The sequence below is a fragment of the Vigna angularis genome, chromosome 3 (assembly GCF_016808095.1).
Source record: "Vigna angularis cultivar LongXiaoDou No.4 chromosome 3, ASM1680809v1, whole genome shotgun sequence".
Taxonomy (NCBI): Eukaryota; Viridiplantae; Streptophyta; class Magnoliopsida; order Fabales; family Fabaceae; genus Vigna; species Vigna angularis.
Genome location: NC_068972.1, coordinates 793,431 through 1,001,251, shown reverse-complemented (window position 1 = coordinate 1,001,251; position 207,821 = coordinate 793,431). Strand labels below are relative to the sequence as shown.

Genomic DNA, 207,821 nt, shown 5'->3' with positions numbered 1-207,821 from the left:
TATCAATTTTGTTTACAAATCCTAATTTGAATTAACATCTTTAGAATTTATTATTGTATTTGAGATATATTTGTAAGGATATCACATTAGTCTACACAGGACATTTAATATAATTAATTATTATATCTGGGATATACTTGATCACAATCTGAGAGTATTAAGTGTTGCAAAATAATAAAGTAAATAATGAGATAATTATTAGAAAAAAAATGTATTATTTTATTAGTAAGTTGTTCGTGTTCTTTTACTTTATTGATTGTGTCCAAAGAGCCCATTGAAAGTTTTCCATTAAAAAGGCTACCATTATAAAATGGATACTTGAATAACAGTATTATCTTTTAAAAGAAATTAGAAGTCTTCCACTTTTTATCTGAATTTCATAAATTTAAACGTATGCAACTCATTTTCAGTGGTTCTTTCCTAACTATATAGGTCTAGCCGTACAGTATAACGTGTAACTCTGTTTTCCCTTCTGCCAATAGATTGAATAGCACAGTATCATTTGAGATACCTGATTTCCATTTCATGAGATGTTGTTAACTTGAAGGCTTAATTGCTAGATAATATTTCTGTGCAATATACATAGACAAATTTGTTAGAGTGTACCTACTATTCATTGCTAATTTTTCTGGTGTAACCAGGAAATTAGTTGCAGCTTTACCAAATGTCAATGTCCTTCCATCATCACTTTCTTCCCCACACAACAGTGATACCAATCCTTCTTTCTCTTCCTATTAAACAGATCATGTTGGCGTGACCCAAAAAAAGTGTCACAGACAAACACGTCTGGTCACCCCTTTTGCCATCCTTTTCTTCAAAACCATGTCACTCCTCCCCACAAGTTAATTTTAGTACTAATAAAGTGACAACAATAACATCATCAGTAAAAATGAAAGACAACATTCCAATAAAAGTAAAAAACTCACTAAACGAGCACACTATCGGTTGGTCATTTGGCCATTGAGCACTTCTAGTACACACAATTGCAGTAGCAGGTAAAGACAAAAATGCATAATCAATACAAAATCAACAGATAATACGATGTTTTACACTATCAAATAAATCCCTTAACAAAAATACTATGTGCCATCACCACCACCACCAACTACCTTTCCATCTTGCTGTAACTCACCACCACATCGCTCCACTCCTTCCTCAATGCACCATTCTCAAAGATGCATACAACTTTCCACTCACCTCTAAAACTCGTATAAATCATTCCAAACACTAAACTACAAAAACAGAAACTTCTTCTACATACAATTATTTCCACAGTAAACCCCTTTTCCCTCTACACACCAAAAACCCAACCAAATAAATTCCTCCTCGCTCTGCACACAACACAACACACACACGCATTCGTATCACACCAACAACTAAAACATCAATAACACAGCACCATGTTCACAGTTCTGCTTCTGCTCTCGTTCCTTCTAAGCACCTCCTCTTCTCACAACCTATCATACCCTCATTTCCAACAACTCGACGTAAAACAAACCCTCGCACAGACCAAACTCATTCCAACCCCAACCCCAAAACAACCGTCCAACCACCACCAAACACCCAACACTGTCATTGATTCATCATCAACAAAAGGGAAACTAAAACTAGTCCACAGAGACAAAGTTCCCACCTTTAACACTTCCCACGACCACCAGACCCGGTTCAACGCCCGAATAAAGCGAGACTCCAGAAGGGTCGCCGCCCTCCTCCGCCGCCTGGCCTCCGGAAAACCCACCTTGGACTCGGAGGCATTCGGGTCGGATGTGGTCTCGGGTATGGAACAGGGAAGCGGGGAGTACTTTGTCAGAATCGGAGTTGGAAGCCCGCCTCGGAACCAATACGTGGTCATAGACTCAGGCAGCGACATTATATGGGTCCAATGCGAACCCTGCACCCAATGCTACCACCAATCCGACCCGGTTTTCAACCCAGCCGATTCCTCCTCCTACGCCGGCGTCTCCTGCGAGTCCACCGTGTGCAGCCACGTGGACAACGCCGGCTGCCACGAGGGACGCTGCCGGTACGAAGTCTCCTACGGAGACGGGTCCTACACTAAAGGAACACTCGCGCTTGAAACAATCACCTTCGGACGAACCTTGATCCGAAACGTCGCAATCGGGTGCGGGCACCGCAACCAGGGAATGTTCGTTGGCGCCGCTGGGCTTCTGGGCCTCGGAGGTGGGCCCATGTCCTTCGTGGGCCAGCTCGGTGGGCAAACTGGCGAGGCCTTTAGTTATTGTTTAGTTAGCAGGGGAACCCAATCCCCCGGATTACTCGAATTCGGACGCGAAGCAATGCCCGTGGGAGCAGCGTGGGTTCCCCTGATCCACAACCCGCGGGCCCCAAGTTTTTACTATGTTGGGCTTTTGGGTCTGGGAGTTGGGGGGCTACGGATTCCCATACCCGAAGATGTTTTCAAATTATCCGAAATGGGTGATGGCGGAGTCGTTATGGACACCGGCACCGCTGTGACGCGGCTGCCAACGGCGGCTTACGAGGCTTTCCGCGATGGGTTTATAGCCCAAACCACCAACCTTCCACGGGCTTCCGGAGCGTCGATTTTTGACACGTGTTATGACCTGTTTGGGTTTGTATCGGTTCGGGTTCCGACCGTTTCGTTTTACTTTTCGGGTGGGCCTATTTTGACCCTGCCAGCTAGGAACTTTCTGATCCCAGTGGATGATGTGGGAACCTTTTGTTTTGCCTTTGCTCCTTCTTCTTCTGCCCTTTCCATCATTGGCAACATTCAGCAAGAGGGCATTCAGATTTCTGTTGATGGAGCTAATGGGTTTGTCGGATTCGGACCCAATGTCTGTTAAGTAATAATACCCATGTATATCAACAACCATATGAATTTTGCTAGTTTTAGTGCATGTGCTCATTAATTATAATAGATAATAATATTATTATTATTATTAAGGTGCTTGGGTTTTGATTTTGAGATGCTAAAAGTAAGTGGAAAATTGTGATGAATGGGTGGTCAAAGATTGGTAGAGTAACTGAGAGAGCAGTCAAAAGAATGATAGAAAAGTTGATATGGGTAATGTTTATGGTGTGGAGTGGATATTGAGGAGGATCCAAGAGAACACTTTTAATGAATTTGAAGGTGGGAAATGATTTAGCTTCACTACTACTGATGGGTGGACATTGCTCTGACATCTTTTTCTTTTTTTCTTTTTTCTTTCTTTCTTTCACATATAGAGATTCCCCAGTGTGAAAGCTGGTAGTGCAATTGAATGATGAGGGAAGAAGGGGAGCCACCACCATTATGGGCATGTGAAAACCATCAATAGGGACTCTCTGCTCTGCCTTTTGTTGGGACCTCTGTTTCGAGTGCATTTCACCACTCACTTTTGCAAAGCCAAGCCATTTCTGCTTTGCTTTTTCTCTTTTCAAGGATCTAAGATTAACATAAATCACCCTTCTCCATTTCTTTTTATTCCCTAATGTGGTTCATTATTAGCACCAAATTCAGCCTTACATGTTCCATTCACGTCAATGCATGAATGTGTTTGATAATTTTAGCAGTGAAAATGATATTTTTCGTGTCCAGTCCTTCGGCTTTGTAAGCACTTTATAGGCCCACCATAAAGTGGGAACCTGTTGGTGAAAAATGGTGAAAGGAAAGGAATCAATTAATGTACCCTTTGATTAGAAAATAAGATCATATAGGATATACTTTGCATCTCTACAGTCACATAAAAAACCCTTCAAAAAATCTTTAGATTTTATACCCTCGTTGTTACGTCAATGCTGTTATGTCTCAGCATTAGACCTTTTGATAACAATAAAAATTGAATTTGCTCTAATTTATGATATGGCATTGACATTAATACGATCACAAATCCAGTTAGCTCAATGAACGCGTTGCATTCGTAATGAATCATTTTGCTTGTAGCAAAGAGAGTTTTTTTAACGCTTCTTTACAAATCAAAGATACTACCTTCAGTTCATTTTTTTCTATGTTCAACACAAAAACAAATAATCAGTGCATTTCACATACATTCTACTTTCGTTAGATCTAATCAGAGGAATACTGACAAATTTCAAAAGAAAAAAATAATTCGTTAGGAATTTCGATAGTCATTCAAGTATACAAAATACCGTTGTGTCTTCATATTAGTAAAGACTGGCAAAAGTGAATATTAAAATGAAAATAATCTATGGACATTCAAAATATTTATCAATACCTAATATACACCAAAAAGAGAAAGATTGAAAGAAAGAAAAAACCTCTACGTCGAATGAAGGTATATTTATGTATCTACATACTTGTATTAAAATGTTTTAGCTTAAACACAAGCTTGCGGTAAAACTTCATATAAGTGCACCTACAGATGCAAAAGCTACTTTTTATTACTTTTAATCAAACCAAAATTTCGAAGCAAAATCAAATTCTACAAAGCAATAATCAAACAAAATTACTTCTATAAAATTTCTGCACAATCAATGAATAGTAAAGTTATTTTCAATTATAGACTAACGGTGTTTAATAAAAATTCAAAATTGCAAACAGTAAGGATACGCACTTAAACTTTTGAATTTGTTCTAAAATAAGAGCCCACATCGAGTTGGTCAATCTACACCGGAGAGGGGGCCCCAGCATGGAGGGTACAGCTAGACCCACAGTAGCTAGCAAGAAAACTGTACACTGCAACAAAAGGAAGAGCTCTGCACAAGGTCATATTTTCATAAACCATATTATAATTTGATAAGAATATTTACATACAGCCTTCAGCTATATAAAAGCATGGAGGACAAAATTGCCCTTGTGGGCTCAAAACAGATCATATTACAACTTGGATCAACCAAGACTCTCCTACCAAAAAAAGTCATACCCCTCCTTCAGAACAACCATTCCAACTCCATGCCAAATCTCCCAAAACAAAACAAAACTTCAAATTATCCATCCATCATATGAGAAGAAGAAGCAAGGAGAGGTCTTGAGTCTAGACCATGAAGAGATATTTCAGATCATCCACTGTAAGGCGAGTTCCAGACCTACCAGCATGGTCTTCCCCAAAAGCAGATGCAACCATTTCTCTCTTATTCTCCTGCCAAATGGTACAACACAAGAACATAATGAGAATTTATTTGACAGATGCAGTCTATCTTCATCTCAATCACACAAACTCCCCCCTCTCATATATATCAAAGCCTACTAAATAAATAACCTTTTTAAAAAAATATCACTTCATGTGCTAATTTTGACTTTTCTCCTTTAACCATAATAGAACTTCTGTTAATTTTGCAAGTCCAATTTTGTTTAATGAATTACAAGAGTAAGCAATATTAAAAAGGAGAGGTTAAAGGTGAAAGAGAAAACAATTAAGAACTTGTAAAGTCCGATTGGCTGTTAAGCCTCACTCACTCCTGTTCACCTAAATCCGAAATGGCCACCATGTATGAACTCATTTTGGCACATACAAGAAAATTAAACTGGCGGATATTGTACCTGAAGAGACAGTATCCGATCTTCAACGGTATCTTTTATAGTAATCCTTGTCACGGTAACAGGACGAGTTTGTCCAATTCTATGGGCTCGATCAATAGCTTGATCTTCAGTTGTTGGATTCCACCACAGATCCAAAAGAATAACATGACAAGCAGCAACCATATTCAATCCAAGGTTTCCTGCCTTTAGTGACATCAGCATAACAGTTATCTGAAACGTATTTCAATTAATCAGGCAATTGAGACACTTAAAACACAGTAGATAATTGAAGTCCAGGTAGAAGCAAAATATACCGATTAAAATTGCAACGACATTATTGATATAGCCATCAAGAGGCTTAAATTTTATATCACTTAGTCTACTAAGAATAGTTTCTCATTGCTTTGTGCCATTTATTGATTCGCATATAAAAGTTACAGCTATAACAACGTCGGGAAGGGCCAAACCTCAGGTTCAGTATTGAAATCCCTAACAGCTTTGTCCCTTGCACCCAGAGTCATCCTACCATCAAGTCTCCTGTACAGTATACCAAATTGACACAATGATGTCTCAACTAAATCCAACATGCTAGTCCACTGGGAAAAAACTATAGCCTTTATCGGTCCTTCAGTTGAGGACTCTGAATACTTTCTTGTGTGTTTTGCAACCCTAGCCTCTGAATCACTGTCATCAAACTCTAGATCAATAGAAGATGACGGCGAATCTCTACAACATCCAGAGTTCCGTAAGTCAGAATTAGATATTTTCATGTGACAATTTGACTGCAAAACCTCAAGAACAGCTTTGATTTTAGATGAAATGTAATCATCCCGCTGCACTAGCGAATAATCACTAAGATGTGAATTTGATGAACTAGAAGTGCCACCATCATCAGAGATACAACTCTTCAAAGTAACTTTGGAGTAAACAAGATCATCACCGATTGTTTCTTTACAATTTACAGCAGGGCACGTATTATCATCACCAGACAAATATTCCTGTACACATTCATAACAGAAGACATGGCCGCACATTGTAATAACAGGGCCATGAGGGGGATCCTGTTGAAATATAGTACATGTCAGCCAGAGCCATTATTGACATCAAATAACTACTTACCACCCATTATAACAGATTAAATGAGAAATCAAAATCTAAAAATCACTTGAAGTTCGCAGGGAAATAAAGAATTATGTTATTGATAACAATCACACAAATTACATTCTCATCACCTCTATTTGAAATTATTAAACTATCTGAAAAAATAATACAAATATGCTGAAACGAATAAACATTTTTAAGATATTTTTTCCTAATCAATATGGAGATGATGATATTTTTATCCTAACAATCTATTATTTACATTACTCTCCTGAAGTCGGAACTTACGAGACCCTAGAATCTATACTGATGTAGTCCACCAATGAAAGTGTCTGCTATTTGTTATCCCATATCATGTTGTACTGGATTGTGGTAAGAGTAATGTAGTACTTTTTGCAGAGGACTTCGCTCCAGTGTTTGATCTCTTAAGGACCCCCTTTTCTGATGTCATGACCAGTCTTGTCTCGGAGATTTCATCTTTAAACATGACAATTCTTCAAGTTTCTTCTCCCCTTACAATTAAAATACTTTACAAAGACGAGGTAATTTTTCTTTCCCCTACGCTTTGTAGGCTAATTGGGTCATATTCATGTAGGAATTTAAAGATTTTACCTCACGGTTTCAGCATGTAGGGTGGCATCTATTTTTCATATCCTCAAATTTTTGTGCTAATGATTTAGTTCAATCCACACAACCCATTCAAAGTTCTATGATATTCCAATTCAGAGAGGGAAACACGTTTGGCACAAATTACATTTCATCACCTTTATTTGTAACAATCAAACTTAAACTAAGGAAACACAAATAAGCTTAAATGAATAAGAATATTCTAGAGACTTTTTATCCTAATCAATATGGAAATATTCAAGGTATTTTTATCCTAATAATTCGCTACTACCAACAAAATTCAATTAAGCAATTATGATAAATGCACATAGATACAACAATCAATCAATAAAATATAGTACCATTAAAAAGAGGATAATGTCCTTTATTATACTATCTCTTCATCTCAATAAACTTTTCTTTTATCAACAAAAATATCAGTTCCGTGAAAAGATTATATTAAGACACGGATAACAACAATAAACTTAAGATTAAACTAAAAACAATTAGGTGTGAAATGCATTGAGACGCAATAGGCCGTTGTGGAATTTTCCTACACTACTAAAACCTCGTTAAATAGAAAAGCATTCCCCTAAAACTATTTCTTATTATTTTGGGATAATAAACATGTCTATTTTTGAAAAACCAACAACTTATTGTTAAACTCATCATAACTAAATTCACATTACTTAAATAGAACACAGGTGTTCAACTTAACCAAATTTAGTAAACAAACAACGTCCATGCGGAGTGTAAATACATCATACTCCTAAAAGAATATCCATACAAATTGCAGTTATAAGTCCGTTCATTACTTTTCAAACCATGAAGTCCACTTCCAAATGTTAAAAAGATTGTACAATATAGGAAGAAAACACCATAACTTATATAAGACAACCAAAAGGATCTAGAGTACCAAAAAATATAGCATCTGAATTTAACTCACATTGCAAACATGACAGATAGTAACTGTTGCGTCCAAACAAGTAAACAGATTAATCAGCAATTCCCTTGGAAGAGTTTTTGCCATTTCAACAGAATCCTTCCCAACAGGATCAGAATCAAAATCTTTAACAAGACGTGGGTGATCACAAGCCTGTCGAAGACGTAAGAGCATTAAAAGAATATTAGCATAGTTTTGGTTCACTGTCCCAGCAGCAGCATATGCCTGCAAAGAATGAGCTCTTAAAGTCAGGTCCACAATACTTCAGATATAAAAAGATCAAATGAACAAAAAAATCCTATAATTCACAAAAGTGTATGCTAGACTTTAATAAATTAGATACAGAGAGTGAGATGGGAAATTTAAAAACTCCACCACCCCAGCACTTCTTATATATTAAGTATATGACAACCCATAACTGATTCACCCATGCAACAAGGTGGGAATCTGACAGAATTGCACTTATCAGGCTTTTAATAAGTTCAAAATTGAAGCTTCTGTATGTTTATGGAAGAAACAATTTAGTAATCATGCAAGATTTAAGAAAATCATCAATGAAATTATATTGATAGCATAAAACCATATGCACTTCAGAACTAGTCATCAAAAGACTCAACAGAAACATTAATTTAAAATTTTACCATCAGAAATATCCTATACCTGAGTGCTCTAAACCATATGATCGAACAGTTATGTGATGTGTGATATATAAGGTATTTGTTTCATGTTCTAGTTTCTAAATAGAATGTGTGATGGACTTGATTTGTTCTATTAGTTTGTTAGAATTTCGAGAATACACACACACCCACATACATACATACACACACACATACATACACCCAAAATACCAATTGTACTGGAATATCTTAATGTTATTTAAGAATATCTATAAGTAATAATCTGTTATCAATTTTGTTAAACTCCACGGAAGAGGGAAACATTGAGATGAAACGTGTTTCTAAGACAGCACAAAGTGCCATATTTATATTGAGAGAAAAAAATAAAGAGTTGATATCCTCTAATAACAAATATATGATATGAAATAAATTAAAATGTTCCTAATGATACATATCTAATCTAGATATTCTTGATTTTATAATTATAACACTAACCCTCAAGTGGGAGCATATAGATCATATGTAGCTTGCTCCAAATATACTCGACCCTTGGTAAGATTTGGTGAACATGTCAACCAATTGTTCATTATAGTTGACAAATCTGGTGATGTCTCCGGTCTCTAGTTTTTCTCTAATCCAATGACAATCCACCTCAATATATTTGGTTCTCTCATGAAAGAAAAATTAGATGCAACGTGTAATGCAGCCAGGTTTTCATATACAAGGTGCGTTTGGGAATCTTCAAATTTAAGTTGTTTGAGGAGTTCTTTTAGCCATATGAGCTCACAAGTGACTAATGTCACTGCCCTGTATTTTGCTTCTGCACTTGACATTGCCACATCGAAATAATGAGAGCAAAACTGGGAAAAAGGTTCCCAAAAATCCTCCTGACACCATCAGTCGACCAGACCAAAAAATACTAAGGAGAGGAGGACAATAGAAGTGAACATAGGAGAGAAAGGTTCGCAAAAACAAAAATCCCTGAAGAAAGTCGGTCTACTGGGCTAACATGGTTTTGAAAAGGATTTGATATCATGTTAAACTATAGGGAAGAGAAATCGAAATGAGAACGTACGTTTCTGAGACAGCACAACTGTCTTATTTATATCGAGGAAACAAACAATACAATGAACAGAGTAGATTTGATCCTCTAATAATAATAATAATAATAAAGATGTGATACGAAAATAATAAAAGTGTTGCTAATACTACATATATAATTTAAATATTTCTGATTATGTAGGATTAGCTCCTTACATCTCATAGAGTGAAAAATGAGGGAAGTCACTGCAAAGAGAGAATAGCTACCACCATTTCATAGAGTGAAGTCGTCATGAAAATCCACTCTTAAAAGTGGATGACAATGTTTAGAGTCCCACATTGAGTAGGTTAGTTACCTGATGTGTTACATAAACCTAGAGGTTCTCCCACCTAATGCCCTGATCTTTTGGTTTGGGCTCTCCTGTTGTGCTTAAATCCTAACATAGAACTACTCTCGATACACAGATTTAATTTAGTTATAGATAAGCGAGCAGTCTTAATCTTTTGTCTTCATTCCTTACCAAAAACCCTATCATTTCAACAAAATTAATAGGTTGAATATTTTCTTAAAAGGCTGCTAATATTAGTGAAGTTTCTATCCTTGTGCCTCCAAATAGACAATCACTTCTATCACTATCAAAATGAGTTTCTAATCACTAAATTTGAAATGTCATTAGAAAAAGAACATTTCTAGATGTTGCACTTAAAAGAAACAAAAAAACTATAATTAAAAAGTGTCTTGGTATTAATATAAACCAATTTGAAGAACTAACCTTAAATTGAGTGCGTGAGTCTGATTCCAACTTAGTATAGAAGGCTCGTTCCTCAACGGAGAAATCCACACTACTGAGCTCAATTGTTTTAGGAGGCAAATTGATTATTGGCTTCCCATCAAGCAAAGTTCCTAGAAAAATGCAATAAATTGATGGTATAGAACAGAACTCATACCATATTTGACTATAAATCAAAGGGAAACTCACCTCAAATACACAAATGAAAACCTAGATGGCTAATATGTTCAGTACACACCCTTAAACAAATAAAATTATATTTATAGTCAAATATAAAGAAAAAAATAAGCCATTGCATTCTACACAGTGGAAATGGTAATAGAGATTAGGGATGAGTTCCCTAAATAAAAGGAATAATTCCAACATATAAAAACATCTAAAAATCTTTCCAAGAAAAAGTAAACAGACTGACAATGTAATATTATGCACAGACTATACTTTCACGATAAATAAATTAAATTCACTAATCCAGCAGCGATGAAGGAAAAATATCCTACTAGCAGATCTGTTATTATGTTATGGTCGTCGATTAAATCCCTGTTTGGTCCTGCATTGGCAGTCATCCTAAAACTACCCACTATAAGCCAAGTAAACTCCCTTAAAGTGGAGCAAGTTAAGAGAAAAAAAGATTTTACGAAAGACCGTGTTTTAATATGCTATAGAAGGGCTTGCAACACAACAACAAAGTTGCTACCTTTCTTGACATCTAATGAAATGGTATTATAACCAGTTTGCCCATCTCTCATAGTGGTGTTTATGGACATTTTCCAAACAAGACATGTTTGATGCAGGATTAAGTAGTTCCCTTATCAGGTGAACATGAGAAACCAAACCCGAAATGCTACCTGCTTAGACTTAACATTATCAAAATAACAACTAGACTAAGCACAGATCAATGAGAATTTAGCAAGGAGACAGAATACCCATACCACCCAGAAAAAGGTAATCATGTACAATCTATCATCAATTGGTGCATGACAAATAAAAATATAGTAAATTCACCTTTTGTACGACGTAGCATTATGGCCTTTAAAACTGCTTGAAGTTTCTTGTAACCTTGAATGGTATTTCGGGCTATGGGAACCTTTATGGTGTTGTAGAATGATTTATATGCAGCATAAGGATCATACTTCAAGAATCTAAAATAGCTATACAAATCATCAATAGTATTTTGAATAGGCGTTCCAGATAAGCACCACCTTCTTTTGGCTCTAAGGCTGCAACAAGCTCTAGCCACCTGAGTTCTATGATTTTTTATTGTTTGAGCCTCGTCTAGAATAACCCGAAACCACCCTACTTTTGCAAGAGGGCCAGAACCATATTCCCTCGAACTGTCAATTCCTTTTCTACCTTTTTTACCCTTCTTACTTCCGTTAATTGTTTTTTTCCTTTTTTTAACAGTAAACTCAGAGGATAACCCAAACCTTTCCCCATTTTTGTCCTCAATATCATCATCCTCAACTAATGGTTGCTTAGGCACTTCATTATTCACAATAGAGTATGTTGTTAGAACCACATCAAATTTTGCAAGTTCTACATGATCCTTAGTCCTATTTCCCCCATGATAAATTAAAACAGAAAGTTTTTCATCTCCGACTTTTTCATCAAGTTCCCTGGCCCACTGTCGCATAACACTGGCAGGGCAGACAACTAGGGTACCAGCAGCCGGCCTTTTTCTAACAGGTGCCTGTGTTGAACAGCTAGGTTCTCTATTAGGAAACAAATCAACAGCTTCCACACTATTTTTATGTTTTTCCACATCTATACCACCGTTGTCATCATCGTCATCCAAATTCAAAGCTTCAGTTTTATGATTGTGCACATCATCTGTTTTCGATTTTGTTTGTAATGACCTCAATGCCAGAATGAGGGAAATCATTGATACTGTCTTTCCAAGACCCTGCTTGAACAAGGTTTTGGTATTCAGATAACAATAATCAGAATTAAAGGCAAAGAGGTAGCTTAAAAAAATTATCACCAAACATTGACCTGGTCATCAGCCAAAATCCCCCCCAAGCAATGCAAACTCTTGGTTTCCCTTTGAAGCATCCAAGCCAATGCAATTTTCTGAAATATAAAGTACTCAAACAATTGGCCATGAGCAGAAATAATAAAAGAAATTGAATAGACAATCCAGGATACCTGATGTCTCAGAAGAGAGACAGACAATACACCAGCAGGTAAGTCATATTCTGTTTTAGGTTGACTGATATCCTGTGATAACCAAATTCACAATTGACAATAATGATTCTCTGTGAATATAACACATACTGATGCGAGCACTGAAAAAGAAAATTTGAAGCAGCTTCCACAAATCATGCAGGATAAACATCAATAGAGCATAAGATTAAACACTAAACCAAGTGAAACTCAACATTTGGCTTAACTGTTTTACTTTAGAACTAATTGTATGTTTCCATGCACTAACTATTGTTGTGGGGTGTTACTTCATTTAGAGTATATTTGAAAGAGCTGAGAGAAATAGGTAAGATAGAAATAAGCAGGTTGAGTGCAAATAGATGAGAAAGGAAGTGAGCATTAGAGCTGTTTATTTGAAGAAAAACAGAAAGAGATTAGGAGAGGGAAAGAGAGATGGGTAGAAACAGGTGAAAAACAGTGGATCCCAACAATTTCCCAACCAGTCAACTTTAACAATCCATCACATATAAGTCCTAAACACATCTTCAAACTCAAGTAAATATTTTTCATTAAACTTACAAGATAAAATATGTCAAGTACATGATTTCCGCTCACACTTAACTGAGGGAATATCTTCTTCATACAACTTAAAGAATTTAAGTAGTTAAATATACAAACACAACAATGAAATGCATGTAATACCTGTAATGCTGCCTCATAAATAAGTCTCTCGTCATTTTCAGCAGACCTTTCATCACCTATTCCAGAAAGATATGCAGATTCACTAGAAATTGCAAAGTGTGGAGTTATGGCCTTTCCAAGCACCAAAGATGGTGGAAGAATCCTGTTCCCACTATTTTGATACAATAAATGACCTTCGTCATGGCCCCTGATAAAACTGTCACGAATGTAGCCCCTGTCACCGGACATGCTAGGCCCTACTCCCTGGCGATGATTCTTATATGCATCATGAAGATGACTACTGCCTGGGTTATCTTTTAAGTTGCTTGATCTGATGTCTGACACAAATAAAGGAGAAGGAAGAGCCCTTGTTACAGAAGGCTGAAGAGTTGAAGGAAGGGTCCTCTTGAAAGCTTGCTGAGATGACATTTTCTCATGATCTACACCATCAGAGTTTGAAATTCGGGAATTAACTGTTTGTTGCTGACTTGTGTTTCCATTCTGAGCATGGTAGGAAGGTTCATCTCTTCGTGCAATTCTGTTGTTCAGTGCATTGGTACTGGACCCAGGTAGTGTATGAGGTTTGATTTGTGAATGATTATAAACACTAGAAGAACTTAGGTTTGAACTATTTGACCCTCTTGAAGAATTATTCCGCCTACCATAGTCTGCACATAATATTGCAGGTATGATGATAACTAATTTACAAATTATATATATATATATATACATACATATATATATATATATATACATACATACATATATATATATATATATATATATATATATATATATATATATCAAACGGGACCTTTACTAAAGATCACGCACCTGAACTCCTTTCAAAAGTTGTTGCCCATTGCGGAAGAGTTCTCTTTTGAACATCTATCTCCTCCAACTCATCGTCATCTGACGAACTAATATATATAGACTCACCCATGAAATTGAAATAACGATATATGTTCCCTCAGCCGTCCTAGAATCTACAAACAGAACCATAAAAAGTTGTGCCAACCTGTAGCCATAAAGTATCATGAGTATCGAACTCCACATGACAATACCAGATTGCGGTGTGTAGGTAAATAACTCTCTAAAATCACTATAACAGGAAGCACACTGAATATAATACAAAAACAAATGTGTACTACTCCATGAACATATAAATACTAGAAAAATGAAAGTAAAATTAAAGAGACTCGAGATAAATAAGTCACAGTTTGCAAACAATCACAATCAACGCAGGAGCAATAAGAACACACTAATGAAGTAAAAAATAAAATAAGGAAAATGGTGGTAAAATTAAAACAAAAAAGAACATGACAAATTAGACAGAAAAAATACAAAAACGTGAACTGCAAATCTAAAGGAAGAAAGAAATAACTCAGTATAAAAGTAATCCTAAAAGATGGGAAGGAATAGAATCAGAAAAGAGGTAAGTTATGTAGAATACTTCCCCCAAAAATACCCAAACAAAGTTCAGGGCGTATAAACGGAATTATGGAGTCAATATATATCATAATAGAGCCAGAACACAATGTGAAAAGACACTTTTGTGGCCACTAATGCAGCCATTATGGCTACTGTTAGAAACCACTCCATCAATTGACTGCTATAGATAAGCCTTCCCAAAATGAAAACACCTTCACTCAGATACTCAACTGTTCTATACTCCTTTGATATTAAATCAAATACTCAACTGCCCACAAGCATTTATATTGTAGCAACCCACACAAGGGTAAACCTTGAGTTCTATGTAATTTCTACTTTTTTACAATAAACAAATGCAATTAAGATATTATAGAAATGTGGTAATAATCTCATTATTCCTTTTACATGTAAATCAAACCAATACAGGGGAACGGGTAAGAAAAAGAAAATATAACACGACATAAGTATTATTATATTATAAGGGTAACCTATGGAATAAGTGTTGAAGCAAATGAGTTCCACCAAAAAAACTCTCTTACAGATAAAAATGATTATTCACAGAAGATAAAAGATATCGTAAAATAGTAAAACAGTATTATTACTTAGATTGAATGAGTAAAAAATGCCCCCAATAAAGTATTAACAGCTCCACTGCAAATGTAGTATGAAATGAACTAAGAAGTATCAATAAGGATAAGCACATGGTTACATCCTTTAAGTGAAGGGATTACTAGAGATGATTAAAAGAACTTTTGCAAATTCATAAACCTACGCAACTCTTTGGTCCAAATTGTACGTTACCTTCATTTCATATCATCCTTTCATCCTCCTTAAGATCTTCCAAACCAACTAACAATTAAATACATAAGTAGAGTTCAAATTCAAACAATCACTGAAATACCTAAAAAGATTTCCCTCCTGGTAAATAACGTAAAATTGAGTAATACCAAAATCAAATCATTTCTCTTCTTTTTATCTATCAGTCTTCCACCCTATCATTAATCAATTCTAACAAAAGTGCAACGACAATGAAATCCATAATAAATCGAAACTAAAAGAAAATTGCCACTAACATACACACTGCCATTTTGTATAAAAAACCAAACAGCACTACTTTCTCACGTTAAAAAGACAAAGTTCATGTATTTCCACTGTTTAAGAAATCCACGTTCCAAACGACAGTAACAATTGTAAAAGAAGACCAACGGAAATAAACATCCAAAGCAGATCAACCACATTGCACAGGGAATAGCGGAACAAGATTCAAAGCGTGCAAAACCACCAAAACCTCGACCATTGGGGGAAAAAGAAAAGTTAAAAATATAAATTGCGAGAGAGTAATTGAGGGTTGCCTTTTGAGATGAGGAATGTGTGAAAAATAAATGATCGAACGCAGCAGCTGAGCATTCACAGATTCTAGGGTTCTCCCTATCTTTGCACCTAAACGCAGTAACCGATAGTAAGAGAGTATAAAAACGACATAAGTTGAATATGGTTTGAGTTCACTTACGCAAAATCTGAGAGAAACACGGAATGAGAAACTGCACTTCCATAGCAATGATCTCAGACTTGTGCCCCAATCCTACTAAGTTCAAGTTTTATTTCTTTCCTTCTTTCATAGTATATGTGTGTTACAACTTTCACCTTTACTTTCAAAATCTCATTTGTAAGTCGTAGTGGTTTACTTAATCGCTAATTAATATATATTAATTTATGATTAAACCGAAAAATTATTAAATAAATTTTTATTTAAACATTTATTTCTATCAACCGTGATAAAAATACATTATATATCTGTTAACAAAAGTACAACACATCCACACACACACGTGTGTGTATATATATATATATATATATAATTTTATAATTTTATCTTTATTAAAATTATAAAGATTCACGTATTCACTAAAATAATAAAGATAAAATTATAATAAAGATATAAGTATTTACTAAAAATATATATAATTGTTCAGTAAATGTGTATAACAAATCAGTTATCAAAACTTATATTCTCCGTGAAAAATCAGGATTTTGAATATTTAGTTTTAGGGTTTATGTGCCAAATACAAAGTGAATATCTCCCTGTCATAATAAAAGGTAAAGTGATATAAGAAAATATATAATATGACAGATAATTTATGTTAACTTTTCATGCTTTTAACAAATGCATTATAATTCCAACTTTTCCTTTTTATGAATTTGTGTTGATTTTATGTTGCATTTAAGTTACATTGATTTTATTGTGTTGTATTATATTGAAAAAAAATTCAAATATTAATATCGATGTAATTTTTAAAATATGACAAAAAACGATATAAAAAAAATGAGAAACCAAATTTTTAAACAATTTTGTTTGATACTACTGTCACAACATTATCTATTTATAATGAAGTCAATCACAAATGGACATAAAATAGACAATAAATAATATGCATTAATTATTAGCATATGACTCAGATCAAAAAAGTTGATAATTAAGACAATCACATAATTAACAATTAGTTTTTTCAACATTAGTTTGTATGTTTAAAATATTATGTTTTTTTTTTAACTTTTCATAATTTAATATTTTAATATAAAATATTTAAATAATCGTTGAAACAAAATAACTTTTGTTAAACGTAAAATTTCATAATTAATTCAAATGATCACAAAAATAATTACATACCATTTTAAATGTACAATTTTAATTAAAATCACATCATAAATATATATAATACATAATCATTCAAATATAATTTGTATTAAAATGTTTTAGCATAAACATAAGCTTGCGGTAAAACTTGGTATAAATGCCGGGGAGGGGGCCACAGTATGATCAGTAATTCAAAATCTGGCAAGAAAACTATACACTGCCACAAAAGGAAGGGCTGTTGCACAAGGCCATATTATCATAAACCATATTACAATTAGATAAGAATATTTACAGACAGCCTTCAGCAATATAAAAGCATGGAGGACAAAATTGCCCTTGTGGACTCAAAACAGATCATATTACCACTTGGATCAACCAAGCCTCTCCTACCAAAAAAGTCATACCCCTCCTTCAGAACAACCATTCCAACTCCATGCCAAATCTCCCAAAACAAAACAAAACTTCAAATTATCCATCCATCATATGAGAAGAAGAAGCAAAAGAGGTCTTGAGTCTAGACCATGAAGAGATATTTCAGATCATCCACTGTAAGGCGAGTTCCAGACCCACTAGCATGGTCTTCCCCAAAAGCAGATGCAACCATTCTTCTCTTTTCCTCCTGTCAAATGGTACAACACAAGAACATAATGAGAATTTATTTGACAGATGCAATCTATCTTCATCTCAATCACACAAACTCCCCCCTCCCATATATATCAAACCCTACTAAATAAATAACCTTTTTAAAAAAATATCACTTCATGTGCTAATTTTGACTCTTCTCCTTGAACCATAATAGAACTTCTGTTAATTTTGCAAGCCCAATTTTGCTTAATGATTTACAAGAGTGAGCAATATTTAAAAGGAATGGTTAAAGGTGAAAGCGAAAACAATTAAGAACTTGTAAAGTCGATTGGCTGTTAAGCCTCACTCCTGCTCACCGAAATCCGAATTGGCCACCATGTATGAATTCATTTTGGCACATACAAGAAAATTAAACTGGCGGATATTGTACCTGAAGAGACAGTATCCGATCTTCAACCGTATTTTCAATAGTAATCCTTGTCACAGTAACCGGACGAGTTTGTCCAATTCTATGGGCTCGATCAATAGCTTGATCTTCAGTTGTTGGATTCCACCACGGATCCAAAAGAATAACATGACAAGCAGCAACCATATTCAATCCAAGGTTTCCTGCCTTAAGTGACATCAGCATAACAGTTATCTGAAACATATTTCAATTAATCAGGCAATTGAGACACTTAAAACACAGTAGATAATTGAAGTCCAAGTAGAAGCAAAATATACCGATTAAGATTGCAACAACATTATTGATATAGCCATTATTAAGAGGCTTAAATTTTATACCACTTAGTCTACTAACAATAGTTTCTCATTGATTTGTGCCATTTATTGATTCGCATATAAAAGTTACAGCTATAACAATGTTGGGAAGGGCCAAACCTCAGGTTCAGTATTGAAATCCCTAACAGCTTTGTCCCTTGCACCCAGAGTCATCCTACCATCAAGTTTCCTGTACAGTATACCAAATTTACACAATGATGTCTCAACTAAATCCAACATGCTAGTCCACTGGGAAAAAACTATAGCCTTTATCGGTCCTTCAGTTGTGGACTTTGAATCCTTTCTTGCGTGTTTTGCAACCCGACCCTCTGAATCACTGTCATCAACCTCTAGATCAATAGAAGATGACGGCGAATCTCTACAACATCCAGAGTTCGACCGTTGACATCATCGTCATCCAAATTCAAAGCTTCAGTTTTATGGTTGCACACATGATCTGTTTTTGATTTTGATTGTAATGACCTCAATGCCAGAATGAGGGAAATCATTGATACAGTCTTTCCAAGACCCTGCTTGGACAAGGTTTTCGTATTCAGGTAACAATAATCAGAATTAAAGCTAAAGAGCTGTAGCTTAAAAAAATTATCACCAAACATTGACCTGATCATCAGCCAAAAATCCCCCCAAGCAATGCAAACTCTTGGTTTCCCTTTTAAGCATCCAAGCCAATGCAATTTTCTGAAATATAAAGTACTCAGAAACAAATGGCCAAGAGCAGAAATAATAAAAGAAATTGAATAGACAATCTAGGATACCTGATGTCTCATAAGAGAGACAGACAATACACCAGCAGGTAAGTCATATTCTGTTTTAGGTTGACTGATATCCTGTGATAACCAAATTCACAATTGACAATTTCCTATGAGTATAACATACAGATGCGAGCACTGAAAAATAAAATTTGAAGCAGCTATCGCATTGATGCTGGACAAACATCAATAGAGCATAAGATTAGACACTAAACCAAGTGAAACTCAATATTTGGCTTAACTGTTTTACTTTAGAACTTATTGACGTTTCCATGCACTAACTATCGTTATGGGGTGTTACTTCATTTAGAGTATGTTTGGTAGAGCTGAGAGAAAGAGGTAAGATAGAAATAAGCAGGTAGAGTGCAAATAGATGAGAAATAAAGTGAGCATTAAAGGTGTTGGTTTGAAGAAAAATAGAAAGAGATTAGGAGAGAGAAAGAAAGATGGGTAGAAATAGGTGAGAAATAGTGGATCCCACCAATTTCCCAACCAGTCAACTTTAACAACCCATCACATATAAGTCCTAAACACAGCTTCAAACTCAAGTAAAAAAATTTCATTAAATTTACAAGATAAAATATGTCAACTAGATTATTTCCGCTCACACTTAACACAGGGAATATCTTCTTCATAGAACTTTAAGAATTTAAGGAATTAAATATACAAACACAACAATTAACAGCATGTAATACCTGTAATGCTGCCTCATAAATAAGTCTCTCGTCATTTTCAGCAGACCTTTCATCACCCATTCCAGAATGATATGAAGATTCACTAGAAATTGCAAAGTGTGGAGTTATGGCCTTTCCAAGCACCAAAGATGGTGGAAGAATATTGTTCCCAAAAAGTAGGAAGGAATAGAATAAGAAAAGAGGTAAGTTATGTAGAATACTTCCCCAAAAAATATCCAAACAAAGTTCAAGGCGTATAAACAGAATTCTGGAGTCATGATATATCATGATAGAGCCACAACACAGTGCGAAAAGACACTTTTGTGGCCACTAATGCAGCCATTATGGCTACTGTTAGAAACCACTCCATCAATTGACCACTATAGATAAGCACATGGTTACATCCTTTAAGTGAAGGGATTACTAAAAGTGACTGAAAAAACTTTTGCAAATTCATAGACCTACGCAACTCTTTGGTCCAAGTTGTATGTTACCTTCATTTCATCTCATCCTTTCATCCTCCTTAAAAGATCTTTTAAACCAACTACCAATTAAATACACAAGTAGAGTTCAAATTCAAACAATCACTGAAATACCTAAAAAAATTCCTCCAGATAAATAACATAAATTTGAGTAAAACCAAAACCAAATCATTTTTCTTCCTTTTATCTACTAGTGTTCCACCCTATCATTAATAAATTCTAACAAAAATACAACAATAATGAAATCCATAATAAATAGAAACTAAAGGAAAATTGTCACTAACATACACACTGCCATTCTGTATACAAAATAAAAAAGAACTACTTTCTCACATTAAAAAGACGAAGTTCATGTATTTCCACTACTTAAGAAATCCATGTTTCAAACCACAGCAACAGAACAATTGTAAAAGAAGACCATAGGAAATAAACATCCAGACCAGACCAACCACATTGCACAGGGAATATTGGAATCAAAGTTCAAAGCGTGCAAAACCACCAAAACCTCGACCATTGGGAAAAAAGAAAACTTAAAAATATAAAACTGCGAGAGAGTAAATGAGGGTTGCCTTTTGAGCTGAGGAATGTGTGAAAAACAAATGATCTTTGGATAAAAAAGGGAAGAACGCAACAGCTGAGCATTCACGGATACTAGGGTTGAAGATGGTTTGACTTCACTTAAGTAAAATCTGAGGGAAAATGAGAAACTGCATTTCCATAGCAATGGTCTATCTCTCTCACATACACACATGTATATATATACACGAGAGATCATGCATTTCATGCTTTTAACAAGTGCATTATAATTTCAACTTTTCTTTATTATGAATTTGTGTTGATTTTATGTTGTATATAAGTTACATTGATTTTATTGTTTTATGTTATATTGAAAATAAATATCAATATCGATGTAAACAATTTTGTTTGATATTACTTTCATACATTATCGTTTTATAAGAAACTCAATCACAAATGGACATAAAATAGATAATAATAACATGTATTAATTATTAGCATATGGCTCAGTTCAAAAAGTTGATAATTAAGACAATCACATAATTAAGAATTAGTTTTTTCAACATTAGTTTGTATGTTTAAAATATTATGTTTTTTTTTTACTTTTCATAATTTAATATTTTAATATAAAATATTTAAATAATCGTTGAAACAAAAGAACTTTTGTTAAACGTGAGATTTCATAATTAATTCACATGATCACAAAAATAATTAACATACCATTTAAAATGTATAATTTTAATTAAAATTACATCATATATATATATATATATATCTATATATATATATATATATATATATATATATATATATATCATAATCATTCAAATTTAATTTGCAAACAAACAAATAGATATATAAAAAATTTCTTGTGTAACTTATACAACAAAATATAAAGATATTTCACAAAACTTACTTAAGTGAGAGGACTTGTATAGGTTGATATTACTTAAGCGGTAAATTAAAATGAAATACAAATCATTTTTTAGATTCTTTAACATTTGGACGAAAAATGTTTTAAACCACATTGCTATTAAAACAAAAATGACATATTCTATCCAAAACTCTTAAAGATAATGTGATTCAAGTTATAAAAGTTCACATAGTCACTCGCGTTCTATTTACGAGTTACGTTTAAATAATAATTTAATGTGTTTAAGATTAAAGTCCTTAACTCAAATTAAGAGGCAACAAAAAAATCTAAATTGAGATTATATGAAAGTCATTGATTTTATATGAAAGTCGTGTAGTATTGTTAATTTTTTGTGAAAAAATTTGTATTAATATATATATATATATATATATATATATATATATATATATATATATATATATTTATGAAAATCGTGTCAATTTGATAAGACTAATTATTAATCTTGCATAAAAGCTGTGTAAAATTTCATAAATTTAATATGACTTTATTATGATGTTTTTTATGTTTATTGTAAAACAAAACGAAAATGTTTTTTTTTTTGTGATTATTTATTTTAAATTCATTGATCTTATTTGATGAATAAAGAGATAAAAGTAAAACAAAATTAATAAAACTTATTTTTTAATTTAATAAATAGTAAATTTGATGTCATTATAATAGGAATTCAATTTATTAAAAATTCATTTAATAAATAGTGAAAAACATGTCATTATAATATGAATTAAATTTATGAAGTCCAATTTTATCCTATATAAAACGAAGATTATTGATATGCTTACATAATACCAAATTCAATACCCACCACAGGCAAAGTAAGAAGTAGAATAACCCAATTACAAATAATATCTATATTATAAAATATTCTAAAATGGCACGACTCTGATTTGGATGGAGAAAAAGAAATCAAATCATACATTGTTAACATTAATTAAAGTTATGTCAATTTTAAACGAATTTTAAAGTATTATTAAAGATCAATACAAAATATTTCAATAACGTGGCCTATACTTGTAATTTGAAGAAAAAAAAATTACATTACTAATTTCGACGTAAAATTACCCTATATTCGTAGAAAGAACCCAAACTTCCGGTAATGATACCGTCCAGTAATAATTTATATCCAATCATCCATCCATCAAAAGTCAAATATACATCCATCCATCATATATTTTGGAAAACGATATCAATATTCTCAGCGTAATTTTAGGTGTTTAAATACAACTTAAATATTTTTTTCCTTTTTTTTCATTCTATTATATTATATATTGACTCTAATATTATCAGTTGAATCAGAACACTAATATTATCATGTTCGTTCTACAACTTCCACCTTCTGTGAATCCAACACAAACAAAAGTAACATATGACAAAAAAGTTGAAACATGTTACATGCCAACGGTTATTTAAAAGAAATGCAGTTATAGTGTATATTATAACTGTAATTATTATTGGAATAAGAGAAAGTATAAATGTGTCAGTCTATCTCTTTCTTACCACACTGGTTTACCCGGTTAAGAGTAATGACCCTACTTTTTCTCTCTCACAGAACACAACAACTGCCACATCAGTTCCTAGGAAACAGGAAAAAGCCACCCTTCAAACTTCTCCTCCAAGCCATTCACGAAACATAGATACACAAAAGATTCATCTTTCTGCATATATAATACCAAGGAGTGTTAACTTGTTCTCATCTCCTTTTGTTTGTCTGTCTGGTCTGCTGAAGTGGAGATGGTTATGATGTGTAGTTGTTGTTTTGAATTTGAATCTGAATCTGGGGTGGTGGCTGTGAAGTGCAGGAGAAGGAGTTGGTTATGGAGGGTGAGAGCATATATGAAGAGGCAAATGAAGAAGAAGAAGAAGGGTTGTTCCACCAAGAACAACTTTAACTACGACCCTCTTAGTTACTCTCTCAACTTTGACGATGGCAGTTTTCTCTTCTTTTGTCCCACCCAACACCTTCCCCATCACAATATGCGACGATGAAGATCTGCAAGTTAAAACTCACTTCACTTTTTCCTTTTGGCTTCTACGTGTAATTTTTGCTTCATGCATATCTGTTGTGTGTATCAAATGGGAAGAACTTCAGTGTTACTTCCTTTATCTTTTCATTAGTTTTTTATGCTCATAATCTTCTTATAAACGATTATGCCTTGTGATATCAGAGTCACGATCACTCTCTGATATCAGATATCAGATATCAGAGTTATGCAGTGCAGTAGACAGCACCAGCTTCTGCACAACGCAACGTTCTTTCGTTTTGTGATTTTTTTTTCAACATGGTTTTTCCACGATAAAATTCTCAATGTGAGTAATAAAGAGCTTTATTTGAAAATCTTATAAGGGGTTTATTGCAAAGAAAAACGATTTTACTTTTACTCCTCTTGTTATTAATGTTGTTGTAAACAATGTTATTGTAAATTTAATTTATTAATGTAATAATGTTTATAACTTATAACATGTAAACAATTTTTTTTGTTTTGTGCTATCGTAATTAGTATTTGTTTTTTAATAAATCGTAGGTGTTTTCAAATTCAATTTATTTGTAAATTAAATAAATTTGATGGATGGAACTTGTAACCAAAGTCTTAAACAATAATTATTTTTTAAATAAAATGACTCTTGAAAAACGAGAAAATATTATTGCTTTGTAATAACAATTAAATTTAATTATGTATATAACTCACCGCCCTTAGTCCGTGTAATTCTCAATAATGTTTGTTATTTTATATATCAAATTCGAGGAGGCTTAGATCAAAAGATGGGCTTCTTGCACCTCCATAAATTTTCCATGCGCTTCATACAAATGATATTCCGTTTCTACCCTTTCTGAAATCTGAGAGTAAAAAATGACCAGAAGAAATAATTTTGAATAACAGTTAGAAAGTTATTCAGTTTTTCGTTTATACAACTAGAAGTCATTTTTAACTTCATTACGTAATTTGAAATTCGTTTTTCTAAAAGATAATAACTTTCAGACTTTTACAATTAAAATTTACAAAAATGATTTTTTTTTAAATAAAGTGCTGAGACAATTTTATGGAAGTAGAAGTAGAAACTACCCTTTTTAAATAAAAAAAAACTTGACAAATTAGCCAGGGCCCGGAGAATGGCCCAATAACGGAAACTTGACAAAAATTGTTGCAAGGGTCCACTTTAACAAAAACGATGAGTGGGCCGAAAATGGATCGCGCGAGAGTGAAAAGAAGGAAAAAATGAAATGAAAAGGAAAAGCGCGGTTATTGGCGCTAAAACGAAAAGCGTGGCTATTCAGTTTTCCCTCCTTTGATTTCATACTATATATTGCAAATTGCGAATTGGAGCCCTTTGTGTTCTTTCTTCGAATCAAGTGAAGTGTGAAGTTGCAGAAGGGAACTGCGATTAGCAATGGCATCTCAGACGAGGAAGAGAGTGGACGCGGTTGATTCTCGCTCTGCTTCCGTTCTTGTTCGCGCTAAAGATGGCAGTGCTTTTTCGCGATGGTTCGTTACTCCTTGTAACTTCTTTTAATTCGTTCGTCTAAATTGATTACGTTGTTCTTAATATTATCCTTTTAGGTTTTTGGACTTTATTTTGCGATATTGTTTATTCCTTTTGTTTACGACGCGATGAAATTGTAGAGCATCTTCTACTTCCAGCTTTGTTATTTTTGTTTGTTGATGTGAGAGTGTATTCTTTTTGTTTCTTTGCAGCGGCGATTGCAAGAAGAATGTGCCAGTGGCGCTTATCGACATGCACAATTGCAGCCTTGAGGCTAAAATCAAAATGAACCTTGGTACGAGTTTTATTTTTTATTTTTGTCTTAGTTGTTTTGTTTTTCAGTGACTTCATATTAATTTTGTTGTTGTTTGGTTATTCAGATGCGCAAGTTGTGGACCAGGCTGCCGACGCTAAGAAGCAAGAGAGGTAATTTCTCTGATTCCTTCTTTTTCTGTGATTTGTGCTTAAGTGTTTGGATTGCTCTTATTGACATTTGATTCTTGAAATTGTGTAGGAAGAAACCGAAATCTAAAGAGCCAAAGGCAAAAAAGGCTAAGGTAGAGAAGGGAAAGAAGGTCAAGGATCCTAACAAGCCTAAGCGTCCTCCCACGGCCTTCTTTGTCTTTTTGTAAGGAATATTTTGTTTGTATGTGGCTGTGCTACGATTCCGTGGTTGGTTTGCCTGTGCGTGTGATTAATGTAATTATCTGTTGCAGGGATGAGTTTAGGAAAACGTTTAAGGAAGCTAATCCTGATTCAAAGGATGTTAAAAGGGTATATTAAATATGCTTAATTCCTTCTTTGCTTTAACCAAGTGAATTGTAGTTGACATTTATTGGTTGTCTTGTTTGTTGGGAAATTATAGGTTGGGAAGGAGGCTGGCGAGAAGTGGAGGTCAATGAGTGAGGAAGTAAGTAAAAATGTTGTGTAGTGTTTCTGTGTTTCTTTACTTGTTTGATGCTAAGTAATGTTCTCGACATGCCTTGATATTTCAGGATAAGAAGCCTTATTTGGATAAGGTTGCTGAACTCAAGGCAGAATATGAGAAGGCTATGGAAAGCTATAAAGCCGGTGAAGTTGAAGAAGTATGTTTTTCTTTTACATTCATTCTGTGATCATATATTTCATGTTATTTGTTCATTGTTGTTGCTCTTTTGTTCTAACTAGGTTGATTTTGGTGCAGGATGAAGCTGGATCTGATAAGGAAACTGCTGTAAAAGAAGTGGAAGAGGAGTTAACCGATGAAGAGTAGTGATGGCGCTTTGGCACTCCTTAGAGTTTATAAATGTTATGGAAAGGCTGCTGAATTTCGTAGTCAGACTAGGTTGTAAATTTTGATATGTTTTAGTTTGGGGCTAACGTTTAGGTGTTTCTTTTTAAAATGCTTTTGAAATCCCAGTGCAACATTTTGTTTTTGTAATGTTCCCATGAAATATTTGATGAATAGTAGCCACATTGTTTTCTACAAGAGACTGATGCCTTTTACTTTTGGACCTAGCTTATTTTACGTTTAAGGTAATTGATGGATTACTGTGCGTGGCCGATGCCTTTTAGTTTGGTTTCTTGTTTATTATATGTTTAGGGTAATTGATGATGTATGGTGTATGGCTACAGCTATTCGTGACATTGACATGTGCGTAGCATTCAGTTGTAGGAGTTGCTTTGCGTTTGCTGGCTTGATTCACGCCATGCTTTTCTGGATAAGATTCTTTGAGGACAGGGTGCTCTTCAGCGCTGTGGTCAACCTTTAAAAGCCAGGTCCACATGTGCCGGTGTTTACTGTTATATTTTTTTAGTGTGCCCACACAAAAAAAGCCGTTGAGACCATTCTAATATACAATCTAAGCAGCACGTAATAAAATGAGTGCATATTTTATTAGAAACAATGTTGAATTATAAAATTGAACTTGCATTGTGGTCGACCTAGAAAAGAAATGCCTATTCTATTTTGCTCTATGTAACAATGGTCGCAGGACATGAGCATTTATATATATTATATATAGTATGATAGAGTCAGCATCTCACTGACCCATGCTTCCGTGTTTCTTGCATGGTTGTAAAGGTTTGCCACATAAGCACAAGTTGTGGCCGTAAGCAACCGGTCGAAAGACGTTGAATGGTCGGGTTTGTGGTATTTCACCACACAGTCTGTTTGCCCTGAAATTTGCATGCTTTAGGCTAGTTAACTGTGATAAACTACTCGGAATTTGGCCAGTTAATCCATTTATGGATACATCAAGCCATTTTAGTTTCAGCAACTGACCTAGACTTGAGGGGATGGTTCCCAATACGTGATTTCTTGAGATGTCCAGTCTCTCAAGATATACCAAATTTGAGATAGAGACTGGGATAGGACCTGTTATGTTGTTGCTTCCCACGTTTAGTACCTTCAAGCTTGAGCCTTCCACAAATCCTGGAACGTGTCCCGAAATGAAATTGTTTGACAAGTCAATAACCTCCAAAGAGCTGCTTGTCCTGTTATTCACTATTGTTGATAATGAACCCACCAGCAAATTTGCATGCAAGTCTATGGAAGAGAGCTCCGTTGGCAACTTGATTGCAGATATGTCAAACCTCAACTGGTTGTTGGAGAGCTTGAGCTTTTGCAGGCCGGACATGTTAGTGAAGAAATTTGAAATACCATCAACCAAGTAGTTGTCTGATAGGTCTATGGAGCTCAAAGAGTCTGGTCTTGTGAAGTGTGGAAGATTTCCCTTCAATTTGCACCCAGCAAGATGTACATCTTTGAGTTGCTTGCTTCTGATCCAATCAGGAACAGTTCCAAGGCTGAGGTTGTTGTAAGACAGGTCTATGGACAAAAGGGAAGGGATGCCCTTGGTAGGGATTACTGGTAAGGGATCTGAAAGCCAATTACTCGATACGTTGAGATACCAGAGGTTCTGTAGTCTTGATATGGACAGTGGAATATGCCCTGTGAGCAGATTGGCACTGAGTTGAAGACTGGTCAGGGATTTCAGATTTCCAACCTGATCTGGAATGTTCCCTGTGAGCTTGTTATTGCTCAAGGACAAGTCTAAAAGATTCACGAGGCCGAACAAGGAAACTGGAATTTTTCCGGTTAGAAGGTTAGAGGAAAGGTCTACGTAAGTCAAATTTTTTAACTCCCCAATAAAATCCGGGATGGGAGCTGATAACAAATTGTAGCTGAGATCAAGGTATTGCAAATTTATAACGGTTTTAAGACTGAGGGGGATAGGACCAGACAGAGAATTTCTTGCTAAATTAAGCTGGACAAGGTTTCTCAGACCCCCAAATGTTGGAGGGATCTGTCCTTTCAGATGGTTTCCAGCGAGTGAAAGGGACTGAAGCAAGGATAAACGACCTAAACTCGGAGGAATGCAACCCCCAACGGAATTGTCATCCAAAATTAACTGGGTAAGGTGGGTTAAATTTGAGAAACTATTAGGAATGGGTCCTGTAATATGCTTCATACCACTTATGATCATTACCTCCAAGAAATGCAAGTTGCCCAGAGATGGAGAAAGAGTACCCTTCATGAACGTTTCATCATCTCTCTCCGGCCTCTGAATCTGCAACATGTTTACTCGTCCTGTGGATGGATTGCACTGAACTCCCTCCCACCCACCATCGCAGCAATCTCTGCCCGTCCACGTGGACAGTGTTTGTGACGTGTCCTGCGAAATGCCTGCTTTGAAGCTCAGAAGTGAAGCCCTGTCTTCTTCTGAACAGATTGGTGCCTGCGGTGTTGAAGACGATGACTCTGACACACTTCCAGAGAACTGACCGAGAAGTGAAAATATCAGAACAAGGTTCAACACACATGTCCCAAGTTGCATTTTTGGAAGGTGGGTCTGTTGAGATGAGGGATTGGTGTGAAGTTGGGATCTGAGAAGAGAACTTTGGGAAATTTGAAAAGAAATTTGAAAAGAAGAGTGAGTATAATTTAGGGAGAAAAAGAAGAAGGGTTGAAAAAGTAAGAGTGGGACATTGGGGTTCTTATTGTATTATTTCACGTAGAGAAGAAGGTATAATGATGATAAAAATGGTGAAAAATAAGCATTGTAATTTTGTTTGTTGGAGATCTGCATGCAGTTTCTGATATTTATAGATACATAGTCAGAGAAGAATAAAAAGAGCTTGTGAGTGAAATGGAAGGGGGATTTTACCAGCGAGCCTGGGATCAATTTAAAGAACTTCACATGGAAATTTCTGACCGTTTGATGAATCACGAGGATCCTTGGTCTATTTGAACGTTGGAGCGCACCAGATTCAAATCAAATTCTTTCCACTCTCCTATTTTCTAAATCAAAATTCACCTTCTCGTAAGTTTTATTATTTTCAATTTAACCAATCTTTTCATGATTTTATAAAAATTTATGTGTATTATTTATTACATGTAAGTATTGAAGGACCTAACCCTTGATGTCATTTTCTTTGAACACATTCCATTTGTTTTATTGGTTCTTTTATTCTTTACATAGAGTTCTTAATCTCTTGATATTGTTCCTCTGGACTTCTATTTTTTTCTGTTCCTAGGAAATTAACCTATATAATTTTTTTTAAATGAGCTAATATATTTTAAAGCATGATCATTTTGTAGTGCTGATCAAGAATAACAATTAAGCTTTTAAATTCCTTTTTTATTATTTTAATCAACTATTGTAATTAAATCAGAATGTATTGACAATGCTATGTAGTCTAGTCATACCTAGAGACCTAATATTTTTTTATATTCAGAAAGTAATTCGTAAATGTTATTGAATAAATTGACATATATAATAATTTGTTGAGTTATATAATTATATGATTTTTTTTATTAGTTGAAGGTTTAAAAAAAATACATTAATAAGAAATGTGTTACTAAAATGTTGAAAGGAGAGAATAGAAAAATGAAGAAAAAAAAACAATGGCCCACGACAAACCCAATGAGGGGACAATAAATTGGATGTTTGGTACGCCGCACGTTCATTCAACTGTATTCTTAGTTTTTAAGCAAAATAATGAAAAAAAAATAGTTGATAATTTTTTAATATATATAATTAAATATGTATTTCATATTAAATTAATATAAAAAATAATTTTTTAAATGAAATTATACATCATTACATTTTAAATATTTATAAAATTCGTAAAATATTTTAATAAATAATATGTGAAATACTTTTTATTTTTCTCTGTGATAAACATAATTCCATGTTAGACTATAATGGGATTTCCTGGAGAGAATATTTTATGAGTTTCGTAAAGTTTAAAAATTAAATAATTTAATTTATAAACAAAATATAATTATGTATAATAATTGATAGAATTTTAATGACGTAATTTTTTTTACCGTCACAATGTATAAAACTTAAGCATTTTTTAATACTAATACCACCTTTATTTTTGTTATATTTTTATAGGAAAATATCACATATTTAAAAAAACAGTATGCTTTCATAATTATTAATGGACTATTTTTATAAGTAAAATAGCCTTTTTTTTAGAATTTTATGTTTAAATTTAATTTCTATGTATCATGTCATGACAGTAAAGTTCTTTACACTATGAACAAATAATTGATTATGATTGATATAGTTATTAAAATAATTACTGTAAATCTACATTTTTTGACATATATTGTAAAAGATCTTAAGCACAGCAGACACTGATTAGATAATTTATTTTCTCGTTTTTCAGATTTAAAATTTCCACATGTACGTTCTTATTATTTTAAAATAAAAATAATAGAATATTAGTCATTCTCTTGTAGATTTCTGAAGAATGACCTGTTTATGACTTTTGAATAATGACTAATGACATTAACACAGGAAAATTTACTTCAAATTTTATTTCAGAAATTTTATTTCAGAAATTAAATTTATTCATAAAAACGGAGACTCGGTGTTAAATATGAGAAATAAAAATAAAAGAGGAGTAAAGTTAATAAGAAAAAATAAATATTTTTAATTTAAAATTAATTTATAAAAATTTCAAATAAATTTAATTTATTTTATTAGAACTTTTCTCATTAAATAATTATAAAAAAACATGTCAATTGTAAACTTGTATTTGTTTATAAGGATTTACTTTGGTAGAGATAGAAAAACCAAAAATATATTAATTCCATCTAAATAATCTCATTTTCATCTCTTTTTACTTAAATCCACTCATTTCCAGTGTTTTAAATCCATCTTCAAATCTTATCATAAAATAAATCATTACACATAATATAATATTTGTTATTTACTCGTGCCATTGAATTTGTAAGAAATGCTACCCATCATTCTCTCTTTATTGTTTGTGCAACTTTTAATTTGAAAACTAAAGAAAAAAATAGTGTAACATACAATAAATGAAAGGTAAATAAAAAACAGTACAATGATTGGTATTTATTACAAAATTCAGTTGCTAAATGAACATTTATTCTTAATAAAGACAAAGCTAAAGACATGATCTTTAGTAGAAGGAATGTCTCTTGTATTTTTTTTATTGTGTTTATTATCAGTCTTATTTTAAGAAAAAGTAATGAAAAATTTATAAAGTATCTTATAATAATAAAAAATATATAATACATAAGATTAAACTCTACTATTTATAATCCATATGTTTCGCATTTTGGATTGGCTTACTTTATATATGATTATGTTACTATCGTAAAACTTTAAAAACCATGTTTAAAGTAAAAGATGCAAAGAATATATACATTTTTCAAGTATGCTTAACATGTAAGAAATGATAATCCAAACATGTTATAATTTGCATGTCACAAACGTCATTAACAATAATATCATTTTCTTAATTTTCTTTAAAAGAGTTTGCTCCACTAGAAGTGATTTTTCTTCTTCATAAAATAGTATTAATAATAGATTCTCTACTTCATTTTTAGTATTAACAAATAATATGAAAAATCAAGGGTGAAGTTTTTTTTTCTCAAAATTTTATACTTTTTTTTGGCTAACTTTTAAACAAATTATTTAAATATTATGATCTTATTATTTATTTATTTTTTAAATCGTGATATGATGGAAAAATAGGTAGATTATTTGGTGGATTCCTTTTCACTAAATAGCATGGAACAAACTATCACTATTTATTTGTTTTTTAGAAGCAGGATGAATATTGACTTTTCTCTATCAATAAGCATACTTATCTTCCTTCCTTCACAGCAACACAATTTTCACTCTTTATCATATGAATAAAAATAAATAAATATATATATATATATATATATATATATATATAATAAAAAAACATTACAATGTTCTTTTTTTTGCTTCATCTTTAGTTTACCTTTTTATAATAATTTAATTTATCAGTAATATCATGAGGTTTTAACAAAAATACCGTGTGTTTATTCAGATAATGTGTTAATTTAATTTAGATGTGCGTTTTACTAAAGATGATATCTTAAAGAATAATTAAGATGAATTGATGTATGAATATATTCGAAACTTGTTATAATTATGCAACAAATTCACAAGCACACAATACTTTTTTTTACCCACCACTTTTGGTGATGGAGAGAATCTTTTCTTTTTTCCCTTTTTTTTTCATCTTAATTTTTTTAAGGGATCTTAATTATCATTATTCATAATATTATGATAATTGAATATTTTCATATTCACCGAAATATTGAAAATGACTTTCCTACTGCTGTGAAATGTGCTTTCAGAATAATTTTCATTTTTTTTAATATTCATTATTTATTTATCGAACAACACTATCTCTTACACTGTGTTCGCTTGAATAGATTGTACTGTTTAGAGGTGAATGCGAGCGAGTGTTTGAAAAGCAAGTAATATTCAGACGAGCGAAAAGGCAAGTGTTGGTAAAGACGAATTTGCGGGATGACATGCTTTTTCATCACCCGCAAAGTGAAGAGATCTGGAGGGATTGTTGGTGAAATGTCATATGTACCCTGAAGCTATTAAACAATTCCTTCTGTGTATATCAGCTTAACTTGCGAAACCGATTCACAAAACTACAGAACCGAGTCCAACAATTTTAAAGTAAAAAGACGTGAAGAAGAACAATGGGCTTATGTTTTTACTAGGGCTACTGTAGATTCACGAGGTATTTTGGCTTGTCGTGCTTGCAGAGATTGCCTGATGAGCTTGCTTGAGACAGTCTTTACACAGGAAAGATTCCTACACACAGTGACAATTTTTGAAAACGCTTTTGACCATGAACATCCACTAATAAGTGGTTGGTGTTGGGTACGTTGGTGTGTTTATTGAACGATCAGAAGGAGTTAATATATTTGTGCCCTGAGGTGTGTGCGCAGGTGGTGTTGAAAGTGTAACGTGTTCGGTTTCTTCCATTGACACCGAAGAGCAACGCCGGTTTCTTGGAATCACGACGAAGAACAACACATGAGTTAGGTTAGTATTGTAGTATGTTCTTTGCTTATTTAATTGTTGTTTTTCAGTGGTTATGATGTAGATGAGGAGGAAGAAGGACTTGAAGGCATGAAGAAGAATGTGTTTAGTGGAACTGCGTGTTCGGAGATAAAGAAGACGATGAACAGTGCTGTCGGAACAAAAAATTTGAAAGCTTATTCAGTTCCATGGATGGAGTATTCAGTTCCAGAGGGGGGAAGCATTGACGCACGGACCTGTATCCGGTTCCATAGGTGGAGTATCTAGTTCCATATTTTTGAAGAATTCACATACGAGGTGTATCCGGTTCCACCCGCAAGAGTATCTGGTTCCCCCTTTGTTTCTCTGACCTCCGTATTCGGTTCCAATAAGGTGAATCCGGTTCCATCTTTGTGTGCCATCAGTTGGAGGCGGTGAGTTCGATGATGATGACGACGACATGAGAGGGAAGCTTGGCGTAGAGGTGGAGGCCGGCTGAAGTTTGAGGAACCTGGAAAATGCAAATAGGCTAAGCTGGAGAAGCTCCAATCCACCATTGCAGGCATTGCATAGAGCTGGAAACCATGGTTGTTGAAGCAGTGGAAGAAGCTGGAGAAGGAGAACGGTGGAGAAGGAGACCAACCTGGACAATGCAGAGAATACTTTTTCTGCATTATGTTATTGTCCACATGCTGACTCCACGACTTGCAAATTTTGCAAAGTTATTGCAAGAGGATATCTTTATGATATGGGTGCTTAAAAATAATATAACTATCATTTGGCCTCATCACATCATGCAACATATGCTTAAATGCAAGGCCAGTGACACACCCCTACCATATGGTGTCCTGATCACCCAAATCATACAATATTGTGGAGTACATGTTCATGGCAATGCCATCACTCATATTGGGACCAGACATCATTTTTCAATAAATTCTTTGAAGAGGTTGAATATTATTAATGTCAACGGTGTTTGGCAACACGCTGTCAGTGATGATGATGAAGAAGAGCAACCACATCATCATGACAACCCTGTGGAACCTCCTCCACATGTTTCAAATCCTAATATGATGACTCAAATGTGGGAGGGGGTACAAGACTTACAACACAGAATGCAAGGTATGAAATAAATGCAAGGGCGGGTTCAACGTATTGAAGATAACTTGGCAAACCTATCCCTTGACATGAACCACCAATTTGCTCACCTGAATCAAAATGTTAACTTAATTCTTCACCATTTAGATGATTAAGTTCATTATTATTCTGATAATGTATTACATGCTTTTTTTGTTCTTAAATTGACTTATGTGTTTGAAATATTACGTTACCTATTTTTCAATGTTATTATCTTTCACATCAGCTTTGCTAGTTTTATTTATTGTCAACCTGTTGATCTGCAAATTAGATGGACTCTCGAATTATTGATGAACTGCAAAAACAAATTAATCAATCAAGAAGACTATCTGTTGCTCTTGAACGACATACACAGGCCATGGAGCGTCGAATATCCCTGGTAAATGCTAGGATTCAATCATCTAATCCAACTAAAGAAGAAATTGAAAACTTATTACGGATTATGAACATTGAAGATCATAATTTATTCAGATAATGCTTCGAATTTTTATCTGCGCATCCATCTCATACAAGACGTCTAATAGGGATGTCAATGCAATATCGTTTCAATGCATTGCAACGATACCTTACTGAAGCAACATCATCATGAACTATTACAAATATATTTGTATGTTTAAATGTTGCCCTTTTTTTTAGGTCATGTAATATCATAACTTCATTTAATTATTTGTTTGTTTAAAATTAATCGTTCTCACTTTCGTAACAAATAAATTGATACTACTTGATAGTAAATTATATTACAAACAAATACTACATTTAAAAATAAATCATTTTACTACATTATAATTTTTATAATTTTTAAAAATTAATTTTAAAAATTATTTATAATTTTTGTCTCTTTATAAACATTTTTACAATTAAATATAACATTAATAAATAACATTTTATATTACTTTAATAACTAAAGGCATTTTGGTAATCTTTAATTTCTACCAATTAAACTAATTTTTTAAATCTATCACATCAATTAAATCCTACACTAATTCTCACAAATTTTACTTCCAAATTCACTCTCAATTACCCACAAATCCACTCAAAAAAACAACTAAAAAATTACCCTCAAATCATCTCCTTCAAATACACCCAAAACAACAAAGCAGTAGTGTTCGATGGTTTCAGAGAATCTATCTCTAGCAGTGTACTATTCTTATTGAAATTTTGTCAATTTTTTTTTCTTTTTATTTTTGGGATAAAAATCCAATTATAAATCATTGTGTACACAATATATAAAGATTTGTTTTTTTTTATTTAAACAAAATTGGTTTTGAAAATTTAACTGTTTCTTCTAAAATATTATTTTAATGATTGTAAGTTATTTTTACACACGTTAAATATAAACAATGTTTATATAATAATAACGTTTTCTAAAGATGTAGACAGATTTTTTGTGGGGAAAAAAAATTAACACGTGAGTTTTTAATAAATCTATAAACAAAATTAAGATATCATCTTTAATTAAAAAACTAAAGATAATAAATCGATGAGTAATTATACTTATATATTTACATTTTATTTACTTTTAATTATCATGAAACTTTAAAAACATCTTAAATTTATGATAGATAATTGAAAAATTCCAATACAAGTAGTAAAATCATTTTTTGTCCATCTTCTCATGATTTTTTTTGGGTGTGTCACCAAATAAATCCCTCTAAGTTAGGTTCTATGAACATCACTCATAATAATGCAATAATAAAAGTAAATATTTGTGTTTTGTTTGGAATTCTAGAGTTTCTATAGGTTTTCATGACAATTGGAAACTACGGCATAAATTATAAATTAGTTAATTTACCATAAGTTTAATTAGGTGTATTTAAGAATATAATATGGCTTAATCTAAATTAGCACATGTAAATTGCAAAAGTAGAAACTGAATTAGCATATAGGTTAATTAGGTAGTGATTTACATTCACAAGCAAACTAATGAACTTTCATTAGTGTAATGGGCCAAGCAGCTTGAAGAACTTTTGTAGCAAAACATGGGAGACAAGAACAATTAGAGACACTATTCATGGTTACTGTAACAATCACCCACTTTCATGTGCATAACTTCACCATTTCCTTACTAAAACCAATTCCAATCCCTTCAATGAAAAAAGTTTATGAATGCAAATATGGATCAAAATCAGAAAGTGGTGGTTGGTAATGATGAGGAAAACAATATCAATTGAAAACCAACCATCAATAATATGATATATTAATTGTTGCTAAATTATTTTAGTTTAATCATAAATTTATTTGTAGATTAACATATAATATTATTTCAGTTGGTTAATAAAAAAATAATCAGATTTTACTTTTACCCCTATTAATCTCACATAATATAAGAGTTGAGATTTATTCAAATGAAGTCTCACCTTCGATAAAAATGAGAATTTTGGATAAAAATCTATTAATTTACTTTTTAAAAATTTTGAATTGAAAATAATATTAATCTTTATATAATTGAGTTCAAATCTCGTTAACGTGTTTTTTCAATGAATTCAAGATTCATTCAGGTGGATTCACTCTTGAATTAAGATAAAAAGCGTCTTGAAGCAAATATCAAATGGAATTCAATTTTAACTTACGTTAGAAATCAAGATATCGAGATAGAGAGCACTTTCAACTTAAAAATAATAAGTTTATTTAGAATCACTTTTAAATTCCAAACCACTGTGAAATAATTTTTTTTATATCACACAACAATACTTTTGGTTCCAACAGAAAATGGTATTGAACTTAAGAAATGAAAAAGTAAAAATGACATTCAATTTGAGGTAATGACTGCATAAGGAGAAGATTGGATTGTCTTATTAAGTGTCTAATCAAAAATTAGAAAATAAATCCAAAGAAAGAAGGAAAGAGTGAACGAAACACTCATCTCAACCACGTAGGCCCTCTAGCCAAGCCAGTGGGACTGGTTTTGTTTTCATTCAATAGTCAAGTTGTGGGCTATGGTCTCACCAGTTACTCAGACTCTAGTTTTCTTTTTAGTATTTCATTGAATAGTATTGTACAAATGGAAAAGAATGAGGAAAAAGGGTCATGAAATTATCAAGTTGTGTGGTGTATTAGAGTGTGTTAATGAGATATATGAGAATGGAATGAGTGAAGGAATAATGGAAATGCAGTGATTGAAAATTGGTATTAGATTGCGGTGATTGCGCCATCAAAGAGATTGGTCCATGTGGGATGATTGTGGTTGAACTGAAATTTGGATTTTGCAGACTTTAAGTTGAAGACTTTTAAGAAAGGGTCCCAAATTTCTTAAAAGCTAACATTATAGTCCAAACCAGTGCTTCCTATTAAGAGGGTCCTACATCTGCATATCCACTCATTCACACACAGCCTTCGTTGGTTACAGAATCATGTGTGAAAATGTTGTCCACAACAGACAGATTAGCTGCAGGTAGGGAACAACTGCAAAACTTTAACATAAACAATAATGCTTTTTTTCTTATGTTTTCTCTTACTTCTTCCAATTTCAAATTTTACTTCATCATGCCGTTGCTTCTGCAGTTGTGTCTGCAGGTTTATTCATTTTTATATTTCTATCAATCTTTGACTCTTTCACTCTAAAAGCTATCTTCTTTTTTTTACTAAACAATGCATGAGTTGGTTTTATGTTGTCATCCAACTTGTTCAATCGCACAGTTTAGGCTGTCATGAATTTTATACTGATTTTATTAGCAGTCATACTCCTAACATTGACATTCAAGATTGGTATTGTTCCTTGAGATCCAATTCTCTTATTACTATATATATATATATATACTGTGCATAGATATGTTTGATAAACACCATAATTCTCAGAAAATTCTTTCCACTGCTTTGGATATTGAAGCTAGTGGAGCAGAGCCCACATCGAATTTTAAAAGTGTGCACTTGTGTACATTGATGTTGTTTTATAAATATGAAATGAACTGATCATGAGTACACAATTACCTATATTTATAAAATTATATTCTAACTATCATTTTTAAGTAGAGAATTGAAAATACCATTGTATTATATGGAATTTTAAATTTGAAGACTCATTCTTTCATAGAGTTAGATTTCTAGAGTGTGTGAAAATATTATGTATAACATAATTTTTAATTTATTTGTAGTTATTATGATGTCAAGGATTTTGAGGTTGTCATCTAATCATAGATTATGTGTATAATAATGTTATTCACTTCTATGATAACTATTTGATGATTTGTTCAGATAAAAAAATAGAAAGATGAAAAACCCCAATTTAATATCTCTCTCTTTAATACACTTTAACAATCCTTTTAAATTTTAATAAAGAGGGTAAGAAAAAAGGAAATAATAATAAAATGATATTGTTATGATAAATTCAATTAAGTTTCCATAGCATTTTTATATTTAGCCAATACTTTTAAAAATTATAAAAGAATCTCATAATATTAATTAAAACTATAATATTTTTTAGGGTAAGAAAATGTGGTGAAAATTAATTGAGATTTTAAAAGATTAAAAATGATCTAATTTTCAAAATCATGCAAATTTTAATTAATTATTTTCATTATTAAAATTTTATGACTTGTGTAATTTTTTGTTATATAATTTTATGCCAAATCGCTTACATAATTTAAAATAAAAAATCATAAAAGAAAAGTGTATTTTTACAAACAAATCTTTTGAAATCTAAAAGAATTCGGGATATTTATGTTTTTTTATAAAAAAAAATAGAAATATAGTTAAAAATATGAAAGAAAAGTCAAACCAAAAAATCAATGCCCACAAAATTCAATGCATTGGAATGGATCCTTAAAAAAGGTTAATAAGAGTACGCAGTCATTGGCTGAGGAAAGAGAAAGAGCCACTTCTTCATTGAATTCAACATATGTCCATGGCATTATCACCTTAATCAAACAGTTTCAACTGGCAACTGGTGTATTATAACTAGCTGGAAGATGGTTATAAGACATTCTTAATTTCTTTATTCTATCTTACAAAGTATTCCTGTGAGATTAATTTTAAACTCAAGTCTTAAATGAACTACAAATAAAAAGAAAAATTATTTTATACTTTAAAATAAAAAAATTCACATAATTTCTGATGGGTGCTTAATAAAAAAATAGGACATGCCTACTAATTCATGAATAGGATAGCAAGGCATCCATCACCTCACCTCAAGCTTGTCAAATTGAATTGACTAACAAAAAAAAAGTGAGAAAGAAAACAAAGCTAACAAATAATTGGGGAGGCAAAGAAATGGAAATTGAGACTCTTCAAGTTTGGCCAGGTGTCTCTTCAAAAGACTTATAGGTATAAAGGTTCTGACTTTAACATGGTAATCCTATCCATAAAATTTAGGGTTCTAACAGCTATTAACTGCAATAATGATAAAAATGTTAGGGTTCTAACATCCTAAATTGATTAACTATTCTACAAGTCTAATTTTAAAAGTTGAAATTTACATTAAAAGATTAATGTACTAGGTTTTCTCCAAATAATATCTTAATCATCTTAATTTTTTAAGATGTGTTTCAACCTTTTTAGCCATCCTAACATAAGAAGGTACTTATAGTGATAGATATCAAATAGGTATCTATGAATCCTACTTACATCAAATATGGAAGGATTAAGCTTTTCTAGATTTGCGCAATGGTCAGGACCCATCCTTCTGGTGTGATTGAATTATTTTGTTTGATTTCTCCACTTTATCAAATATCTAAATATGTTAGCTGGAGTGACACTTTTTCTTTTGTTTACTTCTTACAAATTAAGATATCCAGCTTCACCATAATTATCTAAAATGATAACATTTTTCTTGATTTTTTTTAAAACTCAATAATGTACATTACAAATTTATTGGTTTATAACTTAGACTAATACTTTAGATGTTGTGCTATATATATAAATCACTATCAGTTGGTTCATGTTATAAAGAGTTGTATGGTGGAGGATGTTAAAAGAGGATGGAATAAAGTGTTAACAAACATAATTCAAATAAAACAAAATGTTAGGAAGATAAACATACCATTTATAATACAGAAATCTCTGTGGTCTTAGAATCAGAGTCAGACTTATTCTTCTCTTATACATTCTTATTTAATATCTAAATGTCCTATTATAATTAGTTAGATATTTCAATTGTTACATAAATCAAAGTTCCATTATATATTTCAATTAGTTTTAGAAGCTTTCTAGTCAGAAGTTCTCAACAAGTTGAGATATATATTTTCATTTTATCTTTCATAAAATTTGCTATCAAGCTTAATACACCACATACCAACAAATGGTTAATTTAGCTGATAATAGGTCTGAGCCCTTGTGCAGTTCAGCTATTGGAATTCTCTCATGTCTTATTTTATAATGAAAAAACTCGACTAAGAAAATAAAAATTACTTTAAAAAGTTGTTTGAGGTAAAATATTATTTCAATACAGATCTTATTTGTTTATAGATAAAAAGATTATCTTAATATATGTTTCACATAAAATAATTGCTTATGTAAACAAATTTGTTCTTTTGTAGATATAAAATGCGAGTTCATATACCAGGGATCTAAGATAGGCTTCTGTATCCCTAATTACTACCTGCACCCCATAACTTTTAAAATACTAGTTTTACCCTTGCGAATTAATCCACAAACTTGTTACGGATTGGACATTCTAGAAAGCTGTTCAGGAAAGACAAAATTCTGAATACTATAATGCAAACAACTCACCGTTTCAGAAGAGCAATCCAGTAAGTTTCCAGAATAACAAATCCAGAAAATTTCCAGGATAACTAATCGGGAATGTAAAAGGAAAAAAAAAAAGTTGCATGTTCTTTCGTGTCGTAGCACTATTCAGCGGCAGTAGAAACAGAGGGCGTGCAACGAAATCAATGGGGAAGAGCAATCAGGTTTCAACTTGAATAATAAGTCGGGGGTGTTTCGGTCTTTTTGCCTTTTTTAAGATAAAAAAACACTGCCGTGGATAATATATTGTCAACCAAAATCCAGGTTAACAGTAATTCAGACATTATTTTTTAAAAGATAAGCACATATGCTTCATCCTTAATTGCCGTATTCTCTTATTTGTAATATAAATTACTACTTCAATTGTACAAATGACAGGTTTCTGTATTGCAGAGGCAATATCAGATTGTCTGAAATTGCGAGCAATTTAATTCCTAAGATGGCCCAAATGTCTGACACAATAAGCTCTCACTCAAGCCATGGATGTATTAATCACCCATCTGGACGGCATCAGCACCACATGCATCTAAAGACTAAATCATGTTTAGAGTCTTCATGATGAATGCATAAGTGAAGGCATCTTCCTGGAGCTTCTCAAATCTACATCGACACACAACACATGAATAAGCAAAACAAAGAAAATCTACAGTTGTCTGATTCCATTTCAGCAACATTTTCTTTTTAATTTTTAAAACTGAACAAGATTATAATTTTTTATCATTCCAAAAGGTAGAAGAAAAACATTAATGACTAACAAAAGGTAAAACCATACCATCTGCCACCAAAATAGAAGAGGTAGAACGAGGTCAAGACTCGCGTTATATTCTGGTTCATATTAAAATTATACTCTGAGCAAAAGTATAATTTTAGTATGTTAAGATTAATGTGCATTTAATTTAAATAAAACAAATATCTCCTTATTGTTTCAGTTTGGGTAAACTTTTTAATAACTATTTATAAAAGAATAAAAAGGTAAAATAAATCAATTTGTTATAAATAAAAACCAACTTACATACTTTAACATTTTTAGAAAGTCTCTTATCTAACTTCTCTGCAAAAGATTTCAGTAAGTGCATTTGGTTTTAGAAAATCATTTGTCTCCATTTTCTAACTTATACAAACCTATAAAAATGTTAGCATACTTTTACTTTATTTCCTATATTCAATTTTTTGAATAAGCATATTATGAAATTAGGCTTTTATTGTTTTCTGTTCTTATTTTTTCCTACGCAAATAAATTAGAAACGAAGTGAAAATAAGACCGTAATTTTGTAATTAAAAGTAGAAAACATTTTCTCAAACGAAATGGCCTCTCTAGTTCCCAAGTTGGTTTTTTTTGCCTTATATGTATTGTCATCTTTTCCATGTTCTATATCTCTTTCCAAAAAACGTTCATTATAATCTGTCTATCCAAATATCTTCAACCTAATCGCCGTAAGATATCTTATGATAAGAATGCAAAATAAAAAATTGTTTGTCATGAAAACAATTTGCAATTCAAGACAAAAAATAGCATTGAACAGAAATTTTCACAATCCAAGACAAAAATCTTCTGACACATTTTCTTTCGTTTTAAGAAACGTGACTGGAAAATGTTTAATATCAATGATACTTTATTAATATTATTATTATTATTAGTGTACACAGCCGTTATGTAATGCTGTGTAAGCATTTTTAAATATCTACAAATTATTTAAATTTTATAAATAGTAATTAAAAGACAAAATTGAATATATATATATATATATATATAAATTTTAGTTATTGAAACAAAAATATTATAGATAATATCGTGTAAATAATTTTTTTATTATAAGTAATTAATTAAATTTGAAAAGTGGTTGATAAAAGAGTAAATAATTATTTTATAATGAGTAATTATTTGAATTTAAAAAAGTAATTAAGAGGATAAAATGAAAAAATAAAAGAGGACACCAAAGAGGTGTATTATCTTTATATATAGTTATAGATTATTATTATTTACTTAAAAATTTTCTTAAATTTAAAGTACAGGTAGAAAAAAACGAGAAATATGAGATTACCTTCCCGACTTAGAAAAATGTCCAGCACCAAGCTCGCATTTAAACAACAGGATGCTATCATCAGTCTTCATATCCCTTAGTTTTGCAACAAACTTCGCAGGTTCAGAATACATAACGCGTGGGTCTACAGCATGCACAAGCGGATGTAAGATGCACATGTCACGCGTAAAACCAAAGATGTCTTTCCAGCCAATTTATCAGTAATCACAAAACAGAAAGAATGATCTGGCTTTAAGTATTAAAGTTAAAAACGAAGAACATTTTAGTGACTTGAGTCAGATATGATTACCATTTAATCCAGCTGTAACAAGAATGTGTGGATAGTTCTGTGCCTTCACCTGCGTAAAATGAGAGAGGACTTAGAAAAAAAATATTCCTAAAATTCATATAGTACAAGAGAAAAATTAAAAATTATGCTCGGACTGAAAAAGAATGATAGCCAATGAAACAACAAGGCATCAAGCACAGCCAAAAGGTTCTCACGTTATCAACGGGGGAATATGATTTCATGTAAAAGTAGAATTCCTCCTTTCTAGGATCACCCCATTCCTGCAGTAACACAAGGAAACAATCTCATTTGTGAAAAAGAAAAAACAAGAGAAATACCATCATAGAACTATGTGGACTAGCTTGAATAATGAAATTCAAAATATGTTATTACACATGTGAAACAAAGACCCGCACAATTATAATAATCTCGAATAATTTTGATGGCTGTATAATGCCTCTTATTGCATAAGTTTAAACGACAAGTGAATAGTATGACAATGAAAAAAATAACTCCACATTTATAATATGATACATTTTATGAAAATAAGACGAGAAAGAATGCTAAAACAATTTCACTGGTCTAAGGACCCAGTAAAAAAACTAAAACATAAACGGGATCCAAGGCATCACAAGACCATGTATAAATCAAATTATGAAAACAGTATTTCTGCAACAAAATTAAAAGGAAGGGCCCAGTTAAACCCACTAAAAAACATGGAAAATGATAGGGTGCACAGCAAGGTTGAACAAGATTAGAGTATACTATGAGAAACAAATTTGTAGAAGCGGTTTTTATAGTGACTTGGCTAGACAAATTCATGCATTTTAGCAAGGAAACATGTCCCGTTAGCATATTATCATCAATAAGCAAGAATACATTAATTCAATCAACTATCTTGACTCCTACAATTCCTCTTCCAAAACCCAATTCAAAATGTCTTCAAATGTCCATATGAAATGGCAGAATAAGAGAAAAAATTACCTCCCATTCTGAAGTAGTGAGAGGAATGGTTGGATCAAGCATTGTTGTCACAACATCCACAAAAGGTACCCCTGCAACAGCAGCCCTAAATAAATCTGGTCTCATATTAAGAACTGCACCGATTAGCAAACCACCAGCACTTCTTCCTTCAATGCACAGTCTTTCCTTAGAACAGAATTTTTTTTCAACCAAATATTCAGCACATGCAATAAAATCAGTAAAAGTGTTATTTTTCTTCAACAGCTTCCCATTCTCGTACCACTGCCTCCCCATTTCCCCACCTCCACGTATATGAGCTATGGCATATACAAAACCCCGATCTAACAATGAAAGCCTTGTTGATTTGAAACTGGGGTCTATGCATATCTGTTGACAATTTGAGGTCACTAAATTATAAATTATAGAAGAAACAGAAGGAGAAATGTTTAAAGGTGTAAAGACCAGATTCCTAAACGGAAAAAATCTGTAACCAAAGGAACAGACAGGCTAACATATGGTGCCCACCGTCCATATATAGAAGAGCAAACATTGAAGTAAACAAATAACTATCTTTACTAGTTGAATCAATAATCACATAAAGCAATCAGAAGGGATGTTGTATTTAAATGATATAATACAAAGATAGGACTATATCTTATTTCTAATAAGAGAAAAATGTGAGTGTTTAGCAGCAATTTTTTTTAAAAAGTACATCCCTTTTACATTCAAGTGGCAAGCATTAAAGAATGATGGAAAACAGCAGCTAGCAACTTTCATCCATTATCCCATAAAAAATCAAAGGACAGAATTCATAATTGGTATTGTTGTATGCAATTCAATCTATCTAAACTTATATGTTTTTACCTCATACGATCCATATCCATAAAGTAGTAATGGATCTGATCCATCAAGCTTCACAGCATCTTTACGGTAAACAATAGAAATGGGAATCAAAGTTCCATCCAAAGCAGGTGCCCACTGCCTTTCGGTGACATAATGTGCTGAATCAAAACCTCCTAGAACCTGAGTAAAATAGAACCATACAGAATAATTAAACCACCCCAAAGAAAAAAGAAGAAAACCTAATAACAATAACAATGACGATAAAATAAAGAGGCATTATTTCCATAACTATTTCCATTATTACCATACACCTTTTCAAGCCTAGATAAGTTGGAATTTATAATAGTTCACAAATTCCGAATACCATGAATATTGCCTCAGAACCCTTTGAAATATTATGCATCTATATGATCCTTGAAATTGGTATCACAGGTCAATTTGGTAACTTAAACTTAACCAAATCAATCAGTTCAGTTCCCAAAAATGACAACCCTTATTTTTATGGTCCTTGAGGGCAACAATAGAATTATGATTTGATGATCGGTCATGTAAACAACCTCTTTGCACTATGTTTTAAATCCCAGAAAATGGAATGTTGCTGAGAGCTCCAAAATAACTATAGCAAGATTGCTTATAGCAGCTGACTTGCTATTTTTGAAATTCTTTTATAATTCATATAATAAGTATACTATATACCTTTAAACTATATAAAATGATAAAATTACTAGTTTATAACATTCATAATTAACAATAAAAGGTCATTAGTGTCTTGAATCAGGAAAAAATACAAGTCAATATATACCACAAAATTAATAACATCCATAATTAACAGAAAAAAGCCATTACTAGTGGGATTTTATCAGTCATAATCTTCTATCACATCCACATATTCCAATTTTGAAAATTAAAATCCCAAAAATTTCCCTCCAAAAAATCCCGGATGTTTTTGAATCAACACACAGTGCCACTATTCAGCTCAGTGTGTGGTCCGCTACAGCAGCCCTTGTAGCAGGAAGGGTTTAATCTAGACCACTACCTGCTACAGTAGCGCTATAGTGCTATTGAAAATCCTACAAGGCCGCATACGACATCCCTTTCTCATACCTTCACATTGCAAGGAGCCTTCTGGCATTGTGGTACATTACGTTCTTTTTTTTTTCGGTCCTTACTTGACAGCCATCAATCAATTTGGTCCTTAACATTGTGGAAGGACCAAATTGACTGACAAATACCAATTTAAGCACTGAAATGACTGATAGTAGCCAATTTTAAGGACTAGAATTTATTTTTGTAATTTTAGGGACTAGAATATTTTTTATTTTTAGGGAGTAATTTGATGAAATGACTGATAGTAGCCAATTTTAAGGACTAGAATTTATTTTCGTAATTTTAGGGACTAGAATATTTTTTATTTTTAGGGAGTAATTTGATGTATTTCTCCAAATATGGCTAAGTCGACCTGTCCCTCGTCACAGTTTTACCAAAGAGACAACTTATGTCAAAAGTCAAATTTTAGCATTTCATATGCTGTCTTTCGAAATCCATCAAACATCAGTAAATTCCTTGAGAAAAAACCAGCACACAATAACAACTCAAATATGAAATGAAGAAATCATTAAAAAATTATGAATGCCAATCAGAATAACAAAGCCAAGGTAAGCATGGGTATGCATAACATCTCAAAAGGTCAAAATTATGATATACCAGAAAGAAGCACTTTAACAACGGGGAATACAAAAACTTGCATAGAACAAATAAGTCTATATGACAAACTGTTAAGACTGAAAAAAGGGCAGATGCAAAACGGAAAAATTTAAGTTTACCAGCCCATTTAACTTACCGAGTTAATCTTCTTCAAAACAGAAGTGCCTGTCTTCATATCATAATCATATACAGAGGAAGGAGTCCTCAATGAGCTATACGAAAACCTTAAAATACTTGATGAAAACTCTGAATCCGAAGAATACACTGAATATACAGGATCAACAAAACTAACTGCTTGGCCGCTTTCAAGGCTTCTTAGTGGTTCACCAAGTGGGGGAAGGTGATAAACGATTATTTTTTGTAGACCATTTTCTCTCTCATATGCTACTAGATGATCACTAAAAAGTTGTATCTCCTGAATTTTAACACTAAAAAAAATTCAATGTAAGATTTGGTTAGAGAGAAAGACACAAGCTCCATGAATTTTTATTGTTTCTCATTCATGCTAATGATTTTGGATGTTGAGATGATAAGGATCATCATATAAATATAATGTGGCAGAAAATCAGTTCACCATAAACTGTACTGGAATATAATACCACCAGCCAAGGAACAGCTGACCAAAGTTGAGTTTGAAAGTTAACAACCCAAAACAGTTTTTGAATTATCAAGAACAATTTAATGGAACAACAACAAAAGTGACAAAGAAAAGAAAGTTGCATAAGCAGCAAACGATTACTTACAAAGCATCTTAGAAAATAGCCTTCTATTAGAATGCAGGCTTAACTGACACATACTAATACATGGCTCTTAAAAGGGGAATATTATATCTAGTACAAGAACAATTCATCTTTTTCTAGTAACTAAAGCAGAAAGTAGGAAATTAGCAATAAATGACCGCATTGTTCAGAAAGATTTTTACTCTTAATTAAGGTGTAATTTTTATATCTGAATGCACTACCCAGTGGTCCATACACATTCATAAAATAAGTCGCTATATAATTTATCAAGGTTATGGCCAGAGTGCACAAAGCAACTGAGCAGCAATGATACATAGATTGTTTTACCTTTCGTTGTGAGGAATAAGAACTTTAGTTGAAGAGGTGTCATTGACAGCACAAGCTACAACCTCCGAATTGAAAAACTGATCACTTCTCCTTTTAATAAAAAAATGATCTCCACGATGGCTGACAGTTGTGTCAATACCCTCAACACGAGGTGTCAAAACTTTAAGACCCTCTTCAGGCTTAGAAACATCCATATAAAAATTGAACCTTGTATTTTTGCTCTCTGAAGCAACAAACAAATATCTCTCGCTTTCAGAAGCTCCAAGATCGAGAGAAAACATATCGTCCTTTTCCTGGTAAAGAAGTGTATCCTTTGACTGTTCTGTTCCCAGCACATGAAACCATACCTGTATTTACTTAAGATGTTAGCGGAGAAAGTAGACAACTAACAAGTGCAAGGATTTAGAAATGAGACCACCGAAAGGGAATTCTTTTTATGGAAAAAAATAAACATTGTGAACATATCTAAATACCAGATTGGAGCAAGGCTTGGACCTGCTTGTTTCATATTTGGAAAAAAGAAACTGTGATAGAGTCTTTCCTCCAGATTATGAGTTTTTAGCTCTTTTTAATAAACAAACCTAATTATTATAACTATTATTTTCAAATTAAAAAGAAAACATTTTCCCCTTAATAAGCAAAAACTGAACCCTAATCAATCAGAACTAAGTGTCTGGCTACGAATTAGGCAGAAAACATTCAGTACCACTGCCACATCGAACCACATCATCACACAGTAAATCACAAATCACATATTCCTGTTTTCAGCATTTTTATCAGGCTAAACTTCAAGTTAACTTTGGCCAATTTCACTCCTAATCAGTTTGGGATTTACAATGCCCATCAAACGGGTCTAGAGTTGGACATGCAAGAATTTAGCTGAGTTGAATTTATGATGGAAATAGAGGCTCCAATTATAGTAGTTGGTAAGATGAAGGATTGTTCAACAACTAAAGGTACGGGTAGACCAAGAAAGACCAAGTAAGATCATTAATAAGTGATCTTGAATGAAATGGTGATTTTGGAAAGAACACAATGGTATGGTTTGATTTATTTAACTGGCCCCGTCTAGTAGGAGAAAAGTTTTGGTTGCTGTTGCTGCTATTGTTGAAAAACAAAATATTATTAGAACTGAATGGGACAACAATACTGATTCCAGAGGAGTACGGCCCACCTTGTCAGGTCTGAGAATCTCATCCATTGTGACGTAAACTAAAGCATCATTGCCAGCCCATTCAAGGTATCCTGTTACACCAACAAGAGGATCTCCAATAGTAGCTCGAGTCTCAGCATCAATGACATAAACAGTATATATTTCATCTCCTTTGGTATCTTCTGCATATGCTACCAACTTGCTATTTGGGCTAACCTGAAAATAAACGTAGCTTAAAATAAAATAAAAGCAGTTGGAAGTTGGGAAACAAGACAGATGAAAGTGAATGAAATGCCATTATACTATGATCTAACCTTAAAGGTACCAATGCTGTAGTACTTGTGATGTTGTGCTTTGACATTCTCATCCAAAATAACATGCTCATGAGGAGCTTCAGGTCCTGTGGGCATGATGTCATGCACAGATGGCACCTTTTGGCTATCAGATATAAGGCGCCTACAATGTTGAACATATTCTTGCCCTTCCAAAGTTCTATCATAATAGTAATAAGGCCCTTTGCGTAAAGGAGCAGAGATATCATCCTCCTTAATCCTTCCTCTTATCTCAGCAAAAAGCTTATCTTCAAATTCCTTAGTTCCTAGAAATTTAAAGAAAACGAGGATAACTTTCTCTGCTAATCAAAATAAATTTCCTTTAAAAGTGAGTGTGCATGGCGGTGAAGAGGTTAGATACAGCAAAGGAATTCCTAAGTCCGCACCACACAGTCCTAGAGCCTTTTACCCATTTATATTTGCTCAGTTTATCGATGAATCATTTCTATATATTGCGAAACAGAAGACTGACTTGTAAACTCATAAGAGAAATTCTTGTAACACTTTGAAACACAATCTTTTGAATGCAGTATGCTATGAGTCAAAAATTAAAAATCTCAGAATTTTGGGGATCATACTTTTTATTTAATGATTGTCATGATTTTGTAGTTTTCAATAATTTTTTATTAACACGAGTGCGTTAATAGCACTCCTCAAGTTACACCGGAACCAACCCATCAATCAACCTCCAGCTTGGCAATAAACTTTAGAAAGCATGGATGCATCTGATGGTGGCATGGTTTCTATAGCCATTAGGATCTACTGTTCAGGAGGCGTTTTGTCTTGTGCACAGTTGAATTTAAGAAAAAAAATTATACAAATTGACTACAAACTTATATCAAATTATATCAGTTGTGAATTAATTACTAGCTCGGAATTTTCGTTGTTCGTAGAATAATCACAGGTCAAAGTTGGTCTGTTTGCCTAAACTGTTGCTTTATAATAATCCAGATGGAATGTAAAACTGAGACAGAAAAGAGAGCAAATCCAAATTATTTCAAATTTTCCTCGTCTGTCACCGCACCAAATACAGTGTACAATTCCCTTCCCGAGAACCAAACTTCATAAATTCATAACCAAGAAGACGAGTCCGTGCAATCAATTAAAAAACCAACGATGCCTTTATGCTACTGTAACCAAGACTCCTCAGTAAATTCACACATGCACAGTCGTGCTTAGACTGTGCTACACTTTCATGCTTGGGCGGATTGTATTTTCAAAAGAAAAATATAAATCAAAAGTAAGAAGAAAACTAAAAAAAAACTGTGAAAGCGAAATAGGATAAAAAAAAAAGAGGATTCGCACCAGACATGACAGAATCGGTGTAGGCATTCTCCTGGTTGAGGTAAGACAGCACCTCGGGATTGGTGCGGGAATCGTCTCGGAGCCAATAGTAGTTGTCGATTCTCACGTCGCCGAACATCTCCATAGCGTGCTCCACCTTCTTCGCCACCGGAGGAGGCGGAGAGTGAGACTGTGACAGCGGCGACGTATTCATCGGCGATGCGGAGGCGGCGATACTGCGGTGGTGAGAGAATGCTGCAGTGGTAGTGGCGGCGGCGGGAGGAAAGGGAACGGCGGAGGAGAGAACAACCGTAACGGTTAGGGGAATGCAGAAAATGCGACCTAAGTTTAAGCGGAAATTTTGAAGAACCATTTGATGCAATTATTTTCCAATCTTTAACTTTATATTTTGAAAATATTCAATTTTTTTCCCTTTTTTTTTATTGTTATTAATATTGTATTCTGTTGAAATTTGGAACAGGGAAAGAGTGAGTGAAGTAGTGTTGAGAGTGTTTTGAAAGTTGTGTAGAAGGGAAGTAGCAGAAAACCCTTGCTTCACGGTGTGAACGGATAATTGGATATTTGATTTTGGTGGTTTTCGTGTGCCTTGCTGGTGGAGCTTAAGAAACCATTAATTACATAATAATTATATAATAATTGTATAGTTTGGGAGGAATCTGTGGGCTATTATCTATCCAACTAAATAATACCAAATCACACTTACCCTTGATGTTCCTTTTTCTTTTAAATATTATCATTACTAAAAATAAATTATGTTCTTAATTGCTCTAATAGTTTAAAGAGTTCGAAAGGGGAGATCTTAGTATCTTAAAAAAATTAAAAAGTAAAAAAAAATCTAAAAATAGTCTCTTTTAATCTGTTCACTTTAATTCAGATAAATAAAGAAATATAAATGTTTTTTTGTTTTTTATGGATGAATATGTTATAAAAGAATGTTGAGATATACAAATTTAAGAAGTTAGATCTACATGTTTTTAACTTAAATCTGTACTGAATTCTAATAGTCTCGTTCCAATTTAAAATATAATTTGTCATTTATTACATTCTGATCATATCAATAAGTAGAAGATAAATGAAAAATAGTTATATTAGTTAAAAGTGTTTTAACTAATATTAGTTAAAACGTGTGAGAATGTAACACTTTAATCTAACATGTTAGCCAACCTCGTCTCAGAATGTTTACTAACACTTTAATCTAACATTACAATATTTCAGCATCTAGACTTTCTTGAAATAAAATTATATTTTTAAAATAGAAATGACAAATTCAATTAGGAAAGAACATAAATGCTAATACTTAGACTTATTACCAGGTATAGACATATTTAAATACATATATGCAATCGGGTACCTGTATCATAAAGGGTCACATGAGGATATTATTAGCATTGGAGTAGAGATGTACCAGATTTTACACGACAACTCGATTCTATTAAAAAACAAAAATAAATAAATAAAAGAAATTGATTGAAAAAGTAAATATCATTGGATTAAGTGAATAAAAGTAAAAAATTATATAAATAAAGATATAGGTAGAGTTGAATCCATTAATTCTTAGAAGGGAATAAACTTTTAATAAATTTCTATAACCTGCATTTTCATAAATTTATTTTGTTTTTATTTTTGAAGTATACAATTTGAAAAACATCTTATGACTTTCGAATTATACAACAAAGAACAAAATAAAAAACAAAGTGTGTGGAGATGTAAGAATAAAATTATGGAGGTGTACAAATAAACTATTATAATGGTCTTAAATTGGGTTAAGTCAAATTTATTTTGGAATTTACTCAATTTGAAAATCAAGTTAAATATCGATAACTGTTAACAAAGTGTGTTGAAAGTTCCACATCGTAGATAAGACCAATTTATAATATATAGGTGTGTGCAAACCTCACCTTACAAGCTGTGGGGTTGAATTAGGTTTAAAATATACTTCTTAACATGGTATATATTTGTTGTTTGAAAGCCATGAAACCAGATAGTCACAATCTTAAGCAACCTTAACTACAACTTCTAATCAAGTTTACTGTAGGTGATTGCATTTATTAATTACTTCCTTGATTGGGATAGTGTTTTGACAGGTACCCACCCATACGATTTAGATTTAGACACTGACAAAGAAAATTGATTAAGAATATTTAAGATAACCTAATGTGAAAGAGTGTTTGATAGAAATTATCGACCTTAAAACAATTAGATATAAATGTAAGTAGAATGTAAGATACTTAAATCAAATTCATATTAAATAAATTTCAACTTAAATAAAATTATATTAGACTTAACGGTCTATACTGTCTATCACAAGTTAAGATGGAATGAATGTCGTTCAAACAACTATAACATTAATAAGGTAGAAGGACTACCAAATAACTAAAAGAAAAAACATAAAATTTAGTAAATATCTCTTAATTAAAAATCCTTAATTATCTACTTCCAACCATCTCATTAATATCAACAATTTAAAATCTTGTTGTTTTTTTTGTAATTTCCCTTTAAAATGCCAAGAACCCAGTTGAACTTATAACAATGCAAAAGCAGCAAAAATAAATATTTTTGTTACATGGGTGAAAAAAAGTCATGGGATCCAACTCACATTTCCACAATAATTTCTTTGATTGTAAATGTGATGTCTTCTTAACATTGTCTTTCCGTTTTTCAAAAATAATACAAAGGTATGGCTTGTGAAACGTACATTTTTCCTTCGCACTGTGTTATCGATAATCATGTTGGAAGACCTATTTGTTTTTTTTTTCTTTTTTTTTTTATATATAAATTAATTATCTTGATTTGTGTTATTTTAAGGCAAAATAGTGTTAACAGTTATAAGCAAAAGGCGAGAGCAATGTAGGAGAAAAAAGGTTAACGAATATAAGTGTTAGTTTGTTGACTCCTTTCAACCTAATCCATCGTTCACATCCGTGGTTCTTGTTCTGCCCTTTCGTTACTGAAACCGAACCGTTACCATTTTGTGGAGACGATGGATTTGGACCAGTGGATCTTGAAGGTTAAAGATGGCCAACATCTTCTTGAAGACGAGCTTCAACTTCTCTGCGAATATGTACTCCAAAACTCTCTTATGCCCACCCTTTATTCTCTTTACATTTCCCCCTTTTTTTCTTAATTAGGAATCTGATTGTGCGTTTTGTTTCCATTGTCTTTTCGATCCAAGTCTTTGTTGCGGAATTGGATTATTCGGATTCTTTCATTAATATGCATGGACGGTTTTATCCTTTTTTTTCTTGAACTGTTTTCGCAAGAAAATTTCTGAGTGTTGTCTTTGTATCGTATGTCTACAGTTTTTTCTTTCTCACTCTTTATGTTTTGTATTGCACCCAATTCGAAGAGGATGGTATTTAATAAAGTCAGTTGCAACCTGGTCATTTATCGATGTAATTGTCTCATTGCTAAATAATTTGTTTTGTTTCCTTTATGCTAACGGCCAATGTCTTGGATAAACTTTGTAGAAGAAAATACGGAACGAGTTTATTTGTAACCCAATGTGTGCTTAAGCCAATTTTAGTTTATAGAGAATCTTATTTGATTTTATCTCCTTCAAGTGTTTTTGGAGAAGTTTATCCAATAAAGTCCATAGTTACATTGAAAAGTTTTTATTAAAAGCCGTTTGCAGTAAATGAGAGTTTGGAGTATAAGAACTCACAGTAGCATGTGAAGAAAATATCATAGTCCATTAGAGTAGAAATAATCCTTTTTGCCAGTGACATTTCATGGGCCAACTTAATTCAATCTCAAAAGGATCTTTAGTGTTGTTCTGAAATCCTGCCAGAAAACGATTACATTTTGGCTTGGGCTGCCTTTGTTTGTATTGTGCTTATTGCTGGACATGCTTGTATTATTTGGTGATAAGTTAGACATATTTTGTTTGCGGTTGCTATGGGGAACGAGTGAGGTTGATAAGTTGGTAATAACAGAGATTGCTGTACAGTGGTTCTCAAGGCTATTTTTGCTGTAGTTGTAGTTTTCATTTGTGCACCTTGGCGATACTACTAAAATATGTTTTATACTAACATGCAGATTCTTTTGTTTCTACTGAACCCATAACAAAAAGTTTTGTTTTTTTCAAATACCTCAGGTAAAAGAGATCCTTATTGAGGAGTCCAATGTGCAGCCTGTCAATAGTCCGGTAACTGTTTGTGGTGATATTCATGGTCAATTCCATGATCTGATGAAACTTTTCCAAACTGGGGGTCATGTGCCCGAGACAAATTATATTTTTATGGTATTTGTTACACCCTTTTTTTTGCATTTACTTCAATGATTAAATATCTGTTTTTCGAGTTTTATATTTTTGTAAATGCATGGCAGGGAGACTTTGTTGATCGAGGTTACAATAGCCTTGAGGTTTTCACCATCCTTTTACTTCTAAAAGCCAGGTATGTCCTTTTATTGTATGGTTGCACCTGTTTTGACTCTTGACATGCTATTGCTTTTGCATGAGTTGTTAATAAGATTTTCACTTGGAATTTGTCTTAGCCGTAGGCATTTAAGAAGAGTTTTAAGGTTAAGTCCCATATATCATCAAAGTGTCTAATACCATGTCATTTTAAAGATCTTTACATGGTTAACTTATTAGAAAATGCCTTAGATATATACCTTTCAAGGTAATTACTATAAAAGTCAGTAATCTTGCCATATTCAAGAATCCACGACTGGATGACAATATAAGTAACATATATATTGTTAGTTATTCTTATTTAATTATAATACCAAAATACTCACGATACTTCACCACAGTCTTTAATTGCTAGCATATTTGACTTTTGACAGATACATCCATTTGCAAGTGGTACAGTACAGTTTTACTAATATGATCTTATAGATAATTCAGTGATAGTTTTAAATGCTTCTATTTTAGTTCTTACTACACAGCTTGTCCCTTCATTTGAACCACAAACTTCATTTGGTCTTCTATTTTTTTATTCAAATTCTAGAGTGGAGCATTAATTGTGGTTTTGATTTTTGGATTTAAACCATTTGACCCTTTGGTCCTGTGGTGTAAAGTAGGAAGAAAAGGAGGATAATAATGGTTAGTGTCTTGTGTAAAAAAGGAAGGAACTATTTATCTGGCGTGGTAGTGCTAGGGGTCAGTAAGCATAAAAAGGTGGTAATGATAAAGGGATTCACAGGCAAATTGCGAGTGAGGTTTGGGAAGGAAGGAAGCAAAAGTGTTTCTACATTTATTTTCTGTCTGTGTTCTGTGATCACCATTTAAGTATCTGAAAAGATTTTGCAAACGGTATGCAATTCTTAGTTTCTTCTCCTTGGAAGGAATAAGATTGATCAAGCTTTCTGAAATATGCCCAAGCTCTTGCATGAAGTGCCAAACATTAACATATTATTCAGTGGGCTCTTCTGTAAAGGTTTTTTCTACAGCTTAACATGGCACAAAAAATAGATTGTAAACTGCTAGATTTCATTGGTCATATTTAAAGCTCAAACGCTAGATATATTGCATCTTTCATTTGCTGTATTATTTATGTCTTTTGTTGAGAAGCAGTTATTAGTGTGTTATTCTTATAGTTTTTTTTTTTCCTTTTAAGATTTATGGATCCTTTATTTTTCTGTAATTTCATAGATACCCAGCTAACATTACTCTTTTACGTGGAAATCATGAAAGTAGACAATTAACCCAGGTACGCCTTGTGAATGAAATCTTTACATGAATCATTCTAAACTTACTGAATTTTATATATTTTTATTCAACTGGGAGGGGTCTATAAAATATTTCTGAATCTTGTCAGTCTAGCATGCTAGTTAGTTATGATATTAGAAAGTTTTAGTTGTGTGATTACATGTGTATGACTCTATCGCTTGCCAATTGCAGTGATGCAATCTTACTTCATTTTTCACCATTGCTAGTGTTGTCGAATTCACAAAGTTTTTTTCCTGGGTCCAATTGTTGATTATTGGCAATTTTAAATTTAGTCCTTTTGAAATTTTTAAGCATGAATTGGCTAAGCTAGAGGAATGTAGTTGATTGGAATTTCCTAAGCTATAATCAATGTTAGGAGATGGTTGGTTTGTTTGAAATTTGAAAATGGCTACGAAAACTTACGGAATTTATGACCATTAGGGACCTTATCTTCCATGGTTTCTATGTGTCTTCTGCCATCTGGCTTTGACAAGGCTTTTTTATTGGCTTTCGTTACTTGATATTGGAATATTACAGAGTAACATATTTACCTTGCCTTCTAAAGTTTAAAGGGTGGAAAGTTTTGTTTTTTTAGTATGTGCTCACTTGATTTTTCTGGATTCTGTGTGATGTGCATCATCATTTATTGACAGTTGGGGTTATAAGTATTATTAGAGATGTGACCTCATGTAACTTTCTGTTAACTACCCGGATGCAGTGAGCATTGTGAACTTAAATTGGAATGGTGAGAAGGAGAGGGAGGTAGGGAAACAAAATGAGGTAGAGGTGAGGCAGCCACCTAAATACCTAGGTTTATCCATTGTCTTTAGTCTGCTTCTGACGTAGTAACTACATTTGTTCTCTTTTAGTAGTATTACCTAGATATGCACAATAAATTAAAATAGTGCCTGATTTTTCAGTTTTTATCAGTGTTAAAAAGTGAACTTTAAGTTTAACTCAACCTCACAAAACTGACTTGTAAGTTGAGTTTTGTACCCACTTATATATTCTATACTTGTCTTATTACTAGTCGATGTGAGATTTCCAACACATCTCTCTCACGCTAAGGTATATACATCTTGTATATAGGATTAGACATTAATGAGTGGTTTGATAGCGGGTGGAACAATATGTCAAACAAATAACAAATCTCGATAGGATAGACTCTAACAATTTATAGTTCTTAAATTAAATAATCTGTTAAGTATTTAGCCTGCCTGTATAAGAGAAGGAAAGAGGGGAAGAAGAGGGAAGAATAGAACAAAAAGGATAGAGAGATGAGAGTAGCATATGAATTGAAGAACCGAGTAGTTCCAACTTGTCTAAAATACCATAGTCATGCTCCATTTATAGATAACTGCTTAACATTAATAATTATAAAATCTGCCCAGTAGTGATTGACTAACTAGCTAACCGTCTTTTCCTATTTTACATAACTTTACCCCTGTTCAAAAGAGGACCCTGGTTCTCAAGGGTCTTGTCCTTAACAAATCCCCCACTAAGCCTTCAATCACTTCTTTCTTAGCGTCAGGATATCTTTCTATATGAACTCATGGTGATGTTAGCACTCTTTTGAAGAGCAGTAGGATGCTTATGACTTTCCCTTAGTGGATCAACCCTCTTTGCTCACCAGATTCATCCACTTCTGATGGAAACTATTCTCCTTGGTGAGCTTTGCAATGAAATTATCAAAGTTACTTTTAAATTCTGCTAATGTCAAACTGTCACACACACATCTAGCTCCACTGTACGTTGTGAGTAGGTCCAGAACAATCATTCTAGGCTTTTGACGTACTCATCCAGTCTGGGAAGTTCTCTTCCCGCAATCTTCATGACATTAGGACTTTCGTCCTGCTCGAAGTATCTTTCTTTACATTTAAGTATTTAAGCTACAACATCTCCCCTTGGAAACTTCAGAAATTCTATACTTTTTAATTGGGTTGGTTGTCAATTCTCCCTTTTTGACAGAATCATTGTTCTGCCTCCATGTCTGATAGTATATCAGACCTTGAGGCATTTGCTCAATTTGAACGAGGTTTTCTTCACTTCATGTGTTCCAGTGCTCATTGGTGGAAAGATTATGTCTGATGGCCCAGGACAGTTAGGCTCTAGATACCACTGACAGATTTAAGTGGGGAAGAGAAAAGAGGAACAATATATGTCAAGAGTAGAGAGATACGAGAGAAACAAAGGGATTAAAGAACTCAGTCATGCACTTATTATTATTATTCCATTATTGTCTGGAATACAACAGAAATGTTTTGTTTGTTGGCAGCTATCAAACAACTGTAAAATGCTAGCTAATAATAACTGACTAACAAGCATACATTTTTTCCTATTTATATTTATAATAACATAAAAAGGCAAGTGAATTTTTCTGGAAAGTAACGGATTATTAAAGCAACCCTGGTTGAAATGTTCTTAGTGATGTAGTGATGGAAAGCCCTTAAAAATTACAGGCTAGGAAAATTGCATATAAGCTTTGGTGGTGGTAGCGTGTGCTAATGTTTATTTCAGAGGGGCCTGGGCACAATCAAGGTAGGCGACTGTTCAGGACCTCAAATTATGGAGGGCACTGAAAAATGGCTATATATACACATGTTAAAATTAAAAGTTGTATAATTATTATTAGTACTTTACATGTTTTTATTAGAAAAATAAAAAAAATATTATAAGAAAATAATTAGTCAATAAAATCTTAATGGATGAAAAGTGATTTTTCCATCACTCAATCCATTATTTTGAAAATAATGAAGAGGTGATGGTGCTTAACTTTGAAAGAGGTAATTATGGACATAATACAACTTTCTATATATGTCTTATCGCTAATATAAACAAATCTTTAAACTTTCTCTCCTTCCCTCTATTCTCACCTTCACGAATTTGCCTAGGGTTCTGAAAATTTGAGGTCAGCCATGATTTATTTTCTATGGTTCATTTTGTACTTTGACCCAATGTCAGGTTCCATAGCTGGATTGGAAATAAAATGAAAAGTCTGTTGATTTATAATTTGATGGTGGTTTTTATATAGAAAATATAATTGTTTTGCATTATTTCTCCAATAATAATGCTAGCTTCAATAATGGAGATATGAATTGTGGAAACTTAGACCAGATATGCCAAAGTATAATGCTGATTCATGATTATTTTTTAATTTTCTGTTTTGATAGGTCTACGGATTTTATGATGAATGCCAGAGGAAGTACGGCAATGCCAATGCATGGCGGTATTGTACAGATGTGTTTGACTATCTAACGCTTTCTGCAATTATTGATGGAACTGTAAATACCTTTTACTCTCTTCTCTCAAGTATCTATCTTCCATGTGCCTGTGTGCATCTTAGTGGGGGTAGCATACTGCATTCATTTGACTTCTGTTTGATGTTGCTTGTTCAAAATTAAGTCTTCTACATCTTATGCTTGACCCAGGTGCTTTGTGTTCATGGTGGCCTTTCTCCTGACATTCGCTCAATTGATCAGGTTCTCTAGTCCCCTTCTTAATTGTTAGCCAAACACAATACTTCTATAACATACTGTTGCCTCACGTGTGTTGTTTTTAGGCACTGGCGGATGCACATTATGTCTTGTGAGGGCAATTGTCCCCACAAGATCTTTTTTTTTTAATTTTTTTTGTTAACGTATGAAAAAAAATTGCCCCCATTAAAATATTATATCGTCCCCCCATATTACAATTGTAGTCAAAGCTCAAACATAATATGATATTCAAAATAAAGAATTTTATATTTGTTTTTTAATAGAACATGGAATTTGTGAAAAATATTGTAAAATATTATCTGGCCGCATGGAGAAAAATTTCTGGATTCACCATTGTTTTATATATCTTTTCAATTAACAATGTTCAATTTTCAGCACCCACATTGCACCATGGTGTCAATGTGTCATCCTTATAATGCCTCCATACCCTGTCTGTTCGTGGAAACATTACATGTACTGTCAAATTGCATATTTGATGTTTCTGAATTTATGGTTCTTGACTCTGCTTTCCCGATGTGAAATGTCTTTTAACTTAGCCTGCGTGCTGATCCTTCTTCCCCATGATTCCAATAATACTTTGACTTTTGGCAGGAACATGAACAGTTGAACACATGTATATTTTCCTTTTCTTTATTTTTAATTCTAACTTAATTATGTGACCTGTTTTTGTTTGACCTTAGAATCTTTCACTGCTAACAGTTTTGGTATTTTGTTTGAATTACTTTTTAAATTTGTCAATCATATTGGTGCACAAAAAACTTAGATTTGCTTTTTAATAACCACTCCAGAAAATACTTAGTTTCTCAATTTTTTGGATAATTATTATGATAAATGAATTGTGGTTTTTGTCAGTCTTAACGAAAGCTATTTTCTATCGTGATTAATAGATAGTGGTGGATTTTATTTTATTTTATTGCAGATAAGGGTCATTGATCGGAACTGTGAAATTCCTCACGAGGGTCCTTTCTGTGATCTAATGTGGAGTGATCCTGAAGATATTGAAACATGGGCAGTCAGTCCCCGTGGTGCAGGTTGGCTATTTGGATCTAGGGTCACGTCTGAGGTAATGCAATCTATTTCGTATTGCTTTTAGAATTGAATATTATGCTTTAATCTTACCAGTGCATTTTTTTAATGTAGTTCAATCACATAAATAATCTTGATCTTGTTTGTCGAGCACATCAACTTGTTCAAGAAGGCCTCAAGTATATGTTCCAAGATAAAGGCCTTGTAACTGTATGTTTCGTATATGAATTACATTACCTTACATTTTATTTACCCTAACTTTTTCAAATATAATTTCAGTCTCATAAATATTAAGTGGTTAATAGTGATTCCCTTGGAAATTTACAGGTATGGTCTGCACCTAATTACTGTTACCGATGTGGAAATGTAGCTTCTATTCTGAGTTTCAATGAAAATATGGTGAGTCATCTGAAGCCTTTTGTGTTGTGTAAATCTATTTCCTGTATTTTAATCACGGTCACTTCATTTGAATTTGTGGTATCCTGGTGCTTTTCTTTTCCCTTAATTGCATTCTATAACGACTCCATTATCATGAGATGGTTGCCTCGCGGTTTTTATGTTATCCGGTGGTCACTGTTGAACTTTCAATGGAATTATGATGTAATTTCATCTTTTATTTTTTACCTGGCATGAAATTTTTTCAATTTAGTGTAGCTAAATTTGCTGTGATGTGATGACTGTGTCAGGAATAGATTATAAATCTTGTAGTGAGTTTAGTTCATTGGTTGATCAGGGTGCCAAAATCGTTGTAAAAACTTGCTGAACATGTGTTCAATTCATACGGACAAACAAATGCAAGGCTTGTATGTCTTTCAACTGCATTCCAACATAACTAATTTTGTTTGTTTTTATTATGTTTTTTATTAGACATGTTATGAATACTTTCATCAGTGAGATCATGTTAACAGTTATAAGGTATTTTTTTTCATGAATATAAGTAAAAACTTTATTTTTAGCTTTAACCATTTATTAGTTTAATATCTGAAATATGCTTGGAGTGGAATGAAATTGAAAATGTGGTAAGTATGAATAGGCATGTAAAATTGCTAATTATAGTAGATATCTTGGAACCTCATTTTCTTATAACTTGTACCTTTTCTTTGTGACAGGAAAGAGAAGTTAAATTTTTCACTGAAACAGAGGAAAACAATCAGATGAGAGGGCCCAGGACAGGCGTTCCATATTTCTTATAAATTGGTGCAAATTTTGTTTGAATTTATTGTAAAATTATAGTGATTCAGTAAATGATTGGACATTGATGATGGTCATGTATTAGTTGTGCTTTGCCTTATAAAGGTGGATTTTGTTCGTCTCAAGACTCATCCAACTATGACGCAACATTGGGTCGCAGGATATTTTATATTTAATTTTTATTGAAAATGATTTTATTGTTTAATTATTATAAAAAAATTATCTCTATTTGAAAAGAGTCATTAGAATATCTTGATATATTTTAAAACAGCCTAGATGAAAAAAAAAAGGAAGGATTAAAATAGTCTGTGATGGCATCATTGATTCATATAGTTAACAAGTACACGTATTTATTTCGATGTGAGTGAATACATTAAAAGAGCAGATAAAACTTTTTACAATTTTGTTAAAATTACGATGCTTCGTAGGATAAATATGTTAATTCTTATACACCTAAAAACCATGATCATAATCAACAAACAGTTTGTAAAACAAATAGAAATTACATTTTTAAATTTGAAACGCTTGAAATTCATATAAAAGGTTTTACTTAAATTAAAAATCCAAGTAATACTTCTTACTAATAAGTTTATAAGTAGAATAAAAAGAAAATGATAAATATTTTAGACTTTTACTTTTTAAGAGAAAAATTATCATTAAATATGTTCTTGTTCAAGTTGGTTTTGTAATTTCTATAAATTAATTATTCCCCAGTTGTGATTTCTTTTGTAATTTGTTTGAATAGATATTACTTACCATCTGAAACAGTTTTTCAAAACACATTAAATACTACTTGCTACTTCCTACCACGTTAATTTGATTTAACAGAGAAAAATGAATTATTTTATGCAATTATAAAACTACTTGCCACCATATTCTATTTTCTGTCAGAATCTAACTATCAAAACCTCATACAGTATTGTTAGCCAATACTACTTCTTACAACCCTTTAATATGTCTATTACAAATAACTCTCATTTATCCGAAAAATGACTCAATGAATCCTCAGAATATGCACAGTGCCCCAAGGATACATGAAGTTTTTACTCAGTACCAAATTAGTCACCTTGTCTCGAATTTTCGTCTTCCATGTTCATTTATTCTTTCATCCCAACAAGCTAAGTGTAATGCTCATTTCCTCTGTTGGCTTCCATGAACACTCATCAAAAGAGCCAGACCTAACAAATTTCTTGCCTCTTATCATATTATGTGCATTCAATAGAGCTATACATTCCCCTTGCATTCATTATACAAAGGCTAATGTCAGAGGCATCTTTACCTTGAAATATTTCAGCACGATGAACTCAAAATTTGGACCCTTGATTTTTCAGGACACTGGATTATTAGTGACAACAGAAGGAATATTTTCTTGGGAAAATGTCACATTATTCAAACAGGGTGGTTTAGCTGCTCCATAGTAAAAGTAAGCCATGACTTTTGACCACTCTTCTGCGGTGCGAATGGCTGAGAGACCACCAAATGGAAGTTATGCAAAGTCAGAAGGAAAGAGATTAAAGAAACGGGAAACCGAAATTTCTTTTCTTTTTAAAATATTTTGTGTGTAATATATACCTTTGTCACGGAATAAAATCTTGCCGGCTTTAGTGAAGATAATCTCTGGGAATACTGATACTTTTAGTGCATCTACCAGTTCAGTCTCAACAACAGCATCAATTGCAACACACTTTCATAAGAGAAGTGCCAGGTCGTGAGACAAAAGAAAAGAAAAACATCGCATGCTAAAGTAGCAGGAACCAAAGGTATAAAATTTTACTGACTACTTACTCTTGGTGAAGGTAATCTGCAGTTCCATATGATGTGCACAGCCTTCTCCAGTTCCTCCCGAATTTTTTCATTCTCCTTTGGCCTAAAAATAAAATTAAGAAACTTTTTACTTTTATTTGATTGCAAAATATACAAAATAAACAACAGCTTGATGTTAACCTTCTATATCGATTGTGCACGAGAACAATCAAGGGACTTATGTCTTTGAATACTGTCTCCTCCCATTCTGCAGTCTTTAGGTCTTTGATAGGACGAATGTAATTATCATCTTGCCACACTATTTCCGGACGGTCAACATCATCGTCATTGTCATCATCCTTTTTCTGATTCTTAATAGTAATTTTGTCAAAAAACTGACCCAAGCTGAATCCCCAGCCATCAGCATCTTCAGGCCAGTTTGGATCATCCTCGTCCACAACAAGAGAGTAATCATCCATAAGCTTCTGCAGTTTTTTCTTCTTTTCCTCGGGGTCTAATTCCTCTTCTACATTGGGTTCCTTATCCAAAACCTGTCTTATCGCCCTCCTCCATTCCAGTCTCTCCTCCAGACTCATGAGGTAAGGGTCATTTTTAGCAGACCCAGTTGTTGCATCATCGTCATCGTCATCATCAGAGTCACTAGATGTTTCTTTCCCTCTCTTCCATTTACCACCGTCAGATTTGAGTGCTTGGACTCTGCTTGAGATTCTTATTTTTCTGCTATCACCATCCTGTTTGAGAGACATATAACAGTTTATCAAACTTTATATGAGATAACACTCAAAACTTAAACCTTAATTGAATGAATTTCTCCATAAACACTTCGGAGAAAAGGAACATAAGACGATGAAAATGAATTGCAAGTGCTGAACTCTTATACAAAATATTCCATTAAATCTCAATTCATTTCCTTTTTGCCTTCTTGTTTTCTTCAAGTTAAAAGAGTAACCTATGAAGAAATTGATTTTAACCAAAAGGGTCGTAGAAAAATTGCAAGGAGAAGATATTAATATACTTGCCAGGCTTAAGGGAAGAAAACATGAATTGGAGCTATGTTTTGTAACCCTAGATGAAACGAAAGAGGAGAAGGGCAGAGTGATGGAATGTGACAGCGCCATTTCTTCATTCAAAGTTCTGCAAAAGGGAAACAACAAAAAAGGTGAGTGAGTAGATAAATGGAAAACCAAATGGGTTGAATTGAAAATTTTGAGCCAGCGAAATGAACGTGTTTGAGAGAAAGTTTATCTACAGCCAAACTGAAAAAATGCCAAAAAAAAGTTTAGAGTCTGAAGAAAAATGGTGAGGAAATCCTAGACATTTTAATGTTTTGAAAAAATTACATAAACATGGTTAAATATTTTAAGTATAATTTAAAGGATTTGTTTTAATTTAAAAGATTTATTTTTTAAGAAATAAAATTTGATAAATAATTATTTAATTAAAAAAAAATTATTAAATACTAGTTGATATTTTTAGATATTGTTATAAATCGAAAAAAATTAAGAGATATTATGAGCTATTTTTATATAGTAATATATATTGTTGTAAGATACTAACAAGTAAGAATAGACTATTGTATTTTTTTTTATAAATAGGTTTAATAGTTAACTTTGTCCCTAGTTTGGTTGGCAAATCTCAATTTAGTCTCTCTTTAGAAAATTGTTTGAAATTGGTCTTTACTTTTAAATTTTTGAGTCAAAATAGTCTATTTTCTTAAGTATAATCAAACAGAGTTAATGGGTTAATGATGTGACACTACTTATTGATTACGTGTGAAATATTTATGTGTGTGCTTACCTGTGAAAAGATTTTATTCAGAAATTAGGTTTTTTTAATTGGGGAAATAAAATAATTTACAACTATTAAAAAAAAAGAGAATATCTCTTTTATCTCGGCCTATAACCCCAATCTATCTTCATCCTCTTCTCCCCTCTACGCCACCCATGTCAACACAGAACCATTATCATTTTCATACCCCTTCTTACGCTGCCACCAACCATCACACTCTTCATCTTTATGTACATTCATTCACCAACATCTCTTTAACCTGCACCCAGAAAGCAAAGTAATATCCAGAGAATAAAAACATTAAGTGGAGAAGACTAGCCAATAAACATCACACTCCCCAAAAATCAAATTCAATCTGCTTCATTTTCTTAATCCAATAAAAAATGAGGCAGAATCTACTCCCACCATCTTCATCAAATTTTAACCTAGGAATTCATTTCCCATTTCCCCAATTTCTTTTTGGTACGCAAACCCTAATATGCACCCTTTAGTGAAGAAATCTGTTGTCCAACAATATCAGAGACCGATCCTTATTAGATGACTGGTGTGTTCATTCGCGTCCTCGGTGCCGAGGTTGTTGCGACGAGTTCCCTTGCCCAGAAGATTGGTTCCTTTTCCGTTCTGAACCGCGGGCGTCGTCGACGACAGTCCGGCGGGTAGTATGGTGGTGCTCTTGGTGGCAGCGTCAGCATGAGTGGTTGGCTGCTGCAACCGGCACGGGTCTCAGCCAGCCGGAGAAGATGCAAAGGATCGAGGCGGAGAATCGCGGCGGTGGCGATCCTGGTTCATGTCGTTGGTGTCGCCGGAATAGACAAGACTCCTCTCGCGCGCGAAAAAGGGGGACGAAGGTTTCGAGCTGCTACGTCCAACGTAGGTGGCGTCGTTGGTGATGCTCTTGGCCGGCAGAAAAGAGGTGCAACGCCACGAGTGGGGGAGAAGATGACTGCTCAATTAAAAAACCCAATTTCTGAATAAAACCCTTTCTTCTCTAATTAACCAACACGTAAAGACCAATTTCAAACAATTTTCTAAAGAGAGACTAAATTGAGATTTGTCAACCAAACTAGGGACAAAGTTGACTATTAAACCTTATGAATATTATGATATTAGGCTTTAAGCTTTTATATATATATATATATATATATATATATATATAAATAGAACATAAAAATTTGGAAAAAAGTTTAAGGTAAGAAGAATAATGTTTTAAAGGTTGGATTTTGAAAAAAAAAAGAAAGGAAAAGTGAAAAATTATAGGTAAGAGAGATTTATTTATTTATTTATTTTTGTTTTTTTTATACGTGTATTATGAGTTCGGTTAAACTGTGATTATTTTTTATTGGAGAAATTAATAATTGCTTTGAGTATAGGATTGACTGGATATATGATTTGGGAAAAATGTTACTATTTTTCCTATATTAACATAGGGGGTGCAGATATTAATCACGGGGTGCAGAAAGCAAACTCCCTAGTTTAGAGTCAAAATATTTCACCCCATTAGGGATTTCTGGCTTCTTTGTATATAATAACTTAAAACTAAAAAAAAAATTGAAAAACAAATGAAAAAGAGCAAAACATAAATTTGGAGAAGGGGATAAAAATAAAAGAAAAACGCGACAATTTGTTTCTCTAAATTCTGACGAGTTCCGTGGTAGGTAGCAACATAGTCCAAATTCATACTCAATTCTTTCGATTAGTATTGTGGGTGTTTGTGGGGTGGGGATGTGGTTTTTTCGACGGTTGTAAAGTCGTAATTGAAACAGGAAAAGGGGTTTAGGAATTAAATGATCAATTTTTCAAAAAGAATTTTTGGAACTTTAAATGCTTTGATTTGATCATGATTTTTCCAGTGTATGAATGTTTGTTGTTCAATTGGGTATGCAGATTAAGGTCGAAAAGCCATGGAAGAGATGCCGGGTTCAGCAACGGCAATAAATTCTTCCAATATTGGATTTCAGGTACTTTGTTTCTTAGCTGTATTTCATTTTATGTGCTGTGATTCTTTTTGGGTTTTATAATTTCTTTTCTCTTGTTTCGTGAAAATATAATTTGGGGTGCTGTTTTATGCAGCTATTGAAGAAACAAGGTTGGAAAGAAGGGACTGGTCTTGGAGTATCTGAGCAGGTTTTCTTTCTTACTCTCTTTCTAACTGATTGATGGAATTTGCTCTCAAAAAAATGTTTGTAAATGTTGAAGTCGTAACATTCAACCCTTCTGTTGATTCGTATTAGTTCAAAATAGACCATTTTCTTGATTTCTAATTCTTGGGAGATTACTTGTGTAATTTTTTTTTACTTTAGGAATCACTTAGGAGAGAGAGAGTAACACTTTACCTGGGCATTAAATGTTCTTAATTCAAAAACACATGCTTGGGGAACAGAAATAGCATAACCATTGTGATGATTACAATAATTCTGATGAATAATTTGTTATGGAAACAGGGTAGATTAGAACCCGTGGAAACTTATGTAAAAAATAATAAACGAGGTTTGGGAGCAGATAAAGTGAAGAAAAAGGCCGTGAAAGTGAAACCGGATCATAGCGATTCCTCTAAAGAGACCAGTCAACAGGTAATATTTTCTTAAGATTGTCTTTTAGATCACTGCCTAGGGTTTTATACCATCTCTCTGTTTGCATCTATTGTGTAAAAATTTACATAAACAATTTTAAGTGGTAGAAAGAACTCTGGCTTGACATATCCAGAAGCATGACATAACCATGAAATTACTACCTTTTTGTTTGGAGTTGGAGGATGAACGGAAAAGGCTGTATTACTTGAAGAATGTTGGTTCCAAGTTTAATTGATTGAAATAGACTAATTCTTCAAATTCCTTTTTTTTTTTGTAAAATTTGGTGTGGGTGTTCGAGAAGAAAACTTGAAGGAACACTAACCAAATGGAGTTGTTCTGGAGGGTATTCTTTTGGTGTTAAAGGGGTTGACAAGCTGAATTTGTTCGTCAGGCCTAGACTCATAAGTTTGAATCTGACCAAGTTTGCTTGAGACAAATGATTCTTTCATGTGATTCAACTCATTTTTCATCACTGGAATTGTAAAGTAACTTGCTAGTTTGGCAACCTTGAAATGGTGCATTCTCTGTCTTACTGCAAACAGTCCCTGCAAACAATAACTGGCCGTAAATAAGGCACTATGAGGCACTAAAACTATTGATTTTGAATATTTGACGTTTTCATGTTACTGTGGCGGCATCATTAGTTTTTTACTGTTAATGATTTACTGCTTGTCATTGGCTGTAAATAATTTCAGGATCATTTACCTCAAAAGAAAAGCAAAACTTTGTCTAAACGGATGAGAAAGATGCAGGAGTTGGAGAAGAAAATGCAAGAGAAGGAGTTTGAACGAGCTTTTTTCAGAGAGTTCTGGCCAGAAAATGTATAAAAGAGAATCAAGTAGTCTATATTCTGTCAGAAGTAGAGAAGATTTCAGAACTCGTGCAAATTGGATCTCCGGGGTGTTTTTTCCAGGATACAGAAGTTATGAAAGGCCATTGCGAAATGTAGGAATTATGTGCAAATATTATTCACATTATCTTGTGTTATATGTAAAAGGGTAGGGGGGAAAACATTGTATTACTATTTCGTTTTTTTACAAAGTGAATATGTAAAGAGAGATGAACATTTTTTTTTACGAAACATCCAATTTGTTAATAAAAATCTGAAGAAATAAAAAATCAACAATTTTTTTCAAGATCATAAACACAATACGTCGTTCCATTAGTTATTTTATATCTAATTTTAATAAATAATCAGTTTTTTCAAAAACTAAATACATGCGTATTAATTAGTCTACAACAAACTATTAACAAGCTAAATTGAATCTTGAAAATACTTACTGAACGTCAAAGAAAGATTAAAATGACTCATGTTCAATTATGAGAATTGTGTGGTGTTTACTCAAGAATAAATTGAATTTGAGTACGTTTTCGTAGGATCAGTTTTGGGTATTTACATATTTTTCCCACAATCCAGTATTTAGTCATGCCTAGATCAAATTCTATTACATCAACATATTGCTTATTATATCTACTGAATTTTAAAGGTAATGACATCGAAAATAAGCTTGTTTTTGTCAAAACTTCTTTAGCACATCATTGTGGGGCCGTACAAAAGATCCAAACTACCTGAGGAAGCATAGAAGAGGTAAGAGAGTATTATACAACTTTGCTGCCAAATACGAGAAGGATATGCATACTTGAAGAATAGACAAAAAAGGAGAAGAATGAAGGAACTAAATTATATGGTTAATGAATGATAGTTACCCAGAAAATTATGTGAAGCTTTTGGGCGTATGAAATCATTTTCTTTTTTTGGAGTCTTCAGGCTTAATGAGCTGGACAGGAGCAGCTGGTATTCTGATCCACCATTCTCTAATCCGCCTTATCCATCTATCACTACTTTCCTTCCTACATGGCATCTCCCTTGTGTAATACTCAAGGAATACTACCAAAAAGATATATTTTGGTGGAACAAAAGCAAACACAGCTGCTATGAATACAAGTATTACTGCAACCTTCTCTGTTGCCTGCACAACAAATGCTAAACTTCAGAAAAAGGTTAACTCTTTAAGGAATCGTTTTTAGGTAAATAAAATCTCTTTTAGGTAATAACATATCTACTTCATTCATATTGGATTATGAAACTCTGCACAAACCTCATTATGTATTCGACCAGCTACATGCACAACATTTTGTTTTCTTTCATCGTAGAAATAGAGCATGACTACGATACTCACCTGTGGTAAGATAGCAAGTAGAAGAGCTCTCAACTTTAGGAGAGTAATATTTGCAGCTTGAATGACTGCTTCAAAATGTGTAATCGCCTCTTGTAATGTGAGCAGTTGTTCTACAGCATTTCGATTTGCGGGAGGAGTTACTATGAAGGCTTCTAATGACCTTCCCTTTCTGAAATACCTTCTCCAGAGCATGAGAATTGCAACAAACACAAAAATGGATGGCAGAAGGTACTGGATCCACCCCCTGTATGCAGAATGGTGCGAAAAACATCATGGACAGATTAAAGGCAGGACAAGTAATTAGACGTAACATCAGACATGCACTCGTTAAATAATATAAAAAATACATTTTAGTCATTTGATCAATATCCTTCCATATTGATTTGTTTCTTTGCTTTTTGTGTTTCTTGAGTCTCTTGTACTGTAATTTGGTTTAATTTACAATTATTTCTCAATAATCAATACATAAAACTCAACACCTAATAGTGATCAACTTGAGCTTTGTCCATTTATATGAGTGAGGAAAATGCTAATAAACTAAGGAAATCATGGTTGTGTCTTACCCATTATCTTAGGGCGCATCCGTTTGCACTAATTTACTATTCAAGTAGATTACGTGAAGCATATTAGTGATGACTAATGGTGTTTGTTTCCAACGATCTGCAAGCGATGGAGAGCACGGATTAGCAGGATCACATCGTCCTTCCATCTCTCGTGTGTTGAACAGATTTGAGAGTGATAGTGATTGTTTTACAATAATGTTCCTACTATATTAAGGTGGGTGGTTCAGTTTATTAGTTCTAAGAGGTGGGAACTTTTGTTTCGGAGTTTTGTCTGTGTTGGTGGAAATAGTGTGGTATTCAACTTCACAATGTTTGAGGTGAGTTCCATAGGAGGTCACATGGTAAAATGGGTGTAACCCAATAGCAGCGTGGGTGGCGGGGTGGTGGACCTCCATGGTGGTGAAGGCAAATGGGAAGGTGGTCCTGGAAAGCGTTTCATGAACGGTTGTGACAGTGGAGTGTTAGGAATCGGTTTTGGGTGTAGTGGAACCAATTCCATGAAGGGTTAAAGGCAAGGGAATTGGTTTTGGGGCTTGTGGAACCGATTCCATGAGCATGCATATGTGTGGGTTCTTGATTATATAGCTTGTTGTGATTCTTGATCCATTTACCATATTCAGGGACCTTTGAGAATACTAGGATTATGAATATTAAAATTTCTCCAAGACAAGTCTAAAAAAATATGTAATAATTATATTATATAATAATAATAAGTAATAATAATATATATTACATGTATAATAATAATAATAATAATAAAATAATAATATTAATAAAATATTAATTTTTACCTTAATGGCAAAATGGTAACCTTATATTTTAATCTATTAAAATTTTTTTTTATTTATCATATCAATCAAATCACTCACAAACTCTCACAATTTTTACTTCCAAATCCACTCATTTTCACCTCCAAATCCTTTAAAAGAAAGGACACAAACTTTACCTCCAAATCTATTCAAATTCACCCACTCACTCTCCCTAAAATCCATCTTCAAAATGAACATACCCTTAAGGATTTAGATAAAGTGGTTATGATTATTAGATTTATAATTGACGGGACAAAATTTGAGACAAGAAACAACACAAAAAATGTGAGAGTTGAGGATGAAAGCTACCTATTAACAAAAAATGAGAGAGTACTGACATTTATACAGAACTCACCAATTTAAAAAGACATAAAATGACAAAGGATGTTAATGTGGGCCAAATCCAATCATATGCTGATTTTACAATAAAACAATTACCTTATAATCATATAACACGTGAGTAGCAAAAAGGCTGCCGATTTGTAGAAGTCTTTCCATGAGGCCAACAGCCGTAGTCGATTAGCAGATACAATGACGGGGAATAGTAGTTCCTACAAAGAGTTAAAAGAATTAACCATACCACATATACAAAAAATATTAGTTCCTTTTATTTTTCCATCATCCACTTGGGAAACTTTATATTTTGAGTTTGAGAAGCTAAGTAATTCAATGGATATCCTAAGCCCACCCAGTAGACATATTTTCAGGTTTAAAATTGAAATACATTTCAAGTATGAAGCAAAATAACGAGATGAAGGAGCATTTTCAATTTTGGTTGCAGCATATTTCGACAACGACAACAACAAAGCTATATCTAACTAAGTGAGGATATAAAGCATATTATAACAAATTCATGTCAGTTTCCTTTCTAATTAATCATCTTAACTTCACTATAATTTCCATAATCAAAGGAGCTCAGATTTATTTTTTCCAAAAAAATAAAGGAGTATGGAATGTAAATAATAGTGAACCTTCATTACAGCAACATTTGTATCGATTCCCTCCACCTTCACTTGGTCCACGGTTGCTTGTGCAGCTTCAGCTTTTCCAGTGTCCAGAAGGGACTTTTTCACTGCAATTTCCAAGGGATGTATCTCACCAACCCCCATATCACTAACAAAAATTGTTCCCTCACAAATATCAACCATCATTTTTGATCTGAATCCAAGATAGAAAAGTGCCATAACTGCAGCTGGAGACACTGATAGATGCCCTTTTGTATCTTTAGAGGCAGGAACATCACGTTTACCAGAAACAGCAGTCAAATTTGCTAAGTTATGTGCAATGGTTTCCAAGATTAGGTCTCCCCGTGGAAGATTTTCAGCTAGGTTAAAAGTAAGTAAAGTTTTATAGTGGGATGAGAAAAACCGGAAAGCTTCTCTAACTGCACGATAACGGAAAATGCCCAGAATAGCCCTGGCAAGTACTTCTAGTTTTTGTGTCTCTTTAAGGTTGTATTTCCTGATAAACTTGTGTGCACGTAAGATCTCCAGACTAATGTCCAACCAATAGTCACGACGCAAGTTTGCTTTAAATTCAGGGAATTCAAAATATGCAGGCTCTGCTCTGTCAATACATAGTGAAAAATCATATTCAAGTGGACAGGTAATGAAATGTACAGACAAGTATGGTGAAATTTGTCAACAGATAACATACACAGAAGTTGACTTGTACATCACAGCTTTATCAAACAGGCGAGCACCAAGGGGTCCAGTTAGATCAGGCTTTATGACCTGTTTCAAGTCTGAGCACAGATCATATCGAACAGCTTTCTCATATATACCAACTCCCAGCGACTCAAAGTACAGAGCATAATTGGTCAGGGTCAACCGCCCTAAAAAGGTCAGAAAATTGAGGTTCAACTGAGTAAGGTGGAAAACATGTATGGATCATTACTTAGCAAGATGAAAATGGGTTCCTAGTCAGACACAAAGCAGCAAGGAAAGGTGATCTAAAATAATTTAATTCATTCCACACAATCCAATTTGCTGGCGTTCTACAAATCAGCTTCTAATTAAGGTCCTAAAAAGACTTCCCCTGAGCATAAATGCAGGAGATTATTTCATGATTTTTTTCATGCAAATAGACATTCATGATAACTAACCAGCACAAGGGTTTTCCTTTAATTGGTGCAAAAAAAGCAACTAAGGGAATTTTGTAGAAGTAATTAACTACAAATATTTGAGTGCAGCCCTTGGTGACTGATTGGGCTCTTAGTAGCTCAATGACTCCAGCAGCATAGTGTTAAATAGTGAGAGTTGCTAACCACCTATACAAGCTATTTGAATCTGTAATAATCACAGTAATAAATTCCAACATGTTGGAGAACTAAAATCAGCATCGACAACTAGACTATTTAAACAAATAAAATCGGCTTTTGGGTATTAGAATGAACGACTCACCAGGCCATGCAACGATTCCAATATGTTGAAGAACAGGTTGAGTTGGAATTGTCCCGTCAATATCAAGGACAATCTCCTCGTCAGCAAGTTGAAGATTTCCAACAGACGCAGACATCATATTCTTAGAATTCTTTATAACCCTGCGTGCAACTAGTGTCAGCAAGTACACAAACAACAACAAACACAACAAAACCTTATTCCATTAGGTAGGTTAACTACATGGATCACACCGCACTATTTGGTCGTTAGTAAAGACAAAGGTTCAGCAATGCAGGAAGTACACAAAAAAGGTAACCAAGTGGAAGGAATAAACAATAATCTTACTTATCAAGTGATCTTAGGTATTTGTCATAAACAAGAAAATGAAGCCTATGTGCGGAAGTACTCGTGAGTGCATGGAAGAGATTGTGAACAGTTACAACATCAGCAATGGAAACACACACAGGAGCAATCCGCGAGAAAGCCTCTTGACCAACCGTCTTCTTGCCATCAACCTAAACAAAAAACATTGCAATCACATCATCAACTTCATACTTGAATGACTATTAAATTTAGAGTTTAATAGTCCTGTACCATCAATGCAAAAATATCTCCAGTGTCAACCAATCAGAAACCATGACGATATAACTTCTAAGTTGATTATTGCAAAAAAGAAAAAAGAAAAACAACACACTTATTCTACATAACAATTTGTGACTGAAAAGCAGTGCAAAATTCTTAACCTAAATGGCAATCTGTGATTGGATGACAGTATATGAGCTTTTTACACTGATAGTACACAGCTTTTTTTTCTCTCTTCAATTTTATAGCATAGGATAATGGGATAGGATTGTATTGATGGTGAAACCTGAAGAGCCATATTTGTGGAACTTGTATAAAACAAGGCGGAGTCATCCTCCTCCCCGACGGTTTCCTCTTTAGTTGACCTGGGGGTTTCCTGCAATGCACCGAAGAATTACATAATGATGATGAAAGTATGATGAATGCGTGAAAAAGAGAAGGGACTGAACTGGGAGGGTGTGGACGCTGGGAGCCTCCCATGCAAGCATCATGTCAAAGGTTAAACCACGGAATTCCTTGTCGTTTAAAAAATCGGAGCTTTCACTGAGTTTGTGAAGCGCTTTGTAGGAACAGAACTCCAAGAGGTGTCTAGCGTAGGTGAGAAGCTCTTTGAAGTCGGGAAGGAGTTCCGAATCGAAGCAGTGTTGCAATTCCTGCGTAGACATTCCAAGGATCCTGAACACACCACCAAATGCATTCATGGGTAATGAAATGAAAATGAAAACGAAATTAAAAAAGAGAGAGAAAGAGTGAGGAGAATAACTTGGAACAGCGAAAGACGACGGAGTTGGCGAGAGGAGACAGCTGAGGGATGGGTTTGGAAGAATTGACAGAGTCATCGGCGGCGGAGGCGTCCGGCGAAGAAGGCTTGCTGCGCTGGAATAAGGATTTGAGCGAGTTCTGATGGTTTCGAAGCATGTTCTCCCAAATTCCCTCCATCTTCACACCAATCGCTCATTCAATTACTTCGCATTTCAATTCGATTCAACGATTTATATGTCTACGCAATGCACATTGCTCAAACCACCTACTTTGCTTCTGCATTCGGGGATCTGGATCTTTTCACTTTTTCCCCTTTTTCATTTCCCTATTTTTATTCTTTTTTAATTCTGCATGTTCATTTACTCTTTTTTTCCATTGGAAGAAAAGAACATATATTTTTCAGAAAATAGTTTTACTTTTATTCCCACACTTATCCTTTCTTTTAATGTAGCAATTTATTTACATTTTTTTAAATTTAATTTAAATCAAAAACTGCTAAGGAACAGGAACAACCTCAATGAAAAATTTATATGACTAAATTAACCTAAACACATTTCAATTATGTTTTCTGACAAACACTTTCATCTAACAAAATTCAATTACAAAACACAGACATGAATCTAATTCTGAGCATGTACATGAGAAAACAAAAAAGATCTACAGAGTGGACAAGAGAATTGATTGCGAAGTATCCATTGTTCAATGCAACTGAGATGAAACACATGGCCACACATTCCCAATTTGCTTACTGCATCTTCTTCTTCATATTCCATCAAGCAAATGGAGCAAATTTCTTCTCTCTCTGCATCACAGCTATGGCCCTTTAAACTGTGGTACCTTGCCACAGGTAGAGAAGGAGTTTCCTGGAACTCCATGTCTTTGGCCACACCTTTGGTCTCACAAGAGAACAACACCATGATGCTTCTCTTGAGTTGCATCAGTGGAATCAAAACGCATGTGTAGAACACAATGGTCACTACCCACAAACGAGATTGACAAACCATAAAACAATTCATCTTGTGATTAATCAATCCAATACTCCAAATGAAACCCTCTTTCTTGTGATTCTGGTGTGCAGATATCTGTTGTTATCAGTGACAATGATGTTTAACAGAAGGGGTGTGTGTGTATATATAACATAGGCTTGTAAGAGAAGGGGTATGACTTATATATGTTGACACCGACCTCTTCATAAAATAATACAAATCCTAAACCTAGATTCTTGTTTTATAAGAATAACTTCTTCTTATTAGTTCTGACTTTGGAGGCTGCTGATTTTTTATTACATTGGTCAGCTACAACTCTGTTCATGTTTTTGTGCATCATAGGTTTTGGGCTGCTTATTTTAGAGCATAAAAAACTAAGTCGTCCCTTGTTTACATGTTTAAATATATATAAATTATCGGCTTAAAATTCATAGAAAAAATATTATCAATTGTTTAAATTGTTATATCAAATTACCATTAAGTCTCGTATATATTTTGGTAAGAGAATATAAAAGAATTTTTCATTTAATGTGTAAATTTTGTTAAATACGCTAGTTTTATAAGATTTAATAAACTGAGCTTTGAATGCAGAATAATAATAGTGATAGATATGATCTTCCTTAACCTGAGGTTTACCATATTTAATGATTTGATAGATTGATTAAGGTGTATAAGTATAAACAGCGGAGTGGTGCAGTGGTTTTGGTTCAGTTTGGTGCAGTGGTTTTGATTCAGTTTGGTTTATAAAAAACGAGCAACAGCGTGTCGTGTGCACAACGAGTGCAGCGGTTAGCGGAGGGGTAAAGCTATCTCATCCTTCTTACTTACTTTTGCATCTGCACCATTTCCATTAAACTATTATATTTCAGAAGCATCTTCACCTTTTTTTTTATATTTTACTTTAACTTTTTCGCTATTTTTTACTTCATTCTGGTCACTTTATTGGCATGAAATATTGGTTAGCTTTCTCAATCACTGATCTCATACAAAACGTAATTAATTACTTTTAGTGAAATATCTTATCTTGATAATATTTTTTATTCCAAAATCAAGATTTTACTTAATGTTAATTAAATAGTTTCATTTAATTTAAGATTTTCATGTGTAAGAAGAAAATATCTTCTACTATTACTATTAAAAAAAATACTTAAAATGACTGTGATTAATCAATATTTACACCATCAAAAGGAAATTGATCCTTCACTTATTTATCACATTTTTTGCATTCTTTCTATCTCTCTTTTATCTCCAGGACCCTTCTACATCTTGCTCTCCCACAAAATCAATATTGAAAAATAGAGTTAACCTTGTTTTAATTCATTTTCTTACTAAAACGAATCATGGTTTGATGTGGTTTGATTATATTTGTTCCCTGTATTACTGAAATGGTCCTAGAATGCAGTGCTTGTAATAAGTGAGATAATGGTTTAGAATAGGATGTGAAAACAGTCCTCTTCTTCTTTTCCCTTTGTTTTAGCCAAATTGTCTTAAGAATTGCCATCTTGGAATGAAGTGTGATTTATCAGCTAATAATATATAGGTGGAGTCTTTGAGTTAATCATTCACCTGCCAGGCCCACATAGTGGGTCCTTAGCCTTGCTGAGAATTCAGAGTACATATAATAACGTGGGAGAATTTGTTTAATGTTACCTGTAAAGGAGATGTTTAGAGTAGGTATGTACGTATACATAAAAGTGAATTTGTTTAATGTTACCTGTAAAGGAGATATTTAGAGTAAGCATGTACGTATACATAAAAGTTGTATTAATTTCTATTACATATTCACATGTCTTTCCATTTTATAAAATCTAGAGGTGATGAAAGGTTTAAATAGTATACATGTGATTATAAATGTAAAATCATCTTCATTCAATTGATTAAGTATGATTTCTTTATCCTGAGCTATTTTAACTCTTAAAAGGGCGATAAAATATTTATCAAATATAATTAAAATAATATTGTACTAAAGTTTCAAAAATCATATTGTACTAAAATAATATTTCACTAATGATACTTTTGTATCATGAAATATTTTTTTAGTGCAAAAGCACAAACATAGAATAGTTTAGTTAAATTAAATAAACAATATATCCCAAAAACACTTGTAACTAACTTTTTATCAGAACAGGTTTCATAATGATGATTGTTTATGTTCTATTATTAGGGTGCATCAAGACATACCTGAAGGCATAGGAATTGACCTCGTCCCATACCCACTGGTACTCGAAACTCAAATATGAGATAACTTCTCTCTGTGTTTCCTCTTCAGGGTACTAGATTCTACTTGAAATATACCTTTTTTTTATCACCCTTGAACTTGAGTAGCGATTAAGTAAAGATTAGCCCCCATTACTAGAAGAGCCTTCCTAACAATTAAAAGGAGGAGGAGAAGCCCAAACCTCCTTATCAAATCTCCTTCTAAGGAGAAAGAGTCACCGCAACTTCCCAAAGAAGAAACTTCACCAATGTTAATAACCTTAGTAACATGAAGGCTATATCACCATGAGAAAAATCAATAAACAAAAATGATGAAAACATGGTAGAAAAAATTATATACCTAGGTTGAACAGAAGAGGAGGATTGATTACATGAAACTGAAAACAAGATGAGAAGAAAAACGCTGAGTTCGAGATTTAAACAAAATATCAAAATAGGAGACGAAAATTAGTGTCACTATTATGTTCATAGTAACTTTAAGAGTCATAATCTCGTGCCGAGGATCACTAAAATTCACCCCCCAAGAAGTTCGCAACTTCTTGTGTCAGTTGATTTTTCACCCATTTCTCTCAGTTCACAAAAAACCGTACATAACTACTGTTTTTCATTAAGCAATTGCTAATTACAGAAGCAACCATTCTTTGATAAGATGTGCTACCAACGGTGGTGTAAAAGTGATTGTGATAAGGCTTCTATTTAGTTTTATGTTGAAATAAAAAAAACAAAAAACAAAATAAGAATAACTACATAGAAGGTTGTTTGAAGCTCATTTCAACCATTTATTATTATAGTAAAAAATCTTCTGGTTAAACCATTTGATACAGTGGACCACCTAACCAACGTCAAATGTGCAATAAGGTTAATATATAGGTAAGTCCTCAAAAGTCACATTTTGAATGAGGTAAGTCCTCAAAAGTCTCAAGGAATATAGCCACAGCATATGAAAGGAACATTTGAAAATGGTCCCACAAGACACAACTTATAAATGCATACTTCTATTTGTTGACATACTAAGAAAAGTCAAAGCAGTTGTTTTGTTCGGAATAGAAAATGACGCCTGGATGCCACTTAGAGTCAATGAGAATGGGACAGAAAATAAAAATAATACACACAATGAGAAATCAGAAAAACAATGGTAATAAATGAGAACTAGGACAGCCTGTCACCTCTTGGGTGATAGAAACATGAGAAATCTGTTAATAACTTCCATATCCAATAAGTGAAGAAAATACATTTGTTTTTAAATACTTAGTTAGTCAGATGAAAAATATTATTCAAACAGTTAGTTAGAAGGATGAAAACTGGTTTTGTCAAACAATTGGAAGAAGTAGCCAATCCCTATTGATTATTCGTATTAGCAACCCCACTGAAATGTGCATAGACACAATAATGACTCTTTACGAGAAGATAAGGATGCCAACAGGAAGAGGTAATGAGCATCAGCATTTCACAGTGTGGTGTGACAACTTTGGAAAAACAACCAAAGAAAAGAAAAAACAAAAACTCGTAACGTTGTTGTGATTATGAGAAACATTTTCTATCGATAACAAAAAAATTACCACGATGCTATAACTATTATTTATAATCATAAAAAAGATGTTCTTTAATTTAAGTAATTGAAAGGGAAAAAGAGGAAAGAAAGAAAAGATGGAAGAAGAAGAAAATGAAAGGACAGGAGATTGGGAGCGACCACACCTTGTCACGGCCATGCCTGCTGTTAGCACGCTTTCTGTCTCGAACAACTTTTATCGAACACATTCCACGCAGTTTCTCTTCACACCAATAAATTAAAAGTTAAACCAACACTCACACTCCACACTGCACACATCCTTCTCTCTCTCGATTCATGAAACTCTTGCTCTCTCTCGTGACTCCTTCGCCATAATAAGCAAGATGAAAATCGAAACAAGGAAATAGAGTTCGAAGGTTAGTAATCGAAGCATGCGATCCCCTCAGCCGCTTCGCAACGGCGGTGATAACAGTTGTTCGCCGTCGCACAACCGTCGCTTCCAGTCCACAGTGGCGGAACACAAACTACGCCGTTTCAACTTCCTCATACTTGTTTTCCGCCTAGTCTCCTTCTCCTTCTCCCTTGCGTCCTCCGTCTTCGTGCTCACCAACACTCGTGGCTCCGATACACCTCACTGGTACCACTATGACACCTTCAGGTACTCTTATTGTAACTAATTTCTTTTTATTTCAGGCCTAATTTATATATTCTATCCGTTTATTTCAAAATTCGTGTCGAAATTGAAGATTAAGTTACCGAAATCCGTTCAGGTTCGTTCTTGCGGCGAATGCGATAGTGGCGGTATACTCCGTGTTCGAAATGGGCGCGTCGGTGTGGGAAATTTCACGAGGCGTAACACTGTTCCCCGAAGTGTTGCAAATATGGTTCGACTTCGGACATGACCAGGTCATAATCAAAATAAGATTCGACAAATTCCATACTCTCTCTCTTTAATTCTTTCACTCTGAATTGTGTGTGTGAAGGGGTGATGTGATGTGATGTGGTGGCGGTGCAGGTGTTCACGTACCTGCTGTTGTCAGCGAACGCGGCGGGGACGACGATGGCGAGGACGCTGAAGGAGATGGACACGTGTAGGGCGAGCAATGCATTCTGCGTGCAAATGGACATAGCCGTAGCGTTGGGATACGCGGCGTTTGTGTTCCTAGGGTTGACCTCGCTCTTAACGGGCTTCCGCGTCGTCTGTTTCATAATCAACGGTTCCCGTTTCCATCTCTGAGGTTGGTTCTGCGTGGGAACGACACAGAGGAGCCCGCCATTAACGAATATTTTGGGTGGGGCCCGGTTCTCTTTTTCACTGTTCTCCAAAAAAAACAAAGTCTCCCATTTTATCAAAATTATTTGTTAAAAGTAATTAAAATACACTGTTTTGCTGGGAGTGTGTACAAAACAATTTTTTTCCTTACAGTAGCTTCTATTCCGTTTTATGTGTTAAACAGATAATATGTATCTTCATTACTTTTAAAGTATCGTCCTTATTTTTAACAAGTCTCAATGACACTTTTATTTATTTTAAATATGGAATAGCTTAATAATTTTTTTATCTATAGAATCACAAATTATCTACTCTGGTCGTAAGTTTCTTTTTTTCATAGTAATAATTTTTAAAATAATATCTGATAGATTCCATACTCGCTCTCCCCTCTGTCTTATATATAAAGTAAAAACCCGCGGGAAGAAGGTGCTTAAGTTTTGTGTACTTTTGATATAGAATGAAACATCGTCCGAAAAGATTAACCACATTTTGTGAACTCGGAATTTTCGATAATATTAATTAATCCTTATTTATGATAATAAATAATTAATAACGATATAAAAGTATCTAGATGTTCGTAAAATATATTATTGATATCTTAATTTCTAAAACAAAAGGTTCTTATTTATTTGTATATTAAAATTCACGAGAGTAATGTAACAATTATAATTCCGACATAATCTTCACGTGTGGGTTCTCCCACCGCCTAGAATCAAACCAAACACTGAACTTATATAAAGCATAATATTACACTTATTGATATAAAGTACACCTAAACATGACAAAAATCATAATCCTTTATAGGGTTTTACAGGGCAAATTTAAAATTGCAGTATCCAACTTCTATTTGTTTATTTAGCTAAATTATCATTTACGAATAATCATACGACAACTTTAAAAGAATACAAGGGCTGTTTGTTATGGCATGGGACCAATAGAAGGTGATACCCAATCGTGTTTCTCCATCAAGCATGGCATAGTAACCATCACTATACAAAACACGTTATTGACTTGATTGCATCATATTCTCCCACTTACTTATTAGTTAGTGGTCGTACATTAAGATGCTTATAGACGACACCGAAGTTGTATTTTATTTCCAAATTATCCCCACACTAAATGAAATACATGAAGACATTAAAACGAAACTTCTCACAATGTTATTTTTTTCATACTACAATTTTGAATCATTCTAAAATCTTAAAAATTCAAACCCCTTCCACTTTTACTTATAAGGCCAGTTTGATTCATTTATAAAATCAATTTCATTTCACAGTACGCAGTTCCAGCCGGAACGATGATCAAAATTAATTTGGATGCACATTTGAATAACAAAAGCAGTTCAAATAAAATTTTACTAAAATTAATTCTACTACTCAACTTTAAAACAGACATCCATCTGCAGAAGAAACTGAACTTTGCACAAGCCACTGAAAACTAACGTGGAAAAGAATTATAACAAATTAGTTAGATAATTAATATTTCAATTTTTTTCCCAAAAAATGTTAGAAAATTCTGCCTTAATAAGAAATTAAGAATTGATTCTTATAAGGTAACGGCTGAAGTTGACACAAAATTAAAAAATGTAAAGGAATAAAAAGTAAATCCAATTTTGCAGAGCATTTGTAGCAAAAAAAAACGTATCATAAAAATGCTAAGTAAAATTAAATAAATTATAAAAGGATTGAAGTCCGTTCGTGTATTAAATAAATATTTACAACAAGACTCCAACTAATTCTAATCTTCACAGAATTAAGCAACAATTATTTTAAAATTGGACTTTAATTAAATTTAATAAAACTAATTTTAAACTGCTGAGTGTGTGGGTCTCGCCAGCAAATTTTAAATTAGAATAATCATAGCGATAAGAATTAGTTTTATACATTGACGGATAGCACGCTCACTGTCAGATACCTTGAGATCTTTCGGCTTCAAACTTTAAAATTGAGCTACAAAATGCCAAACTACGTTTTAGAGGTGGCTAAACGCCAAAACAAAAATAATAATAATGACATCCAAATATATCCATGCCATGGGCGAGCCCATTTTTCCCTTAAAAGTTCGCAATGATATACAAAGCAAGACTATGTTTTTAGTAAGCACCTTAAACTGCAAAAGCACAGTTCCAAAATTTACATGAACACGTCCTCAATTATCTCATTAAGCTTGAGAGCTAGTATACTACACTCTTCGACCATTTAAGTTGGACCTCAGTCTATAATTTCATGGAAACGACTCTGCTCATCTTTCAACACTATCAGTATGCACCTAACTAACAAAGCATAATAGATTATCACCAGTATTATCTATCACAAAGCAAATATTGGGAGGAGTGCCTACCATATCGGGACATTTTCAAGGCGATGTTTTCTTTTCTAGACTTTTACTGGCACCACATCGGAGATCATTACTCAACCTAAAAGGAAAAAACACTCACTATTATGCGTATCCACACACTGACACCCCCAAGTTGCCAAAACTTTTCAGTGACTGACGTATGGTAATGCCAAAGGAAAATTAAGCAATGGTAATGCCAAACCTTTGATATGGATGATCGATATTTTAAGACACTTCGAGTCATCCTTTTTGTAACCTTGCAGCTGAATGACCTCCTAGAAATAGTAACTTAATAAAATAACAAGCAAGCTCCATAAGATAGGCAGAGGGTGGACATAAAGGAGCATCACATCTATTACTTTAGCTAACTATAAACCAAAATCCATAATGCGTAGTTTTTATTATATGCCAGCAAGCACATTAATGATAATTGAAGACATCAACTAGCCCTAAAATCCTACAACTTTGCTTAGCATGCTTGACTGAACTTAATATAGAAAAATAGTTCAACAAGCTGCCTCTTCACAAGATCTTTTGATTTTGACGGAAGTCAGATACAGTTTATCATATGATTTTGGAGTTATTCTTATACTAGAATTAAAGTATCACTTCGGTAACATGGTAACATACAAATTTTTTTAATGCTAAACTTTATTAGAGGTGAACTCTAATTTATGGGAGCTGAGAACCAAAATCATTTAAGTAACTATATCTAAGTTTTACCCAAATGATTTTCTAACATGAAGTCCTAATACCAACAAACCACAAATTTAATTATTTCAATGGTCACGTCATCCAAGTGGAGCCAGAATTCCGGAAGGTTCACATTCAGGATTCACTACACTCTTCTCTTGCACCATCCAAAACTGTATAGAGTAACACGGAGTCACCAACTATTTTGGCAACAAAAAATTCCTCACATGTTACTTGAAAGTGCAAGCCTTGGTCCTCCCTTGTCTTTCCATCCTTATCAGTTGAATCATTTCACAATTAAGCAATGAATATAGGCATATATAGGAGATTCATAAATCAGCCAAGTAAAATGCCCATGTTATATAAGACGGCTTACAAAAACAACATTTGCTCTAATAGTTCAACGATTAGATTATTGATCAATTGACTTTATTACTTCAATTTGACAGAATCAAGAAACACTATTTAGGCGAAAAAAGGTTGTGCATCATAACCAAACCAAGCAATTTCAAAAAAAAAAAACGAATTACTCCAGAATTAACAAAAACAGATCAAATACAGACTTTCAAATTTCTATCGAAAATTATTGTTATTGAAAAAAAAAGCGATCACAGTGGGATTCGAACCCACGACCTTTAGATTCGGAGTCTAACGCGATATCCACTCCGCTATGCGATCGTTACACGAAAGTTACCAAATGAAAAGTTCAAGAAGAGCCCCGACATTCAGATGAACATCGTCATGCAGATCTACCAAGTGAAAGGGAAAGGAAATCCATCGTATGACTCCATTATTCTAAGGAAATTAAGAAATAAAGAAAAACTAAATGGCATATGAAAACTAAAATGGCGAAGACGAAAGAGAATGAAGATCGACACATAGCAACTACATGCACAAATTTATAAATTGATGGAATCGAAAATCTAGCATTGGTAGCGCGAGCGAGAGGAAGAGAGAAATTAGGTTACCTGGTAGTTTTCCTGTGTTTTTTTCTCCCACGATGAAACCAACCGTTTGATCCTCTTCTTGTTTTATTTTAAAACTCACTATGGCGTGCGTGGGCCTAAATTGCAATCTCAATCAAACTTAAACTTAACCATGCGGCCCACATCAACACGCGGTTAATTCTTTTCTCAACCCCACGTGTCATTCAGCACGTGTTCATATATACAAGCGATATAAGATTTGAACGTAAACAAAACCTCTGAACACAGCATACCAAATTATATTTCAGTATTTATTTAATCATTAATATATGTGCCATCATTCATTCAAGTATGATTTTCCTATACAGGTAATATATAGAATAAAAAAAATTATGGTTAACTAAGTAGAAATTATTTTGAATTTAGAACCAATGTTTTTTCCTTCATTTATAGTATTAAAATTTGCATTGAAATTTGAAAAAAGTGCTTTCAAAACTTTAACACAAACATCCTAGTTTTGCAACAGTAAAATTAAGTTTGAATTTAAATGAAAAAATATTTTTATTTCATTAGGAAGTTAACAGCGCCAATCTCTGTGAAGGACAGAAGGTTGAAGGTGAACTTTATTGACACCTGTAGTTGATGAATGATGATGATGATGTACATCGAGCATTAAAAATGATGCACTCCAAATTTATTTCCAAAAACAAAAATTTGTTCAAAATTTATATGTGCTCATGCTACCTTCTTGCACATGTATGTATCTAAATGTTTGTGTACATAAATAAGCAAAAGAATTGGTTTTTACATGAAGCTGAGTTAGAGAAAACAATAACAATTCAGAAAGGGGAAAGACATCAAACATGGTATCTAAGCTCCAGCGACTTCTTGAGCTTGCTTCAACTTCCCTTTGCTTTTCACAGTCTTCCCAACTGAAACCCCTTTGCCTTTGTCTTCCACTTCAGTTTGGATTTCAATCCTAGCAAAGACTGGTTTAGGTTGAGCCATCACTTGGCCACCCTTAAGTCCACCCCACTTGGTGTCTCTCTATAAAGTCAAACAATTTACTTAAATCAGATAGGTAGCAGAACATATTGTTCAAATCCATGAATAGGTCGTGTGTGTGTGAAAAAAATCTGGTTTGAGTGTGCATGTCTATGATATGAGAGAGAGAAAGAGACCCAGGTTGCTGCATCAAATTGGTCCCTGGAATAGCCAAGTTGTTCATATATTCTCCAACTCAAGCTTGGTGTAACAGGAAATAGCGCAATAGCAATAATCCTCACCGTCTCCAATATAATTACAAGGTCCTGCTCCAGCATCATAAAAAAATTATTGCTAAGGCATTTGCTTATCTTTAACAGCATCAAAACTAAGATGACACGCTGATTTTATGTTACTTTTTATCATTGAACAACACGCTCATCAAGAGTATTATACTTGTTTAAGAAAGGAAAAAAAGTTCAAAATTGATAATTGTCAGTTAAGGAGTTTGGATGTCCATGAACTTAATTAAATTTCTGACTAAGTACTTAAAAATAGAAATTAAGGTAAAATGAATTAAATTGCTCTTTTGAGTTACAATACAACAAACTTGTGCGCTTCAACTTTAATAAAAGCTTTCTACTGTAATTTTTCCTAAAGTTAAGATGTACAAGTTGATATTAACTTGTGAGAAAAGTTTAATTCGTTTTAGCTTCTTCTTTTCTGCTCCTATAAATACTTATTGAAAAGTTTATTCAAATTGACCCTGTATGATATTTTAAATAATGCTGAAAACAATTATGGAATATGTAATAACTTAAAATATTATGATGATGGAACCTTTTTAGGTTAAATATGCTCTTAATCACTACAAATAAAGTAATGTATCATATGGTCCTTCTATCAATAAATGAGAGAAACTAAAAGGGTTATCTTTTTGTGTTGGACACGGACCACATCTAACACATTTTCATAAATAAGGGACTAAAAATGAATATTGTCTAATTTGTAAGGGATGAAACAAACTTAACCCATTGTTCTGTTTCCTGGTAGCATTCGAAGTTTGATATTTAACAGAAAACAATATATCATGTTTAGACTTTTACCAATCTAATATGTAATTAAAAATAAAAATGCACTATTTCATACAAAAGGATCCAACAAATTACCTTAGCAGCTGCTTCAGCAGCAGTATCTCCTTGCTTAAAGAGAGACCATGGCGCACGCTGATCCATATAGGAATTACCAACATTCCCAATCTCCAGAACAGCCTCACAAGCTGATGACAAGGAGAGATTTTCATAGTGAATGCGAGCTTTATCAACCTACAGACATAGTAAACATTCGTAAACTTTAAGTCACTGCCAACTCCTACCATAACTTATGAACAGCCGCAAAAAGAATAGCTTTAGAATTATGTCAAACCAGCTACTACGGAGATTCGATAATAAACCAAGGGTCAGACTGCTATTTTGAAATTTGAAACAGAGTATACAATAAAAGTTCTAATGATGTAACCTGTAAACAAATCATTTTATATGATAGGGACTTCGGTATTATAGGGTACATAAGTCTCAAATTGAGTAGTATAGGATGCGCATTGGATAAGTATTGATTCATCTCCCTTCATAGTTTGTTATTGAGGGCGTGTTCTCCAGATTCATATGGTATATAACAAAAAAATGACAAAAATATAAATGCCTCAGGTGGGGTCCTTGGATATGCAGAATTGTATCTAGCTAGCCTCTGACACCCATCAATGTTAAATGCCATATTTTGCCTCCTTTTTCATTTTTCTGGATTATTTATTGAAATATATTGTTAAATGCCAAATATTTATTTTATTGTGTCCAAATACCTAGAACACAGGATAAAATCAAAGTAGTTAACATCCACTTTCAAATCCAAAGTGGTCTCCTACTGAATGTGAAAACAATATATTTCAATTTGAAATTCCTAGCATTCTGAATAATGATTACAAGTCACAATAAAGCTACCATGCAGCCAAGTAGCATTCATCACCAGGTCCAAAAAATATGCTAGAGAGGGTTTCCCTAGTTATTGAATTCACAGGTAGCATTACCTTAAACTGCTGAACTGTGACATGCTTTAAAATTAAAAATTGAATTTATAGATTTAGAAATATAGTTTACAAAGAGGTTTTACCAGATTCTCTACATTGTCCTTGAATGAATTTCCTTCAGCAGCCGTGGTGGAATCCACTACCAGAATTGATTGGCAGTTCTTTTTTAGAAGCCCTAGTGTTCGATTAAGAAGATTTCCTGCCAAAATAGTGAAGGAAATACACATCACATTTTGCATTATAATCATAATAGAAAGAAGGAAAAAATCAATTGGTTACTAAATGTTACAAGGAACAAAGCAAGCTTTAAATACCAACTGTATTGGCAAGATGCGCATTGACAATATTGATGAAGCGTTCCTCTGAATAATCTCCATCACTGCCAAATTCCACCTCTCTGAGGAAGAAGTATCTAACTGCATCTGTCCCAAACTTATCAACCAAATCATTTGGTTCAAGTGTATTCCCTAGTGACTTGCCCATCTTCATGCCATCCTAACATTTCAAAATAAAAAGCATTGCTGCATGAAATGAAATTAATATAAGAAACAGATTTATGAAACTTTACACTGTCTCAAATTGCCAAGCTTAGCTTTCAACCTTTTGCGAAGAACTACAGTTATTGTAAATTTATTCCAATTTGAATTGAATTGAATGTATTTTGGCTCAAGAATTAAACAAGAAAATAGTAAAAAGTTAAGACAAGAATGCAATGTTCTGGGCAGGTAGAGTCGTTAGATATGAAAAGAATCTAGGTAGCCTCTAACAACTCGCTTACTTGTTCACCAAGTTCGAAGAATAGTACATAAATATTACACAAGGTTTCCTCCATACATGGAGTTTCCTTCTTCAAAACAGCATGAACAACAAAATGACACAGTGGCTACATCCTACTCTGTGGATCTGTCACAAAACATACAAGAAAAACATGATAATGTAGTCCTTATATGAGTGATGGATTCTCGGTTCGTTATTCATATGTAAAACTAATTAAATTGATCACAATACCCATAGACGTTACCAGTTTGGTGCTGCCCCCACTTACACATTCTTAATTCGATGCCTATTGTAGAGACCAAATTAAGAATGTGCCATATGTATAGTGGCAAAATTATGAATATGTAAGCAATTTAACAATCAACATGGCAGAAGGGATCAAACCCGTCATGTTTGCATATATATAGGGACCAGTTTCATACATTTTTATGTATATAGAGTGATCAGATTAAGAATTCATGACACATATAGAGACTAAATTATATGTTTAACTAAAAATATATAACACTATAACTGAAACACATCCATAATTTACTGAAGACACAACTACTTCAAAAACAATAAAAATTCAGATCCATAACTACCGAAGGACACAAATACTGCACAGACACTAATAGTTCAAATCTGATGATTCTTCTCACAAAACCCTTCATAGGTCTATGAAGGCTCCCCAGGAAATGAATAGCCTTGTCCTCAAGGCCAAAACTGTACCATTGTAGTTACCTCAAGGCGAAATATTAGATAATAAATAAGTTCAACTACAAATACCTTTGTCAAGAATCCATGGCCAAATACCCTTTTAGGAAGGCTTAGTCCAGCAGACATTAGCATAGCTGGCCAATAAACAGCATGGAAGCGTAGAATATCCTACAGAGTGAAAAGGTATTAAAGATATATAGAAACTCAATGTTTTGGCTATTCATTCATCTCTTTCAATACTCATAAGAAATCCATTAATTAACATACATCAAAGGTTGCAAAACCATCGCAAGAATTCAGATGCTTCAGTAGAAACTAAAAAGTTTAACAAAAAAATTGACATGTTCTATTTTTTGGCAAAAATATTAAAACATATAAAGCAAACAAATGCTTAAATCAAAAGTTCCCATTTTTATGACGCAGCGATAAACTATGCAAAAAAGGTAGCATCTCATCAAAAGACAACTCAATGCAAGTTGGAACAAATTGTGCAGCCTCCCACACACAAACAAATAAGAGAATGATGCATAGATGGAAGCATGTGGTACAAAATGTACCCAATAAGTACATAAATTGCCTTCAATAAATCAAGTTTACTAAAAAAATAGGAAAGAACACAGATGACATACCTTACCAATCAAGTGCAGTGAAGCTGGCCAACCTGAAGAAACAGATTTTAGTAAATCAGGTTGCTCTTGATCATCAGATAGTGCAGATATATATCTGCAAATATGAAAGAGGGAAAACAAAACATATTCAACAAAAGTTTAGAAAGGTAACTAGCAACTGTATTAATTAAAGAATATTTGGCAGAATAGCAGAAATCCAAACTTTTCTTTATCTTTTTTACCAAACAAATGGTTGTGAACTTCCAGAAATTTCGGCAATGCATTTCCAGCAATAAACAAACTAAAATTATTGATTATAATAGACAGAAACAACAAAAATATAGAATGCAGCCAGGGGAAATTAGAGAAGCATGCACAAACTATAAATATATATTTCTTACCCTAGTAAAGCATCAAACCAAACATATATAGTCTGGCTCTTGTCATCAGGAACAGGAATGCCCCAATCAACTGATGCTCGGGAAATGGAAAAGTCCCTCAAGCCACTTTTTATCCAACTTTGAACCTTGGAAATTTGTAGAGGAAATTAATTGTTAAGCACAGTACCATAAAATAAAATCAAGTTCAGATTCTCCAAAAAGGAATAAGTTGCAGTTCATTAGATACCTACGTCTCATACATAGATGAATCTGGTATAAAGCATTATTACACTATTTATGGGCCACCATGTACGGCAGGATAAAGGATGGGGTGGTATTGTATCAACAAACCAGATCAAACGGCTTGGTATTTACATTTTTTTAACAGTATGTCATCAAATTCATATCCAATTAATATAGAAAAATATCTGGATCAGAGTTTATGTTGAATAACTTTTACTGTAACCAAGTCCTCAAAAGTTAGGGATGACAATATTAAGGTCCGAGTAGAATCTTAGAGTATCCATGCCCATATTCCACGTGAGAAAAAGAACTGTTCCTGGACATTTGCAAACTTTTGTGGGTAATAACATGACCTTAAAAACATATAACATATAAAGTCATGTTAAAATGTTGTCGGATACAGAAATATAATTTTTTAATGCCTTTGAAATATTACGATTCTAATTGGTTAGGGCCAACATCATGGTAGGACTCTCGAGTGGTAATAGGCTGGGCATGTTATCAACTCAAGCTCCAATACTAGAGAAATCTAAAATAAGTTCAAGTATACCATAACTGATCCATTCTATAATTGTGAATCTTAAGATCATATAAGTCCGTTCTGAATCTTCTCAACTGAATGTATCAGGTATGTTCTGAAAATAAAATTGAAGACAGCACAAAGTGCACCATACTTAAAAGGTAACAGACAGAAATACAAGAGAAAAACAAACTCCCCATTGCCATACCTCATTCAAACGGAATGATGGTTGCACAAAATTAGGATTTTTGTTTAGTGTTTCCTCCAATGCCTTCTGATATTTTGACAATGCAAAGAAGTAATTGTCCTCTTTCCTTGAAACACAAGGCTTTAGGTGCACTGGACAACAATCATTATCAAGCAGTTCTTTCTCATCCTGCACCAGATAGCAATGCATTCTTAAAGTAAAGTCATGAAACTAAAACGGTAAATCTTTGGAAGGCAACAAGCTCAATCAAAATTTTCCATCATCAGAGAAAGCTATCTATTTTCCCATTTATTAAAAATTGTTAACAAAACGATTGCCAGCCGTTGCACATGACTTACACAGACCCTTCAACAAAAAGAACCAACAGAAACTAGACATGAAACGTTGCTAGCCAGAACTACAACTTACAAGTTCAAACTATCACCTTATATTCCTCACAGTTAACACAATAAAGTCCGTCATAATCAGCTCGATAGATGTCACCATTGTCAAGCACTCTTGAGTAGAATTCCTTCACAATTGCTTCATGCTTGCTATCAGTTGTTCTGATGAACTTATCATAAGAAATATCTAACTGCAATCAACCAATAATAAAAATAATATCAAGAAAATTGTAAAATATTTATGAATATTCAAAAATACACCTAAAAAAAGATGACAAAATTCCAGGAAAAAATAAGAATCAAGTTACATCTTTCCAAAGCGCCTTGTAAGATTGAGATATGAGATTGCAATGGTCAGGAGGAGTTGAACCCTGAGCCATTGCAGCAGTTGCAATTTTCTCCCCGTGCTCATCCGTGCCAGTAATAAATATAACTTTTTTTCCCAATAACCGCTGTAAAATTACGCAAACCCCTTACATTATGTAATAGGAGACAATAAACAGTTAAAACACCAACTTGCTTTAAACTCATCAAAAAGATATCTCTAATCCTACGCCAGGTTATCCCAATTTCCAAACTCAACCCATTTCTGGAATTGAGCCAAAGTTACTTAAGTTAAACTAAAATCGAAGAGGGTGAGGAAATTCACCTGGAAGCGAGCAATGGCATCAGCAGCGATGGTGGTGTAAGCGCTACCCATGTGAGGAGGGGCATTGACGTAGTAGAGAGGAGTGGTGAGGACAAAGGGTTCGGCATTTGAGGGAGTGATATCTGTGGTGGCGTAGGTGCAGAACAAAGCTCCTCGAGAGGGATTTTGACCAAAACGGAAATGGGGATTCAGCTTCAGAGGAGAAGCTCTGAAACGGAGGGAAGAGAGGGGAGGGTTAAGGAGAGAGAGGGTATTTTGAATGGAGCAGTTTATTCTCACTGCCATGACTTCAGATTCTGAGGTTTCACTGTTTTGGTGGTTCGTTCACAGGGGTTCTTATGCCATGTCCATCCTTTCCAACGGATAGCATTAACATCGGTGTTGAATATAACCCCTAAATTTTCAGCTATCCACTGTCATCCAGAGTTTCCAAAAACAAAGTGCCACACAGAAAAGAATGTAAGAAAATAAAATCCATCTTACTGAAAACAAATCATCCATTAATTGATAGAAAGAAAAAAAATTGTATATTATTAATTGCATAGTAACTAAACTTTGACATCCTCACTTTTACATTAATTTTTTTATCTTTAATTGTTAATTTTTTTATTATTTGATATTTTTATAATATTATTTTTTTTTATGTTATTTTTTTATGATATTTTATTACTTAGTTACTTATAAAATTAAATTTTGAAAAATATATTTTAATTTTATTTTATAAAATATTATCCTTTAAAAAGAATATCTTAAGAAAAATTATCAACAATAAAATATTTATATTAAATTATAATATAGATATTTTTATTATTAAATATTATTCGTATTTTAGTATGTAAAATTTAAATTAATATTACTTAATAAATAATTACATTAATCACATCTATATATTAAAATTGTATTTAATAGTTAATTTCAAAGATTTATATATTTAATAGTTAATTTCAAATATTTATATATATAATAGAGAAAACATTATCCCTGGTATTATAAATTCTATTTTTTATTTTTTATTTTTTAAATCATTTTTTATTGTCATTAGATTATTAAATTTAAAATTTTCAAAACTAATATCTTAAACTCCAATTATATCTATCTAATAGTTTAATTCGAACAATAATAATGATAAATATATTTAAAAATATATATCAAAATGAACAATTAAATTTATTATTTAAATATATCAAATCACAAAAATTATGAATTATTTTTAATATTAAAATTTTTTATATACTAAAACAATAATTTACTCTAATCTCCTGCACAGCTTAATGATATTTGAAATTATTTTGTCAATCAATAGTCATTATAAAAATAATAGAATATCTTACGTCAATTTCTTTTAAATAATAAATTGAAAATATATACTTTGATCCACGTTACATTCTTAATTTTTTTTAAGTAAATTGATTTTTGAAATAAATCAATAAATAATTTTTTAAATGTATGTCCTTATCATATTTTAACTATCATTAAAAAATTAATAGTTTTTCAACATATTTATTATGTTAAATAATGATTTATATTTAAAATATTACTTTTTTATATGTATAAATTACTTTTTCTTATGGTTTATAATTACTTAATTATTTAATAAAATTAAATTTAAAAAATATATTTTACATTTATGTTTTAAAATAATATTATTTAAAAAGTAATATATGTTTATTGATAATAAAATATAAAAACAACTCTAATGAAATAATATTTTCATAAAAATTTCATCAATAGAAAAAATAATATATTAATCAATTAATATACGTTAGACCATCACTCAATAGATACATCTTACAATATATATTAGAAGCTTGATTATACACTGTTTAGACAAGTTTAATCATATACATCAGACACTAATTAGACATGTATTTTGTGCATTAAACATAAAACAAGTTATTTCATACACTAATTAAACGAAGTATAGGAATAAGCATGTGGTGAATTTATTCATCCACTGAGTAAGCAAATTTTGCAACACACATTATTGGTGTTTGTTTGTCCATACACTAATTAAACATGTCTAACAATTATACACATATTGTTCGAGTCTATCTATACACATTAAATAACTGTATTTATTATTTGATTATACGTATCTTGTAATACATTAAACAAGTTTATTGCATAAACGTAACAATATATATATTAGATGAGTGTGTCCATATACTGATTAGACGAGTTTAACATTATATATTAGACGAATCAAACCTTAAATATTAGACAAATCAATCCATATAATGATTATACGAATTTAACAAATTACATTAAATCAATATGTCCATACACTTATTTGTATTCATAAGAAAAATAATCAACATATATTTTACTTAATTTATTATTTGTATTTTGAGAGAGTTTACCTTTTATTTTTTTATATGTTATATCTTTTATATTTTTGTAATATTTATTTCTTTACATTTATATATATTAACCTTTTAAACTTATGAATAAATTTTCATGTTAATTATATTTAAAATTTAATTATAAACTTAAAAATATTATTATTATTTTTTTCTTCAACCTCTAAATATTATATAACATGTATTTAAATATTCTTGATATAATATATTTACCAATATAAAAAAACACAAAAAAACATCTCGCGTATATGTATTGAATTAAAACTATCTATATGTAAAACAACATTTATACGAAGAAGGTATAATAAACAGTGTTGTGAGTCGGAGAATAAGAGGAAAAAGAAGGGGAGCAGGGCTGCGGAAACCAAGTTAAACCCTACTCTGAAGTGAAAAGAAGCGGCGAAGGGTTTGAGCAATGAACAACTTGAAACTCTTCTGGGAAGTTCCTTTGGGACTTCGTCTTCAATCCAACGACGAAACCATTCGGTTCTCCACCATCGACATCGAGCGCAACCGCATCTTCTTCCTCTCTTCTCACAATCTCATTTACACTTCCCATCTCTCCTCTTTCCATGTCCGTCTTCAACACCATTCACCACTTTCATTTGCTCACTCATTCATTTTCCTTCATTCTAATCAATCTGATTCTTGTTGTGTTCTGTTCTGTGCAGGAAACCGGTGTTTGGAGCCGTAACGCTTCGCTACCGGCAGACGCCGTTACCGTCGACCTCGAGCCGGGAGATTCCGTTACCTCCTTCGACTATCTCATGGAGAATGAAGCGCTTCTCATCGGAACTTCCAACGGCCTTCTCATGGTTCACAACGTGGACGACGGCTCTCGCGCAACGCAAGTCGTTGGCCAGCTAGATGGCGGCGTCAATGCTGTGTCTCTCAGTCCTGACGGAGAACTAATTGCCGTCACCACCGGTTTTGCGCAGCTTTTGGTGATGACTCACGATTGGGACGTGTTGTATGAAGCGCCGCTTCACGATGATGTTCCTGGCGACTGTCACGTAAGTAAGGACACTAAAACCCTAATTTAATTTCAACGCCTTCTATCACTATTTTGATTCTATTTGTATTGTTTGGAAGATGTTCAATTTTTGGATGTAAGGCTGGAAAGAAGAAAGATATATATAGAGAAAGTTATAGTTGTAGCGAGTTGTGTTGTGAAAAAGGGAGAAAAACGAGGTGAAATTGAGATGAGAGAGAGAATGAATTTATACTGGTATCATGATTTGTGAATTTTATTGTTTGATTAAGTTGTGTTTCTATGTGACGTTTAGTTTAGGATGGTGAACATTCTGTGCTTTCAGGTGAAGGGAACTTTCTTCCTGTGTCTTGGCGAGGAGATGGGAAATACTTTGCTACCATGAGTGATGTGTCCGATTCTGGTTCTATGCTTAAAAAAATTAAGGTTTGGGATCGAGATTCGGGGGATTTGCTTGCTTTTTCGGAACCAAGAAATTTTGCCGGGGCAGTTTTGGAGTGGATGCCCAGCGGTGCTAAAGTTGCAGCTGTTTGTGATGGGAAAGATGAAAGTGAATGTTCCTCTATTGTTTTCTTTGAGAGGAACGGATTGGAGAGATGCAGGTTTAGTGTGGACGCAAAAGTAAAATTTCTGAAATGGAATTGCAGTTCTGATCTTCTTGCCGGTGTTGTTGAATGCAAAACTTATGATGCTGTAAGGATATGGTGTTTTAGTAATAACCACTGGTACCTGAAGCATGAAATTAGATTCTTGAAGCGAGATGAAGTCAGATTCATGTGGAATCCGACAAAGCCTCTGCAGTTAATTTGCTGGACTCTTGGTGGTCAGGTCACGGTTTTTAACTTTGTTTGGATTACGGCTGTTATGGATAATTCCGTTGCACTAGTCGTTGATGGCTCCAACATTCATGTAACCCCACTCTCCTTGTCCTTGATGCCACCTCCTATGTTTTTATTTAGCCTGAAATTTTCTTCTCATGTCCGGGGTATGGCAGTATACTGTAAAAACTCTAAGAACCAGTTAGCAGCATTTCTTTCAGATGGTAGCTTGTGTGTTGTGGAGCTTCCATTAATTGAAACCTGGGAAGAACTAGAGGGGAAAGAGTTCAATGTTGAAGCCTCTCATACAGAATTGGTGCTTGGATCCCTTTTACATCTTGAATGGTTGGATTCCCATAAGCTATTAACCGTTTCACATTATGGTTTCAGTCACAGTAGTGACTCATTTCAAACATCAGCTGTTGGTGGACTTCAAGGCTTCTATTTGCACGAAGTGGAACTTGAATGTTTTGAAGATGTTATTCCAGGATTGCTAACGTGTTCGGGATGGCACACAACAGTTTCAGAAGGACAAACCCTTGAAGAGCTGGTTATTGGCATTGCTTCATGTCCTGCTAATAATCAAACTGCATACTTTCAACTTTCTAGGGGGGAAATCCAAGAATATGTTTCTAAATCTGGGATTAGTAGAGGATCTTTAGTTCAAGAACAACAAGGTTTTTCGGCAGCTTGCCCTTGGATGAGTTTAGTGCTAGTTGGCAGTCCTGGCCCATCAAAACAATTGCTTTTTGGATTGGATGAGCTTGGCAGACTGCATGTTAATGGGGGTATAGTTTGCAACAACTGCAGCAGCTTCTCATTTTACTCAAATTTGGCCGACCAAGTTATCACACATTTAATTCTTGTAACTAAACATGATTTGCTTTTTATTGTTGACATTGCTGACATATTTAATGGAGAATTAGATATAAAATACAGTAACTTTGTTCGGATTAGCAATAGAAAAAAAGAGGAAAACGAAAGTTACATAAATATATGGGAGAGAGGTGCTAAAATTATTGGAGTTTTACATGGGGATGAAGCTGCCATTATACTGCAAACTACCCGGGGAAACCTAGAATGTATATACCCAAGAAAGTTGGTTTTGGTTTCCATTATCAATGCATTAGTTCAAAAGCGCTTTAAAGATGCACTACTTATGGTTAGAAGGCATAGAATAGATTTCAACGTAATTGTTGATTACTGTGGGTGGCAAGCATTTTCCCAGTCAGCTTCTGAAATTGTCAGGCAGGTCAACAATCTGGGTTACATAACCGAGTTTGTTTGTTCTGTAAAGAATGAAAATATTATGGAGAAACTATACAAAAATTATGTTTCTGTCCCTTGTCCTAAGGTTCTTAATGATACGTTAGTTGGGTCCCCCTCAAATTGTCCTGCCGGTAACAAGGTTTCTTCTGTTCTGATGGCTGTAAGAAAAGCTCTTGAGGATCACATAACAGAAAGTCCAGCAAGGGAGCTTTGCATTTTGACCACTCTAGCTCGTAGTGATCCTCCATTACTTGAAGATGCTTTAAAGAGAATAAAAGTGATCCGTGACAAGGAATTGGCTCATGCTGATGACCAGGGAAGAATGTCTTACCCTTCTGCTGAGGAAGCTTTGAAACATCTTTTGTGGTTAGCTGACTCTGATGCTGTCTACGAAGCTGCTTTGGGTCTTTATGATTTAAATCTTGCAGCTATTGTGGCATTAAATGCTCAGAAAGATCCAAAAGAGTTTCTTCCATTCTTACAGGAATTGGAGCGTTTACCTACTCAATTAATGCAATATAATATTGACCTTAAGCTGAAAAGGTTTGAAAAAGCTCTCAGGCACCTTGTTTCTGCTGGTGATTGTTATTATGATGATTGTATGGCACTTGTGAAAGAAAATCCTCAACTCTTTCCATTGGCGCTTCAACTTTTCACTGGCCACACTGAGAAGATGCAATTCCTTGAGGCATGGGGGGATCATCTTAGTGATGAAAAATGCTTTGAAGATGCCGCAACAATTTACTTATCCTGTTTCAATCTGGATAAGGCTATGAAATCTTATCGAGCTATCAATAACTGGAGCGGGGTGCTTACAGTTGCTGGGTTACTTAATATGGGAAAGGATCAGATGCTGTCTATTGCCAATGAGCTCTGTGAAGAACTTCAAGCACTTGGTAAACCTGGGGAGGCCGCCAAAATAGCCCTGGAGTACTGTGGAGATGTTAACACTGGTGTTAATTTGTTGATTACTGCAAGGGACTGGGAGGAGGCTTTGAGGGTTGTTTTTATGCACAGAAGAGAGGACTTAATTGAGACAGTTAAGAATGCATCTTTGGAATGTGCAAGCACGGTTACTGGTGAATATGAGGAAGGCATAGAGAAAGTGGGGAAGTACTTGGCACGATACCTGGCTGTTCGACAGAGAAGATTACTTCTTGCAGCAAAGCTCCAGTCAGAGGAACGTGCAGCGAGTGATCTTGATGATGATGCTGCTTCAGAAGCCAGCAGTAATTTTAGTGGAATGAGTGCATACACCACAGGGTATGTACTTCCTTGGTTCCACATATCTCTAATTTGCCAGTTTTAGAATGTACTATCTTATCCTTTTAACATGTTAAAACAAACATAGCCAATCAGCCATGATACTCAACTGGTCTTCCTTGCATTAAATGAATATACTGTTTACAAAGCTGCTACAAAATCTGGCAGTGTGCTATTATGGTTTTTACAACTGTAGTCTCTACTTCATAATATTTGTGATAACGATTTATTTTGTCTTCATGTAGAATGACATGTAATTGAAACTCATTGTTGTTTGCGAGTGAAGTCTGACACTTCTTTTCCCACCGCCTCTCGGGGGTTACAGAATCATTTTCACATTCAAGCATATTTTTTTATCCATCTTACCGCATTTATAACTCTCTTTGTAATGTTACATTTTATTTTATCTGGACAACAATTGTGTCCATGATTGAGTTACTCTTCATACGTTTTCTTAAAAGTGAATTGTAAAAAATACCTAATCCTTTCTATCTCATTAAATAAATGACAAGATTGAACCATACTATTCTTTTCACACAGAAAATAGAAAAGGTTGTACTTTTGGTATGTGAAGTTTCATTTTGTGTGCCTCATTTCATCAACAGGACCAGGAAAAGCTCTGCTGCTTCATTTAGTTCAACTGCTACTAGCAAGGCAAGAGACGCTAGGCGTCAGAAGAAGAGAGGAAAAATCCGTCCTGGGAGGTATCTTGATACGATAATTTATTGTTTCCTCCTGTCACTCATCCTCTGCTATTTTTTTTGTTAATCACGAGTCGCTACTTGTGAAGTAATAGTTTTTTATTCCTTGTTGTAGTCCTGATGAAGAGATGGCCTTGGTGGAGCATTTGAAAAGCATGTCGCTAACAGTGGAAGCTAGACGTGAGCTGAAATCTTTGTTGGTTGCCCTCATGATGTTTGGCGAGGGCGAAACATGTAGGAAGCTACAGATAATGGGGGAAAACTTTCAATTATCTCACATGGCAGCAGTCAGATTAGCTGAAGATACAATATCTACTGATACCATAAATGAGCACGCACATACGTTGGAGCAATATGTCCAAAAAGTAAAGAGTGAACTTCGGAATTCAGAGGCTTTCTCGTGGCGGCTTGAAGTATTTTTGCCCTACGATACGAGTGAACATAGCTAATTAACATGTTTAAGTTGTATCTACATGCAATTTGATGTTGTTGGCTGTACTTGCACTAACAGCGAAATCGATTAGTTTAACAGGAGAGTGGATATGACTTTAGAAATAGTATAAAGGAAATATTTAATGCTGTGACCAAATCTTGTCCTCAGACACGAATAAAAATTGAGTGACAGTTCATCCTTCGTTTAAAAATCAAACTTATCATCAAAAGAATTTGAACGATACATTATTTTAATTATTGGAGAGGAGGAAAGCTTGTTCGTGCGTAGAATTCCTACGAATGAAAGAATTAGAATGAGATAATCCGTTCCTTTATCTATTATTTTATCGCACGTGACAATTGTTTCAATACACGTCTCTTGTAGTCTTTCAAGAAATGAAAGATTATCATAACAATGTTAGCGTACTCTATAATATATCACCAATAGAAACTGTTGGGAAAATAGTTATTTCAAAACAAGCACTAACTAAAGCAGATGTTCCGCCCCCTAATGATCAAGTTGGTCTAATAGTATCAATTTCTCGAAATTTGTTGCTACACGTTTCTTTATAATGGGTTTCAAATTAGTTGTGAAATTTTGCTCTTAAAGACTCCACTGAGAGATGTGTATATTTTATTACTATACAAAATATATATATGTATATATATATAGAGAGAGAGAGAGAGAATGATAAGATGAGAGTGACTACATAAAAATGTGATATAAGCACTGAAAAATTAATGTACAAAACAATGAGGGCCCAACCGGGTTCGAACCGGTTACCTCTTGATCTGCAGTCAAATGCTCTACCACTGAGCTATGGACCCGTTTGTTAAAAGATACTTGTCTATATTTAGAAGAAAAAGCATGTGGAACAATAGTATTCCGGTCTTTCCGCCGGGAACAATTCCTTGGAAATTATTTTAAATGTATTAACCACTTGACATGGGATTTGAACAAATTGTATGATATTTTTTTAACATAAAATATAGTAAATTTAAGTTTATTTTCATGCACTTTGAATAGATTTTTTTTATGACTAAATAATTATATTGATTTATAAAAATAACCTTAAGAATAGTTACTGAAAATGTCATGCCACTCATTAACAGCTGGCGTCTGGTATGAACCAACCAGCGGAATATGTAGTGACAGTAAAGTGTTTTTAAAATAGTGAACGAATAACAATCCATCTATCAATTAGGCTTCTTCACCCCTTTTTTTTCTTCCCACTATCTCAATTTTTTTAAAATCCCTAAATTACCCTTTGATCTTGATTAGGCTAAAAACCATATTTCACACACCCTATTTATTTAAGCCGCAGTCACAGCATCCTGCACTTCCCAACTCTTTCCTTTATTTAAAGGTGACATTTAATCAACATCAAATATTAAAATCCAATAAATAACATAAATTTTACATTTAATTACGATAATACTAATAAAATTAGATTTCAAAATCGGATGACCCTTAATTAAAATTGAATTTTAAAATTTTTAAAATTCAATAAATAATATAAATTTTACACTTCACCAAATTTCAAAATTTAATAAACACTATCAAAATTGAATTTCAAAATTCAATAACACTAAACTAAAATCAAATTTTAAAATTTAGTGAACAATAAATTTTATATTTAACAAAATTTCAAAATTTGATAAATACCAACAAAATTAAATTTCAAAATACTCAACCAGCATCACAACAGCACGGATGTAAAAATCCGATGATCAGGATAATGCTTCTTCCTGCTATGCTTCTTTATTTTATTAAGAAAGGAAATCGTGATGATGAAAGTCACTATGTATAATATCCACATTAATATAAACACTTCAAATAATACTTTTATAATAATGGTTTTAAAAACTGTAAATGACTATTTCTTACAACCGAAAAAATTATATAGATAAGGATACAGCTATTTAATTAGAAAATAACACAAAAATACATATTCTGTTTATACTAATTTATAGTTTAATAATATTTAATATTTATTTTCAAATATGTAATTAAACATATCTAATTAAATATAAATTTTCCTAAAAACAAAGTTAGCATTTCTAGGGAACAAACGTGGTTTCTTTAGAATCAATTAGAAATCGGCTAAGGTCTTGACTTGGTGTTACACTTTTTTTTTATCAGAAACCTAAAATATAATAAACTAGCTAATTAGAAATAAACTATATTTTGAAATATTTATAAATTAATTCAAAATTCAAATGTTATCGATGAAGCCTGAAATATTATCATATTTGAAAACATTTGATTATGAAATTTTGTATAAAAATGTTATTACTGGTTCCGATATTTTATTTCATTCTTTTATTTATTTAATGTTTTCCTTCAATAATTTCAAGTAAAAAACTTGCTTACTTTTTTTTATCAAAGCAGAATTTGAATATAAAAGCACCAACCATGAACTAATTAATATAGAAACAGTTATGAGGTGGAAAATTAATTTCACTTTTGTCTAAAATATAATTACATATGAATAGATTATTTATTACTACATCCCTAAAAAAAATTAACCGAATTTCTTGTCGATTCTTATCACATCTCTCGAATTTTTTTTATCAAGTTAGCTCTCCCTGATTGTATTATCGATTTATTATTATGAAGAGGAAAAAATAAAAAATAGAAAAATTGAAAGTGCAGAAAGAAAACTGTGTGGTGCAAAAGAAACATCCTCAAATATAATAAAATAAAAACCAAACCCAACAAGAATGTGTATGCATTTGGATTTTTGACCTTAAGTTTTAACCTTAATAGGTAGTGGGTGAGAGATCCTAACCTTTTAATATTATATAATATATCTGACGGTTGAGGATACGTGGTTCACCAAAGACCATCTCCTTCCTCCAGATGTTGTCTTATTAAGATTGACTTACATTTAATATCAGATAAAAAAATTTAAATTATACCAATAATATAATTATCTAAAACTAGGAAATAAAAATAAAAATTATTTAATTAAAAAATATATGAAATGATATGAGGTAAGAACATGTTATCATTGATGAAAACAAGTTCAATAATAATAGTAAAATTGAATTTTAATTTATTTTAATATTTTTTTTATAAATTTACAAGTCAGGGAAACTGCAGCAAGCTATAATTTTTACACAAACTAAAATAAATAAGAAAAATGTAATCTTATTTGGAGAAGTACTTAAATAAAATTATTAAGAAAAACACTCATGTTGGAGATTGTAGGACAATCATGAAGTGGTCCAAACAAAAGCTACATAATTTAGGTCTGACCGTGGAATTTGATTTGAATAACGTTGTTTCTACTGTACTAGATTTTTACCTCTCTTAATAATATTATTCAATATTTTTCTATTTTTGTATTTTTTATTATAAAAAGAGGTTATAATAAGTAGGCACCGCAGAAATAATATAAATAAAGAATAAAGAAGGAAGGAGTCACATGTGGCACAGCGTTAAAGAGGATCAAGTTTCTCGTTTAAAATGTCTGTATCTTTTGTCTGTTTCTCTCGCTTTCTCCTTTTCTGACAACCTTTGTGGACTTCTCTTTCTCATTCTCTCTCTTCATCAAATCAACAACACCATCATAATTCAGAGCACAATCATCGTCACAGACAGACAAAGAAGACAGAAGAGAAAGAGAAAGAGATGGTGAACGTGGTGGAATTGCAGAAACAGCTGCAGAGGTGGCAGCAGAGTGGCAACAATGTCAATGTCGACGCCAACGGAGAACTCATGTATGTCAAAGTCATGACTGATGAACAGTTGGAAACTCTGAGGAAACAGATTGCTGTTTATGCCACCATTTGTGACCAACTTATTGAGATGCACAGAACACTCTCAGCTCAGCAGGATCTTGCAGGTTCATCTTTTTTTTTTCTTTCTTACTTTCTGTTATAATTATGAACTATACCAGATTTTCTTCTAACATAACCAAATTCTCATGGTATCTTGTTTCTTATTGGCTGTTTTGACTGATAACCTTTTCATCTTCTCTTTACCATTTTTCTCAGTTTGTTTTTTCATCTGAATCGTGTTTCATGGGATTCCAGTTATCAACGTACCATTACTGCTACTGTTGTTTTTATTGTTAATATTATTTTTCTGGTATTTCCACTTTGTACTATTTAAGCCAGCCTGTTTCAACAAACTAGAAAATGACAGGAAAAAACATCAGCCACACCTTTTCCCCCCATACACAGGGCACATTGGATTTCAAATTTGTAATCATAAGCAAGAACCATACCTTTCGTGCTTTAATTGGTATTTCTATAAATGTTTGAACAGTATGTTATGATTAAGAACAGTATGTTATGTTTAATACTACTGATTCATTTTCTTGCATTTTCAGTTCATTCCAGTAATATTATCTTATCCTGTCACACTTAAAGTGACAGATATTTGCAATAGAGGAGTTTTCTGAATATCAAATATAAAACCTGGTTGATTATTGATCCAGCGTTATCTGCAGAAAATTGATGTTTTGATCTGTTTTCTTCATCAGGGGTTAGATTGGGAAACCTGTACTGTGATCCATTGTTGACATCTGGTGGACACAAAATAACATCAAGACAAAGGTGGACACCTACACCTGTGCAGCTTCAGATTCTTGAACGTATATTTGATCAGGGAAATGGAACTCCAAGCAAGGAAAAAATCAAAGAGATAACTGCTGAGCTGGGCCAGCATGGTCAAATTTCTGAAACAAATGTGTACAACTGGTTTCAGAATAGGCGTGCTCGATCCAAAAGAAAACTGCAAAATGTGGCTCCTGGCAACACTGAATCAGAAGTGGACACTGAGGTTGATTCTAAGGATAAGAAGACAAAACCTGAGGAGTTTCTGTCTCAACATAACATAACAACTTCTGGAGGATCCGAAAAGCTGTGCTTTCAGAACCCTCAGGTGTACTCTGATTTGCAGTACTTGAACACTGATTCCAACAAGCCGTATTCCATGTTCCCATCAGATGGCAGTTTGAAATCCACAAGAAATTTGACTCATGTGTCTGTTTTTAACCAGGTGCTGTCAAATTCAAGTATGTAACGTCTTGGGCTTTTTTGATTCTTCATCAGCAATCTTTACTGAACCAATCAATGAAAATAAAATGAATCAACATTTTTTAACTAAAAATTTGAAAAGGGGTTATATATTTCTACTGTAGCAGATGATCCTCAAGGTTGCTCCTGTTATTTTCTGTGTTTCTTTTGCAGGGAGTGAGTATGCAGGTGGAAAAATGGAAGTTGGTGGAACAGTGAGCTACAATTTGTTCCACCAAACAGGAGATTGCAATCTGGGGTCTGATTTTTAGTGTGATCTGCAAAGAATTGTGAGTGTGTTGTTTGGGGTTGTGTTCATGAGTTCATCACAAACTGGAACTCAGTGTAGTAATATTTACTAATCTTTGTAACATTATTACTGAAAACCTGTCCACAGAATAGCATAAAAATTTTACTACTTCATATTGTGTAGTTGGCTTCTTGGTAGCTACTTCACCCTTTTCTACTGTCACATCTTCTACCTTGTTGTATAATGCATAATCATTGTCATGATTGTATACCATTAAGTTCTTTTAATTTACTACTTGTTCTTTCACTTTATTTTTCTCTAAATTCTTCTGAAAGTGCTTCAATTACTTTGTAGGTGTGGATTAAATTAATGGACAAAGTTCTTATAATGTTTGTCTTATTTTCTGTGGTTCAAAATGAAAAACTGATCTCTTGATCACTCTAACCAACAAAATTGATGGTAACTTTAGTTTTGCACAATGTTTGCTGTTGGTGAAAAGAATTATTAGAACAAATCAAATCACCATTTTTTTTAAAAAAAGTTGATTGCACTTTATCTTCTTCCTAATTTTTTTTTTCTTACAAAAAAATATATTGAAGGTAGGATTATAGTAAATTTTTTTGTTAAATGTTTCATTTTTAATTATATACTTTTATATATCCTGCATAACAAAAAAAAAGTATCAATCATCTAAAAAAGACCGTTGCTACCCTTTTGTGATTGATAATTAAAGTAAATTTAACGCACACGCATACATATATATATATATATATATATATATATATATATATATATATATATATATATATATATATAGAGAGAGAGAGAGAGAGAGAGAGAGAGAGAGAGAGAGAGAATGAAGTGACATCAATATTAAGATTACGGAAAATAAAGTGCATTAATAAAAAAAATAAAGTGAAAAAGTGAAATGATTTCTATAAATAAAAAATTTATTTTTTATTTTAATATTATTTATTAATTATTCGCAGTTATTATAATTACAGTAAATAAAAAAAAATTAATGATCAATTATAATTTATAATCCATAATCAATTATTTATGCAAAACAACACTTCAAAACACTTGTTATTTTCATCTTTTCCTGCATGCCACAGACCATGTCTTATTATTTCTCAACCAAGTTGAAACTAGTGAGACTTTCTCTTCATATAACTGTTATTAATATTCGCCATATCCAAACACATGTTCTAATTTTAGAAACTTTCTATACTTTAAGAAATTAAGCAATAATATATATAACAAATGACTTTTATATTGTTATTATCATATTTAATAGTTTTTATATAATTTAAAAATCAAGACTTAAATAGTTTAAATATTTTTTTCATTTCTTAAAATATTTTTTAAAAACAAAATGGTGAAAAAAAAACTTCAAAATGGACTTAAAATCTAAAGATATACTTTAACCAATTTTAGAAACAAAAATACATTTATAAAAGTGTATCATTGTCATTTCCAAGATTAACTATATTATTAATTCATTTTAATTAAAGTAAGAATAACTTAAAATTAATAAAAATGAAGGCATAATTAAGAGGAAGAAGAGAGAAGAAAGCGAGGGAGGGGAGAATAGGGTGTGGGCGGGAGCATGAAAGAAGAAGTGTGGTGGCAAAACGTAACGGGATGATATGATAGGCGCAGAGAGAGAAAACGCAAAGACATTTGGTGTTGGATCCCTTTCCATGTCGCCCACCGCTTCCTTCTTCTTCTAACCATTTCCCTTCCGATCCCTCTTCCGCGCGTTAGGGCATTTTTCTCACTCAGCCATGGCAGCAGCACCCGCCAGAGCTCGTGCCGATTACGATTACCTCATCAAGCTCCTTCTTATTGGCGACAGCGGTTCGTTATTCCCCCTTTTTCCTTCGCTTTTTCTTTCCCAGATTCAACGTTGTGCTACAATTCTGTTGCCGTTTCCTCTCATATATCTATCACCTTCCTTTCTCAACTTTACGCCGTCGTTTCCCATCACTGAAAACCGCTTTTTAGAAGCGTGATTGCAAGTTTTCCTTCGGAATTGGAGTTAGTGTTTTGTGGATAGTTTCAAATAGCTGAGTATAGGACAAGGAGTGTTGCCTCTGCTCTGTACTTTAGTTTTGTTTTGCTCTTTATGTTTGTTTTTTAATGTCTTTAAATGACTGTAGGTGTGGGGAAGAGTTGTCTCCTTTTGAGATTTTCTGATGGTTCATTCACAACCAGTTTTATCACCACCATTGGGTTAGTATAATATCTGCTGACACCTCTTTTGTTTATCCCTTCTGAAACTTTGTTGTCTTGTTTCCGGATGCTTACATTTATCTATTTACTATTTTGTCTGTAATGCTTCTGTTTCTTCTTTATGGTTTTTGGAAGCATTGCAAGTCGGGACCTGATGTCTGGAGCGCATTTAAAAATTAGTGCTTAGTGAATGTCATTTTTAATATGGACAATTTTTCGTTGTTGGGGTAGCTAATTGTCTGTATGTTTAGTCTCTTGTGTACACAAATATTTGCACACAACCAAACCTGTATCCTTTTGTTTTTGAAAATAAAATTTTGTTATAATAATCCGTGGCAGCATCGATTTTAAGATAAGAACCATTGAACTGGATGGCAAACGGATTAAGTTACAAATCTGGGATACTGCTGGTCAGGAGCGATTTAGAACTATTACCACAGGTATGGATTTTGTCTTGTGTAACCTTGCTGTGAATTCATAATTGGCAGCTGTCTTCTTGGTAGGTAATTATATCATGTGTTTACATGCATTATTGTACAAGTTAGTTGAAGTAATTTCATCTTGATAAAAATGTAAATTTGAAGGAAAATAATTTTTATAAGTGTTAACGGTAACTCTGTTAAGTTTTGTGAAGTTATTATTCATACAAAATAATTTTTTTGGGTGGAAGTTATACGTTTTGAAGGAATAGTGATTTAATTCATGGACTCGTAAATCTAAAGTGCACACTGGCTTGTATTATACTTTCATTGAGGGACACAATGCTTTAATCTGTCAGGTTCATTTTTTACTTGATTTTAAACACTCTGGATAAATCAATTTTTACTTCATGCTCCATATCTTTGATGAAAGGAAGACTTGTCTTACAATGTCACATGCTGTTGCAGCTTATTACCGAGGAGCCATGGGTATCTTGCTGGTTTATGATGTTACTGATGAAGCATCTTTCAATAGTAATTTCCTTTCCCTGACCTGATATTTTGGAAGTTAAAAGATATTTCAATGAATGTCATTCTTTTGATATATTTACGCACTACTGTAGACTCATTTCAGCTTTAGTTGACCCAATGAATTGTATTTTCTGTATATTTTCCCCATTTCGTATTTTCCCTATTTTTCTCCCATTTACATTTAGCAATTTTGATTTTCAATGTATCTTGTTTATTATTATCCAGATATTCGGAATTGGATTCGCAATATTGAACAACATGCTTCTGACAATGTAAACAAGATACTTGTTGGCAACAAGGCTGATATGGATGAAAGTAAAAGGGTATGTACATCGTGGTGGGGTACTTTTTTATTTACATTTTACATCCTTAGTTGGCCAGGGTTTGACATTAGTTGATTGAGTAGCTATTGCATTTTTTACTCCATGCTTCCCAAGCCGTATTTGTTTACTGATATGAGATTAAGTAGTCTCTTTATCTGCATTTCGATACAAACAAATTTTTTTCCTTTTTATTCTCTAGGCTGTACCTACCTCCAAAGGTCAAGCACTTGCTGATGAGTACGGTATCAAGTTCTTTGAAACTGTGAGTGACAATAACAATTTCATTACAGTTATGTGTAATTTCATTACATTTATATCAAAGAAAACATGCAGAGTGCAAAAACCAACATGAATGTGGAAGAGGTTTTCTTTTCAATAGCAAGAGATATCAAGCAAAGGCTTGCAGACACAGATTCAAGAGCTGAGGTAATTTATCAACTCTTTTCTCTATGTCCTTTGTTTTTCCTTTTCGTCAGAGATATGCAGGTGCTCTTTTTTTTCGAAAAACTAAATTTTTTCCAGTGTGTACCAACCAAGTACATGAAGAAAAATAATCGTTAGGAAGTATTTGGGATTTTCTTTATGCTAAGTTTCAAAATTAGTGAATAGTTGTGTGGCGTCTTATGAATTGCTGAGCATTCATACTCTCTTCTCTGTTGATTCAGCCTCAAACCATCAAGATTAACCAACCTGACCAGGCAGCCAGTGGTGGCGACCCTGCACAAAAGTCGGCTTGCTGCGGTTCATGAAAAGAATGGTATCTGCAGCAAGTGGTGCAGGTTTCTGCAATAGCACTCATCTGGGTGCTAAGGTTATTCTGATGTCATTATTAGTGGGAGCATGTATTTGACCCTCCGTATCTCCCAACTGCAGATGTCGTGTTTTAAAGTTAATATTTTAAATTCTTTGCTCATTGAGTTGGTGGAATTTATTGTGACTAGTTAATTTGCTTCATTTTTCTCTTTCATTTGTAGTCTGACTCTTAAAAAGGATATCTTGATTAGATGCGGATAGATTATCACAACAGCTTGATCATTTGCAAAATGTCGGTCCAAATGTTTTTGTTGTTGCTGGCTTAGGAATCTAGAGGCAAACCTAAGAATGTTTTTACTTGGAAGCAAAATGGAAACCCTTGCAGTTTCCATCCGCAATTTTAATGCCGTAGTGACTAAATGGTACAGGGGGTGTAGCATTGCTTGTATTGCATGATGATCTTGCAATATTTTCACCGCCGCGAAATGTTCTGGTTCGGAAGGTGGAGCCAAGTTTTTTGGAAAAACTTAAAATATTTATGCATGAAAAATTATTGTTAATTCCCCAATCTTGTAATTTTGTATTAGTTAATCTAATGGCTTGGTTAATACTTGTTTTTGTTAGAACGACTAAAAGAATAATTTTTTTCTCTCATTTAAACCACGACAAAAATAGCTGAGAGTACCTTGCAAGAATCACTTTCCAATGTGAGCTCTCTTTGATATAAAATGCATGGAAACATTCAGGTGATTTTTAGTTCCCAAAATCAATCGTGCAGTCCAAGATCAACTTTGCTTGTCAGAATGAATTTTCAGCCAGATACAGTTTTAAAACCTCTAGTAACAAATAAATTTTGGATACAAAGTGAGAATGTTGATCCATTTTTTTTTTCACCAGACAAAAATATTGGTTCATTTATTTAAACTTCTAGTAAAGTTGATATTTACAGTTAGTCATCCACAGTAAGACAAATCAATGTTGTCAAAAAGACGATCCGTAATGACATACTGATGGTGATAAATTGATGAAAACATTTGGTAATGATGATAGGGTCATCCTAATATTTTTTTTTGGTAACTCAGCAGTTTGTAAAAAAATACAAAACAAGTTAGCTCAGCCAATTGTGAAATAACTTTTAAAAAGAAAAAAAAAATCTCAAGTTTTCAGACTACAACCAATATACTCAAGGCCGTGCAACTTGTACACAAACGGAAGCAAGATGATGCTCCACCTGACACAGAAAATACGCAGGATGATTTGCTGCATCTCTCGAAAGACTATCTCAGCAGAGAGGTGCTGCCGAGAAAAAAACATGCAAATTTCAATTACAAAATACATGAAAATAAAAACATGCAAATTTCAATTACAAAATACATGAAAATAAAAACATGCAAATTTCAATTACAAAATACATGAAAAATATGAACATATAGTGAGACCAAGATTCACATCTCATGTTTTTCACTCAGTCATTGATATTAGGAGTTTTATACGCAAAGCCTCAGACATGTTCGCTACAACACTTCAGCCATGGCATTATTAGGTGAGACCCTCCTGATACTTTGGCTAACTTTAAATATGAATTATAAATTGTAAAGATGGTTGTGCATTAGTTGGGTCAAATTATACATCGTTTGCCACTCACAGATGATTGTATCCAGTTCACACTCACACGGTTGATTTTAAAACTATACATTTCCTTCACTACTATACTGACATTTCTGAAATAAATCGTAGATATAACACCGTGACCAGTATAAATAAAGCAAGCCACTGTTAAAATACATGGTAAATACCAGAAAATGCTTTTCATAGAGGTTCTGGGAACTCTAATCCACTGATGCTTTTTTTATAACTGTTCATGACACATGGTACTTGTAGGAGTTGGGAAAGACGGAGGGAACAATTAGTTAAGACAGTTATGATATTAATTAGTTAGTGAAAAAAAAGTTAACGAAGTGGAAGTTGTGTCATCTTCAATAGTTTGAGAATTCAGAAAGAATGAATCATTTCAGAAGCAGTCCTTGGAGAAGAGATCTCTCACCTTTGTTATATCAATTTGTTCAACATCTCACATTCATAACCCAATTAATAAAATTATATTATATAGTTGATGCTACACCTAAATAATCAGTTATCGATTAATTACAAATACAACTTCTTTCCCCTACTGATATGCATTTGTAACAGGTGTATGATTCACTAGAAAGCAGATGTAACTTAGGTAGCTGAGGAAGCTCAATGGAAAAGATCTAAGTAGTTCAGTTCTATGTTTCGAAGTGTATTTTACATTAATCTTGTTCTTCTGAAAGACAACTAAAAGAGGCATATATAAGTGACATGAGAGTTCCTGTATTTATTTGTATCAAACGCTTAAGTTGATGGTATTAAGATACCACAACAAATAACCAAAGATTGGTCATATGATCATGCACAAAACAGATTATACACATGACAATCGAAAAAACAGAATGTATGCAAAACAACATCTAAACCTCATAGAGAATGATGACAATCAAGATACAAATAAAACTCCAACTACTCTTACAAGAAACACCAGAACTACAGCATAACACGTTTTAAGGCAACTAATTGAAAGTCAATTATTAAAGCAATAGCCTACATAACTCATTAACCATCACCTAACAATCTAAAAGCAAAAATAGGTTATATAAAGCACCCGTTTGATTCTTACCTAGAAAAATTTAGAAGCAATGTAAGAGAAACTAGAGTAAGAGAAACTGATTTAGTCCAAAGAAATCATTCAGTTATTCTGATTTTCTACGGTGAGTTTCCATTTTCCGTCAGTTTTAAAATTTTTGTAGTCTCCTGATTTGTGTACTGACAAAAGATAATGATAGTCACTGCACTATGCAACGGTAGAAGAAGACATATCTAGATGATGTGTTGTGGGAATGTATCATTGCAGTGAGCTTAATATTCCTGTAGATGATGAAGTCCCACATAGACTAAAACGTGATATAGAATATATAGAACCTAATATAAATAAAACTCTCAAATATGTTTGAAGGCATCTTTGCGCTTGGGGCAATGACGCAGCTAGTGAGGTTCTAACCGAGGCGCGTCTATTGCTGGTTGAAAACTATTTCCAAACCCCCTCTTAGGCCTGGGTTCAGCCTAGGCCTTCGAGAATTTCTGGAAGGACTCCCTTAGGGGTAAAGTCCTGCAATTTTAGTATTAAATTTTTTAACTTGGCTTGTGTGGCTTGTGTTCATTTGTTGTTTTCGTATTTTTCTTTTGGGTTTAAGTTTCATCTTTTTCGATTTGTTTCCAAATGATTTGAATATTTAGTATTTTTGTTAATTTAAACACAGTCTTATTGTTAGTTAATTTGATTGCAATTTTAAATGTGACTGCAATATATAGTTAACGAAAATTTGACTAATTTAGTAAGTTTAAAAACAAATTTAAGTTAAATCGAATTTATTATTAGTTTGTATAAATGCAAAAAAATCCTATTCTTTTGCAGTCAATTCAAATGTAATTTTCCAATTAATTTAAATTAACTACTTTTTTTAGTTGATTATATTTGATAGTAAGTTAGACAAAAATTTAGAGAAATATGAACGTGGAAATAAAGTATGTAATCCAAAAATAAAAATTAAGGAAAAATATCAAAAATAAAAATGAAGGAAAAATGTCAAATGTAGTGGAACATTTTTTGGTACATTTAGTTTTTTAAAAGGAAAAAATATTTCTAAAATTATTTTTTTCAATTTATTATTTTTTTCAATTTATTATTTATGATAAAAAATTTATATTTATTAAAATAAAAAAATCATAATATATAAGTGAAAAACTTAAAATAATTATTTCTTTTAAATAATATATAAGCGAGTGGTGGTAACCTTTGAAAAACAAAATCCACTTTCTCAAGTTGGTAGTAAAATTTTTTAAAATTACCTGTTTTAATATTTCACTGGTAGCAATATTTTTTTCCCCCAATGGTTATGGTTAATAATGTTGGAAGAAAACATCCCCATCACAAAAAATCTAATCCCACTTTTTATTAACAATAATAAATAGTAATTATTTTTTTTACTAATAATTAAATTTATTAATTTTAAAATCTAAATTTTATTCTTAGGATAATTAACTTAATAGTTTAAGTGATGATTTATACATTAATCACTCTTAATTTAAAGAATTGATTTTCTTTAATGATTTTTCATGCAAAAAAAAGAAAATCTCTATTTACTTGAAGAAGGAAGAATGTGTCATTGACTTAGTCCTTTTAAAGAAATAAAATTATAAATTTGGTAGTAATTAATATATGTTAAGATTAATCAATATTTATTAACATTACTTAAGCTCAACATCTTTTATAAAGGACTTGACATCATATTTTTGGGAAAATATATATAATTTACTCGTCAATCACTATATTCATAAAATAATTACTAAGACAATTATTGCGTTTTACTTATTGAATTATTATATATTATTTTTAAGTACATCTTAAACTTAAAAAAAATAAATCAAACTATACTAATATTAAAGTCAGTTCATTTTATTGTTCTGTAGTTATTATTATTATTTTTACATGGATGTAGGGAGATGAGGAAATATTTGACATAAATTTGTAGTATTTTGAAACCTAACTGAAAAAAAGAGAAAATCTAACCTTATCAACTAGTGCCAACATGTCAACATTTCAAAGCGAGCTCTAGAAAGTGAGAGAAAATACTAAAAAAAAGTATTGTATATTAAATATTGGTGGGACTCAGGACCCATTAAAATGAGAAAGTAAGAAAGCAGAGATAGAACAATGGATGCACTGCATGGGCATCGGCATGTTCTGGAAACAAACAGTTAATTTTCCATTCATTTAAAACTTCAAACTCATTCACAACCACCATTAAACCGTGTCCACTGTTCATCTCAATCTGTCTCTCTCCCTTTAACTGTGGTATGGTATCATCTTCTTTTCTCTTTCCATTGTATTAACTCATTCTCAGTAGTGAGATTTTGGTTTCACATTATCAGTGTTGTTATTGTCAGTGATTTTATTACAATATGTCTAGGAAGGCGCATTCTTCAATCTCAGGACACAAATTTAAGAACACTCTTCACCGTGAGTGAGTAATTGCTTCGCTGCCACGCTTGTGGAATGTCTGTTTGACATCATTAGTTCTTTCTCGTCAATCTCTTATTGAACTAGTGTCTTTTTTGGTTAGTTTGGTAATTGATAGTTAAGGGTGATGCACGAGAACTTAAGGCAGTATTTGAGGAAATACTGTTATTGGTGATAGATATTCTTGATTGATTGTTCAGAGTGTGTGTGTGTGTGTGTGTGTGAGAGAGAGAGAGAGAGAGAGAGAGAGAGAGAGAGAGAGAGAGAGAGAGAGAGAGAGAGAGAGAGAGAGAGAGAGTTATGGCATGGCTTAGAGTTGCTTACAGCATAGCAAAGCATGATGCAATTAGGAGAAATCTCTATGGGGGTGGAGCACTGTATTCTGGGAAAATGACCACCACAGTCCTTCAATCAACAAGTAGAATTAGAAACTTCCACAGCACAGTTTTCAAATCCAGAGAGCAAACTGCTCCTGTGCCTCGCCCAGTGCCCCTTTCTAAGCTAACAGACAATTTCTTGGATGGGACAAGTAGTGTCTATTTAGAGGAGCTTCAAAGGGCTTGGGAAGCTGATCCAAACAGTGTTGATGAGTCCTGGGACAATTTCTTCAGGAACTTTGTGGGTCAGGCCTCCACCTCCCCTGGAATTTCTGGGCAAACAATTCAGGAGAGTATGCAATTGCTGTTGCTGGTGAGAGCATACCAGGTTAATGGCCACATGAAAGCCAAGCTAGACCCTTTGGGTCTGGAAGAAAGAAAAGTCCCTGATGAGTTAGACCTTGCCTTTTATGGATTCACCGAGGCTGATCTCGACAGGGAATTCTTTCTGGGGGTGTGGAAGATGTCTGGGTTTTTGTCTGAGAATCGTCCTGTGCAGACTCTTAGGTCCATTTTGACACGGCTTGAGCAAGCCTACTGTGGAAGCATTGGGTATGAGTACATGCACATACCGGATCGTGAGAAGTGTAATTGGCTTAGGGACAGAATTGAGACCCTTGCTCCTACACAGTATAATCGGGAGCGTCGCGAGGTTATTTTTGACAGGCTTGCCTGGAGTACACTTTTTGAAAATTTCTTGGCCACCAAGTGGACATCTGCAAAGAGGTTTGGGCTTGAAGGGGGAGAGAGTATTATTCCTGGTATGAAAGAAATGTTTGATCGTGCATCTGATCTTGGTGTTGAGAGTATTGTTATGGGAATGGCACATAGGGGAAGATTGAATGTTTTGGGTAATGTAGTTCGGAAGCCCCTTCGTCAGATTTTCTGTGAGTTTAGTGGTGGTCAGCCTGCGGATGAAGCTGGACTCTACACAGGAACTGGTGATGTTAAATATCACTTGGGAACATCCTATGATCGACCAACAAGGGGTGGGAAGAGGATACACCTGTCTTTGGTGGCAAATCCTAGTCACTTGGAAGCAGTGAACCCACTTGTTGTTGGAAAAACTCGAGCGAAGCAGTATTACTCAGACGATAAGAACAGAATGAAAAACATGGGGGTTTTGATTCATGGAGATGGTAGTTTTGCTGGGCAAGGTGTGGTTTATGAAACACTTCATCTCAGTGCTCTTCCAAATTACACTACTGGTGGGACTATACACATTGTGTTCAACAACCAAGTTGCATTTACAACCGACCCCAAGTCAGGAAGATCTTCACAGTACTGCACTGATGTTGCCAAAGCCTTAAATGCTCCCATCTTTCATGTGAACGGTGATGATGTGGAAGCTGTTGTTCATGTCTGTGAACTTGCAGCTGAATGGCGCCAAACTTTCCATTCGGATGTGGTTGTTGACTTGGTTTGTTACCGTCGATTTGGCCACAACGAGATTGATGAACCATCTTTCACACAGCCTAAAATGTACAAGGTTAGTTCTTTTCTTTTTTACTGTACATGTTTCCCTTTGACTAGTCCAGCAGTTTTTTCAACTTTCTTGTCTATATTAGGTTATCCGAAACCATCCATCAGCTCTTGAGATATACCAGAAAAAGCTTTTGGAATCTGGGGAGCTGACACGAGAAGACATTGATAAGATACATAAAAAAGTGACATCAATTCTAAATGATGAATTTTTTGCCAGCAAAGATTATGTTCCAAAAAGAAGAGATTGGCTTTCAGCATATTGGTCTGGTTTCAAGTCACCCGAACAAATTTCACGCATCAGGAACACTGGGTATGATGAATTAATATTAATGGTGCTTGAATCTTTTCTGTTGTAGCATAGAAGCTGAAATCTATGGTCTATCCTGTGCAGGGTGAAACCAGAGATCTTGAAAAATGTAGGGAAAGCAATCACGCTGTTACCTGAAAATTTTAATCCTCATAAAGCGGTGAAGAGAATTTATGAACAGCGTTCCCAAATGGTTGAAACAGGGGAAGAAGATATTGACTGGGGATTTGCTGAGGCTCTTGCTTTTGCAACATTGATTGTTGAAGGAAACCATGTTCGGTTAAGTGGTCAGGACGTTGAAAGGGGAACATTTAGTCATCGTCATGCTGTAGTTCATGATCAGACAACTGGAGAGAGATATTGCCCCCTTGACCATGTGATAATGAATCAAAATGAAGAGATGTTTACTGTCAGTAACAGGTAATATGCTTTTAACACACATATACTAAATCCTGCTAAAGAGAAAATAAACCAGGTTTATATGATTGTTTTTCTCTTTTGTGTTTCTTATGTGTCTCAAGCTTCTAAAATTTGAATTCATATCTGTCTCAAGTGCTCATCACTATCTGTTTTTGTTTTCTTGTAGTTTTAATTTGTGACATGTATTACAGTACATTGTAATGTATGTGATACTTTGTCAAAGCAGGATTGACCATTTAGAATTATATTTCTAATTTTCTTGATGACCCTTTTCATAAACCATTAATAGTGGTTAAATAGATCTTTCATTGGATTTTTCTTTCTGCAAGTCCCTGAAGATGTAATTACTCTTCTGGCATCATGTGCATTTCAAATTTCAATGGCTTGCTTATCATGTGTACTATTGAGGAATACTGGAATTAGAATTGTTCTTCAACTATACAATGATGTTGTGTGTCTTTATCATGATGAAACTTCATCTCTCCCATAGATCATAATAAATATCATTACGATTCATTTAAAACTTTAATAAAGTGTGAAATGCAAGTTTAACAAAAGATAGATGGTATTCTATGAATCCCTTAACTAATTAATGTTTCATTCAATATGCAGCTCACTTTCTGAGTTTGGTGTTCTTGGATTTGAATTGGGTTACTCAATGGAAAATCCTAATTCATTGGTGATCTGGGAGGCTCAGTTTGGTGATTTTGCTAATGGGGCTCAAGTTATATTTGACAATTTCTTGAGTTCTGGTGAGTCTAAGTGGCTGCGTCAGACTGGGCTTGTTGTGTTACTTCCTCACGGTTATGATGGGCAGGGACCTGAGCATTCAAGTGGAAGACTGGAACGCTTCCTTCAGGTGCTCTTTTATGAATTTCTGTTCTAATTCCTAGAAACTTCTTTCAAAGCTTTTATTCCATCTGCTATCCAACTTTGTTCTACTCTGTCATGTTTATTTTACATAGTTGACATTGTGGTTGTGATTGTTTGTTTGAATGTATGCTTCTTGCTATTACATATTTATCATTTATCGTATGATTAGTTTGGGGAATACCAAGGATATAGGTTATTGGAACAATACTAAAAAGGAAATCTGACTTACGGTTGGAAACTTTGAAGTTCATTGAAGGGGAAGGACAAAAAAGTAAAAAGTGAGCTTTTTTGTTTAATTTAGACTTGTAATTGGGATCTCACAGTTTTATCTCAACATAACTTGAATAATTGTCTCTTGTTGCTTGCTTGTGAAGATTTTATCTTGTGTTTTTCCACTCTTAATAGATTTAAAGAGTTTATACGATGATGTTCATTTTTAATTAACCAGATTAAATAAAAAGAGTTAACTATTCTTTCAATTTATTTATCAATTCAGAATGATATCTCAATCCAACACATATAACTTTCAGACTTTATACAATGATGTTCAAAACTCAATTACAAGGGCGACCTGGGATTTGTTGAGCTCTCATCTCATCACTAATCAATATAGACTAATGGGAGTGGATTACACAATGCAATGCTGAGTCCCACATAGACTGTAATACATAACAGTCACTTGATGTTGTACTCTAAAATGAGTCTCTCAAGCTGAAAGAACTCATACCTTTCTCGGCCTTTTGGCTAAGATCAAGTGTAGTATCTGTTCTTATCAGTTTAATATCTGATATGTGGGCCAATGGTCCACACGATATTAAATTAATTTTTTGAAGGGGAAAGTCCACAACGGTAGCTTGCTACTGGGACCTTCAAGTGTCGCCCTGGTGTTGCACTATAGCCTGGGCTGGCACACCCTCTAATCTAGTTCTATGTTTCTTTGTTTGTTTTTATGGTATGTTAGATTTTAATTTTACAAAAGTAAAATGTGGTATGTACCTTTACATGTGTCAAGAAAGAAGGTATTATAATCATATATAAAAGAAAAATTCCAAATATATTTATAATATAATTATACGTTTTCATAAATTATTCATGCATTTATCTCTATTGAAGAATAAAAATAATTTTATACTAGTATTTGCCTAGTTATCTAGAAAAGTATTTGTAATTAGTATGTTTTGTTATTAGGTGAGATAATTAAAAATTGTGTTGGTAGTTAATCACTCCTCTCTTAAAATTGAAAGATACTATTATTAATATCTAAGACCGAAGTCTTTAGTCTCAAAAAGAGTGTATGTATTGAGACATAAGTTAATGGCTGAACCATGGAATGTTAATTATTTTGATTATTCTTATCCATTAAAACTATATATATATATATATATATATATATATATATATATATATATATATATATATATATATATATATATATATATATATATATATATATCTTCACAACAGTGGCTTGTTACTGGGTCCCCTTGTGTTGCACTAAAGCATGGGACTGACTCATCCTACAATGAGTCTCCACTTTGAAATCTTACTATATTTGTAAATTTTAAGAATATCAATTAAGAAAATATTTGATATCTAAATGATTAAAACCTAAAAGACAATACATTGTGAAGCTTAATTTGGAATAATTTGATAGATATAATCTTAATTTTATATCTTAATATTTGATGACTAAAATTGTGTAATAATATAATTCTTTTCAAAGCATAATTATAATAAAATTATTAATTTAAAAATTATTCTAATGATAAATAAAATAATTATTACAGGTTGGTAAAATAATTTGAATATGCTTACGAAGTCAAATGGGTTATCAAATTTTTAATTAACCAGATTAAATCAAATGAGTTGACTGTACTTTCAATTTAATTATCAATTCGGTATTTCAATCCAACTCATCTAACTTTCAGACTTTATATTGATGCGAAAAAGTCTGGTCGGAAACTTTGAAGTTCATTGAAGGGAAGGACAGAAATATGAGCTTTTTTGTTTAATTTAGACGGGTAATTGGGATCTCACAGTTTTATCTCAACAAATAACTTGAATAATTGTCTCTTGTTGCTTGCTTGTGAAGATTTTATCTTGTGTTTTTTTACTCTTAATAGTATTTAAACGTTTCCATTAATTTATTGGCAGATGGCTGATGACCATCCTTATACTATTCCTGAGATGGATCCTACTCTTCGGAAACAAATTCAGGAGTGTAATTGGCAGATTGTGAATGTTACAACTCCTGCAAATTTTTTCCATGTTTTACGCCGGCAGGTTTGTAGTCGACACCATCATTCAATTGGTGTTAGTTTGGTCACTTGATTTTTGGTACTTATTTTCTCACTGTTGCATTGTTTTCTTCCAGATACACAGGGAATTCCGTAAACCTCTTATAGTAATGTCCCCTAAGAACCTTCTCCGTAGTAAGGTTTGCAGATCACATTTATCTGAGTTTGATGATGTTCAAGGACATCCCGGTTTTGACAAACAGGGAACCAGATTTAAGCGCCTCATAAAAGACCAAAATAATCACTCAGGCGTTGAAGTGGGTATAAGACGTTTAGTACTTTGCTCTGGAAAGGTGTGTGATCCTGATTGGAACTACTGTTCTAATGTGTTAGGATTTTTATGTTATCTGTGTTTGTAAATTTTATCTAGTGCTTCGATCAGTATAAATGTTTTACATCTACGACTTATCGCTGTTTTATAACATGCTTTTATAACTATCGATGTCTTGTATTCCTTGCAGGTTTACTACGAACTTGATGAACAGCGAACAAAGGAAGATGCAAAGGATGTTGCAATATGTAGGGTGGAACAGCTTTGTCCTTTCCCTTATGATCTTGTGCAACGAGAGCTTAAACGATATCCAAGTATGTCTTTTCAACGTTGAAGCTTTAGTGTCTGTTACTGTTATTAGTTATTTTACATTATAGTTTATTGTGTTTTTGGCAGATGCGGAGGTTGTCTGGTGTCAAGAAGAGCCAATGAACATGGGTGGATACACATATGTTTTACCCCGGCTCATAACTTCCATGAAGGCTGTAGGTAGAGGAGGCTATGAAGATCTTAAATATGTTGGTCGTGCTCCTTCTGCAGCAACAGCTACTGGTTTCCTCAAGGTTCACCATAAGGAGCAGGCTGAGCTAGTTCAGAAAGCCATTCAACGAGAACCAATCAATTACCCTTACTGAGCCACAGCATCTTCATGGTTTCTGCAGAGTGATGAAGGCAATAATTGGAGGGCAGCTTGGAAAATTATTAATATTTGTTCTTTTTTGTCTTTATGTAGAGGTAGTTTTTCTTTGGTACCAAGTGGTAAACTTGGTCAATTGTTCTCCAACAGGTAAAATTGTTTTTAGTCTGATTATTATTATTATTACTGACTAGTTTCAATGTATAACTACTGTAGTCTAGGTTTCGGAAAATGGATTCGCTTTGAGACAGTTTAGACTTAGTTGTATCTCGTATGTACTGTTTGTTCAGTGTATTTTGCTAAAAAATAAAGGGAAAAGAAATCAGGAATTTAAGTCTGTATTTTTCCATCGTTTTTACACGAGACAAGAGTTTTGGACACTGAAGAACACTCAATTAGTGGATTCAATCATGGCTATGAATGAGACTTCCTAGCAAGCAATTTGAATCTGTGAGAAATCATGGCAATATGTTTGATGCTGCGAGGAAACTCCTATCCCTGTTTCTACCCATATCATCCAAGGTTTGCAGCAATGGCTAGCTGTATCATTATGGAATCATGTTGCTGCAGCAAGCTTTTTTATCCAAGTTGTAAGAATTTTCAGCTCAGACAGCAATTTTCTAATTTTCTAGCCCTAAGCTTAGGAAATAGGCAAAAAAAATTGGTACCACAGCTGATGAACCTGGTCAATTTTCTTATTCACCTTTTAGATCATTTGATTTCAAGTGCTTTTTGTTGTTTTGGGGACAGTCAAACTGGTGATGATCGGGAGTTACATTTTACAAAATTAATTAATGTCAAGTTCTTTCAAGAATATACCCATTCACAACCTTCGTTATGAGTCACTCCTAAGTCCCACACAGATTATAGTAGATAACGGTCACCTGACATTAAAGAATAAAAATAACCTCCTAATACTAAGCAATTCATACCTTTCTCGGCCTTTTGGCTAAGATCAAGTGTAGTATCTGTTCTTATCAGTTTAATATCTGATATGTGGGCCAATGGTCCACACGATATTAAATTAATTTTTTAAAGGGGAAGGTCCACGACGGTAGCTTGCTACTGGGTCCTTCAAGTGTCGCTCTTGCGTTGCACTATAGCATGGGCTGGCACACCCTCCAATCTAGTTCTATATATTTTTTTAATTTGTTTTCCAATTTTTAATGGTACTAAAATGCATGTATATAGTTTTATTTATGATTATTCTTCTCTATTAAATCTATATATTATAATGAATACATATATTATATGTATATAATGACTATATATATAATGACTACAATTGTTTTATATATATATTATATAAAATACATTTTCTAATATTACTTGTTGAATTTTTTCTTAAGTTTAAATCATACTATTTAAAATAATGTCATATTAAAATAATGTTATAAAAAAATAACTTATTTCTAAATAACTTTTTTCAGATTTTTAATTAAAAAATTTAATACAATTTGATTAACAAATTTGAATTTGTTCATGAAGTCAAATGAGTTTTGTGGTATAACAATAAAGGAAGTTTACCGTAAAAGTCGATTTATTTTAGTGATATACTTACTAAAGAGATTGTGAAGGTACCTTTGGCAGGTATATCCTGATCAGTTGGAGCTAGACGAAGATAAAACAGAGATATACAATTACTCGAACGACTTTGAAAAGAGATTGTGAAGGTATTTGTAATACTTACTTTACCCTAACCCGAAACAGAGGTGTATTCTTCTTTATATGTTTTACCTGATTTTGATTAAAATTTAAATGATTAAAAATTGTGATTGTTTTTTTGTATTATGGTAAAAAACTTATTTTCCTAAAGGAATATTTAATTCCTTATAATTCATATGATTTCAAATTATTTCTAGCATTTTTCTTAATGAAAAAAATGTCTAAGTTTGATTGATCAAAATCGTTTTTAACCCAAGAGTTTGAATCACTCTATCTAATTGGGTGAGTCAGTAACTCGATTCATTAAAAAAAATATTGAATATGTGCTGTGATATTTAATGTAGGATTTTGTTATGATTACGGTTTATTTTAATTTTATCAAATTAACCATTTTTAGTCTAAAATCAATTTTATGTAAAAATAACTTTTTATTTTATTTTTGTGTGATATTAAATTTTTGATAAAAAAGAAATAGAGTAGTCTGACAACTTGACAGGTTAATATGGTAATTTGACATATTAGATTATGAAGTTTAATCTGGTTTTAATTAATAGATCAGTTTATCCTGTTAAAAATAAATTGGATTGATCTGTTTTGTTATCTTAATTTTTCCTCATTTTTATGTACAAAATGAGAATATAATTATTAAAAATTAAAAAATATCCAAAAAATATTATTAATAAAAAGAATTCATATTGTAATATTTTAAAAAAATAATCAACTAAAAAAATAGTTAATGTCTAAATAATACCATTAGATGGGTAGAGACAAGAAAAAATGTATTATCAAGATATATTTTATTTTTCAAAAAGTATTCATCCATTTATATTTATCTACTTGTCTATCCAAGAATAAAAATTCATTTTAAATTATAGAATTTTATTTTCCTAAATTATACGTCCATTTATATCTATCTACTTATTTATCACGATAACAAAAATTCATTAAAAATATAAACAACTATATAGTTACTATTATTTTTTATTTTTGAAAAATCAATAACAATAGTCACTCAAAAAAAATAAAAAATGTAGAAATAACTTATAGTCCCCCAAACAATGCATTGTGAAGCCTTATCGAGATATAAGTTAATGGCTCAGACATGGAATGTTATAATATCCTGGTTCCAATTCAAGACTTAATTAAAAAAAAACCTATATGTCTAAATAAATTTCTAATAGCAGATTCTTAAATAAAAATTTAATTCAACTTAATAAATAAATTTGAATTTATTTATGAAGTCAAATGGGCATTGTATTTGTAATTAACCAGATTAAATCAAAAGAGTTAACTATTCTTTCAATTTATTTATCAGTTCAGTATGATATCTCAATCCTAACACATATAACTTTCAGACTTTATACAATGATGCACAAAACTCAATTACAAGGGTGACCTGGGATTTGTTGAGCACTCTCCTCTCATAATTAAATATAGACTAATGGGAGTTGATTACACAATGCAGTGCTGAGTCCCACATAGACTGTAATACATAACAGTCACTTGATGTTATACTCTAAAAGAAGTCTCTCAACCTGAAAGAACTTATACCTTTCTCGGCCTTTTGGCTAAGATCAAGTGTAGTATCTGTTCTTAACAGTTTAATATCTGATATGTGGGTCAATGGCCCACACGATATTAAATTAATCTTTTAAAGGGGAATGTCCATAACAGTATATAAACATCTCCTAGAAAATATAACCCCTTTTAAAGTTTAAATTATATTATTTTGTAACAGTTAATTATTCTTATCTATTAAAAATTATATATCTAAAGTATGGGATGAGTCCCCCACTTTGAAATCTTACTATATTTGTAAATTTTAAGGATATCCATTAAGAAAATATTTAATGTCTAAATGCTTAGAACCTAAAAGACAATAGAATGTGAAGGTTAATTTGGAATAATTTGATAGATATAATCTTAATTTTATATCTTAATATTTGATGCTAAAATTGTGTAATAATAAAATAATTAATACAGCTTGGTAAAATAATTTGAATATGCTTACGAAGTAAAATAATTAAATCTTGCATATATTTCAAGTTTCCTATTCTTTACACATTTAAATAAATCTTAATGTACAACAACACATTATTTACAATTAATCAATACGAAAGAAATCTTTAATCCAACATAAATTGTGAGATAACATTATCTAATGATGAATGAAGTGATAGCACAAGTTATATAGTTGACTTGGCCTAGATATACGACATTGACCATCATATTCAATATAATAAGTTAATAACTCTTTGTTCAACTCTCATTCAAAAGTGATGGTGTCACCAGAACAAACAACAGACCCTATAAAAATATATATATATATATATATAAATATATTGTTGTACAGTGTATATGTAAGACATTACTATTCCAAAGCTATATCAATAGTTTTTTCTGAAAGAAAATGCTTATATAATGGAACAAGATCAATATTTTATCTTTCTAATATCCTATTCAATCAATGTATGAAAGCTGGTGAGCAAGACAGATGCAGCACGTTAGAGTAATATTCCATTTTCCTTGGTCAGACAGAGTCTAGAAGACACGTAGTTTTCCAAGTAAACAGCGCAGTCCAACACACCAACACTTCAATTCTATCTTATACTGGCTGCCATCTAGAACAACCCCTTTTCTTAAACCATTACTATTATTTCAAAGCTTCTGTCCAACAATTTTAAATATTATAAAACTTTTTGGTAGCTTTGAATTAGTTGAGTAAACATGAGCCTTGCAATGCTTACTTTCACCCAAATCCAACAAGTCAAAGGAAAAACCCTAGTTCAATGCATCCAATAGATTGCTTTTTAATTGCTCTATTACTCGTACTTGCTTACGTATAACACTCGTTCAATTCAACAAAGTCACAAGCATAGTGTGTTGCACAGTACACGTTCACACAATATTACTCATACACATGTTCAGAAACGTCAACTATATCTATCAGAACAACTGTCTGAAACTCTAAATCTAGCAAACAAAACCAACCTTATAAATATCACACACACCATACTCTTCAAAGTCTCATATCTCACATTTCACACCTTTCTTTTCTTCTTTTCATTTTAACCCTTTTCTCCATTCATCGTATCCATATTCTGACACCCTTTCAAACCAGAAAAATTATATAGTACTGATATATATTTGTGGCACAGTGATGATGAAGAGAGAAAGAGAAGTTGATAGCGTAACCATGGCCAACTACTTGATGTTGCTTTCTGCAGGAGGTGAATTTGAGAACACGAACTACTTGAACTACTCTTCCAACCACCGTGTGTTTGAGTGCAAGACGTGTAAGAGGCAGTTTCCGTCGTTTCAAGCCTTGGGAGGGCACCGTGCGAGTCACAAGAAACCTAGGTTGATGGTCGGAGAGAGTGAGCATAACCAAGTTCTTCATGGTTCGCCACCAAAACCTAAGACTCATGAGTGTTCTGTCTGTGGTTTGGAGTTTGCGATAGGGCAAGCTTTGGGAGGACACATGAGACGCCATAGAACATCATCAAATGGAAAGATGAACAATGCTACTGCTACCACTGTTCATAATACTTCTTCACCGAAAATGAACCACAAGGGTAGCAGCAACGAGAGAGTTCTGTTTCCTGATCTGAATTTGACGCCATTAGAGAATGATTTGAAGTTTTTGAAGATCAGACAACCAGCTCCTTTGGTTCACTGCTTCAATTGAATATGTTCTTGTAGTGTAGGACACTGCTTTTTGGCTCCCTTTTTCATTTTTATTTTACTGTATGTAAATTATATTTGTTCAGTTCTTGGTATATACATACATATATATCTATAAGAAATTCATGTTTGTGAAAACAAAGAACAAGTGTCCGCGTAATTCGTGAATCAATTCTACTAAAATAGTTTAACTGAAGGAATGTTTCATCATGGTTTATCATTAAGCTAATTAATTGTTCTGAAAGTGCTAATCTCAGGCCTGTTAAGCTTGATTTTTCTATTATGCACTTAACAACGCAGAGGTTAATTGGTTATTGTTGTTTCAAAACCTAAAAAACAGCTATGTTCCTTGTCATCTCACCAGAAAAAAAAAACCCTAAAAATACTCGAAAGATTTCAATCTTCTCTTCTCTTGAATCCTAACGTTGAACCTTTCTTTTAAACTGACATTTTATTTATCACTATTTAAGGTTATTTTGTGTACAACTCACGGTTTGTTTAATTTGTAGGTCATTTTGCAGTTGTCGTTAAATAAGATTATGAGATTGGTGTGACAATAAATTCAATTTCAGAACGTGATTCATGGTGGAAACAATTCTATACAACCTAGCACTGCAAATATAAAATTTTAAATACGAACTAAACTTTGATTTCTCTTTGTATATTTAATCAAGTCAAAGGTTGCAAACATGCATGATGCACGTTCTCAAGAAAAATAACCACAAAACGGGTTTCTTAACAGGGAATAGAAAGCGATCTGCATAACTGCTTCTGATTATTCTAAATAACTTTTCCTTTATGTATAATTAATCAAAAATACGTGTACCCTAATGCTGGTTCGAGATATATATGGTGATGATATATCACTAGTACAGCAAAGAGATAAGACATCGATTGTTTTTTACGATTGACAGTTTGAGAATCGAGACATATCAATATCAATACCTAAGAGGAGGTTGGAACATTAAATTATATATTTACTTGTTACTAATTCACAACTAATAACTTTTAGTGATTGTGTTACTTAATGCAGAACAGATCCTTATTCACGAAATTTCTTTCCATAAAATGTAAAACAATTCGTTGGAATATTATTGTGGAATTGATTTTTGTATAATCCAATTTCTGTGGACATCATGCAATCTAGAAGGTAACAAATTTTCAAATAGCAGTGCCGTGCAGTTGGTTCCAATGAAACCTTATCCTACAACAACAACCTGCGTTCATCTAGAAACTTGTTTCATTCCCACTGTCATTTCAAACTTTGTGTTTAACAAATTTATCCATTTTAATATTTGTGGCTACTACTAGCTAGAGTAAGCTAAATTTGAGCATGGATTCATCGCAGGTTAGGGTTTTATGCTCCAAATACGAGTTTTGTAGGATTAAATTATTGAAAAGAACTCGTAATTATAGTATTAAAAGAATCTGGCTTTGAAAGAGTTTACGTGGTAAAATTGATTCTGTAAGACATTTGAATTCCAAGAATTATTTTGATTTAAATGTTCAAAGTTGCCACATTATATATATAACACAATACTTTACAAATATAACAGTTATAAAAGTTGTTATAGATAAGTACATATTTTTATATTTTGATTAATTTTCAAGACTTAATGTTGAAATATCCTTCTTCTAAACAGTTTCTTCAGAATTATGTTCTAGCTAGTAATCCACAAATGCACGACAAGCTACCAAGTTTGTCTAGATAGTGTGATAAGTAAGCACATAAGATGGCCACAATTTCATGTATGAACAAAACTATTTTTGTAACAATTTTCTATGTAGACTTCCTTGTCAAGTATACTGTTTCATTAGGGTACTGACAGGTAAAATAAATAAATCTAAAAGTTGTAAAATTAAACATAAATTATAGTAATTTATAAGAGAAATAGAAAATTAATAGGTAGAGGATATAATAAATAATATATATTCGGATGAGTGATTTTAAGTTTAAAATAATCTGGGTTTATTAAAGGAGAGAAATACAATGGCTTAATGGGTCTTTCATTTTTATATAATGTTCTACTTTCTCACTTCTATTCAATGTTGGACTTAGACTCATACTTAAATTAACACCTCTTATATAATCTAATTTTCAAATGGGATCTACACCTATAAACACTATATGAATAAATAATGTGTATTACCCATGTAGAAGAAGTTACACCTCGCTCAAGCTTAATTAATATAATTATCTTAATTATCATACAAACAATAATTTCTCATTAGTTAAGTTCTATATTAATTTATTTGATGTCACTATATAACACATCAAGTGTAAAAAGGTAAGTTATATATATATAAAGATCCATAAAAAAGACTATAATTTGAGATATTGTAAGTTTTGACCTGATTTCATGGTACCCCACATGAATTATATACTAATTTAGTACAAGTTACGTCAGGTAGGTGCACCAAGTTATTTATAAATCTAGAAAATGTAGTTATCAATGTTAAACTTTGAAACATGGCACACAAGATGGGATTGTCAAGTCATAGAGTGTGGCAGAATTTTCCTTGGTTAACAACATTTCAACTATGTGCTTATGTACACCATACACACTATAATCACAATAGACTTTGGTTTATCCTTAGTCATAATAATTTTATAATTTGTCTAAGTATAGCAATTTCCTTCATTTTTTCTTAGTCATGTCCCATTAGAGACTTTTGGGAGGCTTCATACAAACAACTATTTCTATTAGGAGATTTAGAAACTATTTTTGTTTTTTATGTTTAAGTGACGCGTACTTTTTTTTTACTCGAACTTAGAAATATAAGGTGTATAAATATTAGATTTATTAAATAATAATATATGAACAATTTCACATCTGATATCTAAGACTTTTCTGTAATATTATTCTGTTTAGTTTGGACTTTTTGTTAGCTGATTTTGTCATTTAGCTAGTTGAATCAAAGAAAAGAACTCTTACTTGGCTACAGTACGTGTGTTGTTAATTGTTTAATGTATGAGGTTGATTAGGACATGAAACTTACAACATTTTAGGAAGATATTCACTGATAGCTTGTTCTAGAAAGGTTGGTTTTTCGGCGTGATTGGATCATGTTTGACAAAGAAGCATAACCAAAAAACAAAATGACTTTAACATTGTCAAAATGGGTCACAATCCGCGGATCAATACAGATTCAAGTCGGATTGGGTTTAAAAAATTGTATTTTTTTTATGCGAGTCAAATTTCAACCTGGCTCATTTAAACCTGACTTATGCAGGTTGAACCCGTGGTGGACCGAGTTGGCCCACCAATCCATCTACCTAATTTTATTTTATTAAAATTTAATTTTAATTTTATAAAAAAATATTATTATTTTTTGCTTGAAAAAATTATTTAACTTTCTTATTTTCAAAATTAATTAAACACTCATGTTGGGAGTGAAATTTGTTTAGATTTGAATTATAGAAAGTTTGTAAATTTTTTTTATTTAAAAATTGTAACTAAGTGAGCCAATGAGTCAACCCGTTTACCCACCAACCCGTGGGTTCAAATTTTTCTAACTCGTTAATAAATGAGCCGGATTAGATTAGCTCACTAAGTGACCAACTCGTGGTGGGCCGAGTCGGGTTAAATGGTCCGTTTTGATAGCTTTACTTTAACAGTTTTCTCACTCATGAGGTAACCACAACTGTAGCCCAATAATTTTATAATAAGTGAAACTATAATCGTAATAAAATTTTAGTCTGAAAATTACTTTTTTTTTATAATACATTATTATTATTATTATTATTATTATTATTATTATTATTATTATATTTGGTCGTTGTGCTTCTTCGTTTCTTTTTTTCTTAGAAATATGATTTCGTATTTGATAAGTAAATCATTAGCAAAATGTGAACCTCTTCTTGGGCTGAAGTTTTAGAACCAAACCAAATAGTTTTAGTTTACCTGTTATGTGAAGAGCGGTCTGGTTAGTTTAGACGTTGAATTAAAAGAATATTGAGTACATTAATTTTAGATTTAATAGAAATTTTTTTTCCTATATTTGTAGTAGTAATTTAATATTTTTCTTTTTCTACTTATATTTTTATTTATATGATTCCTATATTTTTAGAAAAATTTATTATGATCGTTCCATTAAATTAATGTCAATATTGTTTAGAGAATAATCTCATTAATAAATTACTTATTGTTTATGTGTTTATTGTTTAATTCCGTAGATAAAATTGAAGAAATAACCATAATGTAGATCTAACGAAAAGAAATTACAATGAATTTATTTAAAAATATAAAAACCATATTAAATAAAAAATAAATAGGAGAAAAACATTGAATTTGTACTATAGTTATAAGAACAAAATATTTATAATTTGTTAATAAAATTTTAAAATTATTTAATACTTTATTATATAAATACAACTCACAATAAATATTATTTTAAATAAAACATTGGAATCTCCGCAACTACAAATGTAATCTATCTAAAATTTAAGGAGTGCACATGGTTGTTGAGTCAATATTAAATTATTTAACTGTTACATAAATAAATTTAGTTTTATAAAATGTCCTATTTATCTGAAACGTCTTCTATTAGTTGTTTTACTTAACAAACATATGTAGACTTTGTTAAAATGTAAGTATATATTCTCTACCATGTTTTAAAATAAATTATATATGCAACTCTTTCATTATGCATTTACAAAATAGCCACTTTTTTCAAAAGCTATTACATTTTGGTAGGTATATACATCCACAGGCTGGCAAAAAACATAAAAATCACAAATTGACTTTTTAATTTGACCCAAACAGTCAACCACAAAAGTTAGTTTTTTTTTTCTTAATTTTACAAAATTAGTAATTTGATTCCATCAATTTCATAGAATGGTCAAAGGAATTGACTATTCAATTTTCCCACAATTTTCTATACCTTATTTTGTCACAGAAACAAATTAAGTCATCATGAGAACATGCTCAATTCACTCATATGCTTATCTTTGATGTGTAAATTTAATATATATTATTAATTAAAATATTTTTTAGGTTCACAAAACTAATATTAAATATAATAAAGTTTATAAATATCGCATTTTGAGGTAAGCAAACTTATATAAACTATTTAAGATATCATAATAATATACTTTTTAGCTGTGCCATACCGTTGTAATTAATTTTTATATATTTTTACAATAATAGGATAAAAGAATCTATACAATTCGAGAATGCATCATTAATATAGTTCTGGTAAAATAATATTTAAATTTTAAATATGTTGATATCTATAGTAAATGTTCTATACCCGATGAAATATCACATCATTAATATAACCTTGTAATACATATACAAATAGTTCAATTCCTTATAATGTAGATTTTAATGTTTTTCACACAAATGCCTTATATTGAATGAGTTTTATTTCAACTTAAAACAAACACAGAACTAGACAATTATGAAACTATTAGGATACTAAAATATTATTAACATTTGACATCTTATAAGTGGCACAATTTTATGCAAATAAACGCAAAAAGTGTACTTGTTGAAAAGTAATTTCGTTTTAGGTTAATAATTACAAGCAAAACTCAATTAATTTTGAAGATAAATCAAGTTATACAGATAAGTTTTTACCAACTAATATACTATTTAACCAATATAAATTAATTGAAATTTCTTTAAAGCATAATTAAATTAAAAATTATTTCAAAAAGATTTTATACTAGTTTAAAATTAATTACTTTTTCATTCACCCAAATTAATATAGACATGATTAGGGTTGACAAAAAAATTCGCGCCTACGAGTATCCGTGGATAAAATCCGCGACAGATAGTTAGTACCCGTGGATATTTACTACTCGCGAATAACGGATATTTTAACACTCACTTATAAACGGATTGGGTGCTGATATTATACTATTCTTATTCGTAAATATCCGCTACCTGAAAAAAATAAAAATATAATTTAATTAAAATTAAAATTAATTTATATTTTATAAGGTTAAATTTAATTAAAATTAAGTTTTAATTTATATTTAATTTAATTTATATTATATTTTATATATTTTTTTAATTTTTATTAAAATTTTATTTTAATAATTTATAAAACTTTTTTTAAATATTTGTGAATATTCGTGGATATCTACGAGTATCTGCGAGATATTTTTTAAGTAGATATCCATATGAGTAACTGATCGAATAAGAGTAGATATTTTTTTTTCGGGTTGGGTTGCGAGTAAACACTATCCATGCCGGACCGTTGTCATCCCTAGACGTTATATATAAAGTATGAATCATTTAATCGTTTTATTGGTTTTTTAATTTTTAGAAAATTTAATACACACAATCACAACAATTTACTCTGGTCAACTTTTATAATGAGTAAAATTGATTTTAAGAAAAATGAAAATTAACTTTTTTGACATAAATTACTTCTAGGTCAGAAGCACACAACATATAATTATATTTACATCAAGCAAACTTAACTTTGTTATTTTCCTTTAAACTAGAGTTTCAAAATTTTAAACAAAAGAACTTTTTGTCCATCCAAACATCAAATCATATTTGAAAGATATTTTTTAAACACAATTTTTAATTACTTCAATTATTTTGAAATCCTGATATAACTTGTAAATATTAATTTTAACAAATTTTAAAATGTATCCAACATATTCCTAATTATTCATTCCAAAATAAGATCACATATATTCGATCAACCATTATAGAATAGAAACAAAAGGCATTGCGGAACTATCTTTTTAAAATTACGTAGAATAAATACCATGTACATAATTTTGGATAAGAAATTGTAAAAATGCACTTGATAACATGTAATTAAAAACATAATTTTTAATATTATGGATATATTACAAAAAGAAAAATATAAAATTACAAATTTAAAAGATAGGGAAAATAGCATAATTCTTTGATTTTAATTAAATGATCCTCAAACTTAATCACATTATGATATCTTGAACTTTGATTTTGTTCAAATCGATACTTAAACTTTATTACTTTTGTAAATGGATACCTAGAATATTAATTTTATTCTAATTAATCCTTAAAACTTATCAATATTCTATAATATATTTTTTCTAGTAAGTTTGATTTTAATCGTTTACATTAAATGTCATTAATTTTTTATTTTTCTTACCTGTGATTATAATTCATTTTTCATATGTAAAAATATGATAAAAGTGACAATTCAGAATAAAATAAAATAAAATAGAATTAAAATGTCTATTCGATTTTTCCAAATAATTTTGTAATCATTTACGTAAAATTCTACAATTTTTGAAAAATGTAATACTCATGCTGCTATCGTATAAAAAATATCGATTTTATAAGTTTGAAGAGTCAAATTTAGAAGCTACGGACTATGAATTACTAAAAATTTCAACAATATTCAAATTTGAAATTTACTCAAAACCATCGAATTTAATTCAGTTCAAATAAATCAATTTATTAACAATACAAGTTTTTATATAATGATTTAGTTTAAATAATATTTTTTTTTGAAAATTAAAATGGTATTCTTTAGGGATTAATTACAATAAAATTAAAATTTAAGTGCGTATACAAAAAGAAAATCAATAAAGTCTAAGATCAAATTGGAACAAAATTAAAATTAAAAATATTTATTCATAAATAAGATGAATTAAAATGAAATTTGCGTTCAACCAAATTATAGTTTAGGATGTTAGTTAAATACTGTTTCCTCTAAAAGAATAAAAGAATATCGAGATGCGAATAGTAAAATTATGAGAGCAAAATACCTTTTGTCAAACTCTAAAAAATACTTTTTCCCAAAAAATACTTTTTTTCCTAAAAAAAAAGCATGGAGATGCGAAGAAAACATAGGTACAACAAGAACAAGTCTTTTATTTCCTTTTCTTATTGTTTCTTTCGTCCAGTAACATGTAAAGTGATAAAATGAAAATACTGTGGTGGGTTAAGACATGTTTCAAGTTATTGATGAGAAATGTAAAACGTAAATATGACAATTTTTTCTACCCGCATTCTATCATATCATTCAAACAATGGAATGAAGAATTTATTCCATTCCATCTTATGTGCCTCTACTAATCCAAACATAGCCTTAGATTTTCATATTCACTTCAATGTTTTTAACCATATATAATGAGATAAACCTATACACAGAAGGTTTTTAGACTGGCTAGTCCTAAAAGATAGAACCCAACACTGGTCATTCCAACAACAGAGCTAATGCTTTCTTTGTTAAAAAGTAGAATAAGAAAACCTAATGTGTAATTTGCTAAGTGTGGATATTAGTTCTTGGAAAGTAATCCAGATTATCCTCTTACTTAGGATCCATAAGACACACTTGGAGGGTTGTTTGTGATCCACAGAAATCATGACTACTGGTTATTTTTTGTCCTACTACTTCACTCTGATAGTTGTAGAACATGGCCACCACTATTGTTGTCACATGTCAAAGGGCGCACCACCCTTTTCTGACATGCCAGAACAGTAGAGCAACAATCATCTGCACTCCATATCTCTTAGCAAAGTTGATAAGGTCAAACACAAACGCCGCCTAAAGCAAGGAATGGTGAAACAACGTGGGACAAATGTTTTTGAAACAAACTCAACATAACAGAACATCTCTACTCTCAGATGTTTCTGCACTCTGTCAAATACTATTGACAGCTCTGTATAGCAAAGCTTTGTAAGTTGAATTTTGAATTTCTTTTTACTCAGCTATACTTAGTTGTAAACACACGAGGCACCTGAACTAAAGCTCTCACTAAAATTCTCCCACGACAACAACTTCCATCCTCTGCACCATAATGTGAGAATGAGTCTGGGTCACTGGGGAGAATCATTGGAGAAGAAATTGGTGACATGGATGAGAGTTTTCATCGGAAAGCCCTAGCGGGATTCATAAGTTATAATCTATTAATAGGACGCACAAAACTACTGGTTTGAATTGATCAACACATACATAATCATGCAACCAGTGATTACAGGTGAACCAAATCTGAAATTAAATTGAATGAAAAGGGCATGGTTTTAGATTTCATCATTTCTGTTTTAACATGTGCTATTGAGCAGTTTCACAGTTGATAAACATACAACATATGCATGATTCAAATTGATAAACAGCGGAAGATGAAGATTGTTTAATATAATAATAAATTGAAGCATAGAAACAGAATAGAAGCGAAGGTGTGATCTAAGAGAGTGAGTTAGTTAGGGTTTTGAGGATGGTCTTGGGGGTTACCGAATTTTTCTTTGAAGGAATTCTGGCGCTGCAACCACATCATGTGACCCTGAAATTGAAAACGCAAAACAACAGAAGAAAGTAGATGAAGAATTGAAGAGAAGGGAGAAGAATAAATATGGGTAACCTACCTTACCTGAAGAGCTGCAGCCCAAGCAATGATGAAAGATGCCATCCAAAATTTCTTGTCCTTCACCACATTTTTCAATTCCATTCTTATTCCAATTCAATTTCAATGGCTTCTTCGTGTTTTGATTCCTTCTTCCCTAATGCAGCAATCACAACGCCATTTTCTTTAAACTCTTCTCTTTGAACAATACCAGGCCACCCAGATAGCCCAATCATACACTTTCCTTCTTTCATGAGGCCCAAAAATATTTCAAAGACAAACTGCTGCTGCTCTTTTACCAAAAAACAAACTAAATATTTTTAAAATGTAACTACTTTTCATATTTAAAATAATTAATCTATTTGATTCTTATTTTAAAATAATTTAAAACATTATACTATATTAAATTATCCTTAACCTTATGTGCATTTCTTTCACTTAGTTACAGCAAGAACATACATTCTCTCATGTTAATTTTTCGTTTCATAATCTTCTCTACTAACATTTTAGAAGAAAATAAAAAAAAAATATATATATATGATAAAAACTAACATGCATATAAATTAATTTTTAATTTTTCTCAACATTACCAGATGGTGATTTGTTTTTTAAAAATGTATATATATATATATATATATATATATATATATATATATATATATATATATATATATATATATATATATATATATATATATGTTGATTTTAAACTATATAAGAAAAAGTTTACATTATTTTTCTAAGAGAATTAAAGTGTTTATTCAACCAGACATGTTATGATAAAGTCTATTGTTTTATCTCTTCTTATGTATACACAAATTTAACAAGGTCACACTATTATTTTTTATGAAAAAGAGAAATAGACCCATAATGATATAGTATTTGTAAATTATAAATATTTAAAATATAAATTTGTAGAGTTTACAGTCCGATCTTTTTTGTAATATAATGTTTTCTGATGTTTTATATGATTGACACCATAACTATGAGAATGAATAATATATAAGTTTTTAAATGTATATTTATTTTGTTTTTATTATCATACCTATCCTTATCTTAAATTATCAACAAACTCTTAACATACTCTTAATTTATTTAATATTTTATTTTAAAATTTATGTAATTATAATTGTTAGTTGTATTTGACATCTAAGAGAAGAAAATATACAATACTTTAAGGATGAATTCTTGATATACCTATTGCTTGACCGGAAAATGAAATGACACCAATTTTGTATCTATTTTAGAGATAAAAACAAGTATAAAGTTTTACTTCAAAAAAGAAAAAGGAAGATAGACAAACCACACACAACCAATTGTCATCCACCCAAGATGCACTTAAATGTAGGGATGATAACATTCAATATATATCTATAACAATTGTCCTGTATATAACACTCTTAGTTTTGTTTTTTAAATAAGTTTGGTATTAAATTTGTATGGACTCAAATTTATAATCCTTCTAAGTATTGAACTTTATTTAAAAAAACTATTATTTCCTGACAACTTTTCTTTCATGCACATAAATTTGAAAATCAAACCACATTAAAATAGAGCTATTGTTTTATCAGTTTGCATTCCCCTTTCATTTGATTAAAAGGTAGAGTAAGAACACTAAAACTGCAATCCTCCAAATATCCTATGTATCGTTTGATTTAAGTCCAAACCCCAACTTCAGGTATAAAATATGATCATACATTGCAGTGTCCAAACTGAGGTAATGTCCAAATTTGCATCATTTGTGTCATTAAAGTTGTAATCTACTCACCTAAATCCCAGCAAAGGAAGATTAATATAATGTGCCTCCCCAACTTCACAAATTGGTGCTAAGACCCAAAATATGAAAAAAAGGAGCAACTAAATAAATGATTAACTCCTTTTTTTTAAGAGACGTAATGAACTAGCAAGGAAATAGCTCATTCAACCAGAATTATAATTTGTGTCCTCCTCCTTGGGAAGATACTGATGCAGAGGCAACTAAAATTTATTTCTGTCTAAGTCAGTTGAGTTGTCAACCAAAATAACATGAAAATGGTAATAAAGATCTAATTTTATGTAAGTCCTAAGAGATTATCTTTCAACTGGGCAGCTTGTCAGATAGGAAGAGAGATAGCTTCTCTCTTATAGCGTTGGCATTGTTGTCCACAAATTCACAGGTTTGGTCTTGATATCTGGAATCATGCTGGTGGCAAGAGGGCATATCATTCAGTACTTCATCCTTCATATCGATAACTATATTATGCAGTATGCAGCAGACAAGAATAATTCTTGGTAACTTGTGCTTGTCAGGTTTCCACATCACACCTTGGATTATCCTCCACATCTCCTTCAGCCTAGCCAATGCTTTCTTGGCCAACATTTGAGTTTCAACAACCCTTGTATTAAACTCAACTTGAACATTTGAGAGTCCTTTACCTTCGTAAGGTGTAAGAAGCCATGGCAAAAGGGGAAAGCCTCTATCCCCTATAATATACTCCCTTACTGCTGTTCCTTCTGGAAGTACTTTCTTACCCCCATTCAACCTTTTCCCTTCTTCACCAAGTTTGAAAAAAGAACAACTCCGAAGCACTTGCTCATCACTCATACTTCCTGGCCATCCAGTAACTATGTCACGGAATCTCAGATCAGGATCCACAATGGCTTGCAAGACCATGCTGCAATTCTTCTCACGATCAAGCCACACACTATTCAAAGCATCCACAGAGGGCAAAGTCATCATTATGTGTGTGCTGTCAACGGCACCACAACAATTAGAAAGGCCCCTGAAGTTCTCAAACTTGCACTTTATCTCTTCCATTTCGGTTTCAGTTGAAGGCCAGCTGAGATGGTGGAGTCCTCTTTCTTCCATTGCTTCCACAAACCTCCATGTTACTTGGGAAACAGTCGACTGGTTCATCCTAAATGAGTCGCCAATGGTTGACAATGACTCACCAGAGCTGAGCCTTCTAAGAGCTACAGCCACTTGGTCATTTAGAGACAAACGTTTGCCACTTAAATCAACAAAATTTGAGGCTCTGGCCAGCAGGTCTTCTTCCACAAGAGAACATATATAGTTGAACGTCTTCCTTGAGATCTTGAAAACTGACTCAAATTTCTCTATATTTTTAGATTGAGCCAAAGGTCCTAAAATTGGAAAATTAAAGCATCAGCATATCATGAAGATGGGCAGTTGAATTTCACAAATGTATTATGAATAAGTTTAGCACATCATGCACCATCTTGAATAACATGAAAGGAACTTAACCCACATGCCAGAGGAAGTAATGGCAGAAACAGTATTCTTTATATCCAGACACAGTTATACTCAAATATATTAGAAATAAATGTGCAAATTCTTTGTAACTGGGATGGTTTACCTAAAGGTCAGTTTCTCTGAACGCTGTCAGAAAAATCCTTCTTTTCTTATATAAAGAAATCTACTCAGGTCACAAAGCAGAAATATTACAAAAATATGAACAACCTAATGGCTATATGCGACATAATTTTGATTAAGAAAATCAGCATAGTAAGGCATTTACTGAAGAGGTTCAACTATAAAAAACTGAATAAGGGTTCATACCTCTGTTTTTCAGATGTTATTTTCCTTTAAAATCTCTTCAGCAGCCAATCAGATTATAAGGTTTTGAACTCATTCAAAATAATTTTTTACTGTACCAACCATACCAATCTAACATTTATTCCAAGTTCAGCACATCTAACATTTAAACAAAGAAGTTCCACAGAATCTATATACCTTAGTTATCTTCAATCAATTTAATAAGCCACATGCAAAAATATATTTCATAAATAGTTATATTAGTTGGAATGTACCGTGTTAACCACAGACTTGAATAATCTCACTGCTAATGCATCTGGTTATTAGTCAGTATAGAGATGAGATTGTAAATTATGTGACTCTTCAAAGCAGGCATTGGGAAGAGACGAAAAGCTAGATTAAAGGAAGAAAGATCTTTAGAAATGGGTTGAAAGTCAAAATGAGTATTGACTGAATTCAATGCATAACAAGATAAAGAAGCTGCACAATTCACGTGAAAACAATGCATAAAATACCCAGATTGTTGTGTAAGTGGATAACTGCAACAAGTAAAGATAACAAATATAATTCTTGTGTTTATACCTACAACCAGGATCCCGCCAATGGTCTAATTACGTGGTGACACCATACCAGAAGTTTCACAATTTGGAAGGTTAAGATACAAATAGCAACTAGCCAAACAGATATATGATAACCAAACACGATTCAACAAAATTATAACCAAAGTCTACTACAGTTTCTAAGTAAGAGATACATTCCTTGTAAGAAACACATTTTGGTCAAAAGCATGGGGTCACTTTCTTTATCAAGTAAGTCATCAAAGATGTATGCCCCATAAGAGCAACATGAATATGAGAGTCAAGCAGAGAAAACAAAGATTCAACGAATGATGAGTAACTTATTAAGCTTGAAGAAACAAATCCCGAATCATTATAATCTTACCCATTACCAAAAAGGACATAACTTTTTTGCCCTACATCAGATAATCATAATAATAATAATAATAATAATAATAATAATAATAATAATAATAACTAGAAGTTTTGATATACAATGAAAAATAAGTAACAGACTATCACACAAACATGTCCAATCACAAACAAGAAAGGATATTGCAGTGTACCTGAAATTCTGAGGGAGAAATGTTGCCACCAATCGAATGGGGTGGCAGAGGCATCTTGGCCATCTTTATCATCAGCCTTCTTCCTCTTCTTGATTCCTCTGATGGAACCCATTCAGTATATATTCACAAGGCAGAATAACACCAAAGCAAAGCAAAATCAGAAAAGGGAAACAAAACCCATTAATCACCACCCAGATTTCAACTCCACCAAACAAGAATCAAAGTGTATGAGCAAATTGCAGAGTATTTATTATAACATGAAAAAGATGAATGAATGAAGTAGTAAAGCATAGAGAGAAAGGGTGAAAGAAAGAACGAAGCAGAATATGTGAGTAACTAATGCTAGGTGTAATATCCATATATGTATATATATATATAGGTGGAGTGAAGGGAATCAAAGAATGTAAAAAATAAAATTATAAAAAGAAATTAAAATAGTTCGATGAGACGAGACCGCTAGTTTCTGTCGTAAATGGACGTGTCATGAACAATTCAACACTTCCTTGGTTATGGTCTTTCAATTCCTTTTAATTTTTACTTTTCAAATCACTTTAGCCAACTGGTAACTTTAGCATTTAAAATATATAAACTGAAAATGATTTTTTTTAACATCTCTCGGTAAATTTTTTTTTTACTATCAGAAACATGAAACCCTCTTGTTTATTTCTCTGGTCGTTTTACCAATTACCATTTTCATTCCATTCGTGCATCTTCGTGTCTCTGATATTCTTTTCAAAATATCATTTTCATTTACTACATTGTTAGACCATTTCTGTTTTCACATCATCATCACGGTCTCTGGAGCTAGCTTATATACGTGTAAGTTCATTTAAAAATATCAATAGGTTTATTTTTCAACAGAACAATAAATTATATATATATATATATATATATATATATATATATATATCCTCTCTTGGGATACAAGGCTTAAATTATAATGTTTGTTTATTTCAAAAGTTTTACTATTTAAATTAAAACTATATTGGGTATTAATTTATTTTAACATTTGGATAAAATTATTAACACTAGTGAATAGTTTTAAATCAATTTCTCATCTGTTTTTTAGTTCCTGCATATTCTCAATTCTAGCTAGCACCACTAGGAAATAGTTTGACATTCTTATTACTGCTTTTGCGATTTTATAAAATGAAAAAAATAAATAAATTAGGAGCACTCTTCACTTCTGGATTCCAGAAAAAACATTCATGTTTTAAAAATTTAAAATCGGTTATAAAGGGTGAAAAACTATCCATCAAGTGAAAAGAATGCTAATTTGCATTGAAACTGATCAAAAAATATAATATTTAACCTCTAAAAAGTATAGTTTTAAATTTTATAAAAAAAGTGTAATTTCTCGTTATGATAATGTTCTGGTGAAAGGTTTGAATTCACGAAATGAATTTTAATATTATAAAATATTAATTCTTAACTAACCAACAAACACCTTTAAGTTCATTAAAAAAAAATAAACTATGATAGATAATTTGTGATTTGATTTTTTAAAATAGTATTTACTTTGCTACAAAACAAACAAATTTATGATTTGAACATGGTAAATCGTTTGAACTAAACTGTGATAATCAGAAGGACTGAATTTTTTCTATTTGCTTTTAATCCACTTGATGAAAAAATAATATGAAAAGCTAGCTTTAATATTTCTTATAGAGCAGTATCTTTTGACTTTTCAGATTAATACAGGTAGCCAATAAAAAGTTAGTAAAGAAAGAGAAAATAATTAATGCAGGAACACTATTATGGTTACTGTTTTAAAGCAAATTAACAGAATAACAAAATTACGCCCACCGTGGGGCTCGAACCCACGACCACAAGGTTAAGAGCCTTGCGCTCTACCAACTGAGCTAGACGGGCTTTGTATTATTTTCGAGCTCTTATATTATTTTCCTCTTCGAAAAGTTGTACATAATGTAAGTAAATACATGTGCACATATCATTAATTTAAATTAGAATACTCAGTGATCTTAATTAATATTAAATAGACTAATATTTTTTAAATTCTTCATATTTTAGCCTTTTTAAATGATATAAAATCCGAAATTATAAATGCAAAAAGTAGTCTCCCACTTAATATTTTGCAAGTTTTTTTCATAGATTTGCCTCGTTTTGAATATTAAAAAATCATTGGGGTTAAAATAATTTACAATTAGTTTTGAAAGTAAACTCATTCAAAACTTCTAAACATAAAATATCATAGAACTAAATTTCAAATATATATATATATGATTGGGAGTAAAAAGCCACCCTACCTCTAAAGGCAGGCGTCTAGACAGAAGAGTTGAACTTCGTTCCAGCTCTATTTTTTCAAGGTCAGATGTTCATAACAATATCAGAACGAAATGTTCAATAGAAGACATTCTGGAGCAGAACTCTGGAAATAAAGACATAGCAGATGACTACAAACTTGCAGAATCTTTGAATGAAGAATTTTAATCTGTGAAAAGAATTTGAAATGAAATATAATTCGACAAATTCCATTTAATTGTGAACTACCTTGTTTATTAGATTATTAAATTTGAGTTGCTGACAAATGGTGATGCAACAACGTTGGGTGCCGACAAAAATAGAAGGAGCAATAATTCATGTCATCACATGTCTAATTTGATTAAAGGGACAACACAAAGGATAGATGTTTCAATGGCAACAAGTCACTCAACTCATTGTTCCATTTCTAACTGAACTAGAAGCAGCATAATCATACCAATTTGAGTGATTAACAGTTCCTAATTCGTACTCATGAACCTTTGACATCATCCACATCTGATGAACTGCATGAGAACTTCTGAAGCCTTGATCCTCCCACTTGGACGTTCATTCTCAACCCTCTGGTTTCTGATGTCTGCTGAATCGTAACCCTTCAAAGACCCTTCCAACGCTCCAAAACTAGAACTTGAAAATCGTAAAGATCCTTCATTTTCACCAACCCTTGCATCATCAGTTCCTTTACATTCTTCTACTTTCTCCCATTTTATCCTTTCCCTACGCTTCTCCTCTGTCTGAGTCGAGGCATTGGTGGCTTTCCCTGCAAACTCCTCGCACGTCTTTGCCCTGTAAAACTTGTAATCACTCGAGTTAAATGATTGGCTTCTACCCTTTACGGTTGCAGGGGAATCTGCATCCATGCTAGAATTGTTTGCTTCTGTCGAACTTTTGGAGCTTGATGTTGATATTGTCTCACAGGATCGAAAGCTCAAAGAAGCTTCTATCATCTGTGTTCCTTTCAGGACATACTCATGGCTACCACTCGGGTAAATGAAATCATTCTCAGACAAATCTTGCCACACAAACCCGTTTTTGTAACTCCTACGAAGAAAAATCTCGTTATCATTGTTATTTGCAAGAAGTTTGAGCTTGTGAGTGAACTAAATAAACACGTGTTCCCATTCACTTTAAGAATGTAATGTTCTTCTACTACTATCAAAGCACAAATCTTTTCATCTCATTCGAACACACACGTGAGGAGATAGAATAGAAATGTACCTTTTTGTAGACCAAGAATACATTGCGGTCATTCCTTGTCCCCGGAGAAAACTCAATCTATCTATCACATCTGAAGAGAACGAGAGGGTGAATATACAAGAGAAATAGTGAATTATAACTCAAATTCAGTAGCTAGCAACTCTATTTTCCTGGTAGCATTTACCTTTAAGACATAGCACTCCTTGTGGAGATGAGATTGGAACATCCATGAGATGTGGATGCTCGAGCTGGCCATTTCTGGAAAGGTAGTAAATTACTGGAACTCTGAGCTCAGTAGCTTGATGTTTTGGTTCAGTCCACATTTTGGAGCTCTCAGAACCTGCTTCTCTTTCTACCATTTTTTTCCCTTAACAAAATAAGAATAAAAAACAGCAAATGGAGGAAATGAGAGCCAAATTTTGTGAGTGCAGAATGAGAAGGTCTTGTATTATTATCTGAAATGGGAAGATGGGTGTGTGGAATTGTAGTCTCAATTCAGGTACTGAAGTGAGAGAGATTGTTGGCATTTATAATGAAATGGGCCAGCATGAGGGAAAGTGGCTGTTGTTTGCATTTGGCTAATAATGAGCTTTCATGTACCAATACCAGCAAGTGGCATGGCATGGCATGCAATTGCATACATTTCACGGCAAGATGCCAAACCTGTTTTTGAGCTTATAATATTAAAGAGATGCTACTACTATAGTTGCAAGTTAAGGGTCAAATGGTGTTTATCAATATGAAATATCAATCATGGTACTTGCTCACGGACCAAAGTGAGCTCAGGACAAATTTTTCATTTTATTCGTATGAAGTCAAAAGTTGTCCCGTGAAACCATGGCACTGCTTTCAGGGAAAAAAATGGACTAGTTTCGGCAACCACGCAGATTGTGCGGAAACTAATCAGAACTTCGTGCACAAAATAAAATTATAAAAATGGCTAACTCACTGTTCCTTTACATAGAAAATTTAAACGACCAGAGAAAACAACGAACCTCAAACTACTACTATCAACTGATCAAACGGCAAGGCATTCTTCAACCGTGTTATGGAGGAACTCAATGACGGTGTAAAGATAAGGATTTTGTCGATGTGAGACATTAGATCATTCTCAAACACTAAAAAACGTGTCACACGGATTACAAGAAGAAGAAAACTAATAAAATATTCTGAATCATTAAGTATCATTTGGTGCCTTCACTCTTGGCACGTATAGTAAGTAACAAAAACCTTCCTTGTTGGTGAAGCATAAGTCGTAATAAGGGGTTTATTTTGCATGACAAAAACGTTAGTAATCAAGTTTGAAGGCAATTTCTCATGTTGAGTATGTTGTTTTAGTCCATAGGACATAGTAAAAAAGACCAAATTTTACCTTCTTTTAAATGGTTTAATAAACTTTTAGAATGTTCTATTTATTATAGGAAAAAGAAAGTCTTTTTTATATAAAAAAAATATAGTATCGAGATGTTTTTTAATAGGAGGGATTGGGTTGATACATTTTAACATCCCCATGCAGACTTTTTTTTGCCTTGTACTGCAAATCATACTCTCACTTTATTCGTAAATAAAGAAAACTCTTAAAAATCTTCTTAAACAATTAGAATCCAACAAATAAGTACTTTTTTCCCTGTCCACCTACTCTGTCACTTCTCTCCTGAAAAACTTTAGATAGATATTTATGGTGATTATGCAGTATAATCTGTGTAGGAAAACCACTTGGTCACGCTATGTCTCAAGCTGTTTCACTCTTCTCTGAAGGTGAAATGGCGTGTGAATGAAAAGAGTACAGTGGCAGAAAGCGAATGAGAAAGCAGGTGGTGGTGAGAGAGAGATGAGACGAATGATGAAAGCTTACGTGTGATAGGGAATAAATCAGAAACAAAAGAAGAAACTGTAGACAGGCACAGCGTGGCATTTGCATTGAGCCCTTCAATGCACAGAACAAGTTAACGGGCCACTATTTGGAACCACTACGTTCCAATATCACTGTAGAGTGCAGACAGCAAATTGCATGGAGAAGAGGGAGGAGTGTGTTATTTGTCATCATGAAAGAGAAGATGTCTGACCACTTGTATTCTTAGAGTTCACAACTGTAGAAAAGAACAAAAATGAAAGTACTTGTAGTAGAAATTCAAGAGGGTCGAGCCCAGTTCACCTCTTCTAAAACAACAGTAAGATAATGAGCAAACATTTTATGGTCATTGAATAACAATGATTTTGTAACTTTGCTCAAAAGGGTGTGTGTACTGTGTGCAGAAGCCTGTGTAAGCAGTTATATTGACTCGATTTTATACCTTACTGTATTTTTCTCTCAGATTAACAGCTTAGTCCAGAAATATATGTTCACATGCTGTTTAGTCCTTGAATGAGTTAGTTCCTGAGTTTATACAACCATGTACAACGTAGTCCTTTCATTGATACAAATTTCATATTCAGAGAGTAATAGTAGAAGAAAACAGTTTGAGGGATCAATTTGTTAATTATTTTTCTCTAATACGAGTGATAACTCTTGAATCCTTCCATCTTCCTGACAATGTGAGAATCACTCAGACTTCATTTTCAGTGAGTTGATTGTGATCAATGATGAACAGGTAAGTTTTTCTAGGAATTCAGTCATATTTTTATTCTTCATTTGAAATCTTTGAACTGATTTGGCTTTGGCATGGCAGGGTGTTGATTCTTATGTCACTGCATAAAATCCTAGCCAGAAAAAAGAAATTATATGCAATAAAAAAAAACATCGACCCTTACGCTCGTGAGTGATGATTTGCGATTAAAAACGTGTTCACATAAAGGGATTTGCGACGAAGGATTTGCAAAGATTTGTGAAGATTTGCGAGATATAAGACTTTTTGGTATCTCACTGTTTTGCGAAGATTTGAGCGGATTCCCTTTCAAATGTCCTTCTTACTCTCAAGTTCCAGCGAAAGTTGGTGACAGAAGAGCGAGGTTCGTGGCGGTTTCGTAAGTCTTTGCCTTCGGTGAAACGCGTGGAAGGGGTACCGAGGGAGAGCATACAGTTGGCAGAAGAAGGAGAGGGCGTATAGGAACAATAGACTTCGTGTTCGGTGTGAAGCATGGTGCATGTGCAGGTGCCCATGACGTGACCCTGGGAGTTCCCGCAATAACTATGCATGATTTTATTATGTTGGTGGTGTGGGAATGAGAGGCAGTGGTATGCGATGTGCTGAGTGTTGGGGTTTAAGAAAGGATAAAGAGAAAGGGAAAGGGCAGAGAAGTAGAAGGAGGAAGTGGAGTGTGGGTGCGAAATGTATATAATATTAATAATTTAAATAGAAGAAGGAAGTATAATTTAAATAATATTAACAATTATCAAGTCATACCACTCGGTAAATCATATTACAAAAAATATTAAATTTAAAAATAATTTCATTTTATTAAATTATAATTTTTTTTACATTTTTAAAATTAATTTCATTAATTAAGTAAATTTTTAACTTTTTATAAATATTTTTACAATTAAATATAACATTAACAAATATCATTTTATATTCATTTAATAACTAGGGGTATTTTGACAACTTTTAATTTTTACCAATTAAACAATTTTTTTAAATCTGTCACATCAATCAAATTTTACACTAATTTTCACAAACTTTACTTCTAAATCTATTCTCAATTACCCACAAATTTACTCAAAAAAACAACTAAAAAATTACCCTCAAATCCACTCAAATCATCTCTCCCAAATCATCTCTCCAAATACTTCCAAAAGAACACACCCTTAGATTTGTGAGTGGATGTAAGATCCTACAGTTTCCTTCCAAATACAGAGAATCACTGTCAGACATTGAAGCAGTAGCCATAATAATTGCTTGGATAAGTTTCTTTTAAGGTACTATGCAGAATTGGAAGCAGAAACTTGGAGGGAGACCCCTCATTCGTATCTGTCAGGTGATAATCATCACAAGACAAATCTTCTTCATTAGATTAATCAACTATCTAATCATTTTTTTTCAATCTTGTAGTCGTTGATTCTTGAAATGCTAGGTGCACATTCCTTACACAGAAGCAGTGCAAGGAGAATATGATAATCTGTAATCCATTTTTAAGATTAATGAAAAAGTTAATGTGTTTACTAGAAGAGAGATGAGAAAAGTGAGACATATAAAGTAGCAGGATCTATTAGTTACATGTTAATTCATTCTTGCTTTGATAATTGGGGTCCTCAATTAAATCCGAGTTTGAATTCGATACAAAATCTTTTATAATTCATTATAAAACCTAAAACTAGTTGGTTCCATTTTCAATTTTTTTATGTGACTTTAGGGACCAAAGTTTTGTTTGTCACCTAAACGTGCACCGATTGACTAATCAAACTTTCTTCGCATGATTGTCATTTTCTTAGTTACTGATAATCACATTAATATTTTTTTTCAAACACATACATCCTTGTTTATTACAAAAAAAAATATCACTAAGTCATCCACAAGTATGATTTTCTCCATTCTCACCTACACTCTGCCAATTTTCTCTCTCTGAATGAATGGCTTGTCACCTCCATGTTCTGTGCTTCAGTTTTTATTCGTTTATAAAACTTTCATCTTCCTTACAAGTACAAAGCTCAGAAATCTTCTCGTGAATGAGAAAAAGCTAGTCAAGGATAATGGAGACATCTAAATATGAGGATACAACCAGGATAACCAGGATAAGATGCTACACAAAAGAAAGCTTGAATTTGCTGTTTGTTAATTCGCACCAAATTGTCTTATCTATCGGTGAACAAAATCTCAAACTATTAGTAACTTTTTCATCTCCTACTTTCCTTTGCTTACAGCAAACACAAAATTTCCATTTTAAGAGGGGAAAATAATTATCAAAATAACAAGGGGAAGTAAGAAACTGAAGATCCCGATCATCTATGAATGCAGCACTATGGTATTCTATAAACTACAATCAAATGTAACAAGAACCTTGACCTGTTTGAGTTTTCCTACATGCTTTAGGTTGTAGTTGCAGCACCTGTTTGTTTCTTAGGACATTCCGAAAAACCATGTCCTTTCTCACCACATTCATAGCACGTCCTTCTCTTCATCTTCCCACTTACTGTGGAACTTGATTTATCACCATCAGCTCCATTCATCTTGCCACTTCCTGAGGAAGTTGATTTATCACCATTAGCTTCATTAACTGCCGAGCTGTTACGAATTCCTGGTTTTTTCATCAGAGGAACTGCACAACTTATCCTGACAGGTCTCCCAAACAAAACATTTTGGTCCAATGTAAGTGCTGTTTTCAGTGACTGACTATCACCGAAATCCACATGGGCATACCCTCGAAACTCTCCCGTCTCCTTATCCATACCAAATCGAATAGACGTTATCTCACAATTATTGAAGAATTTCCTCAGTTCTTCCTCTGTTATATCCCATGACAAATTCCCAACATATACTCTATTGTACCCCTCCAAAATTTCTGGAGCAAAATCCGATGTTTTATTGGCTCGCGCTGCTTTATATGGTTGGATTTTAAGAAAGAGTCCTCCCCTGTTACACATTAATGTTTCATGAGAAATGCGCAAAAACAGTAAATCATGAAAGCAAGAAAGAAAATTGTCAGTGTTACTAACATGTCAGCTCCATCAAGAGCCAATGCCCGTTTAGCTGCTGCTTCGGTCTGCAGGAACAGTGCCACAAAATTGTCAGTAAGTTGTGGACATGCTTCTACTACCAAAGTGAAGTATAACTTAAGAAATAACATAACTAGTGAGGGAAGAAGAAATAACCTAAAAAGAGGTTTCTCAATTCAAGTCGAAATTGAAGAACACCAAAAATAAAGTAACACTTTCAGGAATAGTGCATTATTCGTCACTCACCTTAAAACTAATAATGGCAATCCCTCTAAACTTGCCACTTTCAGGAAAATACATGCAATCAACTTCAGTTATGGTGCCACAGCTTTCAAAATAACTTCGAATATCATCCTCGGTTGAATAATAAGGAATTCCTCCAACATAAACCTTTGTAGGAACATCACCATTGTCTTGACTGAATACACATCACAGAACGCAAACATTATAAAACAAAAATCTCACTCATATGAAACAGCGTTATTCATAATGTAATAATTTTATTATAACCTGGTAGTTGTATTGGTCTTGGTTAACACTGTAGCCTCAGGCACTTCCCCTCCACCATTAGAGCCATTTTCCTCCACGGTTTTGGGCTTTTTCTTGTTCTTCTTCAGCTTCTTCTTCTTTTTCTTCTTCTTGCTGTTTTTCTGTGGTGTGTTGTCGGGAACTCCATCTGCCACGTCATCGCCCTCTACCTTCCTCTTTCTCTTCTTGTTTTTCTTATTGGCTGAACCCTCTGTTTCAGTTTCAGTTTCCTTGTTGGCTTCTTTTGGAGGGTGTTCGGAAGATCGAAGCTTTCGGTGTTTGTCTCGCTTGGACAATCTGGGTGTGGGGGCGGCAGCGTCCAAAAGAGATTTGAGAGAGTTCGAAGATGAAGGAACTTCCTTGATATTATTCTGTTGTTGGTCCAATTCAGCTCTGAGCTTAAGCTTCAGTTTCTTGTTTGATAGAACCATTTTCCCAGCCCCGGGTTATGGCTGCAACCCCACTCTCAAACCCTCGACACAGAGTCACAAACAAAAGGGTTTTAGGGAAGATGCAGCAAACGACGCCGTAAACACTCGGAGGGTATATTGAACAAGGCTTTTGTTCTTTTGGGCTTCGGAAAGGCCACAAGTTACTTATTGCCTTGAGCAAAACCCATTAGTTATTCCTTCCTGCACTCCTACAATTACTAATTACAACCCACACTAACATATTATATACATTTTGTAAAAATTATTCTAAAATCTTGTTCCGAAATAAATTTCATACATTTTGAAAATCTGAAAATCTTATTTTAAAAAAAAATTTAAAACAAATAGTGATTTTGAAAAGTAAAATGGTTAATTTAAAAATCCCTGAGGTTCATAAAGAAATTGTACAAGTGCAGAATAACTTAAACCATTTGGTATTTGGACTATATTATAAAATGTGAATTGTGCACATTAATTATAAAGCAAGAAGAATATAAATTAATTTAATGTTCAACGACTTATAAAAATATATTAAGAATCATTCAATATAGCTATTAAAAATTAATAATAATAAATGTTATATAACAATAAATATTAATTACCTAATATTATATATATTCAACCTCTGAGCCATAAAACCCTCTAAACTGACTTCTGATATGATTTTCCTTAAACTATCACAGCATCAAAATATCAAAGTAGGTCCCATCTGATGTCTCTATTTTTGGAGGCTCTTCTCTGATTAACTGAATCAATGTTTTTGCCACTGAAATTTCATCAACTCTATTAGCAAATCCCGTAAACTTTATCCCTCTCAGATGCTCCAATTTTATATATCTAGTTGCTTGTGTTAAACTTGATTTGGTCTCTTGAGTCGAATAGCTTGTAGAATCATTCTACTTTCATACAGTGACAGAAAAAAAAGAGTCAGAAATTGAAGTTTAGACTAGCAAAACAAGAGCTTCAATTGATTTCAATACGCATCTACCGTCACAAAAAGTTGCTCCAAGGCAGGGCATAATTTCAAAAAGCAGACCAAGGCATCGATGCTGTTTTCAGTCTTATAATTGTGAATCCACCATAGCTCTCGTATCTTATAAAATATGAAGTTCCCAGTTGGAGAAATCGATGGCCATACCAATGTCTACAAGAAAAAAGAAAACTTTCAGAGTCATAGGTTGTGTATACTAAAGATTTAATATCCTAAATTCATGAACTGCTGCATTATAATACACTGCTAAATTCACTTGATAATTTTGTTAAACCAGCAATAGTTCATGGTAAGTAACACATGCATACCTCAAAAGTCCACTCACACAGAGTTAGAGTTTCACAATTCTTTATTGTTAACAGAGTCTGATTGAAATCTTGAGCCTTAAAATCAGAACACCTTGGTCCTTGTCTGAAATCAAGCATGGCATGGCTCAGGTTGAAATGAGATTCTGGCCAAATCCTTGGAAGAGGTCCACTGTATGTTAAATTTTTAAGCTTAGAAGTTCTAAGATGGAGAAACTTCAACTGGGGGCAATCTAATACGGTTAACTTCTGAAGCTTTGATTCAGACTCAATGCACAAAGACTGCAAGCCAGTGCACTCAACAATCACCAACTTCTCAAGCTGCTCCAAAGTTGAAACGATGGAGGAAGCCACCGAACTTGCCAAGTGACTCACCGCTTTCAAATAGAGAGTTTTGACAATGAAAGTGGGGTGGAAAGTGTGGTGTGTGATGTGATCCTTGTTGAGAATGAAGTGAAGTTCATAGTTTTTCTCAAGGTGTTTGTTCCCAGCAGGGAAATCAAGAAGAAGCTTGTTGTCAGCTGCAATGGATGCAAAGAGTGCAGTGTGTTGAGCAAAGTGAAATTGAAGCTTGCGTGGATGTTTTAGTGGATCATGGTCTTCAAAACGAGCCAGAAATTGAACAACAGCAGCTGCTACATCTTGTGTGGTTCCATGTCTGACAAGAACTTGGTTCCACAAGTCTCTCCACCTGATGGATATGAGGCTGGTTTGTAGCATTGATTCATTTGGCAGAAAAGAAACTATGGATCTTAGAACTTCATCTGGCAAATTGCTGAACAAATCCTCCATGAGAAGGGAAAGTTGAAACATAAGAAAACTTAGAATTCATGTGTTCAAACTGATGCAGCGTTCTTGTTTTGGTGTTTATTTTTGGGTTGTATTCAGTTCTTAGGACCATCATCTCTATATGTGTTTAACCTTATTTCATATTTCACTATCTTAATTAATTTATGGGACTGAAATGGATTTGAACGTGTGGATGTGCTTATTTCACAACCTCATACTCTCTTTGTTCTTTTCAACTTTTTTTTTAGTCTCTTATAAAGATATTATATTCATTCATCTTTTTCTATTATTTTTAACTGTGTTTTAATTGTTAAAAATTAATTACATAATCCACTAAAAGATACCACTTAAACCTATATATTTTCTTTTTTTATTTTATAAAATATCCATCATGCAAGGATAAAATGCATATATAAATGTATTACTCTAAAACCAATTACCCAAAATAATTTTAGGTTTTGAATTTTATATTCATAGATCTGGTATTCCTCTTCCAACCGCGTGCAGTGCATTATGTGGTCTTCTTTCATGTGGCAGCATATGAATTTATAAAATGTTGAAAAGTGAGGAGAGATTTAGAAAAAAATAATCTCTCTGATATTCAATAAAAGAAATAAGATATTTATTTATAAACAAATAAGTATAAGTTTTAGTATTTAGAGCTTAAGACTTATGTATGGTTTAAATAAGGAATTTGTCTGTTGTACACCGTTAAAAAACATTTAATGACTCTTTAAAAAAAATAAAATTATCAAAATTTTAATAATAGATGTTCTTGCACCGTATGAAATAGTTGGGTAGGATATATATAATTTTTTTTTATACTATGCTTTGGGTTTGCTAAAATATTTTCAAGAATAAAAAAGAACATTGATGCCTGCGTATTGAATCATAATCACATGGCAAGAGACATGCAGTGAAAGCTGAATCATGTTATTTATTTTTGTTAATTGATTATTGTGTTCTTAATTATTTAATCATAGTTTTGAAAAGGCTAAACATACTTTAATCGTCAATTTAAAATAGCTTAAGTATTACAAGACGTGTGTAAGAAGTAATTACCGAATTAATGCAAGTATTTATTTTCCATCTTTTTCAATTTGGTTTAAAATTAATGAAGAAACTAAGTGGACCTTTATCACTGGAATGTCCTTTTCATCCACATAAGAATTTTGAGTATAGGGTGTTGCTCCCTCTACCACCTCAAGTGCACTGCGCCTCTTTATTATTTTTTTTTATTCTAAAAATACTCTACATCTTTCTATTATTTTCTTTTATTCCAAAAATATCCTATACTTCTCCACTATATTCAACAATCTTTCTCTCTCCACATTAATGGAGCATTCACATGACTCAGGTTTTAACTTATGATATATTGCAAAATTTTATTTACACTTTCCCTTAAATAAGTTTGATTCAATCTTATTTTCACTGTTCAATATATTTTTTTTCTTCAAATTACTTAATAAATGGTAAAATTTTATTCTAAATTTCTAGAAAAATATTTATATATATGTGTGTTTTTATTTTACATTTAATATCTATAATTTTTAACATTATATTATGTTTTAACTTACTGACATGTTTGACCCAAATAACTTAAATAAAGTATTTAATTTATTAGATAAATAATATAAATATATTATTAAATACTTAAAATATAAAAGAAAATTTATTTGTTAAAGATTTGAAATTTATTTAGTTCTTTCGTCATTATAAAGTCAGTATATAATAATAATATATTATTTACTATTAATATTATTATGTTTATTATTTTGTATTTGCATCTAATTTTTAAGTTTATAAAATGGAAGTGCTAGAAGCACTAATATTGAAGTTTCCTCTGAATTTTATATTTTGCAATATATCACAAGTTTAAATCTAAGCCACATGAATGCTCCATTAATGCAGAGAGAAAGAGAAATATTGTTGAGGATAGTGAAAAGGTGTAAGGTATTTTTGGAATAAAAAAAAATAATGAAGAGGTGTACAATATTTTTGAAATAAAAGAAAATAGTGAAAAAGTGCAGAAACACTTGGAGTGGTGGAGGGAGCAACCCCCTTGAGTATATAACTACAACATTCTAAACATTCTAAGCAGCTGAATCAATTAATGGGCCCAACCAATAGACGCCGTGATGAGTCCATGACGAGCTAACCAGAACAGGCCCAAATGACACAGCTGGATTCATTGATGTTTCATCAAAAACCCCACCAACCACGATGTTAGCACCCACAACAAGCCCAATTGCCAACAGTGAAATAAGACCCTGTTTCCTAAGGTTAAATTAATTAATTAGTACAATTTGTTCTCATCACAGTGAACAAAATTAATTGAACTGCAATAATTTATTAAAAATTACATTAAAATAAAAAATAGTTTGTCTAAACTGAAAATTAGTTCAAACATTTATCAATTAATGTTTGACTTTAAAATTGTGGTCCAATTATAAAATTATGATAAATTGTTTGATTTTAATATTGTTTAATGTCTATTCAAATTAATAGGTTGACCTTTCTTCTTTGTTTGCATATTATCAAGGTCATTCTCAATTATCACATCCATCTCAAGATATTATATCTAAAATAAAAGATCAACTTGCATAAAATGTTTCAATTTGCATTAAATTATAATTTCTTATCACTATAATTATTCATGACAAATCTGTTAGAATTAATATTTTTAATATGTAAAAAACTTCTAATTGATAGTGAATTTTGAAAAAAATAATTAAATAAAAAATATTAAACAATGGATCCGTTGATAAGAGTTGTGATTATATATATACTGGTATTCTTCACACTTTCTTTCCATTCTTTTTCTTTTATATGAAAATTTCTCTGACCGTAAAAAAGTAATTTTGTTAAAAGTTCTAAAAAATATTGACAATGTTTGCAATAGAAAAAAAAAGATGAAAATAGCAACAATCACAAATTTGTTTTTAGTTTATTATTTTTTTTTAGATTTTAATTTCTGAATATTGTAAATGTTTATTTGTATAGATTTTACATAATTTAATAATTTTTGTAATATTTTTTATGTATAAAAAAATTGTCAAAAAATAAAACAAATTTTTTAAATCCTCTCATAATTACTAATTGCAACTCTATAATAACAGAAAAAGACTCACATTTTTTCACTATTGCACCATACTATTGTTTTTGTTGCCACTGTTTTTATAATCACTGCTACTGTAAAGAAATAATAGAGGAAGAAGAAGATAGGAAAAATGATTAAAAGAGAAAACGTGAAAAAAAAAACTTGTTCCGAAAATGTCATTCCAAAAAACTTGAAATTGGAGGGACACGGGAACTGTGGAGGTGCAAGAAGTAAAAGTGATTGTCCCGTTGTGGCATAACCGGCATTATCCATTGAGAGATGTTTAAAGAAAAGGAGAAAGAAAATGCTTGGTTGTGATATAAGGTCAGAAGCATAAATTCTATCATACTGCATACACTATCTCAGAAGTGAAGCTCTAAACCACTGTGAAGTATGGTACTTTCTTCATGCTCTTTGACTTGGATTTCACCCTCATTCTCCCCTAAGGTCTGTCACACTAATTCTTTCTATTCATAAACACAACATTCTCTACACAAAACTCATGTTCATGCACTCTACTTTCCACTGTTTCAGCTAAACTTCCCACATTCTAACTATTTGCTTCGCAATACTGCAATTTGCTCTTCCAACAACACTGCCTTTTGTGCATTGGAGACAATATCCAGTGGAGAAAGTAAGAACCTTGAACTATTTTCTAGTGTTTCTACCATACCCAATTGTCTCATATAAGAAGTAGAAGTCTAAAGCAGTTTAAATATTCATTTTCTTTTCATTCTCTCATGTGTCAGACTAAATCACGGACAACAACTCGTAAGGTGATTGAGTCTAAAGATGTTGAAAAAACTTATGGAATGTCTTGTGTGATTTTCAGGCCACTGCCAGAGAAGACCGCTATTGCTGGGAGTTGGAGCTTTAACTGCAAATTTACAACTGACAAATTTGGTATTTGCTCAAGGTATTCACGCCTGCTAATGTGATCATATTTTGTGTTATTAAGTTTCATTTCACTAAAAGGATCTTTTGATAAACCGAGAGACTAGTCATAACATGGTCTTCTGAAATTTTGGAATTGCATTACTCTTCGTCCTGTAGAAAAACCAGACAGATACCAAGCTTTTGTGGACTATGAAGATGGGTATTCTTACGTATATCCCAGAGAGTGGAAGGTAAGAAATAAGAACCACGTTAATCTTATCAGAAACTCTGGTCACAACCATATAATTTTCTGCAAGTTTGAATGTCTCATCTCCCTAGGAATTTGACTTTTTGGCTCATGATTCTGCCTTCAAAGACAAAGTCCTACAGTTGCAGAATGTAAGGGTGAGATTTATACCAACAGAGAAGAAAGACATCCGAGATTTGGGTCCTATGGAAGAGGTGATGCTGGAAAACTGTGTTCTGATGTTTTTTGTAAACTCTGCAGTCTACTTTGTACTAAACCAGTTTGTATCTGAATCAGGTAGTATACTATTTGGTGAAGCATAGATATGCTGCACCAAACCAAAGACCAACAATAAATGGCATGGAGGAGGTTTCTTCTTTCTTAATTTCTTGACAATGTTTTTTTGTATTAAATATGTGTCTAAGATTTTGATGGTCATTAATGAATTAACAACTATTTTTGACTTGTGAATGCAGCGAACCATAGATGGAAAACATTACTATACCTTTGAATACATACTTACATCACCAAACTATGCTAGTGGCTCCTTTGCAACAATTGCCATAGGAAATGGTGAGTAACCTGCCATGGCAGCTATGTGAATTTGTGACCTTCATAGGGTTATATACCTAACAAAGAAGGTGCACCTTTTGCAGGAAGGTACTACACGTTAATTGTGGGAGCCAACGAAAGGCGATGGAAAAGAGTACGAGATGAGCTTAAAGTGGTAGCAGAGTCTTTTAGGCTTCTTGACATATAAAATGTCACGGGACAATTCAACCAAGACTTGTTTAAATATGCCTACAGTTTTCAAATATTTGTATATCAGTAAATATAAATGTTTATGGGTCAATGAGGTCTTCTACCACACCAATACTAATTGTATTCTTTATAGCATTGATTAATACCAACGACACGATAACGGAGCGTAGGACACGTGTTATGTGGTGTGCAAACAGACCTAATTTGTTCCTGCTCTCTATTTTATAATTAGGATTTAGGAGTAAAAAATATGTTGTTTTTTAAAATAAAAACTACATTATCGTAATATCTGAATTTTAGGAATTGGATTTGACTGGTTCAAATATATTTGTGAAGGTTGTTAGAAATTCTTACGGTATAATAAACATTACGTACAGAAAAACAAGGAGAAAAGACTTCATCTTCCTTGTTAAAATTCTGCTACTCGAATATAAACATTGCGAAAGATTCATGTTCAATAGTTTTAAGTATCTTTCCCTATATAATATCGAGCCAGAGGATTTGCTGCCGGAAGAACGTATCGTAATTTAAAGTAGAGCGGAGACATTTTCTTTGTGAACAAAAGGTGCGCTTCAATCTAGACTTTTTCTGAATCTTTCTTTTTAATATATTCTTCATCTTTTGTGCTTATTTGATGGCTATAATAATTATGCATTGTTCGCAATTGTTTTTTCTTCGAAGAATTGTTTCTTTTTCTTCTGTACCAATTATGTGAAACATTTTGGTATCCTCTTTTTTGGGTTTGTTTTGTATTTTTTTTTATCTAGCATCGTCAGAATGACAATTTTTTTGTTACCCAGTGATCTCCTTGGGGACTGTGCCCGTTGGATCTCTTGGAAATCTCTGAAAACGGGGAAGAAAAATCTATCCAAGTAGATTTGGGGTGCCAAATAATACGATAAAAAAAAACTGTCAGGGAAATTATTAGACCAATTACATAGTATAACTATTAGAAGAAATAAAACCATATTTAACAAATTATGGACATCACGTTGCTGGGAGAAAAGAACCTTAAATACAATTACAAAGAATCATGAGTTCTCACGAAATGTAGAACCGAAGATTGGATGTGAAGCAGTTCCTTAAAAGCTATGAAAATCTCACATGGAATAATGTAGTGTCTTTCTCCACTCATTTGTCTATTTATAAGCTCATTAATTCAAAACAAAAATAGCAAATTAATTAAGATAAACGACTACAGCAATGTATCAAACTAGTTGGTAAAAATACACGTGGAAATTGGCATCTATAATTATCTAAGGACAAAAAAAACTAGAGAACTCGTGTAATTCAAGCACTAAAAGGAACTGCTTCTAAACTATGGCTATGTATATACAGAGGTTTTACAACAACACTTGAGACTGTATATTCTACAATTTTCACTAAAGTAGAAAAAATACAGGAGTGAATAAGATCCACGCTTGAGAGACTGGAAGAGTGAAAAGGAAGTCCAATAGAATAGAAGAGTAACTCGGCTGAATTAGAGTTGATGCCGCCGCCTTCCTCTCGTTGTAAAACAAAATCAATATGCCGTGGAGACAACACCTTCGGTCAGCCTAAACTTCTTGCCTCCAAAAGAATACCGAATTCCAGCTTCCTGTATTCAAATCCTACACTATCCCTGCCAAAGCACCCTCTTCCTATGCCTATCAATGCCTGAGTGCTGATCCCATACTCCCATTATTGCTACATACAAGCCTCCACCTGACATTGGAAGATTCCATCAGGTGCTGCAATCACCACTCATTCAACTCAAGTAGTTTATGAAACAATTCTCATGAACCAACATTAGCTGCAACTACTCACATTGCATACTCCCATTCTAAACAAGCCGATGCTGACGCAAAGCCTTACCAAAATGAGGTTGCATCAATCGGACATACAGACCATTTTTTGCCACCAATGAATCATGGGTCCCCTCCTCCACTATCCTTCCTCCATTTAGAACTACTATGTTGTCCACGTGCCTCATCATTGCAGCTCTGTGTGCTATTAAAATAGTGGTTTTGTTTCCCATTACTAGGGTGTCTAGAGCCTCTTGCACCACTCGGCTTGACTCAGATTCAATTGATGAACTAGCTTCATCCAGCAACAAAATAGGAGCATTTTTAAGAATTACCCTTGCAATTGCAATTCTCTGTTTTTGTCCAGGGGTTAAGTCAACACCTCTCATCCCAACATGAGTGTCATAACCATGAGGCAAACTACTGATGAAGTGATGAGCATTTGCTATTCTTGCAGCCTCCTTTATTTCAGCTTCACTGGCATTATGTCTGGCATATATGATGTTTTCCCTTATGGTTGTTGAGAAGATAATCGGTTCCTGCTGAACCAGACCAAGGTGGCTCCTCAACCATCTCAAATTATATTGCTTTAAATCCCTCCCATCTAGCAAAACTTGGCCAGAAACTGGATCGTAGAATCTCTCGATCAAAGATATTATTGTGCTCTTCCCTGACCCGGAAACTCCCACTACAGCAATTGTTTGCCCTCCATTGACTTTGAGGCTAAAATTGCTTAATACCAACACTTCTGGCCGGGAAGGATAACAAAAATCAACATTTTTCAACTCAATGCTCCCATATACATTGGGTGGCTTCATTGCTTTGTTATCATCAGGATCAATCTTAGGCACACGATCTATAATTTCAAACACTGATATGAGAGATTTACGTCGCTTAAGTATGTAAGGAGCCAACCCAAAAGGCTCCACAAGGGCAAAGGTAGCAAATGAGAAAACCATGTACTCCTTGAGAGCAGTAGGTGTCTTCACATATCCCTTATTTACACATATTGCAGTGTACCAAAGTAGAAGGGCATTACATGCAAAGAGCAGAAACTGTGAAAAGCCAAATGCAAAACCAATGGCCACTCCATGAAGAAAGCTTTGCTTAAATATTTTATTTAACTGTAACTGGTAGAGTTCCATCACCTTATTACCAGCACAAAATGCAACAACAGTGTAAATATTCCTAACTGCATCTTCAAGAACCAAAGATGCCTTTCTGTGCATTTCTTGTATGCCCTTTGAAAATCCAGCAAGCCATAATTTCTGCAAAATTAAGGAGACTGCTTAACACATGCATCATGCTAACCACAAGCAAATTAATAAAAACATCATTATCCATAGCCAGTACTATCATCAGTCATTCACAAAAGTCAGCAAAACCAGGTCTGTTAGCTATAGTAATTGAAATTAAACATAATCGACATAAATAAGAATTTCCATAAATGAAAATGAAACCCCCATAAAGAGGTATAAGTAGCATTCAATAATTGTACTTTTTATCCTGCAAAGACACTGCCAAATTACAATAATTACAGCCCATTGATTACTCAAGCACAAACAGATACATTACAAATTATAATTGAAATTATCCCAATGGCACAGATAATTTCAATATAAACTTCTTAAAGCAATCACAATTAAATGTGCTTTAGTGCTTTAGTTTTCAGTAATCGATGAAACACATGAAACATTGTTTCCAATTTTACAGTGAAATATACACAAATAAATAATACAAAAGAGGGTGACAGAGATATAAACTGATACACAAAGTGAAACAGTGTTATTTTTCCTTTTAAACATTAGCAAGTCTTGCACATACACAGACCCCAAGGCATTTCATGGTTTTTGGATTTGTTTTGGTACTCTCACGACATTCATGAGGCAAAGGAGACATTACATTAATTGGTCATAATCACTACCAATTATTCAACTTCCCTAATAATCATCACAGAAAATGGGAAAAAAGATACTGACCAACCCACCACCTTGTGCGAAAACACATGGCTGTTGTTGATATGAAAAAAAATGGAAAATATGAATTTCAAAATAAAAACAAAAAAAATTTACAGACTGTGTACATGAAAACGAAATACACAAAATTACATGGCAGAATCAGAAAAGCAGTTGCAAACCTGGGCAACAGCAGAAACACAAAGAACTGGAAGTGTTGCTAAAGCCACAAGTGCTAATCGCCAGTGCAGCAAAACACCAATGAGAAATGCAACAATAACTGCAGCACTGTCCTGTATAAATATGGAAAGGCGGTTACTGAAAGCTGCTCGCACAAACGTAGCATCATTGGCCAAGCGCATTGATAGGTTGTCAGCACTATTTTCCTCTTCATCAAACCATCCAGTTTCATTGCGTAGCATGGCTGCAATGTTATTAAAACAGGTTAAGTATAGGGCAGTAGTCCAATATGATTTTCTTCTAAATAATAACAATTCAAATTTACGCACCTGAGAACATCATTCTCCTAACTCTTTCTGTCATTTTCTCCCCCATAATACCAAAGTAGAAATGCTGTAAAAAGTTGGCAACAACCGTCACAATACCCATGCAGGCAATGATCAAGCACCATTTGTCTATCTCCCTTTGGAAGTGACGTTCGTCATCAATTTTATAGTAATCTGTCACCACCAAACCAATAACATAGGCAAGAAGGGGATTGAAAGAACCAAAGATAGCAGCGCCCGTGCTTCCTAACACAGCATAAAGCCACTCTGCAAAACTAAGTTCTGCTAGCCTCCATATTGAGGGTTGTTTTCGATGCCTCGCATCCTTTGTTTCAGTCATTTTCACCGAAAGATCACCAGAATGACTGTCAGGCCTGCTAAAAGTCTGTGAATGGGAGCGTTCATTTTTAGGATCAGATGTTAAAAGAGGTGAAACAGGGGATTCTGGGTCAGAACCATTTGACTTTTGTCTATGCACACATTGAACATCAATCTTGGGTAACTCCGGTAGTCTCATTTCAAAACTATCCTGCCTTTTAATTGATGGTTCCTTGTCTGCTGAATCTAAAGACTGTCCATTTTCCATCATCTTCTCTGATGGTGGCCTCCGAATTTTTGGTGATTCTTGTGAATTAAAAAAGCCATCCGAGGGCCGAAAAAGGGCAGAAACTCTTTGAAGAGAGGGTGACTTTATCATTTTAGGAGATGAAGGTTCTTTGAAGCTGTGACTTTCTGAAGAATCCTTCTCCATTTGGAAAGTTGCAGTCTCCTTATAATTTCGAACAGGCATCCTGGATGACCAAAGAAAAAGTGATTTTTCATTAAGCAAATGATGAAATCTTGCAAATTATAAAAACAGTGAACTCAACCATTGTGTAACAATTATTAGTTTATTATTATAGTAAAACATTAACAGACTTATTGTCACCTTGACAATCACAGTATCTGTATCTTAAAATTCATGTTATATTCTTCACAAACACAAAAAAGTGCATGGCAAAAGTTGAACCGTGATTTGAGGCAGTAACAAACCTCTTGGGAAGTTTTGTGGCTTCTTCACATCGTAGAAGCTCTGCGTATAAGCCATCCAGGGTCAGTAACTCATCATGTGTACCCATTTCAACAAGCTGACCATCCTCCATGACAGCTATATAATCAGCATTCTTTATAAGACTAAGCCTTCGAGCAATTATTATTGTTGAGCGTCCCAACATTAGCAGGTCAAGAGCTTCCTGAACAGACCTCTCAGCCTCAAAATCAAGTCCACCAGTAACCTCGTCAAGAAGAAGAATGGATGGATTTAAAAGCACAGCTCTTGCAATAGAAAGCTTTATTTTCTGCTCTTCTGTTAAAGCTAGACCTGCCCTGCCAACCTGAAAAGACAGAACCCTGGTTTAGGAGGTGAAAAGAGATTCCCACCAAAAAGGACATAATTGAAATACACAGGTTTCATCCAAAACAACATAGGTTTCAAACAATCATTTCAATCAAGTTTCACCTGTGTGTCATAACCTTTATCTAATGAGCTGATAAAGGTATGTGCATGAGCTATTTTAGCAGCCTCTTCAATTTGATCCATGGTGGTATCTCTTCCATAAGCAATGTTGTCTCTTATACTCAAACTGAGCAAAGCAGGTTCCTGGGTGACCAGTCCTATCTGACTCCTTAACCATTCCAGTTTCATATTCTTTATGTTTTCACCATCTAAAAGAACTTCCCCTGAACCACAAATAGGTAAATTTATTTAAATATGAATTGACCTATAAAGAGTTTTAGATGTGATATAGAATAAACTTGCAACAACAACGGAAAAAAGTACCTAAAGTTGGATCATAGAATCGCTCCATAAGGGGAATAATACTACTTTTACCAGAGCCATTTCTTCCAACAAGTGCCACAGTCTTTTTAGCAGGAACAGTGAGATAAAACCCACTCAAGATAGGGATTTCAGGGCGAGAAAGATAACTGAAGTATACATTCCGAAACTCTATATTTCCTTGCACAGAAGCTGGAGCACTGCCATCATGATTAAAAGATGAGGATGACCGGCTAATCATCTCAAATAGTCTATAGGCAGCTATGCGCCCTTGATCAAATGAGTAGAAATTTGTTGCTGCTTGATTCAATCCCCTTAATCAAATTAACACAAACTGTAAGAAAAATGCATAACAGATAAAGAAAAAAAATGAGTTGGGAATGATGCTCACAAGCCACTTAGAATCACAGCAAACAGAGCTGTTACAATTTCACCACCATGAGCTTTTCCATGTATAACCAGGAGCCTTCCAACCCAGAGTTGTAATGCACAAGAACATATTGCAAGTCCATAAGTAAAACCAAGGCCAAGCCCTTGAACAAGACTTATCAATATACCATATCTAAGAGTAGCTTGAAGCGATGTTGCATATGAATATTTAGACAATGTTTCATTTGTAAATGCATACAAGGTCCTTATATAGGAAACTGCCTGCATCACAAGAAAATATACATATTTAGAACTGGTTGTTAAAACAATTCATCCAATAATGAGAACATTACCTTTCTTCCCATTTCACCAAATTCAAACCATTAAAGCAAAAACACATATAAATGAACTGATTCTCCAAACTTAAAGATAAATAAAGAAAACCAGGCAATGGTATTCATTCACTTCCATCCATAAAGTAAACCTGAAAAAAATTTCCAATTATAATGAACTAAATGGCACTCATGTATATAATATGTAAATTAAAAACTATTTGAGATCTCACATCGACTAAGATATGGTCAAATTATAGTATATAAGTTGACGCAATCTTTACCTTACAAGCCAGCTTTGTGAGGTTGATTTAAACCTAAACCTACATGTTCTAAGAGACAACTAATCCACAATTACAAGGAATAAATTACTAGCAAAAATCAAGAAGCATTTTACTTCAAGGATACCATTTCACAAATTTGGGACTTAGTTTTCCATTCCTAATTGAAGGAACAAAGGATAGGAGATCTGTGCTCAACATGCCATAGTCAGAAAAGCAGAGCATTCAGCATTGCAATATTTGGTTGCAGCAGAATGCTGGCATATTTTAGGGTGTTTGTGTGGCTTTAAATGTGTTAAAGTATGTTCATCATGACTTCTGTTTGCAATTATGCTCATGTCTGCTTGAAGGAAGTTGCAAATATGCCAAAAGATATTCTGCAATAGAGTCTTCTTTTTAGAAGAATATCTTATCAATCCCCCAAGTTGTACTTTTTCTCTTTTCTTTCTGACAAGTTCTATAACATGGATACCATATGACCAACAGCAAGTCTCATTTACATAACATGGTAAGGAAAGGCATAAAATTTGATTACATCAAAGACCTCTTCACAGCCCAAATTGAAATACATATACTGGATGATGGTAAAAGGAAAGCTATAAAATCAGATACATGATACGAGAAACTTTCAAACATTAAATCCTTTCTTTCTTTTGGTGGTTAGTAAAATATTAAAATTAAAATCAATTGAAATCCACACCTGAATTGAATGTGTGTCTGTGTGCACAATAATCAATGGTTCAAAGCAAGAATGAATTGAAGTTTAACTACAAATAACCTGTTCAGCAATGCTGGCTGCTTCAGCATATGCATCTTGAATATTCTCGGCAAGCCTGTGGAGGAATATATTTGATATTCCTCCTGCAGCAACAATAAATGGACCTGTAGCTAATGTTATCAATGCAATCTGCCAACAATTGATAAAAGCAATAACAAGACCACTGAAGAATGTTGCCATATTATGAATATAATTCCCAACCTGTATCATCAAAAGTCAATACACAGTATAAAATATGCATTGAGATTTTTCTGGAAAGAATAGCAAATTTACAGAGGAGTGAATACTGAATATACACACAATAAGAGCCCAACGAACCTTTTCACTAAGAGCAGACTGAATGAGCAGCACATCACTTAATACTTGACTCACAATGTCTCCATTATTTCCATAAGTATCAAAAAAACTCATATCTTGGTTAAGTAATACTTGGACATATTTTGATCTGATCACAGCAGTCTGCCGTTCTCCAGTAAGAATCCAACATGAAACCTCTATTAATCAAGAAAGATTAGTATTGAACGAACCTTAAATGTAACATCTAATAAGAAATATTCCTTGTAATTAACTTACCAATCCAACCAGCAGCAAAAACTCCACCAGCAATATAAACAATGGTTAAAGCAAGCTGTAGAAAAAAAAGAGGTAAATAAGCATACAAGTCCATTTTTCAAATCTTGTTTACAAACTATGCACCTCGAAAAATAATTAAAGTCCTAGTTATGAAGTCATATGGTTCAACTACTAAATTAACCAGTTGAAAAATGGACAGCCATACTCTTCAGATCCTTGGTGGAAACTGATTTAAAACAAAAAACCTAATGTTCATTCATGTCAGTTAACCATGCCAAATGATTAAAGTTCTTCTGCATAGTTATTGCCCGTGCAACTTCTCACAGAAGTAATTTATTAGTAAAATGTTGAGTTCTGGTGACGCAATGCAAGAAGCTCTAAAATCAAAGAAAGTCTAAGTTTAAAGGTCAGGTTGCCTCAATTTATATTAATTACTTAAATTGCAACAATAATTGTAATATTCCAAACTGGCCATAATAATTGTTAAATTTTGGAATTTCCTATGCAAGGTCAACATTGCAAATTTTCTAAGGTTAAATAGCTTAGCTTGATTTTTAGAAATTCCTTATCCAAGGAGCATAAGTCATATCCATCCTATTTAAAAAAGGCTAACGTTTTTCCACTTAATAGAACTACTGTATTTATAGCACCTGAAAAGAAAAATGACTGATCAGATTTATGAATATAAGGAGGAAATTGTTCCCTTCTAAGTTGTGTGCCTTTGTATTGTTATGCAACCAAACCCTAGGCGAAAGGCCTGTTTTATTGCCTTATGCTTATTACCTATTGTTCAACTTACTCAAGTTTTGCACTTCACCCAAGACTTAATTTCCTTGACAAATAGAAATAAAAGTCCATCCCATCAATACCCTGAGTAATCCTTGTTTGACCCCAAAGCCCTTGATACCCTGTACAAAAAGGTTACTGTTCAAAGCTTACGAATATCCAGAGAACTGTCCCTTAAATCCCTCCCTATGCCAAAAATTTGCCCTGCCTTTAACATAACCCCGGAAATTCCTATCAACAACAATCTATGTAAACATGAGATGAGAGGGAAGATATTTTTTAAATAGTAGCTGTAGGTCTCAAATCCAGACAGTAAGTGAGTGGCCTTCTCATGGAGAATCTTATCAATCATCAGGTGGACAAACCAGGCTCTACTTCGCCACCTATATCAATCTGTTTATATTCCCACTGTCCTCACTTTCTTAAAACCTTTTCTCATGCTAGACAAATAAACTTCTAGCATCACTTTTTAAATGATTAAGTAATGAAATCGTTGCTACCTAAACCCGCAAACAAAGTAAATTTATAACTACAGAAAGATAGGCTAAAATATATTTGAAACACGGGGTTAATTCCGAGGACATGTGCAACACTTGTGCCAAATTGCCAATGCTGAGTTTGGAACCCTAAACAGAGTGCATCGTGCCCCTGATGGCTTGGGTGATCCATCCACGAACTACTCTGACCAGGACAATAAACCCTTACAGAAAGGGAATAAACTTATAACGGAGAAAAGAGGGAAGGGCTACACTATGCCATACTTAGTGTAGTCAGGTCAGCTTTTAATGAAAGTTAATTGTTCAATTAACTCAAACCGCACGGCAACCATGGAGATAAAAACTACAAAAAACTAATAGCACAGTACACGAGACTTAATTTCACTGCCTAAGGTAAGCGAAATCAAATTAATAGAAACTAACTAAAATCCAGAAGCAGCGCACAATAACAAACTAGGGTTTCGATAGAAAACGAAACGAAACCTAACCTCCTTGAACCTCTGAAACTGATCTTCCGCCGAAAACTGCTTAGGAACCCAAAGAACCTTGGCGAAGTAATGCAAGTAAACGACTAGAGCGGTGCCGTGCGCGGCGGCGGCGAGGGAGCCGACGATCATGAGAAACCAGTCGAGGCGGTCGGCGCAGGCGAAGAGGTGAGAGAAGGGAACGGCGGCAGGCGGCGGCTCAATCTCTTCAGCCTCCTCCATCTCTTCCTCGACCTCCATCGGCTGCGACGCGGAGGTCTCGGCCCCGAGGTCCAGATACGGCGACGGCGACTCCGGCGGCTCCGAAACCTCGGATACCGGCGTGAGAGGCTGTATATGTGGCGGGGACCACCCGAACAGCCCCCGAGAAACCATCATATCCGATCTCAGCAACCCCAGCAACTAACTCGCTGCGATGAAGAATAGAGAAACAGATCGCACGCGAATTCAGAGCGCCAGCTCCTTTCTCTCTTCTGTTGAGGAACGACGACGAATTGAACGCCGTCGAGGTGGTTGTGAGTTGCGAGGTGGCGGCGTGTGGTTTGACTCGGTCAAAAAAAGAGGTACAACACCTTAATTTCCTCCTTTTAAGTTTACGACCCTTCTTCGATTCTTCTTCTTCTTCTTCGGCTTTGCTTTCTGTTTTTTCTTTTTCTTTTATTTTTTTTAATTGGGGTTTTGTTTCGAAGCAAATAATAATAATAATAATAATAGAATAATAATAATAATACGATTACAGCGAGGTTGTGCTGTGAAATTGTGAAGGCATGCATGCAGCAGAGCTGGAAAAAATAAAGAGAGGGTATTTTGGTAAATTCGTTGCCTATGATGGCGTTGGTAAATGTGTTCCCAGCTGGATCATATGCCATGAAATTACGTTGAAGCCCTTGTTAGAGTCGTTAGAAAGACACGCGTTAGATGCTGGTTTGCGTCTTCTTTTTTAATAATTGATTTAATATATAAATTTGTTAGCAAAATGAATTAAAAAATGGAGAGGCTTTGTTTCAGGTAAGTGCGTGCCTGATTGATGAAAAGTGACTTCCTTTTCTTATTCAACCAAATACTTTATTATATATATAGGAAGTTAAAATTTAAAAATATACTATATACTATTCTCACATTTCTGCGTATTTAAGTTTTTTTTTTATAGAGATTCCGAGTTTTGCTAAAAGGGGTTCAAAAGTTTCCTTTTTCGTATAAAACTAGCAAAGTTAACAAATTTGCCCATGGTATTTCGTATCATACTTACATCCACCCTTGTTAAAGATGAAAGAAATGTAAAATGCTTTTTCTTTTCAAAATAAATAAGAAAAAAATGCATATCGAAAATAGGAATATTGTACTTTCAAAACTACTGTCAAAATCACACATAACCTTTTGCAAGTAAAATTTTGGTTTAGATATTAACATTTAAATAAAATGCAAATAATTAAAAACTCAAATTCACTGCAAACATAATAAGATTCCGAGTGAAGTAAATACTTTGCCTTTAAATATATGTATTCACGGAAATATTTATAATAAAAAGTATGTAAGACATTTACGGGTTGGTCACTTAGTGATTCAACCCAACTCAACTTATGTGAGTTGAAAAATTTCAAACACAATAAATAAAAATATCATACAATAAGTGTAATCTAAAAACAAACAGAAAACAAATAAGTTTTTAATATTAATAATTTTTGTATCACTTGTTCTATTATAATATTAGAGTATTGATCAGATAAATTTATAATATATTTTTCTCTTGAAACATCTATGTAATAAAAAAATGTTACATAATAATATTGAAACATAGAATAGTAAGTAATTAAACTTAAATCAGGTAGGTTCAACAAGATAAGCTGGATTCTAAGTGAATCGGGTTGAAAACTAACTCGCATAAAAAAACTACAGTTTTTTTCAAACTCAACCGGGCTTAAACTCGTGATGAGTAAGACTAGCTCACAGGTTACAACCTATTTTGACAACACTATTTATTATTCTAGAAGTTAAAAGTAAATTCCAATATAATCTTTACCACAAAGATATTAAAATTGAAAATTATGGTAAGTATAAGGTGTTATATATATATATATATATTGCAAAAGTTATAAATTTTCTTGTTGTAAAAATTCGTTTTAGACGTGTTTTTTTTTGTCTGTAGTGTAATAAATCTTAATGATTAATTTAATCTCAATAACACATTGTATTAGACAAAATTCAGATTAAAGTATTGTTTGAATTTGACAAAATTATAATGACAACAAATGTTTTTGTAAAAAAAATATATTGTTATCAAAATCTTTTTATACTTAATATATATGAAATTATCAATCGTATTTTGTTGACTCATGATATGTGTTATTTTACCTTAGTACATAGTGAACTACTAACCATATATTGTATATGTTGTTAGTTCAAAATACATTCATGAACATCAATTTTGATGTTTTAATAACACATGAGAAAAATTTAATATACTAACACACGGATGACATCACTAAAACCAAAAAAAAAAAACTGGAATCGGATTTTTCAGTCTATAAAGATTAAAATGAATATGTCATGTAAAGAAGTTCTGCAAAATTATTTCGAGAAGATCTAAATGGACGCGAAAATAAAAATGGATACCCATGAACCACACTATTTTCCTCGCATTTTGTAGGACTGAGTAAACGAATTTCAAACATAATGTTTTAATAACATAAAATTATGAAAAGCACAGAAACATAATGTTGCCATAAACTTCCAAACCAAAATGTAATACAATGAAAACTGATTTTAAGGAATGATGTGCCGTTCTTGATAAAAACACTTGTCAACACCATCTTCGACTCCGGATAAGCCTTGAGCAGATCCCCACCCTGTTTCAAACAGCCAAACAAAAAAATAAAATAAAAAACATGAACCAGAAAACTAAACTTTTCACAATTTACCTAACCAATATATAATATAAAATGATTAATCAGGACTGAAAGAAATATTGTAAAATTTGCATATGATAAAAAAATCCATATTCGCTTAGTTGAATTTGTGAAACCAACATCTCTTAACAAAAAAAACTCATATTCAAAACTATTAACACATTAAATACTCATTAAAGCTGTCAATTTAAGTTTAACCAACACTGTTTTTACAGATCTAAACTTGATGAGGAGTTTGGGATTTGAATCAAGGTTTTACGTATGATATATATACATTAATTTGAAAAAGATATGAAATTTTTTATATCAATTTAAAATATATAAATAAGTACAGATATAATTTTTAAAAATGATTTTATAAAATTGAATTAAATTTAAACATCACTTTTAAGATATTTTCAATGAATATTTAAGAATCTATAAACCATAAGTAACCAAAATTCCATGCATTGGATATTGACTTAAAATAAGACGTTATTAATTACAATGTATGAAACCCTATGGCGCAGAATGATTCTTGAGAAAAACATCTGTCAAAACCGTCTTCGACTGCAAAGAAGCCTTCAGAAGACTCACACCCTATACAATATAAAGAAGATAAATTAATGAGCCATGATGCATTATTAGCTAACAAAAATAAAAGGAGAAAACACCAACATGTGTAAGAGATTCACGAAACACTTTACTTCGTGCATATTAAATTAGAATTAAATTCAGATATTTTAAACATGAAGAGCGATAATGATATATTCATGTTTTAAAAACAAAACATGCCTGGTTCATGTCCAACTCGACCACCTTTTCCTGCAAGACGCCAACCTCTTTGAGGTTGAATTTGTTAAGTAGAGTAAGGCTTGATATGCTTGACATGGGCTGAATTATTAAATCATCCATCACCATGTAAGTTACTACCTCTTTCACAAAACCACTCTTCTCGGCAGAAATTTCATTTGCATCCTTTTTACCAACAACACGCAATACTGTGTCCATAGTTCTCCTGCAAGACTGAACAGGACAAAGAGCGGTGTTATCAAAGGCGACGTAATAACCAAGGTGAACTGGGCACCCATAGAACAGATTCGAGGAGTTGTCGGAAGAAGTGTCATTAGCTGAAGGAAGAAGGCCAGAGATTCGTGAAGACATGGGGGCACTTGGCTTCAACAGTAGATCCTTATTCTGGTCTGGTTGCATATAAGTTTCATCCAGATTCTCAACACTTTCATAGAGATTGGCTAAGCTGCCAACCATTTGACTCTTGTTGAGAATCCTTATGACAGTACCGATGGGCAAGCAGAGCAAGTTAAAGAGAAAGTCTATAACCGCTTTTGATGCTTCTGCGAACAGGACCTTCTCACGCTTAGCATCGATAAGCAATTTCAGAGTCAATTTGGAGGAAGAAGATGCCATGCTTATTACACGTCTTAACCTAAATGTGACTTTCGACAGCTATATATAAATAATGAAATTCATATTTGTGATGAGTTTGGAATTTGGATCGAGAGGTATAGCCATTGCGTGAGTCAAGGTTTTCTTTCATTGCTTATTAAATACTCCAGAAAGAAAATGAATCAATAAAGTAGTATGCAAAATTTAATTGGACAGCGTAATCGTTTCTGTCTCTTTATAACGTGTGGTTGTTTTTCGAGTAAAACATGATCTCACCTACCTGAATCTTTTAGATACATTTTATTTTAAATTTATTTGAAATTATCTTTACTTTTTTTTTTTTCTGTTTTCTTCAAACAATACAAAAATTTAAATTTATATTATCATTTAATTTTTGTAGTTTCTGTCAAATAAATGTAAAAGTGTATCATTATATCATTACTCTTTTCGTATCTCCAATCACTTTTGTAAATAGAATTAATAAACTATATATCTCACGTTGATTAAACTTCATGTTTATTTTAAGTTCAATACATCATTTGGTCCCTACTTTTAGGGATTTGGTTCAAAGTAATCGTATCTTTTAAAAAAGTTCTAAGACCTCATATTTCATTAAAAAATATTCAATCCGGTCTTTTCCGTTAACGCCATTAAAAACATAATGGTGCAAATGTCACCGTGACATCTCATAAGCACGTGGCACACGTTAATAGGTGGACTTAAATAATTTTTTAATTTAAAAAAAAAACATCTTTGTCACGTCATCATCACCATCTTCAAACAAACCCTAATTTCTCTCCAAGAAACCCTAGCCGCCGCACCATCCAGCGCTGTCACCACCATCCTCGCCGGCAGCCGTCCTTTCCAACGCATCACACGCCACCACCAAAGCTATGCGACAAGAACGCAAGAAACCTTAGGTCTCCACGGTTTGCTTGCAGGTCTGATTGTGGTTGCAGCTGAAGGCAAGCAGCGGCGTGATTAGTGGTAGAGAAGAGTGGCGATTCGCGATCTGCAACAGCTGGCAATTTGGCTGGTGGTTAGTGGTGGAGATTAGATGGCAGTGTTGCTGGCGCGACGACGATTTGGCTAGTGCGAGGGTGAAAATGGTGAAGATTGATGGTCGCAGCATGGCAAGGTGATGGAGGTGGAACAGAAGGGAGAAGACACTTTGGTGGTAGCGCGTGATGTGTTGGAGAGGACAGCTGTCGGTGAGGATGGCGGTGACGGCATTGGATGGTGCGGCAGTTTGGGTTTCTTGGAGAGAAATTAAGATTTGTCTGGAGATGGTGATGATGACGTGGCATTTGCACTATTATGTTTTTAACGGCGTGAGCAGAAAAGACCAGATTAAACATTTTTTAACAAAATATGAGGTCTTATTGAACTTTTTTAAAAAGTAAGATTACTTTTGAACCAAAGCCCTAAAAATAGGGACCAAATGATGTATTAAACATTTATTTTATTATGTCTGAAATTTTATTACTATGAATATTTTTTTATTAAATATTATAAATTTTTTTCTTTTAAAAAATTATAAACTTAATAAATAAATTATAATCAATAACTATATTAAATTATATTTATATATATATATATATATAATTTAATAACATAATAATAATAATAAGTATAATATAAAAATATTAATTTAAATATAATAAAATTACAATATATTAGATTATATAATAAAATATATAATTTTAGATTAAAAATTAAATAAATTCTTTTAATAAAAAAAAATTATTTTAACCTTCATTCTAGTCTTATTTAAAAGAGAAAAAGATTGAGATTTTGGAAATTGAAATATTATTTACCACCACGTGAAAGAATTTTTAAAAAAAAAATAAATTAAAACTTACCCATAAATCATGAATCAAGGTGATAGCTCTGGTGTCTGAAAAAAGGTTTTCTTTCAGTGCTTCTTAACGGCATGCATGGCCAACAACGAAAAGAAATAATATCAATCAATAAATAGGCATGCAAAATTTAGTGGAACAGCGTAATCGTCTCTGTCTATTTATATTTACGATGTGCAGTTATTTTTCGTGTCTTCGACGAAAGAAAAAGATTTGACTTCCCTTTGTTCTTGTTTTTTTTTAAGAATAATTTTATCTTTGTTTTACCGGTTAAAATTAAAACTTAACTCAATATTTTATTTCATAGTAATATTTCGTACTACAACAAAATTATTTAAATATAACGTATTACCATAACACAATAAATTAGAATTGTAGATCAAAATCATAAAATATTGACAGTTGTTTTTTAAAGTAAAATATTATTTGTGATTAGTCTATTTCAAATACGGAATTGACACGTAATCAATTATCGTAATCAATTATTATAAGGGTGCTAAAAGAAAGTTTTTAACATCGGAGTCCTTTTATAAATTACTCGCTGCATCACCTATTTTTGGAAGAAAAAGTCATTCAAAAAAAGTCCAATATCCAATGACTTAATGCAATTGAAAATTGCCGTTGTTATCATGCTAGCACTCATAGAAATGTAATTAAAATTCACCTTTTTTTACCTATTCGCTGTTTTTGTGAATGAAATTTTAATTAAAACAAAATTGAAGTTTAATTAAAATTAAAGGTATTTTTTATACACTTCTCAACTTCTTAGTTAATTCAATATATATTTAAGAATGTAAGGATCATAAATGTAACACCATTAAAACTATCATTTTTTTTAATGTATTTCTAGTAACTTGTTATAGACCCCTTTTATTAATAGATGGTTAGATAATCATAGTGGTGTTAGAATAAGTCACAACCAACCAGTACTAGACTCACTGTTATTGTTATTAAAATTTACATAAACAAGAAGCTATAAGGAAAAAATAATTTCATTAAGATTAAAACTCTCTTACACCTACATTGTGTTCGTTTCAAAAGATTTTACTATTCACAATGTTTGTGCGGACGGATTCGTAATCTTATTTGTGTTCGCTTTAAGATATTTAAAAGAATAGATTTGCAGGATTGATGGTTAATTCCATTTTGCTAACATAATTTGAGATAATTGAATAATATTCATCCTAGAAAAATACTTTTGCTCCTGTAAAATTATACATTCTAATGATATTTATCTTGAAAAATGCATTTTACATGATATGATGGATTCAATTCCAATAAAAAAAAATAGTTCAATTATACTGAAAATTTTATTTTATTAATTTTATTAATAATAATATAATAAATAGTAATAATAATAATAATAATATTAAATAATAATAATAAACTTACGTAGTCCTCTGCTTCTTCTCTGTTTTCTTTAGCCAAGATGATAAAATTATTTTTAACAGAAATTTTTTATTCAGATTGTTAGTACAATTTAATCTTTTAATTTTGTATTTAAATTCAATAATATTTTTTAAAAATATTAAAGTTAGTTTTATTCGGAAGATTTTTATTTCTTTATGAAAAATTGAAATTAAAGTTAGTTTTATTCAGATTGTTAGTACAATTTAATCTTTTAATTTTGTATTTAAATTCAATAATATTTTTAAAAATATATTAAAGTTAGTTTTATTCAGAAGATTTTTATTTCTTTATGAAAAATTGATATTACAAAAAAAATTGAAATTCTTATTTAAATATATTGTATTAATTATTTATTAAATATATTGTATTAAACTTAGTTATTTTTTAAAATATATTATATTAATTATTTAATTTTTTTAGTACAACTATTTCAAATAATTTTTTTAAAAATATATATTATTCTTATAAATATTATTTAATTTTATTTTTATCACTAAGGTTATTGGAAGATATTAAAATAGAGAACATAATTCTACCAAATGAGTTCGTTTTAAAACTTGTGATTGAGAAACTATTGTCATCCTAAACTGGTTACAAACAAGAGAAACTCAAACACAAACAAATGTTATTTCTAAAGTTTATTACACATATTATAATTGAAGATACCAACCGAAAGGGGCGTACTATTGCAAGTGTTAAATCTTTATATGCAAAATAAAATATGGTAGAAGATACATGTGTTCCAAAAAGGTACGAAAAGGAAAAAATAATTTTCAAAATTCTCCTCTCAAGGGATCTAACCACATTAAAGAAAAAGAGAAATTGTGTTTTATGAGAATTTGTACCATCATTCACCACACTGTAGAAATGAAGTAAGAAACAACAATCTTCCTAAGATATACGATCAGAAGATAAAAATGGACGCGAAAATAAAAATTGATACCCATATACCACACTATTTTCCTCGCATTTTGTAGGACTGAGTAAATGAATTTCAAACATAATGTTTTTATAACATAAAATTATGAAAAGCACAGAAACATAATGTTGCCATAAACTTCCAAACCAAAACGTAAAACAATGGAAACTGATTTTTTAAGGAATAATGTGCGGTTCATGAGAAAAACACTTGTCAACACCATCTTCGACTCTGGAGAAGCCTTGAGCAGATCCCCACCCTGTTTCAAACAGAAAAACAAAAATATAAAATGAAAAACATGAACCAGAAAACTAAACTTTACACAATTTACCTAACCAATTTATAATATAAAATGATTAATCAGGACTGAAATTTGTGAAACGCATATTCATAACTCTTAACACATTAAATACTCATTAAAGCTGTCAATTTAAGTTTAACCAACACTGTTTTTTACAGATCTTAACTTGTCGACGAGTTTGCGATTTGAATCAAGGTTTTCTTTCATTGCTTGTTGATTATCACAACATAATAAAAATATTAGAATTGTAAAACAAAAATATAAAATATTGACGATTATTTTTTAAAATTACTCGTTTCATCGCCTATTTTCGAGAAAAAAAAGTCAATTAAAATAAAGCGTCATATCAAGTTAGGACTTAATGCAATTAAAAATTGGTCTTGTTATGATGCTATCACCACCCACATAAATGTAATTAAAATTCAATTTTTTTTAAAGGTATTCTTTTGTGTTATTTGCCATAATAAGATCGTATCTTAAACTTTTTGTTGAATATATTGTTTCATACTAATATCTAATTTCACATACTATATATATAAATATGAGATATATCCATTAGATTTATATACATTAGTTTAAAAGGATGAATTAAAAATATTCTACCCATTAAAAATAAGATTAATTTAAAGTATATAAATAAGTTGAAACATTATCTGCTTTTTAAAATTGAGGTAAAGCTAAAGTTCTTATTTTTAATACATATTTAACCGTCTATACACCATAAATAAGACCACAATTCCATCCAATGGTTATTGACTTAAAATAAGATATTACTCTGTGTGAAACCCTATGGCGAAGAATGATTCTTGAGAAAAACATCAGTTAAAACTGTCTTCGACTGCAGAGAAGCCTTCAGAAGATTCACGCCCTATAATATGAAGAAAATAAATTAATGAACCATGATGCATTACTAGTTAACGAAAATAAAAAAAGAAAACTAAAACATATGTGTAAGAGATTCCCCAAACCCTTTACTTTGTGCATATTAAATTAGAAGTTAAGATATTTTAAACCTAAAAGAAAAAATGACATCTCCATATTTTATAAACAAAAACATGCCTGGTTCATGTCCAACTCGACCACCCTTTCCTGTAAGGCGCCAACCTCTCTGACGTTGAATTTGTTAAGTAGGGTAAGGCTCGATATGTTTGACATGGGCTGAATCACTAAATCATCCATCACCATGTAAGTTACTACCTCTTTCACAAATCCACTCTTGTCGGTAGAAATAACTTTTGCAACCTTTTCACCAACAAAAGGCACGACAGAGGTCATATTACTAGTACAGTTGTATTCAGGACAACGAGTGGTGTTATCACATGTGATGCGACCATAGTGAACTGGGCACCTATACAACAAATTCGAGGAGTTGTCGGAAGAAGTGTCATTAACGGAAGGAAGAAGACCAGTGATTCGTGAAGACATGGGGGCACTTGGTTTCAGCAGTAGATCCTTATGCAGGTCTGGTTGCATGTAAGTTTCATCCAGATTCTCAACACTTTGATAGAGATTTGCTAAGCTGCCAACCATTTGATTCTTGTTGAGAATCCTTATGACAGTACCGATGGGCAAGCAGAGCAAGTTAAATAGAAAGTCTATAACCGCTTTTGATGCTTCTGCGAACAGGACCTTCTCACGCTTAGCGTCGACGAGCAATTTCAGAGTCAATTTGGAGGAAGAAGATGCCATGCTGATAGATGAGGTGTTATGCTCTATTACAGGTCTTAACCTAAATGTGACTTTCCACAGCTATATATATAAATAATGAAATTCATATTTGTGATGAATTTGGAATTTGGATCGAGAGGTAGCCATTACGTTGAGTCAAGGTTTTCTTTCATTGCGTATTAAATACTCCAGAAAGAAAATAAATAAATGAATCGATAAAGTAGTGTGCAAAATTTAATTGGACAGTGTAATCGTTTCTGTCTCTTTATAACGTGTAGTTGTTTTTCGTATCTACGATCACTTTTGTAGATAGAATCAATAAACTATATATCCTCACATTGATTAAACTTCATGTTTATTTATTATGTCTGAAATTTTATTACTATGATTACTGTTTTATTAAGTATTATAAATTTTTACTTTAAAAAATTATAAAATTAATAAATAAATTATAATCAATAACTATGTTAAATTATATATTATATATTTTATTTAATAACATAATAATAAGTACATATAAAAATATTAATTTAAATATAATAAAATTACAATATATTAGATTTTATAATAAAATATATAATTTTAGATTAAAAATTAATTAAATTTTTGTAATAAAAATATATATTTTAACCTTCATCCTAGTATTTAAAAGAGAAAAAGATTGGAAATTGGAATATTATTTACCACCACGTGAAATAATTTCTTAAAGAAAAACTTTTTCAAAATTAAATTAACACTTACCCATAAATTATGAATCAAGGTGATAGCTCTGGTGTTGAATCAAGGTTTTCTTTCATTGCTTCCTAACTACTCATGCAAGTGAAACGGCATGCATGGCCAACAACAAAAAGAAATCATATCAATCAATAAATAGGCATGCAAAATTTAGTGGGACAGCGTGATCGTCTCTGGTCTATTTATACTTACGATGTGCAGTTACTTTTCGTGTCTTCGAGGTAAGAAGCGGTTAAAATTAAAACTTAATTGACAATATTTTAACAACATTTACGTGTCATTTTATAATTGGTTTATGTTAGTATTTATGATTTTTATTATTATTGATTGGGGAGTAATTTTGGACCAATAACAAAATAACAAGTAAACAATATTATTAAAATATTATAAAAAAATGTTGTTAAAGTATCATTACCCTTTATTTTATATCTTGTAATATCGTAACACAACAAAATTATTCAAATATAACGAATTACCATAACATAATAAAATTATTAGAATTGTAGAAAAAAATCATAAAATATAGGATTAAATATGTTTTTAGAACCAAATTATACCTTATTTTGAAAGAGAGACTAAAACCAGAAACGGCCAAGGACTAAAAACATACTTAATCCTAAAATATAGTATGCTCACATTTTTGCGTATTTAACTTCTTTTTTTCTTAGAGATTCTGAGTTTTGCTAAAAGGGGTTCAAAAGTTTCCTTTTTCGTATAAAACTAGCAAAGTTAACAAATTTGCCCATGTTATTTGGTATCATACTTACATCCACCCTTGTTAAATACGAAAGAAATGTAAAATGCTTTTTATTTTCAAAAATAAATAAGAACAAAAGTGCATACACACGAAAATAGGAATTGTACTTTCAAAACTACTGTCAAAATCACACATAATCTTCTTCAAGTAAAATTTTGTTTTAGATCTTACTATTTAAATGAAATACAAATAATTAAAAACTCAAATTCACTGCAAACATAATAAGATTCCCTGAATACTTTGTCACATTGAAAGATGAATTTGGGAAAGTGAAACTAAATGAATTGGAGAGAATTTGAGAATAAATTGATTGTTATTTTTTTTAAAGGGATTTGGAGGTGAGTGGAAGTGGATTTAAAAATAAATTTTATAAAATTAGTGTAAGATTTAACTACAGATAAAAATATGATTTAACAGACAGAAATTGAAGATTACCAAAATGTTTTAAGTAGTAAAAGTAATATAAAGCGATAATAGTTAATAATATGTATAATTGTAAAAATTATTATAAGGAGAAAAATAATTTTTTTTAAATGATTAAAAAATTATATTTACAAGTGAATTAATTATTTTTAAAATATAATATTTTGTAAAAATAAGTCTACAATGGAACCAAATACACCTACTTGAAACTAAATACGTCTATGTTAGAACTGAATACGCCTGTATTAGAATCAAATACGTATGCGTTATAACCAAATACGACTTCTTCGTAATTTTTTACATAAGATGGACTCGATTTCATCTCCCTTATAATTAATTGCGGGTTGGGTTTTGGTATTTCTCGAGTTCCACGGGTTCAAAGTTTAGTGTGTCTTCAACCTCCACAACCTCTGTCTCGTTTTGAATGCAATATTCACTCTAATCCATCTCTTTCGCTTTCGTTTAAGCGAACAGTAATATTTACTCTAATCTATCTTCGCAGATTTCCTTCCACCGTATCATCTTTTGAAACAAACACAACGTTAAATATTCCGAAAATATTTAACAAAAGTATGATTAAAATTGAAAGTTGAATTTTAAATTATGCAATTTAAGTTTATTATTCTTGAAAAAGTAAACTTTTTCTACACTTTTTAATTCTTCAGTCTCTTCAAGATTCTAAAAGTAAAACAAAGATTTTCCAATGCCTTGTCTTGGAAAGAAAATTTAACTTCCAAACTAGTTAAAAATTTTGTAGGGCACCAACTTATGAATTTCCCGGGAAAGTTTCTCTTCTTTTCTCCCTGTCTAATTTTCCATTCTATGGTTTAAAATTGATTTTATGATGGTTGATGGTTAGCATATATAATTATGATTAAAGAGATGTCTTAGCTTTATAGAATTAATTGGGTAATCTAACAGTTTTTTTTACAATTTAAAAATGTTACATATATTATACTCAATTTAAAAGGTAATCGATCACAATTTAAATCCCTCCGCGCCTAGAATTATTTGACTGTTTCCAACGAAAAAGGAAGAGAATATTTTAGGACAATAATTATAAATATACTGTTTTATATAGTCCAAGACTACAACTCCATATGCATTGGTTATTGACTTAAAATAAAGTATTATTAGTAATCACACCGTAAAACCCTATGCCGAAGAGTGATTCCTGAGAAAAACATCTGTCAAAACCGTCTTCGACTGCAGGGAAGCCTTCAGAAGATTCACGCCCTATAATATGAAGAAAATAAATTAATGAACCATGATGCATTATTAGTTCACAAAACCCTTTGGTTTGTGCATATTGAATTACAAGTAAATTTAAGATATTTTAAACCTAAGTAGCGATAATTATATCTGCATATTTTATAAACAAAACATGCCTGGTTCATGTCCAACTCGACCACCTTTTCCTGCAGGGAGCCAACCTCTTTGACGTTGAATTTGTTAAGTAGGGTAATGCTTGATATGCTTGACATGGGCTGAATCACTAAATCATCCATCACCATGTAAGTTACAACCTCTTTCACAAAACCACTCTTGACGGCAGAAATTTCCTTTGCAACCTTTTCACCAACAAAAATCAATTCCGAGTTCATAGATGACCCACAACTAGGACAACGAGTGGTGTTATCACATGTGACGCGACCAGAGTGATTTGGGCACCGGTAGAACACATTCGTGGAGTTGTTGGAAGAACTGTCATTAACTGAAGGAAGAAGGCCAGAGATTTGTGAAGAAACGGAGGCACTTGGTTTCAACAGTAGATCCTTATGCAGGTCTGGTTGCATGTAAGTTTCATCCAGATTTTCAACACTTCGATAGAGATTGGCTAAGCAGCCAACCATTTGATTCTTGTTGAGAATCCTTATGACAGTACCGATGGGCAAGCAGAGCAAGTTAAATAGAAAGTCTATAACCGCTTTTGATGTTTCTGCGAACAGGACCTTCTCACGCTTAGCGTCGATAAGCAATTTCAGAGTCAATTTGGAGGAAGAAGATGCCATGCTCATAGATTAGGTGTTATGCTCTATTACAAGTGATTGTCGACAGCTATATATAAATAATGAAATTCATATTTGTGGTGAGTTTGGAATTTGGAAAGGTTTTCTTTCATTGCTTATTAACCACTCCAGAAAGAAAGTGAAACGTATGCATGGCCAAGAACGAAGAAAATAAATAAATGAATAGATAAAGTATAGTGTGCAAAATTTAATGGGACAGCATAATCGTTTCTGTCTCTTTATATTTACAACGTGTAGTTGTTTTTCGCATCTACAATCATTTTTTCGTAACCTTTTGGGTTGTTTATATGATCATTTAGAATTAGAGTTTTGAAAAACGTATTATTAACGAATATCAGAATTTTATTTACTCACACAAAAAAAAGTATATATCTTAAGTTAGTATTTTATTAGGGACGATATGATTTTCTCATTAACTAATGGGTTAAAAGAATATTTTAATACGAAATTAGCGGCATTGTATATATTTTTTACATGGTGTAAAGGATCAAACGTCCATATATGTAAGTATCATCACTACAAAAATAATATATTATAATAGGGGTTACGGGTTATTTTGGGGTGGTTTTTAAAAACCTGCCTTAACTTCCTGCAGTTTAATAAAAAACCGTAACTAAGTTTTATTTTTTTTTAAAATAAACTTTCATCGGTTTTTTAGACATAGCGGCAGTTAAGATTTTTATTTATTTTTTAAAAAATTTAGTTTCAGCGGTTTTTTAGTGAGCCGCTTCTTTTAGTGTTTTGGTTTTTCAATCCTTCTTCTTCACGGAAAAAGTATATATCTTAAGTTAGTATTTATATCATATTTTTCATCATAACATGCTTTTCATCCTATAAAAATTGTATTTATAAGTGTAAATAAAAATAATAAAAAGTGTAATAAGGAAAAAGAAGCCCTAGGTGTACAACAATATATAATATAATAATAATAATGATAATAATATTATTACTATATTTAAACTAATTCCTCATTCATAATTTATTTCGACTTAATTTTTATTAACTTCATTTTATTTTGATATAATTTCTTCATTTTACTAATTATATTTTAGTAAAATAATAAAAGAATTTGTGTGCCACAGGGAACCGAGGACCCGGACGAACCCACTGGACTGGACCACGAGGCTGAAAATAGCAGAGAGGGCGAGAGGCGTGGCTTTCATTCATAACTCGTGCAAGTAAAATTATTTAAATTAGGTATCATTTTATAAATTAAAAATTAGTAATATTTAGAATAATTTTTCTTATTAATAAAAGAATATAATTAATATGTTAATTAAAATTTAAATTAATTTACGCCAAAATTTTAGTTACATATTATTATAGATTCTAAATTGATCTCTAAAAATTTATAAATCTGTGTTTGTTTTTAAATATGAAAATGAGAGAAAAAAAAAGATAAAAGTGAAATTATTTGAATTAGAAAAATAATAATAAAAGAATTGAGAGAAATTTTTATAAAAGTTAATTAAAATGATGAAATGAGATTGATAGGTTAAAAACATTATTTTAATTGAAAAAATTATATAATTATTATTTTAATCCTAGTCATAAAAATAATTTAATATAAAATATAATTAGTAAAATGAAGAAATTATATTAAAATGAAATTAATAAAAATTAAATCGAAATAAATTATGAATGAGGAATTAGTTTAAATCGAAAAAAAACTTTTTCCTTTAAGATGATCTTCTTCTTCGGGATCCTCCACTCAGCTGCCGTCACACTTTGTCTTCTTCCGCCAAGCGCAACTGCTGGAAGCTTCATCGTCACCACCACCCGCTGTTGTTAAATTGTTTTGCTTTTTACCGAAGGAAATACTCTTGCCACTCGCAAATCCATCGGTTAAATGACCAGAAACAAACACAGGCATGCTCTGATCACTGTGATCTTCCATACTCATCTGTCAAATTTCTCACCAACACCATTGGTTCAAATGCTACGATGCCATGTTAAATTTTAGAAATGGAAATCAACATCACTGAAATCAGTCATAACCACAAAATTTGCATTTGGAAACAGATAAACAGGTGAACAGGTATTGTTTATTGAATTGGACAATAACTTACACTATGAATGCTGTCAATGAACCACAAATATCTATCATTCACTAACCCCTAGCTAGATAAACATGAGTTTACATTCACAATAGTCTAGACATGCACAGATGAATAACTTTACTGCACCAAGCATGAGCCTGGACCATCAGGAGGAGTTCTGGCATAATAATTTGTGACAGGAGCAGCTGCAACCCCACGTCTATTCAAGAGACATCTGAAGTATTGCAACCTTTTCAGTGCTGTTCCTTTAGCATGTTTTCCTGAAGTAAAATCTCTAGGACTCCATAATCGTTCTGTCGGAAACAAGCAATGGTGAATACATGAGTCCTTTACATGCCTGATTATAGTTTATAAATATGCCTTTACATGTTTCTAAACAAAGCATAGCTGTGTCAATTCATAGGGGATGATTATGCTTCAATACTAAAACTGGAAAAAAGAACAATACAAGAATGGTGAACAACTTTGCATTAGTAATGAAGCAAACCTGCTGCTGCTGCTGCTCGAGGCCATATTGTTTGCTGAACGTCTGATGTATCAGCTGTCTCGCCCCACATACAGACTTCTCCTCCAATTACTAGTTTTTTCTCTGAAGCTTTCTGAATTCCTTCAAGTGGATCAGCATCATAGACAACTTCCCAAGGTACATTTAGATGGTCGAGATACCATACACCTTGGTTACTGAAAATACACCTGAAACCTTTTGCAACAGCCTTTGGACAAACCCCAGGGCCCAACCTACAGTATTTACTTGGAATTCTTATTTCTGAAACTGAGATCATCAAGTTTCATATAAAAACAAAATTTTACTTAGGCAGAAATTCACCAGTTATGCACTACAGTCCGCGGATGGAGCTTAGATGGAAAAGTATTGAAGGTTTCTTCCCTGAGAAGTTCAATAAAAAAAGGTCAATCTTAAAAACATGCTAACAGTTTAAGAACTATTGGAATTTGAAGTAATGTTTCAAAACTAGGGTCATCAAGGATAAATTAAGGGTATAAATGCTATTTTGTATTATGAATACACAAATCATACCAGTTTACCGGACTCCATTTTTTTGTGAGTGCTATGTTTTGAGCCTTTAGTACAAAATATTCATAGGCATCTTCAGCAGTCATGTTCTTGTTCTTTAGCCTGCATTGGAGATATAATCACAACTGAACAATGTGCTTGATTGATTGACAATCTATCAAAATCATGGATCACCACGCTTAATTTTCTGGAAGTTTGACCATCGTCTTAATTCACAACTAAAAGCTGAGTGGCTGAGAAAAAAAAATGAAGGTAGAATGTCTTCTGAAATACTTTTTCTCGGCCTCAGATTCAAAGAGGGAAAAAAACATCCACAAGTTCATATTTTGAGTTTCCATAGCACGATAACTCAATGTCTTTACCGGCCTAGGCCACAGAAATTACCGTATATAATGTAATGAATGTGTACAACAGGTTAAGATTTGTACCATTTATTCACTGCAGAAGTATTAGTCCAGCAATCTGTCAAAATAAATTACAATTACTTATCAAGTTAGCGTTCATACAAAATAGCTCAAAAGTAACACCAAACCAAAATCTACTTTATATTATGATTATTATAAAATGTTCAGAAGTCAGTACTACCTCACAAGGTGATACACGTTTTAAAAATATAATGGGCAAACCATGATAGTTCGTGTGCTTCTACTGTTTTTACTTTTTTATCCAACTAAAATAAAAACTTTGCCTCAATAACTTATTCAACAAGAGTGAACAACAAAAGGTTGGTGCCAGTTATAGACATAAAACGCCAATTTTGAGCTTTTATGTCAAGCTGCGAGAAGAAAGAATTGCACACTGACCTGTATTCACTTCATCACCACCCAAGTGAAATAGTTCAAATGGGAATATTTTTCTCATATCTGCAATATTTAGAAAAGGAGAATGAAAGAAAGTTATTTCTTTTAGATCAGATTACATACTAGGGAAAGATATGAGCATTACTTGGTATTGTCAAAGAGTGGTTTTGACAAACTCCATAATACTGATACTTCTGCAAGATTCAAGGTAGAATGGAAGAAGATATAAGCTAAATAAAGGGATGCATGTTTTATAGAGACTTAACCTGTAAGAATACCAGACAGGACATCGAAAGTAAACTTCTTCGAAACATCTAGTGGCTGCTTACAGAAGGGTGATGGCCAAAGATCAGGATATCCAACACCCCTAAACAGAAATGAAGAACAGAGAAAAGTTAATTTATTTCTGCTCTAGAAAATTTGTCATATGTTAAATTTTTGGAGCATCCAATTGAAGTTCAAATTCGTAAAATGATTAGATCAATGCCAAAATAAAACTTTTCAAAAGCAATGTCTAATGTCAAGACATAGGAATCCATTCGGAGCAAATTTTCATGACACAGCTGCATCCAATCCATAGCAAGAAAGCTTTAACTTTCTTTGGAAAACATAAGTATTTCTTGAAAGAAATATCTATGTAAATAGATAAAGTAAAAGAAACTGAGGTTTTCATGCAGCACCATTTTCAAGACGTTATTATAAGTTTATAAATCTACCAGATTATCATCCCAGGAAAAAAAGTATGAACATCACACAAACTCTGTACCATGATGCTGCATGACCAGGGACATCCACTTCCGCCATCACATTTATGCCTGTGATAAACCCAGAAGATATTCATTATCTTGCTCGGTACTGAGAAAGATGGGAGGCACAAAAGGAAAAGGAAAAACCCAAAAAATATAAAATCACCACCTATAATTCAAAATGCTCTGAATAATATGAAGCAGAAACTTGAAAAGGATTTGAAGATACGTTACCTCTCATTTTGGAAAAGCTTTACATCGAGGCAAAGTGAAAACACGAAAAGAGAATACAGTATTAGTCCGGGTTAGATTAAGAAAGCCAACTCAAAGATGAACTGGAAAGTAACAATTTAATAAAAAGCATAGATCAATTGATCAACATTTCTTTAGTATTATTTTGAAGAAGTAGCCAATAAACTTTGCATGATTTAAAAAAATTAAAGATGGTACATTTGTAGGAGATGGAAATAAGGTGAGTCTTACTTGACTATATCATGTGCATCCTCTATTGTGTAACGTTCCCACTCTGAGTATGAACCTTTCCACAAATTTGGATAAGAAGGCACTTCAAGAGGAAATGATTGTTCGTCTATGATGTGCCAATGTAGAACATTCTACCGTGTTCAATTTTTTTACATAAGCATTACATGAAACAAAGTAGCATGGTATGCTAGTTAGGAATTAGGATACACTTGTTTTCTTTCCAACTGTCATAAACAGAGGAATGCTAAAGAAAGTAAACTTATTATGACTTTTATCTTACAAGTTTAGCGTAGGACATAGCTTCAATTGTCTGCTTAATTACGTTAACTGGTAAATAATGTCTTGATGTATCTACGAAATAAATAAAAAAGAATAAAAAAACAACATAAGTGTTAATAGAGCCTTAAAACATAGAACATAAACACGTATTGCTCTCATCGGAAAAATCTTGACTCACCTAACAGAAGCCCACGGTATTGAAATCTAGGTTTATCTCGGATAGACCATGGTACCTTGCTTATTTGTAGTTTTTTAGTTGTATAATCAAAAGAACACAACTGGCTGAATGTCTGGTGCATCACAGATTAAATCAGAAAAAGATATTAAGGATAGGTCATACACAACATAACAAGTTCAGGAAGTAGTGATTCATGTGTGCCACAATGCATGCTGAGAAACACAAAAACAAGCATAGTTCACTTTTAAATTTCAAGTTAAACAATATAATAAAATTGAGTTTAAGCAACTTACTGTCTACATACCAATAGTTTTACATGCTAATGTTAGTTCATAATTTCAAAGATTAAGAGTGACAGGCACTACATTCTTTCAAACTGCTGACATCTTGCCCAATAAACATAAACAGAACAGATAACAGACTTTGCCAATCATATGGAGAAAACACAAACTTTAATTCTCAATTGTGAAAAATGAAGATTGCACACAATTTAATAGTTATCTAAAAAGTAAACATCTGAATTTAGCCAGAATTATCAAGTATCTACAACTCCTTTCATTTCTCCATTTCATGCTGAACAGCAAAAGCGCGAGGCAGAAAAGGTTGGAGCTGAATTGAGTTGCAAACTCTATACATACCTCTAATCCACGCAGTGCACCAAAAACAGTATTTGCCTACAGAAGACAAAATAAAAAATTAGATGACTAATGATCATCCACAGATTACTGAGATTAAATAAATATACGACACATTGCAATATGTCCAATAAACATAAAAAATGAAGCACACCACCACAAGAGTCTTTATCAATCATCTTGTTATCCTAATAACAAAAGACTTCAATCAATCAGTGTTTTCCACTACACTCCAATTGCTGGTTTATGCATTTTAGTATAGTGCTGACGGATTGGTTGACTAGTTCATGGAGCAGAAAATGATGGCATTAAACTAACAAATGCACACATAAAAGTGAAATACTTTATATAGTATTCAGGAAGGGAAAGGGACAGCATAACCTTCAGATTTGAAGCACACAGCAACACGATCTCATTGAATATTAGAATGGAATAACAAATAGTCATGTAAAAAACAAACCACACCTCAATTGTGACCCCTCCAGCACCAGAAAGCGGCTGGGCTCCTGAAACGAACAAATTGTAGCTTTCATCCACTCCAAGTTGAAGCTGCAACACGAGTTCCCAATCTCAAAATCCAAACTTGACGAATACCCGGAAAGGAAAAACAAAATTGAAAAAAAAAAAAACACCTCCTCACTGTTGGAATGAACAATGATACTCAATTTGCTAACATCGTAGGCAGACCTCAGTGTTCTGAGAAAACCGAACCTGTCACCATGCTTGAACAGGATCCCTTTGTATCTTTCAAAAGCCTCTCGAACAATGTTAGAGGCAGCACCATTGCCAGAGAGCGAGAGAGCAGGATCAACAGAAAGAGTCTCATTGCCATAGCTGAATTTTTCAGGCAGAGGCCAGATGAAGGGAAGAAACGTCTCTGGATGCGGAGTTCTCGCCCCAAAAGCTTGAGAAACAAAGAATGCACAACAAATGAGGAACAAAGTTGGAACAGCATTGGAGGAAGACGATGATGATGATGTGGGTGTGCATAACAACCCCATAGCTCTGGTAGGGCCTTGAGGAATTGTTGGCCTTTGAAGCGCTGAGAGAGAAAAGCATTAAAGAGAACGTGAATGTCACAAACATGATTATTGGAGTAGTTAAGGTTAAGAAAAATCCGAGAAATCTGACGCTGTAAGAAACAGACATATGCAGGTAAGGTAAGAATCATTAAATGTACGCAACAGACAAGATAATAGTATAGACTATTTCACCATTTTAAGGCACTCACTTTGTGTGAAATTCCTTTACGTTACATAATGGCAAAGACAATCTCATTTTAGTGCATAAATATAATATATAATTATACTATACTATACCAAGTTGCTTTACTGTCATGTTATCGTAGCTTTTACATCTGTTTGTTTATGTCAAACCATTTTTTATTGTCTTCTTCCTAGCCATGTGAAACAAACTATACGAAGCATATCTGATGACATTGTATGTGAAAGAGCATGACATGCATACCATAATATTTTGAATACATTGTCTAATCCTCTGTTCTGGACAATTGAAAATGGCAGCGAGCAAAAAGGGAGAAAGGAAAAAAACTGTAGAATGTGTTTCCTCTTCCATTTGTTTGGTTTCAGAAATGAAGGAATGATGCAAAAGTACACCAAAGTCACAGGGTTTTTAGTCCATCCAAAATGGATGGTAAGAAGAGGGAAAACTGTTTTATAAAATAAAATGGCTGATGTCTCCTTATGGTAATAATAATTAGAGACAAACTTATAGCAAGTTACAAGAATTTTAATTCCATTCACTTATTCCCATCTTTCAACTTGCAAGTATGCAATATAAAAAATAAATAAAACTTAAAAGATCAATTTAAAATATTTTGACAAAGGTAAATATTTAAACCATATATATATATATATATATATATATATATATATATATATATATATATATATATATTAAATATATTATGTTTATTTTTTTTTATTAGTTATTATTTTTTATTTGTATTTTCAAGTCCATATTTTTTATTATAAATAAAAGAAATACATTTTTCAAAAAGATTAACTATAGAAATATTTTTTTATTATATTCAAATATATATATATATATATATATATATATATATATATAATTTTTAATTAATTAATGTACATATTTCACATTCTTATTATATTTTAAAATATTTTAAAATTAAAAAAAGAAAAACTTTCACAACTAAAAAATAATAATTATACACACATTAACGCATTATAAATTACTCATATATATTTCATATATAATTGAGCAATACAATATAATAAAAACCATATAGTGCTCTTTTCTTTTTCTATAATCATAATGCAAACCAACTACTTTTATTTTGAAATAATTATTTTTAATTGTTTTATTTTAGGTGGTAAATGATTGAGAAAATATAAAAAAAATGTTAAATATGTTTTACTTTTTTAATTTGTCCTGAAACTGAAATTTGTTACTATTTCAAATTTTAAAAATAAATTAATATCATTCTTTTAATTTAACTATATTAATTTTTTTAGATATTAAATAATATTCTAGACTTATTTTTAAATTAAAATATGTTAAACTAAGTATATACAGTTTAAATATTTGCTTAAACACGCTAAAAAAATTTAATATAATTTTAATACAATTTGATTAATAAAATTATATTGATTTATTTTTAAATTTTAAATATCAACTGTTTCAAAAATTGAAAATATAAACAAATTTTAATTGTGTCAAAATTAAAAATTAAAAAAATACATAATCTAAAATGTATACTAATTAGTAAGAGTGATTTAACCAAAGTGGTTCCTTAAATACTTGTAATTTAAAATTCATAATGTCTTCTTAAGCTTCTATTGTTTATTCAGACAGACATGCTGATACCTTTAATAAATACATGTGTGAGTGGTTTACCTATATTGATGGTTGAGTTAAATTTTGTTTGTTATTGCATTTTGCAGTTAAATACAGTATTCATTTCCCACATTAGATGTGTAAGAAATATAGGGTTTAACCATCTCGTCTACCTAACTCTTCATACATCTTAATTTTTTTAAAGGTCTTTTTTTATATTGTTCACCCACAACATATTTTCTGAATAAAAATAAATATGTGCATAAATAAACTATAATACTGTTATTAACTTTAATTTCAAATAATGAGAACTCAATATGACCTATTAAAAGTTTAATTTACGCTAGATTAAAAGAAAAATGAAATTTTAATACGAGTTAACATTAAGTCTGATTCATTAAAAATATGACTCGTCTAAGTTGAATATATAATGAATTGAATTGATTTATCAATCCAAGTATTTTTATATTTATTTTTTGATTGTTTTTAGAGTTTATGATGATTTTAAATTGTATTATTCTTTTATTTTGAATTATCTCTAAAATTTAATATCATTTTTTATATTTAAATTGAAACATTATGAATTTTTTTTAAATTAAAAAAATATAATTAAATGAACAAGTTAATCCATCTATTTAATTCATCAACTTATAATAAGTTGGACTAAAATTAATTTTTTTGTCTTATTTAATAAGTAAACCAAATTAAATTATGAATCATACTAGATTGAACTAAATAACAACTTGTTTGGAATGGAGTGTCCTCCACTTTTGCTTTTTTAAAAAAAAAAATAAGATTAAAGTAAATGAAAGAGTACGTGTGTTATTGGTCGATCTGGTTCTCCCATAATTGAGTTTTGGTAATCCGTGAACTACCTACCTCCACAGTCACATAATTTCATCATATCACTATAAAATTAGCATAAGCAAAGTTGTTATCAACGATGATAGACATTGTGTGCGTGTTGGAAAACGAAAACACAATGATTTATCTAAAATTTCGCTTCAACATGTCCCGCCTGCTGATAAATATAAAACATGTCACGTGTTACTAATTAACTCAATTTATTTGGATAGATGTGGCTTTGGAAAATTTAGATTTTTTTTAAAAAGAAATTATGAAAAAGAAAAAAATAGATAAAATTAGATCGGTGGAACTAGGACTTTGTCTCGAAAGAATATCTAACTATAATTTAAAATTTTTTTAATTTTATTTTGAATAATGAAAAATAGCATTTGGTATATAAAACTTCCTTTCATACTCTGTTTTCTTATTGATTTTTACTCGAATTATGCCTTTTGATTTTTTTTTCATTATTTACACTGAAATTGTGTTTTATTATAAAAATAAACAAATAAATGCTATATTTATTAAACACAGTTTATGTAAATAAATTTATAAAATAAATTCATATATTCTAAATGTAATTTTTCTATTGAAAAGTGTCAGAATCCATTTAAAACGTATCCAAAATCCCTCTGAACGGATGTCATGTGTCAAACGAAGAGGATCTGGAAATCAGACAGTGGGAGACAGGTGTGGGCAGAGGAGAGGTCGTTCTTCCTTAACGGTAGTAGCAAAACTCAGTTTTTCAAAACTCATGTCACTCCCTCTGCATGCAACCTTCTTCTCCAAATCTCCGAACCATTTCCTCCTCCTTCTCTCTAAAAACCCTTTCTTCTCTCTACGAAATCTCACCCTTTCTCTTCTTCGATCTCCGTTCAGACACCGTAGAAGCACTTCCGGCGTCAAGAGCTTCCAGATAAACCGTTCGGTTTGTGAAGCTGAGCTGGTAAGTCCTTCTCTTCACTCAGTCGTTCGTTTTCTTAGACATGCAAACCTAGTGATAATGACCAATTTTACTTCATTATCCAACATCAAATTGATGGAATTTGTCAACTCTTCCTTTACTTTTAGTCTTGTTTAACTCAATTTCTTGTATTTGTATGTGATTACGTTATAAGTTGTAATTAGCCCTTTTGATGGCTAATCCCCATTCAAAGAAGCTGGGAGAAGATACTCACCAAAGAACATTGCCAAAACCCAAGAAAAGAGAGAAGAGTAGCTGAAAAGATGAAGAACCAGGCTGCTGCAGAGAGTCACGCCGGGCGCCTACTGACCTAGGCGGCGCCGGGCGTGACAATGCTGACCGAGAGCGCGCCTGGCGCCTGTCTGTCGGGCCGCCGGGCGCCACTTTTGCTGATCTGGCAGAAACAGCTTATTTAGTTCTGGAACGCGAAGGGGTTTGCATCTTTGGCATCCCAGACACAAATTCTCTCAATTGGAGCGTCCAGAGGCGAGCTAGGAGCTGTGGGAACAGCCCTTCTTCATCCTTGGGTCCTCCTCCTTCTTCCATTTCCACCTTTGTTGTAAGATCAAGCTCTCCATTCATGGAGAGCTAGTTTCATTATTGTTGGGGATTGATGTAACCACAGATCTCTTATGTAAATTACAGTTGTTTTGAATGATTATATGCCTCTTTGATTAATTGTTAGTGTTTAATTCCTTTGCTTAAAGCTTGTATGATTGATTCAACCATTTCATGATTTTAGGGTTTGCTTGATATTGGGAAATATTGGGTGAATCTAGAACTGGATTAAACACCTAAAGGAAATTGTATCTAGGGATAGAACTAGGACCTTTGGTTGTCTTGAATCTCAATTCTTAAAGCAGATGAACTTGTTAGGTTTTCCAAGGGATTGGAGTTTAAGAAGTAAGTCTAGGCTCTCTCTACCAAGGGATTGGGTTTGAGTAAATTAGAAGATTGACATTGGCTAATTAATGAAGAGGAAGTGATTTTCTATACATAAGAGTGAAGTAGGTGAAATCATATCCCCAACAATACCATTCCATATCATTTCTAATCTTGCATTTCCTAAGTGTTTGCATTATCAAAGATCATTTTTACACTTCATGTTTTATCTTTAATTTAATTGCACTAAAACCACAAAAACATGGAATCATTCTTTAGTCTAAATTAGTTAGATATTATACGATTGTCTAGGACACGAGTCTCTTGGGAAACGATATCCGGTCTTACCGGTTTTATTACTTGAACGATTTGGTACACTTGCCAAAATCACAACAAGTTTTTGGCGCCGTTGCCGGGGACCCGTGTTAAACTAGACTTTTGTGTGATTTTTAACCGATTTAGGCTTTATCTTTTTGTGTATAATTTTCTATTTTGTGTAATTATTATCTTTATTTTTGGGCTAACTTGTGGCACGAGTTTGGTTGTTTTCTAGTGTATGCAGGGAAACATTCGTACAAGGAGGACTGTGTCATCTGAACCACTCCTTGTGGATCCTGAGATCGAGAAAACAGCTCGTAGAAACAATAGTGACACAAGGAGACAACGAGCTCTAAGTCAACAAGCTGCCCTGCAATCTTCATTTCCTTTCAACAATCAAGTCATAGAATCATTTGATTCTTCTTCTGTGAACGGGATGGCTGGCGCAGGACCACCTCCAAGGAGAACCATAGGGGACTCAATCACTTACACAAGCCCGAGAAATTTCTCAAGCATTGTGAGGCCCACTATGAGTGACAAGCTGGCAGAAATGAAGCCTGCTCTACTCCAGCTCATCAGTTCAAATCAATTTTCTGGCCTAGACAATGAAGACCCCCATGCTCATTTGGTCACTTTCTATGAGCTATGTGGTACTATGGGTGTACAAGGGGAGGATGAAGAAGCATTATACATGAGACTCTTCCCATTCTCGCTGAATGGCAAAGCAAAGGCTTGGCTCCAGTCACAGCCTAATCAAAGTCTTACGAGCTGGGAGGATGTCGAATACAAATTTCTAGCACGCTTCTTTCCACCATCAAAGAGCACAGAGGTGAAGGCTGCCATTGCTACTTTTGTACAAGGAGTAGAGGAACCACTATGTGAAGCCTGGGAAAGATTCAAGTCTTTATTGAGAAAGTGTCCCAGCCATGGATTCAGTCTAGAAATGCAAGTGCAAACTTTCTGTAATGGTTTGCAACCTCATACAAAGATGATATTAGACGCATCCTTTGGTGGTTCAGTACTTTTTAAGACTGCTGATGAAGCCATTGCTGTGATAGAAAATATGGCTTCCACTGATTTGAGGAGCCAACATGGGAGAATTCCAGCACAGAGGAGAGGAGTGTATGAACTGAGTGCCCAGGATGCTTTACTTGCACAAAATAAGATTCTGGCCCAACAAATGGAGCTCCTGACTCAACATATGGCCAAGCTTCCTCAGCAGTTACAAGCAATGCAAGCTCAACCTCAACCACATCATCAAGTAATGAGATGTGATTTCTGTGGAGATAACCACCCCAATGGCCATTGTCAAAGTCCTAGTAGTTCACAACATGAAGAAGTCAACTATATGGGAAATCAAGGACGACAACACTTCTTCAACAATCATTTCCCTAATCCTTCCAATCAAGGGTGGAGACAAAATCAAGAAGCTTCTAGCAGTAAAAATCCGTATCAACCTGCTCAGCATTATCAACCTCAAAATGATCGGACTTCAAAGCTAGAAGATACCTTGCAAATGTTCATACAGCAGTCCATCCAAAACCAGAAAAACACTGATGCATCTATAAAGAATCTGGAAGTACAAGTTGGTCAATTGGCCAAGCAATTAGCAAACCAACAAGGTGGACAATTTACTGCAAATACGCAAGTCAATCCCAAGGAAGAATGTAATGTCATATTCACTAGAAGTGGGAAAGTGGTTGGAAGAAAAGAAGAAGAAGAAGAAAAGCCAGAAGAAGAAAATCAAAAAGAAAATGAAGTAGAAGAAGAGATTGTTGAAAGAGAAGAAGAAAATAAAAAAACTGAAAAAGAGAAAAACCAAAAAGAGAAGGAGATAGTGAAACAACTTCCTTACCCAAAAATCCCATCTGCTAAAGGGAAGGAGAAACAATTGGCTCGGTTTAAGCAAATATTTGATCAACTTGAGATTACCATGCCATTGACCGAAGCACTGCAACAAATTCCTGCTTATGCGAAGTACATGAAGCAAATCCTCAGCAAGAAGAAATACTTAGATGAGGAAACAATTGAAGTACAGGGAAATTGCAGTGCCATCATGCAGAAGACTCTTCCTCCAAAATTTAAAGATCCAGGGAGTTTCACCATTCCATGCACTATTGGAAACCACGAGATAGGTAGAGCTCTCGTTGACTTGGGGGCTAGTATCAATCTGATACCCCTATCTATGCTTAAGAAGATTGGTGGTCTTGAAGTCAAGCCTACGAGAATGATGCTGCAGCTGGCGGATAGATCCATCAAGTATCCGTATGGTGTCGTGGAAGATGTGGTGGTCAAAATAGATAAACTCCAATTCCCAGTGGATTTTGTAGTTATGGACATAGAAGAAGATGTCGAGATACCACTCATACTTGGAAGACCTTTCATGAAGACAGCTAAGGTTGTCATTCATGTGGAAGAAGGAACAGTGAAATTGAAAGACCAAGATGAGGAGGTGACTTTCAACGTCTTTGGGGTTGAGCAGCAAAATCAGGAAAAAGAGACTAGTCTTGAAGCTACATATGAACTTCTATCAATTACTAGTCTAACAGAGCAAGCTGCCAAGTTGGTCAAGAGGAGCTTCAGCTGTTTATCCCCAAGAGTAAAGGGAGAGGAAGAAGAAAAAGAAGAAGAACTAGTTCACCAAAATTCTGTGATAGAAAGCGATGAGCCCAAACCTGGAAAACCAGTGAGATTCAAGAATAGGTTATGGGTCATCAAGAACATAAAGATAAATGGAGTGCTTGAGATAGAGGCTCCATATTCTAGGAGAGTCAAGGTGGTGACTAGGAAATTGCTGAGAGGATGTTGGTGTCATGACAAGAAGAAGCATTCCAACATCAAAAATCAAACTTGAGCTTAATGGTGTCAAGCTAATGACGTTAAACAAGCGCTTACTGGGAGGCAACCCAGCTTTCTACCCTTTTCTCTTGTTTGTTTTTAATTTTTGAGTGTTGTTTGATTGTTTGATTGTATGTTTTAATGTGTAGTGTGTTGTCTTTGTTTTGAACCATGCTTGTGTGAAGAACAACCAAGGTGAATTTTTGAGTTGATTGTTAGATTGTTGAAGGATATAGTGCATTGATGTGAATTAGAGATGTGAAACTGTTTTGGCTGTTTTCTGGGCTGTTTTAACATGTTTTCAAAGTGCCTTTCTTAAGCCAATAGCCAAAAATGTTGCCTAACTTGTGGAATTTCAAAACTTTGAAAGAATGACTTCAATTTTCAACTTGAGTGCTCCAATTCAATTCCTTGGGTTTTGAACAAGTTTGTTTAAAGATAATATATGATTCTGGAGCATCTCAAGTGATTTGAAGTTCAAATTCTCAAAAACCCGAGTTAGGTAGCTTAAAAAACCAGTTTCTGCATAATTCTGCAGAAACTCACGCCCGGCGCCTCCTATACTAGAGGGCGCCTGGCGCCAGCTCGTCCAGCCTGACCATTCCTTCTCTGATTCTGCATTTGGCTGGGTCACAACACCACGCCGGGCGCCGCATGACCCATGTGGCGCCGGGCGCGACTTCTGCAGCAGATTTTTTCACTTAAGTCTGAGTTCAGAGTGGGCTTGGCCCATCAAATTCTTTTAACCCCACACTCACCCTAACACTCCTCTCAGTTCCGAAACTCCTCACACACACTATCACTCCTTCTAATTCTTCTCCACTTCACGGCCTCATCTATTTCTTCACTCTCCACCACCACACTCACTCCATTATCATAAATTTCCAGCACACACACCACATTGCTGCTGCCACCACCGTTTGGACCCCTTCATTCTTTCTTTGCTCACTCTCGGTCCATCTCCACCCAAGCACTCTCCCAATTCAAAAACCCACACACCAACCTAATCACATTCTCTGTGCATCAAGTAAGCTTTTCACTCTTTTCTATTGTTTATTCCTTCACAATGCTTAGCCTTGGTTGTTCATCATGTACATGGTTTGAATTTGACCTAGGGTAGTTTAATTTCAGTTCTATTAGAGTGTTGTATGTGATAGCTGCTGGTTAGGATTCAACTTCTTGCTTTCATAGACAAATTCGAACACACACACACAATCACAGTGGCTGGAATGCAGAATCTGGGTTTGCCCCAATTCTGCATGTCGCGCCAGGCGCCTGCTGACTGGTGCGGCGCCGGGCGCGACTCCCTCTGCCAAAGTTTAGAACTTTATTGTGGTGTGTCCTGCAGCTTTTGTTTGTTGTTTTAATGTTGCTTTTGATGAATTTTTGACTGAGCTGTGATTATATCTGAGTTTGACCTATATTAAAGTAGCAAAAGTGTGTTGATTCATGGAGTTTAGCTTGTGCCTTGGCTATTGATGATTTGTTTTCCCTGAGTTATGCATCATTACATCATCTAAACTTAATCTCATACACTCAAACTGAGCCAGCAGCTGAGAAGCCAAAAAAGCTTGAATCTGCATAAAATGCTGTCACGCCCGGCGTGACCACCCCTGACTGCGATCAGAATTTTTGTTGTTTTGCTGCTTTGGCTTCATTTCTTCAATGATCAGGGTTTTTCTTTGATATGTTTTGACTCTGTGGTTTGTGTGCATACCATTGAAAGCATTTGGTACATCATGATGTAAGCTAATGATGAATTTACTCATGAATCTAAACACATTTATCCTCTTGAACTCTACCTTATTTTGCAGCTATGGCTTCTTCATCTGGGTTTAAGCGAACCAAGACTACTGCTGGTCTTAGGGAAAACAAAAGGAAGGAGAAGATATATTCTGCTATCTTCTTAACCCCAGAACATAAGAAGCACTTCTCCAATGTTCAGAGCAGAAAACTCTTAATGGAGAGAAAAGTAACCCTCCTCCCTCAAGATGTGCCAGAATTCTCCAATGAGATTTTGGAGAGGCAATGGAGCTCCTTATGCACGTACCCAGAGCCCGCCAATATTGCAGTTGTCCAAGAGTTTTATGCCAATGCAAAATCCTTCTCTCCGGACTCAGAACCTTTCTGGAGTTATGTGCGTGGTCAGCGGATCTCATTTAGTGCTGAAGCTATTAATGAGTTCCTAAACACAGAGTGGGAAGATGATGATGAGCTATGCGGGTACGCCGAGCTGATGGCGACTGAGTTAGATCATGAAGAGATTGAACAGACCCTATGTATTGCAGGAGGATCATTTCAAAGAAATAGGCAGCAGCAACCTCTTCATATCAAGAGAGTGCACCTGCATTCTCTCAGCCGCCTATGGATGCCTCTGGTGCATTCCAACATTTCACCGTGCACGCATGTCTCTGACGTCACGGTCAACAGAGCGGTCATCCTTTATGCCATTCTCACTGGACGCTCTGTGAACTTGGGGAAGCTAATCGCAAATGAGATACGCAACTGTGCGAATTCCACAAAAGCTCCCCTTGGACATCCCTCTCTTATCACCCTTCTCTGTAAACAAGAAGGAGTGGACATCACTATTCCACCATTCGAGCATCCTAGGAGACCTATTGATATGGGGTATTATACCCAATTTTGTTTGGATGCAGATGATGGAGTTGCCAGTCCACCACCGAGATCGCCGAGGAGACATGCCAGACAGCGACCTATTCCCCGACGTCCTCCGCCACCACCATCACCTCCAGCTGATCCTTCACAGATGACAGACTCGAGCCTTGCATTGATTAATGCAAAATTGGAGGCGGTAAATCGGATTGGCCAGGCGCATGCAGAGATGATGAGGCATGTTTATGCAGCATCCCATCCAGGTTTCATGACATCGGATCAATACAGCGCCTTCGTTGCTTGGCCTGGGGACCAGTCCTTTCCTGCTGGGGGGGTAGACCTCAGGCTGGCACTGCTGCTATGGATGAGGATGACGATGACGACGAGGAGGAGGATAATGACGATGACGAGGTAGACGAGGACGAGGACTCAGACTGACTGATAGCCATCACAGCAGGAGTCGTTTTTTTTCTTTATTTTTTCTTCTGTTTTCAGTCTTTATTTTACGTTTAGGTTCATAAACATCTTTTATGCATTTGGTTTGACAGTATGAGTTGATGTGTGAAAATCTGGTTGTTATGCTTTCTGTATGTGATTGAACGTGTGGAAATAGCTTATTTGATTGAGCATTGATTGTGATGTGTTCACTGAGTTATGCTAATGCTTGGGGAGTCGATTGCAGTCAAAATTCATGACATTGTGTTTAGCAGAGTATGGAATCGTAATTAACAGGGTGAGATTTAGTGCCTCATATTCTTTTGCTGTGTGATTGTTATCATGCTAGATCACAATTGACTTTGCCTGAGTTTCTATAATTTGAACTATCTACTTGCTTGTTGAATTTGATCAAGGCATTCTTTTCTCACCTTACTTACACATTAGCCATTCAACCATAAATGTAAAAAGATCTTTCCTCTTTGTACCTTAAGCTTATTGAAAATTCCCTGAACCTTTTACCTTGAGCTGAATAGAACATGCATCTGCATTATAGCAGAATAATCCAAGTTTGGGGGAAATGATGGTGTATTGAGAAAAAGACAAAGATGGAAAAGTAAGAAAAAGAGAAAAAGAAAAGTACTGAATGAAAAACAGTTGGGTGTAAGCTTGAAATTGGTTATGATACATGAGGAGCAAAGGAGAAGCTTATATGCATGAAGTGAATTAGGTAATTTCTCAGCTCAAGAACCGTTGATTTCCAGAAAAACCATGATTCTTTCTTAGCCCAACCACAACACAAGCCAATCAAAGTCCTTGTGACATCAACTTGCGTGTAAATTGTTTTGAATTGATTGAAACGAAAGGCAAAGTTAAATTGTGTGATAATATGATTGTAGAGTGAGCGTTATACACCCCTATACACCAGTGCATTAGAGTGAAACACTTTCCAGGTGAGGATTGATTCCATACATCAAGTGAAACACTCTGTCATGTTTGTTGATTTCTTTTGCACCCTTTGCATTGTGATCATAATTGTTGATAGGTGAACACCTCTATTGTGCTTGATTGATGACAGCTGTATATATCCATTATGTTCTTTCTATTAGATGCTAACGAAGGATTTTCACTTCTTGAACTTAAAGGATATCTCAAATTTGAAACCAATGCATTCAAGTGTTTGTTTTCTAGAATAGTTTACCTTTTGCTTGAGGACAAGCAAGGTTCTAAGTTTGGGGGAGTTGATAATGACCAATTTTACTTCATTATCCAACATCAAATTGATGGAATTTGTCAACTCTTCCTTTACTTTTAGTCTTGTTTAACTCAATTTCTTGTATTTGTATGTGATTACGTTATAAGTTGTAATTAGCCCTTTTGATGGCTAATCCCCATTCAAAGAAGCTGGGAGAAGATACTCACCAAAGAACATTGCCAAAACCCAAGAAAAGAGAGAAGAGTAGCTGAAAAGATGAAGAACCAGGCTGCTGCAGAGAGTCACGCCGGGCGCCTACTGACCTAGGCGGCGCCGGGCGTGACAATGCTGACCGAGAGCGCGCCTGGCGCCTGTCTGTCGGGCCGCCGGGCACCACTTTTGCTGATCTGGCAGAAACAGCTTATTTAGTTCTGGAACGCGAAGGGGTTTGCATCTTTGGCATCCCAGACACAAATTCTCTCAATTGGAGCGTCCAGAGGCGAGCTAGGAGCTGTGGGAACAACCCTTCTTCATCCTTGGGTCCTCCTCCTTCTTCCATTTCCACCTTTGTTGTAAGATCAAGCTCTCCATTCATGGAGAGCTAGTTTCATTATTGTTGGGGATTGATGTAACCACGGATCTCTTATGTAAATTACAGTTGTTTTGAATGATTATATGCCTCTTTGATTAATTGTTAGTGTTTAATTCCTTTGCTTAAAGCTTGTATGATTGATTCAACCATTTCATGATTTTAGGGTTTGCTTGATATTGGGAAATATTGGGTGAATCTAGAACTGGATTAAACACCTAAAGGAAATTGTATCTAGGGATAGAACTAGGACCTTTGGTTGTCTTGAATCTCAATTCTTAAAGCAGATGAACTTGTTAGGTTTTCCAAGGGATTGGAGTTTAAGAAGTAAGTCTAGGCTCTCTCTACCAAGGGATTGGGTTTGAGTAAATTAGAAGATTGACATTGGCTAATTAATGAAGAGGAAGTGATTTTCTATACATAAGAGTGAAGTAGGTGAAATCATATCCCCAACAATACCATTCCATATCATTTCTAATCTTGCATTTCCTAAGTGTTTGCATTATCAAAGATCATTTTTACACTTCATGTTTTATCTTTAATTTAATTGCACTAAAACCACAAAAACATGGAATCATTCTTTAGTCTAAATTAGTTAGATATTATACGATTGTCTAGGACACGAGTCTCTTGGGAAACGATATCCGGTCTTACCGGTTTTATTACTTGAACGATTTGGTACACTTGCCAAAATCACAACACCTAGTTCTGGTTTCATGTGTTGATCACCATTCTCGAAATGAGTGGTTCAAATAAATGCTATATTTATTAAACACGGTTTATGTAAATAAATTTATAAAATAAAATCATATATTCTAAATGTAATTTTTCTATTGAAAAATAAAAAAGCTGAAATTATATTTATGTAATACGACCTTTTTAAAGTAAAATCATATTTTTCAAATATAATTTCATTTGTTCTATAATTATTTTTATAATTCATCTATTCATAAAAGAATCTGTGTGAAAGTGCTCTTAAAATGTTAACAAGCTATTCATTTACCATTTTTCTTTCTGAAATATAAATAAATATCTTCTTTTGGTAGATTAATCTCAACCGTTGAATATTGTCCGACATTCTCGTTCTTATAGGTGAATAATTGAGTAGACCAAATGGATTTTGGCACGTGAACGTGAACTCTTTCGGCTTCCTTAATATTGTTAGGTTATGGTTGAGTTGAATGGGCCCAAAATAAAATTTCTTTTAATGATTTTTTATTTCTAAATTCCAAAATTAGGTTTTCAGAATTTATGTTAAGAATGTAAATTATTGTCCACTTGCGATGGCCATCTACTTAAATAAAATAGTATAAATAAGTGAAATAGTATAAAAACGATAAAATGACTTGTTCTTTTTTTATGTATTTGTTTAATTTAATTCTTTTAACATGTTTTTAGTATATTTTATACTATTTTAAGTAAATAAAAATTTAAATAATTAAAAATAATATTATTTAATATATTATATCTGAAAAATATTACAAATTTGAAACTTAGTATAAAAGCTCTGTGAAATGGGTTCATTTTTCATAAGAATATTTATTAAAACATACCACTCACATTTATGAGAAATAAGTCAAAATGAATAGTATTTAATTGTCAGGAAGTTTCAGAGGCATGTAAAGAATTGAAAAAAAAATTGAAAATTGTTTATTTAAAAAGAAAAACAAAGATAATTTTAATACCGTCAGGTTAAAAACATTAGTACGTTAATAATGTTAAATAATAAATCTTAAATCTAACTTAATCTTATAAATGATTTATAAAATAAATTTTATATTCACTTAATATAAATTGATCTTATTTTTGAATATTAAACTTTCAACATATTCATCTCATTTAAAAAAATGAAATTTAAATATAACTCAATTTCATAAAATATATTTTTAAGATAAAATTTATATTTACTTATATATTATAAATTATTTTTTAAACTTTTAACGGTTAATAACTATTTTATTATTATATTATATTTATTGTTATCATTTGAAAAAGTGAGAAATAACACCTATGTTTATAGAAGTGTATTACTAAAAAAAAGTCTGCCAAACTTTAAAAATAGAAGAAGAAAGTAACGGCAAAAGTAAGAGAATGAGCGTTTTCTGAAAGCAATTTCTTGCAAGCTTTTAAATTGAAAATATCAAGGATATATTACGTATAACATTAGTAATATGAGGTAGAATAATTTATTGTTATTTTTTTGAATTCAATATTAAGTTACAAAATAATAATATAATAAAACATAATATAATCATAAATATGCAAAAGAACATACAAATAAAAACAATTTAAATGAGTGTTTGAGAATGGCTTGTAATCATTAACACACGGCAATAATGAAGAGGATATTTTTGAAAGAGTTTATGAAGAGTCATGTAGATTGATTAGCACAAAAGATCTTTTGTCTTCACACATAAATATGCTTATGCTTTACTCCAAATTCTGATAAGTATTATCAAAGTTTTTATCGAGAAACAAGTTTATTGGAGAGACACAAACATCAATAACATATGAACCAAATTATACAAATGATTATACCATTATCTAACCAAAATCTTAAAGTTATGATTTAACAGGTCTTTCATCTTTATATAATACTCTACTTTTTCATTTTTATCCAATGTAAAACTTAGATTCCTTTTAAATTTCTAACAACTAGATTGATGTCGCTCCAAATACACTGTATATTATAAAATGTCATAAGACTATATTACAATTATATAATTAATAACATATTATTACGAAACACTTACACAATTATTGATAGAAGACGAGACTGGTGCAATGAGCTGTGTGTTCGATTTTCGAAAGAAAAAATCTAATGAGGACTCACTTCTGCAATTAATTGTTGCACCAATTAAGGCGTAACATTGGTTTTCATTCTCTTATTTTGTGGAACTTTATCTTGATAGTTAGATGTTATTTTCCAGGGCAGTATTGTTTCCACATCATTCATTTATTATTTCCTTTTTTTTTTCAATATATTTTGGTATATAATTATTTTTGTGTAGAATTATAAAGAAGAGTGTGTGGGAGAAGAAAAAAATGATAGAAGAGGTTGATCTGATCGAAAAGGTTGTGGTGGTGGTTTGGTTACAGTGTATGTTTGCTCTAAGTAAATGTTCATCTTTACTTAGAGCAAACAACACTTGTGCCTAAACTACTTAACTTCACTCTTCAATTCATTTCTCTTCTGTAGTAAACTCTCTCTCAGGTTCACTTTTCCTTCTTATTCTGCTATTCCATCTTATTATCTTCTTTTATTCTCAAGTATCCTTTTCCATTTCAATTATGTTATTCAGAAATTATAAATTAGTCAAGGTTTTTTTTTTACTTGACCTAACAGGAAGGTCTTTTAAAGTTCTGGGAAAAGAAAAAAATACAAAAAAAAATAAAATTATTGGCATATTCATCAAATTATTTTCGGTAAAATTATGTTTTTTTTTTCACTGAAATTTTATCAGCAGATTAGTGACATGTGGTTCTTATTTTGAAGGTTGGGATCATTATTTGATTAGAAAACCGCTTTTGTATTGTTGATAGAATAAAATATATTTGAAATCTGCCTGTGAAATTCAGATTATTTGCGTAATGATAGAATAAAAGACATTTATTTAAAATTGGAATAGCAAAACCAGAAAAGTTGCAATCATGGATTTTAAAGGAGAGTTAATCCAACAGTGTTACTCGATACATTTCTCTAATTTTCTCCCAGCACTCTTACATCACAAAAGTATTTTTCTTTATCGAATTTTAAAATTTGTTAGAAGAAACAAACTTCGAAATTCAAAGACTTAAAAAATCTTTCAATAAATTTCGAAATTTATTCAATAAATTTTTCTTCAAAAAAGATGTAGGATTTTTTCGAAATATAAAAATAATTTTGGAATTTTTTTAAATTGTGGGGGTGAATGGAGAAACGTGATGTAGGAAATAACACTCTTAACTAGAAACCATGGACCCAATCAGATGAGCCCATTTCAAGCCCAACATTCTTTTACATTTTTTTTTGTTAAAACCCATGGCAGGCCCATCATTTAACTAATTAGACAATATTTAAATAAAAAAACACTCAATTGATGAGAAACATCACTAATCAAAGGAGTGTGATGTCTCCAATAATCATATTTACTAAATTTTTAAAATTGTTTATCACATGAGTGACATTATGACATTAATTTAACGCTCTGAGCACAAAAAATTTGTTAAATTAACGTTACGTGTTTTTATATTTTCTATCTCGTATATATTTATTTTATTTCTGGAGAATAAAAAATAAAAATATAATAACTATATCTTGACTTATTTTTAGTAAAAATATTTTTTTTTAATTTCAATTAA

General features: G+C 32.8%; 28 protein-coding genes, 1 long non-coding RNA gene, 6 other non-coding genes and 1 pseudogene across 50 annotated transcripts; 15 read left to right on the top strand and 21 right to left on the bottom strand.

The window, feature by feature from the left end:
* The first annotated feature begins 1,233 nt into the window (after window positions 1-1,233).
* On the top strand, window positions 1,234-3,688 carry LOC108324265 (protein ASPARTIC PROTEASE IN GUARD CELL 2). The gene is made up of 2 exons (XM_017557169.2): window positions 1,234-3,109; window positions 3,205-3,688. The coding sequence occupies exon 1, from the start codon at window positions 1,401-1,403 to the stop codon at window positions 2,820-2,822; it is 1,422 nt and encodes a 473-aa protein (XP_017412658.1). The 5' UTR covers window positions 1,234-1,400; the 3' UTR covers window positions 2,823-3,109; window positions 3,205-3,688.
* A 987-nt stretch (window positions 3,689-4,675) lies between these two features.
* On the bottom strand, window positions 4,676-16,425 carry LOC108326381 (helicase-like transcription factor CHR28). Of its 4 annotated transcripts, none has more exons than XM_052874739.1 (12): window positions 16,298-16,425; window positions 16,140-16,227; window positions 14,191-14,374; window positions 13,378-14,024; window positions 12,679-12,750; window positions 12,526-12,603; window positions 11,539-12,436; window positions 10,519-10,649; window positions 8,091-8,312; window positions 5,905-6,498; window positions 5,459-5,668; window positions 4,676-5,057 (listed from the first exon to the last, which is right to left on the bottom strand). In XM_052874739.1, the coding sequence occupies exons 3-12, from the start codon at window positions 14,297-14,299 to the stop codon at window positions 4,953-4,955; spliced, it is 3,066 nt and encodes a 1,021-aa protein (XP_052730699.1). In that variant the 5' UTR covers window positions 14,300-14,374; window positions 16,140-16,227; window positions 16,298-16,425; the 3' UTR covers window positions 4,676-4,952. The 4 variants fall into 4 exon arrangements, with proteins under 4 accessions (XP_052730699.1, XP_052730700.1, XP_017415352.1 ...); XM_052874740.1 differs by having other exon boundaries at window positions 16,140-16,219; XM_017559863.2 differs by lacking the exon at window positions 16,140-16,227.
* A 1,119-nt stretch (window positions 16,426-17,544) lies between these two features.
* Window positions 17,545-20,334, bottom strand: LOC108325721 (helicase-like transcription factor CHR28). Its single transcript, XM_052874742.1, has 6 exons — window positions 20,232-20,334; window positions 19,543-19,614; window positions 19,388-19,465; window positions 18,887-19,296; window positions 18,438-18,647; window positions 17,545-18,041 (listed from the first exon to the last, which is right to left on the bottom strand). Exons 1-4 carry the CDS (start codon window positions 20,289-20,291, stop codon window positions 19,117-19,119), a joined length of 390 nt encoding a protein of 129 aa, XP_052730702.1. The 5' UTR covers window positions 20,292-20,334; the 3' UTR covers window positions 17,545-18,041; window positions 18,438-18,647; window positions 18,887-19,116.
* Window positions 20,335-25,458: 5,124 nt separating this feature from the next.
* On the top strand, window positions 25,459-27,087 carry LOC108325433 (high mobility group B protein 7). Its single transcript, XM_017558509.2, has 8 exons — window positions 25,459-25,621; window positions 25,832-25,914; window positions 26,000-26,045; window positions 26,134-26,247; window positions 26,336-26,393; window positions 26,485-26,529; window positions 26,615-26,704; window positions 26,803-27,087. Exons 1-8 carry the CDS (start codon window positions 25,527-25,529, stop codon window positions 26,869-26,871), a joined length of 600 nt encoding a protein of 199 aa, XP_017413998.1. The 5' UTR covers window positions 25,459-25,526; the 3' UTR covers window positions 26,872-27,087.
* A 388-nt stretch (window positions 27,088-27,475) lies between these two features.
* LOC108324963 (receptor-like protein 12) lies at window positions 27,476-29,744 on the bottom strand. Its single transcript, XM_017557924.2, has 2 exons — window positions 27,883-29,744; window positions 27,476-27,776 (listed from the first exon to the last, which is right to left on the bottom strand). Exons 1-2 carry the CDS (start codon window positions 29,435-29,437, stop codon window positions 27,613-27,615), a joined length of 1,719 nt encoding a protein of 572 aa, XP_017413413.1. The 5' UTR covers window positions 29,438-29,744; the 3' UTR covers window positions 27,476-27,612.
* A 12,230-nt stretch (window positions 29,745-41,974) lies between these two features.
* On the bottom strand, window positions 41,975-52,049 carry LOC108326019 (uncharacterized). Its single transcript, XM_017559244.2, has 11 exons — window positions 51,433-52,049; window positions 50,110-50,393; window positions 49,817-50,011; window positions 48,643-48,989; window positions 47,712-48,003; window positions 45,893-46,051; window positions 45,050-45,415; window positions 44,281-44,346; window positions 44,087-44,135; window positions 43,798-43,921; window positions 41,975-42,355 (listed from the first exon to the last, which is right to left on the bottom strand). The coding sequence occupies exons 1-11, from the start codon at window positions 51,782-51,784 to the stop codon at window positions 42,289-42,291; spliced, it is 2,301 nt and encodes a 766-aa protein (XP_017414733.1). The 5' UTR covers window positions 51,785-52,049; the 3' UTR covers window positions 41,975-42,288.
* Window positions 52,050-54,239: 2,190 nt separating this feature from the next.
* Window positions 54,240-62,921, top strand: LOC108325928 (phytochrome-associated serine/threonine-protein phosphatase). 2 transcript variants are annotated; one of them, XM_017559076.2, is made up of 10 exons: window positions 54,240-54,493; window positions 55,526-55,672; window positions 55,759-55,826; window positions 57,029-57,086; window positions 60,256-60,366; window positions 60,514-60,564; window positions 61,499-61,642; window positions 61,720-61,815; window positions 61,933-62,004; window positions 62,715-62,921. In XM_017559076.2, exons 1-10 carry the CDS (start codon window positions 54,413-54,415, stop codon window positions 62,796-62,798), a joined length of 912 nt encoding a protein of 303 aa, XP_017414565.1. In that variant the 5' UTR covers window positions 54,240-54,412; the 3' UTR covers window positions 62,799-62,921. The 2 variants fall into 2 exon arrangements, with proteins under 2 accessions (XP_017414565.1, XP_052730698.1); XM_052874738.1 differs by lacking the exon at window positions 61,720-61,815 and having other exon boundaries at window positions 54,244-54,493.
* A 723-nt stretch (window positions 62,922-63,644) lies between these two features.
* Window positions 63,645-65,829, bottom strand: LOC108325927 (thioredoxin-like fold domain-containing protein MRL7L, chloroplastic). 2 transcript variants are annotated; one of them, XM_017559075.2, is made up of 6 exons: window positions 65,580-65,829; window positions 64,741-65,291; window positions 64,582-64,663; window positions 64,369-64,480; window positions 64,076-64,260; window positions 63,645-63,974 (listed from the first exon to the last, which is right to left on the bottom strand). In XM_017559075.2, the coding sequence occupies exons 1-5, from the start codon at window positions 65,676-65,678 to the stop codon at window positions 64,124-64,126; spliced, it is 981 nt and encodes a 326-aa protein (XP_017414564.1). In that variant the 5' UTR covers window positions 65,679-65,829; the 3' UTR covers window positions 63,645-63,974; window positions 64,076-64,123. The 2 variants fall into 2 exon arrangements, with proteins under 2 accessions (XP_017414564.1, XP_017414562.1); XM_017559073.2 differs by having other exon boundaries at window positions 63,645-64,260.
* A 2,044-nt stretch (window positions 65,830-67,873) lies between these two features.
* On the top strand, window positions 67,874-70,037 carry LOC108325322 (uncharacterized). Of its 2 annotated transcripts, XM_017558380.2 has the most exons (5): window positions 67,874-67,999; window positions 68,233-68,306; window positions 68,419-68,472; window positions 68,790-68,918; window positions 69,614-70,037. In XM_017558380.2, the coding sequence occupies exons 2-5, from the start codon at window positions 68,250-68,252 to the stop codon at window positions 69,743-69,745; spliced, it is 372 nt and encodes a 123-aa protein (XP_017413869.1). In that variant the 5' UTR covers window positions 67,874-67,999; window positions 68,233-68,249; the 3' UTR covers window positions 69,746-70,037. The 2 variants fall into 2 exon arrangements, with proteins under 2 accessions (XP_017413869.1, XP_052730696.1); XM_052874736.1 differs by lacking the exon at window positions 67,874-67,999 and having other exon boundaries at window positions 68,032-68,306.
* A 199-nt stretch (window positions 70,038-70,236) lies between these two features.
* On the bottom strand, window positions 70,237-76,606 carry LOC108324038 (uncharacterized). Its single transcript, XM_017556828.2, has 11 exons — window positions 76,197-76,606; window positions 75,883-76,108; window positions 75,720-75,809; window positions 75,197-75,366; window positions 74,873-75,012; window positions 74,127-74,304; window positions 73,442-74,036; window positions 72,909-73,021; window positions 71,099-71,342; window positions 70,626-70,888; window positions 70,237-70,487 (listed from the first exon to the last, which is right to left on the bottom strand). The coding sequence occupies exons 1-10, from the start codon at window positions 76,370-76,372 to the stop codon at window positions 70,661-70,663; spliced, it is 2,160 nt and encodes a 719-aa protein (XP_017412317.1). The 5' UTR covers window positions 76,373-76,606; the 3' UTR covers window positions 70,237-70,487; window positions 70,626-70,660.
* A 4,393-nt stretch (window positions 76,607-80,999) lies between these two features.
* Window positions 81,000-82,427, top strand: LOC108325201 (CASP-like protein 4C2). Its single transcript, XM_017558224.2, has 3 exons — window positions 81,000-81,566; window positions 81,679-81,814; window positions 81,924-82,427. The coding sequence occupies exons 1-3, from the start codon at window positions 81,340-81,342 to the stop codon at window positions 82,143-82,145; spliced, it is 585 nt and encodes a 194-aa protein (XP_017413713.1). The 5' UTR covers window positions 81,000-81,339; the 3' UTR covers window positions 82,146-82,427.
* Window positions 82,428-84,253: 1,826 nt separating this feature from the next.
* Window positions 84,254-86,258, bottom strand: LOC108325135 (uncharacterized). Of its 3 annotated transcripts, none has more exons than XR_001831809.2 (3): window positions 86,180-86,258; window positions 84,721-84,806; window positions 84,254-84,597 (listed from the first exon to the last, which is right to left on the bottom strand). It is a non-coding gene; the product is annotated as an uncharacterized LOC108325135 (long non-coding RNA). The 3 variants fall into 3 exon arrangements; XR_001831810.2 differs by having other exon boundaries at window positions 84,721-84,793; XR_008247758.1 differs by having other exon boundaries at window positions 84,254-84,793.
* Window positions 85,817-85,889, bottom strand: TRNAR-CCG (transfer RNA arginine (anticodon CCG)). The gene has a single exon. It is a non-coding gene; the product is annotated as a tRNA-Arg (tRNA).
* A 546-nt stretch (window positions 86,259-86,804) lies between the features above and the next one.
* Window positions 86,805-94,126, bottom strand: LOC108324034 (methionine--tRNA ligase, chloroplastic/mitochondrial). 2 transcript variants are annotated; one of them, XM_017556825.2, is made up of 12 exons: window positions 93,672-94,125; window positions 93,331-93,474; window positions 93,064-93,213; window positions 92,640-92,807; window positions 91,690-91,814; window positions 91,310-91,403; window positions 90,750-90,848; window positions 89,519-89,699; window positions 89,288-89,403; window positions 88,291-88,446; window positions 87,319-87,447; window positions 86,805-87,184 (listed from the first exon to the last, which is right to left on the bottom strand). In XM_017556825.2, the coding sequence occupies exons 1-12, from the start codon at window positions 93,954-93,956 to the stop codon at window positions 87,008-87,010; spliced, it is 1,824 nt and encodes a 607-aa protein (XP_017412314.2). In that variant the 5' UTR covers window positions 93,957-94,125; the 3' UTR covers window positions 86,805-87,007. The 2 variants fall into 2 exon arrangements, with proteins under 2 accessions (XP_017412314.2, XP_052730695.1); XM_052874735.1 differs by lacking the exon at window positions 93,331-93,474 and having other exon boundaries at window positions 93,672-94,126.
* Window positions 94,127-96,326: 2,200 nt separating this feature from the next.
* LOC108326135 (elongator complex protein 1) lies at window positions 96,327-101,719 on the top strand. 2 transcript variants are annotated; one of them, XM_017559426.2, is made up of 5 exons: window positions 96,327-96,605; window positions 96,703-97,048; window positions 97,348-100,372; window positions 100,978-101,076; window positions 101,189-101,719. In XM_017559426.2, exons 1-5 carry the CDS (start codon window positions 96,447-96,449, stop codon window positions 101,520-101,522), a joined length of 3,963 nt encoding a protein of 1,320 aa, XP_017414915.1. In that variant the 5' UTR covers window positions 96,327-96,446; the 3' UTR covers window positions 101,523-101,719. The 2 variants fall into 2 exon arrangements, with proteins under 2 accessions (XP_017414915.1, XP_017414916.1); XM_017559427.2 differs by lacking the exon at window positions 96,327-96,605 and having other exon boundaries at window positions 96,906-97,044.
* Window positions 101,720-102,261: 542 nt separating this feature from the next.
* Window positions 102,262-102,333, bottom strand: TRNAC-GCA (transfer RNA cysteine (anticodon GCA)). The gene has a single exon. It is a non-coding gene; the product is annotated as a tRNA-Cys (tRNA).
* A 2,617-nt stretch (window positions 102,334-104,950) lies between these two features.
* Window positions 104,951-107,089, top strand: LOC108325422 (WUSCHEL-related homeobox 8). 2 transcript variants are annotated; one of them, XM_017558491.2, is made up of 3 exons: window positions 104,951-105,356; window positions 105,999-106,516; window positions 106,708-107,089. In XM_017558491.2, the coding sequence occupies exons 1-3, from the start codon at window positions 105,143-105,145 to the stop codon at window positions 106,750-106,752; spliced, it is 777 nt and encodes a 258-aa protein (XP_017413980.1). In that variant the 5' UTR covers window positions 104,951-105,142; the 3' UTR covers window positions 106,753-107,089. The 2 variants fall into 2 exon arrangements, with proteins under 2 accessions (XP_017413980.1, XP_017413979.1); XM_017558490.2 differs by having other exon boundaries at window positions 104,954-105,356; window positions 105,999-106,532.
* A 1,260-nt stretch (window positions 107,090-108,349) lies between these two features.
* Window positions 108,350-111,357, top strand: LOC108326421 (ras-related protein RABE1c). Its single transcript, XM_017559923.2, has 8 exons — window positions 108,350-108,643; window positions 108,946-109,018; window positions 109,358-109,458; window positions 109,906-109,971; window positions 110,194-110,291; window positions 110,491-110,553; window positions 110,625-110,717; window positions 110,957-111,357. The coding sequence occupies exons 1-8, from the start codon at window positions 108,571-108,573 to the stop codon at window positions 111,038-111,040; spliced, it is 651 nt and encodes a 216-aa protein (XP_017415412.1). The 5' UTR covers window positions 108,350-108,570; the 3' UTR covers window positions 111,041-111,357.
* Window positions 111,358-114,077: 2,720 nt separating this feature from the next.
* On the top strand, window positions 114,078-114,228 carry LOC128196046 (U4 spliceosomal RNA). Its single transcript, XR_008248146.1, has one exon. It is a non-coding gene; the product is annotated as a U4 spliceosomal RNA (small nuclear RNA).
* A 1,567-nt stretch (window positions 114,229-115,795) lies between these two features.
* LOC108326410 (uncharacterized) lies at window positions 115,796-123,931 on the top strand. Of its 3 annotated transcripts, none has more exons than XM_017559904.2 (9): window positions 115,796-115,974; window positions 116,094-118,005; window positions 118,085-118,311; window positions 118,393-118,728; window positions 119,341-119,587; window positions 121,756-121,884; window positions 121,976-122,191; window positions 122,360-122,483; window positions 122,566-123,931. In XM_017559904.2, the coding sequence occupies exons 2-9, from the start codon at window positions 116,440-116,442 to the stop codon at window positions 122,802-122,804; spliced, it is 3,084 nt and encodes a 1,027-aa protein (XP_017415393.1). In that variant the 5' UTR covers window positions 115,796-115,974; window positions 116,094-116,439; the 3' UTR covers window positions 122,805-123,931. The 3 variants fall into 3 exon arrangements, with proteins under 3 accessions (XP_017415393.1, XP_052730692.1, XP_052730693.1); XM_052874732.1 differs by having other exon boundaries at window positions 116,090-118,005; XM_052874733.1 differs by having other exon boundaries at window positions 116,067-118,005.
* On the top strand, window positions 120,325-120,519 carry LOC128196076 (U2 spliceosomal RNA). The gene has a single exon (XR_008248176.1). It is a non-coding gene; the product is annotated as a U2 spliceosomal RNA (small nuclear RNA).
* On the top strand, window positions 123,735-123,929 carry LOC128196078 (U2 spliceosomal RNA). Its single transcript, XR_008248178.1, has one exon. It is a non-coding gene; the product is annotated as a U2 spliceosomal RNA (small nuclear RNA).
* Window positions 123,932-126,018: 2,087 nt separating the features above from the next.
* Window positions 126,019-126,178, top strand: LOC128196044 (U2 spliceosomal RNA; annotated as a pseudogene).
* A 1,172-nt stretch (window positions 126,179-127,350) lies between these two features.
* Window positions 127,351-128,297, top strand: LOC108325675 (zinc finger protein ZAT12). The gene has a single exon (XM_017558771.2). It carries the CDS (start codon window positions 127,632-127,634, stop codon window positions 128,157-128,159), a length of 528 nt encoding a protein of 175 aa, XP_017414260.1. The 5' UTR covers window positions 127,351-127,631; the 3' UTR covers window positions 128,160-128,297.
* Window positions 128,298-136,176: 7,879 nt separating this feature from the next.
* LOC108325383 (uncharacterized) lies at window positions 136,177-137,573 on the bottom strand (the record flags this gene model as incomplete). Its single annotated transcript, XM_017558452.2, has 2 exons — window positions 136,177-137,396; window positions 137,484-137,573. Coding segments are annotated over 2 exons (174 nt in total), but the record flags the coding sequence as incomplete, so codon positions are not given.
* Window positions 137,574-139,352: 1,779 nt separating this feature from the next.
* Window positions 139,353-142,570, bottom strand: LOC108324982 (protein ALP1-like). The gene is made up of 2 exons (XM_017557949.2): window positions 142,115-142,570; window positions 139,353-140,579 (listed from the first exon to the last, which is right to left on the bottom strand). The coding sequence occupies exons 1-2, from the start codon at window positions 142,224-142,226 to the stop codon at window positions 139,534-139,536; spliced, it is 1,158 nt and encodes a 385-aa protein (XP_017413438.1). The 5' UTR covers window positions 142,227-142,570; the 3' UTR covers window positions 139,353-139,533.
* Window positions 142,571-143,913: 1,343 nt separating this feature from the next.
* On the bottom strand, window positions 143,914-143,986 carry TRNAK-CUU (transfer RNA lysine (anticodon CUU)). The gene has a single exon. It is a non-coding gene; the product is annotated as a tRNA-Lys (tRNA).
* Window positions 143,987-144,702: 716 nt separating this feature from the next.
* On the bottom strand, window positions 144,703-147,450 carry LOC108323703 (protein SOSEKI 5-like). 2 transcript variants are annotated; one of them, XM_052874729.1, is made up of 4 exons: window positions 146,587-147,380; window positions 145,776-145,958; window positions 145,613-145,682; window positions 144,703-145,435 (listed from the first exon to the last, which is right to left on the bottom strand). In XM_052874729.1, exons 2-4 carry the CDS (start codon window positions 145,948-145,950, stop codon window positions 144,883-144,885), a joined length of 798 nt encoding a protein of 265 aa, XP_052730689.1. In that variant the 5' UTR covers window positions 145,951-145,958; window positions 146,587-147,380; the 3' UTR covers window positions 144,703-144,882. The 2 variants fall into 2 exon arrangements, with proteins under 2 accessions (XP_052730689.1, XP_017411727.2); XM_017556238.2 differs by having other exon boundaries at window positions 145,776-147,450.
* Window positions 147,451-150,266: 2,816 nt separating this feature from the next.
* Window positions 150,267-152,150, bottom strand: LOC108326563 (phragmoplastin interacting protein 1). The gene is made up of 4 exons (XM_017560128.2): window positions 151,692-152,150; window positions 151,428-151,599; window positions 151,182-151,228; window positions 150,267-151,098 (listed from the first exon to the last, which is right to left on the bottom strand). The coding sequence occupies exons 1-4, from the start codon at window positions 152,138-152,140 to the stop codon at window positions 150,555-150,557; spliced, it is 1,212 nt and encodes a 403-aa protein (XP_017415617.1). The 5' UTR covers window positions 152,141-152,150; the 3' UTR covers window positions 150,267-150,554.
* A 58-nt stretch (window positions 152,151-152,208) lies between these two features.
* Window positions 152,209-154,367, bottom strand: LOC108326564 (F-box protein At2g39490). The gene is made up of 4 exons (XM_052874728.1): window positions 153,440-154,367; window positions 153,129-153,284; window positions 152,743-153,036; window positions 152,209-152,341 (listed from the first exon to the last, which is right to left on the bottom strand). The coding sequence occupies exons 1-3, from the start codon at window positions 154,247-154,249 to the stop codon at window positions 152,818-152,820; spliced, it is 1,185 nt and encodes a 394-aa protein (XP_052730688.1). The 5' UTR covers window positions 154,250-154,367; the 3' UTR covers window positions 152,209-152,341; window positions 152,743-152,817.
* Window positions 154,368-157,622: 3,255 nt separating this feature from the next.
* Window positions 157,623-159,340, top strand: LOC108325551 (photosynthetic NDH subunit of lumenal location 1, chloroplastic). Its single transcript, XM_017558638.2, has 8 exons — window positions 157,623-157,772; window positions 157,860-157,959; window positions 158,158-158,241; window positions 158,379-158,452; window positions 158,541-158,663; window positions 158,746-158,817; window positions 158,925-159,021; window positions 159,105-159,340. The coding sequence occupies exons 1-8, from the start codon at window positions 157,719-157,721 to the stop codon at window positions 159,206-159,208; spliced, it is 708 nt and encodes a 235-aa protein (XP_017414127.1). The 5' UTR covers window positions 157,623-157,718; the 3' UTR covers window positions 159,209-159,340.
* Window positions 159,341-160,364: 1,024 nt separating this feature from the next.
* Window positions 160,365-170,018, bottom strand: LOC108325903 (ABC transporter B family member 20). 2 transcript variants are annotated; one of them, XM_017559032.2, is made up of 11 exons: window positions 169,376-170,018; window positions 167,605-167,659; window positions 167,350-167,525; window positions 167,032-167,232; window positions 165,663-165,922; window positions 165,275-165,585; window positions 164,954-165,174; window positions 164,488-164,828; window positions 163,459-164,246; window positions 163,132-163,373; window positions 160,365-162,262 (listed from the first exon to the last, which is right to left on the bottom strand). In XM_017559032.2, the coding sequence occupies exons 1-11, from the start codon at window positions 169,748-169,750 to the stop codon at window positions 161,033-161,035; spliced, it is 4,200 nt and encodes a 1,399-aa protein (XP_017414521.2). In that variant the 5' UTR covers window positions 169,751-170,018; the 3' UTR covers window positions 160,365-161,032. The 2 variants fall into 2 exon arrangements, with proteins under 2 accessions (XP_017414521.2, XP_052730686.1); XM_052874726.1 differs by lacking the exon at window positions 167,350-167,525 and having other exon boundaries at window positions 167,032-167,135.
* A 3,010-nt stretch (window positions 170,019-173,028) lies between these two features.
* LOC108324843 (uncharacterized) lies at window positions 173,029-173,685 on the bottom strand. Its single transcript, XM_017557769.2, has one exon. The coding sequence runs from the start codon at window positions 173,683-173,685 to the stop codon at window positions 173,029-173,031; it is 657 nt and encodes a 218-aa protein (XP_017413258.2).
* A 5,255-nt stretch (window positions 173,686-178,940) lies between these two features.
* Window positions 178,941-179,842, bottom strand: LOC108324844 (uncharacterized). The gene is made up of 2 exons (XM_017557770.1): window positions 179,213-179,842; window positions 178,941-179,021 (listed from the first exon to the last, which is right to left on the bottom strand). The coding sequence occupies exons 1-2, from the start codon at window positions 179,840-179,842 to the stop codon at window positions 178,941-178,943; spliced, it is 711 nt and encodes a 236-aa protein (XP_017413259.1).
* Window positions 179,843-182,891: 3,049 nt separating this feature from the next.
* LOC108324845 (uncharacterized) lies at window positions 182,892-183,748 on the bottom strand. The gene is made up of 2 exons (XM_017557771.1): window positions 183,125-183,748; window positions 182,892-182,972 (listed from the first exon to the last, which is right to left on the bottom strand). Exons 1-2 carry the CDS (start codon window positions 183,746-183,748, stop codon window positions 182,892-182,894), a joined length of 705 nt encoding a protein of 234 aa, XP_017413260.1.
* Window positions 183,749-185,753: 2,005 nt separating this feature from the next.
* LOC108326537 (beta-hexosaminidase 1) lies at window positions 185,754-191,065 on the bottom strand. The gene is made up of 15 exons (XM_017560096.2): window positions 190,613-191,065; window positions 190,446-190,529; window positions 189,984-190,019; window positions 189,346-189,457; window positions 189,169-189,239; window positions 188,889-189,019; window positions 188,640-188,656; window positions 188,426-188,474; window positions 187,926-188,026; window positions 187,663-187,722; window positions 187,288-187,321; window positions 186,863-186,961; window positions 186,653-186,712; window positions 186,314-186,564; window positions 185,754-186,119 (listed from the first exon to the last, which is right to left on the bottom strand). The coding sequence occupies exons 1-15, from the start codon at window positions 190,979-190,981 to the stop codon at window positions 185,944-185,946; spliced, it is 1,650 nt and encodes a 549-aa protein (XP_017415585.1). The 5' UTR covers window positions 190,982-191,065; the 3' UTR covers window positions 185,754-185,943.
* Between the last annotated feature and the right edge of the window lie 16,756 nt (window positions 191,066-207,821).

What these genes read in the sequence shown, in the direction of transcription:
- LOC108325322 (XM_017558380.2), top strand. Translation starts at nt 68,250, where the DNA reads ATGGAAGAGATGCCGGGTTCAGCAACGGCAATAAATTCTTCCAATATT. An exon ending in CTTCCAATATTGGATTTCAG is followed by an intron (nt 68,307 to 68,418) that starts GTACTTTGTTTC and finishes TGTTTTATGCAG; the next exon opens with CTATTGAAGAAACAAGGTTG. An exon ending in GTCTTGGAGTATCTGAGCAG is followed by an intron (nt 68,473 to 68,789) that starts GTTTTCTTTCTT and finishes TTATGGAAACAG; the next exon opens with GGTAGATTAGAACCCGTGGA.
- LOC108326381 (XM_052874739.1), bottom strand. Translation starts at nt 14,299, where the DNA reads ATGGGTGAGTCTATATATATTAGTTCGTCAGATGACGATGAGTTGGAG. An exon ending in ACTCACGCACTCAATTTAAG is followed by an intron (nt 8,313 to 10,518) that starts GTTAGTTCTTCA and finishes CATTCTTTGCAG; the next exon opens with GCATATGCTGCTGCTGGGAC. An exon ending in ATTTCAATACTGAACCTGAG is followed by an intron (nt 5,669 to 5,904) that starts GTTTGGCCCTTC and finishes AATACGTTTCAG; the next exon opens with ATAACTGTTATGCTGATGTC.
- LOC108325928 (XM_017559076.2), top strand. Translation starts at nt 54,413, where the DNA reads ATGGATTTGGACCAGTGGATCTTGAAGGTTAAAGATGGCCAACATCTT. An exon ending in GATCTAGGGTCACGTCTGAG is followed by an intron (nt 61,643 to 61,719) that starts GTAATGCAATCT and finishes TTTTTAATGTAG; the next exon opens with TTCAATCACATAAATAATCT. An exon ending in AAGATAAAGGCCTTGTAACT is followed by an intron (nt 61,816 to 61,932) that starts GTATGTTTCGTA and finishes GGAAATTTACAG; the next exon opens with GTATGGTCTGCACCTAATTA.
- LOC108324038 (XM_017556828.2), bottom strand. Translation starts at nt 76,372, where the DNA reads ATGGAGGGAATTTGGGAGAACATGCTTCGAAACCATCAGAACTCGCTC. An exon ending in TACCTAAGATCACTTGATAA is followed by an intron (nt 75,013 to 75,196) that starts GTAAGATTATTG and finishes AGTTGCACGCAG; the next exon opens with GGTTATAAAGAATTCTAAGA. An exon ending in ACGTGTTATATGATTATAAG is followed by an intron (nt 71,343 to 72,908) that starts GTAATTGTTTTA and finishes TTCTGCATACAG; the next exon opens with GGGGTGGATCCAGTACCTTC.
- LOC108326410 (XM_017559904.2), top strand. Translation starts at nt 116,440, where the DNA reads ATGGCATGGCTTAGAGTTGCTTACAGCATAGCAAAGCATGATGCAATT. An exon ending in TCCATGTTTTACGCCGGCAG is followed by an intron (nt 121,885 to 121,975) that starts GTTTGTAGTCGA and finishes GTTTTCTTCCAG; the next exon opens with ATACACAGGGAATTCCGTAA. An exon ending in AGAGCTTAAACGATATCCAA is followed by an intron (nt 122,484 to 122,565) that starts GTATGTCTTTTC and finishes TGTTTTTGGCAG; the next exon opens with ATGCGGAGGTTGTCTGGTGT.
- LOC108325927 (XM_017559073.2), bottom strand. Translation starts at nt 65,678, where the DNA reads ATGGCGCTGTCACATTCCATCACTCTGCCCTTCTCCTCTTTCGTTTCA. An exon ending in GTGCACAATCGATATAGAAG is followed by an intron (nt 64,664 to 64,740) that starts GTTAACATCAAG and finishes TTTTATTTTTAG; the next exon opens with GCCAAAGGAGAATGAAAAAA. An exon ending in GCAGATTACCTTCACCAAGA is followed by an intron (nt 64,481 to 64,581) that starts GTAAGTAGTCAG and finishes CTCTTATGAAAG; the next exon opens with TGTGTTGCAATTGATGCTGT.
- LOC108323703 (XM_017556238.2), bottom strand. Translation starts at nt 145,950, where the DNA reads ATGGTAGAAAGAGAAGCAGGTTCTGAGAGCTCCAAAATGTGGACTGAA. An exon ending in AGGAGTGCTATGTCTTAAAG is followed by an intron (nt 145,683 to 145,775) that starts GTAAATGCTACC and finishes CGTTCTCTTCAG; the next exon opens with ATGTGATAGATAGATTGAGT. An exon ending in TATTCTTGGTCTACAAAAAG is followed by an intron (nt 145,436 to 145,612) that starts GTACATTTCTAT and finishes TTTTCTTCGTAG; the next exon opens with GAGTTACAAAAACGGGTTTG.
- LOC108325903 (XM_017559032.2), bottom strand. Translation starts at nt 169,750, where the DNA reads ATGATGGTTTCTCGGGGGCTGTTCGGGTGGTCCCCGCCACATATACAG. An exon ending in AGTCTGCTCTTAGTGAAAAG is followed by an intron (nt 167,233 to 167,349) that starts GTTCGTTGGGCT and finishes TTGATGATACAG; the next exon opens with GTTGGGAATTATATTCATAA. An exon ending in TAGGAGAATGATGTTCTCAG is followed by an intron (nt 163,374 to 163,458) that starts GTGCGTAAATTT and finishes ATAACATTGCAG; the next exon opens with CCATGCTACGCAATGAAACT.
- LOC108325675 (XM_017558771.2), top strand. Translation starts at nt 127,632, where the DNA reads ATGATGAAGAGAGAAAGAGAAGTTGATAGCGTAACCATGGCCAACTAC.
- LOC108325201 (XM_017558224.2), top strand. Translation starts at nt 81,340, where the DNA reads ATGCGATCCCCTCAGCCGCTTCGCAACGGCGGTGATAACAGTTGTTCG. An exon ending in TACCACTATGACACCTTCAG is followed by an intron (nt 81,567 to 81,678) that starts GTACTCTTATTG and finishes AAATCCGTTCAG; the next exon opens with GTTCGTTCTTGCGGCGAATG. An exon ending in TCGACTTCGGACATGACCAG is followed by an intron (nt 81,815 to 81,923) that starts GTCATAATCAAA and finishes GTGGCGGTGCAG; the next exon opens with GTGTTCACGTACCTGCTGTT.
- LOC108326421 (XM_017559923.2), top strand. Translation starts at nt 108,571, where the DNA reads ATGGCAGCAGCACCCGCCAGAGCTCGTGCCGATTACGATTACCTCATC. An exon ending in TGATGAAGCATCTTTCAATA is followed by an intron (nt 109,972 to 110,193) that starts GTAATTTCCTTT and finishes ATTATTATCCAG; the next exon opens with ATATTCGGAATTGGATTCGC. An exon ending in ACACAGATTCAAGAGCTGAG is followed by an intron (nt 110,718 to 110,956) that starts GTAATTTATCAA and finishes CTGTTGATTCAG; the next exon opens with CCTCAAACCATCAAGATTAA.
- LOC108325551 (XM_017558638.2), top strand. Translation starts at nt 157,719, where the DNA reads ATGGTACTTTCTTCATGCTCTTTGACTTGGATTTCACCCTCATTCTCC. An exon ending in GACAATATCCAGTGGAGAAA is followed by an intron (nt 157,960 to 158,157) that starts GTAAGAACCTTG and finishes TGTGATTTTCAG; the next exon opens with GCCACTGCCAGAGAAGACCG. An exon ending in TATATCCCAGAGAGTGGAAG is followed by an intron (nt 158,453 to 158,540) that starts GTAAGAAATAAG and finishes TCATCTCCCTAG; the next exon opens with GAATTTGACTTTTTGGCTCA.
- LOC108326135 (XM_017559426.2), top strand. Translation starts at nt 96,447, where the DNA reads ATGAACAACTTGAAACTCTTCTGGGAAGTTCCTTTGGGACTTCGTCTT. An exon ending in CCCATCTCTCCTCTTTCCAT is followed by an intron (nt 96,606 to 96,702) that starts GTCCGTCTTCAA and finishes TGTTCTGTGCAG; the next exon opens with GAAACCGGTGTTTGGAGCCG. An exon ending in ATGAGTGCATACACCACAGG is followed by an intron (nt 100,373 to 100,977) that starts GTATGTACTTCC and finishes TTTCATCAACAG; the next exon opens with GACCAGGAAAAGCTCTGCTG.
- LOC108326563 (XM_017560128.2), bottom strand. Translation starts at nt 152,140, where the DNA reads ATGGTTCTATCAAACAAGAAACTGAAGCTTAAGCTCAGAGCTGAATTG. An exon ending in TTGCCATTATTAGTTTTAAG is followed by an intron (nt 151,229 to 151,427) that starts GTGAGTGACGAA and finishes CTGTTCCTGCAG; the next exon opens with ACCGAAGCAGCAGCTAAACG. An exon ending in GCTCTTGATGGAGCTGACAT is followed by an intron (nt 151,099 to 151,181) that starts GTTAGTAACACT and finishes AATGTGTAACAG; the next exon opens with GGGAGGACTCTTTCTTAAAA.
- LOC108324844 (XM_017557770.1), bottom strand. Translation starts at nt 179,842, where the DNA reads ATGGCATCTTCTTCCTCCAAATTGACTCTGAAATTGCTCGTCGACGCT. An exon ending in TCGAGTTGGACATGAACCAG is followed by an intron (nt 179,022 to 179,212) that starts GCATGTTTTTGT and finishes TTCATATTATAG; the next exon opens with GGCGTGAATCTTCTGAAGGC.
- LOC108324843 (XM_017557769.2), bottom strand. Translation starts at nt 173,685, where the DNA reads ATGGCATCTTCTTCCTCCAAATTGACTCTGAAATTGCTTATCGATGCT.
- LOC108325721 (XM_052874742.1), bottom strand. Translation starts at nt 20,291, where the DNA reads ATGGGTGATGAAAGGTCTGCTGAAAATGACGAGAGACTTATTTATGAG. An exon ending in TTTATGAGGCAGCATTACAG is followed by an intron (nt 19,615 to 20,231) that starts GTATTACATGCT and finishes TGGTTATCACAG; the next exon opens with GATATCAGTCAACCTAAAAC. An exon ending in GATTTTTGGCTGATGATCAG is followed by an intron (nt 19,297 to 19,387) that starts GTCAATGTTTGG and finishes TTGTCCAAGCAG; the next exon opens with GGTCTTGGAAAGACTGTATC.
- LOC108324982 (XM_017557949.2), bottom strand. Translation starts at nt 142,226, where the DNA reads ATGGGTTCCATCAGAGGAATCAAGAAGAGGAAGAAGGCTGATGATAAA. An exon ending in TTTCTCCCTCAGAATTTCAG is followed by an intron (nt 140,580 to 142,114) that starts GTACACTGCAAT and finishes TTCCAATTTTAG; the next exon opens with GACCTTTGGCTCAATCTAAA.
- LOC108326019 (XM_017559244.2), bottom strand. Translation starts at nt 51,784, where the DNA reads ATGGTTCTTCAAAATTTCCGCTTAAACTTAGGTCGCATTTTCTGCATT. An exon ending in CATATTCCCCCGTTGATAAC is followed by an intron (nt 44,136 to 44,280) that starts GTGAGAACCTTT and finishes CATTTTACGCAG; the next exon opens with GTGAAGGCACAGAACTATCC. An exon ending in CATTTTTCTAAGTCGGGAAG is followed by an intron (nt 42,356 to 43,797) that starts GTAATCTCATAT and finishes GTGTCGATGTAG; the next exon opens with ATTTGAGAAGCTCCAGGAAG.
- LOC108324265 (XM_017557169.2), top strand. Translation starts at nt 1,401, where the DNA reads ATGTTCACAGTTCTGCTTCTGCTCTCGTTCCTTCTAAGCACCTCCTCT.
- LOC108326564 (XM_052874728.1), bottom strand. Translation starts at nt 154,249, where the DNA reads ATGTTTCAACTTTCCCTTCTCATGGAGGATTTGTTCAGCAATTTGCCA. An exon ending in TGTGTGAGTGGACTTTTGAG is followed by an intron (nt 153,285 to 153,439) that starts GTATGCATGTGT and finishes TTTTTCTTGTAG; the next exon opens with ACATTGGTATGGCCATCGAT. An exon ending in TGGAGCAACTTTTTGTGACG is followed by an intron (nt 153,037 to 153,128) that starts GTAGATGCGTAT and finishes GTATGAAAGTAG; the next exon opens with AATGATTCTACAAGCTATTC.
- LOC108324845 (XM_017557771.1), bottom strand. Translation starts at nt 183,748, where the DNA reads ATGGCATCTTCTTCCTCCAAATTGACTCTGAAATTGCTTATCGACGCT. An exon ending in TCGAGTTGGACATGAACCAG is followed by an intron (nt 182,973 to 183,124) that starts GCATGTTTTGTT and finishes TTCATATTATAG; the next exon opens with GGCGTGAATCTTCTGAAGGC.
- LOC108324034 (XM_017556825.2), bottom strand. Translation starts at nt 93,956, where the DNA reads ATGGCAGTGAGAATAAACTGCTCCATTCAAAATACCCTCTCTCTCCTT. An exon ending in ATGCCATTGCTCGCTTCCAG is followed by an intron (nt 93,475 to 93,671) that starts GTGAATTTCCTC and finishes GTAATTTTACAG; the next exon opens with CGGTTATTGGGAAAAAAAGT. An exon ending in GCATCTTGCCAATACAGTTG is followed by an intron (nt 89,404 to 89,518) that starts GTATTTAAAGCT and finishes CTATTTTGGCAG; the next exon opens with GAAATCTTCTTAATCGAACA.
- LOC108324963 (XM_017557924.2), bottom strand. Translation starts at nt 29,437, where the DNA reads ATGCAACTTGGGACATGTGTGTTGAACCTTGTTCTGATATTTTCACTT. An exon ending in AACCATCCCCTCAAGTCTAG is followed by an intron (nt 27,777 to 27,882) that starts GTCAGTTGCTGA and finishes TGCAAATTTCAG; the next exon opens with GGCAAACAGACTGTGTGGTG.
- LOC108326537 (XM_017560096.2), bottom strand. Translation starts at nt 190,981, where the DNA reads ATGGGGTTGTTATGCACACCCACATCATCATCATCGTCTTCCTCCAAT. An exon ending in AAATGGAGTCCGGTAAACTG is followed by an intron (nt 186,713 to 186,862) that starts GTATGATTTGTG and finishes TGAACTTCTCAG; the next exon opens with GGAAGAAACCTTCAATACTT. An exon ending in CGGACTGTAGTGCATAACTG is followed by an intron (nt 186,565 to 186,652) that starts GTGAATTTCTGC and finishes TAAATACTGTAG; the next exon opens with GTTGGGCCCTGGGGTTTGTC.
- LOC108325422 (XM_017558490.2), top strand. Translation starts at nt 105,143, where the DNA reads ATGGTGAACGTGGTGGAATTGCAGAAACAGCTGCAGAGGTGGCAGCAG. An exon ending in AGCTCAGCAGGATCTTGCAG is followed by an intron (nt 105,357 to 105,998) that starts GTTCATCTTTTT and finishes TTTCTTCATCAG; the next exon opens with GGGTTAGATTGGGAAACCTG. An exon ending in CCAGGTGCTGTCAAATTCAA is followed by an intron (nt 106,533 to 106,707) that starts GTATGTAACGTC and finishes TTTCTTTTGCAG; the next exon opens with GGAGTGAGTATGCAGGTGGA.
- LOC108325433 (XM_017558509.2), top strand. Translation starts at nt 25,527, where the DNA reads ATGGCATCTCAGACGAGGAAGAGAGTGGACGCGGTTGATTCTCGCTCT. An exon ending in TAAAATCAAAATGAACCTTG is followed by an intron (nt 25,915 to 25,999) that starts GTACGAGTTTTA and finishes TTGGTTATTCAG; the next exon opens with ATGCGCAAGTTGTGGACCAG. An exon ending in GGAGGTCAATGAGTGAGGAA is followed by an intron (nt 26,530 to 26,614) that starts GTAAGTAAAAAT and finishes TTGATATTTCAG; the next exon opens with GATAAGAAGCCTTATTTGGA.